General features: G+C 35.2%; 8 protein-coding genes, 1 long non-coding RNA gene and 1 other non-coding gene across 16 annotated transcripts; 6 read left to right on the top strand and 4 right to left on the bottom strand.

The window, feature by feature from the left end:
• Positions 1 to 11,048: 11,048 nt before the first annotated feature.
• LOC132284106 (myb-related protein 306) lies at positions 11,049 to 13,062 on the bottom strand. The gene is made up of 3 exons (XM_059786175.1): positions 12,776 to 13,062; positions 12,390 to 12,519; positions 11,049 to 11,961 (listed from the first exon to the last, which is right to left on the bottom strand). Exons 1-3 carry the CDS (start codon positions 12,906 to 12,908, stop codon positions 11,244 to 11,246), a joined length of 981 nt encoding a protein of 326 aa, XP_059642158.1. The 5' UTR covers positions 12,909 to 13,062; the 3' UTR covers positions 11,049 to 11,243.
• Positions 13,063 to 62,042: 48,980 nt separating this feature from the next.
• On the top strand, positions 62,043 to 65,659 carry LOC132285060 (large ribosomal subunit protein eL34-like). Its single transcript, XM_059787222.1, has 4 exons — positions 62,043 to 62,200; positions 62,481 to 62,560; positions 65,064 to 65,173; positions 65,347 to 65,659. The coding sequence occupies exons 1-4, from the start codon at positions 62,122 to 62,124 to the stop codon at positions 65,438 to 65,440; spliced, it is 363 nt and encodes a 120-aa protein (XP_059643205.1). The 5' UTR covers positions 62,043 to 62,121; the 3' UTR covers positions 65,441 to 65,659.
• A 6,834-nt stretch (positions 65,660 to 72,493) lies between these two features.
• On the top strand, positions 72,494 to 81,640 carry LOC132282668 (uncharacterized). The gene is made up of 4 exons (XM_059784413.1): positions 72,494 to 72,779; positions 78,597 to 79,247; positions 80,426 to 80,524; positions 81,059 to 81,640. The coding sequence occupies exons 1-4, from the start codon at positions 72,630 to 72,632 to the stop codon at positions 81,305 to 81,307; spliced, it is 1,149 nt and encodes a 382-aa protein (XP_059640396.1). The 5' UTR covers positions 72,494 to 72,629; the 3' UTR covers positions 81,308 to 81,640.
• Positions 81,641 to 101,977: 20,337 nt separating this feature from the next.
• LOC132287473 (small nucleolar RNA R71) lies at positions 101,978 to 102,086 on the bottom strand. Its single transcript, XR_009473034.1, has one exon. It is a non-coding gene; the product is annotated as a small nucleolar RNA R71 (small nucleolar RNA).
• An 18,225-nt stretch (positions 102,087 to 120,311) lies between these two features.
• Positions 120,312 to 177,156, top strand: LOC132286757 (NAP1-related protein 2). 2 transcript variants are annotated; one of them, XM_059789141.1, is made up of 10 exons: positions 120,312 to 120,692; positions 120,822 to 124,352; positions 127,178 to 127,228; positions 171,582 to 171,653; positions 171,815 to 171,928; positions 172,017 to 172,078; positions 173,487 to 173,547; positions 174,175 to 174,231; positions 174,361 to 174,405; positions 176,644 to 177,156. In XM_059789141.1, exons 2-10 carry the CDS (start codon positions 124,239 to 124,241, stop codon positions 176,725 to 176,727), a joined length of 660 nt encoding a protein of 219 aa, XP_059645124.1. In that variant the 5' UTR covers positions 120,312 to 120,692; positions 120,822 to 124,238; the 3' UTR covers positions 176,728 to 177,156. The 2 variants fall into 2 exon arrangements, with proteins under 2 accessions (XP_059645124.1, XP_059645123.1); XM_059789140.1 differs by lacking the exons at positions 120,312 to 120,692; positions 120,822 to 124,352; positions 127,178 to 127,228 and adding exons at positions 168,783 to 169,031; positions 171,195 to 171,317; positions 171,432 to 171,482.
• Positions 141,306 to 142,974, bottom strand: LOC132284747 (uncharacterized). Its single transcript, XR_009472339.1, has 2 exons — positions 142,703 to 142,974; positions 141,306 to 141,556 (listed from the first exon to the last, which is right to left on the bottom strand). It is a non-coding gene; the product is annotated as an uncharacterized LOC132284747 (long non-coding RNA).
• LOC132283743 (uncharacterized) lies at positions 157,383 to 163,509 on the top strand. Its single transcript, XM_059785755.1, has 3 exons — positions 157,383 to 157,710; positions 162,525 to 162,639; positions 163,246 to 163,509. The coding sequence occupies exons 1-3, from the start codon at positions 157,501 to 157,503 to the stop codon at positions 163,317 to 163,319; spliced, it is 399 nt and encodes a 132-aa protein (XP_059641738.1). The 5' UTR covers positions 157,383 to 157,500; the 3' UTR covers positions 163,320 to 163,509.
• Positions 177,157 to 184,096: 6,940 nt separating the features above from the next.
• LOC132283507 (uncharacterized) lies at positions 184,097 to 196,039 on the top strand. 5 transcript variants are annotated; one of them, XM_059785453.1, is made up of 10 exons: positions 184,099 to 184,361; positions 185,372 to 185,550; positions 185,644 to 185,708; positions 190,931 to 190,971; positions 191,154 to 191,242; positions 191,321 to 191,449; positions 192,550 to 192,627; positions 193,131 to 193,196; positions 194,594 to 194,671; positions 195,624 to 196,039. In XM_059785453.1, exons 1-10 carry the CDS (start codon positions 184,226 to 184,228, stop codon positions 195,729 to 195,731), a joined length of 969 nt encoding a protein of 322 aa, XP_059641436.1. In that variant the 5' UTR covers positions 184,099 to 184,225; the 3' UTR covers positions 195,732 to 196,039. The 5 variants fall into 5 exon arrangements, with proteins under 5 accessions (XP_059641439.1, XP_059641436.1, XP_059641440.1 ...); XM_059785454.1 differs by having other exon boundaries at positions 184,100 to 184,361; positions 185,384 to 185,550; XM_059785455.1 differs by having other exon boundaries at positions 184,101 to 184,361; positions 191,336 to 191,449.
• A 3,766-nt stretch (positions 196,040 to 199,805) lies between these two features.
• LOC132284305 (transcription factor bHLH47) lies at positions 199,806 to 204,818 on the top strand. Of its 2 annotated transcripts, none has more exons than XM_059786395.1 (5): positions 199,806 to 199,955; positions 200,793 to 200,913; positions 203,139 to 203,257; positions 203,664 to 203,791; positions 204,092 to 204,818. In XM_059786395.1, the coding sequence occupies exons 2-5, from the start codon at positions 200,837 to 200,839 to the stop codon at positions 204,452 to 204,454; spliced, it is 687 nt and encodes a 228-aa protein (XP_059642378.1). In that variant the 5' UTR covers positions 199,806 to 199,955; positions 200,793 to 200,836; the 3' UTR covers positions 204,455 to 204,818. The 2 variants fall into 2 exon arrangements, with proteins under 2 accessions (XP_059642378.1, XP_059642379.1); XM_059786396.1 differs by lacking the exon at positions 199,806 to 199,955 and adding an exon at positions 199,970 to 200,080.
• A 33,981-nt stretch (positions 204,819 to 238,799) lies between these two features.
• LOC132281045 (uncharacterized) lies at positions 238,800 to 240,331 on the bottom strand. The gene is made up of 3 exons (XM_059782783.1): positions 239,496 to 240,331; positions 239,188 to 239,430; positions 238,800 to 238,989 (listed from the first exon to the last, which is right to left on the bottom strand). Exons 1-3 carry the CDS (start codon positions 240,329 to 240,331, stop codon positions 238,800 to 238,802), a joined length of 1,269 nt encoding a protein of 422 aa, XP_059638766.1.
• Positions 240,332 to 288,358: the final 48,027 nt, after the last annotated feature.

The following is a 288,358-nucleotide window of genomic DNA, read 5'->3' as shown; positions in this document are numbered from 1 at the left end:
CCAACTTAGTATTAGGTAATTTGATAATTTAATTTGTAGGTTTGTTGATTTTTCATTGTAATTATACAAGTGGAAGCAAGGGAAGCAACAATATTAGCCAGATTCTTGGCATAAGGTTTGGCGGTATGACAGACAAACCCAAGGAATATGTTGCAGATATGGGCATACCCATATTGAATGAATTTGAGAAAATTATGCATATATGTTTGTATAGATTGATACAAAGATGTAGGTGAAGATTTTATAGATAGGTTTGTAATGTTGGAAATTATGAATTGGGGATATAGGTGAAGATTTTGCACAAAGGTGAATATGATACAGAGAGAAAGTTGAGAGAAGATGTATGAGTAAAGAGAAAGTGAGTAGAGAGAGAAAGTGAGAGAGAGGAGATGGATGTAGGGTAGTATGAGAATTTTAATTTAGTTAGTACATGATATCAACAAAATCCGTCATTGACTCACATTGACCGTTAAAAAAGAAAGTTTGTGTAACAACGCTTCATTTTTAAGAGAGGTCCGTATAGTTTTTCAAACCACTGGGGATATTCTTGTAATTATGGCAAACCATAGGAGAGGTTCATGTAATTAATCTATTACAATATACACAACACAATGTGATATTATAATTTAAATTTAATAGTCTATAGGCTTTATTATTTTCAGCATAACCTACAAAAACACTTTTTATTCCTCTTAGACCTAATTTGGTGCTCTTTGGATCAAAATTTTTATAAGTGACTAAACACCCCCACGCTCTAAGATATATAAGTTTGGTTATCTTCCTTTCCAAATCTTGTAAGGTGAAATGTGTGTTTTGTAATACCCCTAATTTTAAAAAGATAGTCTCGGTATTTATTTATTTGTTTTAATTGTATTTTTAATTATTTGATTGATTATTTGACTAATTGCTTATGGGTTTAATTGAATTAAGTGTTACTTGAGTATTTGATTATGTGTCAATATGTTATTTGTATTTTCTATGTGTTAATTGTTTAATTAGATTATCTGCTTAAATGGTGTTTTGATTAATTGTAAATTAAATGTTTTCTTTTATTTTATTATTTACTTTTATTTTTCTTTTATGATTATGGTTAGTAATAATGGGCTAACCAATTGGGTCCCATGGACTAATTGGATAAGAGGTTGGATGGGTACAGATTATTACCCATGGATAATTGTGTATATATATATAGATATATATTATATACATATATAAAAGGGAAAGTAATTTATTAATTACTTTTATGATAACTTGGGTAGTAATATTTAATCTGATGTATATGTTTCATATTTAAATAATAAAAATATATATAGATTTGATACATGTTATGTTTTAAGTTACTTTATAATATTATGGTAACTTAAGTATTATTCGATACTGCATTAATAAATAATGGGTAATTTATTAATTACTTTTATAGTAACTTGGGTAGTAATATTTAATCTAATGTATATATTTTATATTTAAATAATAAAAATATACATAGATTTGATACGTGTTATGTTTTAAGTTACTTTATAATATTATAGTAACTTAGGTATTATTGGATAATCCATTAATAAATAATGGGATGTGTATAATTTATTTATTTAATAAAGATATACATAAATTATATACGTAATATATTTTACTTACCTTTTTAATATTTTAATTTTTTTTTTTTTAAGTTGACTCAGATTGGAAAAAGGGTTAGGGTTATTTTATTTAGCATATAAATATATAGCTATAGGTTGTAAAAGAGGGTTAGAAATATTCACGTGATATATTCTAGAGAGAGAGTTAGAGAAGGAATGAGGAAAAGGAAGGAAGGAGGAGAAAAATCCTGTAGAGAGAAGATCAAGAAAGAAGAAATTTAACTTTTGATCCGAAAGTTTAAGGCAAGTTCTTCTTCTATCTTTTTCCCTTTGATTCATGTTTCTGAACATGCCTAGGAAATTTCAGGATTTATTAAACACATAAAATTAAATAATTATGCATGTTTAATTGGATTAGAACGTAGGTTTAATGAAATTGGTTCATATTTGTTCTTGTGTTATTAATTGATAAATGCATGATTTTGATTTGATTTCTGGTGTGAATTTTTATATGTTTAAATTATGTATTTTTCATATTTGTAGAATGATGGAACGTAAAAACATGCCTAGGATTCCTGAACATTAAATAGGGACTAGGTTTGGATTTCAATAAATTTAAATAGACTCAATCATAATGATGCTTGCTATTTGAATATTTTAAACAAACGAATGGATTTAATCTTTTGAAATATTTTAGCAATTAAGATTAAATGTGTAGGATGAATTGGATATGGAGAATACTTATTTGACGGTATAATAAAATATTATCATGTATAAGATTCAATTTGTGTAGGACATATGATATAGGAAACTTAAATAAATAATAAGTCATTCCTATTTTGTGATAACTTGATATCATATTATCATAGTTATTTCTAGATTGTTTGATGTATTTCCTTAATCGTTACATCAATTGTTAGATTGTGTAGTTTAATGTACCGGTATGGAACGGTGGCATTCTTGGGACGGATTAACTTATCAGTTAAGTCCTACCTATTTTATATAAGGGAATGGATTAACTAAAATGTTAAGTCTTACTTATATTCAAGTCAAGTCAGCTGAACAAGTTGAATGACTTATGGAGGATTAATTTATTATATAAGGGAATGGATTAAATAAAATGTTAAGTCCTACTTATATTCAAGTCAGGTCAGCTAAACAAGTTGAATGACTTATAGAGGGTTAATTTATACTAGATAGGATGGTTACTAGATTTTATATATATAAGTATGGTGCCATGATATGAGCTTGAGTCTCAGGATCAGTGGTTAAGGCGCGTATATCGCCAGGGATGTGTAGTTAGTATAGTGTAGTTGTGTACCCTGGTAGGTTTAGATACTCATGCCCACTATATGTGCGTTTTGCATGTTGCCTACTATTCAGGTTAAGACAGCCCTATAGTCTAGTGAGGTTCCTTTTGTGTGTGTGTGTGTGTGTGTATGTACGGACTACTAGTTATTATTGGATTGACTAGGATGTATACGTGTATCGGATCTCTACTTGGACTGTAGTAGAGTAGAACTTATTTGTGGGTCTGACTCACCATTATTTTTCGAGTGTTCGTTAGGAGTAGAGGTTGTTCGTGCTGAGCAGGGATCAGTCTACTTCATTCTTCCGATTCTACATAGGAGATTCTTTTATGCTTCGTTCTTCAGTTGTAGACAGTTATTGCTGTCACTTATTCAGATTGATTTTTAGGGGTCCACACAGTATGGATTCCCAAGTTGTATTAATGGAGGATTTATTGTATCAAAATGATTTTATTATTAATGAAAATTTATTAAGAGGTTTTATTATTGGATTTTTCTTTTAATTTTCTTTCAGCAAATTATTTATTCATATTTATTCTTTTGTACTCTGTGTTCATTTATTGCCGATTTTGTTTTTGATATCCTTGGGTATTCGGGCGTGAGTCTGGCCAACTCGTATTCAAAAATTCGGGGGTATCACAGTTGATGTCAGAGCACTCCAGGTTCGTGTCCTAAGGAGTGTCTTTCGTTATGTGACTTCCGCGTTGCATCTCTTAAAACTTAGAACCCATATTAGGATTCGTTGTACTCCATTTACAGTTTGTTAGGTGGAGCTGATGTCAATTATATTCTGTAGTCATAGAAATCCGGGGGTATCACATGTTTTTCTATATGGAATTATATTAAGCACATGGAAAGCAGTAAAAAGGGCTTCGCCCTATAGATTTATTGGTAATTTAGCATTCAAAATCATAGAATTAACCATATCAACAAGTGTCCTATTTTTCTTTCAGCCAAACCATTCTGTTGTGGAGTGTAAGGTGGACTTTTTTGGTGTATTATTCCATGTTCTTCACAATAAGCAAAAAATTCATTAGGAAATTAAAATATTCACTACCCCTAACACTACGAAGAGTTTTTATTTTGTTTTCCTTTTAATTTTCAACTTCAACCTTATAACTTTTAAATATGTCAAAAGGTTAATCTTTATTAGCCATTAGATACACATAAGTAAATCTATAGAAGTCATCAATAAAAGTTATAAAATATCTTTTTTCTCCTCTAGTTAAATTTTAATTTAATTCACAAATATTAGAATGAATTGTTTCTTATAATTGTGAATTTCCATGAGCCTTAGGAAAAGGTTTCTTAGTAAATTTTTATTCAATGAAAATTTCACATTTGCCATTATAATCATCACTACAAGAAATCAAACCATGATTTAACATATATTTTATAGATCTAATATTTAAATGTGCTAAACGTGCAAGCCAAAAAGAAGAAGAACTAACAATATAAGCATAAGGACTTATTTTATTGATACTTAGTTTAAACATTTCATCACAAGCATAACCCTTCCCAACAAAATTCCATTCTTTGACATAATTAACTTACGAGCTTCTAACGTAACCTTAGTGTAATACCCCTAATTTTAAAAGGATAGTTTCGGTATTTTCATTAATCGTTTTATTGCATTTTATTGTTTTATTTGATTATTTGCCTATTTGTTTAATTGGTTGTTTAATTGTTTAGTTGAATTATTTGTTTTAATTTAATTATATGCTTATGTGGAATTGTGTTAATGTTTAAATTTCTTTATTTGTTTAATTAAATTATAGGTTTTAAATTGTTTTATTTGTTTAAATTAAGTGTTGAATTAAATGTTTTATTTAGGATTTTATATGTATGAAATTGCCGACTTTATTTTATATTTTATTTCTGTTTTTTTTTTCTTTTCCGTCTCCTCACAAGAATAGATTTAGGTTAAAGTTACTCTGCCTATAAATATACTTGTATATGTCTGCCGAGGGTTTTAGAACCCTATTCACAAAACATAGTGGTGGAGAGATACAGAGAGGTCTGAGAGTAAACCGAGAGAGGAAAATTAGGGTTTGGCTAATACTAAGGCTGAATCAAGGAAAGAACGAAGGAGTGGTTGTTCGTGGGTGGAATCAAGGGCAACAAAGGAGTTGAACACTAGGAGTTGCCGGGAAAATCTAGGAAGACGGAGGTGAGATTTTAATTTGAAATCTCAAGGGCAAGTTTTATATCTAACTCTCTCCTTTTGACTCGTGTTCTTTACATGCCTATTCAATTCCAGGAGTAAATAAACTTTACATAAATCTGTTATACATGTTGAATTAGATTAAAGCAGTAGAAATATTAACGAACTTGTAATTGTTTGATTTTAAGCTTACTTGCATGAATTCTTGCTTTGATTGGTTTAAACAATTCTTGATGGATTTAAATAATCTCTGGAATACTTTGGGACCTAGTTCAGACACCTAGGAACCCTAGCAATGGAGGACAGAGGAGCTGGAAGTTGCTGGATAAGACGAAGTGGATGAAAACAGGAGGAGAGCCAGCTCCCTTTTGAAAGGAGGTGGCTCCCCTCTCAAAGAGGCGACTCCCCACATGGGGGAGCTGGCTCTACTAGGCAAGGAGGCGGCTCCCCTAGTTGGGGAGCCGGCTTCATTCAAGGGGGAGGCGGCTCCCCTTGTGGGGGAGGCGGCTCTTCCCCTTTTTTGTTATTTTTTGGCGAAATCTTGATTCTAGGTTTGATTTTTGACAATCCAGGTGTAAGTAGGAGTGGGAAGCTAAATGATGTCTAAGGTCATATTAAAGCTCCAGAGGGCATGATAATGTATAATAAACCACCTTGTGTTTATAGCCTGAACAGTATATAATTCTTAAATAATTTGCATACTATTATTGGATATGGATGATTTAAGTTGTTTATTTTTATTTTAGCAATTTTCTATGGATGGTGATACAATTTAATAATGTATCAGTATTATCAAATAAGCATGTTAATTTATGTATTACTATTATGCTTATCAAGGATTAATGGATGGCTGCACCTATTTCTCTACATTATCAATTGTTGGATAATCATATATCAATGGTATAAGATAAGCAGGTTTATTTACATAATCTTATTATGTTTATTATGGATTAATTGATATTTACATTTAGTATCTGTGTTATCAATTATTAGATTTATGAATTATATGCACCAGAATAGGACGGTGGCATACTAGGGATGAATTAACTCAAAACGCTAAGTCATACCTACTCTGGAATAAGGGAATGAATTAACTTTAAAAGTTAAGTCCTCTTTATACTCATGTCAGGTCAACAAATAGTTGAATAACATTATTTTGGTTTGGACGGATTTTAAATATTTAATTATGGTACCTCGATATGAGCTTGAGTCTCAGGATCGACGGTTAGGGAGCGTATATGCATTAAGATGCATAATTAGCTATGATGGTTGGAGGTGTACCCTGTTAGGTCTAGGTACTCATGCCCACTTCAGGTGCATTTTGCATGTTGCCTACTAGTCAGGTTCAGACCGGCCTGTAGTCCAACGAGAGTCCTTTAGTGTGGATATATATATGTACGGACTATATAGTTATTGTTGAGTTGTTTAGGATGTACATGCATATCGGGTCTCTGTTTGGATTGTAGTAGAGTAGAACTTGCTCGTGGGCCTGACCCACTCTTATTTTTCAGGTGTTCGTAAGTTCCAAGCTTAGAGTTTGTTCGTGCTGAACAAAGACAGTCACTCATTCTTCTGACTACATAGGATTTCCCTTCATAGTTTAGCTTTGGATTTTATTTCAATTATTTACTGTTCAGTTTGGGATTTTATTAGGGGTCTACTAGATAGATTCTCGAGTTGTTTATTTTATTGGAGGTTTTGGGATTATTGGATTTTAATTATTTAATTCTAAGGATTTATATTTTAGATTTCTTTCAACCTTTATTTTAATTATTTCTTATTATTCTTTTGTATTCTGTGTTCATTTACATACTTAATTGTTTGGTATCCCTCGGATCTGTGCTCGGACTTGATCACCCGTGGCTCTAGAATCGAGGGGTATCACACTTAGTGTCATTCTTATACAACCAATTTACAAATACAAGATTCTTTCTAATTTTTGGGACATGAAAAACATTCTGCAGTGTCAATTTCTTTCCTGGAGTAAACTGAATATCAATATTTCCTTTCCCCGAAACTTCGGCAGAGTTTGATTTCCCATCAGAACCTCTTGATCATCCACAAATTTATAAAACTTGTAATATGTTATATCATTACATACATGAATAGTTGATCCATGTTCAACTCAATTATCATGCCAATTTGGATTGCCGACACCATAACAACAAGATCAATAGTCTTTTCTTCCATTATATTAGCAATATTTAAGTTGTTGGCATTCTTTTTCTTTTCATTCTTGTTATACTTGCTATCACAAATAAAATGTCATTTCTTTCTACAAGGGAAACATGATCCAAGAGGCTTTTTTATTCTTATAAGGATGATTCCTTTTGAAAGTTCATTTATTTTTCACCTTGAAACTTTTCTAATATTTATTTGATTTGCCTCCATCCACATAATTCTCGAAAGAATCTTCAACATAATATTTCTTATAACGTATGAATCCAAGTTTCTTCTTCAATTCTCAAATGCTTTTATATTTCCTCCAAAGTAAATTCTTCGGTCTTATGTAGAAGTTTTTTCCTATAATCATTCCATGTATGTGGCAACTTTGAAATGATAGGCCCCACTTGGAAGGATTCTAGAAGTATAATTTTCACTTTATGAAGCTTTGTGACTAGAACTTGTAATCCATTAAGTTGATCTAAAACTAACAGATTATCAACCATTGAAAATTTAAAGTATGTAAATATCATAAATTTATCCTTACCTAGTTTCTCAATTCAATCTGTAGTACTTAAATTCCAATGCACTCCAAATTTCCTAAATAGACTTTATAGGAGTATGTAAATCATAGAGTCGGTCTAAAAGTGTGTTCAGAATGTGTCCTCTACATGCCAATTCATCTTCCTTCCATTTCTTCATTTCTTTAATAATCTTCGCTGTATCTTTATCTGTTGACTCTGGGAATAGTTGAAGATTTAGATCCAGAACATATGAGATATTCTGAACAATGAGTAAGAACATTGATTTATCCTTTCAACGGATAAAGTTAAATCTGTGAGTTCCACAATGCGGAATGGTTGTGGAATATAATATATATAGATAAATAACCTAGAAGGGGTGAATAGGTTCAACTTGCTCTTTTATCCAGTTTTTGCTTAAATTGAATTTACCAAAATAAAAATAAATTAATCAAACCACAAAGCAAAAATAAATGCAAGTAAAGTTAGAGTGACACTGGATTTTAGTGACGAAACCAATTGGAAAACCTTGAAATTTTATGCGCTATCCCAAGCGTAAAAAGATCCCCTATGCATGAAGCAAAGTATACCGAACTTTAAGCTTAACGAAAGACTCAAACCCCTTCATTCTACTAAGAACCAACTCGCTAAACGCCCCTGGCTTTGCGACTCCCCCATCCAACAGTTGTCGACTTCATACTTACTCCTTGCACCTTGTAGAATGATTGCTGGTAGATCAACAATACTTCGCGAAGCGCCTTGACCCCTTCAGAGTGTGATCGCAAATTCTTCTTATTTAAATCTGAATTTTATGTAGAAGAAATAGATCTATTTTTCATAATTTCTGAAACTTCAATTTTGCTCCAATTCTGATGAGATGGAGAACAACACTTCTAAATCACTCGTGTTTATGTGTGTGCTCTCAAAAATAAAATCAGAAAAATCAAACTGGTTTTCTAAATAAAAATTTCACAAAGATATATGGCTCTCAATTAAATTAGAATTTTGTATGCAAAAAGCCGTGAAATCCTAATTGAGGAAACATATTTTTATGAACTTTTGAAAACCTAATTGTACTCGGAAAGCAATTCAATTTCGTGCATAATTAATATGGTAAAAGTTCTTGCACAATAGGAAGCCATTAAAATAGATCAGGAAACTAAGTTACCAAAATTGTCTAAAGACCTTGACCCAGTTCAAAGTGGTTGAACCGGTTCAAGTTGGCCAATGAGTTTTCAAAGAAAATAATTTTTGACACTTGAACTAGTTCATAGTGGTTGAACCAGTTCAAGTTGGCCAGACTTGAAAAATACCAATTTTGAACCTCCCAAGTATCCTCACACACTCTTACCTTCTTAAAGCGTTATTCTCATCATCTCAGAGTGTATCGAAATATGAACACGATCACTTCTTCAATTCCGCTACCGATCTTGATTCTTGATAAAATGAACTGAAAGTTTACAACTCAAACAGACTCATTTTGACAATGAAATTTGCCAATTACATATTTATATCTCACAAAATCCATCAAATCGATCTAGCTTTACAAAGTCTTGATTCATAACCTTGAACGTATTGTTGTCTCCATTGAAATAACACTTTTAAGATTGTTGATCCAAAATGACCAAAACCAACGCCGACCTCTGAAACTTTAATGTTATTGGAGATGACCAAAATTCTGAAAGTTAAAGATGACCTAAAAAAATAAATGATGAACTTTCAAACACGAAGACTAACCGAAATTAATCCGACTTTGAGACATGTATTCACTTTCCTTAAAGTGTTTTTAGTTAAAAGGTAAGCTTGTGTATAAATAATGGAGAAGTGAACAAGAAGCCCCAATTATAGTAGGGACGAAAACAAAGATACAACACAACCAGCAACAACAACCAGCAGCACACAGCACAGTGAACACAAGCTCAGTAGCAGCACATACAAAGTGGACCATTGACAATCAAACATCTTAAACTCAATATCCATCCTTATGAGCGACACCACCCTTGACAGACAAGTGACAGCAACATACATTTTATACCTCATGTTAGCAACCAGCTTTGAGAATGGGAGGTAGAACAGGCCTGCAGAAAAAGGCTATAGAGGTCTTGCTCTATGGAAATGAGAGTCAGATCTGAGGACCTTCTTAGGTTGATTGAAAATGAGTTTACTATTGGGTTCTCTAGCAAAACACTCCTATGATACAATAAATTTGAATTCCTACAGTTACCAATACTGAAAGAATTCCTTGAACTCTCGTCGAAACGGTTATAAAGATAACTAAATAGGGAGAATGAGAGAATAAAGGTGAAGTGAATTACAAAATCAAAAGTACAATATCGTTATTTATAAACTTCCAAAAGTTGCAAACCAAACCTCACTAGGTGTGACAATTAAACTATGACTACCATATGAATAGTTGCAACTATTCGGATTAAATTTTAAATTTAACACACACATTCTAGATGCAACTATTCGGATTAAATTTTAAATTTAACACACACATTCTAGAAGCATGGTAGGTATTACTGTTATTTCTGTATTAGGACTCTGATTCTGTATATCTCACATGTATGTATATATTACAATATATTCGACAGCACTCCAAAATTACTGTTTCATATAAATTAGAGGACATACATTATCATCTTTAGAGAGAATTAAGAAACTATGACATACTCAAAGAAGACTAATTCTCCGAGTAGGTGAAGACCAGTGCACTGCATATATATTCAATAAATGAGTCAGTTAGAAGTCTATCGATCTTTTCTATAGTTGCTTGTTAGCCACACTCTAAGCAATCTGTTTGACCTAATCCTTATCTCCTCGCCAATTAACTCAACCTAGTAAGATATATATATAATCTTTGTTACAAAAATCTAGTTACATAAAGATTATAGAAAGAGAGAAGAAGAAACAAAAAAGAATTGGGCAAAAAAAAAAAAGACACTAAATTTGGAGGTGCTAAGAACATGTCGATAGTATTTACAATTTCACATTGAATTGGATTATTATCAGATTAGATAATCATATTCCAAATTTAGAATGTTGATGTAACAGATTATTACATTTGGGTTGTTAATGGTCTATCAGATTTAATGTTTCAATGCATATCGGAATTATGATTCGAATCAAAATCTCATCCGTTGATATGTCTATAGTTATGCCAACCCTGAAATGGTGGTAGTTTCACATGAAATTCAGAATTTTAAGCATTCCACTTTTCTAGATCTCAGAAATTTAATTTAAAGCAGCAAATCCTGATTCTCTTTCCTGAGAGATGTTCCAAGCAAAAGTTTCAGAAAAGTACAAAGAGTTTCAATTCTAAAAAGACGAGAGGATATTTATTTCTATGGCTGATACATGTTTAGATGTACTTGTAATTTACACTTTTTGCTCCTCATATGAGAGTGATGATCATCTTTTCCTGCCCAGGCTAGAAACATACCTATCAGTTCAACGCCTATAACCCCCTATTTGAAAAAAAAAAAAAAGGAAGGAACACTTGAAACTCTGTTTAGAACAACTCATGACCAGTTTCACCCAAAGTCATGTCAATTATGTCATATGGACCTTGTTGAGAACCATCATCAAACAACCATTTCTCTATGACTTTTAGAGGGAATTGAGTGTCCGAATTCGACTTGCTCTCATCTTGAAAGAGGCCAGTTTCATGTGGGAAATTGGCTGTCTCATCCATGGACACAGACTGAGAGAAACCAGAGTTGGAAGAGTTGAAGCTGAACAGCGAATCAAAACCCTCCGGTGTGGCTGCACTGTGTGTCCCTTCACTAGGACTACAGCCGGTCCCAGCTGGTTTGTTGAAGGAGTTCTGAGTAGTTTCTGAGCTCGTTTCGTGAGGAGATTTCGGCGAATCTTTCATCCAGTTCTTGAGCAATCGAGAAATGTTTTCAGTACTGGACGCGTAGGATGTTGTGGATGATTGGATTAACGGCGTTGTTGTGCCCAAGTCAGGTGAAGAACTGATTGGTTTATCAAGGGACAAAGCCTCACATAGAGCTTGTTTGGCCCTGTGAATGTCTGTTTGAAGCCTTCTCTCCCACTGACCCTTGTTGGACATTGAGTGTGAAACTGATGAGGACCCTTCTTGATTAATATTGGAGTCATCAAGGCCTTCATTAAGCTTCTTGAGCTTCTTCTTCAAATGGGTATTCCAATAATTCTTGATATCGTTGTCTGTTCTCTGAGGAAGGTAAGAAGCTATTGCAGCCCATCTGCACCCAAAACAAATATCTGCATGTTATTATAGGGAAAACAGTGTGTGTATATATATATATATATATATATATATATATATATATATATATATATATTGTTGTTTGTGTGGATGTATGGAAGTGATATATATATATATATATATATATATATATATATATATATATATATATAACTTCTGTAATAAAATAATATCCAACACAAATCAAGAAAACGGGAATTTGAACTGGATTGAATCCAGATCCTCTCCTGTGCAAGAGCACGATGTTGCATATGCACACGAGAAGGTAGAGATGACTTCACATGGGATGGGGCCCACACCAAAACTACTCCATGTAAGGTTATCTCCAAACTTCGGTCCACCCTTCACTTGTGCACAGCACCGATTGCCTGCTTGAGAGATCTAGAGAGAGGGAGAGAGATTTACCTATTTCCAAGAAGAGCTTGGAGGTGGATAATCATCTTTTCTTCATGATCATTGAAGTTACCACGTTTGATACCGGGACGGAGATAATTAGTCCATCTAAGCCTGCAACTTTTGCTGCATCTAAGCAAACCTGAGAATCCCAGATAGAAGAAAAAGCTGTGAGTACAACAAAATTACAAAAATAAAAATAAAAAAATAAAATAAAATACTTTAACTTCACACCCACATTCAAGAAGGCGGCAGTGGAGTTGTTGCAGGTCTTAAATACACCATTTAATGATAAAACAAACTCAAAAAATAAAAATAAATAAATAAATCAAAAAACAAGAACTTGAAAATTGAAAACAAGTTTGTTCAAAACAAGCTTAAAGAAAGTTTTAGTTTACCAGTATTAGCAGGAACAGCTCTCCAATTGCCAGGTCCATGTTCTTGAATGTAAGAGACCAAAATGATGTCCTCCTCTGGAGTCCATGGCCCTTTCTTCACACCAATTTTATCACAACAAGGTGGTCTACCCATGTTGACTAAAATCAGCTATCTCTCACTCTATATGATCTCTCTCTCTAAGCTATCTCAGGAGTCTCTCTCTTAAGATCTCTCTCTTCTCTCTCAAGATATGGTTTGTGTTCTCAAGTAGAAGAACTGCTGAGACAGGGGTCCTAGGCTAGGGTACCACTGTCTATATATAATATAGAGAGAGAGGGAGGGGTAGAGAGAGAGAGAGAGGGGTAAGGTTGATGTTTACGCTGACCAAAGTAGCTAAAAGGTAAAAGGGCTATCTCCAAAGAGTCAAAAGCGTACAGCAACGAGCATTTACTCATTTGCTTGCAAAAAGTCAGCTGTATGCTTGTAAAGCTAGGCTTTTCATCTCCTCACGCCTCACAACCGCGTTGCATTCAATGTCAGCATTCCCATTTTACCACCCCTTACATAACCCACCACCATGCATATATATAATTACATTATTATATGTTTTATATATATAAATATATGCACATTTATGATTTATGGTCATTACTTGCACATTCAAGTTTAGTGACATAAATCAAGTGTGAAAGCAAATATAAGATGTCTATGGTGTTTATCCTTTCCAGCATCTCTAATTATTATTAGTAAGCGTCATTAACTGACTTTGGAGTAAGGAAAATTATTTTCTGAATAAAGAATTTGATTAATTTAATGTGAATTGAAGGTGGTCAATAAATATTAAAGAGATGGCTTTGTGTGAACTGTGAAAAGACATTAATACAACAATAAGTATTGAAGAGATAAATTTAATTGGGCTCTACAAATAAAAACAAATTACTATGCAAATAATAAAGTCTATTCAAAATCTATATATATTTATATAATACAAAAATTAAATGTATGTATAAACACAAATTACTATGCAAATAATAAAGTCTATTAATATATATATATATGTGTGTGTGTGTGTGTGTTTCAATTGCACCTTGATGAGTAGGGAGCAATATATTTACTTTTTCTCATAGCATGTATGATCTAATCCAACGATTAATTGAAACAATAGTTATTTTAGGTAATTGTCTTTCTTTTAATTAGCCATTAATTATGAAATGATTATATTGAATACTTTAAAAATAATAATAATAATAATAATTTTTTTAATCTAATTAAACTTTAATTATGTCCCTTTCCACCACTGTCAGTTTGTCACCACCACCCACCTCCTCCCCCACTGCCACAACCACCTCCCCCAACCACACCACAACACTGCCACCTCCACCTCCATCACCACCATACTGCCACCCACCCACAACCACTACATACACCAATAATTATAAGGACACGAATTTAAAGATTTATTCTTGATCATGATAGGTTTTTTCTATCATGTTCTTGTGGCTTTCTCATGATAATTATGATTAATGATTGGATCTAGAAGCCCTTTAAGTTGTATATTAGGTTATTGTGAATCACAAGAACAAGGATCTTTCAAATGTAGCCATCAAACCTATTTGGGTGAAGGTGGTGTGGTGTAGGTGGTGGTGGTGGTGGTGGTTGTGTAGCAGTGGTGGTGGCGGTGTGATGGTAGTGGAGGTGGTGTGGTGGGGGAGGTGGTGGCGGGGTAAAGGTGACAATGGCGGTGGGGTGGTGGCAGTTTATGGTTAAATATTTTTTTTTTCTTTAACAATGTATCTAATATAATCATTTCATAATCAATGACTAATTAAAATAATGTTAATATTCTAAAATAATTATTCTCTCTAATAGCCGCCGTTGGATTAGATCCTATAGTTATAAGTAAAAGTGAGTATATTGATCTCTGCTCACTAGGGAACAATTGAGCCCTATTGTATATGTGAATACAAAAATTAAATGCATGTGGTGAAACTAGTGAATTTTCAGTAAACGTGAGACTGTACTGTGGATTGGTGATAAACTCACTTTTATTTTTTGTAATAATCTTAGATGAAATAACATAAAATACTTTCAAGAATGCATTATAAGGTACATGATATTTGTTGATGATATTGTTTTATTAAATACTTTCAAAAAAAAAAAAATTAGCGATAAAATTATAAATGTAAAGCAACACTTTAAAATCAAAATGATTCATAATTATCCAAGTAAAACAAAGTATGTGGAATGTAAATTTAACAATGACTCAATCAATTCTTGATAAATGATAACACTTTCAAATCATAAGATTACTCAAAAATAGCACTTTCACTATTTATGATTGATAATACAAAAAGATTGAGAATAGATATAACTAGTAAAACTGGATCGGTTTGTTAGGTTTGTGGTTCAAAATTCGTGCTAAAATTAGTGTTCTTTTCCGTTTGGGATGTTTTCATTTTAGAGTTGTAATTGAAATGGTAACTCCTTGTCGGCAAATTATAGAGTTCTTATTTATCGAAAAAAAAAATTTGGAATTATTGTCGAACGAGGAATTGGGTTTTGATGATTCTATAAACAAAGTTGGGTTTGGGTAGAGTGACCATTTGTAACGACCCACTCCACCGCATGGTATGATATTATCCGCTTTGGGCCCCGGCCTGCACAGTTTTACTCTTGAACTTTATCCCAAAAGGCCTCATACTAAATGGAGATAACACCACCACATATAAGCACTTCACTTTTCCCTTACCCAGGCGATGTGGGATTGTGCACCCGTAACTCGCCCAGTGTGGTAGTTTGCTTGTACCTTCGGGGACGTCGGGCCTCATATCATTTGTAACAACCCACTCCACATCATGGTATGATATTATCCGCTTTGGGTCTGAGCCTGCACGGTTTTACTCTTACGCTTTACCCCAAAATAAGGGAAATGTGAAATGCTTATATATGGTGGTGTTATCTCTAATTGGTATGAGGTCTTTTGGAGTAAAAACCCAAGAGTAAAATTGTACTGGCTCAAGTCCAAAGCAGACAATATCATATCATGCGGTGAAGTGGGTCATTACATGTAAGCGGGTTAAAGGGGTGACTATTGTGAGGAAATGAGAGAGTATATGTAATTCATGTGGCTATAACCTTGAGAAGAAATGGGTTTTGGTGTTCTTAACACAAAAAGGAACAGAAGAATAAAAGAAGAAAATAGTAAAAGAGTGTGTGGGGTTTTGACATCTATGGTTGTATATTATTTTTCTTGGTGATTAATAATAAAATTTCTCTCTCCATGGACGTAGCCCGAATTTGGGTGAACCATGTAAAATATTGTGTTGTGCGTGGATATGTATGATTGTTAGCTTCATATATACTTGTGTAATGATGTTTCCATTGTATGTGATGAAAGAGGAAGTTAATATCTTCAACAACTCGTATTAGAGTCGATGGTGGATCAGAGCATGTGGTTGGTCTTGAATACCATAGCATAAGATTGGTGTAAATTAGTTTGTCAAAGTAGAAGGTTGATTGTGAGGTGATATGGAGATTCAATCAGAGTTTGATGATGACACAAAGGTATCTAAGTATGTGTGAAGAGTGCGAAGCAGATGTTTGTTGCTTTGAGCCAGAAAAATAGTGAGTTAAAATAGTTTTAGTGGATTGCCATGCATGAGCAATTATGTACTAATGGAAAGGGAGGACGAAAAAAGAGGTTTGATTTGAGATGGAGAGATCTTCAGTCAAGATGGAACTATAGAAGACTACATGAAAGATCGAATTTGAGCCAAGGTGGAGATTGTGGAGTTTGTGGTTCGAAATTCTACGTGTGAAAATTAGTTTCCTTTTCCGTTTAGGATGCTTATATTTTAAATTTGTGACTGATATAGTTACTACTTGCAGGTAAATTATGGAATTCTTATCCAATGAGGAATTGGTTTTTGAAAACTCTATAATTGATATGTATGGGTTTAGGTAGAGAGATAGAGTAATAGAAGATGTAAGTGGTTAAAGGGGTGAGTTTTGTGAGAAGATGAGAGATTATATGTAATTCTTGTGAATGTAGCCTCGAGAAGAAATGGGTTTTGGTGTTCTTAGCCTGAAAAAGAACATAGGAATGAAATAAGAAAAGAGTGAAAGAGTGTATAAGGTTTTCTCTTCTTTGATACATAATAGTGAAATCTCTATCTTCATGGATGTAGCCCGAATTTGGTTGAACTATGTAAAATATTATGTTGTGCGTGAATGTGTTTGATTGTTATATCCATATATATTTGTGTGATGATGTAATGATAATGTAATGATATGTTTCCGCTATATGTGATGAAAGGAGTTAATATCCCCATTAGACAAAATGGACACCAACTAGTGGCATATGTGAAAAAAATGTATATATAATAACATATAAGTTAAAAATAAAATTTTATAGGGTCATTAGTAGGCTGGCTAACTATGCAATATTAAGAGGATTAGTACCCATAAGCGAAAATTAATGCTTAAAATTCTACTTGAACAACATTGTTATTGTGTCAGAATCCATCTCAGGTTGCGGGCTATTGTTCGCTTTGCTCCCTCCTCCTTAGTCTCGTACTCCCTCCATCCCAAAATAGTTGAGTACTTTAGAAATTGTGCCCAAAGTACCTAACTATTTTGGGACAGAAGTCACAGAACGTAGAAGGCATCCTTACAAGTGTCAACAACTTCTTGCCGACTTTAATTGAGTAACGCTACTTTTTGTGTTTACATGGCAAAGATGATGGAGTAATGTTACTTTTTGTGTTTGTACATTGCAAAGAACAAATCTACTTCTAGAATGCTTTCGATCAGTAGGATGGCACTTACATTGCTTTTGGATGGTGAGACTCCACAACATGAGTCCCAATGAGAGTCCCTAATAGTGGTTGTGGTTTAAATAACATTACCATATGCTATGATATGTGTGTGTCTGTAAGAGTGGCTTTCTTCTCAGTATAATCAAAGTTGCTTTAATTACCCAAAAATAAAATACAATAAAAATTGTTTCAAATAGATGCAGATCTGCATACTGGTGGTGTGTACAGGAACATGATCATAAATGGACAAAGTAAATTTTACCTCTAGATCATAAAGGTCAAAGTAAATTTTACCAGCAGTACTAACTACTAAGCAGTCTAAGCCCCTGCTGCTTAAAAAAAAGTAAAAAATTGGAGTCTCCTTAAAGGTAGAGTGTGAGCAAATTGCTTTAAATGTGGTAATTGAGACTAGCTGGTAAAGTAAAAAATGCAAGACTCTTTTGTGGCGCTCAACCCTTTAGTGAGGTAGTACATCTGTAGTATTCAACCATTTATCGTCATGCATGACTTAGCATTTAACCATCTTTATGTGAATCCAGCAAATAAAATGTGTGTGTGTGTAGAGTATATATTTAAATATATTTTTATGTCTCCCTCAGATTTGTTATAGATTCAATGTACTGATCAATGAAACTTAAATGTACAATATGGGTATCAATCAATTTTTTCTTCTTTGTCAATCAAAAATAGCAAATTATGAATGAAAACTATAGAACTGATCATAAAATTTCCTGAAAGAATGTTACATTCCTTGCTTCCAATTACTCTTTCTAGTTTTAGTTTATCTAGCTATAACTATGATTATATTATATATCATAGTTTTAGCCACATAGCCTAATGTTTAACTTTTTAAAGTATTGATTGTTGATTAAATGATTAATTTTGTAAGTTACAAAGATGTCTTTTGTGTGTGGTTGAAGACAAAATTGAACTAATAAAAAGTCGGCAAATTCACTTTTTGTTCTTTTATTTCTTCTGATGTGTAGACATAACGGTGGAATTTATAATAGGACCTCCATATTGGACTTAAGAAAATGAAATATGAAGGCATGACATATCTACTTTGCCAAAAGTAAAAATAAAAAATTGTTTGCGGTTTAATTTTTAAATTTTAGAGAATTGAAAAATAAAAATTGTGCAAAAATTTGTTTGGTTGTCAATTTTTTTTTTTTTTAAATGTTTATTTTCAAATAATAATTTTTTATAGGTTTCTGAAAAAACGGAATGTTTGGTATGCAAAAATGGAATAGAATGCAACTGGGAATGAAATGCAAGTAGGAATAAAATGAGAATGGAATGGAATAGTCATTCTTATTATATTCTTTGGTTACAAATATGAAATGATGTAGGAATAAAATGATTATCTACATTCTAGTGTTTAGTTGTACCAATTTAAAACTTAAAAATGAATAAACTTCAAATTGAATTATCTAAAATACTTATATCAATGGCAAATAGATTAAACTAACAAAGTAACATTCACTTTGTATTGTTTGCAGGTGATCGTATACATTCAAGCTTTTACTTTATAGTCATAAGCCCAAATGGCCGATGGTTGGAAGGGTTTTCATTTCTTTAAAAAAAAAAAAAAAAAAAAACACATTATTTTGCCAAGTTTTTAAAAGAAATGACTGCATAGTGGTGATGGAAGGCAAAAGTGGTGTAGGTGCGTGGTGGTGGTGGTGGTGGAAGGCGGCAAGAGTGATAGTAGTAAAAAATGACAGTGGTGTAAGTGATGATGACAAAAGACGGCAACGATAGTGAATGGGGACGGCAGTGGTGGAGCCAATGAGCACTCATATTTCGTTAAAGGAAATGCATCCACATTACAGAACCAATACTCTTTGGATGCTCGCATGCACACTCATATTGTACCTACAATCTAATTTATATTTTTTCATTTTGAACATGTATATATTAAAATAAAAAATATATATCATGTACTCACACTATGGTAACAGATGTTAAACATTAAAATGTGGCTTAATTTTCAAAGTATAAAATCACATTATGATTGATAGATCAAGCATAACAACCGTTGAAAATAATTAGAATATCTTCTAAGAAAATGAAATATAATGAAAATATCATGTCTAATACAGTCGAAAGTTTGTCTAATTATCATTTCAACCATGTCTGTGGTTTTGAAGCCACTTTCTAGGGCCCCGCTTACATTGATAGAGGGGACTCAAAAAGGTCCAATGAGAGCTAAATGATTTCACATTCTGTTTCTTATAAATTTCGAAACCTTCACTCCATAATAATCTATCACAATCACAATAATATTAGTTTCTGAACTCTAAAAACATGCCCCTAGGTACTTGTACCATTTTTTATTTTGTTTCAAAAATATACAACAGGTTAATCCGTTTTTCTTTGGTGTGTTTTGTTCTAATCATTTTGACTTGCAAAAGATCCATTTCAACTGAAAAAAAAAAAAAACTCATTAATTAAAAGGGAAAAGTATAAAAAAAAAAAGCTTCAGGAAACTATATTTGAATTTATAAATAACCTCCTTAAAATATATTTTGTACATAATACCTTCTAAATTATCACATTTTGTTGCAAAATATTCCAATGCCTAAACTATATTTTATTAAATGATCATAAAACCCTTTCTTATTAAATTACACTTAATCTATTTTTGAAATAAATTATGAATAAAATTCATACTAATTTGATGACATATTCTCCATTAAATTTGAATAAATTTACTTTTAGTTTTTTGAAATTGATTGTTTAAATAAAAATCTTAGGTAGAAAATTTTAAAATAATTTAATTACTTTCTTAACTTTTCATGAATATATTACATGAAAAAGAAGATATCTTTTATTTAAGTACTTTATTAATTTTTCATTAATATAATGTATGAAAATTGTATTTTTCTATGTTAAAAAAGTTTAAACTGGAAATATATAAAAAAAATTATTATAAATAATAAAGTCTTAAAAATAAGTTAATCATTTTAAAAAATGATAGTTATAAATCAATTTATTTTTTTTCTATTTTTATAATAAATTGATACTAATAATAAATTAAGATAAATAGTATAAGAGAAAAGATAATAAAAATAATTTAATAAGAAATGACAAATTTAATTAGAGAGGGTAAAATAGTCTTTTGTGATATGTTTGTCTTTAATTTCAATAAATCAATAGTTTAGAGAGGCAATTTTTAGTTAGAGAGGTTATTTGCAAAAGAGCAATAGTTTAAGGGTTTTTTTTTTGTACTTTACCTTATTTAAAATTCACTAACTTTAGCTAATTTCATGTTGTTTTTAAACAAAATTATTTCATTTTGGGCTCCAAGATCGTGTTTCTCAGTTGTTTTAGGGTCCAAAATTACGTTTTTAATCCTATAAGTAGAGAGATTTTTGTTAGAGGTTCAAACGAATTTGGATTCTATTGATTTTTTTTCAGTAAATTCTTTTGAAATTTGTTTCAATTTGAATAGTATTGCGTTTGTTGCTAAAAAGAAGCCCAAATTTCCTAATGTTTTCACACAGTAGCAAAAATAATGTAGTGGTGAACATTCACCAAAAAAAAAAAATTAAATTACACCGACTTTTCTCGAGGTTTCGTCAATAAACACTAACCTCTCTATTGTTTGCCAAATTACACTAACTTCTCCTATCATTCTTGTCGAATTTGTAATTATATTTAGTCCTTATATATATTATATTTTATTGTAATAAACATTTCTTTCATGGATAGAATTAGAATTTGAAATTTCAAAATTGATGACATCAACATTTTTCATCGTTAACCGTTAATGAACAATTAAAGAGAAAGGTCAATATATATTGATGAAACCTTAAAAAAGGTCAATATAATTTACTTAAAAATAAATAAATAATAAAAAAATTAAATGGCATTTTTTAACCAACCATTTTGTTTCTCAACTTTGTAACATGTTGTTTCAAAAAAAAATTTATATAAAAATTTTGTAACAAATTTTTCGTCATCAAACATACTTTCAATAGAAAATATCTTGTAACAAATTTTAAGTTATTAAACATACTTTGAACCATTGTTAAATATACTCCACAATAAAAAAGAAATAAATAAAAAATTCTATCTTAAACAAAAGTACAAGAGGGAGAAGATAGTCAAACAGATGCGAACGTGAGATGTCGTTACACTTTTTGTCGAAACTTGTTATGCAGTGTGAACAGAGCGACGACAAGGGGCGGATAGTTGAATAGTGGCATTAGAACATCGAGAAAAGACAAACCTCCCAAGAACTACTATGTCAGGTGAGAGGTGTACAACTTTGTACATGTATTAGAATATCATGAGATGTCTCAGTCTTTTAAAAACTGTATGAGGTGTACACACTAATAAATGAACTAAATAATAAATCATCTTTGTATGATTATGGACCCTATTGAGTACTTAGTGATTACTTATGGAGTGATTTAGAGAGAGTATAGGGATGGAAAGATTTTCTCTGACTGTAGTCGAAATATTGTCAAAATAGTTACTGGTATCGTTTAAAATTTGTTCAAATTTTTCTAACCACACTTTATTTATAATTAATTCTATCAATAAAATATATTATAAACACATAAACTACCATTAAGTCAAAGAAAATGGCTCAAATGACTTTGTTAGCACATCAAATAACCATTTCAACATATAACACAATATATTTGTTGTCAAAACAAAGTATTCAACAAATAACTCATATAATTCAACAAAATAGACATTGACTAATAATAATTCATCCTTTAATTCATCAACAAACCTTGTTTAAAAAAAATTGTCCTCAATTGTCTACAAAAATTTGTTTTCTACTCTGCAAAAATAATCTAGAAGGGTAGATATAAGAAATGGAAGTTTTGTCTAACTAAATTTGGTTGAAATAGTCATTTGGTATTCTAACAATGTCATTTGAGTCATTTTCTCTCACTTAAGGATAGTTTGGGTATTTAGAAAATATTGTATTGATTAACGTTAAGTGTGATCTAATATCAACGGGTTATTTAGACAAATCTAAACTTAGATGATGGATTTTGCACAGGAGAAATCAAGGTATTTCACCATTTTTTTTTATAAAATAAAAATAAAAAATTAATCTCCCATAAATCACATGTATCATTTAATTTCAACAATAAACCTATGTCCCACCATTTCCTTTGTATTTTTGATTTCTTTCCTTTTCATTTCTTTCCAATTAAATTGGAGGTTAGAAATTGTATGAGGTATACAATAATAAATGAACTAAATAAATAATCTTTGTATGATTATGGACCCTATTGAGTAATTTCACTTATGGAGTGATCTAGAGAGAGTGAGATAGAGATGGGAAATGTGATGATGATGACTCAGTTTTGGACTCTTAAACAAACTCTTCTCTCACTCTTTGACTATTTCTTCATATTTTGTGGGTAGCATATACCATGATTTATTAGGCGGGAAGTGGATGTGAACATCCCCATACCGACATACGTAGACCCTTCCGTCATGCAGTCACATTCCGGTACATAAATACATACAATTGATACATAAATAATAATAATAATAATGTGTAAAGTTGATTTTTGCAATTAATTTCTCGGTCAAGTAGTCCCAAGAAGCCAAAAAAGTAGATTGATCACTTGCTTTCAGGAATTGAAGGAATCCAAAACCGAATTGTATACGACAAACACACTAAATTTTCTAAGATAAGTCCTCCCAAGTGACGACTTTAGATTCAGTTTAAGTCAACGGAAGAATCGGTCCAAGCTAGATTGATTTTTTTTTTTTTTTGGGGTGGGGGGAATTTCGGACATGAAGAGTAATTTAATTACTCGAGCAACTTGATACTTACAAGGGTTTAAATTACTTTAAATTCTAAATTTTGGTGGTACAATATCTTACAAAGAATCTATCCAAATTTAAAGTTTGTAATACTACTATATATACTTACAAATAATTGAACTCAACTATAAAATCCAAGACCGCAAAGTTAGGGAAGGTAAAACATCCCAATTTGTCGAATATTTGCCCTGTCATGCTCAGTTTAGAATGATTATGAGTTGGTTAAATGGTCTTCCAGTGGGGATAGGTTAAAATTGAAAATTCATACCATTGTAGGGCGGGGATGGGAAAAGTCATCCCCCACCCGTTTGTAGTGATAAATTAAAATTTTACCCTTATAATTTATTTTTATATTAAAAAATATTAGGTATATATGAAGAAAACCTTAGTTAGACTTTTCAAATCACTAGATCTCTTTTTGTATTATTCTTATTTGAGGATTTTTAATGTATTATTCTGGTATTCCTACAATAATTTTTTTTTATTAATTTTTCCGAAGGTCAAGAAGAAGCCTACAATAATATTAAATCCCGAGTTCAATTGAGAATTTGAATATTGTTTTTATCAAACAAGAGGAAAAGAATTATTACCATGATTGAAAATTTATTTTATTCCTTAAGTGTTGTTTGATAAAATTGAAAATTAAGTACTGAAAATTTTAAGAGCTGCATTTTAAGTGCCGAGGTTTTTAAGTGTTACTTGAAAAATATTTTTTTTTAATATCTTTAACAAAATTCAACTTTCAGTATTCAGTGATAAGTGATATTCCAGTCACTTAAAATTTTACTCCTTTTTAAGTGGTGTTTACCGTTTTAACTGATATTCAAATTACATTATCAAACATACTTAATTGGATAAACACTTAATCTTGAACATATTAAGTGATGAATTAAGTAATCAATATACAATTACAAAAGTATTCTCCTTAACTTGTCCCCGCCAAACCTAAGGGAATAGCCTAATGGTAAAGATACTCACCTCACAACTTGGAGATCGGGAGTTTGAATTCCTTTGGAGTCACCACCAGGTAATTTTCCCAATAATTATATGATACACGTGGAACAGGGGAACTACATATGCCCAATGGTGAATTATGTCATGATCGACAACAACAAAATATAAAACAAAAAACACATCCCACCCCCACAACCACCCTGTTCTATAAATGGTTTTGGACGAGAATGGATGGAGCTATGCTAATCATGTTCAGTGTAGAACGGTTATGGAGTGGTTAAATGATCTTGGAGTGGAAATGGGTTAAGATTGAAAATCCACGAGGTTGTAGGGCGGGGATGGGAAAAGTCACCTTACTCCACTTTCTAATGTGTGAAAAATTATTTCTCTAATGCTGTGTTTAGTGTGTAGGAATGAAATGGAATATAAGTGAAAATAGAATGAGAATGAGAATGGAAGGGAATGGTCACTCATTCTATTGTTTAGTTGCAAATATAAAATCTATAAGAATAGACTAATGTAAAATTTAGAAAATAATGAATTTCAAATTGAATTCTCAAAAATACCCTTATTAGTGACAAATAATTTTAATTGACAAAATAACATTAAGAAATTGAGGCATTGGTTAATGGTAGTGGATGTAGAATGTGGTAGTGGTGTAGGTGGTAGAGTTGGAAGGCGGTGGTGGCAGAAGGTAACAGGGTGTTGGTAAAAGTTAGTGGTAGTGGTGGTGGCAGTGGTGGTGGTGGTAATGGTGGAAGGCACCAATGATGTAGGTGATGATGGTAGAAGGCAGTGTCAATGGCATGGTGGTGGAAGGCAGTGGTGGTAGTGGAAAACAGCAGTGGATGTGGCGGTGGTGGAGGTTGGTGGCGATGGAGGTGGAGGTGGAGGGGACGGTGGTGGTGGTGGTGATGGAAGTTTGTGGCGGTGGCGGTGGCGGTAGTGGTGGAGGTGGCAGCAACCGTGGTGGAAGGTGGTGGTGATGATATTCGGTGAAAGAAGCAATGGTGATGGAATTCAGTGGCAGCAACGGTGGTGGAAGGTGGTGGTGGTAGTGGTGATAGAAGTTGGTGGAAGTGGTGTTAGTGGTAGAGGTGGAGGTGGCGGCGGCGGTGGTGGAAGTTGGTGGCAGCAGCGGTGGAAGGTGGTGGTGATAGAAGGTGGTGGCGGTAGTGGTGGAGGTGGCAGTGGCGGTGGTGGAAGTTGGTGACGGCGGCGGTGGAAGGTGGTGGTGATATGGTGGCGCGGCAATGGTGGAGGTGGCTAAAGCGGTAGTGGAACGTGGTGGTGTTGATGGAAGTCGGTAGCGATAATGGTAGAGGTGGCAGAGGTGTGATGGTGGTGGCAGTGACGATGGTGGAAGGTGGCGGTGATGGTGAAAGCAGCAACAGTGTGGTGGTAATGGTGACACTGGTGGTAGTGGTGGCAATGACGGTGGTGGAAGACAGTGGAGGTGGTGGTGATTGAAGGTGGTAGTGGTGGAAGGCAGTGGCAGTGGTGGAAGTCGGTGGTGGTGGTGGTCACAATGGAGGTGGCGGTGGCGGTGGCAGTGGCGGTGGAGGTGGCGGCGGTGTGTTGGTTGAAGGTTACAACAATGATGGTGGTGGTTTTTGGACTTGGAGCATGAGGGTTTTTTGGGAACTTAATTTTTTAAAAAATATTACTTGGAAATAGAATAGTCATTCCATATGTTTAATAATGGAATAGATTTTCATTCTAATTGAATAGTCATTTCCACCTTAAATTACACACCAAACAAAGGAATGGTGCGAAATGGGCATTTCATTCCATTCCATTCCATTCTATTCCTACACACCAAACGTAGCATAAATAGTAAAATTATGTCATCCATAGGTTTTTTTAATTAAATATATATATATATATATATATATATATATACACACACACACACTATTATATATATATATATACACACACACACACACTATTATAAATGTCTCATTTATCAACTTTTGCTTAAATTAATTATAATTTGTATCAAGCCATTTTATTTGATATTAGTATTTTTTTTTCCCCCAAAGATATTGGTAGATCCTCATAGTTAATCCTTTAGTTTTCTTTGCCCATCTTGTTTTTGTTTATTATTTAAGTATCCTTTTCTTTTAGAAATTTTTATATTTTATTAATTTTTTAAAATTTATCATTATATTTTATTAATTTTGTGAGTGATTAAATCCAATTAGGAAAGTTCACATGTAAACTTACATTCAAATTAAAGATATGAATTCTTGTTTCGGCATTCATTAGGAAGGTTATGTCATCAATAGTAAATTTTGTATAAAGTTGATGATATCAATAATAAATTTTGTGAAACTAAATATCTTTTTTTAACCAACAAAAGATAATATTTATTGTTGAGAGAGAAATATTTCTTTTTGAATAATCAATCGAAGCGTAGAAAATTGAGTAGTTCGGCCTCCTATTGGGAGGCATGTATTTGGCAACTGTATCATTACTAAAAAAAAATATATAAAGAACTAATTACATGAATGTATAAAGATAAACAAAGAAGAACTGATCTTTATACATTCATGTTATTAGTTCATTGTATTTTTTTTAGTAATGATACAGTTGCCAAACACAAATTTATAAATGAACCATGAGCAGGTTGGGGTCCTAAGTAAATCTATTAATCGATCCGAATTAAATTTGACATTATTCAGTCCAAATCCAATAAGAAATATGTGTCATTTGATCTGATTCGATAATTCAATGAATCATTGTTATATTAGATAAGCGATGGTTAATACTATTAATCATTGGTACATTATATTACTACTTTATATATATATATATATATATATCACCGTGGGATATACAAATATAAATTGTATTTTTAAATGTCCAATAAAATCTAAATCTATCAGTTGATATATTTGAGGTATGCATAACATTTTCTTAAGACACCAAGAAACAAGTGAAGATTTCTGATATTATATATATATTATTTGTTATAAAATCAAGAAAATTTATGGGTTATCAACTGATCTTTCTATTATTTCTTCTCATATCATTTATAGACACGCTCTTCAAAAAAATCATTAAAATTAGGATAGAGTGAAAAAAATTCTCTAAACTATTATCCTTTTTTAAATAACCACCTAAATTACAAAAAATTATTCATTGCAACCGTTGTGATAGTGACGTAGTGCAACAGACCCTAACTCCCCCTGAACTAATGAATTGTTGCAATTAAAGACAAACTCATCACAAATGACTACTTTACCCATTCTCATTAAAAAATTTATTTCTTATTAAATTATTTTTATTAAATTTTCTCTTATCTAAATATTAATTATATCATTTACCTTAATTTTATTATTAAAATCTTTTCGTTTTTTTTTTTGGGTAAATTAGGAAAATTTTATAGATAAGAATGATATACTAATAATTAGAATCAATTTTTTTATGAATATCAATTTATCATTAAATGGAAAAATAAATAAAAATAAAATAAAAAGAATAGTTGTAAGTACCGTTTTCTAAAAAAAAATAGTTGCAACTACCAATTTAAGTATTAAGTTATTTTGATATAAAAAATAGATCAAGTGTCTTTCAAAAAGAAATGACATTATGGTTATTTAATAAAAAATAGTCCGGGAATGGAAGCATTTTGTAACAAAATGTTATATTTCATATTATACACAAATAATACTTCAATTATTTGTAAATTCAGACATAGTTTAAGGAATTTCTTGCACTTTACCTTTTCAATTATTTTATTTTATTTTTTAATTGTACTTTTATATTACTAGTCTAGCTCCAAATAAATATTTCTAGTTCCATCCCTCCGAATCCAACTCCACACTCAACTTTGGTAGTTTCATATTTTGAAGCATGAAATATTATTATTTCATATCAACTTGATCTTTGTCCTCTCCAATTGGCCTACGTTACATAATACCAACTTGATGCAGCTAGCAAATCCATTGCTGGATATTTCTACACTCACACAAAAACATACACAAACATATATATTGAAGTGCATAACACAAAAATGGTATAAATTGTTTTGGTTCTAAATTTCATTAAATTACTGTTAAAAGCTTTGGAAACATTTTATACATAGATTAAATTTCAATAAATTATCAGCAATCTACATTTACCAAAGATAGTTAAATGTAAAAATTTATAATCGATCTTAAATGTATATTTGCTTCTAGAAAAGGAGTGTAGCTTTAATTTGATTATGACTTTGGAATTATTAGCGGGAAGAAACGTTTAGGCGGTAGGAGGATAGTCTGTTAAGGTTTCGGTGGCACAAATGATGGGGGAACCAATTGACTATGAAGAAAGTAGTCAATTTCAACGTGTAATTTCATCTCCAACCTCGTACAATCTCAAAAGACTATCATTGATTTCTTGATTGCCAATTGAATACGAATATGAATGTAGTCATGTACAAATAATCCTATTAAATAGTCAAAATTATAATTAGTAAAAATATTCAATATTTACTAAACCTATCAAGGATGCAAGGACAATGGAATATTTTCACCTTGAGGCCTGAACATTATTTTTGAGGGTAGGATCAATGTCTACATTTTGGAGTCGCCACCTAGCATTGACTTTTGAGTCTTGGGTAACCAGATTATACTGGAATATGGAGTGTTTGGACACTTTGTTGGATTTGAGATGTAGACCTTATCATTCGACTCTCGACTAATTTGCGTAAATCAGGGAAATGGATTCGGGAGTTTGCTTACGCTTGGGAAATGTGTTAGGCACCCTAAGATGCCGTAAACATGTACGGTTACCTACTTCGTCTTCCATGTTGCTTTTATTGTCCACGAGGGATAGATTGTGATCTTATGTGATCTGAATCTAAGGTGGAAATTTGGCATAACCAAACTCAAAACCTATCCGAGTTGCCTACATATCTCAATTATGTATAGTATGGTGAGATAGGTCGACCATAGTTATGTATAGTTTGAGTATGAGGGAGTTTGATTGGGATGTGAACTTGTAAGTTCGGTTTGATTAGATATGGATGATTTGAGTGAAGTGATTGAACTTGGTGATGCCTAAGTTGCCTACGTATCCCGACGTTAAGAAGCTTGTGGGAATTAAGTCAGACGTAATTCATTAGAGATATTGAAGCCCAGTGGATGGAAGAAAATGTAGAAAGTTCAATTTTTAGATTTGAACATTGATTTGAGATTGAGAGGCTTATAGTAGAGTCAATGCTTTGAGTTGGACATAAATTTGAGAGTTTGCCGGTGATGGGGAAAAAAGTAATTCAAGGGTTGACCCGCCGCCATTCTTCTCCAACTTGAAGATATAAAGATATTGATATTCAACTAACAAAGAGGATAAGGTAATCCCCAATATCGCAACCAACTTCATCACCTCAACAGATCCGTTATTGATGATAAAAGAGATCTCACCCATCGATATGTGCGGAACGATTTTGATTCCAATCGGCAACCATAAATAGGGTATCGAGCCATTAAATCAGGTATGGAAAAAACCCCTAAACATTGAATACATTATTATTCTGTGATACGATTACAAGTACTAACTTGATCATAGGAGGGTCCTCGGCCAGCACCCTATTGGTGCCATTCAAAATGACGTCCATTTGTTTTGCAGGTAAACGCCATCGTTTTGGATCGCAAGGATTTTCGCATTAACAGCTGGCACCGTCTGTGGGAAACGATTAGTTCCTTGAAGAAATAATAATTCTACCGCGACTTGGCTCAGACGGCAAGACGAAGGTTTCCGATCATGGAAACCATCCCAGAGTTATCCGTTGACAACGAGTTTTTTCGTTCTTATATAAAGACAGGTCTCTACATCATAATTCCCCGTCCATCATATTAGGGGCAAAACAGTGAGTTGCATGATGCCACCCAGTGTACGATGACAATATTCAAAATTTGGCACGTCGACCTAGTCAGTCCAATATGGTGTCTTCCATCTAGCGATGCTCGGTACCATCACTACTAAGGTCAGGTCACCCAAGACCAAACCATGTCTCCTATTTGGCAGAAGCCAACTACCAAGACTTGATCGTCGAAGATTAGGCCCTGGTCCTTCCATGCCTACATAAACGAGTGGGTCTCCACCTACCAAGGAGATCACTACCAACAAGGGGGTCTCTAACTAATAGTAAAGCCTCTACCACTGAGGATGTCTCTAGCAACGGAGTCTCATTACTCCGCCCGTACGTGCAATCATGGTAGCCTATCGCTCAAGATCCCATTTCCAATAAGGTTTGTATTCCCAAGGAAGTTCCTAAGTCAAGGGCAATTATTGGACCCAACGAGATAATGGCCACCTCATCTGTCAGACGTTGGGTACCACGCCCCTATCCACCAGGCATCAAGCCAATCACTGGACACCAAGCCTCCACCTACCAAATGCTGGTCGTCACCTCTCCTCCCTTGCAAGAAATGCCCATCGACTTCAGATTATGCAAAATTTTGGATCGATAATCCATTGCAGATTAATGTTAAGTAATCATTTCTAACACAATCAAACATCTTAGACAACTGTAAATTGTTGCAGCACCAGGCACCCCGTCCGCTATATAAACGTCTATAGAATGGGTCATTACCCAAAATCCCACCATTATACTGGGGCAGAATAGTGGATCACACAATATCAATCGTCAATCTACATATGATGACAAGGTTTAGAAGACTGGCGTACCAAACTCGGTACATCGAGCTAGCCGGGTTTCTGGTCTTTCTCCCCCAGCGACCCCTCGGAGGTATTATTCACCTCGGGGAATAGTAACCCGAGGTATAATAATAATAATAATAATAATAATAATAATAATAATAAATGCTTATTCCCTTATTAAAGGGCAAGCTTATAAAACTTGAGCAAAACATCCCCTTATTAAAGGTGCGAGCTGGGTGAAGCTCGTAAAAATTAACCCTTTATTAAAAGGGCGGGCTGAGTAAAGTTCGAAATCATTATTTCCCTTATTAAAGGGCAAGCTTATAAGCTTGGGCAAAACATCCCCTTATTAAAGGGGCGAGTTGGGTAAAGCTCATAAAAATTAACCCTTTTATTAAAAGGACGAGTTGAGTGAAGCTCGAAATCTTATTTCCCTTATCAATGGGGCAAGCTGAGTGAAGCTTGAACATATTACAAACTCCTTACCAAAGGAGTAAGAACAACTACTTCCCTTATTAAAGGGTTGAGACATCCATCGTCAAACAGATCTAAGGGTACAACTCTAGAAAGAGAAAATGGTTCCAACACCAAAAGTTAGATCATAAGGGTACAACCCCTGGTTATCATAAATCAAGGCTTGGTTATCCGAAACCGAGGCCAGTCAACCAAGACTAAAGATTGATTACCCAAAGTCTACAAAGGCTCGGTGACCAATGCCACCAAAAGTATGGTCATCAGAGACCAGGGCCTAACCTACAAAGGTCAAGTCATCCAAGATCAAAAAAAAAAAAAAATTTACCCGCCAGAATATTACCCAAGAAAAGAGTATCCACGGGAACAGTGCCCGAGGGGATATACAAAAAAATAAATAAATAAATAAAATAAAATAAAATAAAAAATTACTCGCGGGAATATTACCCAAGGGAAGAATGCCCAAGGGTAAAAATAATAATAATAGTAATAAAAATAAAAAAAATTTACCTGTAGGAATAGTACCCAAGGGAACATTGCCCGTGGGTATATAAAAAAAAATTACCCGCGAGAATATTACCCAAGGGTAAAAATAAATAAATAAATTTACCAGCGGGAATATTACCCAAGGGAAGAGTGTCTAAGGGTAAAAAAAAATAATAATAATAAGAATAATAATAATAAATAAAAAAATTTACCCGTGAGAATAGTACCCAAAGGAACAGTGCCCATGGGAATATAAAAAAATAAAAAAAAAATTTACCCGTGGGAAGAGTACCCAAGGGAAGAGTGGTAAAAAATAAATAAATAAATTTACCAGCAGAAATAGTACCCAATGGAACATTACCCAAGAGAACAGTGCCCGTGGGTATATAAAAAATATATATATATATTTACCCGCGGGAATATTACCCAAGGGAAGAGTGCCCAAGGGTAATGAAAAAAAAAAAATCATCTTACCCGCGGGAATAGTACCTAAGGGAACATTACCCAAGGAAAGAGTGCCCAAGGGTAAAAAAATAATAATAATAAATAATAATAATAATAATAATAATAATAATAATAAATAAAAATAAAAATCATTACTATATTTCCTAGTCTATTCCACACTAGGAAATAGGGGGCAACTGATGGGGAAAAAAGTAATTCTAGGGTTGACCCGCCGCCATTCCTCTCAAACTTGAGGATATAAAGATATTAATATTCAACTAACAAAGACGATAAGGTAATCCCCAATATCGCAACCAACTTCATCACCACCGAATATCGCAACCAACTTCATCACCTGAACAGATCCATTATTGATAATAAAGGAGATCTCACCCATCGATATGTGCGGAACGATCTTGATTCCAATCGGCAACCATAAACAGGGTATCGAGCCATTAAATCAAGTATGGGAAAAAAACCCCTAAACATTGAATACATTATTATTCTGTGATACAATTACAAGTACTAACTTGATCATCGGAGGGTCCTTGACAGGCACCTTACCTGTGCCATTCAAGGTGACGTCTATTTGTTTTGTAGGTAAATGCTGTCGTTTCGATTTGCGAGGATTTTCGCATCAACAGCAGGTATGATGGCGGGATTTGTAGAAATTTAAGGAGGGTTTTTAAGAAAACCATGTCTTAAAGATTACATATTGGAAAGGTATTTTTAAGAAAATTGAGTATTTGAGTTGATTTGAATAGCCTAACGTCATAATGATTGAAAATGACCACTTTTAGGAAAATGGGTTTTAAGATGTAAAATGAAGAGATTTGAAAGGGGGTTTTATGAAAACTTTGACTTGAGATGTGTTTGAAAAGAGGTTTTTAAGAAAATTGATGTCTGAGAATTGATTTAAATAGCTTAACAACGTAGAGATTGAAAATGACCATTTTTAGGAGAGTGGATTTTGAGATGTAAAATGTAGAGATTTGAAAAGGGAAAAAAAAGGGAAGGGGGGGTTTACGAAAACCTTGTCTTGAGATGAGTTTGAAAGGGGATTTTCAAGAAAACTATGTCTTTGAGTTGATTTTTTTCCCAACTTTGTGTTGATTTTTTTCCCAACTTTGTGTTGATTTAAACAGCTTAATGACGTAAAGATTGAAAATGACCATTTTTTAGAACTGTGGGTTTTAAGATGTAAAATGTAGAGATTTGAAAAGGGGCTTTTTTAAAAACCTTATTTTGAGATGAGTTTGAAAAGGTAAGAAAACTATAATGACCTAAATCCGAGGATCCGAATCGCTAACCGGATCGTCACCCGGACCCGAGGAGACACAAGGCTACTATGGTCATTTCACATTAATTTAATACTTTAAGGTCCACTAAGGGTAAAACAGCCATTTACTAAAGTCATCCAGTGATTTAAATGAGATCCGGGGTCTTTATGGTTGTCCCACGTCATTCTAATGCTCTTAAGGTTCTTAAGGATATAATAGTCATTTTACATGGTCAATTAATAATATAGAGCCCAAAAAGGGTAAAATTAAACCTTTACCATAGTCAAAAGTGATTTAATACCCCATAGGGGCAAAATGGTCATTTACTAGTCAAAATACAACATTCATACCTTTCAGGGGCAATTCTGTCATTTTCTAAGGTCATTTTGTACTTTGGTTGAAATTTTGGGTCAAATATGTAATTATACAAACAGTTGGTATCAAACGGTAATTGTGAAACCATTTGTGCGCACACTTGGTTTCATCTAATTGTTTAGATGAGATTCCAGTGGCTGTACAAAACCCAAAACCCCATCTATGAGCACAGATGCTCATCTGCGCACACTTCAGGGATCTGTGCGCACAGATAAATGACTCACGCTTACAAAACTCATTGTCAGGCCATCTAATCGTTAAGATGGGGCATCTAACCGGTTAGATGGTCCCCAAACATGATCTGACCGGTTAAAAGACCTTATTCAACCGGTTAAATGGTGCTCAAAAACTACGTGATCAATGAAATCACTCCCTTTGCCCTCTTCCAATGTCACTAATGTGTGTGAACATGAAAATTAAAACCCACGACATCATCTAATTCATCAACAATGCATTAAATCACCAAAATGAACACGTGAATCATCATTTAAGGATTTTAAACCTTCATCATTCAATACGTACATATCCCAAAAATGTAACGATTTAAACCAAAAGAATAATTTTACAAAACAATAAGGCCTCCACCATGATTACAAAAGCTTCACATGAAACTAACAAAAGAATAACGTTAAATTACATAATTCAACTGTCTATTTAATTACATTTCAAAATATAACAAAATACATCAACAACTCCTAAGCCTGCAGGGGTGCTTCTTCTATAATTTCTTTGCCGTGTCCTGAAAATAATAAATAAGGGGTGAACACAATGACTCAATAGGAAATGCCTAAAGCATTAGTTTGGGCTCCCTTGAATCAACATATAATGAATAGGTAAAAGAAATCGGGGCCATACACGAGAATATCAAGAATTTATAATCAATACAAGTATATCAATATGCCATGAATGTAATGTTTTCTCCACTATAATCCCTTCCCAACACACACACACCGAAAACAGTTAATCGACTTTACTGAAGCAAGATTGATTGGCTATCCTTAGTTCCAAATTCAACAACTATTTGGGGCCTAGCAATCAACATTACACGTCCAAATCCGGCACGCGCTCTCTCTAAGTCGAATTAGCCCCAAGCTCGCGAAACCCGGTTCCTTTCATAAAACCACTTTCCCAATCTTCCCCAAATACTTTCTTTAAAATCATTTTAACCTCATTTCCCAATGATGCTCAGGCCGTGAATGAAATCATACATTATTCAAAAGCAACAACATAAATCATATTTTCTATACTCAAATAGGCATGTTTTTCCTCAATGAAGTTATATCATCATGATAAACTAAACAATCTTAAGATAGAAACTTGCAACTTTAATATGTTTTCCAACAAGTTTAGCATTTCAAATACACACCCAACAATGTTATAACATAGCATTTTCATAAAGAACATTTATTTTGCTTCAACCTCCCATAATCATCATTTTAAACAAATATATGATGGAATCAAGTAGGGAAAACTCAAATATAAGTCAAAACATAATACTTTAGACATCCCTTCCTCAAATGAAGCAAACCTGTTTCCAAGATCCAATTTTGAAATCCTCCAACTGCATACAAAACCAGTGTCAAAACGTAGCCTTCATCGAGCTCTACAACTCTTCTAACTATGGCTTCTCACAAATCTCACTTACGTATGCAAGATCTTTGAGAGAAGATGACTAGAAGAAAAAGGAAAATAAGAAAGTAGTGCTGAGAAAGAGAGTGATATGAAATGATGGTGGGTGAGGCTTATTCTTAGCCTTTCAAATATGTGGCTCAAAATGTGTCTTCCATTTGACTATCTAAGTTACCAAACTAACCTTTCTCTTTCAAGTAATGCCATACATGTCCCATAAATATCTTCTTCCACTAACCCACATGTATATACCCACATATATATACAAAATACCTCAATGACCCAAAATAAATAAATTATGCAGCAGAATATACCGGGTCCCACACGACGTGAAAACCGAGGTATGAAATATAATTATAAAATAAAATAACAAAAAAGAATTCGAAAAAATCCAGGAAATTACAATCTATCCTCCTTAAAAAGATTTCGTCTTCAAAATCTATCATCCTTAAAAAGAAGAGACTCCAACCCATACTTCGTAAGGAAACGACCCGTAAACTTACAAAGATACTAGCTCATCACATTTATCACCCTTCACACCGAAGGTCAATAATAGTCTCACACCACTGACATTGGTAACACAAAGCTCACCGCACATTACACGGCGATACACTCTACACAACTATACAAAATGCCTCTAAACCCACAAAAATGGTGGTCACACGACTACTGAAAAATCTGAGATGTCACAGATACTATCCTTTATTATTATATTAGATTCAGACTTATATACTTAGTTTAGATTATGATATTTATTTAGGAGTCCATGATATACAGATTCCCAAGTTGTATTTTGGAGGTTATTATTATTATTACAATGAAATTATTTTTTGGAGGATTTATAGGTGGGATTTATTTATTAATTATTATTTAGATTTCCTATCAACAATTATTTATTATTTCTTACTTATCCATATATATTTTGCGCTTGTTTATTATTTATTGTCTGATATCTCCCGATTTTTGGGCGAGGACCTAATCAACCCATGCTCAAAAATTGAGGCAAATTCTGAATATATTTTAGAATTACTCATTAGTTACACAAATGTCTTAAGACATTGGTGAAGTGATCCATTATATTGAGAAATAGTACAACGAGTTCTAGTGCCTTCGGAATTGTTCTCCACGAGTCGCTGGTTCTAGTGTATTTGGAATTAGTTGTTGTTGTTTTACACTAGTGCTAACTGTTCTTTAATTTAGCATCTTTGAAATCACTAGAAATACTAATCCACGCTAACGCAATCTCCTTCTAATGATCTACTTATCCTAGTAATCAAACATCAAAGCTCTTTCACAAGTGCATGCGAAAAGTTGTTTGATTCATAGTTGATCTGTTGAAAAGAGATCAATGAAGCTTCATGGTTTTAGATCATTCACAAAGTTATATAAATGATCTCTAATCAAATCCCAAATATATGATAAAGAAAGCCTAAAAATAACAATTAAAATACTAGAGATTTTCAAAAATCTCATTTTTATACTCTCTCTAAATTTAAACCTTAGAATCCTTAATATATGATTTAGAAAACCTTAGTCAAGTCCTATAATGATTAGAAATTAACTAGGCATGTGTTGGATGTGTTTTGGTTGGTTCACATCCAATAATTCAAACTTGAATCATGTAAAATATGTGTTAAAACCAGCTTTAGGCAAGTTTTACTTATACAAGTAAATGCTCAACTAGTATAAAACCATTTTGAACCAAGTTCTGTGAGATATAATATTTTGTAATTGGCAATATTCGATGTTAAAACAATTCCTAGTCAAGTTGTAATTTCAAGTTACCATATCAAGATCGATATCGACTGCGAAATTGGAAGGTTGTTCGAAGAAGAAATTCTGAGATCATCGATAAAGGAAAGAACAAAACTTTTAGGAAGTCATTTCCCACTTAGGACACAATACCTACATGGTATGGTTTTCAAAGTTACCAAAAACAGAGTTTTCCAAGTTCTAATCGAAATCTGTCAAGTGGGAACCGGTACCACCTTTTGGGAACCTGTTCAAGAACAAGGGATTCGAAGGAAAATCATTCTGTCTAATAGGAATTGGTACCACCATTTGGCTACCGGTACCACTACTAGTTCAAATAATGGTAAGTTTGATTCCTGTTCTGATTTCCTTCCTAGTTGGTTTAGAATTTTACCAAAGGTCCTATGCACAAAATTTTCTTTATTTTCTGAAGGATTAGGTCTTTGAAAATTCTATATAAACCCTGATACATATCTAGGTTTAGTATGACTTTTGCACTACAAATTCATTACTCATAAAAGTCTTAGGAAGATTATATTTGCAAAAAATCCAAGTTAATTTCTCTGTCAGACTTTCTAGAATATACATATAAACAAAAGAGTGAGTTTATAATGTTGTTTAAATCCTGATCGTGATCAAAGTCTTGCATCTACAATAATCAGAGAAAAGCAAATCTACTTCTACATCGAATTCAAATATTGAAGAACAGAAGTAAAAGCGATCACACTTTGAAAGAATCAAAGAGGTCGTGGAGTGTTGTTTAATCTACCTACTACTCTTCTACAGAGATCAAGCATAAGCCTAAGGTCAAGTGTTGTTGCACGGGACGTCGCAAAACCAGAGAATTGTTAGCTATTGGTATTTGGTAGAACGATAGGGTGTGAGCCAGAGTCAAAGTTCAGTGTTCTTTGTTTCAAACATAGTGAATCAGTTTACTTTGGACTGCACAGTCCATAAGATTTTTTCAACGCAAACAGTTGATCTATTTTATCAACTGCGGTTTTCTCGCAAAAAATCCTTGTGTCATCACTAACTCTTACTTTGCTTTATTTTATCTTGCATATGATTAATTATTTAATTGTTAAAATAAGTAAAGATTAGAAAGACACGGATGTGTTTCTAAAAATACAAAACTTTCTAAATATTCCGCTGCGTACAACTCACAAGTTCAAATAGTAAAAGAAAACATTCTACTAGTGCTACTTCATTCTGGAATTTTTTGGAGTCCATATAGAAGATTCAACTTTCTGAGTTTCGTGTTATCAAATGAACACAAAATTGGACATATAATTTAACATTGGAAAGATTATCAATTTTAATTTCTAAGCATATAAAGACAATATTGAAATCCCAAATATTAAATAGGATATTACAAAAATAAGATTGATAGGTCAGAATTTATAAACAAAACATCCTATATTGATTTTGATAAGATTTATGTCTTAAATTCTCTTATAATTAGGATTCCATTTTGGATTCAAAAGAATTTTTTGTTAGGCAAGTTTTGGCCACTAAGAGATTGCAATCCTTATCTATCAAGGAATTGGGTTTTGTTCTATAAAAAGATGCCTAGGGTATTATTTAGAGGTATGTGTGGAGAGACGCGAAGGGCAAATACATGTAGCCCTAGAGTGGAGGGCAACCTCATGAGAAAGTTACTAGGTAGAGTGAGTTTATTATAATGGTAGAAAGAGCATTGATGGTGAGAGGGAGTTTCATGAATTCATACATAGTGTAAGGCTCAGGTATCAATCTAAGTACCCTGGAGCAAAAGTTTTGTTACATGTTCCGCTGTTAGAAATTCTCTACTATTGTAATATCTCTATGTTAATATACTAGAATCTCTTCATCCGTTGATGTAACCCAAATTTAGGGTGAACAACATATATCTTCCATTGTGGTTTGTGATTGATCTTCTTTTTTTTTTAGCTCTTTCGCTTATGTTGTGTACCATATTTTTTTTTCAAGGACCACACAAATCACATTCCAAGGTTTCCAAAATCTGTTTTTACTTTTGAAAACATTTAAAACCCTTTTTCAAAGTGTCCAAATCCTAGGTCATTTAAGGCTTCATTTGGTTAGATAGAAACCAAAAAAAAAGGAAATGGAAATTTTTTAAACCTTTTATGCTACGTTTGGTGTGCAGAAATGGAATGCTCATTCCAACCATTCATTTGTTTGGTGTGCAGAAATAGAATGACCATTCCATTGGAATGAAAATCCATTCTATTACTAAACCTATTGAATAGCCATTCCATTCCATAGTAAAATTAAATATTTTTGTAATATTCCAAATAAGTCATTCATCACGTTCCAACAAGGCAAAAATCTTTGGCATAGACAAAAAAATCTTTGGAATTCTTATTAGACGTGGTAAAGGTCTTTAACTTTCCCTCTCTTCTGAATATACTCAGGGCTGCCATTAACAAAAAATTGCAGACCTTCAACCAAATTGCAGGTATTAATCTCTTTATCTTCTGAGTATAACACTTTTTTCTTTTTCTTTTTCTTTTTCTTTTTTCTTTCTTTCTTTCTTTCTTTCTTTCTTCTTCTTCTTCTTCTTCTTCTTCTTATCTTTGTGTTGAAACATTTGGGTGATTTCTCCAACTTTCTCTCTTCAAACATTTATATATGGAGCAATGATAACATAAAATAAAAATTAACAATCATATGAGTTAAAAGTGGACTTGTTTGACTTTTTGATGGAAAGAAAGTGGACAATGTTAGGCTAAGGTGTAACCATGGATGAAGATTCCAGTCCCAGGAAACTGAACATCCCATAATTTATAGTTAGAATATTAATTAAATTAATTTTATTAAAAAGCAATGTAAGCCAATTAAAAGGGTATTTTTGAGAAAAATCATTCTATTCCAAATTTAATGATAGTCAACCAAATAATATAATGGTAATAATCATTTCATTCCATAACTATTCACCGTGTCACACCAAACAATGGAATGAGAATCTCATTTCATTCCATTCTCATTCTCATTCCATTCCAAGTTACATTCCATTCCATTCATGCACACCAAACGTAGCCACCTAACTTTCTTGCAAAATTGTCTTACAAAAAACATAGAAATTTTTTAATTTCTTTAAAACGTTTTATGAACTTACAATAATACCCTTTCTTTTATGGTAAGTTTCATTTATTAAAATCATAAAATGGTAATTTCACATATTTTTGCTATACAAATAGATGATAGAAAATTTTATTTTCACTTACTTCAATTTCTTTTACTTTCGCTTTCTACTATTAATTTTCATCTAACCAAACGAAGCCTTAGTGAATTTATGCAATTAAATGAAATTCAAAACCTTGGTCAAGGTTTGACATTCTTAATTTCTCTATGGTCTCACGTATCTTTTCCTAATGTGGTTGAACCTCATGGAGCACATTGTTGAGATATCCCGATCTAGCTTCATTCTCTATACTTCATTTTGAGGTTTATTTTCATCGACAAGGTAATTATTGGTAAGGACCCATGCCCAATAGGACTAATATTATATTTTGTTCGCACACCCTAGCATAAAACATAACTTTAGAACGAAATTTGTCAACGTACAAATATTATCCATTACACAAATTGGACATATATATATATATATATATATATATATATATATATATATATATATATGAATAAACTTTCAAATTATCGAATCTAATCAGATTAAGGAATAATCTTATCTAAATTTGATTGGATCAAAGTCTAGTCCAATCCGAATTATATCCATTTATAGTTCTACTTATATGCTTCTTTTCCCTTAGCATCTCGTTTATTGCTTTGTTTGGTAGGAAGGAAGAAATTGGATGAAGGAATAGAAAAAAAGGGATGGATGAGATACTTTAAGGAAGACATTATGTTATTCCCTCTTCTTGTTTAATTGGATGGAAAATAAGACAAGAAAAAAGACAACTTATTTATTTGTTAGGAGAGAAGAGAAGAGAGAGTTTTAAGTTATTTTTATCATGATACCCATTACGTACTATCTATGGTGATCATTTGAACCTTTAATATTTATGAAGGATAGTATTATAATTTAAAACTTTTATAGTAGACCTCACTTATCTTTCTTCCTCTCTTTCAAAAGAATGAAAAATTTTAAAGGAGTAAGAATGACTCATCTATCCTATTATCCTTTCTCTTCTCTTTCAAATAAAAATTTGTTCATTTCTTCTTATTTTTCCTTCACCCTTATTCCACCCTTCCTCCCGAGCGAATCATAAGAGTATTATAGGTGACAAACATATGGAAGCCAATTTTATAATATTATGACAGCTTATTGTTTAAAGTACTCTACGTTACAACCACATTTATTATTTTAAAAAAAAGTTTGAGCCCAGTATAGTTCAAGTTTCAATAATACGGTAAAATATGTGAATTTTACCGTCACCACCATCACCACGAATTAAACAATTTTAAATGTTTTAGTACATGTCAGTCACCGTTTAATACGTGTCAGTCATCAACCTACCAACATGAATGAAACAATTTTAAATTTTTTGATATGTGTTAGTTACCAACTCAACTGTTTTGATTTTTTAGTACAATTCAAATTTTATATTTTTCTCAAATACAATTTTTTTTTTACTAAATTCAATATATTTTAATTCAGTAATGGAATATATATGTGAAATATAGATTCTTATAGATCTTTGTAGATATTTTTTAATTTTTTTAAAGATCTTTTAAATTTGTTTGCAATGGTAAATATTTATAGATATTTATTTTATTTTATTATTTTTTTTTGGAAGTATATAGACCTTTGATTTACGCAAAAAAAAAAAAAAAAAAAAAAAACATTTTATAGACCTTTTAGTGATAAAATGAGCCGATAACACTTTTAGGATTTAAGCATGTGCATAAATGCATTATGTGATATTTTAATCTAATTTAATTTAAAATTTTAATTTTAATAAATTATACTTTTGCATTTATAGGTTATCAAGAAAAGATGAGAAAATAAGTAAATTTTAATTTATTTTTAGATAAACATGGTTGATCATTTGAATTATAATTTTTTTACTAATTTGTGATGAATTTATGATGTCATAATTATTGATTAATTATATTTAATTAGTTTATTTCTTCTATAATTATTGTGATAGTGTCCATTTGTATAAAATAAAATTTTATTTTATTATTTCTAACATTTTCTTATTTATTTTATTATTTGTTACATTTTTTTATTGTCCTGACAAGGATATGATACATAAATAAATAAATAATTTGTGTATATATAGTCAAATTTTTGGACCCAAATTTTTAATCCATACTACGTATTATATATGTACGTATCCGTATTTGAATTTTTACATTTCTGTTTTTTTCAGCCAAATTTTTCTAACATGTTGTTCAAAATTATCAAATTATGTTCGTACATTTCCAAATTTGTATTTTTCCCGTACCGTATTTTACTAACTATGGATTATATGTATAGATATATATACACACGCTATTGATTCTCAATTTGGTTCAAACAAGGAAAACATTAAACCTAATCAAACCGAATAGGTTGATATTATATATTTTAAAAGGTAAATTACATTGACCTTTCTTGAGGTTTGGACAAATTATACACAAATTGATCATTTGGTATTTATTATTCTAACGTGTCCTAAACTTGTTTGTTGGTTGTCAGAAAATGACTTTAATTGTGACAAATCAATAATGCCTTTATATTATAATAATATATTATATTATATTTTGTATAAAGGAATGACAAAATTATTATTATATAAAATTTGGTTAATAAGTTCATCATAAAGAAACGATAAACAGTGTTAAGCACAAATCTTATCCGTTGAATAATTTATCATGTGTAATTTATTCGTTTGGTGTAACTTACCTACTCTAAAAAACAAAGCCAATAAAACTAGCGGCTATAAAACACAAACTAAATTGATTCCAATGAGTTAAACCCTTATAGAATCATTGTCCCTCATTATTAGCTTTACAAGGGTAAATAATTAATTAGCAATACAATTTCACTTCAACACTTATTTTTATATAAATAATATTAAAAATTTTTGCTACATGAGATCAGCCAAACAACGAAATAATTCAACAGCAAAATAAAAAATAAAAACTTGAGTTCTTTCATGTGACTAAAAATTTATTTTCATATGAAACGCCACCAGCATTTTGTAAATGAGTACTCCCCCCAAGTGTCAAATAAACAAGAGCCCACACGGCCCATGGGCCCCATATCCTCCAAAGGTCACAGAGAATGACACATGTTGAGTGACCGACAAAACCACGTGGAACCACATTTATTAAGAGAAGGACACGTAGATAGAAGCAAGTCATGGGCACCTATCATGATTGGGCCTGCTATGTTAGTTGCAATTGGAGCCCACCACCCCAAAAAGATATATTTTGTTTGTTCTGCAATATGGGCTTGGGCCCACCCCAACTCACACATCTTAGTCGGAGAGCCCTTATAGTTGTCAAGACTGTGATGCACAAAGAGAATTGAAACACCCTTTTGTTTGTCTTACACACACGTGTCCTCGTTTCGATTGGTTTAGTGGAGTTGATATAATACACATATATTAGGTCCTGTGAGAGTCTCACACGTGTCAATGTGTGGGACCTATCATGATCAATTTTGTGTGAAAATTGGAGGAGTGAGGTGTTAACTCAGTGAGAGTGAGGCTCATTTATTGTGGGCTTCAAAAGTCAGAACTTGCGGACCTGTTCACTTGAGGCAGTGTTGTTTATTGTGGCCCACAGTGAAGGGTTAGGTTTCAATAATAAGAATGGACCACATTTTGATAAAGCTTTAACAAATGCTGATCCAGAAGCTTCACTAATATTAAGATTATTTAGGTACAGATAGGATTTTGTCAAAGCCCATTATCCTATTACAAGAATGAAATGAAATAATAATTGTGCTAAGTTTTTGTATTACATTATGTTGTGGGTGTTTGGGCATGTGTCTAGGTGTCAAACAGAAATGGAGCAGGTGCGAGAGCGAAAGTATGAAAGCAGTAAAATTTTGGTCACACAGGTTAGGAATAGGAATAAGAGGGTGCGCGGAGGGGTGAGAGTGACACCAGTTTAGAATGTTTGTGTAACTTAGATGTACGAATTTGATTTGAAACGTGTTTAAAATTTTGGATATATGTGCAATTGTTTACGTTAATATTGTAATACATGATATTATTGTTCTTTTAAGTAGAACGAGGTTAAATGGGAGAATACATCTATAGTAGATGTACGGAACTCTTATTTGATCTAAAAATTTTAAAATTTTCTTCATTTTCTATTGTTAATGTGGAGGATACAAGTGTTTGACTATTATAACTTTATCTAGGGGTGCAAACGGTCCGGTTCGGTATGATTTTTGACTGAACCGGAACCGTTACCAACGGCTCTTAAAAATTGGAATCAAAACTTGTTGAAACATCGAACCGAAACCGAAACCGAACCCAACCGAACCGATTCCACGGTTCTGGTTCCTTTTTTTTTTTAATTCCAATATCTTGGACCACATTTACATCCAAACAAGCATCAATAGGCATATGTATATATTCAGTAAATATAGACGTATATGTTAGTAATTATATAATTAAAAAATTTATATATATATATTAGTACGGTTAAGGTTCCTAACAGTTCCAAAATTTTGAAACCGGAACTGTTAGGAAATAGAACCAAAGCACCGATTTCGGTTCTGGTTCTAACGGTTCCATCTATGTTTTTGTGCACTCCTAACCATATGGAACGCATATCCCCTGTTCATACTCATGTATTGTTGTGTCAACACAGTGTGTTGAGGGAAGGGATTATTACATATAAATGGACTTAGAGTACCATATTTAATAAGAGACTGAGTCAAAGTTCCATAGTTTCTTTAAAATGGGTTTGACCCAAAAGCTGAGGTGGCACATGAAAAAATACTGTTTGATCTTTATGTTGCCTAAAATACCCATTTTCCTATTTTATGTATTGCCTAAAATGCCCTTTTCTACACTTGCCTAATTTTAAGCCCTAATGCCTTTCATATTCCATTCGGTGTAGCCCTCTCTCACGACTCCTCCCTCACTTGTTTCCTGCGATACAGATACAATCATCCATGGCACGAACAATCTTCGATCTGCTGAAGGGAAATCAAATACTCAGGCTCAACGGTTCCTGTTTCCCTCTTTGATGAAACCCTAACCTTTCTCTTCCTAATTTCTGGTGTAGCGGCAATAACTGGACAGTTGGAAACAATTGGGGTTTTTTACCGTCATCTCAACCTCCGGTCACGTTCTAACTCTTGAAATAGGTACTGTTTGTGTTGATGAATCTGAAATATATGCATATTTATATTTGTGGTATTGTTCATTAAAGACTGATACCCTTTCGATCAAACCTCCTCCAGTTCACCATCAATCGAAGCAAGTCTTAAGCCCTAAATGATAACACATGGCTCAGATTCCTTTGTCTGATCAGTAAGCAAACCGTAACTTTTTCTGTTCAATTCCTTCCTCTTGATTCCTTTTTCACACACACTCGCCAGCACACACATATGTATATGTATCTGTGTGTATATATTGAACATATTGCAATGGATTTTATTTCTTTTCACCATTAATCTATGTTCTTCTGCTTTTGAAAAAAAGAAAAAACATATATAAGTATTTGATGGTGGACTTGTTGGATCAGTTTACGAGCCTTTTAGGATTAGTCTCAACATGGAAATCCAAAAAATTTGATATCAAATGCTTATAAAAAATTTGAGATCAAGTTTGGATTTTGGTAGATTAGGACCTTTAGATTTTATTTATTTAAGGTCGCTAAATCATTTAAAATTAGATAACCAATACTATACTAAAATTTCTTCAAATTTTAGCAATTTTTAAAAAATTAAATTAGATGGAGACCTCTTAGCCTGCCCTGGACACCAAAGTAGGCAATAGTTCAATCATTTCCTGCTGGACTGAGTGTCTAGCATATAGGTTTCATCATCCCATTTATCTTAATTTGCTACTCATCATTGTGGAATGTGGACCTCAGTTTTAAAGCAGATTAAATAAACAGTGCTCCATTGATGTGGATTATTATTCTCTTAATGGATTTGTCAAAATGACTCAAAAACATGTGATCTTGGAGGCATACTTCGTTAAGCAGAAGAAAACAAAGTGTATAAGAAAAAGAAAAGTTGGAAAGGATAATCTTAAAAAGCTTTCTTTTATCTCTTAGACTCCAAAGATAACAATGAGCAGCAAGTGTTCATTTAAATACGTTTATAAATCATAATCCAACGTAATAGATTGGTGTTTTACATTAATTAGATGGGTGATGTGTGAAAATCATTTGTTGGTTAGTTATTCAAATTCCAATCTTTGTTAACGATAGCATTCTCTATATATTTAAATTACTTCTTCTAAGTTTGATCTAGTGTTATATGTGTAAATCTTTAACTAGGAATTTTATACACATTACATACATATATATATACACACACATATTCTATTTCTTCATTCCATAGTCTTAAATCTTTAACTAGGAATTTAGGAGTTAAAATTCAAAGCCACCAACACATAGGTAGTCCAATTAGTTTTTACGTATAATTAATTATTATAAGTCAATTTGGATCAAGAATTATTCAAGATTATTGCCTCTTTCTCAAATGGCATGTAGAGTATACCTCTGTGTAATGTATCTTTAGGCATCTACACACATGATAAGGTTGATGCAAAAGCTAGCAAACTCTATAAATGAGGCTTTTTTAATATATGTATTTAGTATTAATTTATCAAAAAAATGTATTTAGTATTAATTTATTATTCCAACATTCCATTGTACTTGTCTCCCCCATTTTCAAGACTTACACATATAAATTATGTGTGTGAAAAATATTCAACACTTTGCTCTCTCTCTATTTACCTCTCAATTTTTTATTTTCAATTTATATTGTCCTATTTGACTCTCAATTCATCTCATAATCTCCCTCATCTTGTAAATATGTTTGTTGTACACATAGTGATACAATTATCTAATAATCAATGGCATTGATTTTGTGGTTGTATTTTGATTTGAAAAAGGTTTGTAGTGTGTGTTTAGGAAAAGTTTAATCTTGACACCGCATATCCCTATTGAGGGAATTGGTAGTGTTTCGCTGTAAATAGAGGTAGCCCTTCACCTGATGAAAACACAACGAATCCTTGAAAGCAAAAGGGGAGGGGCAAGGCAAATTTAAATTTATTTATTTATTTTGATTTGAAAAGGTCTGTAGTGTGTGTTTAGGAAAAGTTTAATATTGACACCGCCTATCCCTATTGAGGGAATTCGTAGTGTTTCGCTGTAAATAGAGGTAGCCCTTCACCTGATGAAAACACAACGAATCCTTGGAAGCAAAAAAGGAGGGGCAAGGCAAATTTAAATTTATTTATTTATTTATTTTTACCAATGAACGACCCTTTCACTTACATTAGCGAGATGGGACAACCAATTGGAGAGAATGGATCTAAGTTTACTTCTTATGTAGGAGTTCTAGTGAGGGAGATGGTTTTAGAGTTCCAGTTACATTAGTAGGATGAAAAAACTATCAACTAATGACATTGAGATGTTATGGGCTTGCATAAAGAACTGAAAAGTAAGAATAAATATTTGGACTTTGGACTTGCTCCATTGATGTCTACAATCTTCCTCACCACAAAACAACCTTCGGACTTTGGACTTGTCACTCTATTCCAACCTAAAGCATGTAATTTTCTATTCTCAGAATTAGATCCCCACAAGAGATCCCTCATCTTCTTCTCCATGTACTTAATCTGTAACAACCCGAAATTAAGGGCATAAACAAAACATGATTCGGAAACCGTCCGAATAAATTCTCCAAAAATCATTCAATAAAAAATTCATAGTCCATTCATTGTCCCAATTATACTTAAACAACCTCAATACACTTCCAATGCGCTACAGCGGATAATTAACAACTTAAACATGTCACAAACAACCTCAAAACAAAATCTGCGCTGCCACTAGTTTAAAAATTCGTAGAAAATTCATTTTAAATTGAAATGGAGCAAACGAAAATGATTTGAAAATTAGACTCAAAGGGTAATGTGACACTGCAATTCCCAGCAACTTAAGCTTTGCCAATAAAATCAGTTTTTGGAAGGAAAATGGCTGACTAAGAATGAGCTAAAAATAAAGTGTTTCGGAAAACTTCATTCATTAGAAAAATATCCGGAGCTAAGAAAATTCCAATAAATTCATTTTTAGAAAGTAGACTTAGGGAAGTATAAAACTGGCAATTTTTATAAAGATCCGGTCTCGAAAAGTTGGTCAAATAATTCAAGTAAAATCTGATTTCCAGCAGATGTAAACTTCGGACAGCTGGTACTCTCGAATTTTTAGAAAAATATTTGCTAATCCAAAAATTACGAAATTTTATAGAGAAATACTAGATGCATAAAGGAAGTTGTGGTAAAAGTTTGAAAGCATTTGGATCAATAAAGCTCCTTGGAGAAATTTTTGAGTTTCAGCAAAATTGAAAGAAAACTGAATTTCCTGTGCAACAAAGCAATTTCTGATTCCCCATCATCAATTCCATCATTCAAACCCACAAGGAACATTAGCAAGAAGTCTCTAGATATCCATTGGGTAATTTAGATACATTGATAACCACATGAAATCCTCAATTTTACATCAATTCCCAAAATTACAATTGAATCAAGCATTTTATGCTTTTGTGTGCTAAGAAACCTTCAAAATTTGACGATGCACATTTTAACTTATTAATCCACATAAAGAAGGTAATATTTTCAATTAATTTTGTGGCATCTTAAGACATAATCTACTGTTGATGTTATTATCTTACGTGTTTTGTGGCCAATTGTTGGCCTGTGAGTTTTGTCATTACTTCAGAATCATCCTCAAGGCAGTTTTGGCTTCATATTTTGATTTTCTATTCTAGATTATGTTATGAAACCAACCCTCCTTATGGATGTGCAATATGACTTACTAAAATCATCATGCCACTTTTTCTTTGTTAAAAGGGAAAGGAGTAGAACAATAGTTGTAGAAATGTTAACTTTGCCAACTCTTCCATCACTCCTGTTAGATTAGTTGACATTTCCATCTAAATTTTAAAGGTAACTGAAAATAAGTGAAAAAATGGAGGTGGTTAATGTAAAATGAGGAGCATAGGCATAGACTGAGCCAAGTGTCCATATGGAATCTGTTGCAACTTTAATTTATTAGATAATGTTGTGGTCAAAACTATACTTATCATTATCATTAATGTGGATTAAATTGCAAGCAATTTTATGGTCACTTAACTGTGAATGTTGTTTCTGTATTTTGATTTTTTTTTTTTTTACTATGGTGCAATGGTAAAAGCTCAGATTGACAAGCGTGAAACGCCAGTTCAAGTCTTGAGAGCAGCCAATCATCGCAAAATAATGTGTCCAGTCTTCCTCTCCAAGCACCCTACGTAGGCAGGACAACAATAAAATTTTTAAATTTTGACATTCCTCAATCAGTCAACATACACCAACATGGTGTATAGGAAGGAAACAAAAAGTTGTGCCTAATGGGAATTCATGATACAGCCCTTTCTTGCAATGTACTTATATTCCTTAAATGGAAAAAGAGAAGACTTGACCAGTCGTTTGATTGAAACAGGGAGATTGTTCAGCCCTTGATATTTGGGTTTTAAATGTTCTGTTCCTTATTTCTTGTACAACATATGGTTATATACTTGTAGATGCAAGGTTTTGTGCGACACCTACTTCTTCCTTCTACAACTCATATTATCTAGAGCTTGAGTAATGTTGGATATACTTAACAAGCATGTGTATAACAATTATGCCTTTCTAATTTAGTTATCTTTTTTTATTTTCAATCATTTGCACCTAAAATATGATCCATATGCAAGCATGTAAGAGTAATATCAGACTGTGTTGTTTCATATGTTCACTAGAACAACTTTCTACCACGGTTATACACCGTGGTAGAAAATAGACTTTCTACCACGGCTGTTTCTACCACAGTTCAAAACCGTGGTAGAAAGCATTTTCCACCGTGGTAAAAAGTCATTTTTCTTGTAGTAACAAGGTCCAAACCGGTCCCAAGTCCTCAAGTCCCTTGCCCATGCTTGTGAACAATATGGATTCCAAACAACAAAAAACTGAAAAGGCCATAATATGTAATTAGAATGGTGGAAAAATTGTAGTTTATGCTGTTCATAAGATAATATGTTTGGCTGTGAATATGAAGCTTGTTTAAAACTTATATAGCATGAGTCTATGGCATACACTGAAATAGATATGATCATTTGAAAGAAGTAGCCAATCTCAGACTATGAAGGTTAATTTATTTTCCTTATTAAGTCCTCAATTTGTCTTTTCTAATTTCTATATCCCCCTGGCTGTCACTGTTTTCCTACATTATTTATTTATTTATTTTTTTTTTGGCTCTTTTGTCTAGATGTTGTCAAATCATCACATGGCTACAATTCATGTGATTTCTGTGAATTGGGCTCCATATAAAAGAACATATGATGCCATAGAGAGATATGTGAGGTATTGTCAAATCATCACATGGCTAAAAATAGTGGTGCTAGGTGTATTTATTTTTCAATGTGTTCAAGTGTGTATTTATTTTTCCTTCAATAAAATAAGTGATTGTGTTTCTAAAAATGTACCATGTATGAAGTTGAGAACATGAGAATTCCCTCATGGAACTATAAATGGTTTGTGTTGTGCTTGCCAATGTAATAATATATTTAAATCAGTTGATCCTTGCAATAGTTTCTCTTGTCTTGGTTTTGTTTATTTCTGTATGTTATTTTGTTCATACTTTTTGGTAGTAGTTTCTTCGCTACATTTTGTTTGAATAACTGATGATATCTCTTTGATTCATAAATGACAATCTTGTTATTTCCCTTTTATGATTAGCATACTGAATTTGAGACTTGTGTGATGCAGCTACTTGCTTGGATTTTGTACCATGGACAATGTGGTGGTTTTTTGACAAGTGCAGACTGAAACTCAATAAGAGAAATGGTTTATAAATTTGCTAAACAAGAGTGCTAGGAAATTGATGATATTCTTGAAAAATGGATTTAGTTCCTATTTTGGAACATTGATGAATGTTGAATTGTTTTGGAACATTAGTAAACGATGAATTTTTTAATTGTAGAATGAATTTTTTGTTCTAGTGATAGACAGACACCATTCATGCACAACATGAAAAAGTGATAGATGAAATAATTTAAAGATTATCCAAATGATATAAATAATTTATAGGAGGAAATCTAGATGAAAAAGAAATTAACATTGTAATAGTTTTGTTAAAATAAAAACATTAGATGAGTAAATTGCACTTACAAATAGGGATGTCAATACTCTGCCTCAGGACAACAATGCCACTATTTATAACTTTTTCAAACACTAAAGCTTTTTCTTGATGATGTGACCATACCTCTTTATCTGCCATGGTCCAAGGCTGTTTTACATTATTTGGCTTTTTGTTCAATCACATGGCTAGTCCCTTTTGTCAAATCATGATATAGGTAAAATTCATTCACATGTCTGTAAATTAGGCTCTATAAATAGACATATGGCATATGCACAAAACCATAACATTAGCACTAGTAAATCTCAGTTGTTGATGTATGGACCGAAAGTATATAGAGCCAAAGTACTCGTTAAGAGATGCGTGGATTGAAAGTAGTTGTTTTACATTCTCAATCGTTCTCAAAACTATTCCATTTTTAACTCCTCACATCGATGGTTCATTTTTTTATGTAACACTAACCTGGCATATAATCATCGTCCCCTCTATCGGGATTTGGTGTGTATTTATTTTTCAATGTGTTTAAGTGTGTATTTATTTTTCCTTCAATAAAATAAGTGATTGTGTTTCTACAAATGTACCTTGTATTTATTTTGCTATTGTAGACATAATACGTGTCATTCGGAAAATCGCGTGTCTGTGCCTTACACTCATCCCAGTTTGTGTATATTCCAACATTTCGGCTAATGAAAACAACATAGTATTTTCGTCCTCCCATCAGCTATCTACAAAAAATTAGCATTATCAAAATACAGACATTACATAATTGTTATTTGTGTCACATAGATTTCTAAGTGCACTTATAAATAATTACGTTACATAATCAAAATGCAGTTAGAAATCTATTTTAAAAAAAATTTTATAATAACTTTAATTAAATAGAATCAAAATAAAGACATTGGATAATCAAAGTGCCCTTAGAAATGTATTTGGAAAATAGATTTTTTAATAGCTTTGATCAAATATGAGAAAAAATAAAGATACTACGGAATCAAAGTGCACTTAGAAATGTATTTAAAAAAGAAATTCACATTATAATAGTTTTGTTAAAATAAAAACATTAGATGAGTAAATTACACTTACAAATAGGGATGCCAATACTCTGCCTCATGACAACAATGCCACTATTTATAACTTTTTCAAACACTAAGGCTTTTTCTTGATGATGTGACCATACCTCTTTATCTGCCATGTTCTAAGGCTGATTTACATAATTTGGCATTTTGTTTAATCACATGGCTAGTCACAGAATAGGACACTCTATAAAAACAATCAGCTCTAGTAGATACACAAAACCAACCCACTTTCTCATTATCTCTATAGACAAAATTATAAGGCCAATACACAAACCAATGGAGCTGTTGAAGCAGTAGTCATTCATTGGTTCTCTCTTGTTGATGTATGGAGGGAAATTCTTTGGCTTCTATTCATTATAGCATTATAAGCTATTCCATTTTTAACTCCTCATATTTGAAGCTATTCCATTTTTAACTCCTCACGAGACTTCGTGAGGCCATAAGACCCCTCCGACGTATAGGATTTTGCTGCTTGCCATTGTCTTTAACTAGCAAATGTTCTTCCTTCATATATAATAAAATACTAGGAAATCTCCTCACTATATATATTAAGATAGTAGGAAATTTTCGAACTCTAGTGAATTGTCTTCCATAAATTCATGCCAACAATATTTTGTGTTGTTAACCTCTCTCACTTCAACCTGCCACGATTTGCTCGCATAACTCCTAATTATAGACTTGGAAGGTAAAACTCCATCAAATTGCTTAAGGAACACTGGTGGAATTTGCAGTCGTTGAGAGCTCCGTTCCGGGAGAAAAACTTTGAAGAACTAAAGACACTTATCAGGTAAGGAGAACTTTTTGCAAAGTACTATTCCATTATGGAACTAGCTTAAAAGCAGCTTCTTTACCTATCAGGTAGAGAATAATTGTTTTTAGGATATCTTGTAGAATTAAAAAAAAAAAAAAAAAAATAGCAAAGAAACAATGTTCCAAGTGATGTTGGAGTATATTTTGTACTATTCATTCCCTCAAGTTAGCTAGATTATAACAAAGTTTGTACTCTTTATGGCATCCATGGATTTATTTATGGATGTAATGTGCAACCTAATTAGCGGTGTGGGGTATAATACTATTTTCAATTGCAAAAATAAGTCCATTTTGCGAGGGTACCACTTTTTCCCAAAGGTACCACGTTTTTAAACTGAAGGTACCACTTTTTGGCGTCAAGGTACCACGTTTTCTCTTAACACTTATTCATGGTGCTAATGGAGCTGTTTATGGATGTAATGTGCAACTTAATTACCGGTGTGGGGTGTAATACCATTTTCAATTGCAAAAATAAGTCCCTTTTGCGAGGGTACCACTTTTTTCCCAAGGGTACCACGTTTTTTAACTGAAGGTACCACTTTTTGGCGTCAAGGTACTACGTTTTCTAAACACTCGTTTAGCTAGTTTGAAGAATATTTTGTGTTATTCATGGTGCTAATGGAGTTGTTTATGGATGTAATGTGCAAATTAATTAGCGGTGATTGCAAAAATAAGTCCCTTTTGCGAGGGTACCACTTTTTTTTCCAAAGGTACCACGTGGTTAAACTGAAGGTACTACTTTTTGGCGTCAAGGTACCACGTTTTCTAAACACTCGCTTAGCTAGCTTGGAGAATATTTTGTGTTCATCATGGTGCTAATTGGAGCTATTTATGGATGTAATATGCAACTTAATCACATTACACATATATGTTTATTGAGATAGTGTGTTATTTCTTTGACAACTATTGAGATTAAATTATCCATTTATCGACACCATGGAACCAAGGAAACAACAGGCCAATTTTCCATTCATTAAACTACCTCAATTTTAAACTCCATCAAATTTGAAATTAGTACATTAATATAATAGTGAAAGAAAATTCAGTAAGACCCTAATATAATAAGCCATACAATACTAATTCATGAAAAACCAAAAGAGCAACTTCATTTGATTCCATCTAAGGTAAATGCTAGTATAATAAGCCATACAATAGTTGCAAAAACATACCAACCTAATCCACAATCAAAAGTTGCAAAGCTACTCTTCTTTAAAACTTAAAAAATAGCTAACACCAACAGATTGCAAAATACATGCCAAAAAAATGACACTGTTCAACATTACAAATGTCCTATATCCCACATCACTTGGCGTAACACGGATCTGAGCGCCAGATTCAAGGGTGAGATGGGATGTTCTAGGATCAAAGTGTTTTACCAACCATAAGCACAGGTTGCGCTTCAAAATGGTACACTCGATGTCTAAAAAGGACCCAAACCCAATCTCTTGTACGGCACCTTTTTGACTTCACTTAAATTGCAAACTGTTTCCTTGAATTTATTTGGAGACCACTGGGTATTGAACATCTACAAATAAATTACCAACACAGGCACATTAGATACAAAAAGGAAGGATATAGCACATATATGGACAGAATTCAAGTAAATAGAACAAGGTTACATTGCCTTTTATGTTGCTAGTGATGAAACAGGCTCAAATATAAACCAGCCTCGTGTGTATGTGTGTGAGAGATTATTATTTTTCAAGTTTGCAATCTCTTATTGTATTTAGTTTAAGTGTCCCACTTTTTATGTCCCTTTTGATATATATATACACACACACACACACACACACACACACATATATTTATATTTGTAGGTAACACACAAATCTGGATCCTCGCTAGTACAGGCTTTCTTGCGTAGTTTAGGTGAAGGGCAAAGAAGGCCTCTGTGTACTTTACTATACAATTAAATCAAGGATGCAACACTATCAAATCTAATATGAAACGACAAAAAATTTCTAAATTAAATATGATATGTTGAATGAGTGTTGCATCCTTAAAGTAAATGTGTTCACGAATGTAATACCGATTTTGCATGGACATTGTGTCTTCAATTTAGGATATTGTTTTTCGGATTTAAATTGCACAAAATCTTTAATTTCACTAGATCATGAAATTAAGAGTTTTGAATTAAAAATAACCTTATTCAAAGTACTTTTAAAGTCAGTAATTTTATTCACTCTACTATGTTAAAAACCCATCCTAGGTAAAACTTAGTATTATAATAATTTTATAGATCCAAATAATTACCATAATTAAGCCATTAGCTTAATACTAATCCTATATTAATTAGAAATAGAGGAAATATTTTTGTTTTAGGAAACATAAAAAGTATATTGTTTTAGTTCATGCCCACCATATAATTTATGGAAATGTTAAACGCGTCATGCAACAACTCATGCATCAATATTAGGCCTTTCTCTAGTTTCATGCATCGAATCATCTATATCATCTTCAGGGCTTCTTACTCCAAATGTGTCATGCAACATCTCATGCATGCCATCCTGTTCGTCTATGTCCTCATTCTCTACCGTTTGATTAGTAACACCATAAGATTCTCTCCCCATGAAGCACCCAATGTGTGTAAATTTTAAGAAACCCGTCAACAATAATATCATCTAATGCATCTTGACGGCACTTCCACAAGCAATTACAAAACGTAACACATGGGCACAATATCATCTTGACTATGCCTACATCATCAAATACAACATCCAAAAAGATTCTAACTCCTCTTAGGTGTTCTCTGCTCACTCTATTTTTCAAGCACAAAAAAAGTTTAACTATTAAAGAAATAACCTAGCTAATTTCAATAGGACATCGTTAATTTTGTCAATGAGGCCAAAACTTGGTTTCATCATTATCCTGATAATCAAGCTAATAAATTGAATTGAAGAGAATGGTGAACAATTGGCTGTTTAAAACTATTAAAGAAATGACCTAGCTACCAAAAAAAACTATAAAGAAAATGGGATATTAAGATGCCAAGAGACCAACTCATCTGTAGTGTCATTAGCAAACAAAACAATAAACAACTCTTTGAGTAAAAACTATACCATGTGTCATACTGATCATAGAAATTTATAATGGATTGTATATAATTTTCAGTAAATAAAATGGATTATAGGACCTGAGTATCTAACCAACCACTACATGGAAGGCTTGTCTCTCCTCCCCTGGACCTAATTAATAGTAATTAAACTCGTGACATCAACTCTTTATGACTAGAACAGTGAGTCAAGAACAAGAATAAACATGTGAACCTTGACAGCAGATCACTATAAACAAATTAAATGGAAGTTAGTTAAAGAGACCATGAGGGAATACTACTAAAAGAGTCTTCAGCAATTATTGCGAGTATGAGGCTTCCCGAGTGGAAAAACAACATTTGATGTTAGTAATTTTTCTAGTATTAGATTAACAACTGATTTTGAGGTCATAGTGAAAATTTATGATGTTAACCACCTTAACTCCTATTACTTTTGTAAATAAGCACTAATTGAAGAAAGGAACCACAAAGCAAGACTAAGTGCAACAAGGTGATGACTGAAGAGAAACGTTAAAAGACAGCCATAACGCCAGCGATGAAACAAAATTGTCCAATTTGCAATGCTAAAAACCAGTAAAGACAAGGATCAAAACGCAAGTCAACTTATACCTTTTGCATTTTCCACTTTGCTGCTAAGGTAATCGTTCTTGTGTACTGTGGATTTGTTTAGATCTGGTCTACATCGCTTAAAGCCTCGCCCAGATCATTTCCTGCCAAATGCTGTCTCAAATCAAAGATTTCAAATTAAAAAACCGGATTTGATATTTTAGAAAAACAATCATATACTCTCAATTTCAGAGTCGGAAAAAAAAAAAAAAAAAAAAAAAATGGAAACAATCAAGCACTTGTATTTTCTTCCATCACTTCCTAAAAAGAATATCATTCAGTCTTTTTGGCAAATTTTTTAGTGAATTTCTGGTTTAAAAAAAATGATCAGTGAAAAGTCATATCGTTGCGCTAGGAATACGACATATTTAAGAAAATAAATAAAACAATGAGTGAATAGGACAGTCTAATTCATGGGTCAAATTCAAACTAGTGGAATGTTACTAGTCAAGGGAGGGTTCGTTAATCTAGATGTCTGAAAACCCAAGTTAATTGCAGAACAAGGAAGGGTAGTATTAGCATGGTAACCACAGTTCACGTGCCTAAGTTTGAAATCAGACAATTAAGCCTCAAGTTCTTTAATAGAAAGCAACAATACGACAATGCAGTAGAATTCTTGTATATTCTAGTTAAACACGTTATAGATCTAGTCTTCAAGTATTCAAAACCTCCACCGCTCCACACTTGACTGCCACCATAATTTCACACCCCGAACCAACCAATGGCAACACCAGTTTATAACAACTCAGGCCCTCAACCTTATACCATGAATAACCACAACACCTTTGCTTTGGCTAAGCACAAATTATAGCTTCTTAGTTCATGAATGATTCACAAATTTTTCGTACTGTGGGGGAAAAAAACAGTATAATTAGAGATTCACAATAACCTACACATTTGAATACATGAGTAACTATGAAAAGGTAAGACGATAAATATTGAACTCAATTAACAACTAAAGCATAAATAGATTTAAACAAGCAGGGAAGCACTAAATCAGAAAACCAATTTCGTCACAACATCAACATGCTATCTATTTCCTCATGCAAACAAATAGTGTTTTTTTATCAACAATATATACAGATAAAAGAATAAAAAGGGAAATTCAACTGCAAGCAAAATAAAAATACCATGTTAATCAAATCTGGCAAAGAATAAATGAAAAAATAATATGAAACAAATAAAGAAAAACGAAATGCAAGGTAGATTTTGCTAACTGGATTTCAGAGACCCAAGGAGTAGGCGCTGATCATCTTTGTCAAACAAGTTGACCCAACATGCTTAAGCTTTTAGGGTAATTGCCTCGCACATTGCACAACCAAAGCTACACCAGAGAGAGGCCACAGATGACAACTACTACATAGAAACTGCAATCTATGAAAATATCACGTATTGTTTGGTGCAACACCAAACCCATCTCCAAGACATTCACTGCTCCAGCCCAATTATGCCCATTTTCTTGAGGAAACTGACTTTCGTCGTGGAAGTCCTAAAGGATTCATCACTCCGACTATACTATAGGTGAAGAGAAGAGGGGAATTCACTGGACAGAAACAGAAATCATAACGATTAAAATCACAGAAATAGGCGATTATAACAAGGTACCTTCGTCCTTGCTCACTCGCTGGTAGAACTGAACAACAGTGACTGGTCGTTGGCCTTCGTCACTCCCCTCTGGTCGCTGCTCGCTGATCGCTACTCGCTGTTCATTGTCTTCTTCGTCGCACGAAAGTCGTCATATGGCTAGGGCGCTGTTTTACAGAGAGGCGGAGAGAGAGGGCTGCTGCACTGAACGAATGGTTATGATATTAGGGCTTGCAATTAGGTCATTGTAGGAAAGGGTATTTTAGGCAACACATAAAATAGGAAGAAGGGTATTTTAGGCAACAGAAATATGAAACGGTATTTTTTCATGTGCCACCTCAACTTTTGGGTCAAACTCATTTTAGAGAAATATGGGACTTTGACTTAGCCTAGTAGTAAATATGGAACCCTAACCCCATTTATATGTAATAATCCCATTAAAAAAAATAAATGCGACACAAGTAGTGTCCCTAAACTCTTGACACTAACATTGAAAGGCTGATTAGTTATGATGTATTGTTGTGATATTAAATGTCATATTCAATTTGGATTTGATAAATAGACGTGATTAAATTTCAATATTTGAATTAGTGCTAAATTATATAATATCTTACAAGATTACTGAATTATTTTGATAAAATATATATAAAAAATAAATAACTTAATTTAATTAATGATTTAATTTAATCAAATCTTAACCTGATTCAAAATTGATCCATTTATAATGGAATTTCTTAATTAATATTTCTATTCTAAACTAGTACTGCATTTGAGATTGGATCGAAATCCAATCCATTGATGGTGTTCCTAATAGAATGTTTAGTGTCATAATTGAGCAATATAAAAGTGTCTTAGCGTAAAAGTAGGTTAAATGTCTATTGAAGATCTGACCATCTTGGCCTTTTTAAACCATGATAAAATAATAATAATAAATAAATAAATAAATAAAAAATCCCATGATAAAAGAAATAAAGATAAAACTGCCCAAAATAAATTCCTTAAATTAATAAATAAAAACTAATGAAAAAATATTAATTTAAAATCATAAATTGATATGCATACACTTGATAAGAATTAAACACTTTTACTTAAAAGTTTTTCACTGCTTGGGGTTTGGTTTGGAACTCTAAATATAAAGAAAAATTGTCTTACACTTTATAAGAATTAAGGCTCCATTTGTTTGGACGTAAAATATTTTTCAAAAAATATTTTTTTATTTCCTGGTGTTTGATTGTTATAAAATATTTACGAAGAAAAAAAATATTAAAATTTAACAAAAATAATTTATTCATCAATTTTCGACAAATTATTTTACATGTCCCTCCCGATGGATTCAACCTCAACCTCGACGCATACCTTTACCAAACACGGACAAAATAAAAATAAAAGAATATTTTACCTGAAAAAAAAAAATATTTTACGCTAAAACAAACGTAGCCTAAACGTTTCGAGTAAAGGTTTTTCACTATTTAGAGTCTAGTTTCAAACAGTAAATATGAAGAAAGAAATAGGACAAATTTATATTGCTAAAAGAAAAGAAATCTAATGTGCCATGTAATTAAATAGTGAAGGATATGAAGCTAAATATGAATTTTTATTTTCTTTACATGACTAAATTTATTATTTCAAACATCATTTTTAGATTACTAGCAATTGAAGATCCGGGACAAGCGGAATTGAGACCCATTAAACATTTCAGGTTAAATTGTTCTGAAAAGTTTTGTTATGCCCAGGCCCAATCTACCTTGGCGCTACAAGCCTAATTCAAAGCGGACTTCAACAGTTGAAATTAGGCCCTAATTAGAGACGAATTTGGTCCAATTTCTGGTAACGTTGAATCTGGCCCAACTACAAGCCAATTTTCAAAATAATAATAATAATTAATTAAATTTTAAGGGGATAACTGTGGCTTCAACCTATGGTTCATGCTTTGCCTTTGCAAGGACTTAAGACATTTTGCCTTTAAAAGCACTTAAACCTTCACCTTTTTACTTTTGCAGGTGAGAAAGTGCCCCTAAACTACTGTTATTGATGGTCCTATAATGTTTATTCGATCTTAGAAAATCCCACAAAATATCACAATATTAGCGGTCACATAATTCGATTTTAGAAAATCCCATAAAATATTACATAATTCAATCTTATATATTGATGTCTACTTTTGGAACAACTTTTTAACACAAGGAAAATGATAAGGGTGCCAAAGGTGATATTTATTTTATTTTAATAGTATAGTTTTGTATTTGTTTATGTTATTGGTAATGTCCACCAAAAAGAAGATAAAAAGGTTAACTTTATAATGAATTTGATGGACTCAAGAAGGAACATAGCAACGATGGTGGAGTCTTTACTTATTCTACCGTAGGTTTCAACTCCAAGGAGAAATGAGGAATCAAGAAAAATATTGTTTCTACCTGAAGAATCAAGAATTTTAAATTGAATATGGATTAACAATTATAAATATTGTTGTTATAATTGCGTGGTTTGATTAATTTTATTTGTTTTAGAATTCTAAGTTGAATAAAAATTAATAATTATAATTGTTGTTATTATAATTATTATATTTAAAAAAAAAAAAAAAAAAAAGCCAAACACTTTTATACTAATTGATATATAGATATAGATAATTTATAACAAGCTAGAGAAAGAGTACGTGTATTGTCGAATTTTTAATTGCAAATTTTTTGTTTAAAATAAAAAAATCATCAAGATCCGTTTGGTATGCGCTTTGTTTTTGGCTAAAACAAAAATAGTATTTTTGTTATAAGAGTGCTTTGAAAAAAAAATCAAAGGCACGTTTGAGAATGATATTTTGTTATAGAAATGTCGAAAATGAAATATACACAGTTATGGTTCTGGGTTATGAATAGTTATCAAAACAAGAAAAAAATATCTTTTTGATATTTTGGTTTTAGACCACTATCCACAAAGTCTTTAGTACTGTCTAAATTAAAATAAGGTCGAACCGAACATATTTTTATTGTCAAAAACGACACTATAACAATCTAAAATAAAAAAATAACATAAACAAAACACTTGCCAAAAGCTTAAAAATGTTCACAAAAATGCTCCAGACGGTCCGACGGAACCCGGAATCGCGTTCATAAAAATGTGTAAATCTCAACCGTCGAAGAGAACACGTGACAGCCGTCAGATCTTGGGCATTGGGTAGTCTGTAGGGTTTTAATTCGCTCGTCCAGACCAAACAAAACCCTTCGTTTCAGCCTCAATCTAGAGAGAGAAAAAGAGAGAGAAGCTTCAAGTCTCCCGAAGATGGTGCAGCGCTTAACCTACCGCAAGCGCCATAGCTATGCCACCAAATCCAACCAGCACAGGGTCGTCAAAACACCTGGTACACACACAAACACACACACATATATATTAACATCGTTATGTATGATCTGTTTACCTTATTGTTCCATTGACCTACAAATCTGATTACACATCTTCCTTTTGATGTTAGATTAGATCTGGGTTCAGAGTGATTTATTCTTGCATTTACTTGTCATCATTCAAATAAACCCTACTGATTTGTTCATCTATGTTCATCTTTTCTTACTTGTATGGTAATATGTAAACAAGTATGTTCTATAAGTGGTGTTACTTATTTGTTGGCACCTATTGATATATAGGTGGAAAGCTGGTGTACCAGAGCACCAAGAAGAGAGCAAGGGGGCCGAAGTGTCCTGTTACTGGAAAGAGAATCCAAGGGGTATGTGTTTTCACTTTCTTATCATGATTGTACATTTGGTCTAAGCTTGTTATCTCATGTCATATGATTCATTCGAGTGTAAATTAGAAATCCTATTAAATGATGCACTGCACATGTTTTTCCTCAGTTAGTCTGTGTAACTATATTTTACATTGAGTTTCTTAGATTTTTTGATAACTGACATGAAGTTATGTTGCATCAAATGGGTATTGTTTGGGCATTAGTAGATGATTTAGTGCTGGGCTTGATCGAAGAATGAGTGATGTTTTCACTTTCTTATCATGATTGTACATTTGGTCTAAGCTTGTTATCTCATGTCATATGATTCATTCGAGTGTAAATTAGAAATCCTATTAAATGATGCAATGCACATGTTTTTCCTCAGTTAGTCTGTGTAACTATATTTTACATTGAGTTTCTTAGATTTTTTGATAACTGACATGAAGTTATGTTGCATCAAATGGGTATTGTTTGGGCATTAGTAGATGATTTAGTGCTGGGCTTGATCGAAGAATGAGTGATGGATTATTGTTAATCACAAGTTTGCAATATTTTAATGGGATGCATACATGTTCTCTATTAGTGTCCTATCTTGCTTTACATTGATTTTGTATCTTTTTTTGGTGTTTTATTTTTCTAGTCTTCAAATTGTAGGATGGAAGGGCATTGTTGTTTCTTTTGGTGTAATACAGTAGAGTCAGCATATGTACTTTAGGGGCACTTTGGTTCAATTTAACAGAAAACAGAATAGCAGAAATGGCTTTCAAAGAACTACAAAAGACAATTCTCTAAATTCAGGCTTTTAACTCAGTTTTCAGAAAACAATTAGTCGAAGGAATTTTTTCAAACTGTTTTGTTTTCCAGTCTTTGGAAAAAGAAAACTGAACAAGCAGACCCATATTCACTTTGAAAGATAGACGGTAAATATCTGCATTGTTATGTAGAAAACTTCTTGTAAATTTGGACTGTACCCTTTTCAATAGTTTGGCAAGTTGGCATTGTGCGTCTCCAATGTAGTCATGGTGCAAAGTCTCCATCTAACATATATTTGTAAGCCCTTAGGCCCCTTACCTTTGAGAGATCACTTGTGTTTTCTCTTTCTACTCCTTGATGTTAGCCATAATAGATTCCTGGTATATGCCTTCTCTTCTCTTCTCTTCTCTTACTTTTGTTTGTTTCAGTTTCCTTTAAGATCTTTCTACTTCCTGTAAATTTTTGTTATGTTGTAAGGCTTTGTTTATTTATACATGACTTGAAAATGTTGGAGGAACCTGGAGATGCACCTCTTGTTACGATGTGAGAAAAGGTGTTCTGTCGAGTTCATTGGTATACTCTCTATATCAGTTTTTCATGTGATTGTTTTTTAATTTTAAGTTGATTGAAAAGAAGTTAACACGGCCAGTTTCTTGCAGTAACTCTAAAATATAATACCAAGCTTTTTGAAGCATTCATAGCCTTGTTTTTTTTTATGATCCATTGTGCAAAGCTTTGTATTAATGTAATTCGAAAAAAAATAAAGGTTGAAACAAATGCATTGTCTATGATGCAAGCAGCTTTACACATTGCACATATGCTTTTCCAATAATTGCTGAAATTGCATTTGTGATGTTAATTGCCCAGTTTAGCAGTTATTTCATGAAAAAAAATTGAGGGTTTGGAGGAGTTTATTATTACTTTTCTCTGATAAACATTTGGAGCAGGTTATTTAAGATTTTGATCTTATAAGACTGACACCTTGTAATACTGTTATTAAACATATGTTAAATTTAGGAGACACAATATGCTTTGGGGAATGTTGCTGTTGTTTTGAGGATGTTGTTAAGAGAATATAAATTTACTTACGGAATCATGTTTTTGAAACATTATTACTCTTGTTGTTGTTGTTGTTGTACTTTATTAAATGAAATGGCCCAAATGGGTTATAGAAGATACCAAAAGGTAGAGACAACAGTATGCTGTTCTTTACCATATAGAAATTGATCAAAATGTAAATGTGGGCTTATAAATTGAATGAATATGATATTTTCTCCGCTACAAAATACTAATTTATGCTTTTGGATCCAGCGATTTATCTTTCCTATTATTTTTTGTCCAAAAATTGTGCTTCTGTGGTGATAAGTGGACCCAAGTAGTTGGGAAAAGGCTTTGCTTCTTGTTGTTATTGTTGTACTCTGTTGGTTCCATTTCTTGGTGAGATTTGTTAATCTTGAGACCTATTGTCTTGGATATTTTATTTTGTAATATTGAAAAGCTGTTGGTATACAGATTTTAAATTTACTATGATGTTACCTGTTTCATTGAGAGTGTTCCTCATGATCATTTCTATTCTGGTTCGGTCATTAATTTTAATCTTGTTTAGAATTGTGTTGGTCTCCTGACTGCTGCATGAAGTAATGAATTTGGTGTTGCAAGTTTTGAAGTTGTAAAAATATCCTTGTTTTGAACACTTGTATCCTTGTATCTCTCTCTGAAGTGATTATCCAATTGTTTGCTTTACCTGCAGATTCCTCACTTGAGGCCTGCTGAATACAAGAGGTCTAGATTGCCTAGGAACAGGAGGACCGTGAACCGTGCTTACGGTGGTGTATTATCTGGTGGTGCTGTCCGTGAGAGGTTTGTTCTTTTGACATACTCCTGTTCATCCAAATAAATAAATGGATTAGAAGTTTTTTTCACCATATTTTTCTACATATTAGTACATAATGCAAAAGCCTTTTTTAAGAAGTTATTTATTTTTGTACAGTTCTATTCAAAGATTTGGGTGATTATATATCGGTGTCTTGTAGGATCATCCGTGCATTCTTGGTGGAGGAGCAAAAGATTGTGAAGAAGGTTCTAAAGATTCAGAAGACAAAAGAAAAGCAGGCAGGAAAGAGCTAAAGATGAGTTAATGTTGTCAAAAGAAATTTTGACTTTGATAGATGATTACAAGATGTGCACTATATTATTGTGAGGTGATTGTTTTTGAATTTAAATGAGCATTTATCTTGAGTTGATTTTGATTTCTCATTTCAGCAAATTTCATGCTGGGATTTTGGCAATCATATTTGTTGAATGATCTGCAATATGATGTATGGCGATATTTTTTGCTTTTGGTCCTGCCTGGTATTTCTAGTTCCATGTTTTTTTTATGAGAATTTGGATAGAGACAGACAATCTTGCTTGGGATGGGAGTTTGGTAGGATTACCATTGGTCCATGTGACAATTACTGAATGGCCAACACGCACCACATACACATGTATATTATGTGCGTATGGGGCAATTGTTTGGTTCATAAAACTGTGTTAGTGATGTGAGACTAGGTTGTCATTTTGTTCTAGTCTAGATGGATTGTTTTCCTTGTACAAGACTTGAGGTCTTATTCTTCAAGTCCAGGACATTGTAATGCTCCTAGGAATGTTCTCTCATTTGACTTCTGGTCAATTATTCTCTGCATGGTACTCATCATCCTTGTCCTGCTCTTCACAGGGGACTGGAAACACTGTGATTTGCTATGCTAGGCTAGATGTTATGGGCGTAAGTAGCAAGTTTTTCAAATATTCCAAATACTTTGCATGTAAATTAGCCCCAATTCATACCCTTCCATGTATATTTTGCGCTTAAGATCTTAAAAGATCTATTTTTTGCAATCAAGGGTTCAAGATTGGTTATAAATAGTGTAATTAACAGGGGGTTCATCATTCTTTTGCTTAGTGTTGTGAGTTCCAACATCCAGCCAACATAGGAATTCCAACTCCAGCTATTCCGGCCATCAGTCGACTCAAGCTCTGAGATGCTTTACTAGTCAAATTGTTCCTTTAAAGTTTTTAATATTTGCTTGATGAGATCTCTTTTTGTTCTGGTATTATTCAAAGTATTGAGACAAATTGAGAAATATATATAGCTCCTAGTTACATTTTCCATCTAGCTTTTAGAACACGTTAGGCTAGTACTTCTTTTAAGGTTTGGTTTTAAAGAGACATAAGAATGCTTTGATTGGCACCATCATATTGTGCTATAGGCCTTTAGGAGAAGAAAGGTAGAGTGGGCTTCTTGTTGCTTGCTAGGATGAGAAATTTTTACATGGTCCCAGCCAATCACAACTTGACACGCTAGCAAATATGTTGTGGCTTTATTCAGGGTTTTGCTTGTGATTGGCCAGGACCATGTAATAATTTCTCTGCTTGGATTGGCATGGCTGTCCCCCTTTGCTGGTTAACGCTTTAAATATGTTATTGATGTCTTGCCACTTGTTTTGAAGTGGATGCATTGTGAGTTTTGTCGATTGGAAGCTTGCACTGTCAACTTGGGAGGATCTTGAGGCCTTGGCTGGCCTCTTTGATGGTTAAAGCTTCCATGAGAAAACTACTACGCAAGCCTTTCTTTTCAACAATCTGTGCAAGTTTGTCAATAACATGAACCATTGTTGTTAACTTCTCAACTGAGGTAAATGTTGCAACTGCTGAGGAAGAAGGGGGGTTATTAGAGTCATTTAAGGATATCCTGAAAGACAGCCTTTGGCACAACCATTTGTTTGAGTGTGTTAGGGACAGGCAAATGAAGACCTTGCCTATTACTGCAAAGTTTTTTGGGAAAAGGTGTTTTTTAATGTTTGTGAATCACTTTCCCTTGGCTCAAAGAGGCAAGGACAATGGATGATGTATGAAGCTTTGCATAATTTGGTGTATGTCAGTTGTCATAGCATACTCAATTGTAAGTGAAACAATTGTCATATTCTTGCTATATGTCTCAGTAGAGGTAAAACCTTCTTGTGGCTCATTGTTGCCCAAGCAATTATATAACCTTGTTAGAACCCATTGCTTTTGATGGATAGAAGTTAGAGGCAGACATATCTCGCTGTTGTTGGTAGGGCTGCTGTTGTTGAATCGAGGTTGCTCGTTTGTGGGTTCGAAAAGCTGAGCTTGGGCTCAACTTGTTTATTGTTTAATAAATAAACGAGCCTATGTTCGTGAACCCATACAGTATATGTGTGTGAACAGACTGTGTGTGTGAACAGACTGTGTGTGTGAACTTTTCATGTTCACGAGCCTAGATGAATTGAGCCCTATATGTTACGGGAATGGGCCTTTAGATAAACAAAGGATAAAAGAAATTTGGACCAATTCTGTTTTAAGTCCACTATCTGATCGTTGGCCTGGGCCAATTCAACCCAACCGCATTACTCTTACAAATGTTGGGAGTTTATAGTTAAGTGTTTTATTGTGTCAGGCAATTATTTACTCAAAACTTTGGTGGTAATATGTTAGTGCCACGAGGCATGTGAGTACAACCTTTTAAGTCTATGTAGTTAAAAAGTTCATGAAGAACATGGTTAGAAATTCGCATTCTCAATCACATACGTAACAAGTTGTGTTTTTAAAAAAAAAAAAAATTTCAATACATTTTAAAAACTAAATGTTCAGGGCCACTCTAGAGATTTTTTTTTTGATAATTACTTTGTGCAGGATGGGAATAGTGTCAGAATTCTTATCTTATGCTCCGTTCGATAGAAAGGAAGAAAATTGAATGGAAGGGAGAGAAGAAAGGAAGGATAAGATGTCCCTAGGGAAGTGATTACGATCTTCTCTCGTTTTGTTCAGTTAGATGAAAAAGAAGAGAATAAGCTGACAATTTACTTTGTTTGTTAAGACGAAAGGGAAAGAAAATTTTAAATTCTTTTTCCCATTATACATTCACTATTTTTACTACTCATTTGAACCTTTATTATGCATTCCATTAATTTCAAATTTGTTGTTTGTCTTATATATATATATATATAGTAGAATCATATTTCATTATTAAAAAAAGAAAAGAAAAAATAACCACTATCTACATGCCTGGAACACAGAGAGGGATTCAATCACAGGGATTCAAATATCTAATCCTATGATCCTACCTACCGCATGCGCATTGCTGTGCATTTAACCTCAAAAGCTCATTTAGTTCTCTCTTTACACACGCGCGCGTATTTATGTATGGGTTGATAAATGTGAATCTATTTGGGTTTCTCAAAAAGCCTGGCAGATAAATTGAACTTGATTTGGAGACTTTTAACGATTCTTTATTAGGGTTTTGCTTGAGATGAGATTGTAGAGTTTATTAATATTTGTGAAGGATAATTTTGTAATTTAACTTTTTTATAATAGTTTTACTTGTTTTCTACTGTGTCTTCTGCCTAAATTTGAGCGAATGAAAATTTATAAAGAAGGAGGGATGAGTCATTTCTCCTATTTTCTTTTCTCTCGTGTCTCATTCCTACCCAATGACAGAACTTTGTTCCTTCTATTTTTCCTCCACTTATCTTCTTTCCTTCTTACCAAACTAAGCATTAATCGCATATTTATGATTATAAGAGCACATAAATGCAGACTGAATGTTTGGATCAAAGTTAATTCGATTAGTAAACGAGCTATGTCCAAACAAGTCATGACTGGATTTATTAGCCTCTTTCACAAACAATTGTTGTAAACATCCGCGTGACTAAACTCTTTTATCAAGAATTGTTTGGAACTAAAATTAATTTTTTGCTTATCAATATTGATCTAAAGCTCGAGAACGAGTTTTTAATTGGCTAGACAACCTAGCGAGCTCACTTTTATTAGAACAACAGAATTACAGTTTGGCTCGACTTGGGAGTGGCAATTAGTATTGTCTTCATGTGAACATGTTGTGTCATGAATGGTTTGGTTTTTTTACAGGGTAAAGTGTATTAAACTCCTCTGAACTACTGGGGTATGTGCAAGAAATTCCCCTGAATTATAAAAATTACAAAAAATCCCCCTGAACTATTGGGGTATGTGCAAGAAATTTCCCTGAACTATAAAAGTTGCAAAAAACCCCCCTGAACTATTGGGGTATGTGCAAGAAACCCCCCTGAACTATATATTTTTTTGCAGTTTATCCCATCCGCGCGAATTGATTGACTGAAAGAGAAGATGAAGCCGAGGAATTTGTTGCTGGGATCGGTGGGTCTCCTGTCATAGCTCCATCATAGCCATTGCACCACCCGCCAGATCCATCAGCTATATATATCGCACTTCTCTGCACCGTTGCGTCAGCCCATCACCGTCACCGCCTTGCCCGCCGTTCAGCTCACCTTGCTCGCCGGTCCATTCCATCGTCCATTCCAAGCTCGCTGGCTCATTCCGCCATCTCCATAACCAAGCACACCGCCGTTCGTGTTTCGAGCACACAGCCGTCCACAGTTCACCGCCGAGCCCCCTTGAGCTCACCGCCGCCTCCACAGTTCATGGCCGAGTCAACCGAGCTCTCATCACAGCCAAGTCCTCCGCGCACAAGCCGCCATCATCCGAGACCGAGCCATTCCGCCGACCTCGGATTTCTTTGGTCTTTTCTCTCTCTTTCTAGCTCTCTGTTTTGGGTTGTGTTGGGTGAAAAATATTTTTTGACAGAAAAAAAATGTAAGAAGTGTATAAGTTAAAACGATGCAGTGTTTTATAAGGGTAAACTGGTCTTTCAAAATTTTAGGTGCCGGAAGTTGATGTCATGGGGGTAAATTGCAAGAAAATTATAGTTCAGGGGGGTAAATTGCAACAAAATCATAGTTCAAGAGGGTTTTTTGTAGTTTAGGGGGATTTCTTGCAAATGACCAATAGTTCAAGGGGATAAATTGCAATAAAATCATAGTTCATGAAAATTTTTTGTAGTTCAGGAGAATTTCTTGCAAATGATTAATAATTCAAAGGGATTTAATGCACTTTACCCTTTTTTTATATAAGTTGATACTATGACATGATTATTATCCCCTCATGAACACCATATAAGTAACACTAAATAAATTAGTTAAAATGTTTAATAAATTGATCAAGATTTGATGTGACTTAACAAAATACGTTTAATTCATTTGATTAGCGTAACAATTCGGTTGGAGACAAAATTACGGCCTGAGTTTGACCTGTGAGATTCAAATTGACTTTGTAAAAGTTTAATTACCATTTTACCCTTATGATTTAAATCTTCTAAGTGGCTATGTCAGTCATCCTAGGGATTATATGATACGAAATTAATTCATTTCGTCCTACGTCCATTTCTAGAGTCCTCAAGCTTTCAAAACAAATGCATCATGCATTTACTTTACATTCACGCCTAACAATCACTAACCTATACTACCATGACCATGACCATGACCTTGACCATCATATCATCATCATAATAATCCATGAGTCCACATGAGTTTTGAGTACTTCAGCAATATGAATAAATAATCTTTGAATAAGCACAATCAACTAAATTATTAAATTCTCGATCAAGATTTTGTGGTCCAATAGTATTTTCTCTATTTATCAAAATATATAGTGATGATTCAACTCTCTAAAATAGCAAAGTGGGTGTGAGTTTTTTACCAAAAAAAAAAAAAAATTCATATTAAAATTATCCAAATGTTCTTATTGAAACTTTAAAATTAGGGAAATGATAGGTTTTTCGACTTCAATTGTCGACTCATCTTCTGAATACAACGTGGTTGGATCACGTTGGAACTCTCAAAACAAAATCCCGTAAACATCTCTTTCTTTTCAACTCATTTCCAACCACGTTGTATTCGGAGAATGAGTCGGCAATTGAAGTCGGAAGACCTATCACTTCTCTTAAAATTAACATCACTTATCTCATATTGAGTTAGTGAGTTATGCCACTCTTAACTCTGACTCATTTGCAAGTCTAAATTTTAATGCAAAAATAAAAATAAAAGAAAGTTACAAAAAACATGTTATGGCAAAAAAGAGTGATTTTTTATTTTACTTATTTTTTTAACAAGGTTATCGAGGTTCGAATTCCTAACCTCCTTTTAGGAAGTAGGGGTCTAATAAAGTTAAGCCACAGGCTTGTTGATAAAAATAAAATTAAAAACTAAAAAAATAATAATTAAATAACAGAAAAACGGGGTTGAAATTTCCATGTCACGTAGCATGTGTGACAATTCGTGTTCACGGATCATACCATATTATGTCGACTTATGAGTATTCTGCTAAATAGTTCAACACTCATTTAATAATCATCAGAAACACTCTATACGAACACGATACGTTTATTAAACGAGTTACATAGACAACATATTTAATTTGTTTAATTTAAATGAGTCATGTGATCTATTTATTAATATAAGTATAAAAAATAAAAATACAAACAAAGAAATGGAGACAATAGAATACAAAATTCATGAAAATATGAATAATTTAGACAATACAAGCACAAAAAAGTCCAAATATGATAGCCATATTGAATTGGTATGAAAATAATAAAAATGTCCGAATTAATTGGGGTAAAATAGGTTACGAGTTATTATTTAGGGAAAAGAAAAAAGGTTACGAGTTAATTGCGTTGATTTGACATAATTAATTAAACAGGTCTCATTAGGTCAATCGGATTGAGTTAAAAAATATAAGCACACAATTATGACACGAACACAATTAAGGTTAACCAAAACCTCTGAAATTATCCGGTGAGTAACAGGTGGACGCTTGCCCATTTATCCAAAATCTTAAGTTATTGGGTAGTACTGCATACTAAACCATTTATACTTATTTCACTTTCTATCCAGATTTAACGTAGGACAAGTCTTCCCCATCCGAACTCGCAACGCCTTCATTACGGTGGGGCCACCTTGCCTACCCAAGTGGTAGGCCCGGACGCTTGGCATGGCGCCAGATCAAGGATTGAGTCTATCTTTGATACCAAATGTAATGGGTGACGCTTGTCTATTTACCAAAAAATTAAAGTTATTAGGTAGTGCTACATACCTACCTATTTATACCAATTTTACTTTTTCATCAGGATTCGGTGTGGGACAAATCTCCCCCGTGACACTTAGTTACTATAAAGTCCAATTCCTCTGGTAAGTGCGCCAGTGTTTGAGTCCCCCTCCTAGTTTGTTGAATTTTTTATTTTTTATTTTTAAAAAAAGAAATAAATGAAACCTATTCCTGAGGTAGGGAGGGCTCACTACTATCGTACAGTCCCGATTCATTCTCCAAGAAACTGCAACGATAATCGAGCAACGCTACGGGGTATCACTCTGTATAAGATTTCTTCGAAGCCGATACGCCGAAGACGAGTAGAGGGAGAGAGACAATGGAGTCGCCGGGACAGTGGTTGGAAAAGGAGTTGATTGAACTCTGCAAAAAGTTAGAGACGGGTCTGGATTTGGACAGCGAAGTCATATCAGGCCTCGTCTCTTACTGTGAGCTTGCTCCTCCCCTAGACGCCAAAGAATACCTGGATGTAATCTCTCTCTATACACATATATATACACGCATATATTCTTTTTGCCCTTTTAAATTTCAATGATTATATGCTTGTATCATTACAATTTTCGTCTTCTGATATTGTGTGAAATTTTGGGTTCAACTTTGTGAACATCGTCATATGAAAACAAAAAATCTCTGTGAACATTGATCAAATCAGTTGCTTTCTAATTCTTCATTTCATGGTTATAGCAACTCCTGGAAATCTAATAGTTTTCATAAAAGTGAGGTATTGGATGCCCCTACTGTCACATGCAATTGAACCCTATTCTTTTTATTTTTATTTTTTTTTGTTTTGAAAAACGTAGGAATTCTGTATGTGTATGTATAGATGTATATATAAATATATATATATATATATATATATAGAGAGAGAGAGAGAGAGAGAGTAGCTTTACATAGGTTTTTTTTTTATTTTTTTATTTTTTTTATTTAGATTTATTGATTTTAGACCAATATGATATAGTAGTTTATTTAATTCATCTGTAGATGATTTCAAGTTTGCGGTATGCAGTTGATATTCTTGCAAATTCATGGAGGATGGTGGTGTATCATACCTTATTTATGTAAAAAAGAAGAAGAAACATAGAATGGAGTGAACCCATTGTCTGTAGTTTATGTGTTGTATGATAATACTTTACATGTATCAAAACTTGACCAGTGCTGTTGTAGTAAAAACTCTATCAGTTTGTATAACATTGAATAGACGCATATAAAAGGTTGAATTATAAGATTATGGCAAATATATTAGAACATGAAAAGATGCATAGGGTAGGCTATGGCCTATGTGCAAAGGTTGTACCATTGCACCACAATACTTCTCTCTCTCTCTCTCTATATATATATATATATGTTATGGATATTCTGTTTTAGTGGGTTAACTGGGTTTAAGTGTATGGGACCTTATTTAACTATGATAGAAAATTTGTTTCCAGTAGTGGTATTTACAACCTTTTACCTTCTTTTCTTAATTTATTGTACCTATGGTGAGGTTTAGTGTCAGGACCTGCCCCACAGTGTGTTTACACAGTCTTGGTATAGAGGTAGGAGGCATTCCCCCTTATAAGCGCTAGCAACTTCTCCCACTAGGCGATGTGGGACGTCACAATTAGCATGAACCTTAGTAATATATGTATGAAGAACATATAATTGGTGAAGAGAGAATATATAAGCCTTACTTCATTTATTTTTTGATAAGTAACATATTAGCCTTACTTTGTTTTACACATTTTACAACTTATTCAATGATGTAAGCAATTAATTCAAGTAATAGATAAATAATGTAAGCTATCCCATGTAGAATGCAAAATGAGAGAGAAGACCATTTTGACTAATTAGAATTTAGCAAGGTTAGAAGGTAGAAATAGTGAGGTTGTATTGAGTTATCGAGTATATAATTAATCCGGTGAGAAGAAATTACAAAGGAAATAATGTTTTTGGAATTAATTACTATTGCGAGTAAAGTGGAATAATGCTCTGTCTGATACGATGATGGAAAAAAGATGGACGAAAAGGTAGGAGGAATGGAGAAGGTGCCGTAGGGAAAGCAAGTTGATCCTTCCTTTTGTTTAGTTGTGCCAGAAGGAAACAGTGGTTACTTGTTTTTACTATCAACCTATATATGTTAAAATATGTATGAAGAGTGAAAACTTATAGACGGAGTAATACATATTGGACTCCTTTCTTCCCATCCTCCTTTCCATCCCGAGGCTTTATCTATTCCTTCGTCTCATTTTGTTCTACTAAATGATGGTAACTCTATTAATCCCTCCCTTTTCCCTTTTCTCCTTTTCCTTCCTCCCAATCTTCCAACCAGATTTTAAGTAATTGTAATAGACAAGGGAATAATTGTTATTAAGTAAATGAAAAAGATAGCTCAAGCATGTGGTGTTACCAATAGCATTTCTTACCAGCGAGGTAAATGACATTTTTTCATGTAAAGTGGATTTGGTAAGTAATTAGAATTGTAATTGAGGTAAATAAATTACGGTTGTTTATTCTACTCAGTTGTTAATATCTTAGGTAAAAGCCCATATTACAAGGATACTTGAGAAATCCATGGAAATCAGATTATTCAGGATTCAGGAACATTTTATGTGATTTGGTAGCCTATGGAGCCTGGCAATAGAAAACAACCACTTTTCACATATCTTTCTTCAAAAGAAGCTTCCTAAAGCTCTGGAAGGTGCTGTAAGGTTAGCGAAGAATCAAAAAAGCTAGCGCTTGAGTGAATAGCCGACCCCATGCAACTTTCTCAGTATATTATAATAATAGCAATAGTGCTAATGCTAATGATGTTCCTTGGCAAGCAAAGCCTAAGGGTTCACAGGTTGTGGGCCTGCCCCTGGTGTACCTTGTCTAAAGTGAAGGCATTAGGCCTTCTTCGCAACTAACAAAGAGAACTAGCATTTTTTCTTGCCTTCTCTTTCTGGAAGGGACCCTGCCATATATCTGATACCAATCATTGCATTTTCTCAGCTATGGATGATTGATTTGGGCAGTTCCCTTTCTACCATTATTCTTCCTGGGTTGGGCAACCTTATATAAATTGGGGTGACATAATATGCTTAGCGGTCCTTTCTTTGTGGTTGGTTCAAAGTGGAGCTGGGGATTTTTTTTTTCCCTCAAATTGTTAGATCTTTTTTTTAAAGGGTTGTAATGCATGAATGCATTTAAATACTATTTATTATAGTAATATATATTAACGTTAGTTTGTCGGAAGTAATGCAATTTTTTCCTTTTGTGGACAAGGCTACAAGCACTAAAATGTTAGAAAGTTTGTATTAAAAAAAAAGTAGTTCAAATGAAAAGGAGGAGGAGGTGATGGTGATTGTGTGGATTGTTGTGAAAAAGATCAAATAATGGTAAAAAGGGAGGAAAAAAAATGGAAGCATATGTTACAAAAAATGGAAAAAAAAGGAATAGTTTGATAATGTTTGGGCAAAATTTGGAAGGGGTAAAAAAGAAGTGGGAACCGGAAATCTAAAATATATGTAGATTGTTTTATGGCCATGCTTTGGCTTTTAATTGATTAAATGCTCTTCATTTACTAAGATGATGTCAGTTAGTGAATGTGGCTGGGGCTTAAACTGACTGTAATCATGAGATTGAGTTTATTTTGTTGAAAAAGAAGTTGACAATATTAATGCAAGTTTTGGAGGACAAAAAGGAACTGAGGAGAACTATAGTTGAATATGGAAACTCTCACTCACTAGAGACATCTTTACACCACTTAAAAAGTTAAATATCCTACACTTCTACAATTTTTTATTTATACAAATATACTTCCTCATTTCTTCATTTGCTTCTACATAAGATAATATTCAATACCAATCAATACCAATGAAGGGACCTTCACCTCTTCCAATCCAATAGTTCCATTTTCCTTATTGTTCATCAAGAGTATTTGACAATTTTGACTGCTTTGGACTTTCTATTTCCTTTTGGGCTGAGAGCATGCGGAACTATAGAAGCGACGGGTGCAGTGCAGGTTCTATTTCCTACCTATGTTCATGTTTGTCAATGTATCTTATGTTTCACATTGCGTGTTGCGATTTAGTTAGAATATCAAATGAAACCTGATTTGACAACTATTTCTACGTAGCTAATTTTCAAAGAGTAAAGGTTCACCATTAGTGTTGGCCTAATATTTTTTGCTATTTTAGGTGTTATTCCATTTTTGGCGGCACCATGTTCTTTTGCTTTGAAAAACAGTAACCACATCTTTAGAATTGTGAGAACAGTAACCACATCTTTCTTATTCTGTAATCATACATTCTGAAAATGAAATTGTTTTGTTCTTTTTTGAGTATCTACCCGGAGCTGTAACTTTCTACGTTTCTGCATAGATATTGTAGGTGTGCATTGTATTATTGTATGTGTGAGTAAATTGGCTGAAATTCATACAAGCGATAATGAATTTAAGAGATTTGGTACACTAAATAGATAGGTCGTGAATTTTTTGGTTTTGCACATCTTTTGTGTTACACATATGAGAGGGAGTGAGAGTGAGGGAGATCAGGATGGAAGTGAAATGAGTGGGTGGCAGAGGCAAAGCCTGGGTGGGGATGTAAGAAGACATTAGAAAATGTCTATTCCCCCTCTCCACATCTTGGTGGGAGCATATCCATCTTCTTAATTCTCATAGCCCCATCTGAACTTTGCCCCCATCACTTGCTTTAGTTTCTCTGTCTGTCTGTCTGTCTCTCTCTCTCTCTCACACACACACACTGCAAAAAGATGTGCAAACCCACAAGTGTCACAATCCACCTATTTAGCAACTATGAAGAAAGAACTAAAAGGCGGAGCCAAGAGTCCAAGACAGACACAAAAGGTGAAACCATTTTATCTATTAAAAATAATGGATTCAATTGCTTTTATTCCTTCAGTCTTCACTAGCACTAAAAACTAATTCCTCCTTTTGTTGCACGATTAATTGGAATCATCTGGTTTCCCTTTCATCAGTCTTGTTTCCCTCTGGTTTGGTGGTTTTTTCAGGACTATATAATTTGAAAAGTCTTAAGCATCTGTTTTCCTACAGTCAGACTTGTTGGATTAGTATAACCACATCTAGGATTCCTTTGTGGCTTTGTTGGAATGAATGTGTGTCTGCCAATGCAGAAAATGGCATGGTGACCTATTAGTAGCTATCAACAATAGTAGAATTTAACACTAAAGACGAACTGATCAATCCTTTGGTAGGGCTAGCCATGTGTCAAGCCTGGGAAGTTTAGGTTGAGAGTATCATGCTAGTCAACATCATGCAATCTAGATCTAGTCTACCAATTCATTTAATTTGAAAGAAATAATGTACTACCTAAGTTATATTAAGATAATATAAAAATTGTAAAAATATATTTTAACCCCTGCATTATAGCAAATACTGATATACCTAAGCACATTTTAGAATTAATAAGAATATACTCGAGATTGAAAACCAATCCAAAGTTATTCTATTGGGATGTGTTATGTTTTGGTTTGACATATATAATAATGGAGGTGCTGGAAGTAAAGTTTGTAAAATGATTCTCTCTCATCTTCAAGTATCATGTGTGTGGAACAGCTGGTTCCAAGTTGTATCATTACTGATTTTTATGGGCCCATTAGTAACATTATCACTACAGATGCTTAAACCATACCATGCCTTAGTATTGGACCTTTCAAATCTATGTAGAAACCAATTGTAAATTTCTGAAATACCTTACCAAAAAATAAAGAACAGTAATCATCTAAAACCAATTAAAAAGCTGCAAGCTTTTCTTTGTTATCTTATTTCCATGTTGTGACTTGTATATGAAATTAAAGGAACCTTGAATTCTAAATGTCAAATACATGTCTATAGAGGATCTAGTTCTGGAGTTGTCTTAATTATACAATTTAAAGGTGCAAATTTACTTTGAACATTGGTTACATTTGTAGAATTTTAAGCATTGATTTCGGTATTAATGTATTAAATATTGTTGACTCGCTAGGGGAAATAATTCATGGAAATTTTAGGAAGTTGGAAATCATAATTTACTTATTATTATGATATTATTCTCCAGGAACTAAGAGACCAAATTGGTTATTTGAGTTGACCGGTTCCTTTGATTCAGATTAAAAAGTGGGATGTTTGAAATTATAAGAGTTGCATCCGTACAGTTAATGGTTTTAAATATATGGCTACAGTTGGATTGAATATGCCTTTTTCTTTGCACACTTCAATCAGACTGTTGTTTCTGTAACATTCATATGAAGTTTTGCATCTTTTGATCTTATAAATGTATGTGTGTGTGTGTGTTTGTGTATTTTGCAGAATATCATTGGCCAGGAAGCCGGGAAAAGCGTGATTGAGGAATATCTAAAGCGGAGAGGTCATTCAGATATCTACAACAGCACCTCAGATGCTCCAACTTCCAAATTACATGCATATGTCAAGCCACCCTCCAATGAGGGTTCGGTCAGCGGAACCAAGAAACCATTTAAAGCACCAAAAGAGGTTACAGCTTCCAGTAATCAGGAAAATCGAAACCCAACTGCGGCCATGGAACCAAGAAACACACAAAAAGGTAACCAAGGTAGTTCTAAAAAGAAAAAAGCTGGGAAAGTTGTTTCACTTGCAGAGGCAGCACAAGGTTCAATTATATTCCAGCAGGGGAAACCATGTTCATGCCAAGCCCGACGACACAGGCTGGTGAGTAATTGCTTATCTTGTGGGAAGATAGTATGCGAGCAGGAAGGAGAGGGGCCTTGCAGTTTTTGCAGTGCCCTTGTGCTGAGGGAAGGAAGCACGTATGCTGGGCTTAGTGAAGGAGGTGTGGTTCCCCTATCAGAGGCTGAGGCAGCAGCTGAAGCTTACACAAAGAGGCTTGTTGAATATGACAGGAATGCTGCAGCACGTACAACAGTTATAGATGACCAGAGTGACTACTATGAGATTGAGAGCAACAGCTGGCTGTCAATGGAGGTATATAATCAATGGCAATCTGTATAGTTGTAATTGTTAGGATGAGAACTTTGTGTTGTCAAATCAGAATTTGAAGATATGTCAAGGGGCAAAAAAGCAAAATAACTTCTTAAATGACTAACTCACCAATTAGAATTCATAATCATGCATTCTTATCGTTACTCTTTAGGGAACAATGTCTACATGTTTTGATTTATGAAAAAGATTTTTTGATGCATGAAATTATTTTTAGATTAAATATATTTAAATAGGAATTTTGACAAAAACGCTAAGTCTCCATCGATGTGTCGATCATTTGCAAAATATGTTCATCGGAGTCTAGAATGCTTCGGTCGAAGCCCTGGTGCCAGGCCCCAGGCCTGTGAGTGAAAAGTTTTTATAAACTTCTCTAAATCAAAATTCCAAGAGGTTTAGGTTTACTTTTTTCGATTACAACTAAGAAACCCTAATTCTTTGGACTCAAATACACATACATAGATAAAGATATCTCTACAGACGTTATTGAGAAAGCATATAGCGAGATCATATATTTTAGAGAGCATACTTTTCTTTTCATCATCTAGCATTTTGCATTAGATAATGACCTATTGTTCAGAGTGTTGATCGTCAACTTGTGAGGTTCAAATTGTCGTCAAAGCCAAATCACACAAACAAGCAACAACTGGACATAAACTAGTCATTGGAGATCAAAAGTCTGTGGATAAGCTGATAAAGTGAGGAGCAAGTCTGTCAATGGATCGGCTGGAAGATTTGGAGTTGATCTTGCATAAGTCTGAGTCAGAGGGGACTAAGGGATTCTTAAGTTAGAGTTTACTAACTTAGTCTGTAATCTCTTTCTCATATTTGTTCATTTTAATTTGCCTGGATTAGGTCCGTAATCTTTTTCTGTTGGGGTTTTTTCACGTAAAAATCGTATGCTTACTTGCGATTATTTGGTTTATTTATTTTTGCTGTCTATATTTAATTGATTCATATTACTGTGTTCTAAGTATAATGTGATAATTTAAAATTCATTTATTGTTAGTTAAAATTGGAATCTATTCATCCCCATCTAGATCTATTTTGGGCCTTGCGCCAACTCTGTATTAGAGTCTCGGGTAATGGTCCTATATTTCTCTCAGTAATCACTTAGTATGTTGCACACTATGTAATATGTGACCTTGTTCTTCCACTTTCAGGAAAAGGAACTTCTAAGAAAGAAAAGAGAAGAGATTGAAGAGGCTGAACAAGCCAAACGAAATAAAGTGATTATGACCTTTGACTTGGTTGGGCGCAAGGTTGTATTCTTTGCCAGACTTACTACTGTCCTTTTTGTGATAGCTTGTTGGTTTTCTTCGTTTATGAATTCTTTTCTAACTGCAATAAAAAGTGGATATGGGTACAGAATCTACAGATATGGCTCTCTCAAGGTTATTTATTACTAAATTTATTTTCAATTATTTACTGAAAAATCTCCTCTACCATCCCCAACATTTGTATAACCATATTGACTAGTGAAATTTTGTTATATTTAGTAATTTCTTTGTTTTTTCACTTGACCCCTGTTCATTCTAACAAGTTATATCTTTCGAAAAAGTCATTTTGCAATGTTAGTTTAGTTTTACAGTGTATAAGGCCATCGTAATCACATAACAAATAGAAAGTTATTTTATTTTATTTTGGGTGGTTCGACTGGAGAACTTGGGAACTTAATCACAATGCTAATAAATCTCCCTTTGTGTTTCACTTACAACAGTTCCCCGCACCTTCACAATTGCTCTGCTACTTGGAATACTCTACTGAAGTAATTTCTTTCCCTTCATGTTTTGCAGGTTCTTATGAATGAAGATGATGTTTTGGAATCAGAAATGGAGAACAGAATTCTACGACCACCTGATGAAAGAGAAGTAAACAGAATTAAACCAAACCCAAACCTTAAAATACAGCCAATATTTTTGGACCCAAGCCCCAGCAGAAAGCCTGTAAAGGGAAATAATTCGAACAAAGGCCTATCTAACGGCTTGTGCTTGGAGATCAGTGGGAGAGTGCAGCATAATACCAGTCCATTAAACGTTCTATGATGGACAACCAACTGGAGGAAACTGTGTTAAATTGGAGTCTTCGGCATGTGCTATCTGGAAATTAGGGTTTGCTGGTGGAATATAATACCGAATTTTCTCTAGATTTCATTGAGATTTGTCTAGCTTACTAATTGTTTGGTGCTCTTTCTTGGCATGACTCGTTTGATCAGCAAAACACTGCAGACTAAAAAAGATTTTCTTTTGGGCCCCTGCAGTTGCAGTATTAATTGAAGATGTGATTATTGATAGTTCCAGATTAAGAGTGGTTTTGTAGTAGTTGGCCTGTGATGCACATATAATCAGTTATAATGTTGATTTCAATTGGACGGAAAATGGTATTTCTTGTTCCACCTTCTTCCAACTGTTGTGGCATTCACATTTTTTGCATTTTTATGTCCATCTTTGGGCACATAGATTATGTTTGCTTGTGTATATCTGAAATTTTAGGGATTCTAATTTTGTAGAATTGCAATTTAAAGTTAGAATGAATCCATGATTCATGATGGTACAAATTTAAATTCATTTTACATAAGTATATATAGCATTAAACATATAAAAGTTATAAACTATTCTTATATTTCGGTTCTTCGGATTAGTAGAACTTTTGCCCAACTCCCACTCAAAGTAAATTTGGGCTCTAAAGTTTAAACCCAGCCCTGTCAACATGGTCTCAAGTAGGTACTTTGTCCACTCTCGCATAATTTTTGGGTGGGTATTGGGTTAGACCCACCCAAGTCCCAACCCTACCGACAAATGGTCGATAATGGCGACTTAAAACAGTTTACTTCATGCAGGTGAGACGCTGGGGGCACAAGGAGAATGGGGTGGTCCTTGAAATCATTCCAGATTTTACATGGAACAAGAAAAGAAGTGGCAGGAATAATGTAAGGCAAAGGTTAGATGGGGCATTGTGTAGTTTGGTATAGAACTGATGGATTAAAGCTTGAATAAATGAAATTAGGAATTGATTAAGCAGTTGTGTCATCAAGATGATTTGGAGCTTATCTTGAAAATTCTTTGAGCTCTAAACATGGGGAAGATAAGTTGGTGTGGAGTTGTACCAAGAATGGGTAATTCTTAGTGAAGACAGCCTATCAACATAATGACCAACTCAAGTGCAGAGAGGAATGCACCAGAAGTATCAAGAGTTTTGTGGCCTAGCGGTATCTCTTCAACCGCCTAAATAGATGGTGAGGGTTCAAGTTCCCAAAGGAGTAAAACCGGGGTGCGCGTTTCTTGTCAAAAAAAAAAAAAAAAAAACAGAAAAAAAAGAAGAAAGGAAGCGGAGTGGACTCTCAAGGGACAACAGAAGCGGAGTGGACTCTCAATTTTGGAAGCAACTGTGGGGATTTTGAAGTAGAGTATAAAATTACAATTTTTGTGGAGGTTGTTTTGGATTGTAAAAGCAATAAAGATTTCTTTTTCAATTCATCCATGGAGTAGAATGCCAAGTGTGGTGCAGTAAATTATGGATCATTTAAAGATCGCTTGTAAGAGAGCTATGGAAGTTGTGGAAATCATCTCCCATGTGGATTGATATTAACCCTCAAATGTCTATTTCTTGGCTTTAATGATGAAGGAATTAGAAGCAAGTGGGAAAATGGAGATTCTTTGATGGGTATGGAAGCCTTCATTGCTTGGTACCAGTGGAATTCAAAAAATAATTTGGTTGTCAATGAAAAGAAATGATTAGAAATCGCTTTTAATTTAATTAATGACAAGGACAAAAGAAGAAGAAAGTATTGTAATGTCCAAATTGTCTATGCATGGAAATATGGAAATATATGTAATTAGGGGTGATAATTCGTGTTAGCGGGTAATATTCGCATTTTGTAGACCTATAAAATATTTTGTTAAACATGTCAATTCCATCGCAACCCATTTAATAATCGTGTTATACTCTCTCAACACGAATACAATCTTTTTATTAGAACAAATTACATGGTCATATAACTCATATTAATCTAAGTATAAAAATAAAATACAATGAAAATTGAGGTAATAGAAAACAATTTTCATGAAAATGAGAATAATTTGGACAAATTCAATTATAAAAAGGCCATATATAATATCCATATTAAATTTATATTGAAAGAATAGAAATGTCCAAATTAATTGGGTTAAAACAAGTTATGGGTTTATTGAGTTTTCTTGACACGATTAATTAAACGGGTCAGATTAAATGGGGTCTAATAAGATTAAGTGGGTTAAACTTCAAAATACGAACACAATACGATTAATTAGATAGGTGAACACGATTATGACAAAAACACAATACGATTAATTAAACAGGTTAATGGGTTGACACAATTATGATACGAACACTGTTAGATTATAAAAAGTACTATAATATCCCTTACCTACAAATTAGGGTTTATACACCTACACCTACCCAATTACCATGTATACGTTCACCAACCTTTGTTACCATATATAGAATTACCATAAACATATATGGTTTACTTGTTCACCAAACATAACCCCTCCTATATAAACTCCTTTTGTATGTATTATCAATAAATCAATACAATATACAACTTCTACCTCTCTCTCTTATTTCTAACATGATATCAGAGCTTTCGATAACTGGTAAACAGTTTATCGTAATCACCGCCGAGGATGGCACCATTAGCCCTATCTCCGGCAGCACGCTTCCGCACACCAAGATATTCATATGCCCCATCCAGGGAAGCCTCGTTGTCTAAGTATTCATCCAGGAAACCAACAAGATGCCTCGTTTAGAGAAGCCCCGCCTAGGGATGCCTCGTATAGGGAAGCCTCGTTGTTTAAGTCTTCCCCAGGGAAACCAATGAGATGCCTCGTTCAGAGATGCTCAACATGTTAGATCAGCTTTGTCATCGTATTAACATGCACCTCAAGTGGTAATCCTACTTTTCCATGCACTTCTACGCACAACAACGGTAGTCCCGCACCTCAACATGTCGAATCAGCTTTGTCACCGCGCCACCACGCGCCATTAGTGGTCATCATGCACTCACACATGCCTCAATGTGTCGAATTTTCACAACTCTGTTGCCACGCGCCATCAATGGTTATCATATGTTTCCCAAAGCACCATCAACGTGATGAATCTTCACAAATTTGCCATGCGCTACTGTGCCCCAAGTGGTCTTCATACTCCACCACCGCTTTTATGATCTCGTCTAAAAACTCAAGATGGGAGTTGGGGGGGGGGGGGGGGTCTATTAGATTATAAAAGTACTATAATATCCCTTACCTACAAATTAGGGTTTACACACTACCTTTGTTACCATGTATATACTTACCATATACATATAGGGTTTACTTGTTCACCACACATAACCCCTCCTATATAAACCCCCTCTTATATTCATTAGCAATAAATCAATACAATATACAATTTATATCTCTCTCTTATTTCAAACAAACGTGATTAAGGTCAATCCAAACCCGCTAATTTCTAGTCATGTTGACGGAGCATGTCAAATTTTGCCCCCTAGAAACCAATTTAAAACTAAAACTATTATTGAAATAAGAATAAATTATGGAGCAATAAATACAAAGAAGCAGCAAATAAGTAACGGATTATCTGGGTCTATTAATGAAGAAGATATGGGGTGAGTCGAGTATAACTTCTCGTTGGTATGTCATTTTAATCAACATATTCCATTGGTATACTTATATTAAAAAGAGTAATGATATATTTTCTGAATTTGAAAGATGTCGAATAGGGATGTGGACCCTACCACATGATATAATGATGACATCATATAATGAGACTCACACTACCGCTCACCACTTATATCACCCACGTTGGGCCTCCAAATTAGGAAGATGTACCATCTCAAATGGTAAATGTTGATTGAGTGGGGTTGTCATTCGATAGGATCCTTTGTTATAAACGGGTCATGTTGTACCCATTTTATACAGCAAACGACGCTGTTTAATGCATGTTTTTTCAAACGGTAATTTAAGTGTGAAAAGAACTATCCCAACGGCGTTAATGTAAATTATTTTTTAGAAAAAGTCTAAATATTCACTGTATTTCCGCGATACTCTCTCTGGAATCATCTCCAACACCTCGCTTCCAACACCTTCACTCTTTTAAATTTTTCGATGTCAGTGACACCCTCGGTCGGCGTTTGTTGAAGAAAGACATCAAAACTTACCTAATTTAAGGTATTATTTCTCTGTATTCTTCCTATGATGATAAACCCTAGTTTTACATTAATATAATTTTGCAATCACTTAATTATTCTTAAGTGTATGTTTTACCAAGAGTTGCTAAGGTAATTTTCTTTGTGGTATTCCTCCTCCATATTGATGGTTTAGGGTTCTCTTTGGAAATTATTTCTGGGTTTCGCCTAGATATGTTTGATTTTGCTTATTCTTCCTATATATTGGAGATCTAAGGTTCTTGATGAACATTTTTTCTGGGTTTCACCTATAGGGGTTTTAGCATATAATATGACTTTTATGCTTTGAGTGAATTGATTCCAACCACCCCCACCCCCCCCCCCCCCCCCCCCCCCCCCCCAAGATTCTAGTTGTTTGAGTATTACTTTTTAGGGACTTTAATAGAATTTGGGTAGGATCGATCTAGCTAATGCTTCTATTTGTTTTGATGGTTCAATGAATGCTTGATTAGAAACATGTAAAATGAAATTATTTTATCTAATTCAAAAATAAAGAAATGATTTGCAGAAGAAAACCTCAAGGAATAATTTCCCAAATGCACTCTTTTTGAGAGTCAAAGTCTCATAAAATTGATAGTTATATATATATATATATATATATATAGTAAGTGTGACTTAACTTAATCTGATGTTTTACTCTTTGAAATGATTTTACTTAGAATACAAGTAGAATTTTCAAACTCTTAGTAAGGTGGCATTTGTAACTTGTATGTATGGATTTATTGTCCTTCCCTTCAACAGCTCCCATTTACAATGTCATAATTCTTGCATACGATTGGAATCTCCATCTCCCTAGGCATGGCTATATCTTAATCTGATTTTCAACACCATTTTATATAATTTTCAACATTCTTAATATAAGAGTATAACAAAATTGGAACCCTTTTTATACAACAAAGTTATCATTTTAACTTGTTTTAGCTTTACAACAATCTTAATATCCCACGTGACTTCCTACTCAAGGCATCGGCTACTACATTGGCATTCCTCGGGTGATACTGCACATCAAAGTCGTAGTCCTTCCTATACCCCATTCATCGTCGTTGCCTCAAGTTCAAGTCCTTTTGTGAGAAAAGATACTTGAGACTTTTGTAATAGGAGAAAACCTCAAACTTCTCCCCGTACAAATAATGTCTTGACCCCTTTAAAGCAAAAATCACCGCCGCCAACTCGTGTGCCTGATAATTAAACTCGCGATTCTTCAACTGTCTAAACCTATAAGCAACTACCCGCTCTGTTTGCATCAAGAGACATCCCAAACCATCAAGTGGAGTGTCAGAATAGATCACATAACCCAAACCATGTTCAGGTATAACCAAAGCTAAAACTAATGTCAATTTGGTCTTCAATTCCTGAAAAGCTAGTTCACAAGCCTCATTCCATACGAACTTGATTCCCTTGCGGGTAAGTTGACTCATAGGTGATGTTAAATGAGAGAAATTCTTAACAAATCTATGGTTATAGCCAGCTAGGCCAAGAAAACTCTGAATCTCAAACACACTATTCGTGCGCTCCTAATCCACTACTGTTTCAATCTTTAAAGGATCAACCGGAACTCTTCCTCTCAAGACAACTGACGACGGCCGTTCCAATACGCCAAACTAAATGTAGTGAATGTGTGGTTCAAGAAAAGCCTTTTATGTCAAATTTAAATTTATAAAAACCACTACCAACACCACTACTAACGTAGCAAGAGTGAGTAGGGATCGTTCCAAGGGATTATACGTGTTGGAATTTCAACTTTGACTCTAGCGTACCAAATGATTGCAAAAGAGAGTTGGGTTGGTTGATTACTTCTAGAAAAGAATTAATTAAAATGCAATAAAAATAAAACTAAGTAGAGATAGGGATTTAAGAGATGAAAAGAGAGGACTTAGGGTGTTGGAATCACCACTAAGCTCATGTAATTAACCACTTGCTTTCCATTAATGGGGAATACATTGTTGTGAACAAAATTGGTTCGACTAGCAAAGGTGACTCAACAAGTGTATAATGTCTAAACAACATGTGAAAGGCTACAATATATCTCTTGGAAGAGGAATATATTGTCTAGACAACATGTGAAGAGAACAAAATATCAAATCAAGTCATTAAACCTTTCATTAAGCTCATAGTCCAAATAATTCACAAGGATGACTTAGTTAAACATGTATTGTCTAAACATCATGTGAGAGGCCACAATATATCTATTGGGAGAGGAATATATTGTCTAAACACATGTGAAAGATACAATATATCATAACTAGTCATTAATCCTTCATTAAGCTCAAAATTCCATTACACTACAATATTAGAGCATATGCTTCTTGCATTCAAAAACATGGAACATCAAAGAATAAGCATGAATTGTCTCCCCCATCTAACACTACACTACAACTACACTACTAGCATGAAAATAAACTAAGGGAGAGGTACAATCCATCAAGGAATAAGTATGAACCATCAAAAAACATAACAAGAGCATTCCATTAAGCACTAATGTCTAGCCATCACTAGATTCTCAATTAACCACACATAAACATGCAATTAATATAGAAAAACTAGTGTAGAGATCAATTCCCCAAATAATCACACATAAGACAACATGTAATTAAAATAGAGAATCAATGGAAGAATTAACCTATATGAATCATGTGAGACATAATTCCTAATTTAATCACACATAGACATGTAAATAAACTAGAGAATTAATAGGAAGAATTAGACCATAGAAATCATAGAAATATACCAAGATTCATGAAATTCACAAGGCTAGAACACTAATCACAACAATATATATATAAATCCCCAAAAATAGAAATACAAGGGTTTAGATTACACAAGACTTAGGGCTCATCCAAGCCCTAAGTGTAGATCTAGTCAATCATGGAGGAGGTGGATGTAGTCATGGAATCAAGCTCCAAACATGGCTCCATCTTCTTCTTCCTCTTCTTCTTCTTCTTCTTTTAAGCTCTAGAGATGGAGAGATAGTGGATTTAGAGATGTGTTCTTGAGATGTGCCTCCACTTCTCTCCTTTCTTCTAACCCTAATCTCTAACTTTTCTAGAAAGAGAAATAAAAATTACAATGTAGAAAATAAAATGATAAAAGCTAAAAAATCCTCTTTTTACAAATGGGTTGCTTCCCTTTATATAGAAGGTCATTTGCTTAGTCACTAAGTCTAGAATATATGCCCAAAAATATCTAATCCCGCAACTTTTTGGTAGGTGAACTTTTGGACGCGCACGAAAAAAGTGACAGCTTGCTGCCAACATGTCCAATTCGATCGATCCAACTTATTTTCGATCGATCCAACTTTTTCGATCGATCCAACTTATTTTCGATCGATCCAACTTTTTCGATCGATCCAACTTTTCTGATCGATCCAACTAAAAGTTCGATCGATCCAACTTTTTCTGCGATCCATCCAACTTTTCAGCTTTTCAGTATCAGCTTCTTTTTGCTCCGAATCATCGCTAAGACTTAGTTTGATTCCAAAAAGGCCTTAAGAACTCGTTTTTAGCCCATTTTAGCATTATTGACCTGAAATAGACAAAAACACAAATAAGTACTAACACGGGTAAATAAGATAGATAAAGGTACTAGAATGCTTAAGCTTAACGGGTTTAAATGCGCACTTTTCAGTGCTCATCACACCCCCAAACTTAAATATTGCTAGTCCCTAGCAATGAACTAAGAAGTAAAGGAATGAAATGAACAACTAAACAAGTATAAACTGGAAAGCAAGTAAAATGATAGCGCCACTTTTGTAGGGAACACGATTGCATTTAGCATATGCAACAAGCCTTTTAAACCCCTAGGTTACCCCTAGTGGACGAGTAAAGTCTCGTGAGGGTTTCCAGAAATGGTACCCACAAACATTAAGCTCATTCTTTCAAAAGAGGCACCAATATTGCAAACAAGCATTGGGAGAAAACTACCTCGAGTATGCAATTTTTCAACCGTTTCCAAGCAATTTCCCAAAATCTCAACATCAAACAAGCAAGCATAGTCCTCCACACATCAAGAAAATGATCATGAAAATCGAAACAAGTCTAGAATCCATGTGAGAGGTCCGGCATCAAGTGTGTTGCTATCTTAGCCAACTAGAGAAGTAATCACATCCTTACCCTCAAACTAGCACACAAATCTAGTACCGATCATCAAGATAAGAGAGTGGACCTTTTATTAAAGCTTTATTGTTCTAGGTGCGCTTATTCTTTTCACTCATTTTTTTTTTATTATTGAGGATCAAAGATGGAAATATTGTGCAATGTGTTGATCTCTTAAGCTTTCTAGAAGATTCATGTAGCGAGCTTTAGGTCAATGACTCCCAAACCAGATGGCTTTAGGGCATTAGGTGTTAAGACACCCCTACGGACCTACAAACTCAAATCAACTAGGCTACAAATCAAGACAACAACCATCTAATCAATTCCTACTTCTCACCTTTTGGGAGAAGTCCTCACTTTTATTACTTTTGCAACTTCTTTTTTTTTTTTTCTTTTTTTTTTTTTTTTTTTTTTTTTTTTTCTTTCAATTATTAACCTAGAGTTTGGGCCCTCCACCTTTCGGCGCGAGAAGTTCACTGCTTAATGAGGCAAGAATCCCGGCTACTCAATGAAAAGGGATTGTTATCCACCTTTATCAAGAATGAAAGCTTTCAATGCACTACTAGCCCAATTGGGATATAACCAATTCAATAATCAACAAAGCATGTACCCCACAAATGAATGCTAGTGTGCACCGGTGCTAGTGTAGAATCCTAGAATGAATCTCAAAACAATCACAAATTCAGGATGATGTGGACCACAAATGCAAACAAGATATCAATCTTTTGAAAAATTTACTCCTAAATGGCATCCTCAAGGCATACAAGGAGTATTGGACTCTCAAGTCAAGCAATTTTTAAATTTTAAGCAATATAGTCCTCAAAAGATCAAAATCATAGCTAACATCAATCTCAAATCTCAATCATACATTTAAAGCTCAAATCTTAAGTAAAATGCAACAAGACACCTTACCCCCAAACTTAAACCGCACATTGTCCTCAATGTGCAATGAGAACAATGGAAAAAAAAAGTAGAAAGAGTATACCGTGGTGGTGTAGACATGAAGCCCGGTCATGATCCAATTTGAAAGACGTCTCCCCCAAACTTGGAATCAACAACCTACTTGAATAACCACGTTAGCAAACTCACATCAAATATCAAATGGGATAAGAATAATCAAATCAAGCATTCTAAGGCAATGTAACACATGATGCAAGAGAGATATAAGATCAAGCCCTAACTAAAGCATAAAGTATGCATGACTACACATAAGGGCACAATGATGAATCTTTTTATATTTTTCATTTAATGAAAGCAAGTATATACAAAATGCAAGAAAAACAAAGAATAAAATGTATGAACAAAATATAAAAAGAAAATTAAATAAGGCAAAATGTAATGAAAGAATATGTTCAATGTAAGAAATGAAAAACAATATGTGCAATGCAAGAAATGAAAAGGAACATGTACAATGCAAAAAAAAAAAAAATAGAAAGAATATGTACAATGCAAGTATATACAAAATTTTCTTACTTTTTGTTTTTCATTTTTTTTTAATTTATATATATATATATATATATATATTTTCATTTATTTTTTTTAATTTATATATATATATATGTGTGTGTGAAAACATGCAAAGAAAAATGAAAAATGTAAGAAATGTGCAAAATGGGTGCTAAGTTTAACGTCTCTAACAAGACGGAATGCTTCTTTGAAAAATAGTCTCATTTTTTTATATTTTTTTTTAGACCAAACAAATATGTACACAAATAAAAATAAAAAGGCAAGTGAATAAAAATAAAAATAAAAATGCAAGAAGTAAAAATATAAGGAAATAAAGAATGCAAATTTTTTTTTTTTTTTCTTTTTTTCAAAATTAAAAATTAAAGTTAAACAAAATATTTTTGGATTTTTGGAAATAAGATAAAAGGAAATAAAATAAAAGAAAAGAAATATTATTATTATTTTTTTTTTATTATTATTTTATATATATATATATATATATATATATATATATATATATATTTATTTTTAATACCAAGATAGAAGTAACTAAATAAAATAAAAGAAAATAAAAAATAAAATAAAATAAAATAAAAATAGAAATAGGAAAAAGTCAAAAAGTCAAAGGGTCAAAGGGGCAAACTTGTGATCGATCAAAGATGAAGTTCGATCGATCGAACATAGCTGTGATCGATCCGAGATGAAATTCGATCGATCGAACATGTAAAATTTTGGAGATCCCGAGAGCATGCATTTTCAGAATTTGAAATAGGTCCAAAAATTTTCTAAGTGTTGAAGCTCGAGATCGATCGAACTGTGAAGTTGGATCGATCGAATGTTCTTTGATCGATCGAAATTGTAGTTGGATCGATCGAACTGTGAAAATCCTGGAGATCCCGAGAGCATGCACTTTCAAAATGGATGAAAGCTCAAAATTTTTTCTAAGTGTTGGGACTCAAGTGGAGTTCGATCGATCGAATCCATAGTTGGATCGATCGAAGAATAATTCGATCGATCGAAGGTGCTCTTGTGATCGATCGAACTGGCACCAAATGCCTAATTTTGAACTGAAAGTGCAGAAAATCTTATGCTAAGCCCCAATGATGGTAACAAGAATGAAAATTTGAAAAATAGATGGAAGAATGTACACAAGAATGAAAAATAAAAAGAAATGAGGGAGGAATAGAGTTGTGAAACTCTACGAATACTAGTGTTTAACGTCTCTAGCAAGACGTTAGGTAAACTCACTAATCAAATGAATCAAAAACTGGATATGAAACATCCTTATTGACCCTCTTTTCACTTTTCTCATTTAATGTCCCACTTATGACAATAAAATCATCCTCCAAAAGAATGACTTGAAAAGAAATAAAAGAGATGATATTGTTCCTTTCATCCACGGTCTTGAAAACAAAATCAATCATGGTTAGGCTTGCCTCTTTGTTGTGTTCTTGAAACACATTCAAATGATCATCCATATTGATAATTGGTGAGGCATTGTCTTTCAAAGACTCATTTGGATTAATAAGAAACACCTTCTCTTCATCCCTCTTCTCCTCCTCATAAATTACCAATTCCTCACCTTCTAAGTAAGCTAAGGAGTCCATTAGAGAGTTTATTTCATTTTTAGAGCTTTTAAAGTCAAAACCACAATTTTTATACATTTCCAAAAGACACTCCTCAAGAGGGTCATTAGAGATAATAGAAGGAAGGCCATCTTCAACAAGTTCCTCCTCCTTCTCTCCTACCTCAAGTGTGGTCAACATCTCCTCACTCTCTAGAGTAGCCATGTCCAAGATAAAATCATAATCAAAACAAGGAAAGTCCTCATTAATCATGTTATGTTCTATTGGATTAGCCACTAACTCACTTGCCACTTCCTCCTCTATACAAGATAGAGTGCTAGGCATTAGCTCACTTGTTTCATTCTCCTCACTCTCATCATCCTCATCTATATACATTGAAGTTCTTGTCATTTTTTCATTTGCCTCTTCCTCCTCCTCTTGATAAGAAAGAGTACTTGCAATTTGCTCAACTTGAGCTTCTAAGTTGGCTAAAGCTCGAGAATGAGAATTAATAAGTGAAGTGTGTGAAATATGCACATCAAGTAAAGCTAACACTTTTTCTTCAAATCCGGGTGAGTACTTAGGAGGTGGTGGAATTGATTCATCATAAAATGGTGGTGGAGGGCAATAGTCATAAGAAGGATTAAATGAGTGATCAAGTCCATAATAAGATGATGCATGAAATGAATTGGACTCAATCTCATAAGGATTAAAATGTGATGGAGGAGCATAAGGTGAAGGGATGTAATTCCCCCCCAAACTTGGATCAAACAATTCCTCCATTCACAATTAAAACCCAAATGCAAGAAAAAATTGGCCTCAACAAGGACCTATGCTTAGACAAAAATTTAGCAATAAAATGAGCCTCGACAAGGGCTATCACAAGCATACAAAGAAGTGAAACAATTAAAATACAAGAGTGCCAAGAATTGCTCACAATGGTCCTTTAGCACTTCAACTCCAAATTTAGCTTTTAAGCTCCAATGATTGCTTTAAGTTCCAAAGTTCGCCTTCTTTGTAGTCAAGTACCTAATTGAACAAATAATAATGAGAATCAAGAGAAAAGAATATACAATGGAAAATAAAATAAAAAATTGAAGCAATCTAATGAACACTATTGTCTAGTTTAATTCCAACAAAACCGTTAATCCCCGGCAACGGCGCCAAAATCTGACGACGGCCGTTCCAATACGCCAAACTAAATGTAGTGAATGTGTGATTCAAGAAAAGTCTTTTATGTCAAATTTAAATTTATAAAAACCACTACCAACACCACTACTAACGTAGCAAGAGTGAGTAGGGATCGTCCCAAGGGATTATACGTGTTGGAATTTCAATTTCGACTCTAGCGTACCAAATGATTACAAAAGAGAGTTGGGTTGGTTGATTACTTCTAGAAAAGAATTAATTAAAATGCAATAAAAATAAAACTAAGTAGAGATAGGGATTTAAGAGATGAGAAGAGAGGACTTAGGGTGTTGGAATCACCACTAAGCTCATGTAATTAACCACTTGCTTTCCATTAATGGGGAATACATTGTTGTGAACAAAATTGGTTCGACTAGCAAAGGTGACTCAACAAGTGTACAATGTCTAAACAACATGTGAAAGGCTACAATATATCTATTGGAAGAGGAATATATTGTCTAGACAACATGTGAAGAGAACAAAATATCAAATCAAGTCATTAAACCTTTCATTAAGCTCATAGTCCAAATAATTCACAAGGATGACTTAGTTAAACATGTATTGTCTAAACATCATGTGAGAGGCCACAATATATCTATTGGGAGAGGAATATATTGTCTAAACACATGTGAAAGATACAATATATCATAACTAGTCATTAATCCTTCATTAAGCTCAAAATTCCATTACACTACAATATTAGAGCATATGCTTCTTGCATTCAAAAACATGGAACATCACAGAACAAGCATGAATTGTCTCCACCATCTAACACTACACTACAACTACACTACTAGCATGAAAATAAACTAAGGGAGAGGTACAATCCATCAAGGAATAAGTATGAACCACCAAAAAACATAACAAGAGCATTCCATTAAGCACTAATGTCTAGCCATCACTAGATTCTCAATTAACCACACATAGACATGCAATTAATATAAAAAAACTAGTGTAGAGATCAATTCCCCAAATAATCACACATAAGACAACATGTAATTAAAATAGAGAATCAATGGAAGAATTAACCCATATGAATCATGTGAGACATAATTCCTAATTTAATCACACATAGACATGTAAATAAACTAGAGAATTAATAGGAAGAATTAGACCATGGAAATCATAGAAATATACCAAGATTCATGAAATTCACAAGGCTAGAACACTAATCACAATAATATATATATAAATCCCCAAAAATAGAAATACAAGGGTTTAGATTACACAAGACTTAGGGCTCATCCAAGCCCTAAGTGTAGATCTAGTCAATCATAGGAGGTGGATGTAGTCATGGAATCAAGCTCCAAACATGGCTCCATCTTCTTCTTCCTCTTCTTCTTCTTCTTCTTTTAAGCTCTAGAGATGGAAAAATAGTGGATTTAGAGATGTGTTCTTGAGATGTGCCTCCACTTCTCTCTTTTCTTCTAACCCTAATCTCTAACTTTTCTAGAAAGAGAAATAAAAATTACAATGTAGAAAATAAAATGATAAAAGCTAAAAAATCCTCTTTTTACAAATGGGTTGCTTCCCTTTATATAGAAGGTCATTTTCTTAGTCACTAAGTCTAGAATATATGCCCAAAAATATCTAATCCCGCAACTTTTTGGTAGGTGAACTTTTGGACGCGCACGGAAAAAGTGACAGCTTGCTGCCAGCATGTCCAGTTCGATCGATCCAACTTATTTTCGATCGATCCAACTTTTTCGATCGATCCAACTTATTTTCGATCGATCCAACTTTTTCGATCGATCCAACTTTTCTGATCGATCCAACTAAAAGTTCGATCGATCCAACTTTTTCTGCGATCCATCCAACTTTTCAGCTTTTCAGTATCAGCTTCTTTTTGCTCCGGATCATCGCTAAGACTTAGTTTGACTCCAAAAAGGCCTTAAGAACTCGTTTTTAGCCCATTTTAGCATTATTGACCTGAAATAGACAAAAACACAAATAAGTACTAACACGGGTAAATAAGATAGATAAAGGTACTAGAATGCTTAAGCTTAACGGGTTTAAATGCGCACTTTTCAGTGCTCATCAACAACATGTCCAAGGAACTTCACTTCCGATAGCTAAAACTCTCACTTCTCGTACTTGGCATACAACCAATTATCTTAAAGGATCTTCAAAACCATTCTCAAGTGAAACTCACACTCCTCTTTCGAAGATGAGTGCACAAGAATGTCGTCAACAAACACCACCACAAGCTCATCAAGGTAGGCACTAAACACACGATTCATCAAGTGCATAAAGGCTGCTGAAGCATTGGTCAAACCAAATGGCATCACAAGAAACTCATAATGGCCATACCGCGTGCAAAAAGCAGTCTTAGTGATATCATCATTGGTAGTACCCTGACCTCAAGTCAATTTTCGAAAAACCTCTCACCCCCTTCTATTGATCAAACAAGTCATCTATCCTTGGCAAATGATACCTTTTTCCTGATTATTGCATGATTCAATTTGCGATAATCAATGCAAGGTCTTAAAAACCCATCATTCTTCTTTGTAAATAGAATCAGTGCTCCCCAAAACGAAGCACTAAGACACATATAGCCCTTTACTTTCAATTCATCGAACTGGCACTTTAACTCATTCAATTCTACCGGTACTATGCGATACGGTGCCATATAAATGGGCACAGTGCCGGGCATGATGTCAATGGCAAAAACCATATCCCGTATAGGAGGCAACTTTGTCAACTCCTTTGAAAAAACATTAAGGAACTCACCATCCACTGCTGGAAAATCCTCACTCAAACTCCTTCCTTCCCCGAGTAAAAGACTAGTCAAGTGTAACGACCCGAATCCGGGGGTCTGAATCGCTAACCAGTTCCTTACCTGAACCCGAGGTCATCTAGGGCATTATGATTATTTCCAATGCGGAGTATAATTAATTACATTTAACTACAGAAGTCTAGTCCAATATATACACATGTCCTAAAAACAGATTTAAACATGTCTCGAAAGAATATGGTTACATTTCCGAAGTTACAACAACTATAAGGCCATTACATAAAATTTTATGAAACTTTACAAAATGTACATCCCAATATAAGATGGCAAAAGAAATCCTTTCTAGTCCTGTCTATGCCCGTGGAGGATTAACATCCACCAATTCTTTCCCTTGACCTAAAAAATGTAGAGGAGTGAGTACAGCGGCTCAGTAGAGATTGCCTAAGTGGCATCTGCTCAGACAAAGTAAATAATCACATGCCTTTCAGACAAAGAATAGGAAAAAGAGTAAGGGATCATGCGAGGGATTCATAAACAATAGTTCCATTTTCCAAATAACCATCATACCATCCATTGCAAGACAATGTATAAAATGCCCAATGCAACCTTACATCACACCCACGCCTTCACATGTTCACACGTCACATCCACACCCTCGTATCCACATACCATAACTAGGGTTGCAAATGAATCGAGATGTTCATGAACAACTCGGGCTCGGCTCAGGCTCATTCGTTAAGCAAACGAGTCGAGCTCGAGCCTAATTTTTAGGCTCATTTAGTAAACGACGCGAACTTGAGCAACATTGGGCTCAACTCGCATAGGCTCATGAACATGAGCTTGTTTAGGCTCGTTAATGTTCGTAAACAAAGCTCGTATAAGGCTCGTTATATTTATATACATAATACATCATATATATTATATATACATGGTTTTATTATAGCATAAGCTAGTACCCAAAATAAAAAAAGAATAAATTACAAACCTCTTGGCTATTGCACATCTATCAGTTGCTTAAAAGTCACTTTATCTCTTGGAAATTTTATCTCTTGAAATCTCCACGAAGCCTCTTATTATTCTTATCTCTTGACTCTATCTCTATCTCCTAAAATCAAATTACCTTATTCATCTATTTAACACTCCAAGTCTCCAACGAAGATGATTTATCTATCTAAGACTCCAAGTCTCCAACGAAGACAATTTATTGTGAGGCCTCTTCTTCAGTTTCATTTTCTGGAGTGAGGGTTAACTCATGAAATTGTGAGGCCTCTTCTTCTAAAGTCCTTTAGGGCTAATCAGTTGTGTTGCCTAAAGGTTGACAGTTTTGTCTCGATCTAGACACCTGCAAGATAAGTTACTGGGAATTTTGGAATAGATCAAAGAAGCTAGTCTCTTGGTGTCTCAAGACATCAGAGGAAATTGAGGCTGAATCTTTTCCTTTGGTAAGAAACCCTAATTTATTTATTTATATATTTTATTATTCTTTATTTTTTTTGGGTGTGGATTCAACTGTTTGTTTATAAATCTATGATTACATGTTTGGTTGCTCTCTCTCTCTCCTGTTAAATATCAATTTTTTTTTTCTTGATATACAACTCTGTTACCGATTTTGCCAATATATGTTATCTATCATCTCTTTGGGTTTAAGTTTTACTATCTCTTTAATTTTATTATATGTTTGGTAGTTCTCTCTCTCCTGTTAAATATCATTTTTTTTTTCTTTGATATATAACTCTGTTACTGATTTTGCCAATATATCTTATTTATTATTTCTTTGGGTTTAAGTTCTACTCTTTTATATATATATATATATACAGCTATGTCAAATGAAAATTCAGATTTCTCTTCGAATTCTTCAACATCAGATTCAGAGAGTATAGAAATGGATAGTAAAAATGAAAATGCCAAAAGGCCAATTGATGAGGTTAATGAAGTGATTAATGTTGTGGTTAGTGAAGAAAGTCCATTTCAAACAAAGAAAAGAAAGAAAACATCTCATGTTTGAAATGATTTTGAGATAGTCACAGAGCCGGATGATTGTAAAAAAACAAAATGCAAATTTTGCAAGACAAAGCCTGCTACAAGTGTAGGGGTCCTACAACTTATCTTATTAGGCACTTGAATAAGTGTCCACGTCGTCTACTGGTTGATAAAAAATAGAGTTTTCTAATTGTAGGAAAAGGAGAATTGGGAAGTGAACCAAATATTGCAAATTTCAAGTATGATCATGCAAAGGTTAGAGAAGCTGCTGCGCGCGCACATGATACTCGTACAAGAATATTCATTTAACATGATGGAGCATGAATTTTTCAATCAGTTCATGATTACGGCCACCCTGCATTATCAAAAAATATCGCGTACTACGACAAATAATGTTTGTATGGTAGTTTATGAGATGGAAAATAAAAAGTTGAAAACAACATTTAAAAGTGTTAACAAAGTTAGTATCACATCATATTTCTGGAAGTCTGGTCAGCAGATTGGTTATATGTGCCTTACAGGACATTTTCTCAATTCTGAATGGAAATTACAAAAGAGGATATTGAATTTCTGTGATGTGCCACCTCCTCATACTAGCGTTGTCATAGCTGATACTATTTTTCAATGTCTAATTGATTGGGGCATTGAAAATAAAGTATCAACGGTTACTTTTGACAATGCAAGTAATAAAAGTAAATTGTTTTTTGGTGGAAAGATATTTCATTTGCGCTGTTGTGCACATATTTTAAACCTCATGGTGCAAGATGGACTTAGTGAAATCTAAAATGCGATTGAAAATGTTTGTGAGAGTGTTAAGTACTTAAATGCATTGGAGGCACAACTTCACAAATTCAGTGAGATTGTGAAACAGTTGCAATTGCCTTCAAGGAAGTTAATTTTAGATGTTCCCACACGATGGAACGCAACATATACTATGTTGTAAGCGGCAATAAAATTCAAGGAGGTGTTTCCAAGATATCAAGATAGAGATCCCAGTTATAGATGGTTGCCTAGTTTAGAGGATTGGAGGAGAGTAAATGAGGTGTGTCAATTTTAGATGTTCCCACAAGGAGCAGCCATGGAGTTAGCCCTTGAGGGTTGGATCATCACTACCATGAGTGTCTAGACATCCTCTTGGGGCTAGAGTTAGCCCCAAGCATGCTTTCTATACTCTAATCTTGTGTATTATTGAGGGATTAGTGTTGTATGATACATCTTGATATTCATGTATATATAAATCTTGATTATTTCATGGTTTGTATGGTTTAATGCTTCCAATTGACTATTCTATTCTACCCATATGTCTATGTATGCTAGAGTGGGATATTCATGTGCTTATCTCTAGATTTAGTGTTTTTGATGCATGTCTATGTGTATTGATGCTATAGATCTAGAGATTATCAAGATGATATGCTTAATGAATGCTATTTTGGTTCATTTGATGGTTTATGCCTATTCTTGATGGCTTGTGCCTCTCCCCTAGTCTAGATAGCTTTATTTTCATGCTAGTAGTGTAGATTTAGTGTAGTGGTAGTATAATGTTAGATGGGAGGACAATCTACTCTTGATGTTTAATGTTCCATGCTTGTGAGTCCAAATGGCATATTCCTCTAATATTGTGTTGTATGTGGATTGTGAGCTTAATGAATGATTAATGACTAGTTATGATATATTGTATCTTTCACATATGTTTAGACAATTTATTCCTCTCCCAATAGATAAATTGTGGCCTCTCACATGATGTTTAGATAATGCATGTTTAACTAAGTCATCCTTATGGATTGCTTGGACTATGAGCTTAATGAAAGGTTCAATGACTTGATTTGATATTTTGTTCTCTTCACATGATGTCTAGACAATATATTCCTCTACCAATAGATGTATTGTGGCCTCACACATGTTGATTGAGACAATTTGCACTTGTTGAGTCACCCTTACCAATTGAATGTCTTTTATACACATAACATTGTTGCAACACATTCATTTCCCTCATTAGTCACTTGATTATGGTTTGGAATAGTATTGTTTGGTGGTGATCTCTACACCCCAAGACCTTTCCTTCTTACTTACTCTTTATCTTATTGCATTTTAATTAATTCTTTTCTAGAAGTAATCTAACAACCCAATTCTCTTTTGCAATCATTTGGTACGCTAGAGTCGAAGTTGAAATTCCAACACGTATAATCCCTTGGGACGATCCCTACTCACTCTTGCTACGTTAGTAATAGTGTTAGTAGTGGTTTTCATAAATTTAAATTTGACATAAAAGGCTTTTCTTGAACCACACATTCACTACATTCAGTTTGGCGTATTGGAACGGCCGTCGTCAGATTTTGGCGCCGTTGCCGGGGATTTTAAATTGGCAACGTCGAATTGTGAAATTCAATTAGGATTAGTACTCTTTTGATCGTGTCTTTACTTTCTTTTTATTTTCTGTTTTTGATTACTTATTAAGAGTGTTCTTCATTAAAAAGGTGCATTGAGCAAGGAGCTAGCAAAGAACTTCCAAGCTATGGAGCAAAGCAAAGCAAAGGAAAAATGCTTAAAATGAAGAGTTGCTAAAATTTTTTTTTTTGCTAAGCTAAGCTTTTAAATTTGGAGTTGAAGTGCTAAAGGACTATTGTGAGACCTTCTTACTCAATCTCCTTAGTTAAATCGGGGGCCCACGTGGAGGCATTTATTTGACATACATTGCATTTGAAAATTGTGGTTGTGAAGTTTAATTGCATTGTTGAGAAAGTTGCTTATTCGTGTTGCATTGTGCATGCATGGTCGTCGTTCATTGAGACCTACTCTTGTCCCTCTTGATTTGCATTTAGAATCCACTATTAGGAATCCAAGGGGAAAAGGAAGTTCACATAGAACCAATCTACCAATGGATGCTCTCAATGATGATCATGTTGAAGACCTTGGTCACATAGACCAACAAGGCATCCTTCACCCTAATGTGCAAAATGATAATATGCAAGTTCCATTAGGCATGCCTAGGCCATACATTCATCAACCTCCTCAACAATAAGGCCAAATTCCAATGGGAATTCCAAGGCCAATGTATGCACCACAACCCCCCATCATTAATCAAGCTCAATATAACCAAGGTGTCCATGTTGCACCTCAAGTTGCTAATCCACCACTCGCATTGAGAGATCACTATGTGCCTAATGAGTATAATGCACCCACATGCATTCAATTGCCACCATTTAGAGCACACCATTATGAGATTAAAGCACAAACTATCCAAATGCTACCTAACTTTCATGGACTTCCTAGTGAAGAACCTTACAAGCATTTGGATGAGTTTCTTGAAGTTTGTTCTACCGTTCGATACACGGACATGCCGGAAGAAGTTTTAAGGCTGAAACTTTTTCCATTCACCCTTAAAGATAAGGCGAAGTATTGGTTCAACAACCTTAGGCCTTTTTCTATAATTTCTTGGGCAAAAATGCAACAAGAATTTTTGAAAAAGTACTATCCGGTTTCGAAGACCAATGTTATGAGAACCGCCATTAGGGAATTCACACATGGGGAGGGAGAAACTTTCCACGAGGCATGGGAACGCTTCAATGAATTGCTTAGGAAATGTCCTCACCATGACATGCCTAAATGGCAATTGGTCAATTCTTCTTTGAAAGCTTATCGGACAATTATAAAGGCATGGTTGATGCTTCAATGGGAGGTTCTTATATAGACCGACAAGAGGAAGATGTGTGGCGTCTTTATGAGAGCATGAGTGAAAACTCTTTGCATAGAACATTGTCATCTAGGAATGGTAGAAATTCTCAAGGTAGGAAGAGTGTTGGCTTACATCAAGTTGACCACTCAAATGATATAACCGCCGAGATGAAGTCTTTATCTCAAAAGTTTGATCAATTGATCAATCAAAACTTGGCGAATCAAGTGTCTTCCTTTCCTAATCATTCTCCTAGAGCTCAAAATGAATCATGTATGACTTGTTCTAGTGTTCTTCATTCTACTTCTAATTGTCCTCATGGACAAATTCAAAATGAACCCATTCAGCAAGTTAATGCAACATTTGTGAACCAAGGGAACAATCCTTATGGTAACCATTACAATCCCGGTTGGAGGAATCATCCTAATTTTTCTTGGAAAAACCAAGGGGAGGGCTCGAACTCTTCCTAAGGCGGTTTTCAAGGGAAATACATTCCACCTCCACTTCAAAACTAAGGATCCCAAGGTTCAAGACCATATAACTCACAAGGAAATCAATTTGCTAATTCTCATTTTCCTAACCAATCATATTCTCAAGGAAATTCTAGAGGTTCCGCTTTTGAGGAAAAGGTTTTAAATGCTTTGGGCACTCTAGAAGCAAATACTTAATTGTTGCATTCTCATTCTCAATCAATTGCCAAGCTAGAAACCCAAGTAGGGCAAATAGCTGAAACACTTAATGCTAGAGAGAAGGGAAAGATGCACGTGAATGCCCCAATCAAACAACAATGTGTTGTAGAAACCAAATCCTCATTGGAAGGGCATAATGTTGAGCATGTCAATGCGGTAACAACCTTGAGAAGTGGTAGGGTAGTAGACAATCAAGTTAGAATGCCTAATGAAGAGAGTGAACCGGTACAACCTCAAGTTGTCACCCGTCCCGTTCCATACACTGTTCCTCCTTCATTGCATGTACATGATCTTGAGAATGAGAAGCCCTCAAATTGTGAGTTGAAAGATGATTTCCAAAGAGATTCATTGAAAACAGTGTTGAAAAATGTGTTTGAGAAAAGTTCTTTGAAAAATGTTATTCATGATTCTTCTTTGAAAAGTGATTTAAAATCCAATGAATTGAACAAGTCCAATGCTGAAAATTTTTTGAAAGAAAATGCTGAAAGAGTTTTTGAAAAAGCTCCATTTCCGGACTCCTTGAAAGGGTCCATTTCAAAAGAAAGGCAAAAGACCAAGAACAATGAGATAATGGATATGTTTAGGCAAGTCACAGTCAATCTTCCACTTTTGGATGCAATTAAGCAAATTCCAGCTTATGCCAAATTCTTAAAGGACTTATGCACCCAAAAGCGGAAGAACAAGAGCCAAACATCAAAAAAAGTGGTCTTAACCGAACAAGTGAGTTCCATTCTACAACACAACACTTTGCCAAAGTTTAAGGACCCCGGTGCACCTACAACATCTTGTGTCATTGGTGAACATGTCATCAACCGGGCACTTCTTGACTTAGGGGCTAGTGTTAACCTTCTTCCCTATTCGGTTTATGTCAAATTGGGCCTAAGTGAATTGAAACCGGCGTCGGTGGTTTTACAACTTGCCGACCGATCCATTAAGAAGCCTAGGGGGATAATTGAGGATGTGTTGATTAAGATTGATAAGTTCTTCTCCCCGGTTGACTTTGTCGTCATTGACACGGAACCGGTGCCTAATCCAAAGAACCAAATTCCGGTTATCCTTGGCCGTCCTTTCTTGGCAACCTCAAATGCTAACATAAATTGTAGGACGGGGATAATGAAGATTTCTTTTGGGCACATGAGAGTGAAGTTGAACATCTTTAACCCCACACCCAATCCATTTGACAAATATGAAGAAGAGGTTAATGTGGTAGAGGAATATCATGATCTTGCTTGTGAAAGAAATGAGCTTTTGTGCATGAACAATGTTTCAAAGCCTTCATCTTCATCTTCAGCATTGCATGCCAGAAAAGTGATTTCGAACTCTTGTTGTGAAAGGGCGTGGAAGCCCAAGGAAAGTTTTGACAAAGAACTCAAGACGTCTTTTGAGTTTACTCCAACAAGTTCTTCTAAGAACCATTTGTTGGGAGTGACTCGAAACATCTCTCATCCCAAAAAGGAGGGGATGCATTACAAGATCTTTGATCCGGGCTGAAAGAGCCCAAGGTCTTGCCAGAGACGTTAAAGACTAGCACCGAAATTCGTAGGATGTCAAAACCCTATTCCTCCCTCATTTCTATCTTGCATTTTGATTCTTGCGAAGTCTAGATACTGTTTTTGTGGTTCATATACATTGGAAGGAACTGAGTAAGGGATTGCATGAGCATTCAAGTCATTTTGAGCATTTAGGCATAATTTTGATCAATCCAAGTTTTGGTTCGATCGATCGAACTTTGGTTCGATCGATCCAACTATGGACTCGATCGATCCAGCTCTCATTTTGCACCCAACACTTAGAAAAATTTTGGACCTGCATCCAAACTCCAAAATGCATGCTCTCGGGATCTCCAAATTTTCAAAAGTTCGATCGATCGTAAACCATTTCGATCGATCGAACTACCTTTCGATCGATCCAACATGTGGTTCGATCGATCATGAGTCCCAATACTTAGAAAAATTTTGGACCTGCATCCAAATTCCAAAATGCATGCTCTCGGGACTTTTCAAAATTTTTCATGTTCGATCGATCGAATTCCAAGTTCGATCGATCCAAGGTTCCAACACATATCAACTCTTGAACCCTTAAACTTGTACATTCTTTATCCTCTTCGATCGATCGAAATCTTTCTTCGATCGATCAAAATTTGGATCTCATTAATTTAATTCCCTTTGATTTTTCAAAATTTATTCTAAAAAAAAAAAAAAATGCCATTAAGAGTGGAGACCTAAGTTCGATCGATCGAACTCTGCATATTGTGTTTTTAAAAATATAACCGAGTTGGATCGATCACTTTGGATCGATCCAACTTCAAAAGGAAACCAAACACTAGTCTTCCTCTTCTCTCAATCTCATCTCAATCCGGCCAACCTCCATTCCAATCATCTTCCCCATCTCCGGCGAGCCAATTTCGGCAAGGTAGAGCCTTATTTTCACCGCGGTTTCGCACCCTCTCTCTCATCTCATCCCTCTCGGTTTTCAGGTAAACCGCGAGCCATTTCTTGATTTAAAAGCTTAAATTGATGCATGTTATTGATTTTCTATGTCGAATTATGTTATAAATGTGTAAATCATCCATTTTGAAGCTTGAATTTCCTGTTACATGATATACATATACATATCCATTCGGCCGAACCAAATTAGGGATTGTGATGTGATTTGTGGAGTTTGGGGAGTGTTTGGGTGTTGAGGATGGGATGTTTGGTGTGTAGATGGGCCCACAAACACGTTTGTGTGGGCCCCGTGCTCTAGATCTCACAGATCTGTGACTTTTCAAATTCGGCATTCGCACAGTTCGATCGATCGAACTTGTGCTTCGATCGATCGAAGTAGTGAACTTCATTTCACTATCTTCGATCGATCCAATCTTGTGCACTTTCATGCTTCGATCGATCCAAGTGTTGGATTGATCCAATTCACTTCGATCGATCCAACTTTTGAACATTTTTCACTTCGATCGATCGAAAATTTCTGTGATCGATCGAACTTTCACAGATCATACATACACACTCCATTCATCTTGTGTCGTCTTTATGCTATCTTTATATGCACAATGCCTATGATATTCCACATTGGATGCATTTCATACCTACATTGCTTAGCATGATTCACATATCATCATCACCATAAATTCATGTCATCCGTATTTTGTCTATCTTATTTGACATACATGTTTCTATTATGCACTTAAATTCTTATATATCTGGCACTGACTTATATTAAAATTTTCTTGTCTTTTTACAGATCATGCCTCCGCGGTACAAGAGTACAGCCAGGAGATCTTCGGGGCCACAGCGACCCCACAGACATATACGGCCCAGGATAGAGATGGTTACAGAGCCATCTCATGCTCAGGCGGAGCCCGCACAGGCTACTCCCCATCAGTCCCCATCCCACGAGGCTGAGGAGGGAGCTGACCACATGCCATCTACATTCCAGGCTCCTCCAGCCTTCACACCATCACCTTCTCCTGTACGCCATCAGGCAGATGCAGCCGCCATGCCATCACTGCAGCCACCTCTACCGGCTTAGCGCCGTGACCAGTTGCTGCCGAGATATGCAGCTATGACCGTGGCTCAGGAGTCATACTTCGATACTGAGTACTTCTCCGAGTCTATCCTGACCCGGTCTGGCTATCAGGATATCATGCAGCGGGGCCTTTCAGCCATCTTTGCCCCAGTCACCGGCCTTGTATACCCGCGACTGGTGCGGTTATTCTTTCAGCATCTCCGGCCCTCGCCACGATCTACCGCAGAGATGATCACTACACTGGACGGCCACGAGATTGTCATCACAGTTGACACTCTGGCCCGTGCTTGCCGGTGCCCACACCGGTGTCCACCTGAGCTTGCAGAGACATACCCGAGGCTGCATAGGCCTTCATTTTCTGACATGGCTATCTCCTTGACAGGCCATCATGCCGGTGGTCAGACATTCGCCACCAGGACCTTCTTGCCTGACGACCTTTGGTTCATTGACACAGTTCTTTTTCAGAACATTTACATGGCGGGCCACAAGATCCAGAGGCGTCATGACTACTTGATAGCTCTTTACGCTTTTTACACGGGCTGCTGGGTATCTATCCCAGTCCTCATCTGGAGCGTGATGAGGTTACTGTATGATTCTTTCATTTCCAGGAAGGACCCTAAGCGGTCCAAGGTCCTGCCCTTCGGACACCTCATCACGCAGATCCTTCTTGACTAGCGCTACAGAGTGCCCCCAGATGAGGAGCCCCTTGCACGGTCCAGCTTCTATAGGAGGAGCGACTGGAATAAGAGATACAATGCTCTTATTCAGAGTCTTTAGGAGCCAGCTGTAGAGGCAGCAGCTGAACTAGAGGAGGAGGAGGCAGCCCAGGCACAGCCGGCACCTCCAGCAGCAGCAGATATCGCAGCGGACGACGCACCAGTCGGTCCGGCTACCGATCGCATGGACATTGACCCGGAGCGACCTGCGGAGGAGTATGCTGATGCCGATGATACCAGTGATCGAGCCGCTGCTCAGGAGCGAGTTCGGGAGTCTTCTTCAGAGGCATCTCTGCCTGAGTCTCCAGTTCCCACTCCTGGATTCGGAGCACGCTTGCAGACACTGGAGGAGGACGTAGCAGCCATGCGAGCCGACATCACTGCCCACCGAGCTGAGTTCACCTCTTTCAGGGCGGATGTCATGGCTTGCTTTGCCGATCTATCCAGCCGACTCCCTACACCTGCACCCGCACCTGCACCTCCAGCCAATGCAGATCTTCACGATCAGGCCTCCTGAGACTCCACTTCCAGTTGTTCTATGCTTTCATTTCTTTTATTCTGGATCTGTATTATACTGTCACTGTTACTGTATTATACTTTGTGGCCGGTCTGTCGGCTTTATTATTTTATTGATGTACCTGCACTTTATGTTCTCTATATATTGCTTTTTAATTATGGATATCTCTTAGTATCTCATATTTGTATGTTTGACTCCATCAGGTACACCACAGTGACTTCAGTGAGAGAGTGCTGCCTAATTTTTCAGGACCACTCTTACACCTCTCTCTCTATTCTCTATTTATCCCATTTTACACTTGCATGTCCACTGTGCACTGATTATCCTATCTTGTTATCTAATGAGTTTATCCGAGTGTAAACTTTTCAGGACCACAGTTTATCCCAAGTTTGGGGGGGCCATGCCACCCACTTTGGATACTTCTATCCCGATCATTCATGTCTAAAGCACTGGTATACTCTTTCCTTTGTTCTCTTCACACATTGAGGACAATGTGCAGTTTAAGTTTGGGGGTATTGGTGTATATTTCAGTGTTACTTTAAAATTTAAATTTTGAGCATGTCTTGTGTATTTGAGGGATATTTCTATACTTGGTCCATTTCCAGCTATGATTTTGATCTTTTGAGAACTATATTGCTTAAAATTTAAAAATTGTTTGACTTGAGAGTCCAATATTCCTTGTATGCCTTGAGGATGCCATTTAGGAGTAATTTTTTCAAAAGATTGATATCTTGCTTGCATTTGTGGTCCACATCATCCTGAATTTGTGATTGTTTTGAGATTCATTCTAGGATTCTACACTAGCACCGGTGCACACTAGCATTCATTTGTGGGGTACATGCTTTGTTGATTATTGAATTGGTTATATCCCAATTGGGCTAGTAGTGCATTGAAAGCTTTCATTCTTGATAAAGGTGGATAACAACCCCTTTTCATTGAGTAGCCGGGATTCTTGCCTCATTAAGCAGTGAACTTCTCGCACCGAAAGGTGGAGGACCCAAACTCTAGGTTAATAATTGAATTGAAAAAAAAAAAAAAAAGAAGAAGAAGTTGCAAAAAGCAATAAAAGTGAAGACTTCTCCCAAAAGGTGAGAAGTGGGAAATGATTAGATGGTTGTTGTCTTGATTTGTAGCCTAGTTAATTTGAGTTTGTAAGTCCGTAGGGGTGTCTTAACACCTAATGCCCTAAAGCCATCTGGTTTGGGAGTCATTGACCTAACGCTCGCTACATGAATCTTCTAGAAAGCTTAAGAGATCAACACATTGCACAATACTTCCATATTTGATCCTCAATAAAAAAAATAAAAAATTTAAAAAATAGAGTGAAAAGAATAAGCGCACCTAGAACAATAAAGCTTTAATAAAAGGTCCACTCTCTTATCTTGATGATCGGTACTAGATTTGTGTGCTAGTTTGAGGGTAAGGATGTGATTACTTCGCTAGTTGGCTAAGATAGCAACACACTTGATGCCGGACCTCTCACATGGATTCTAGACTTGTTTCGATTTTCATGATCATTTTCTTGATATGTGGAGGACCATACTTGCTTGCTTGATATTGAAATTTTGGGAGATTGCTTAGAAACGGTTGAAAAATTGCATACTTGAGGTAGTTTTCTCCCAATGCTTGTTTGCAATATTGGTGCCTCTTTTGAAAGAATGAGCTTAATGTTTGTGGGTACCATTTCTAGAAACCCTCATGAGACTTTACTCGTCCACTAGGGGTAACCTAGGGGTTTAAAAGGCTTGTTGCATATGTTAAATGCAATCGTGTTCCCTACGAAAATGGTGTTATCATTTTACTTGCTTTCCAGTTTATACTTGTTTAGTTATTCATTTCATTCCTTTACTTCTTAGTTCATTGCTAGGGACTAGCAATATTTAAGTTTGGGGGTGTGATGAGCACTGAAAAGTGCGCATTTAAACCCGTTAAGCTTAAGTATTCTAGTACCTTTATCTATCTTACTTTGCCGTTTTAGACTTATTACGTGTTATTTATATTTTCAGGCACTAATCCCAAAATTGAGCTAACTCAGCCAAATAAGAGCTTAATTGAAGCAATCCTGAGATAAACCAAAGGAGGGAGCAAAGTGGAGAAAGAAAGGAGCAAAAAGGAATCAAAGTTGTGCAGCTGAAAAGTTCGATCGATCCAACTTAGAGTTCGATCGATCGAACATCTATGATCGATCACAGTACTTCTCGATAGATCCAACCTTGGCCTATGCTGAAATTCCAAGTTCGATCGATCCAACATCACCTTCGAACGATCGAACCCTATTTTGTCCTATTCAAATGATTGATCTTATCCACAGCTGTACGCCTACCAACCACTTTTGTCCTTTTCCCCATAAATATCTTCGAAATATCTCAGCCTTGTCCTTATCCGGAGGAGTCAGACCACTTCGATCGATCCAAGATGCAGTTCGATCGATCGAACCCATCTTCGATCGATCCAAGTTAAGGTTCGATCGATCGCACTTCCTCCAGCGAGAAAAAGTTAAAGTCCAGCTCATTTATTCCGTTCTTCACCCAATCATTGGAGAATATGCCTTGCACGACCATAGCTCATCATAGGGTGTATTTGACCTACCTATATAAGGAATATGATACACTTTTTGGAGAGGAGTCTAGAGTCTCTTGACACACATTGAAAATCATCTTGGAGGCTCTCCTTGGAGAGGAGGAAGGAGGGAAGCTAGAGCACCATTGGAGGAGATCTTCACCAACAAGGAGCAGCCATGGAGTTAGCCCTTGAGGGTTGGATCATCACTACCATGAGTGTCTAGACATCCTCTTGGGGCTAGAGTTAGCCCCAAGCATGCTTTTTATACTCTAATCTTGTGTATTATTGAGGGATTAGTGTTGTATGATACATCTTGATATTCATGTATATATAAATCTTGATTATTTCATGGTTTGTATGGTTTAATGCTTCCAATTGACTATTCTATTCTACCCATATGTCTATGTATGCTAGAGTGGGATATTCATGTGCTTATCTCTAGATTTAGTGTTTTTGATGCATGTCTATGTGTATTGATGCTATAGATCTAGAGATTATCAAGATGATATGCTTAATGAATGCTATTTTGGTTTATTTGATGGTTTATGCCTATTCTTGATGGCTTGTGCCTCTCCCCTAATCTAGATAGCTTTATTTTCATGCTAGTAGTGTAGATTTAGTGTAGTGGTAGTATAATGTTAGATGGGAGGACAATCTACTCTTGATGTTTGATGTTCCATGCTTGTGAGTCCAAATCGCATATTCCTCTAATATTGTGTTGTATGTGGATTGTGAGTTTAATGAAGGATTAATGACTAGTTATGATATGTTGTATCTTTCACATGTGTTTAGACAATTTATTCCTCTCCCAATAGATAAATTGTGGCCTCTCACATGATATTTAGATAATGCATGTTTAACTAAGTCATCCTTATGGATTGTTTGGACTATGAGCTTAATGAAAGGTTCAATGACTTGATTTGATATTTTGTTCTCTTCACATGATGTCTAGACAATATATTCCTCTACCAATAGATGTATTGTGGCCTCACACATGTTAATTGAGACAATTTGCACTTGTTGAGTCACCCTTACCAATTGAATGTCTTTTATACACATAACATTGTTGCAACACATTCATTTCCCTCATTAGTCACTTGATTATGGTTTGGAATAGTATTGTTTGGTGGTGATCTCTACACCCCAAGACCTTTCCTTCTTACTTACTCTTTATCTTATTGCATTTTAATTAATTCTTTTCTAGAAGTAATCAACCAACCCAATTCTCTTTTGCAATCATTTGTTACGCTAGAGTCGAAGTTGAAATTCCAACACGTATAATCCCTTGGGACGATCCCTACTCACTCTTGCTAGTTAATAGTAGTGTTAGTAGTGGTTTTTATAAATTTAAATTTGACATAAAAGGCTTTTCTTGAACCACACATTCACTACATTCAGTTTGGCGTATTGGAACGGCCGTCGTCAGATTTTGGCGCCGTTGCCGGGGATTTTAAATTGGCAACGTCGAATTGTGAAATTCAATTAGGATTAGTACTCTTTTGATGGTGTCTTTACTTTCTTTTTATTTTTTGTTTTTGATTACTTATTAAGTTTGTTCTTCATTAACAAGGTGCATTGAGCAAGGAGCTAGCAAAGAACTTCCAAGCTATGGAGCAAATCAAAGCAAAGGAAAAATGCTTAAAATGAAGAGTTGCTAAAAAATTCCAACACGTATATCAGGAATGGATTAGATCAAAAAGCTAAGTCCTACCCCTTCATACATACGGAATGGATTAACTAAAACAGTTAAATCCTACATGGATGCATGTCCTGTCAACTAAAACAGTTGAACGACATAACGGATGTTTGTTTTATCTTTCTGCATTAGGAAGGAATTTATATATATATTTATGGTACCGTGATACGAGTTTGAGTCTCCTGATCACGGTTAGGGTGCGTATATTGCAAAGGTTGAGTAGCTAGATATAACTAATGTTCCCTGGTAGGTCTAGGTACTTGGCCGCTGAAAAACGTGTTTTATATGTCACCTTCTACCTAGGCTGAACTATGTTATAGGCTAGTGAGCATCCTATAGTGTGTATATATATATATGGACTATTGTAGATATTGCCGAGCTATCAAGGATGTATTTGCGGATCGGATTTATGTACGGATTGTAGTAGATTGGAACTTGCATGTGGGCCTGACCCACTTCTATTTTTCAGGTATTTGCCAGTACCAGGCTTAAAGTTTGATCGTGTTGATGCAGTTACAGACAATCACTCTTCCGGTTATATAGGATTTCCTTTCTATTTAGGTTTTGGATTTTCATTCTGTAAATTTATTTAAAGTTTTGGAATTAGGGGTCCACTAGGTGGATTCCCGAGTTGTACGGATTTAAATTATATTAATTTATTATTTAAGGTTCGAGGATTTTTATTTTAGTTTTCTTTCAGCGCATTATTATCTTATTCTTAATTCAGTTTTATTCTTGCTTGTTTACATATTAATTGTCTGATATCACTCGGGTCTGTGCTCGGACTTGATCACCCGTGGCTCTAGAATCGAGGGGTATTACAAGAATCAACCCGAAACTAAGGATGGCAACAGGGTGGGTTGGGGTAGGGAATGCCTTCCCCATCCCCATCCCAGCCTTAAAACCGTTTATTAAACAAGGCGGGGTTGGGCGGGGGCGGGGGCGGGGGCAGGTTTTGTAGAGTATTTTCGTAATAGTAATAATTCTTATTAAAAAAAAAAAAAAATTTAACTCCTCAATTGGAATTATAAACTTAATATTATTGTAAGAACAACAAAATAATACATAAAAGTTCTAAAAGAAGAATAATATAAAATGATATTTAGTGATTGAAATAGAATTAATTAGAATTTGTTTAATATATACCTTCTATTATTGAATATAAAATAAAGTATATATACAAAATAGTAATTCAACACTATAACCGGGGTAGGGCGGGGTGACCTTTCCTCATCCCTGCCCCATAACCATACGGGTTTTCAATCCTAATCCACATCTCCGCCCCAAAACCATTTAACCACCCCAATTTCAAAGCATCTCACCAATTTTGGCAACCTTCAACTTTATTATTCTTTCATGAAATCACCTTCTTTCACCCAACTCCAGTTTTTCATTTACGCTTATCTCCTTATGAGGTCACCATTATTGAGTGACCACTGGGTATCCCAAGAATGTACTCAACATCTCTCGCTGTTATCGAAATGAGTTTATGACAAAGCCTCAAACCACATCTGCACTCGTCAAAATATTCTATTAGGCACTGACAGAGAGACCTTGGTTCAAGTGAGTACATTTCAACTTAAGAAGATTGCCAAACCCTAGATCCCAAACAATAGAAATCTGATCCCTTTTTTTTCTAAAACTAGAGATAGTTTTAAAAAAAATTATTCACCAATATTGCGCTAACTCTTTTATTTTGTAACAAATTAAAAAATAATAACTAAAAATATTGTATCTTCAAAAATGTGCTACCTAATAACTATATAATATTCATGATTACCGATGAGAGAAAACCAAATGTAATATTACAAAACAGTCTGTAAAGAATTGTAAAAGGGGCGTCATTATATATTTCACAGTATTAAAAGGCACCACATTGTAATTGTAACCAAGTAGAACCTCTTGAATATTATTATTAACTTCCCCCTGCAATGTAAAATTTCTTACCTCCTTAGGTTTTTTCTCCTTTTTCTTTTTTCTTGGTGTAAGACACCCATATTCTCTTTGTGTTATCTCTAAATCTTTTTATCAATCTCCAACATCGAATTTCATTATTTTGAAAGCTCCTTATTTTGCCCCACAACACTTGTACCTATTTTTTTTTTTCTTTTTTTCTTCATAATAACATGACATAAAATCAAATACAAACAAAAATAAAATGTACGGATATAATATTTCAACAAAGTAATATTTTGTAAAATTTATACTTGTACAGGAAGTAACACTTGGCCAACTTATGTGGAGTATCTTTTACATCTTCAAGACTCGAGGAAGAAGGTAAATGTTTCCGTTTTAGACCAAATGAACATCCTATAGCGTGAAACTATTAATTTCAATCTAAAAATAAAATTTAAAAAATTGTTGAAAAGCTAAAACAAGTTAAAATTATAACTTTGTTGTATAAAAAGGGTTCCAATTCCGTTATACTCTCATATTAAGAGTGTTGAAAATTATATAAAATTGTATTGAAAATCAGATTAAGATACAGCCATACTTAGGGAGATGAAGAAACCAATCATATGTTACATGTAAGAATAATGATATTGTAAATGGGAGCTGTTGTAGGGAATGATAATGAAGCCATACATATAAGTTACAAATGCCACCTTATCGAGAGTCTTAAAATTCTGCTTGTATTCTAAGCAAAAATCATTTCAAAGGGTAAAACATCCAATTTAGTTAAGTCACACTTAAAAAATATAGAAAAAGATAAAACCAGTATCAAATGATTACTTTAGAGAAAATTGTAGATCTACATTGCGAATTCGGATTCCAAGCTCTTGTAATCGGATTGGGTAGCCTCTTCAAGTCTTTAGGATTGGGCTCAAATCCCCTACTGTGAGTTACCCTATAGTCCCCTGCTGTGAGCTGATGAAAGGCCTTAGTTTGGCCACGTGTGCTTCAGTTTGTAATATATCTGTGGGCTCCACTAAAATGGTGCAAAACGCATTATTCCGTTAAATCTGCCTTCCGTTAAACATCCATCTCTCGGCATCTCTGAAAAAGCCCAAAAGAGCCGGCTCTATAAATTAATTGAGCCGTCTCCAAAATATTGGGTTGAGCCGTCTCCACATTTCTTCTTGAGCCGGCTATCCATTATTTTTTTTTTCTTTTATTTTTATTTTTTTTTTGCTTGGCAAGGAGCCGGCTTTAAAAATTCTGAGAGCCGGCTCCATATTTATTATGAGCCGGCTGCCAACTCAAAGAGCCAGCTCAACAACTTAGAGCCGACTCCATTGAACTTCAAGAGCCGGCTCCATTAAATCCCAAGAGCTGTTAAATTTAGGTGCGAAATTAGTTTGGCAAATGTGTGAAATTAGCTTGTTAGAACTGTGTGAATAGCTTATTTTGATGGTGAAGGTGATCAGTTTCCCTACTTATTAAACTTCACAATGTATTTTTTCTCATAAATATGACATAATAACATGTGAAATGTGTAATTGCCGCATACATGAGAAGACAAAATATTTGGATAACACATTGGTATCTAATGAAACCAACTCAGTTAAAAAAAAAAACAAATATGGAAGATTTTACATTCAATAGAATGGTTATTGAAGATTATAGAAGAAAATCCTACAATTAACTAAGATTTCAAATACGCTAGAATGCTTAACTAATGTCAATTTCAAGTAAAAAAAATGATAATTTACACTAACGGATGACAAATGAAAGAATTAAAAAATGTTAAATTTAGGTGTGAAATTAGTTTTGCAAAGGTGTGAAATTTGTTTTACAGAACTGTGTGAATAGCTTATTTTGATGGTGAAGGTGATCAGTGTCCCTACTCATTAAACTTCACAATGTATTTTTTCTCATAAATGTGACATAATAACCTGTGAAATGTGTAATTGCCGCATACATGAGAAGACAAAATATTTGGATAACACATTGGTATCTAATGAAGCCAACTCAGTTAAAAAAAAAAAAACAATTATGGAAGATTTTACATTCACTATAATGGTTATTGAAGATTATAGAAGAAAATCCTATAATTATGCAAGATTTCAAATACGCTAGAATGCTTAACCAATGCCAATTTCGAGTAAAAAGAATCATAATTTACACTAATGAATGACAAATGAAAGAATTAAAAAATATTAAATTTAGGTGTGAAATTAGTTTTGCAGAGGTGTGAAATTAGTTTTACAGAACTGTGTGAATAACTTATTTTGATGGTGAAGGTGATCAGTGTCCCTACTTATTAAACTTCACAATGTATTTTTTCTCATAAATGTGACATAATAACCTGTGAAATGTGTAATTGCCGCATACATGAGAAGACAAAATATTTGGATAACACATTGGTATCTAATGAAGCCAACTCAGTTAAAAAAAAAACAATTATGGAAGATTTTACATTCACTACAATGGTTATTGAAGATTATAGAAGAAAATCCTACAATTAACCAAGATTTCAAGTACGCTAGAATGCTTAACTAATGTCAATTTCAAGAAAAAAAAAATTCATAATTTACACTAACGGATGACAAATGAAAGAATTAAAAAATGTTAAATTTAGGTGTGAAATTAGTTTTGCAGAGTTGTGTAAATAGTTTATTTTGATGGTGAAGGTGATCAGTGTCCCTACTTGTTAAACTTCACACTGTATTTTTTCTCAGAAATGTGACATAATAACCTGTGAAATGTGTAATTGCCGCATACATGAGAAGACAAAATATTTGGATAACACATTGGTACCTAATGAAGCCAACTCAGTTAAAAAAAAAACAATTATGCAAGATTTTACATTCACTAGAATGGTTATTGAAGATTATAGAAGAAAATCTTACAATTATCGAATATTTTAAATACGCTAGAATGCTTAACTAATGTCAATTTCAAGTATAAAAAAATCATAATTTACACTAACAGATGACAAATGAAAGAATTAAAAAATGTTAAATTTAGGTGTGAAATTAGTTTTGCAGAGGTGTGAAATTAGTTTTACAGAACTGTGTGAATAGCTTATTTTGATGGTGAAGGTGATCAGTGTCCTTACTTATTAAACTTCACAATGTTTTTTTCCTCATAAATATCACATAATAACCTGTGAAATGCGTAATTGCCGCATACATGAGAAGACAAAATATTTGGATAACACATTGGTACCTAATGAAGCCAACTCAGTTAAAAAAAAATAATTATGGAAGATTTTACATTCACTAGAATGGTTATTGAAGATTATAGAAGAAAATCCTACAATTATCCAATATTTCAAATACACTATAATGCTTAACCAATGTCAATTTAAAGTAAATAAATATTATAATTTACACTAACGGATGACAAATGAAAGAATTAAAAAATGTTAAATTTAGGTGTGAAATTAGTTTTGCAGAGGTGTGAAATTAGTTTTGTAGAACTGTGTGAATAGCTTATTTTGATGGTGAAGGTGATCAGTGTCCCTACTTATTAAACTTTACAATGTATTTTTTCTCAGAAATGTGACATAATAACCTGTGAAATGTGTAATTGCCGCATACATGAGAAGACAAAATATTTAGATAACACATTGGTACGTAATGAAGCCAACTCAGTTAAAAAAAAAACAATTACGGAAGATTTTACATTCACTAGAATGGTTATTGAAGATTATTGAAGAAAATCTTACAATTACGCTAGATTTCAAATACGCTAGAATGCTTAATCAATGTCAATTTCAAGTAAAAAAAAATCATAATTTATACTAACGGATGACAACTGAAAGAATTAAAAAATGTTAAATTTAAGTGTGATATTAGTTTTGCAGAGGTGTGAAATTAGTTTAGTAGAACTGTGTAAATAGCTTATTTTGATGGTGACGGTAATCAATGTCCCTACTTATTAAACTTCACAATGTATTTTTTCTCATAAATGTCACATAATAACCTGTGAAATGTGTAATTGCCGCATACATGAGAAGAAAAAATATTTGGATAACAAATTGGTACCTAATGAAACCAACTCAGTTAAAAAAAACAATTATGTAAGATTTTACATTCACTAGAATGGTTATTGAAGATTATAGAAAAAAATCCTACAATTATCCAACATTTCAAATATGCTAGAATGCTTAACCAATGTCAATTTCAAGTAGAAAAATATCATAATTTACACTAACAGATGACAAATGAAAGAATTAAAAAATGTTAAATTTAGGTGTCAAATTAGTTTTACAGAGGTGTGAAATTAGTTTTACAGAACTGTGTCAATAGCTTATTTTGATGGTGAAGGTGATCAGAGTTCATGTGATCAGAATTTTTAGAGCCGGCTCCTTACCAAGCAAAAAAAAAATAAAAATAAAAGAAAAAAAAAATAATGGACAGCCGGCTCAAGAAGAAATGTGGAGACGGCTCAACCCAATTTTTTGGAGACGGCTCAATTAATTTGTAAAGCCGGCTCTTTTGGGCTTTTTCAGAGATGCCGAGAGATGGATGTTTAACGGAAGGCAGATTTAACGGAATAATGTGTTTTGCACCATTTTAGTGGAGCCCATAGACATATTACAAACTGAAGCACACGTGGCCAAACTAAGGCCTTTCATCAGCTCACAGCAGGAGACTGCAGGGTAACTCACAGTAGAGGATTTGAGCCCCTTGAGGATTGAGCTATGGCATCATGGGTGGACTCCGAATTGTATGGTTGGGGACCAAAATTTAAGCAATTTTACCATCTCATATGAAATTATTTAAGCCGGAAATATTTTTGTATTGATTATATTCATACAAAATCTATCTAGGCATACTTTTGCCAATTTATTTTTAAAAAACAAAAATTAGAAAACAATGTTACAAAAAAAAAAAAAAAAAAGAAGAAGAAGATTAATCCAAGACAATTTTTTTTTATTTTTATTTTTACGGATCTTCATCTTCCCAACATAACATCACCAACTAAACCAAAAGCAGAGAGCAAGAATGAGAGTTTCGGGAAAAAAAAAAAAGAAAAAAAAAAGAAAAAGAAAAAGAATAAGAATAAGAGTGGAATAGAATTTTGTCTTTGTGCGGAAATTCTTCACACAAGAAAGCAGAAAAACCAAAATTTGTGGAGGAAAAAAAAAGTGGGGCAACTTGCTTTAAGAGAAAAATACAATGATTTTATTTTTCTTTTCAAAAGAGCAATTAAGAGTAAAATTGAAAATCAAATATAAAAATAACAAAACAAATTTGCAAATCAAAACCAAAATCAAAACTGGTCTCAAGGATTAAAAGCAAAAGCAATGGAAAAAACCAAAGTAGATAGGATCATGAAGAAATGGCATCCAACCCGATTGACATGTAACTTTCTGTTAAGAAGAAGGCAGAGCCTTCAGCATGCATGGTTTGCATTATTTAGACTTGGAATTCATAAATCCAAAAGTTTTTGAATATCTCTTAGCTTGAGCTCTACCATCCAAAATAGGTATTTACAAGTCCTGGGTGGTATCGTACCCAATAATTAAAATAAATGAGTTTGAAGTTCGATCTCACTTTCAACATCTGCATACCATGCTAGCAAAGTTTAAAATCTTTCATTTTAAAAATTCTAACACACTTCTGAATTCTGAGACTAAAGGGAAATCTAGAAACTACCGCACCAAACTCATCAAAACTCTAATATAATTTTCTTTCCAATTTCTAAAAGTATATAACTATCAATTTTAAGAGAGATATTACACTTGACAAAGTGCATTTTGAAAAATTATTCCTTGATGTTTTCTTCTCCAAATTATTTCTTTATTTTTAAATAAAATATAATAATTTTATTTTTACATGCTTCCAATCAAGAATTCATTGAACCATCAAACCAAATAGAATGATCAGCTAGATCTTACCCAAAAAAAAATCTCATTAAAAATTCCAAAAAGAAATGTTCAAACAACTAGAATCCGAAAAAAAAAAAAATATAATAAAAAAAATCAGTTCACTTAAAGTAAAAAAGTCATATTATATGCTAAAATCCCTATAGGCAAAATCCATAAAAAAATATATATATATTCATCAAGAACCTTAAATCTTCAACATATAAGAAGAATACGCAAAATCAAGCACATCTAGGCAAAATCCGGTAACAATTTTCAAAGAGAGTCCTAAATGAGTATATCATCAACATAGAGGAGAAATACCACAAAGAAAATTGCCTTAGTAGATATACTCTTAAAAACAATTGATTGATTGCAAATTCATATTAATGTGGAACTAGGGTTTATCATCATTAGAAAACACAGATTAAAAGATACCACAAATTAAGTAGACTTTGATCTATTTCCTTCGACAGTGAGAGTTAGGGTGTTGGAGGCGCGATGGTAGAGATGATTCTAGAGAGAGAATCGCAGAAAGAAAATTCATATTTTAATTAATTATTTATTTATTTATGCATATATAATAATTTACCATTATAACCGTTTCACGCTTAAATTACCCTTTTTAAAGAACAAACCCTTTTCAACGGCGTCGTACAATATGAGCCATTTCTAGGAGATCCCGTCGCAGACTAAGAAAATGAGTGGTGAAGATCAAAGATGGTTAATGCTTCCCTACATAAACGAGTAGTCTGATAGTCGGTCAAATACGTTTGCTATGAATTTACTCCGTTTTTTCTCCTACTTTAACTGGTGAAGTATGTCCATAGACTACTGAAAATCCTCCTCTCTTGAAATTTGATTAGGTCCAAGCAAAAACCCATTTTGATCTATAATATTGTACTGCTCAATCTTTCACAAACCTACCCATCTTTCACAAATTTTGATTAATCTCTTTCTTCGTTTAGGTTATTGTTAATTGGTTTCACAAACAATCCATGGAGATTGAGGGGATCTCAAAAAAAAAAAAAAAAAAAAAAAAAAAAAAAAAAAAAAAAAAAAAACCACCTAGGTACGTTTTCTGGTATTGAATTTACCAAAGACTATTGAAAATCTGTCAAACCCTCTTTGTTGATTATGGTATTGTATTGCTCAATCTTTCAAAAATTCACCCATCTCTTTCTTGTTTTGGTTATTGCAGCAGGGAAGCAATTCACAGATGAGAGTCAAATCGTAGATGGAGGATCTCACGGAGTTGTTACGATCTGGACGTTTTGCTCGATTATTCTCAAGCATAATTTCAAGTCACCACCACTCCTCCTAGTAAGTGCTGTTAATCTTGATAAGGATCTGATGTCCAAAGCAGGGGAAATGACCAAACGATTGCAAGATAATGAAACCCTAAAGATTAGCCTAGGGTTTATGGCAATCTCAAATCTCAAATATTACAACTTCTTTGGTGCACAAATCCCAAGTTTATGGCAGAGAGAATGACAAAGAGGCCATACTTAAGTTGTTGAGGGTAGAGCTAGTGTTGACAAAGTTTCTCATCTGAACCAATGCTTTAATTATTGTGCAATTTTTCCTAAGGGCCAAGAGTTTGACAAAAATGATCTAGTTTTGCTGCGGATGGCGGTAGGTCTTTTGCAGTTATCAACTGAAAAGAATGGAATGGAAGATTTTGCTATGAATGTTTTGATGATCTATTATCAAAATTATTTTTTCAATAATCAGGTGATTTGTTTGTGATGCATGATGTTCTAAATGATCTAGTTCTACATGTGGCTAGCGATTTATGCTTTAGGCTGGATAAGTTGGAAGGTGATAAGCAATTTGAAATTCTTGAACAAGCTTAGCACGTGTCCTTTATTCGTTAAGATTATGAAGTCCTTCAAAAGTTAATGCGTTTTTATAAAGTGCACTGCCTACTTTTCTACCATTGTTGGGCCCTCAAAGGGCTACTTAGAGAACAAGGTTTTGCTAGATTTATTTCCAAAGTTACAATGTATAAGGGTGCTGGCTTTGTCTAGTTATGCGATAACTAAGCTACTGGACTCTATTGGTGATTTGAAACATCTAAAGTATCGTAATTTGTCTGGCAATTGAATCAAAGGGTTACCTAAATCAGTGACTGCTCTCTACAATTTACAAACACTGTTGTTGTGCAATTGCCAACAACTTTGTGGGTTGCCCTTAAATATTGGAAATTTAATTAACATACGCCATCTTGACATTACTCGTATTGTGCAATTAAGAGAGAGGTGCTCCGGGATTGGTAGATTGACGAATTTCCAAGAACTGGCAGAGTTCGTTTTGGGCAAAACTAATGGGCCATGATTAAAAGAGTTGAGGAATCTGAGGCATTTACGGGGAAGGATTTCTATTATAGAGTTGCAAAACGTATCGGATGTTCAAGAGGCAAATGAGGTGAATTTAAGGGCTAAGCAGGACCTTGAAGAATTAGAGTTGGCATGGTATAGTGAGTTCAACGATTTTCAAAATGAAAGCCTTGAAATGAATGTACTTCACATGCTACAACGTCACGGAGTCTTGGAAAGGCTTACAATTAAATTTTATGGGGACACAAATTCACAAGATGGATTGGCGATCCATCATTTTCTAAAATGGTGAACTTGACTCTTGTAGACTGTAGAAAATGCAGATGTTTACCAGCATTGGGGCAACTACCCATGCTCAAAGAGCTACACATTCAAGCCATGGATGAAGTACAAAATTTGGGGGTTGAGTTCTATGGGGATCGTTTATCTTTAGGACTTCCTTTTCCATCACTGGAGACTCTAATATTTGAGAACATGCTGGCATGGGAAGAATGGTCTTGTTCTTTGGGCGTTGAAGAAGCTGGAAGACAATTTCCTTGCCTTTGTGAGCTCACTATAAATGGTTGTCCCAAGTTGATTAGAGTTTCACGTTTGAGGCTGCCCTCTCTTCAAACATTACATTTGAGTAAGTGTCCGGAGGTGGTGCTAAAAAGTATTGTCGATGTGACCTCACTAACTATCTTGGACGTTGAGAATATTATAGGGCTATCTCAGCTGGATGAAGCATTGGTGCAGTCCTTGGTGGGTTTAGTGAATGCAGCAAACTTGTGGCTTTGTGGCAAGGGCTGCATTGCATTAATCTTCAAGAGATGCTTATAACACACTGTGTGAATCTGGAGACGTTGCCAGATGAGTTGAATAAGCTCAAATCTCTCACATCTTTGAAGATTGGTGGGTGCTCAAAACTTGTGCAGTTTACATACACAGGTATGCTGCCCGCGCTTGGACAGCTTTGGATACAGGACTGCAATGCATTGAAGTCCCTGCCTGACGGCATCTCTGGTCTTGAAGAGTTAAACATCGATAATTGGCCAAAGGGTGGACTACTTGGATTTGGGGGGTGCGTAAATAATAATAATAATTTTGCCAGTCTCCTTGTCCTGAGAATAGATAATTGCGATGGTCTGAAGTTCTTGTCCCTCCCAGAAAGAGGCTTACCCAACCTCAGAATACTGGAAGTCCGTAATTGCGTTGTTGTGGAGTGCTTGTCCTTCCCAGAAAGAGGCTTACCCAGCCTCACATCACTTCGTATCTGCTATTGTGCGCATCTCCGATCCTTTCCTACATCCAAATCTCCGATTCTTCAAAGCCTCGAATCCCTTCAAATAGAAGAATGTCAAAGTCTGGAGTCCTTCCCGGAAAGAGTAGGCTGCTTGTCCACCCTCAACCTCAGATCGCTTCAAATCAGCTACTGCACAAATCTGAGGTGGTTGTCATTTTTTTTATATCAGATTCTTCAAAGCCTCGAATCCATTTCAATGTGATTGTCCATGTCTTGAGTTCTTCCCAGAAAGAGGAGGCTGCTTGTCCACCCCCAATCTCAGATGGCTTGATATCAGAACCTGCTCAAAACTGAGGTCATTGCCAGTTTTTGATCAGATTCTTCAAAGTCTTGAAGACGTAAGTATATTTCGTTGTCCAAGTGTGGAGTCCTTCCCATAAAGAGGATGCTGCTTGTCCTTCCCAGAAAGAGGCTTACCCAACCTCAGATCACTTAATATCTCCTATTGCGAGAATCTCTGATTCTTGGCTACGCCAACCAGATGCTTCAAAGCCTCGAATCCCTCAGTATCTGGCATTGTCCACGTCTTGAATCCATCCCGGACTTCTTGTCCACCCCTAACCTCAGATGGCTTTATATCTGGGACTGCTCAAATCTGAGGCGGTTGTCATTTTTTGATGATCATATTCTTCAAAGCCTCAAATTCATTGTAATACATAATTGTCCATGTCTTGAGTCCTTATTTGTCTTTCTATCTTTTATTGCGGGAAACTGAAGCCCTTGTCAGAGTGGGTCTGCACAAACTCACCTCCCTTTGAGAATTCCATATTGAAGGTGGATATTCAGAGCTGGTCTCCTTCAAGTACTGTCTACTTCCTGCAACTCTAACCTCATTATCCATCAAAGATCTGCCGAATCTGGAATCCATATCATCTGAGGGCGGTGGCCTCCAAAATCTCAGCTCTCTTCAGGATCTATATTTCGGTAACTGCCCTAAGCTTGGATCATTACCAAGTGAAGACCTACCTTCCATGCTTCACGGCTTTATAATCTTCAAATGTCCACTTTCTTGAAAAACAGTGCTTGCAGGACAGAGGTGACTACTGGCCCAAAATTGCCCACATCCCCTATGTCGCAACAGAACCAGAACCCACTCCGTCCTTTCCGTGAGGTAAGCAATGGAAGCTAATGTGTTTTTTCTACAGTCTCATACATGGCTCTTTTCTTCTCTTAATATTTATGCCCATCACTGCATGTACGTAAACAACACATGCATCCAATTTCCTGCTCATTCTGCTGCATCATTAAAAAAAAAAAGCCTTTGATTTATTAAATGGGAGCATGGGTCAGGTTATTCTTTACAAGATATATATAACTATTTTGTATACACCTATTAATTATAGGAGATAACCAATCCAAGATGTAAGTGAACATCAGATCATTGTCATTCCATGATCATTAAAGCATGGTTCAATTGCTAAAACTTTTCAAAATCTTATGGTATAGTATTCTTGTCTTGTATAGGAACCCTTCATCAGTATGCTTCAATTCTAACAATTCAACTCATCAAGATATATGGATAAAACTGATTAAATGCTTAAAATTACATCAAAATTGGTGAGAACCTAATCTAAAATCACATTTCATTTTTGCCTCTTCTCTGTTAGGCGACATAATTGCTCTTATGCAGAAGACATTGCCACAACTTGGAACCTCCCAAATCGTTTTTTCGACCCCATTGATAGAAATCTTTTTATTTATTTATTTATTTATTTTAATCTTTTGATCTGTAACTTCCCGATCTCTCCCCAGTTCTTGTTGGGTGCTTTTCTATTTTTTTTCTTGCCCTTGTCTGTGGTAGTTATTTAGTTGGCTATTTGAGGTGGGCTGATTTCTAGTGGTTTGTGCTTGGTGTTTTGCTTTTGTTCAGGCTTTAATTTAGGCTTTCTTTGGGCTTCTGGCATGTTTGTTTATGGGCCCCTAGGGTCTTGTTATTTTATGTACTTGTTTTTTGTCCTTTTGTTACACACGCTTCAATTTTTTTTTTCCTAGTTGGTATTCACACACACATGCCTCCACTGAGGTTCGAACCCCTAACCTCCCTTTGGGAAGTAGGGGCTTGGTACCATTAGGCCACAGGCTTGTTGGTATTACACGTGCTTCAATTACTGAAATAATAATAATAATAAATCACATTTCACGCAGTCCATTTATTATAATTTGATGGCACCATCTAGTTTACTTAACTAGTCTTAATTACATGAAGCAAATATATGTACTTCCTAGACCCTCTTAAAACTTCTAGAAAATTAATATTCTTGTCTTGCATCCGTCGAGCGATTTTGGTAACTAGTTTTGGTTTAGAACATTTGTAGTTCTTGCTTTAATTTGATTGGAAGTAAACTTGTATTAATTTTTTTGATGAAAACATTCACATGCCCCTTCATATCATTATTAGATATTATTTTATTCTAACATTCACATGGCCCTTCCATCTGTTCTTGACAAACCTTTAGTTTAGTATCTTAACCCCCACTCCCAAAATGGAAAAATATTCAACATAATTTCTTTTAACTGCAACAACATTGAGTTATATTTGAGAATGAAGTGACTTTTAGTTTCTATACAATGCAAAGGATTTCTTTGCATCATGGGCAGTTTCATCCAACAAATATCACATTTACACACGAGTCGTGACTCGCTGACTAAAGTTTTGAATCTGAAAAGGGATTGCTCCACACCACTATAGTGTTGTGGGCCCACCAGCCTCGTGTTGTCAGGAAAACATTTTTCTTCATGAAAACAATTAATCACACCCCCAACTACATCCTTTTCTACTAAATGTTATGATAGCTCTTCTAGTGTTGTACCACTATGTTATAATTGCTTTTATATTATGGACCATATATGTAGTTTTGGCCCTTTATATGCAACGTTTTGAGAAGAAAAAGTCAAAGTCAGCCATACTTTTGGTGTTATTTTTCACAAAGAAACTCATGAGATCTATTACTGCAACGCAATGGTGTTATATGTGTCATGGACTCAAGGCCACATAAATTCTTTTTTTGTCATTGTCATAATTTTTTTTTTTTGTCATTATCCTTGATTAGGTATCCAGAATGCTGGAGGCTTCTAGGGCTCAGTTGCAATCTGGTTTAGAGGAAATGAAAGGTTGGTATTTTCTTTTTTGTCTTTCTCTCAACCTTAGTGACTCTTAACAAAAAAAATTCTAGTGCCTTTTGGTACAAGATCATTTGCTCTCTACGAATATGTGACGATGTGGTCTGGGTCGCATTGGAACCCAGTTTTTACAGTTCAGGGGCAGTTTTCCGCCGAGAAAAAATTTATGTCCTGGTTTTTCTATTTCTGAATTTTTCTTCTAAAAATGTTTCAAGTGTTTGAAATCCATACTTTGTTTTTTTTCTTATGTTAATAGTCTAGGTCTATTCTAGAAAGCTCAAATCTAGATGTCAAATGCATGTTAGATGTGTGTCCTTGAATATGTAACAAATTCTGAATTCATTTTGGAATTAAATATGTTATTTTCAGAAGGAATAGTCAATATGTGCTGGTTTTCCATATTTGGCTCCTTTGTTGAAGTATTCATGCTATGTCCAAGGTTTTGGTGTATAAGACCGGCAAAGTAAATGATCCCATGAAACAAAAATCTACATGGGATTGTATAATAGCATAACAGAGTTGTAGGAAACTGATCCTTTTGTTTTTCATACAGTTAAAAGAAATGTCATTTCATTGCTTAGACATAGTTCATTGACTTGAGTTTACAAATGCTCATGAGCTGTAAAAGGTAAATGGTCTAAACATGTCATTCATTGTTTATCTGTTTAGTTCCAGATCAATGAAGAGGCCAGTGATAAAGTCTTGGAAGTAGAGCAGATTTACAATACTACAATGAGATACACAAGCTTACTGTTATGTATTTGGTGTTGTTTTCAGAACCCTTTTGTCCTACTGACCTGTGCATTTTTTGTGCAGTTTCTGAGTCATCCTTCTCTTGGTGACCTTTTGATTGAAGAAGACCAAAATGTATTGCTCTTGCCTATACTATACTGAACTGCTATTAAAGAATTTAATTCTTAATCAGTGTAATAATTTGCGTGCACTTTTGCATTATTTCTTGCTAGATTTTCAAGCATCTAAGTTCAATCAAAGTGGAGGATTTTAAAGATGTGAAATCGGGTTACTCTGTTGCATTTGTGAGTTCACTTTCTTTTTCCCTGCTTGAGTTTGTAGACAATTTTACAGAGGTTCTATTGATTTTCTTTTTAGAACATATATTGTTCTTGCTTTAATTTGATTGGAAGTAAACTTGTATTAACTAAAGAGATGAGACTAAATAGCTGATCACCTTACAGACACCCAAAAGTCGAATGCTTTATTTTGATTGAGTAGAATTCCCAAAGAAATAATTAGTAAACTTCAGGTCTTAAATTTTTGATGCAAACATTCACATACCCCTTCATATCATCATTATAGATTATTTTATTCTAACATTCACATGCCCCTTCCATCTGTTCTTGACAAACCTTTAGTTTAGTTTCTTAACCCCCCCACTCCCAAAATGTAAAAACATTTAACTTAGGTTCTTGTAAGTTCAACAACATTGAGTTATATTTGAGAATGAAGTGACTTTTAGTAACTATACAATGCAAAGGATTTCTTTGCATCATGTGCGGTTTCATCCAACAAATATCTCATTTACTGATTTACACGAGTCATGATATGCTGACCAAAGTTTTGAATCCAAAAAGGGATTGCTCCACACCACCATAGTGTTGTGGGCCCACCAGCCTCTCTCGTGATCGACTTTGGTGCTTTGGTTTGTAAAACATTTTTCTCTGTGTATTAACAATTAATCAACCCCCTTACTACATCCTTTCTACTAAATGTTATGATAGCCTACGAAGCACGGACACGCCTAAAAGGGCAAAAAATCTGTGTCGGGTGCGTGTTGGTGACACGCCTCGGACATGCCAAAAAATGTGTCCGAATATTTTATATTTTCTTGAATATCGGGACACGCATCCGACATGCCATGGATACGTTTCCGACACACATGTCCCATTCTTGGGGGATTTTTAAGAAAGTTTTAGAAACAATGTTGAGTTGAAGTATAAATATTAGGAGTTGTTTAATAACTTTTAGCAATATGATGGTAATTACATAATTACTTAAAAGTTGTTTTGAAAAACAATTAGATATTATCCTTGTATTTTAGTTCAAGGTTCGAACTCTTGCACAATCATCTTTGACTCTCTTGTTCTCCCACCAACCAAGCTTAACTACCGGTGGATGGTCTCTCTATCTCTCTCTTCTCTTTTCTCTCTTCTTTTTCTTCTTCCTCTTTTCTTTCTTCTTCTTGTTCTTCACAAATCCTAGATACTTCTTTTTTTCCTTTCTCAATAAATTTATTTTTGCGTTCCTTTTTCCTTTTTCCTCTATTCCCCATGAACTTTTTTTCTCTTCTATGGATTCTTACCTTTATTTTTAACTAAGGCCTAATTTTTATTCTAACAAAACCCTAATCCTCTTTTTCTTTTTTCTTTTTTCTTTTTTTTTGTCATTCTTTCTTTTTCACAGCAAAACACAATTTTTTTTTTTCATTATGAGTTTGTAAAAACTAATATTACTCTTAATTTTTTGAAGTACAGCATCATATATATAAAAATATATATTTATCATTTGCCTTGTCCCCGACGTGTCCGTGTTCGTGTCCTAATTTTTCTGGATTTGCCATGTTGCCGTATTCGTGTCGTATCTGTGTCTCGTATCCGTATCCGTGCTTCATAGAATTGATAGCTCTTCTAGTCTTGTACCACTATGTTATGATTGCTTTTATACTATGTACCATATATGTAGTTTTGGTCCTTCATATGCAATGTTTTGAGAGGAAAAAGTTGAAGTCAGCCATCCTTTTGGTGTTATTTTTCACAAAGAAACTCATTATATGTGACATGGCCTCATAAATTCTTTTTTGTCATTGTCAAAAAAAATTTATTGGTATTATCGTTCATTAGGTTAGGATGTATCCAGAATGTTGGAGGCTAATAGGGCTCATTTGCAATCTAGTTTAGAGGAAATGAAAGGTCGGTATTTTTTTTTTCTCAACCATAGTGAGTGTTAACAATTTTACTTTTAGTTGCTTTTGTTACAAGATCATTTGCTCTCTATGAATATGTGATGTTGTGGCCTGGGTAGACGTGACCTGGTTGACGCTGCCTCGAGAAAAATTTTATGACCCTTTTTTCGCTTACGGGTCATGGACCCTGATTAGTACTCTCTTGTTGCGCAGTAGAGAAGGGCACTTAGGGTTTGGAGTGGGATAACAATAGAACACTGAAAATCGCAGAAAGAGAGAGAGCGCAAGAGCTAGGGTTTGGGGGCTGAAACTTGTAATCTTCTGTTTTTCGCATAGTGAAAACTTTCGCCGGATCTTCACCGTGGACATAAGCACAACTTGTGTCGAACTATGTAAATCTTTGTGTTCTTTGTATGTGGCTTGTTTACTTTTTTGTCATGATTCGTGATTTGTTCTTGGTTCACTGTGTTTGCCGTAACATGTATATATACAAACATCTACAATATATATCTGATTTAAATTCAAATTGGGATATGAAATAAAATTTTAAATTAGAGATAAAGATTTATGTTTATCAACTAACATTGTCTGTAACAACCTTAATTACCCACGTTCCCTACTCCCACACGATCGCCACTTCAATCTCAAGTTTGCATCGTTAAATATCAACGTTTCACCTTTGTTTGGGAGAAAATGTTTACTAATTGGATCCCTATCATCTGTTCCATAGGAGTTAGAGAGGGAAGGAAGACTAGAAAAGAATGAAGTCTGTGAAGGAGACCAGGCAGACAAAGGAAGAGTTTTAGCATATTCAGGCAAGTGGAATTCTAGTGTATGCTTAATTTCAGGTGTATAATATTTTAGGCTAACAGTATGTTCATTAACTGAGATTGATTAGTCTTGGGTAGAAAGAATACAGAGGAATTGAAGAAAAAAGATTGTATCAGAGAAGGGAACTAACAGCAGAAGAAGCAGACTAACTGAATCAGGCTAGTTACTTCTACCTTCTTCTGTAACTATTAGCGGAATGGTTCGATAGATTAATGCATGTATTGTAAGATATCGTTTACGAACTTAGCTAACGTTTTAATCCGTAACGTATCAGTTTGGTTGTTGTTTGGAATTACTGTTAGATAAATATTTATATAGAAGAACATCTCTTGCACTATGTATGCATCAGTTACGTGTATCGTGTTGCCTATGGAAACCATGTTGACTTGGAGTAGTGCTATTGTTGGGAATTGGTGGTTAATTGTGTACTGAAGTGTAGATAACTTTGATGAATATATTACTACATATTTATATAGGTGGGGTTTGCCTTGTGTAGTTCTCTTGGGATGCGCTCTCCTTTTGAGTGCTTTTATACAATTTTACTTATCAAAAAAATATATATATAGGTGGGGTTTACGTGAGAGTAGTCACATAATAGGAAATTGTATTTATATGTAAATAGATGCACATACTCCGCACTTATTTGTAGGTACATGTGTGTGGGCATAATCTCATTAATATATACATAGATTGTAAGTAACTGAATTCATGATTGAGTTCAAGACTTCACTCCACATGTGTGGTATAGTTACTTGATATTATAAAATTACATTGAATATGGAAGGAAGACCCAGGTTGGTTGGATTCTTGTTGGATTTATCTACATCATGTATGAGCACTTGGAGGTGTAGTTAGTACTTGACAGTGAACATGTGATTACACAGGTATACATATCATGATTTATAGGATACTGATTATATAATGGAATAGTAAATAAATAAAATCACATGAATGTGCAGATCCATATTTACATATAGATATACACATTGAACCTTAGTAATTTGTAGTTCATGAATGTACACAGCCCTCACTAGGATATGTGAGTGTATTTGGGTACTTGAGTTTATGCATGCTTGTGGTTATATTATATTGATCATGAGAGAAGTTGAATCTTTAGTTTAAGGTTAGGTTGGTGATGATGAGAGGTGTTACTATATTATTCTTGGGCCATTGGGTTCATTTAATAAGGTAGATTAATAGCTTTTATAGTTTTGTTGGAATCTATATATATATATATATGTATATATATGTTGAAATTTGATTGGGTTTGATGTTGACGAAGCAAATAGATGTAGGTACAAGTCCTTGATGTCCATCTTTGACCCAGTTCTAAGTTAAGACTCAGTTGACCGACCATGAAACGGCTAGTGGAGTTGTCCTGAAGGCAGCTGAATAGTATCTGTTAGTTGTATTATATTTCAGTGAACTAAAATTATTTAGATAAAGGGATTAATATAAAAGAAGAATAAATACAATTTAATATTAATTCCAAACTAAAAATTATTGAGTAGGAATTACTAAATAAAGGTTTTTGAGGAAGGAAAATGTAAAAAGATTTGGAACTGAAAGGTATTACTGACTATATAATTATTACATATGTTCCCACATAATGAAGAACTTGGATGCTTTCCCACGTAATGAACAATGGATGGGTTCCCATGTAATGATAATGGAGGTATTCTTTGATGAGCAATTGGATGTGTTGCTTTTTAATAAATGATTGAGATAATCAATATTGGATGTGTTCCTTCAAATTGGATGCGTTCTTCAAACCTAATGTCTTATACAAACTAAAAGTCTATTTTTTTTAAATTAGTTAATCAAGAAGATGATTAACATGGGAATTAAGATCCAGAACTTTATGATATTCAAATAAAGATGCAATACTGCATTGATATTATTGCTATTGTTATGGAACAATTTATTATAAATGCACTACTACCAAGGCGATGGCATGATCCAGAACTATATTAAATATTATTGACTCATTATCTGGAAATAATTCATGGAATTTTTAGGAAGTTGAAAAGCACAATTTACATATTATTATGATATTATACTCCATGAACTAAGAGACCGAATTGGCTAATTGAGTTGCCCGGTTCCTTTTATGCAGACTGAAATGTGGAATGTTTGTTGAAATTATAAGAGTTGAATCCGTAGAGTTCATGGTGTTAAGTATACGGCTGCAGTTGGAATGAATATTCCTTTTTCTTTGCACACTTTAATCAGACTGTTGTTTCTGTAGCATTCATATGAAGTTTTGCATCTTTTGATCTCATATATGTATGTGTATGTCTATTTTGCAGAATATCATTGGTCAGGAAGCCAGGAAAAGTGTAATCAGGAATATCTAAAGCGGAGAGGTCATTCAGACATCTAGAACAGCACTGCAGATGCTCCAACTTCCAGATTACATGCGTATGTTAAGCCACCCTCCGATAAGAGAGTGGAACCAAGAAGTCATTTAGAGCATCAAAAGATGTTACAGTTCCCTAGTAATCAGGAAAATCGAATCCCAACTGAGACCATGGAGCCAAGAAACACACAAAAGGGGTAACCAAGGTAGTTCTAGAAAGATAACAGCTGCAAAAGTTGTTTCACTTGCAGAGGCAGCAAAGGTTTAATTATATTCCAGCAGGGGAAACCATGTCCGTGCCAAGCCGACGATGCAGGATGGTGACTAATTGCTTATGTTGCTGGAAGATAGTATGCGAGCAGGAAGGAAAGGGGCCTAAATGTAAATTGTAGAGAGTAGTCACTGATTCAGGTAACCCTTTTGATTGAAGTCCCAGACAAATTAAGATACCTTAGATGTTTCAAATCCCCAATCAGAGTCTGGTAGCTCAGTTATGGCATAACCAGACAAAGACAATACCCTTGCACATTGGAACTTTGGAAATAAATCAAGCAAAACCTTGTTCGCTAAGTAGCCTATTCCAAGGCCCAACAATGGTAGAAAAGTACGTAATGTTGCCCTTTATAAAGAGGCCTGAACTTTTGAAGGACTTCATATTCTTCACGAATAAATGACAAGTGCCGAGCTTGTTTAGGAATTTCAAGTTGCTTATCACCTTCCAACTTATCCAGCCTAAAACATATATCCCCAGCGACATGCAGAGCTAGATCATTTAGAAGGTCATGCATCACAAACAAATCACCTGATTGTTGGAAAAATGACCTTGATAATAGATCATCAAAACATTCATTGCCAAAATCTTCCGGCCCTTTCTTTTCAGTTGATAGCTGCAAAAGACCTACCGCCATCCACAACAAAACTATGGGATTTAGGGCAACAGCTGAGGCAGCAGCTGAAGCATACACAAAGAGGCTTGTTGAATGAGACGGGAATGCTGCAGCACCTACAAGAGTTATAGATGACCAGAGTGACTACTACGAGATTGAGGGCAACAGCTGGCTGTCAATGGAGGTATCTAATCAATGGCAATCTGTATAGTTGTAATTGTTAGGATTATTGCTTTGTGTTGGCAAATTTCGTAAAATGCCCAAGTCTGTAACTTCTGCTTTATTTTCAAAAGATCAGTTTAGTTAATAGTTAGTGGTGATACCTATTTCCAAGTGCAAAATCAGAATTTGAAGATATATCAAGGGGGAAAAACGCAAAATAATTTCTTAAATGACTAACTCACCAATTAGGATTCATAATCATTCATTCTTATCATTACTCTTGAGGGCACAATGCGTAAATGTTTCAATTTATGAAAAAGATTTTTTGATGCATAAAATTATTTTTAGATTAAATATATTTAAATAGGAATTTTCATAAAAACACTAAGTCTCCATTGATGTGTTGATCATTTGCAAAATATGTTATCGGAGTCTAGAATGCTTCGATCCAAGGCCTCGATTGATCGAAGTGGTGCCAGGCCTGTGAGTGAACAGTTTCTGTAAACTTCTCTAAATCATAGTTCTAAGAGGTTTAGGTTCCCCCTTTTTTTTTTTTTTTTTAATTACAACTAAGAAACCCTAATTCCTTTGGACTCAAATACAAATACATAGATAAAGAGATCTCTACACGTGTTATTGAGAAAGCATATAGCGAGATCATATATTTTAGAGAGCATAATTTTCTTTTCATCATCTAGCATCTTGCATTAGATAATGACCTATTGTTCAGAGTGTTGATTATCAACTTGTGGAGCTCTAATTGTCGTCGAAACCAAATCACACAAACAAGCGACAACTAGATGTGACTAGTGATTGGAGATAAAAAGTGTATGGATAAGCAGATAAAGTGAGGAGCAAGTCCGTCAATGGGTTGACGGCTAGAAGATTTGGAACTGATCTTGCATAAATATGAGTCAGAGGCGACCAAGGGATTCTTAAGTTAGAGTCAACTAACTTAGTCTATAACCTCTTTCTCATATTTGTTCATTTAAATTTGCCTGGATTAGGTCCGTAATCGTTTTCTGTTGGGTTTTTTCACATAAAATTTGTTTGATCATTTACGATTGTTTTGTTTATTTATTTTTGCTTTCTATATTTAATTGATTCATATTACCTGCTAAGTATAATGTGATAATTTAAAATTCATTAATTGTTAGTTAAAATTGGAATCTATTCACCCGTCTAGATCTATTTTGGGCCTTGCGCTAACTCTATGTTAGTCTCAGGTTATGATCCTATCTCAGTAATCACTTTTCTGTTGCACGCATATGTAATATGTGACCCTTTTCTTCCACTTTCAGGAAAAGTAACTTCTAAGAAAGAGAAGAGAGGAGACTGAAGAGGCTGAACAAGCCAAACAAAATAAAGTGATTATGACCTTTGACTTGGTTGGCTACAATGTTGTATTATTCGCCAGACTTACTACTGTCCTTTTTGTGATAGCTTGTTGGTTTTCTTCGTTCATGAATTCTTTCTAGCTGCTAGAAAAAATGGATATGGGTACAGAATCTACAGATATGGTTCGCTATGGTTATTTCTTACTAAATTGTTTTCAATTACTTGCTGAAAAATCTCCTCTACCATCCCCAACATTTGTATCACCAGACCTTGTTCATTCTAACAAGCTATATCTTTAAAAGTCATTTTGCATTGTTGGTTTTAGCTTTGCATTATACAAGGCCATCATAATCACATAACAAGCAGTCTAAAGTTATTTTATTGGGTGGTTTGACTGGAAAACTTAGGAACTTAATCATTTCATTTTCTATTGAACTAGAACAATTACACGATTGATTTTCTGTCATCATTGTTGTCACAATGCTGATAAATCTCCCTTCCTGTTTTACTTGCAACAGTTCCCACACCTTCACAATTTCTTTCTGCTACTTGGAATACTTTACTGAAGTAGTTTCTTTCCCTTCATGTTTTGCAGGTTCTTATGAATGAAGATGAAGGTGTCGGAATTTGAAATGGAGAAAAGAATTCTACGACCACCTGATGAAAGAGAAGTAAACAGAATTAAACCAATTTTTTTGACCCAAGCCCCAACAGAAAGTGTGTAAAGGGAAATCATTCGAACTAAGGTTTATCTAACGACTTGTGCTTGGTGATTAGTGGGAGAGTGCAGCATAACACCAGTGAATTAAATGTTTTATGATCGACAATCAACTGGAGGAAAGTGCTTTAAATGGGAGTCTTTGGCATGTGCTATCTGGAAATGAGGGTTTGCTGGTGTAACATAATACTGAATTTTCTCTAGATTTCATTGAGATTTTTGTGTAGCTTACTTGGAATGTTTGGTGCTCTTTCTTCGCATGACTCGCTTGATCAGCAAAAGATTTTCTTATGCCCTGCAGCTGTAGTAGAGTTAAAGATGTGATTAACTGATAGTTACAAATTAAGATGAGGAAATTTTATAGTTGGTCTGTGATGCACATAATCAGTTGTGATGATGATTTCAATTGGACAGAATTTCAACTGATGTGGTATTACATTTTTCGCATTTGTATATCCAACTTTGGTCTGTTGGATTGTGTTTGATTGTGAAGATCCGGAATTTATTAGGGATTCTAGTTTTGTAGTATTGTAATTTGATATTACTGTTTGGTGTAGTTCTTAAACTCATTTGAAATTGTTTTAGAATTCCAAATCTATGTCTGACAGATGATTGTTAAAATCACCAAATCCACATGTTACTTGAAACACTTAGTAGTAGATATAATAATGCAGACAATGACTGGAGAAAACTATTTTGAAGTAGAAGCTGTTATCTTCAAACTAGAGTAAACACCAAATGGGAAAAACAAAACCAAACAAGGTGCCCAAAGTCTCATTTTGTACTCAATAATATGCGCGCGCGCGCGCGCACAGACAGACAGATATATATTCTTGTAGGACTTGCAGGAAAATTATACATCATATTTAAAATTGTCCAATGATTAATGCACATCCTAATCAAATTTACATCAAAATTTCATCTCTCTTCAAGATTAATCAAAACCTTGTGTAACCAAATCCGTCTGTCAAATATGAAACTGAGCTTCTTCCTGCTGCTTTTGAAACTTTCTTAGCCACCATTAAACTTCGTCGATGTAAAACATCATTCCACCTTCCTGCTTCAGCAAAAATGTTACAGGAAATGATGTGATCTTCAGGACCATGCAACGTCTGTAGTTCTATGAGCCCACTAACCAACGTTAACCCCATGTCAAAACTGCCATGGACCTTACAGGCATGAATTAACATCCTCCAAACAACTGCATTTGGTTGAATGGGCATCTTTTTAACAAATTCATAGGCCTCTTCTATCATTCCAGCTCGTGCATGCATATCGACCATGCATCCACAGTGCTCAATTTTGGGCTCAATACGATACACCTTGTGCATGATATCATACAAGTTCCGGCCATCATCGACCAAGCCACAATGGTCACATGCTGACAGAACCCCAATGAAAGTAACTGAGTTTGGCTCAATTTTCTCAGCACACATATGACGAAAAGCAACAAGAGCTTCCTCTCCTTCACCATTGATGGCACTGCCCACAATGATTGATGTCCATGAGATAACATCCCTTCTGGTCATCTTACCGAACAAAGCTCTAGCTTTGGCCATACTCCCACATTTCGCATACATGTCTATAAGAGCATTGCACAAGACGATACTCCCATTAAGATGATCACCGCTCTCTATATAAGAATGAATGTGAATGCCATGATACAGATCGCCAGAGTTCCGGCAAGCTGAGATCAATCCCAGCATGGTTACTTCATCTGCTTTTAGCTTTCTAGACTCGATCTCATTAAAGAGCCTTAAGGCATCATTATTAGCCCCACATCCAACATACCCATGTATCATGGAGTTCCAAGATGCAATATTTCCCTCCTGTAGTCTGTCAAATACTTTCCGAGCAAACTGTATCGATCCACATTTGGAATACATGTTGATCAATGCAGTCTGAACAGAGACATCAGTCTCTATCCCACTTTTTTTTATGTAACCATGAACCACCTTCCCCATATCAAGATCTCTACCACTAGTCGCTGCCAAAATCAAGCTAATGAGGGACACCCTATCAAAACCTATATTTCTCATTCTCATCTCTCTAAACAAAGCAAATGCTTTCCTACTATCGTTATTCTTAGCACACCCCACCATCATCGTATTCCACGAAACCAAATCTCTCTCGGGTGCTTCATTAAACACTCTTTCTGCATCACCCAGATATCCAAATTTTGTATACATATCAATAAGCGCATTATAAATCTCATTTCTTGAATCCAATCCCACCTTGCAACAATATGAATGAAGCAAATGTCCAAGACTAATAAATCCACAAAGTTCAGCACAACCAGATATCAATACCATCAAAGTAACATAATTCGGCTTCACACTCGAACAAAAATCACCCGCCAAAACTCGAATAAACAAACTCAAACCCGTATCGAAAAGCCCATTTTTCACATACCCAGAAATCATACAGTTAATGGTAACAACTGTTCTATCAGGAATTTTATCAAACAATGTACGTGCATACCCAACCAAATTCGCCGAATTCGAGTAGAAATGAACAAGACTGTTCAATATATGTACATTATAATCCAAGCCAAGCCTAAGAACATAGCAATGGATCGATTTACCTTCACGAATGGCCTGCATTTTGCTACAAGATTTGATCAGTGAAGCATATATGAAAGGGTCAGATGGGATAAAGGGTTTTGATACACACGACATTTCTCTGAACAAAGTGATTGCTCGTGAAGGTTCTGAGTCTGATGCGTATCTGCGGATCATCAGACGCCATTTGGGACTATTGGGTTCTTGGATTAGGTCGAAAACGGCGGTGGCGTGGGGCAGAGTTGAAGGGTTTGATAGGTAAAGTTGGAGGAGTGAGAGAACAGAAGAGGGGTGAGAATGGAGGCCAGTGGTGATGAGTTGGGCGTGGATTTGAAGGAGGTTTTGAGCAGAGAAGAGTTGTGTTCTTTGGTGGAGAAGTTGTGCTAATCTCTGGATTTGAACAGAGTGACTCATGAAAATGCACACTTGTAGTCTTGGGCTTACAACATGGTGAAAAATAATTAATTTAAACCCATTCCCAAGTCACTACATAGGGAGTGAGTCCAAGCTCCCATCAAATCCTATTTCCTTTGTTTGTTTTTTTTTTCCCCAGTTGGTTACACAAACATATCTCTTTATTAAGGCTTGAATCTTTTTGATCTTCTTTTGAAAAGTAAGAGACTGATATTGCTAAGTCACTGGCTTGTTAGTAATCCCATTCCCTTTTAAAATCCAATCATTCCAAACAAGTGAATTCCCTTTTGAAATCCAATTCCCATGAAATCCCAAGGTTCCAAACACAGCGTACAAGTTCAGCAGTGTTCGGCCATGTCCTCCAGCATGTCCCAGGGCAGTGTCCAATATATAAATAATAATATATAAAAAAAAAAAGAAGAGATATGCTGAAGGGGTGTCAGAGTGTCTTGATGGAGCCCAGGTTGATTTCCAGTTTCAAAGTTGATTCACTTCCTCTTCCTTTTAATCTACCTTGGTAGACAACAATCCTACGGTCTTTTAAGCCCTTTACTTGCAGCGCGGGATGGTGCTCCGATTTAACTGGTTTTGAACAGTCTTCTTTCTGTTTTACAGGTCGACACCTGATGCGAAATAAAGTTGAGTTAGTTGGATCAATAAAATCTTTCTCCTTCCTGCAAAATACCATTAAAAAAAGTACTTTTCACATCTATTTGAAACAACTTTAAAGTGGCATGCAAGATAAAGTATAGCAACTAGTGCAAAAGTCTTATCAAAATTAATTCCTTCTACCTTAGTATATCATTGTGCAACTAATCTAACTTTATTTCGCATCATAACACCATGTTCATCAAGTTTATTTTTAAAGATCCATTTGACAATTTATGATGTTAACATCCCTAGGTCGAGACACTAACTCCCAAACATCATTTTAGTGAATTGAAGCAACTCTTCTTGCATAGCCATAAGCCAATCAAAACTTTAAAGAGATTCATCAACATTCTTAGGTTCAAGGTGAGCCACGTGATATAAGTGTCCTATTTCATCATGTACTATGCATGAGTGTCCTAGATCACCTTGGACTCTACTCTTAGTACCCATTTCATTCCAAGGATATATCACATTGTTAATTGGATGACTCCCTCAAATCCTAGAACTACTAGATTTGGGAATATCTAAAGAAGGTACATAAATTCCAATAGGTTCATTTGTGGTAACTTTTACTTCCTCAACAACATCTTCCCCTTCTCCATCTAAATTCTGAACTCTCTCTTCCCCATGGACTGTAGGTTCATAATCAATTTTCCCTGCACTATCAACATATCTTGTCCTCATCAAGTTGAGTAGAGATTACCTTAGGACTTGCATCATCAAACACAACATTAATTGACCATGACAACATTAGTTCGAAGATTAAAAACCCATGAGCCTGACTATTTTTTTAAAACCTCAAAAAGTATTCTTCATCATTCCTAAAGTCAAAATTTTCCAAATTCTCCCTATGTCTAAAGATGTAACATTTATTTTCAAAAACTCTAAAGTATTTAACAATGGGCTTTCTATCATATTACAATTCATAAGAAGTCTTTTTAGTTTCAGGCCTAAGATAAAACTATGTTTAGGACATGACAAGTAAACATATGGCTTCAGCCCAAAAAGACTAGGAAGTTTATGTTCATGAATTATATAAGAGCCATACCTACAATCGTCCTATTTTTACTCTCAATTACACCATTCTACTTTGGTGTTTTAAGTGCTAAAAAATCATGCTTAATGCCAAGATCATCACAATATTCAATAAACTCACCGGGGTTCGAATTCACTTCCATTATCGCTCCTAACCCGAGTTATCTTGTATCCTTTCTTATTCAGGACCAATTTGAAATTCACTAAGGCATTAGATTTTGATAGCAAAAATAAAATAAATGTAAATTTAGAATAATCATCAATCATTACAAGCATATAACTATTTTTTCAAATGCTATCAGGTATTATTTGACCCGTCAAATCTAGGATCAATTCTAAAGGTTGAAAAGTGACTCTATACTCAAGTCTCTTATGCGACATTCTAGTTTGCTTTCCTAATTGACATGGTCCACATACCTTATCCTTAGACAGTTCCTGTAACACATCAAATTCCATGACTCGATCGGTGCATTAACCAAGAAAATCCAAACCCGATCCAAAACCCGAGTCAAAAATACGGAAGCTGAAAACCATATTAGCCTATATGGCTAATGTGCCAAAATAAAGTACCAAATAGGTATATTTATGTCATACCAAATATGTATAAACATTCTTTGAGGTTCTAGGCCATATAGGAATGGTTTCGTTACAAATTGATATTTTTAACATATGGAAAACATAACCAGTCATCACTAAAATGGCATAACTCTTTCTATATTTGGAATTTCGGAGTGGGACTGATACCATTGGAAATCTGGTTTCAAGGCAGTTAGTTTGAGCACAAGAATGACCTAATTTAAATTTAAAATGAGCAAGTTATGGCCAAATGAAGTTAGCTCAATAGTGTTGTGAACAATGGGCGCGATCGATCGTAATTAATTAGGATCAATCGTAAATGTGGCAAAATGAACTCCAAATCCGAGCACAATAAATGGATCGATCGCAATCAACTAGGATCGATCGCAAATGTCCCGGAATGATAAAAATTACCATGTTTGAGTGCCTAAGGGCTGGTCACCTCCTTGGTACCAAATATAATCATAAAATTAGTCTAAAGTATATAATAAATGATAGAAAACATACATTAACATTAACATTAAAATGGCCTTATGGCCTCATTACATCAACTTGTCCCAATATTAGATATCCATACCATTACTAAGATATTACATATCCCAAATACATATATCCAAGTCATATTACAATCCGAACATGCTTTACATAATAACATGAAAACAATATCCCAAAAGTCAAAGAAATGCCATAAGAGCTCCACATGAACTAAGGATATGGAGGATACTCGATGATGATGCATTTACCTGAAAAATGTAAATCAACGGGTGTGAGCAATTTAAATTGTTCCGTAAGGAATGCATTATGAAAGTAAACTATGTTTCTTTTAGTTTTGAAAGTATAACATATGTTATACAAGCACGGGACATGCCTCCTAACATCTAGTCCAAGGGTAGTCCTACGGAAAATAACCTAGAATTAGCATTGAACCGAAGATAAAATAATTTCATTTCAAATAAGCATTTATGAAAGAAATGAAATATAACCAAATACTCCATAAGTTACAACTACACATGGATGCCAACTTGAAAATAAGATCGGAAATCACAAATGAGAATAACTCAAACACACCCACCCCCGGTCACACGTAATGCATGAACTGATAAAATTTTTGGTTATTTTTGGAACCGAACCACGGGTAACCACCTAATAAAGGTAGTTGTTTTTGGGTTATTAACTCACAAGTAATTAACCAGGTGGCCACTATAAATTGGGAAGCCAAAGCTCACCCACGAGTGCGAAGCCCGAGCTCACTCACGAGTGCGAAGCCCTTGCATTCTCAAAGTATCAATAAGTCCCAAGTATCTCCCAAAAATCATCAACCAACCCACAATGTAATCCATACATCCAATGCTCATGTATAACATTTCTCATGCGCACATAAACGACGAAAATCAAGCAAACCATGCCTTATAGTCTCAAAATACTACCATGGCACAATTGTCAATACAATGATATATAAGATAACAATATGAACTCATAATTAGCTCAACTACTCATATGAACAATTCACCAATTATGTAGCATACTAATGAACACAAAGAACCATATCCTCATACTTGAATAAACAAGCCCACAATATCATCAATATAGCCACAAAATGGACATAGCTCACAAATTAGTCTTTACACCAGTATAGTACATGAAGACGCAAACATGAATATTATAGCTACATCAAGAATCAATAACTATAAATCCAAAAAGCAGCTTAAACATGAAATTCAATAAGATTAAGCAGTGGAGCATCATTATAAGCCTAGGTTATCAACATATATATATATATATATATATATATATGTAAAACACTCACAACTCACTTGAGGCATGTATAACACACATTACACCCTAAAACACAAAGAAATTACTAATTTAAGAACATACTACACCCCTACCTCAATTTAGGAATGTAAACCTAGAAATTCAAAATGGAAAGTGCTCCAAATCGATCCAAAACAAAACCAATGATTTTGTTCCCACCGGAGTCCACAAACTTTTTCTCTTCTACGTTGAGTCCAAATCTCAAAGGAGGTAGATGATATAGGCCTTAGAAATGGTAGATCAAAAGAAAAAGAAAAGTAGGAAAGAGAGAGAAGGGAGAGCCGGCTATGGGGCAGAAGAGAAAATGATCTCTCTCTCCTCAAGTGACATACTTATGTGATACCCCATAATTTTTTAGATTAAATAATTATGTGCTTGTATTTCGTGTTGTTATGATATTTATTTTATAGGCTTTTAATGCATTGGGTCGGGTTTTATGCTGTCGGGTCATGGGTTCCATGGGTCAGCATTGAATTTGAGTTATGCTTATTGGTGGCTCAGTTGATTAGCTTTAATATTGTTAGTTAAAGGGGAATTACAGACTATACATATATAAAAAGAGAGAGAGATGTGAAGCATAAACCCTAGGATGTCTACATTCTAGTTCGCGTAGGAATACCTAAAAGAGGACTGTAACCCAAGGCCGGAAGCTTGAGGATTCAGAGTGCTACTATATATATATATATATATACACGCGCGCGCGTCTGTGCACTATTAAAACTAAGGGTGCAATTTGGGTTGGGTAACTCAAACTCAACATGAGCCCAGTCTGATTTTTTATGGGTTTGGACAATTATTTTTATAATTAAGGTTGTACTGGGTTGGGTAACTCAAACTCAACATGAGCCCAGTTTGATTTTTTATGGGTTTGGACAATTAGTTTTATAATTAAGGTTGTACTGGGTTGGGTAACTCAAACTCAACATGAGCCCAGTCTGATTTTTTATGGGTTTGGACAATTATTTTTATAATTAAGGTTGTACTTGGGTTGAAAAATATCAACCCAAATTTAATTAGGCTTGGCCTTGGGTTGAAGTGCTAACAACTCGAGTTTTTCTTTTCAACTTTTTTTGTTAAATCTTAACTTATTATATGTTTATATTTAGGAGAATTAATTTTCTAAAAATTTGTTTGAAATTTATTAAAAACCTACAAAAAAAATATTTAAACTTTTTCTTATTAAAAACCTACAAAAAATATTTAAAGTTTTTCTTGTTTAAGAGTAATTTAATCTAAAATTAATGCAAGATCATATTAAATTTTCGGTGCAAGGATTAGCCATATGAGTAATCCGAATTAACCCAAAGTTTTTATCCAGAATCTAATTAGCCCGAGTTGCAAGCCCGAATTTAAAAGTAGATGGATAGGTTGGGCTTGGGTTGAGTAGTTAAGGTTGATAATATGATTAGGGTTGGACTTGGGTTTAACATTTCATATGGTGAGTTGGGCTTAAGTTATATCTCAAACTCGTCTAATTCGTCCGAGTTGCAGCCCTAGTTAAAATGTAAAATGATTCTGAGATTCAAAATTGGTATATTTAGACGCCTCTAATAACTGTGCACTGCATGATTTAGTTTGTAAGTCGTATTTCAGATTTGATGTTTCTAGTTTGCTTCTTCTTCTTCTTCTTCTTCTTCATTTATTATTATTATTATTATTATTATTTAATATTATTATTATTATTATTATTATTTTTTTGTGATAACTCTGCTTCGCATGACCTACTGCGTTATTGCATGTTTGATAAGAAATTTTCTAGTGACTTATTCATAATAATTGCATATTTTTTTGTTTCTGGATTTTTCATAAGCTGTCACATTTAAATGGTTAAAACCCGATTTCATACTACGATTACCTGCAAATAGGAATTTAATTCGGTGTACTAGAATTCGGTTAAAATTCTCACAGCGATTGGAACAAACTTAGCGTAGAGAGTCCTCATAATGTGTAAAAAGAGGTTTTAAATAGTATAAGGACATCCATAGGTGTTTTGGTAAAAATAGGAAACTAAAAAGTTACTAAAAGTTGAAATACCGAAAAACAATTTAGAAATCAATTACTTTTGTTTTTTCTGAAGGCTACTTCAATCTAAGAAAGTGCAACCAATTGTATTTTGAAGTGCAACCAATCCTATTTTAACCGAGAGCTACAATTTGACCTGCATGAAGTGCAACCGGTTCTGTTTGAAAGTGCAATCGATTGTACTTTTGCAAAGGGCTAAAAATAGGCCTATTTTGACTCTAAAATTAAGCTCAATGTTCTTACAACCAACTCAAAACATATTTCTGCAATGTGTCCTCACTCATATACATGTTCTAAATGATGTTCTCATAGGATTCAATTGTAAGAAGCACTTGCACTTTAGTTCCGAAATACCAAGACTCAAAATAAACAAAATTACAAATCGATCATCAAGTTTTGACTTGAAATTTGTCAATTATTTTTTAATTATGAAATTAGTCTAATTAGACATATACAAATTATACATTCTATATATATATATACACAAATTTATATCTCACAAGTTGAAGATGCAAAAAATAACTAAGACTTTGAGGGGAGTAGTCACTTTTCTTAAATTGTTATTTGCCCCTATTGGGTTATCTAGCAAAACACTCACAGGATTTAACAAAGTCTGAATTCTTATAGTTAACAATACTGAAAGAATTCCCCAAACACTCTTGAAATTGTTGTAGTTAAGAGTTAACAAATGAGATATGAGAGAAGAATTATATTCGTCAATTAAATCTGAACTTAGCCACCCTATTTATAGAGTACTTAATTGGGATTCAAAATTCAAGAACAATAGGTATGACTCATAATATTATTGTCATCCAAACGAAACCACTAACCACTACTTGGAATAAAGTTTTGATTTTTCAAATGGTATGAATATGTGTGTTTGGCAGATGCGGTACTTCTTCCAGCGATGAGCAGGATGCAATGTTGAGCATCTCCAAGGCTTCCAAAGCCTCAAGGCCCTCAATCTCACGCAACGTCGTGCATCCATGAAAGATCAACTGTCTCAACATTTTAAAGTTTGACAGATTTGGTAATCTTACTATGGATGTGCAATACCTCAAATTCAAATATTCCAATGATACCAATCTATCTAGTCCTTTGATGTTATAGAGATTCTCGCAATCAACAGCTTCAAATCTTTTCAACTTATTTAAGTTGGATCGATTTGATTTATTTTCAAGATGTTTGTACCCACTCATCTCTGAGGAATGTTGGAGCAGATCAAGTTCAGTATTTTTTCTGCACCAAGATATTACAATACTTGCCAGGGATTCCAGATTTCCGAGTCCTTGAACCTCTTTCAGCTCGAGGCAATAATATATGTCCAAACTTGTCAATGATTTTAGTTTTCCAAGATCTTCAATCTCTGTCAGGGTGGAGCACGAATCTATTGTCAAGCTTGTCAATGATTCTAGTTTCCCGAGTCCTTGAATCTCTGTCAGCTCATAGCATTCATGAAGTGTCAATTTCAATAAAAATTTCAAATTTGACAGGTCTGGCAATGTTTCCAATGACGAACATTCGTCAATATATAATTCAACCAGATTGGAGGGTAAACACTATACACGTTGAAGATCATGACATGATTGTATGGTGAGGATTGTGAGCTGAGAAAGGGCATCAATCTCTTTCGGAAGGGTCCTAATGTTGGTATATCCCATCCCCAACCTCCTCAATTTCGATAACTTCTCAATGTCTCTGGGAATCACCACAAGGTTTCTACTGCACCAACAAAGCCGCAGCACCTGCAGATTAACCAGACTTGCGAGATCAGGTGTAACATGCAAGTTTCTGACCTTGTAGGAAGTGACATTCAGAATTTCTAAACTCGAGGGAAGATTTGGCAGTGCTTGGAGATCATCACACTCTCCTAAGTTGAGATTTTGGAGGCAACTGAGCTTGCAAATGCTTGTTGGTAGGCTTCGGATTTTGGTACGATAAAAGCTCAAGTGTCTCAAAGACGATAATCGCTCAATACAGCTTGGAATGTTACCCTCCAATTAGTAACAACGTGAGGCATCTATAACTTCCAACTCCTCTAGCTCCCAGATTTCATTAGGAAACTTCCTTAGATTAGTGCATGAAATGTCGAGCACTATTAACTTATTTGCCATCTGTTTAGAAGATAATATGAAAAAGAAGGATCAATTTCCAACATGCATATCTAATGGGAGACAATAAACGAAATGAAAATAGAGATGTTCAAACAGACCTTAATTTGACTCCAACCCTTCCAGTTTTCTGTGATATAACTATTTGATAGATCAAGTATGACTAGTTTCTTTAATCGAAAATTGGTTGCTTTAAATTGCAGAGGGCAATGAGGCCAAGGAAGCCATCTTAATTTTAACAAGTAATGCTTGAAATCCCCAACAAGTTCTGCTCCATCTAATTGAAGATACCTTAAATGAGACAGTTTCATGAATTTGGAATGCTCAAATATCCTTCCATTGCCGTGGAGACTTAGTACTTCAACCTTGTCAGTTCCCTGTCAATGGAAAAACCATAAAAATAAGTAAACTCTGCATGAAATAATTGAAATATCATGCATAGCATTGTAATCTACAACTTTATTACAAATGTTACAGTACTACACCAATCTAAATGTACGACATGCCTACTTTCGTTTGTGCCGGTGCTCATGATATATTGATGACGTAGTATCACCAGCTAGCAAAATGCTGAGATGTAGTGATATAACCTATTAAATAAATGCACACATGCATCTTTCTTTATTTGACAAGATATAATTGGTTAAAGACATTGATATATCACCGGTGCATAGAAGTCTTTTTCGTACAAGTTGTAGTACTACTACTAGCAACACAGACATGCTTACTTTGGGGTTGGTCAACAAAGTAGCTCCTATTTGGAGCGTTCATGTTGTACTGCAGCAGATCCACTCACCTATTTGAAACCTAAGTGGATGCTACCATGAATATCATTTTGCGTCTCATGCGTGTGCGTGTGTGAATATTATAAGATGACATGATCAAGAGTGAAGAAAAAATTAATCAATTAATGCAATAAATTAAGGGCATAAAATTGAGTGCAGTCAATTTTTACCATTCGTCCCTCCAATACATCCAACGCTTCCTCTTGATGCCACAACCTGCCACGCATTCCTGCATTTTTGTAATCTTCTTGACGGACAATTTCTCTACCAAGATCTCTTAATTGATCATGCATTCCCAGCATATTATCATCTTCAATTTTTACTAAAGACATGAGACAAAGGACATTAATTTCCATCTTGTCAGATAGAAAAGAACCTATAACCTCAAGAGCTAGAGGAAGCCCTGCAGTAATCGATGCAATCTCTCTAGAGATAGTATAATAGTCTATCAGAGGAAACTTTTTCCGCAAAGCATGAACGCTAAAAAGTTGAAGAGATTGCTCAGGGTTTGGTAACCGTTTATATTTCTGATTTATTGGTTAAAAAACATAGATCGGAAGCCTTCAATTTTGTTTATCAATTATCAAAACAATTGAAACAAACATTGTAGCAGAAGCTAGCCTTCGAATTCTAAACACCCAAATAATACTTGAGTTTTTTTGTTTATGCAATCACTGTAGCACTTAACAAAACATTTTTTTCCTTCTTTATTTTAGCCTTCATGCAAGAACAGGCCGGTCTCGCTCACTCACAAAACCCTCTCTCTCCCTTTGGTCTCCTTGTGAGCTAAACCGAAACCCTATAAGCATGTACATTGAACCTTGGGATTGTGGTTAGATTGAAACGAACCGAGTCTTGAATCTTTTATGCATGGCAAGTTCGATAGATCGACTATAAAGTAAAGGCCTAAAGGTTAAAATATTTTCCACTAGTCTAGCCCTTAAACTTCAACATTGTAACATACTAACATATGAGATAGCTTCTAGCTATCGAACTTTAATATGGTAACATGCGAGATATATAGTTTACAGAATTGATCACTCCAAATTCCATTCCATGTAATAGTCTATTAACGTTATGTCTAAGTGCACATGATAGAAGTTTTAACACCCCCAGAAAAAAAGTATGTATATCATGCTTATTAATTGATCATTAGTGTTATATATATATATATATATACACACACACACACACACCCATATTATCAAGGTTATAGTTTCATATTAGCCTATTTGATGAAAGAGTATATTGCATTTTGTTTTTAGGTTATCAAACAAGTTTATACATCTTTTGCTGAATTTTTTTAATTAACAAATAATGTTCTCTGTTTGCTGTTTCTAAAACAAGTCCAGCATTTTTTCGTTATCAAAAAATGATACATTTTATACAAATAATAATAATAATAATAATATAACATAAACACTGATTATATTTAAGCTTAAACAAGAAACAAAACCGTTATCAAATGGGGCCTTAATTATTCTGTTTTTCATATCTTTATGATCGAAGTTTCTTTGCTATAAAACACAAGGGGTTTATTGAAGCTAGGAAAACATTACGTACCCATCTTTCTTCACTTCCCAACCCTTGAGTGCTCCAACTTCTCTCATTGCCTCCTTCCATTCCTTAACAGTAGTTGTTTCATAAAAACAGCTCTCGTGGCCGCGGAAGGCCTCCTCGTAACTCCCAGATTGATGCCGAACCTCGGACGGTTCAACATCATAGAAGATGGGTTGTCCCCTACTTGTCTTGCAGTCCACCATCTGGGCAAGCTCACGGAGGCACCATTTACTGGAAGCATAGTTCTTGGAGAATATTGGGATGGAGATACTGGACTTGGTGATTGCTTTCAGGAGCTCAGGACCAATCTCTTCTCCTTTGCAGAGTTCATTATCATCCCGAAAGGTGCGAACACCTGCATCATTGAGATAGGTGTATAGAAAATCTGTGAAAGTGTAGCGAGTATCTGAGCCTCTGAAACTCAAAAACACTTCGTATTCGCCTCCTGCTGGAAGGGTCGTCGATGAAGAGCCCATTTAAGATACTACAATACAAGCTAGAGGGCGCAGATGAGTTTGTGCTTGGATCTGCTGTGTTTTGCAAAGTTTGAATCTCATTTTCAAATTTCAGGTTTGTTTATTCACAAGTTGCCACGATTCGATTGGGAATGGGAAAGTGATTTCCCGCTTTATCGGGAAGACCATTGACCCAGATCACCATCTGTATTATAATTAAGTCAACGTATCCGACAGCCAAGAATTGCTCTAAACAAATCATAAATAAACATACTTGAGGACCCACAATGATGCATAGAAGAGTACCATGCACATTGTCCAGCTAGCTCGGACCGATCTCTTCCTCCAGTGGAGTAAATGAATACTAAAAATTATAAAAGGTTAAAATTATGTATTTTATTTATATACAGAAACGGTATATATACATGTTTCCTCGTCCCTAAAATGATACTGATTTGAAAAGGAAAAAAAAAAAAAAAACGACATGATCTCTGTTAAAAAAGGTCCTAAGACAACCTACTTAAATGTATAAAAATGCAATGGCTTCTCTTGAACCTTCAAAATTTACCTAACTTGTCCCAATATAATGCAAATAATACATTTCAACAATTCTTTCATCCATTCATTATATCTCAACATTGTTCATTTTATGGTGCAACAATTACATCTCATTTAATCCAAATATCATCATTATAGTCCCAAAAAAATATGGCTAAAATCAAAAGTCCATGTCTTGCAACGTTTAAACAACTTATATTAAAATTATAGCCCGTGAATATAACTACAATAATAAGAGTCCATAAGTTTCAGTACAGAATACAATACGCTAGCTAGGTTTTACAAAAAATAGTGAGACTTAGATACAAAAATAACAAAATGATCATCTAATCCATACTAGGCCTGTGGTGGAAGGTCATCCGCCACTTCATTCCCATTTCCTGAAAAATATTAAAATGAAGGGATGAGCATAAGCTCAGTAGAAAGTGTCTAAGGCACATCTCTTGAAACCACGTGAATCTACACAATGAATAGAAATAAGAAAATTGGGATCATACCATGCCGGGAAAACAAAAATATAACCACAATACCACATCATTAATCCGATACCACAAATGAATATGCCATACAATGATATGCTATGCCCTGCAATGTCACTCCTCATTTTCCAAAACCATTTCCATAATCATTTTTAAACCGTTAGTGAACCCGTCCCATGACAACTCCATAGCGGCACGAAAGGAGGATTGGCCACTGTCTCTGACCCATGGCAACTCCATGGCGTCATTTGGGACCAAGGTAACTCAACCACATTAAGGCGATCTCCCTAGTCCCCTCCAGGCCTTACTAACGCCGCGGTCCCTAGGCGGCCGGGTTTTTCACAAAATCCTTTTCAAAATTCTTTCCCATATATATATATATATATATATATATATTCAAATTCATGTTCCCATCTCTTTCCCAATGATGTGCATGGATGCTTATTATTTCACAATGTTATGACAATAAAGAATTTCATTTTTTGCAAATCAACATTCACAATATCCATGCTCAATAAAAATCTCTAAAATTTAACATCATGCTTCTAAGTTACAAATTTCAGCACATATATTACAATAGGCATGAAATAAAGTCATTTAAGCATACTTTCTCATACCACATAAACACATACACATAATCATATACTTCATGATACAACAACTAAGTCATTTTGAATGAATCAACACAAGTATAGCATGCTAGACATCAAACAAGAAGAATAATTCATAAAGGTGCAAAAATGTATGAATTAGGAACTCCTACCTTCAAAATTATGAAAACTCCCAAATTTTGTGCCATGATTTCGAAATCCCTAGAATTGGCCAAACAAGGAATTGTTTACACCCACGCGTAGATCTCGCCGTGCTCTCCTATTTGCCGCAAACGACACCCAAAAATACCACTTGGTGAGGGAGAAATCAAGGAGTGAAGTTAGTGAGAAAAAGAAAAGATAAAGGAAAACAGAGAAAGAGAGAGAAGCAGCGTGAGAGATGAGAGAAATGGGTATGTAATGACCCTTGTGTCATTAAAATGCTTATGTCATTACACTCTCTTTTGAATTTATCGGCAACCTCCTCTCCCTCTTTTGAATTTGTCGGCAACCCATCTGACATTGCCTTCCGCCACTATCATACCAATGTCTGTTATTTCCTGGGTTAGTTAACTCTAAGCTATCGTGGAAGCCACTGCACACCCAGAAAATAAACATATTTTGATTTGTTTCCAAAATGAATCATAGATCTATTTTTCCATTCTTTTATTTTTATAAATTTTTCCTTCCCTTTCTTCGTATACTAGGTCATTTTATAGAGCAATATCGGCCAGGAAATAAACTTATTTTTTATTTGTTTCCAACAATTCTTAGAAATTTCATCTCTTCAAAACTGAAGTGGTATTAGATTTTTCGCATTCATATATCCAACTTTGGTCACCTCGATTGTGTTTGATTGTGCAGACCAAACAGTAATATTAAATTACAATTCTACAAAACTGAAATTTATCAGGAATTTCAGTTTTGTAGAATTGTAATTTAATATTACTGTTTGGTGGTAGTTTTTTTAACTCATTTGAAATTGTTTTAGAATTCCAAATCTACAAGTCTGACAGATGATTGTTAAAATCCACACGTTACTTAAAATACTCAGTAGGAGATATAATAGTGCAGACAATGCCTCAAGAAAAATTATTTTGGAGTAAAAGGAGTTATCTTCAAACTTGAGTTAAATACCAGACAGGAAAAACCAAAACAAATAAGGTGCCCAAACTTTCATTTTGTACTCAACTATACACACACACACACACACAAAATCATTCTCAAAAAGTAACAAAAATAATTATTCCTTTAGAATATCATTTATCTTGTAGGACTTGCATGAAAATTTTACATCATATTTGACTTTGTTCAACGATTTATGTTCATTCTAGTCAAATTTATATCAATGGTTTATACATCAAAATTTCATTTCTTCAAGATGAATCAAAACCTCATGAAACCAAATCAGTCGGTCAAATATGAAACTGAGCTTCTTCCTGCTGCTTTTGAAACTCTCTTAGCCACCATTAAACTTCGTCGATGTAAAACATCATCCCACCTTCCTGCTTCGGCAAAAATGTTACAGGAAATGATGTGATCTTCAGGACCATGCAACGTCTGTAGTTCTATGAGCCCACTCACCAACCTTAACCCCATGTCGAAACTGCCATGGACCTTACAGGCATGAATTAACATCCTCCAAACAACTGCATTTGGCTGAACGGGCATCTTTTTAACAAATTCATAGGCCTCTTCTATCATTCCAGCTCGTGCATGCATATCGACCATGCATCCACAGTGCTCAATTTTGGGCCCAATACGATACACCTTGTGCATGATATCATACAAGTTCCGGCCATCATCGACCAAGCCACAATGGTCACATGCTGACAGAACCCCAATGAAAGTAACCGAGTTTGGCTCAATTTTCTCAGCACACATTTGACGAAAAGCAACAAGAGCTTCCTCTCCTTCACCATTGATGGCACTGCCCACAATGATTGATGTCCATGAGATAACATCCCTTCTGGTCATCTTACCGAACAAAGCTCTAGCTTTGGTCATACTCCCACATTTCGCATACATGTCTATAAGAGCATTGCACAAGACGATACTCCCATTAAGATGATCACCGCTCTCTATATAAGAATGAATGTTAATGCCATGATACAGATCGCCAGAGTCCCGACAAGCTGAGATCAATCCCAGCATGGTTACTTCATCTGCTTTTAGGTTTCTAGACTCGATCTCGTTAAAGAGCCTTAAGGCATCATTATTAGCCCCACATCCAACATACCCGTGTATCATGGAGTTCCAAGATGCAATATTTCCCTCCTGTAGTCTTTCAAATACTTTCCGAGCAAACTCTAGCGATCCACATTTAGAATACATGTTGATCAATGCAGTTTGAACAGAGACATCAGTCTCCGTCCCACTTCTTTTTATGTAACCATGAACCACCTTCCCCATATCAAGATCTCTACCACTAGTCGCCGCCAAAATCAAGCTAATGAGGGACACCCTATCAAAACCTATATTTCTCATTCTCATCTCTCTAAACAAGGCAAATGCTTTCCTACTATCATTATTCCTAGCACACCCCACCATCATCGTATTCCACGAAACCAAATCTCTCTCGGGTGCTTCATTAAAAACTCTTTCTGCATCACCCAGATATCCAAATTTTGTATACATATCAATAAGCGCATTATAAATCTCATTTCTTGAATCCAATCCCACCTTGCAACAATATGAATGAAGCAAATGTCCAAGACTAATGAATCCACAAAGTTCAGCACAACCAGATATCAATACCATCAAAGTAACATAATTTGGCTTCACAGTCAAACCAAAATCACCCGCCAAAACTCGAATAAACAAACTCAAACCCGTATCGAAAAGCCCATTTTTCACATACACAGAAATCATACAGTTAATGGTAACAATTGTTCTATCAGGAATTTTATCAAACAGTGTACATGCATGCCCGACCAAATTCGCCGAATTCTAATAGAAATGAACAAGACTGTTCAATATATGTACATTATAATCCAAACCAAGCCTAAGAACATGGCAATGTATAGATTTACCTTCACGAATGGCCTGCATTTTGCTACAAGATTTGATCAGTGAAGCATATATGAAAGGGTCAGGTGAGATAAAGGGTGTTGATACACACGACATTTCTCTGAACAAATTGATTGCTTGTGAAGGTTCTGAGTCTGATGCGTATCTGCGGATCATCAAACGCCATTTGGGACTATTGGGTTCTTGGATGAGGTCGAAAACGGCGGTGGCGTGGGGCAGAGTTGAAGGGTTTGATAGGTAAAGCTGGAGGAGTGAGAGAAGAGAGAAGGGGTGAGAATGGAGGCCAGTGGTGATGAGTTGGGCGTGGATCTGAAGAAGGTTTTGAGCAGAGAAGAGTTGTGTTCTTTGGTGGAGTTGTGCTAATCTCTGAATTTGAACAGAGTGACTCGTGAAAATGCACACTGGTTGATTGTCTTGGGCTTACGACATGGTGAAAAATGATTAATTCAAATCCATTCCAAGTACAGGGGGAGTGAGTCCAAGCTGAAAGACGCTGAAACTGAATTAAAAGATGATCTTAAATTCTTAATTCAGAATTTATTTATTTATTTATTATATATATTTAACTTCATCAGTTTTGAGACGTGCCTTTTGTTTTCACATGGCTGAAAATAAAAATAAAAACAAAAAGTTTATATAAAAAGAAATTAAAAAATAAATTGTTCGACTGTCAGTTTATATATTTTCTAACTTCTATTTTCAGAAAATCAAACTAAATCCACCTCAATTAAGACTATATCCGGTTACAATCAAGTAGATTAAAATATTCAGATATGGAAGGGGTTAGGGGTGGCAATTTCTTTGGATCCGGTGCGTTTCCGCCCCGCCCTTGCCCTAAGGTGGATTTAGTGGCCCCTAAACCAAAGCGGGTTTGGGGCGAGGACGAATTTAGTGATAACCTCTCTCCGACCTAACCCTGAGACTATATATTCTTTTTATTTTATTTTATTTATCTAAAATATATATTTTATATTTTTAAGAATCTTGTTACTCTATTAGAAGTGTCTATTAATATATTAATATTTATTACTTAGTAATTTAAATGTTGGGTCAACTTTTTTATCAGCCTAATTTGAGCACAATGGACTAGTTTTTTTTTTTTTAATTGCATAATAAAAGTGGCCTTACCCGGCTCACCCGCCGCACCTAGCAATTAAATGGAGTACATGGGGCAGAGTCGGTATTTTATTTACCGAAGTAGGGGCGAAAATGGTATAACAATTACGGGTCCGTTCCGGAATAGGTGTGGAGTTGGTATGATAAATTTTTTAACGGGCGGGGTAGGATTTAGCCAAACCCGCCCCAATTTCGCCCCATTGCCATCCCTGGAGGGGATATATGACCTTAAAGGGGTGAATAAGTCAGATCTCAAATTTTGACTTATTCTGTTTTTAACGATTATGGTTAATAGAAAACGGTAAAAGTGTGATTGAGCAAAAGTGCCAAATTTTAGGGGAGGTGAAAATAATAAACCACCATCACTCTATCTGTGTGAGATTTGTTCAACCCTAAGAGAGATCAGTGTAATTAATCCTATTTTTTTAATTAAATTATTATTAAATTAGAAAAAGGTAAATTTTAGAAAAAGCTAATATAATTTACCCAAAAAAACACATAAAAAGGACCGGGTAAGAAAATAAAAAAATAAAATAAAATTTGAGACACAAAGTTGGGATTATATTACTATAGGGGTAAGTGCAGAAAACACCTCTCAAGTATACTTTGTGAAGCAAATTTACCCTCTATTTGAAAAAGTGTGCAATAAACATCCCTAATCTTTTAAAATTGTACAAAATTACCCCTATGTCAAAAATCTAATATAAATTATTGTTATAATACCCATTTTGCCCTTTTAATCTTCCAAAAATACCCATTAAGCTGTGTCATTTTACAATTTAGCCTTTAATTATATATTAATGTTTATAAACAAATTGTATGCTAAGGGGAAGGCGTTGTTTCCGGTGGTTGTTGGCGACGATGATAACGAAGGTGTAGTAGGTGTCGGAATGTGCAGAGATCGGTGACCAGTTATGCGGCCACGGCTCTCTCATCTCAAGTCGCCACTTTGCATTCGCTTCATCCCGAGTTCAACTCGAACGAGTCAGCCATCTTCAAATCGACCGATCTCTTCATCAACGGCGGATAAAACAAAGGCTACCCCTGTTAACGAGCCAAAGAAGAAGGCCGGAGGGGCGAGGTTGTGGATGCGGTTCGACCGATTCTCTCTAAGTTGTCGACTGATCTCCTCCATGGTGGCGGCAGGAGGGTCGACCAAGCCGAAGAAGAAGGCCAAACGTAAAACGCAACAACCTCAATTTCGACAACGAAGTAGCAAACTCCGATGAACTGAACTCTGTAATTTTCAGCCAACAACAAATAGCAATGAAATTTCACCTCTGCAACTTCCGGCGAACAAAACCATAGCAAACCAAACCCAAAGGGCGATTTATTAAGGTGAGAGGGGAGACGGAGAGGGGGTTGCCGGCCCAACACACAATTCTGTGGAATGGTGTGGGTGGTGGCGGTAAGGAAGAAAAGAAGTAAGGGCCACTAGCAGGCTTCACCTTCGGATACCCCCACGAAGCGGCGCCACCGCCCTCTGCTTACCACCACCAATTTCATACCCATGGTCGCCACTCTTTCCTTTACCATCTCATCGTCGCCGTCCTCATAATTGGAGTCATCTTCTTCATCATCTAGTTCGTCCTCCGCCCCCGCCTCCCTGAGTTCACAGTCCTCCGCCACTGTCTCCCCCATCAACGCCACAGCAGGTCACCGCCACCTAGGACATCTCTATTCTGATTAAAAAAAACCCTAACACAGAATTGCATAATGGGTGTGCAAGACGTGCACTATTTAGGGTCCTTTTGGTATTTTTACAAAATTTTGTATTTTTATATATTTTATAAAATTGTTAACTAAGGGTATTTTAGTTAAGTTTGGTTTTAAATGTGACAGAGGGACTTGATTGCACCAAATTGAAACTTGAGGGGTTTTTTTTGCACAAGAAGGGTGTAATATGCACTACATACATATTTAAGGAGTGTTTTCTGCACTTGACCCTGTATAGGAGTAATACTTACATTTTAAATGCAATCCATCTTTTATTTATTATTATTTTTAAATAAACCCTAATAAAAAAACTCAAGAACTCCTGTAGCCAAACACTCAAGGGGCCTGTAGACTGTTATCCCTGGGCAAGTTTATCTAATATCTTCGTTTTTTCCATCATCTTCGTCATCTGTTTTGGTGTGTGTGTGAGAGAGAGAGAGAGAGTTGAGGATGAAGAAAGAATTGCTATCTTCGGCACCATGGAGGGGCGAAGAGAATGATTTCGAAGGTGCGAAGCTGAGAGTGAAGAGCGAGCCCGGGACTACACCTACCATGTATGTCCCTGGCAAGAAGAAGACTTCTTCCAGTAAGGACGACGACAAGGATTCCCTTGCTGAGATAGACCCTGAGCTCCGCTACAGTTTCCAACGCAATTTCCAGGTTCCAATTCCTTTTCCCATCTTTATTTTCGACCTTTTAGGCTTTTATGCATCTTCATTTTATTATAATTAGAATTTCAAGCTACAATTAACCATTGATGCAACAAATTTTCAAATTTGTACCATCTTTTTTTATTTATTTTTTATTTTAATGGTGCTTGAAAATCCATGTTATCTTCAGTAATGTCATTTTCTATGATTTAGGGTTCTTATCTGTATATATATATATATTTCTGTGTAATGTGGAAAATTTTATAGATGTAAATAATAGTGTACATATAACATATTAAAGGCATACCCTCCAATCGAGAAGAGAAGATATTTGGTGAGCCAGGCATGCCACATCATTAGTATGCCTGGCCAATGGGAATACATCATTCTATGAATGTGGTCCCACTTACTTTTGAAAACTGCTCTTAACTAACGAGGAGTTACTGCAACGTCCCGGGACCGTTAGTCCCAGGCCAATCACCATTCTACATGTAAGTGATTGTGTCGAAAATGTGTAAGCTTTATTTAACTTTTCGGTTACGTGTTCAATGGTGATTGGTCTGGACCATCTAAAAAATTCTCCTCAACTAACTGCTGTATTGATTTTCATTGGCCGGGCATACCAATGACGTGGCAAAATACGAAGTCCAATACAAGTCACGTGACCTCAACTACTAGCAGCAGCAAATATAGAATTCAAGTGTATCATGAATAGACATGCTAGCTAACTTTAAAACTTTCCTACTAAACAAATTTAGCAACACCCACAGGAGATCTGGACTATTTTGGTGAAGTCGTATTCCTTCCTCTATGAGGTATGGCTTCATAAAGAGAGCATTTTGAAGTGGTGACCTCATTGGTGGAAAATTCCCAGTGGGTTACTGCTCTGAGGGAGATTGGGTCTATCAAGAGATGATCTCATTAGTGGAAAAGTTTTGGGATAGAGCCCCCTTTGTGATGTTGACCTTTTTGGTTTGAGCTATTAGGTTGACTGTTTGAGAGAGATTTGGGCGTAACAGGTCACTTAAAAAGTCCTTTTTAATTTTGAGTGCTGAAATTTGGAACGAAAAATAAAGTTTAATTGGTGAATGCTTAAATGACTTGACTATTCTCGAGGAAGATGGCACTTGTTGACAAATTGTTGTTCTTCTTGCAATGGTTCATAGGTAGACATGCTTTCAGTGTTTTTATTATTATTTCTTTCCATTTGCAGGTTCTTTCTTATTATCTGGTTTGATCGTCCCTAATCTATTTTTTTACTTGATTATGTTAAACCAGCATCTCCCAATCATTTCATAATTTCCATTTAGAGGTTGAGGAATGTAAGTTGTTGAATATTTGATAATGCTTGATTATAGGGATGCACGCATGCATGCACACACACGCATACAATTAAAGACGCAGGAAACATTTTGTCTTGGCATAATGAATTGCGTCTGGTGTTTATTCTTTTGGTATTGATGAGCTCTTTCTTAAATCACTGTCAATGATTATTCTGCAAGTTTTTTCATTATTCAGTTTTGTCTCCTCGGTTTTTATCGTAGTTGTCAAGAAACTTATTTTGACGGTGGAAATACATTTGCCCTTGGTATTCATTTTAGAAGTTAGGACGAAGCTTCCATGAACTCTGAAATATTTCAGAAAATGTAACAAGAAATGCACTTCTCATAGTTTTCCATTTTTCTATGCTCTTGGAGCATTTTTTAAGGTCAATGATAATGCATAACTTTTCATAGTCCCGCTTAAGCATTCTTAATCTTATTATAGTAGGCTTTACAAGTTTTCTTATATTTCAAATTCTTGCATTGAAATTTCTCAAGAAGTTCCATAATGAGCTTCATATTCAATTCCATATCACTTCTCATTTCCTATTTCCCATTTCCAGTGGTATTTCCCACACCATGTGTTTCCTTCGCCATTCCCATCTCCGCTTCTCATGTTGTCCCCTATGATTTATCATGTGATTTGCATTTGAAAGATGTATATTTTGCATCCTTTATTGTTTTTCATACTTTGAGAATATGATATAGATTTGTTAGTCTTCTCTATTTGGGGGAAGCTAGGAAATGATTCTTCATCATTATCATCGTCCTAGTCAAAATTTGATTCGAATGGGGTTAGCCACATGAATTTTCTTCTTCAACTCTTTTTTGTTACTGTCTCATACTATATGTAATTTCTTTAGGCATTTTCTTCTTAATTTATCCCATGTTAGTTTTGATATGTCTCTTGTCTCTTACCGTATATCTTTTAACTATTATTGATTTTCCTTTTGGTGAATCTGTTGGTCTATGTTGTACCATCTAATCCAGCTTTTCTGATTTTATTGCAGAGACTCCTAATTACTCTAACGTGTTGATTATTAGTCATGTCTCTTTTAGTTAATCCTATTACCCATCACAGCATTCTCATTTCAGAAACATGGATGGGGTTGGTTTTGTTTCTTTTTTAATACCTAGCATTTTACCAAGCCATGAAAATGTTAAATCTTGTAGCTAATGAAGATAAGGTTGGTTTTGTGTCAAGACCATGTTGATACCAATGTGGCCTAGTGGAAGAGCAAGAGTTATCTTGAAAAGTGTTTTGGAGTAAAAGACTTTTGTATAAAGTACTTGTAATATTCTCGAACACTTGTAAATAACAAAGAGGCATTTACAACTTTAACCCTGTCATATGATCAGTGCTCTAAGAATCGATAAGCCATGTATCGAAAGGTGGAAACTGTTGTTAGGGGCTTATTTGTTATTACTTATATAATGTTGGGGCTTATGTGTAATTTCTGAAACTTATTATTATAAATATAATGTGGTGGAAGGATGAAAGTATTCTTTCTCTCTCTCTTTCCCCATCTCTCTCTCTTTTTCTCTCATCCTCTTTCTTCTCTTTTTCTTCTTCTTATACTTTACTTTTTCATTTGATTATCTCTTAAAGTCAACAGAAACACATTATAAGCACTTACAAAATTACTTCACGTGTCTGCTGCTCATTTGCCGTAAGAGTGGTTGTATTCCCACTGGCAGGCCAAGATATAGCCTCTGTGACCTTCAACATATGAGCATGTGACCTTGTTGTGCCAGATTGACCACCATCTTGTCCTCTAGTGGGACGTCTATGGAGTTTCCAACAATGATCCCTAGTGTGCCTTGTCTTCTCATAGAAATCAGACTTCAATTGGTCCTTTAGAGTGCCCATTCTTACCATCAACACGAGGTTGTCCTTATTGCTGAACTCTCTGTGGAATAGAAGCTAAGGCAGCTGAGTCATAGTATGAATCACAACACTCCAACAATTTCCTTGTACCGGCCTAATGCATAAGCCTGCCTCAAAGATGGGAAGGGATCCCTACCAAGCACTTGAACACGAATCTGGTCATACTTCATGTCATACCCAACTAAGAAATCATACACATTCATTGTCTGGTAATTTTTAAAATTTGGCACAATCTGCCTGCAAAACCTGATTATAGTTCAACTCTTACCTTAGTCTGCTGATCTCTGTGTAATACTATGCAATAGACGTATCTCCTTGGTTGGTCTTATGAACCTTCTTCTTTAATTTATAGACCTGTACATCATTCCCTATTTGAGAATAGGTCTGTGCCACAACAATCCGAATAGCGTGGGTGGAATCAAGAAGAAGATAGTCACGATTCAAGATTGATATGCTGTTGCATGGAGTGAAGTAGCCAAGACATGACCAAAGAATTTTCAGACATGCATTGATCATAAAAGAGGTTTGATGGTTGCAAGCAACGAGCCTTGACTAATAGCAAACAAAACCTACACCAAGCTAATTAATTGGTTCCATCAAATTTCACGGGGTTAATTTGAAGGGAGTGGTTATCTCCAAGAGTCCCTAAAGGACTAAATCCACCTCCACAACTATTGGTAGAAAGTGCACTATCTCCAACATGTCTACACAGTAAGACAATTCATACCCAAAAGTGAAAAGCTGATACCAAGTTGGTATACAATAATTAATCACGTTTTAAGTTTTGGATGATTGGAGCTTGAAGAAAGAATGAGAGAGAAAAAGATGGAAAGAAGGGTTGTAGAGTAAATCTGACATCTCTTTATTAATTTTTTCGTGTATATATCTATGTTCTTTTAGAGATGCAGAGAATAAGATAATAGGGAAATTCTTTCAGTCTTTTCGAGGTAGAAAGTAAAAATTTGAATTCATTTCATTTCATGAAGGGACATTTGTGTCATAAAAGAATGGCACTCTTTGTAATATCATTGCATTTTAAGGCTATTAACATCTTTGACGGATCCAATGGTAAGTTGACGGGAGGAGAGTCGTCGAGCACACGTGCCAAATCTCAGGTGAGTACGGTGTAATAAACACCAAACTTGGTTAGTGTGTGTAATTAGGCCAACCTCAGGGGAGGTTATTGTATTTTATCCTAACATCTTTTGTGGTTTGTGCTTTGTACTTTGTGAATGAATTTATATGCTCACCTTCTCTTTTAAATTTGTTTAGTGCCTCGTGAATTATTCATACAATGTTAAAATATTCGGTTTGGTGATGAAAAAGAAGTTTGAATGCAAGTTTGAACTATATTTTTAGGTTCATTGTGATATTTGTGAGTATAAGGATTTTGTTCCTCTATAGAAATGTGTCAATGCTCTTTTTCCCATTCAGTCAATACTTTTCAATTTCATTCTGCTTGAAATTATGCGGCAATCTCTACTTGGCTGTTGGTTCTCTGACTGTATGTCTTTTAATTTGTTTTAATCTGGTTTTGCATGTAAGGTGTGTTCTTAGTTTGATTAAAAGATGAAATTATGTCATTTAAGCATGTAATTCTGTCATTCACTGCAGTTTCTTCAACGAGTGTTCAGCATTGACACAATTGTGAAACCTCTTCCTCCTGCTATGGCATATAACGCCTCCCGCAACTTGAATTTCTTCACCCGTATCTTCACACAGTTCTTCGGTAAGTTTTTTTTACTAGGCTTATGTTGTGATGCCACTAGTAAGGAGTATAGAAATGGCAATATGGCCTCAAAGTTTCTTTCTTTTTTTCCTTTTCTTTTTTGGGTAAATATTCCTTTCTTTTTTCTTTTTTCGGTCTGTTTTTGTGCAATTTAATGCTTTTGCCATGGATTCAATTTTTGCTCTTAATTTCTGTCTGTTATTCTCAGTCTTTATCCAATAGTTTTTCTTTAATTTCAACATTCTCCAGGAAAAGCTGATGATGATTGGGTTTATGGGGCATTAGAGGGATGAGTTGTGTAGTTCTACCATCCCCCGCTCCCAAATTCCTCCACTTGAAAAAATAATAAATAAAATAAAGAACATTTTACTTTTCTGTTGGTGGGGGGAAGTAAACCTAAAGAATTCAGAAGAGAGGGAAGGGAGATGGTTTTGAACGTTATAACATTGAATGGAGATGTGCTTGATAATGCATAGTAGTATTACAGCTGACCACATTAAAACTTCATCTTTACTTGGTGTCGTACTGCTTGTTTGCATCACGAATTTGGTTGCATTTTCTCCTCTTTGTTGTCTCATTTCGGCTTACTGTGCTCTTTTGGGGCAGATCCTGATGGTATCTCAAATGCACAAAAATCTCTTGGATTGGGACAAGAAGAGAAAGTTCGTCGTGTACGCTGAACAACTATGATTTTACATGTCAAACGTTTCTTTTATTTGTATTTAAATTTAGTAGCGTGTTTCGAAACTTGAGCAGTAATTGCTATACAATTGTCCGATTTGCTAAGAAATTTGTAGATTCCCATATTTATGGTGTCCGGTTTCCGCTACATTTGCTATGAATGTCCTCATTTCGTTTGTCTTTGATGAACCATGTTCTCTCGTTCAGGAGTTCCTTCAAAGGTACTCACTCAAGTAACTGTTAGTTTCAATGTCTTGGTATTCCTTCCTATAGTCTATTATGATATGTGCCTGTCATGTATTTGTTGATCCTGTGCAGTTCTAATCAATGATGTAATATAGTACATCTTAGATGCAACACCAATAAAAATATTCATGTAACACATTTATTTCGATGATGCAATACCCGTGTTAAATATTACATTGAGACGTAACATTGCTATACCACTAAATCGAGGATGTAACACTGCAACACCTTAATGTCTTCGTTGCATCCTTGATTGAGTGTTGTATCCTGATTTAATGTTGTTAGATATGTGTTCCATTTTCGATAACTAATGATAGATGTTAAATTACTCGACCTTATTTATACACATCTTATTTTCTCTGAACTGATGCCCACTTGGGTGTTTTCATTAACAAAACTTTCAATCAGAAAGACTAGAGAAAAAGTATGGGGCACTATTACCCATTCCTCAGCGGCCTATTTGGTAAGGTGTTTAGCTTTCGAATGGGTGTGTTCTTAGTTGGCAGTGTTCAACTCCCCAAATAGGCGTGTTCGTGTTCGAGTCCCTCCTTTTTTAGTTTGTCGGAATGGATTTGGTTAACTTTAATGTTTGTTGAAGGTGATTTATAACTTTCAAGATTAGTGCTATTTCAGGTGGAATGTCATTTCATCAAATTTTCACTTTGCTAGATTACAGGATTTGGGAAGTGGAATGACATTTTGATTATAAATAACACAAACATGTTATCCCATTCTTGGCATGAGCTACATTTATGAGTTCCAACTTGTAAGTTCAGTAAAATGGAAATGCGTTGAAAACAACAATCTGGTACAAAATAATGGTATTTACACCAGCGTTTCGAGTAGCTAAGAGCATTCTTATGGTGTTTATATTGGATATCGATACTCGTGTCCAATATTCTTTATTTATAATTTTAAAATATATTTTAATTTCTAACATTTATATGATACTTCTCAGATACTTTGACTACCATTTGATACTTTGCTTCTCAGATTCGCAGTATTTCGAATCATGAATGTGACATTTCTCTGATACTTTAAAATAGGTTTTAAACAAGTTTTGAAACTTAAAATGTATCTTTTCTTACAATAATATAATAGTATAATTGTTGAGAAAAATTCAAAATATATTAAGTGATTACTGAGATGCTTATTTTATTTTATGTTTTGTGAGACGAACTTCAGTATTATATTAAAGAAAAATTAATTATATATATATATAGGTATAATTTATTTTAATTATATATATATAGGTATAATTTATTTATTTTATTGATATCCCACCTGCACCTGTATCTTATTTTTTTAAGATTTGCCATCCAAACAAATAAATGAAAAAGAAACTTCCAAGAAAGGTCTTATATTCATACCACGAAAAAGAAAAATTCCAGTTTTGCAATTTCAGAACCTTTGATGTTATACATCTTTTATATATAAATGATTATATGGTCCTATTGTATTTCTTTCTCATAATTGTTCATTAATTCGGTATGGTGCAAGTAGAGTTGGGTTATCTAATGAGAAAATTTTAATTGGATCGATTATAGTGATGTGTCATCAGCTTATTAAATAATGCGAACCCATTAAAGCAAAGTACTTTTTCTTACATGACATGATATAATTGGTTGATGGCACAAATAACAAAGTATTAAAGGTGCAGAAAAGTTTTTCTATTGAACAATACTTAAGTTCTCCCTAGTCAGAATTTACACCATGTGAAGTCGCAAACCAAATATTGTTCTTTTCCAGTTATCTTATAATCAATAAAAATGGAGTTGACCTTGACTTCAATAAACACTTCTGGTAATAAAGGTAAAATAGTTAATTTGAGGTTAGAGTTCCGCAAATAATTAATAGGGAAATAGCCTCACTTGAATCTTTCTATAACCAAGTATATAACAATATTATATGGTAAGGGTGGATTTAATAATAATTTGTTTGTGGACGTGACATCGGATCAAGGACTGAGTCATACCAATTATAATAGATGTGTGTTTACCTATTTATTAAAAAAAACTTAAGTTGTTAGATAGTGTTGTATACCCACCTATTTACACTTCAACTTTTATCCAAATTTAATGTGAAACAAGTCCCATTTGTAACAATATACCACTAGACTAGAGCCTTTTAACAGTAACATCAAAAGCTTCATAGTATGTAAGCTTCATATATACTTGGAAGTCTTGCTACTTACATTATATATTTGTATATATAATATTGCATATTGAAAATTAAGAATGATGGGAATGTTTATATTTACAAACACAACCCGGTTAGCTAAATTAAGTAGTATAAGAAATTGAAGGTAGGAATAGGGAGTCAGAAAAGTATGTGAATGGTGGCGGCTTTTAACCAAAAAAAAAAAAAAAAGAAGTTGTAGGGGCAATAGTAAATTTTTTTCTATAATTTCAGGGGGGAAATTTTCAATTTTATAAGTATATAAATCAAAAAAATAAAATTAGTAGGTATAAAGTACAAAAATAAAAAATTTCAGTGGGAGCACCCACAGTGGACCTTCATTGAATCCGTACCTGGGTAGGAAGGCATATGAATGCCATGGATTAGGAGTGTACAAAAAGTCGTTAAAACCAGTAAACCGATACGAACCAAATCAAACCGGAACTTTGGTCCGGTTCCTTAATGGTTCTGTTTCGATTTGAGTTCCATAATTAAAGAGTCGTTATATTACAACAACGTTCCAGTTCTAAATTCTTTAGGAATGAATCGAACCATCACTAATTATATATATATAAATATATAACTTATTATACACTATTTTTTATTACTTATAATTATTCATACCAATTCAAGTTTCAAGGCATTATACAATCTTTTTATATTACATATTATGCAACAAAGTTTCAAAAAATGGTGTTTCATGTTGCTTTGTTTGAGAATTACTATATGATTATATAACGGCCAAGTGTTGTACAAAGTTTATCCTTTTATTTGCTAGGTATCATTTTTTTTAATTTTTTTTTTAACAGGAAATTTAACCCATCCAATTCAGCCCCAAATTATAATAGAAATCCCTTGACTAGGTATGTTGATCTCCCAAATACTCTTTCAAAAGGTAGGTATTGATGCATGTAATCCGCAACATACCTTTTTTTGCTTTGATGATATCTAAAGATGTTTCGTGATTGCAACCCTATTCCAAACTTGAAGATTAAGCAATCTAAGACCTCCAATGTTGGGACCTCCAAACTTGAAGATGTTTCATGAATGCTACAATAATGTTACATAGGACAACATATATACAAGATCATGGTTAAATAACACATCCATAGGAATTGTTGGAATTAACAATTCTTTCAACAATATAACAATTAGAATGAGCATGAATAATACACCAATAAATATTACATCAATACAAATCACATTACTTTTATTAAAATGACAATATATCATTTTGAACAAAATAGATATAACGATGAGTTTGGAATTTAAACAACACAAATAATTTAAGAATATAATATTAACTCAATTGCATAAATTAAAGAAAAATGATAATAATAAGTCAAAAGGAAAGAACTGGCCAGGATATTGAGAGGCATGCGAGTACTGTCCTAAAATCGTATAATCTCTCTACGTGCAGGTGATAACGATCTAATTAATTTCTAAGATACAACCTATTGAGCAACTTTTGTGCCATTGGGATAGATATCAACAATTTGTCTACCTTGTATAAAAGTAGAATGAGATGGGCTAATAATGGATGGTAGTGCAGGTTTGAGTTTATTGGCAAGACGTTTTGAAATACATTTGTACAAGGCAGAGCAACATGAAATAGATTTGAATTCATTAAACTTGGAGGGGTTAGGGACTTTAGGAATTAGAGAGATACAGGTTGAATTAGCATCTTTACGTAGCTTCCTAGTGATGAAGAACTCCTTAATAGCAAGTGTGTTATCATGACCTATTAAAGGCCAAGCTTTCTTGTAGAAGACAGGATTTAAACCCATTAGGTTCAGGACCGGTTCTATATATTTGAAAACTAAAAGAACCGCGACCGAACCGAACTGGTCTTTTACGGTTCGGTTCTATGTGCCAACGGTTCTGATTTCGATTCTAATTTTTATGAAATTGTAGTGAACGATTCGATTTCAAATCAGTCTAAAATTGAACTAGACCAAATCGAACAGAACCGTAGCACCCCCTACTATGAAAGTAAAGGTATATTAGAGTATGCATGGAGCCATTCAGTAAATACCAAATGAGATCTATAATAAAGGGCAAAAAAAAAAAAAAAAAAGGAAGCAATTTCAAGGTCTCAGATTGCTCTAATGAATGTATAGTTACTGAATGGAGTCTTTGAAAAATTCCAGGAGATTTGACATTCTACAATATATTCTATGCTCCAAAATATCTACTGAGAGTTTTGTATCTTCTACTAAGGTGATTTTACTCACTAAAGCATTTTCCTTGGATTTATTTATTTATTTATAATTAAAATCTGGTTTATGACCACACAAAGATGCATAACAAGTACAAACAATAACTTAAAATGTACATGTGTATATGCATTTATACATTGAGGTATTACTTGGTATAATAATAAAACTTCTGACTGTCAAGCATGAGGGTGCCACTTGAGTCAGAAATTATTCATTGCAACAGTTGTAATGAAGACGTGGTGTAAAGTGAACCTACAATAAAATCAAAAAAATAATTGTGTTTTGACAGGGTGTTTGTGCTCGTTCGTTGCACCGCGTTAGCGTTGTAACAATTGCAATGAACCTCTTGATATATACAAGGTAAAAGCTCTATTTTTTTTCATAGTGTTTAAAATTTGAAAATTAATATAACAATTGCAATAAAGGGCGTTTTCGCCAATGTCTTGTGTACTTAACAGCCCCTTAACATTCACAAAAGAGACTGATAATTTGGACATGAAGTTACCATAATGGTTTTCTTGGGCCTACGATTTATTTTCTTCAATATATTTGGACCCTATTGGGCTTTTGCACCACAAGAGGGCCATTTTGGAATAATTTTCCTGGTACTTGTATGTCCCAACTCCCAAGTCATCAAATTAACATTTCATTTTGTACTCATTTTTCTGTTTCAACATGACTCAAATGACTATTATACCCTCGACTGAAAAATGTCATTTATTTATTGGGTTATTCGGTACAGCCACGTAGCTGGGCCGTAGCAGCAGATTTTATACTCTCAAAACCCTAACTTGTTTGTCCTTTATCGCTCCGAAAACCCTAACACCTTTTATATCCACTTCCCTCTCACAACACTCTCGCTTCTCTCTCTCTCTCTCTCTCTAGGGTTTTGGAGTCACACAAACAAGAGATTGTTAGGTTCGTTCGAAGGCTGCGAAGATGGTGGCAGACAAGGGCAAGAAGCTGAAGGTTGGCGAGAAAGGCGATGAGGAAAACGCAGAGCACATTGATGGAGAACTCGTACTCTCTATCGAAAAGTTGCAGGAGATCCAAGACGAGCTGGAGAAAGTACTCTCTCTTCCTTTACATTTAATTTCCTTTTGACCTTTGTTTGGTTTTCGAGAAAACTAAAAGAAATTGAAGTACGAAATTTTGGAACCTTTTTTCTTTTTCTCTTTTTCTTGTGCAAGAAAATGAAACTTTACTTCATTGAAGCCATTTATTTGTAATGGGTTTTGTTTATTTGTAATAACCTTTGTTTGGCTTTCGAGAAAACTAAAAGAATTTGAAGTACGAAATTTGGGAACCTTTTTTCTTTTTCTCTTTTGCTTGGGCAAGAAAATGAAACTTTACTTCACTGAAGCCATTTATTTGTAATGGGTTTGTTTATTTGACGCTGCAACGAAACAGGGCGTTGCTGTTTTTGTTTCAGCTTATCAATTTGTGTTTTCTTTCACGGAAAAATATTATTTCCATATTTTCTATGTATTTAAGATGTTTCTCTAACATTAAATTGTTGAATGAAGGACAGTGTAATTAACTAACTTCCGTTATCATGTTTTGAAAATAATAAGAATTTGATGTTTGTATATCTTTGTGTTCTTCATTATTATTTGTATTTATTTATGTTTGTATTTATGTATTTAAATATTTATGTACCTTTATATGTTTATGGACATACCCAATTTTGTATTTAACTATGTATTTCTGTATATATAATGCTTGTGCGTATCTATTTATTTGAATATACAAATTCAGGTACATTTGTGTGTGTGTTTGAAGGTTTCATTTTTGGTAATGAGAAAACTTTCTAAACCCCTGTTTTTGCTTAACTGAATTGGTTGTATAAATTACATTCACAATATCTGCAGTGATATAAATTCTTTCTAGCCATACCCAGCTAAGAAAAAAACTCGAAAAGTATCTAAGGACTTACCTTTGGGATTAATATCATTGTACCCTCTTTATCTGCTCGAACTTTAATCATAGTCCATTGTTTAAGTTTCACAGCCTGAAATTTGTGTCTATTGATATAACTTTGACCTTTTTTAAAAAAAAGAAAAGAAAAGAAAGTAATATATGCATTAGAATAGGTGTTCAAAAGGGGAGCACATCCCTCAAAAACTACACAAAAGGCCAAATAGGTTCTCTAAACTCTCAAGGAATCCAAAAGATCAACATTCTCCTCAATGGATTTACAATTTCTCCCTCAGACCCTTCAAAAACTCTGACCTGTTTCATTTAATTATTGCCACTTACGGAATATGACTCCCAAAGTTCATGGTTGAGTTGATTAGTTTTTGTTTATATGTTATATGAACAACATATATTTCATTGTGAAATGTTGCCTTGAGGGGAAAAAGAAAGAACTCGGGCTTGAAATAATATTTTCTATCCATTTACATGAAACTTAAGAATTTCTGTCCAATTTCTTTGAAACATGGAAAATAGTTCAGGATACGAATATAGACTGGTATGGATTCTTTGATTCAATATATGTTGAGAAAATAGGATCGTGAAATAGCGGGGACTTGATAATAAAGAATAAACGCATACTTTAATGATTTATTAAATTATCTTAGCTTCCAAAGTATGATATTATCGGGGACATGATACTTTAATGAATAAACGCATGCTTTAATGATCTAGAATATTGTGTTATTTGACTTGATTTTTATTTTTTCTAGTTCTGAATTTTTCTTCTAAAATTGTTTCAAGTATTTGAAATCCATGCTATGCTCTTTTTTTCTTTTTTTCTTTTTTTCTATGTTAATAGTCTAGTTCTATTCTAGAAATCTCAAATCTAGATGTCTAATGCATGCTAGATGTTTGTTCTTGAATACGTATCAAATACTGAATTCATTTTTGGAATTAAATATCTTATTTTCAAAAAGAATAATCAATATGTGTCGGTTGTCCATATTTGGCTCCTTTGTTGAAGTATTCATGCTATGTCCGAGATTTTGGGGTGCTATACCAACCAAAATAAATGATCCCATAAAACAAAAATCTACATGGGATTGTATAACATCATAACAGTGTTGTAGGGAGGCCATCCTTCTGTTTTTCATACATTTAAAAGAAGTGTCGTTTTATTGCTTAGACATATTTCATTGACTCAAATTTATGAATGTTTGTGGACTGTAAAAGTTTTTTTTTTGGATAAGTATGTGGGCTGTAAAAGTTAAATGGTCTAAACATGTCATTTATCGTTCATCTGTTTGGTTCCAGATCAATGAAGAGGCAAGTGATAAAGTCTTGGAAGTAGAGCAGAAGTACAATGTGATACGCAAGCCTGTCTATGATAAGCGGAATGATATAATCAAATCCATTCCTGACTTTTGGTTAACTGCTGTTAGTATCATCCATCTGTTTTGTTGTACAAACAAATTACTAGCTTACTGTTATGTATTTGGCATTGTTTTTAGAACCCTTTTATCCAACTGACCTTTGCATTTTTCTGTGCAGTTTCTGAGTCATCCTGCTCTTGGTGACCTTCTGACTGAAGAAGACCAAAAGGTATGGCTCTTACCTATACTATACTGAACTACTATTAAATAATTTGATTGCTTAATCAGTCTAATAATTTATGTGCACTTTTGCATTCTTTCTTGCTAGATTTTCAAGCATCTAAGTTCAATCGAAGTGGAGGATTTTAAGGATGTGAAATCGGGTTACTCAATAACATTTGTGAGTTCATTTTCTTTTTCCCTGCTTGAGTTTGTAAACAATTTTTCAGAGGTTTAATTGATTTTCTTTTTAGTGTGTTCAGGCCCTGTGGAATGAATGCTGGTTAGTGCCATGTTAATTGATGGATTTACATAGTTAATTTTGTTTCTTGTTTTTTTCAGAACTTCAACCCCAATCCTTTCTTTGAAGAGACAAAGCTCACAAAGACCTTTACCTTCCTTGATGAAGGAACAACGAAAATTGCTGCTACATCAATTAAGTGGAAACAGGGCATGGTAGGTGGTTTTTATCCATGCTCTTCTATGCATACATAACTTGCTAGTTCCATTATGGTGTTATTGATCATTCTTTGTGTTTTTAAAGGGTGTTGCTAATGGAGTTGCCAATGACAAGAAAGGGACCAAGCGGCCTCATGCTGAAGAAAGGTTGGTTTCCTTGATGTTTTGGTGTTTCTGTTTGGCTGAACAGAGCGTTTCGGCAGATTATGTACATTATATAAGCTATCTTTTTTTCTTTTGTAATTATTAAGATGCTATCTTTTATTATTATTATTATTATTTATAAAAGAAGTATCAATGAACATAATAATATCAGAACATAATAATATATTTTATAACTTGTTTTTTAAATAAAATATATAATACTTGTGGAAATTTAGTTGGTAAATTAGATGGGGAAATCTTCTGATTTATTTATTTGTAACTTAGCATGGCTAAGAGTGTTTATACTTCATATCAGTAAAAAGGTCAAATCAGGCTTGCTGAATTAATGGATTAGGGTCTCAACTTTGTCAGTTAGCCATACCTTGACAACACGATGTATTACAAAAGGGAGCAAAACATAACCATGTGTATTTTACACGTGTATCCAGGTTTGCTACAGCAAAAAAAAAAAAGCATGCTAAGAATTTTAGAGTATTAGGTACATTACTATGTGGGAGAAATTTTCAATGTGTAATCAAGCTTATATGCAGGTTTTAGATGCAGAAGCGACCATTATAGGAACTTCCGACTTTATCATGAGCAGGATCCTTTTCTTTATATATATGTAAGGACAATACTTAGGTCCTCACCGGTGAGGATCTACACCATCCTCTCCACATATGTGGCACAATCTTGTTATGACGCATCATCTTTGATTTGTCAATTAAAAAAAAGTCAAAAAGAAAAAGGAATGGAAGTCAGGTTGGCCCATTTCATCTTTGGATGGCATTGTCCTATATATTGACAATGATGTGTCATAATAAGATTGTGCCACTTATGTGTTGAGGATGGTGTAGGTCCTCACTAAGTATTGTCCTGTATATAATACAAAGTTGTAAGCTGTTCTATTTATTCTCCATTAGATTATAATTATCTGTTTCTTCTGCAAACTTCTTCAGTTTTTATTTATTTATTTCATATTCTATTTTGTTTAGATTTGCTGACTTCCCCTACATCTTGACTAGACGCAGTCTCTTGAAGTAACTGTTATGTTTTGGTTCATTTATGCTTTGTTGGTAAAGTTGATCTATTAATACCATGGACTTGCCTGAACATGCTATGGAATCTTTCTATGTTGTTACTATCATATTATTTGCTGCTTTTTCTGTTTCAAATGGGCAGAATATTAAGATATCTTGTTCACCGGTGTTCTGAATGAGCAGTGATCTATTGTTGCATTACATAATGGATTTATCATATTTATAATATGCATTAGCAAGATATCTCTCCCGAGGTTTACATTCCACAGACGTTACTTTTGCATTCTTCATTTTGATGGTATATCCTACATTATTTCACATGCCCTCGTGTATATGCCATTTCCTTATTCTGTTGACTGTTTTCATTGCAGCTTCTTTAGCTGGTTCAGTGAAACCCAGCAGAAAGATGATTTGGATGAGATCCATGATGAGGTAAATTTCTGTTTCTTATGCACAGATATATGTGTATTTTGTGCTTGGGCGTTAAAGAACTTGCCCTTGCCTATTATAGCCCCTGCTTCGGAACCTCATTGACCAAAACATGAACACACGATGATTTGATACATGCAATCTATGGATACCCAAGAATCTTGTAAAGTGGAATTTCCATAGCAATTACAAATTAACTTTTAGTTTCAAACTTTTACAATTGGAAATAGTTAAGGAAATTTCTTTCATAGTCCTGAAACTTTGACTTGGATCAACAAGAAAACTGTTATTTACTTGACATGACGAGATATAGATCTTTACTTGACTGTTTTGAAATGACATTTGGATTTGTGAGCCTCGACCATAAATCCATATTCTACCCGGACCCTTTTGGTTGCGTCAATTAGGCTTGGCGCCTACCAATATTTTCTATTCGCGCTCAAGTCTGATCACAAGCCCAACCCACTGCAATGAAAAGTTTGCTGTGGCCTGGCAATGTTGTATGGTTCAGTTGGGAATTGGGCCAATCTGCTGAAGTTTGCAGGCCTGCATGGAAAACCCCCTCCCTTTATCCTATATCTTCTTCTATTGATGTAATATATATGGGGCCTTACTTGTTAGTTGTTGCAGGTTGCTGAGATAATCAAGGAGGATTTATGGCCTAACCCTCTCACTTATTTCAACAATGTAATTTCTTTTCCTTGTTTCTTTCCATCTCATTTTCATTGGAAGATTTATGTAGCTTAAGATAGGATCTAAAACTTTTGTTGGTGTCCTGTTTTGCTAACGTTCATTAGTGACCTATTTGGCATATAGGAAGCTGATGAAGAGGAATTTGAAGGGGATGAAGGTGATGAAGAGGTAAATAAAGATCATTATTCTGAATTATAAATGCTTCTATATTTTTTGTTACATTATAGAGATTTTACATGGTGTTTTTAGAAGTTCTGCTTTAAATTCAGTGTGTTCATAGTTTGTTATCTTTAGGTTCTTAATATTGATGCTGTTTGTCTTGTTCATGTAACTTAATTTCCAATTTAAATAATTAGAACTTTATCATGTTATCTAATTTTATGCTTTATGTTCCTTGGTTGCAATGCTGGATTAGTTAATATTTCACAATATTGCTTTAATAGTCCTAAAATTGGATTAGTTAGGACCATTCTAATAAATTAAGAAAGAGATATGATTGTTGAAGATGTTTAGGATTTCGTGGGTTCACTTAGCGGCCTAAGATTGAAGAAATTCACGAATGCGTAAGGAAGTTTCAGAATAATTCAAAAGTGAAGAAAAAGAGAAGAATTACCTGTCAATGCATCAAACAGCTGGAGAAAACCCACTTCCATAGTTTTTCTTTTGGGTTCGCTCCCTTCTTAGCCTTTATTAATTAACTTTCACTTATCAAAGGAAAAAAAACCCCACTTGTAGTTTCAATTTATATTTGTATAGTAATTCATCAAAAAACGTTATCCTATTTAACGTTGAATCATTTATTGCTCATTTGGAAAATATATAGAATACACATGTAAACATATGTATTCTATTAAGAAATAGATAGATAAAATAAAAACTACCATCAGACGTGCATGATCTTTATACCTTTTATATAATTTTTCTTGATGAGATAGACAGTGAAGTCAAGTGATTGATTGAACTCTACTGAAGAGTTAAATCCTTTTCCGACAGGGTCCGTATTTGGCTTCTCGTTCTTTGTTGGGACATGCTTAAAAAGTTCTTGCTCACACCTAATAAATCCCATCCACTATGGTGCTTATTCTGTGCCATGCAATGATGGAGGAGGATTAATATTTTTCTCAATACAGTACTTGGCAAAAACATCAAAGGGACAAATAATATCATAACTACAGTCAACAAGAATTGAGAACATTTGGGTAATATGTATATATACACACACAAAAATATATGTATGAATGGGTAACAGATTTGACTCATTACTCATAATTATGAATAAGGTCTGAATTTCATACTTCTTTAACAGTAGCATCAAGTCTTATATTTGGATTTGTTCATCACTGGGATATGTAATTTACCTGTTTTGTCACTCACTGTTTTGAAGAGTGAGGAAATGTGCAATAGATCAGATAAGGGAAATGTTTCATAAGTGATAATTTACATTCATAAGTTTGTATGCAAATCAGTGCTATCTTGATGCAGACTGGGTGGTGTTTTAATGTTAAGGCTTGAATATACAAGAAAACTAATTCAGACAAATATAACTGTTTGTCATTGTGCAATTTGTGCTATGGACTAATAATGGATATGAAAGGCGTTCTGAAATTTGTGCAACTGATACAGCAGTGCTCATGATAGGGATCTCAAGTGTTTTGTAATTGGAGTGTCAATTTGAAAGCCTTGTTATAGTTTTCTGGATTTTGTTTTTCTTTTGTGCTACTAATGATCACATGCTTGCATTTGTTTAATTTTATGGTCTCTAATTTGGGAAGCATTTGTTTAATTTTATGATCACATGCATTTGCATTTGTTTAATTTTATGGTCTCTTTATAAACTGTGGACCAGGGGTTGAAGTTTGTATGTTAGGTCACTCGTATATATTATACACATTTATTATAAGATTTTCTAGTTATAGGTTTAGAATTTTCTTTTTCAGACTCATCACTTAAAGCAACTGATCTACAGATTGTTGTTTTTTCCTGCATCTGAAAGTTGTCTGACTGTATAAATTGTTGGCATGTTCCTGTCGTCCCTGTTTCCGACTGGCTAACATTTTTGACCATGCAAAACAATGTTATAAATTGGATATTATTTATTTTTTGTTGATAAGTTAGAAAATGTTTAGGCGTAATTGCAGTAGATGTAATGTTTGCTTGTTCTTGCCATTTAGGAAATACATTTGATTTTTTAGTATAGAATGCATAAAAAAGCATTATGTGAGGAATATCATTCTGGATTGTCATCCTGTTGCTCTGTATGTCCACACCAACATTTAGATTTGATTATAATGTTTCAACTCGCCTAACTTCTTCTGCCTAGGGAGTTCTGCCAGTGGAGGTAGTTAATGCCTGATATAATAGGCGTAATCTTTTTGTTTTGAATTTGTGAATTACATGCTCTGGCAGGAAAAGGGAAGTGATGGATCCGATGACGATGATGATGAGCAAGATGAGGATGACGATGACGGTGATGAGGGCGAAGGCAATTAGAAGCTTCTCATCTGGCTGGGTGTTTTGCTTTATTTGGGTTTTGCTGTTTTGGTAATGGCTTCTGTAAAGTGGTCTTGAAAGGTTATCAGAGAACTGGGGTAGCAGCTGCCATGGTGGCTCTTTACTTACTGTCACAGTAGTTATCTTCTATCTTATAGGCAACCAGTTACTTCCATGATCAATCAGGGGGTTGCCTTGTCCTGGTCTTTTATAATCAAGGCGCCTATCTTCTCATTTTCTTGATAGAATTATCTGTTATGTCGGTAACCTCCTCGCTATGTGGGATGCTAGATGATATGCTCATACTAAATTTTTTATTTTACTTTATGTTACGAACTCTTATCATTTAGGAATCAGTTGTTTTGGAATGTAGAGATGTTTGATCCTATGTTTGCAGTCTTAATGCACAAAAATATGGATTCCTTATAATCTTCAGTTTAAAAAGTTCTTAATCTTGCTTGGCATGGTCTACGTTCTACATTCTTACTATCATTATGAATGTGAGATTCCTGAAAATTTATTTACCTAAACGGCTTCTTGGATTTGGAATCGGAAGGAATTTAGTTTGAACTTTGAACTAATTTTTTTTTTCAATTTCAAATCCAAGGTGCTGGACTTTAAATGGTTTATGAGCAATCTTCATCCAACTTCTCTCTCCTGCAGCTCCTATTTTTTAAGCATTTAATTACTGTTTCATTGGATTTGTCTGAAGTAAATTTGTGATAGGTAAATGGGATATTGTTCCAAATGAGTCGAAGACACAGAAGGGTCTCGACTTTCTGGCTTGTTCAAATATTTATTTGGGAGGTCTGAACTGAACTTAACGGCCTAACATGTCAAGTGATGAATTTAGGAAGAAGTAAAATACATTAAAAGTAGCATGGACTTGAGTAACGGATATGGTTTGTCGTGGTGCTTCGTGGTTAGGAAGCACCGACGATGTAGAATTTCACTCCCTTTTGGGACTACAGTATTTGTGGATGTAAAATTTCACTTCTTTTTGGGACTACAGTATTCTCGTTGGCCTAACCTTGGGGTATGGACTTAACTTTTAATTTCATAAAAGATAGAAAATAAAAATACTTTTGCCCTTTTGTTTTACCTATATATATATATATATATATTATCATTAATTTGGTAAGCGAAGTCAAGTTCTCAGCTTGTATATTATTCTTATTAAATTATTTGAAACCTTATTAAATTAAGGGTAGATTTCACGAAACCCCCAATACTATCACTTTTTTTTATCAAATACCCCTAACCTATTTTAGAAAACCCCCAACACTATGAAATTTGATCACATTACCCCAGTTCTATAATTAAATGACGAAATTAACCTTCTGATATACCAATTTATTTTAAAAAGCAAAAATGAGTATTTTGCCAATTACATAAATAGCCTTATGCTACGTTTGGTGTGCATGAATGGAATGGAATGGAATGCAAGTGGGAATGGAATGAGAATGGGAATGGAATAGAATAGTCATTCTCATTCTATTGTTTAGTTGTAAATATGAAATGTATAGGAATGGAATGATAATAACCATTCTAGTGTTTGGTTGGACCAATTTAAAATTTAAAATGAAATAAATTTCTAATTGAATTCTCCAAAGTATCCCTCTTAATAAGAAATAAATTAAATTAAATTAACAAAATGATATTCTCTAATAATTTTTTAAAAATAAATGGTGGCAATGGCGGTGGTGGATGGTGGAAAGCGGTAATACTGTAGGTAGTGGTGTTGGAAGGCGGCGGTGGTAGCAATGGTGAAAATTGGTGGTAGCGGTGGTGGTGGAAGTTGGCAGTGGTGTTGGTGGTAGGCGGTGGCAGTAGTGTGGTGGTTGTGGTGAAAGGAAATAGTGGTGGTGGAAGGCGGTGGTGGAAGGTGGTGGTGGCGGTGGTTGTAATACCCCTATTTTTAAAAAGGATAGTCCTGATATTTTAATAAATTATTTGAGTGTATTTTTGTTTGTGAATTGTTTATTTGTGTTTATTATTTGCTTTTAATTGCTTTAGTTGATTTATTTGAGATTATTTGTATTTTGTGACTTATTTGATTTAATTGCATTTAATTTTGTCATTTAATTAATTATTATTGTTACATTGAACTACTTGATAAATTGTTTGTTTTAAAATTGAATTATTTGATAATTGTTAAATTTGAATAGGTTAATTATGTAAATACGTTAACTAAGGTTTTAAATATGTTTTTAGTTAGGGTTTTTCTTGAAGCCGTCATACAAGTATCTAACGTGTATGTGACTTAAGTTTATGGGCCGACTCTAGTTTAATTAGAGTTTCTGCCTTAGCTCTAGTTTAATTAGGGTTTTCTAAGGGCCTATTTATATACGTGTATGAGTTTCACTAAGGGTTTGGAGAACCCTATTCACGGCACAGTGAAAATAGAATGTAACAGAGAGAGAGTTGAGAGAACAGAGGCAATCGTAAGTGCTACCAAGGACAAGAACAGAGAGGATCAAAAGAGGGTTGTGGTGGATTAAATCACACCCATAGGAGGCTTAAAGGAAGTTAGCAGTTGCCGGAAACTTAAAGACGACGCCGGGATTTCATAACTGAAATCACAGGCAAGTTCTTCTCTTTCTCCTTCTCTTTGGCTTGTGTTCTGTGCACCTAGATAATCTCTAAGGTTTAATCAATCAGTAACTAGAATTTACCTGTTTAACATATGCTACATTGATAATCTGTAGTGTTGAAAACAAATCTGTTACAGTGCATGCAAGACTCGTTCCAGTTTTCTGTCCTTTAAGCATGTTGTTTCTGTTGTAACTTTAGACTCTGTATTTGATTGCAACTACTATAAACAAAATATAGGAACACTACTGGGGTTATATAAAACTCATAGGGTTGTTATTATTCTATTTTAAATATGTGTTGCAATTTGTTTCATTTCAATTCGTGCATGTGGTTTCAGTTGGTACTAACGCATGTTAAGTTTCAGTAGCAAGTTTAATCTTTGTAATTGATTCAAATTGTTGTAATCAAACCTTGGGGATGCTATTAGAGTGGTATTAAACCCTTAAGATCAGTTTAAGAAACCAATAGAGGGGTAGGAATTGATCAGAGAATGAGCAGACAGATTGAAACGGAGCAAAGACTGAACTGGAGGCTCTCAAGGGGGAGAGAGCCGGCTCTGGAAAGCTAAGAGCCTGCTCTCCTTCAGCAAGAGCCGGCTCCAAGGGAGTTTGGAGCCGGCTCCAAGTGGGAAAGAGCCTGCTCTTTCATTTTAAGAGCAGGCTCCAAACTTTTGTGCGTTCTGAAATGGGTTCCTACAGCATTGTGTGATACTTTTGACACTGTTTGAGTATTTGGATGGTTCATATGGGTTGTAGGGACTTCATAGAGGGTTATAAGGGTTAACTCTAAGTAATATTAAACTTATTGCTGCATGGTTTAAGACTCTCTGATAAAGGATGAAGCTGTGTAAAAATATACAACGGTGCATGCTATTAACAGAAGAAAGGAACCGAATGGCTTGATTAAATTTTAGAAATTTAATGGAATTTCACAGAGGGATTAAATAGTTAATTTAGGGTGTGATTAAAACCTTGAATTGATTTAAGTTGATCCATGGGACAAACAGTATAAAATTGATAAATTTTCTACGCTGATAATGGATGGAGGATGGATTAATTGCTTAATTAAATTTTAGCATTTTAAGGAGATCCAGTATGTTAATAAAACTTGTTTTAAATGCATGATAAGGTTTTTATATTAGATTGGAACTATGCATGCCTTGGATGTTAATTGTTAGAATATTAAATTCTTTGATGCAATTACATGGATTAATACTGGATTTTAATTGCGAGATTATTAATCTTCTTTCTGCGATTATTTGGATATTTGGTTTGGACTGTAAATTACTTGTTTATTCTATATATGTTGTAATTTACATGGATTTGGAGGATTGTATGTACCGGTATGGGACGGTGGCATACTAGGGACCGTTTAGCTCAAAACGCATAAACCTACCCTGATGGATTAAAAGAATGGATTTAAAATATTGAATTCCTAATTGTGTTTGAAGTCAGATCAACTGTGACTAAGTTGAATGGCTTACTGGATTAATGGATTGTAGTTAAGTCGTACCAACTGAATAAATTGAGTGACTAACTAGATGGTATGTTGTATGATAATTCAATAAATAAATGATTGTCATACCCTGGTTTTAGACGGACTTTATATATATGTTTATGGTACCACGAGATAAGCTTGAGTCTCAGACTCGTTGGTTAGGGTGCGTATATGCAGTGGATGCGTAGCTGGTTATAATAGGTTGAGGTGTACCTTGTTAGGTTTAGGTACTCATGCCCACCTTTGGGTGCGTTTTCGCATGTTGCATTCTATTCAGGTTGAGACCCCTATTATAAACCAGTGAATGTCCCTTAGTGTGGATATATTTATATGTATACACTAGATAGATATTGTGAGGTGTCTACGGTGTATCTGCGTATCGAGTCACTGTATGGATTGCAATTAGATTAGAACTTGCTCGTGGGCCTGACCCACTCCTTTATTATTCTTTTCAGGTATTGGACGGTTCCAGTCTCAAGCTTGATCGTGTTAAGCAGTGACTCTCATTCATTTTACCGACGATGTAGGATTTCACTTCATGATTTAGTTTTAGAATATCTTTATTTTCAGTTACTCAGTTTTAGTTGAAGTTTGGTTTAGGGGTCCACTAGTTAGATTCCCAAGTTGTAACCTTGAAGGTTTTTGGAGGATTAATTTATTATTTATCATTGGAGGATTTTATATTTAAATTCTTTAATTTCTATTCTGTGTTTGATTTAAAATACTTTAATTGTTTTAATATTCCCTTGGGTTTGGGCCTAGGCCTGATAAACCCGTGTCTCGGATCCGAGGGGTATCACAGTGGTGGAAGGTAGTGGCGGAAGGTGGTGGGCGATGGCGAAAAGTGATGGTGACGGCGGTGGCGGAAGGTGGCAGTGACGGCGATGGTAAAAGGTGGTGGCGGCGGAAGGTGGTGGTGGTGGTGGGAGGTGGTGGAAGGCAGTGGTGGAAGGTAGTGGTAGTGGTGATGGAAGGTGGTGGTGGTGGTGGTGGAAGGTAATGGTGGTGGTGGCGGAAGGTAGTGGGCGATGGTGAAAAGTAGTGGTGGAAGGTGGTAGTGGTGGTGGCGATGGTGAAAGGTGGTGGTGGCGGTGGTAGAAGGAGGTAGTGGAAGGTGGTGGCGGTAGTGGGTGGTGGTGGTGGTGGTGATGGAAGGTGGTAGGCGGCAATGGTGATGGTGGAAGGCGATGGGGGAGGCGTTGGTGGTTGTTGAAGACGGCGGCAGTGGCGGTGGTGGTGAAAGGTGGCGGTAGTGGAAGGTGGTGGTGGTAGTGAAAGGCGATAGTAGTGGTGGTAGTGGAAGGTGGTGGCAGTGGTGAAAGGCGATGGCGGTGGTGGTGGTGAAAGGCAATGGCGGTGGTGGTGGTGGAAGGTGGTGGCGGTAGCGGTGGTAAAAGGCGACGGTAGTGGTTATGGCAAACGGTGGCGGTAGCGGTGGTGAAAGGCGGCGGCGGCAGTGGTGGTGGAAAGTGGTGGACGATGGTGAAAGTCAATGGTGGTGGAAGGCAGTGGTGGTGGTGGTGGTGGTGGTGGTGAAAGGCAGAGATGATTGTGGTGGAAGGTAATGGTGGTTTTTAGACTTGGAATATGAGGGTGTTTTGGGAAGTCGATTTTTTAAAATAAATTACTTGGGAATGGAATGGTCATTCCATAAATTTAGTTGTGGAATGGATTTTCATTCCCAGGAATGAATTTTCGTTCTAATGGAATGGCCATTCCCACTTTAAGTTGCATACCAAACAAAGGAATGGTTGAAATGGGCATTCTATTCCATTCCATTCCTGCACACCAAACTTAGTATTAGTGTAATCAAAGCACAAAAACGACCGCGTTTTATTCACCTTCACCCTTTTCTCTGTGTGTATATATATATTATATGTATATGTATATATGTGTATAAATTCTCCTCAGATCACTTTTGCACCTCTGCCCCACACGGCGTCGTCTGCGACATCTTCGTCGACGAAGCCAACAACAACGCCACCACAGAAACAGTTCACATCATCGAACTCAATTTCAGGTCTTCTCTGGAAGAGCTCGTGTTCATAGAAAACCCAACTTTGGTTGGGTCTCTTGGTGGAGAACTCGGTAACTTGACGAGTCTAAGGAGGTTGGTCTTGACAAGAACGAACGTTTCTGGGAGTATATCAGATGGGTTTAGCAATTTAATCAACTTGGAAGAGATTACAATATCTATTTCTCAGTGGTGAAGTTTCGAAAAATTTGGGGAAGTTGAAGAAATTGAGGGTTCTTGATCTCAACAACAATGGATTTGAAAGGAATGTCCCAGAATCACTCGGAGGACTAGCAGAGCTCTTGAAGCTCAACCTGTGTTGGAATTGATTTTCTGGGAAAATCCCATAAAGTTTGAGCAATTTGAAGAGTTTCGGCAACTGTGGAGTTCCTCTGTTCTTAGCAGAGATACCCAGATTGAGAGAGGTGTATCTAGGGAGAATTTATACATATATATACATATACATATAATATATATACACACACAAAACCTCCGACGAACACCATCGTCGCCGAAAAATTCATTGCCGACAAATCAATCGATTTTGATCCACAGCTGAACACATTCGCCGCCTCGCGGTCCTAGTCCGATCCTTCCGGTAGAAACACCTTCTACATCCAGTCCGTAAGCTCCAGATTCACCAGCGGCACCTTCATCAGCCGGAGCCCTGATTCTGTGCACTCTTCGCTGCTAAAGAACAGCTGAATTATTATCAATCCGGCGATTTTCAATTTCTCGAAAACTTTGTCTGTTGATTTGACCATCACGTGGTGTGCAATGTTTCTTTTTACTAATTTGGTTTGTTAATTGTGGTTTTCTGGATCAAGGTGAAGGTGAAGGTGAGATGGAAGAGAAGGGAAGAGAAGGGCCGCGTGAATAATATATATATACATATAATATACACACACAAAACGCGGTCGTTTTGTGCTTTGCTGAGTTAAATGTCACTGAGGCTATTTCTGTATTTGACAAAATACCGATTTTTGCTTTTTTAAATCAATGGGTATATCATGAGGTTAGTTTCGTCATTTAATCACAAAATTGGTGCAATATGATTAAATTTCATAGTGTTGGGGGTTTTCTAAAATAAGTTGAGAGTATTTGATCAAAAAACTGATACTATTGGACGTTTGGTGAAATTTGCCCTTAAATTAATTGATTAGTTAATTAATTAATTAATTTTTTATTTTTTATTTTTTATTTTTTGACACAATTGATTAGTCATTACCGAACCATTTGGTGAACTTTCCAAAAATAAAATAAAACTGATTAATATTTGTTACACTCTTTAGGTGAGTTGGTGTGTGAAGTGTATAATTCAAGTTTTCGGAACTAGCTCGACACTTTGGGTTTGGGATTAAACCTGATGAATTTCAATCGATAATTTTGGCGATGGCTAGGGTTAGGAATTGTTGGACCCATTCAAAAAAAGCGACTTTAATCTGGGCAATCTCTGCGATTATCTTTCTCTGTGTGTTCCAAATGGCTCTTCGAAATTCATCTGACAATTATCACTCAACTTCTTCAGGTATTCAATTGCCCTTTTACTTCCTTATTCTCTGTTCTTTCCAATTTGTTATTGTAAAACTGTCTGTTTGTTTGCTGAGAAAAGCATGGAAAAAAGGGGAAAAGGAAAGGAGTTAAAAGGGTTTTTTTGGTAGTAAGTAGAAGGGTTTAATTGAGAGAATTTATGTTTTTGTTAGTTTCCCTTTCTGTTTCTCATCAGCTGAAATCTTTTCTGAAATAGTGTCATCTTTCAGTGTTCAATGGATTTTACTGGTGATCTTATGATTATACTGGTTTTCATTTCAATTTCGTGGTGTGTGTGAATGGGGGTGTGCGTGCATCCATATATGTAGAGAGAGAAAGAAACTGAATGAATGGCATTATTAATTTATGAATTAGTACTGATGCCCTTTTTTTATCCGAATTTTACATTCTTGATCTCTATGAGAATTATTCATACTCAATTCATACAATCACGATTGCAATATCGAGAGTGCCAGAGAGAATTTATTCCATATTCATATTAAAGTGAGCTTATCTTGCATTCAGTTCCAGCTGTAAAGTATGTGAGGTTCTCACACCAGAATAATGAATTAGGCTTGGGCTACTGTTCACCATCCATTGTATTGGTCAAAGACAAAAAATAAAATGCTAACATCCTCAAATTAATGAAATTAATAGACTAAGTGAGATGGGTTCAAATGGTGGATCCAATCATTTTCCACAATCTTGGCAAGATGTTGTTGTGAGCCAAATAATTAATATAGTTGGTAGTTTGTGCAAGCTTAGTTCTGTAAATCTGTTGAATCTTGAATTCGGGGGCTGAGACTGACTTTGAACTGTGGTGTCACTATGCTTTTAGATTGCCAGCCACACTGCTGTTTCTAATATGTCCCCTTTGCCAGACTGAACTTCTGGATATTTTTGGACAGCATTCGGAAATCTTTGTTTGGAAAAGATGTTAGATTTTAAATGTAAAAGTAGATTTGTGTATACACTAGACCGCTTGATTGATCTGCTAACTTCTGAAAGGGCATGGAACAGATACTCCAACTACAAATGCGGAGAAGAGATTAAGATTGTATGATAAGATGGAGAGGGATTTGGATGAGCACGGTGCAGTGTTCCTCAAACATGGAGAAACTTCTCAGTCCTTGTCACTTTCAGATATTTTTACTCTAAAAGATGGATCTGTTACACCTATACTTAAGGTAAAGTGCAAGTAAATTAGATCATTCTGCAGTCCTATAGCTGTTTTCTGATTCTTGTGCTGTCTATGATGCCTGGCCTTGTTGTATCCACAGGCTGCTATTCCTCCTGTGCGAGCTAATGTTTTATACATGAGCACAGAGCACTCGGTTCCTATCTCGTAAGAATTTTGTTATTTTGCATGTTGTCACTTATTGTGTTTCCTTATGTGTGTCAATTGATTATATTTAGATTTTCAGTTGAAGACCTGGCCTATCACTCATTAGCCTCCTTTTTAGTTAAAACGCTATTAACTGATGGAAGATAGGGCTTTAGACACTAAAATAGCAGTGTAGACATCTATAGCCAGTCCCAAATAATTGGGTTTTTGGATAATCCTACACACACACACACTAATACTAATACTACATGAAATAACCTTGTTTCAAAATCTTGCCATGATTGGAATTCTGTTGTCGAATTCTCAGGATATATTAATGATTACAGTTCTTGAACCAGGGGAATTGATGAATTTGAAATTATTTTTTTAAGTGTTATGGTCATAAAGAGGGATTTATGATGTTAATAAGAAAAAAATTCATTAGTCGGGAAAACTCTCGAGGGAAAATAATTTTTGTTAGCATTTTAGGCTCTCAAAGTCACTCACCACTCACTCGTAGAATTATATTACATCAACTGAACTACATTTTCTTCCAATGTTTTATCATATGACAATGGGAGTGAGGTCACACCTCTGTCTCAGCAAAGGAATGGAAGCAGAGGTTCATCAATTCAGGGGATATTGAGTACACAATTAAGTATTTAAAGCTAAATATATCAGTGGTTCTTCAATTAAACTAATTGATTTATGTTCCTTTTTTCTTTAGATTTTCCACTCTGTGAATGCCCTTTCTTTATGGCCACCAAAGTCTCGTAAAACATAGTCGACGCCAGGACTACCATTACCCTTGCAGTCATTCTTGTCTCCCGTAAAAATCGAAGGCTAAGTTTGCAGGTCAAGTGGAAGATACTGTTGGCACAGGTTGCCAGTAATCCTAACCTGCTAGTAATGTCCCTCAACCTTCACGTGTCATCAGGGTTCCTCTAGTGACTGTAGAGTATCGCTGGGGTTATCTGCAAATTGGAGCTCCGTTAGTCTCGATGGTTCGCCAGAATTCTTGAACTTATTTTTCTCTACTCTTTTCTTCTTTCTCCTTCTAGATTTTGTGTTTATCTAGGGGACAAGCATGTTTTTGTGCATTTACGTGAAGAAAAGAAAGTTGGGAAGAGTCACATGCAGATCTCACTTGGACTATGTCCAATCCAAATTCAAAATTCCTAACAATTATGTCTTTTTCATTTTGATTATTTTTTGTTTTGTTTTGTTTTTTTTTAAAATTTTCAAAATGAAATCAATTAGAATTTTGGCAAAAAGAAATTAACATTTCTGGATCATTTTTACATTTTAATTAGTGGTTTTCAAATTTAAGACATGTAAAGAAGTGTTTTAAGTAGTTTATAAAGGCAGGTTGAACATTTTAATTAGTGTTTTAAGTAGTTTCTAAAGACAGAACTACAGACGAAACAATATAGGTTTTGTTAAAAATGAATAGAGAAACAAAGTATGAAAAACACAAGGCAAGAATATACGTGGTTCAGCTACTAGGGCTGAACCAAGGCACAAAAAGCCCTAAGGGCTACATCACTTTTATTAGAATCTCTCTTTTTCATACTCAATAGAATGGTTGAGGCTCCTCTATATAGGAGAAGAAATGATGATAATGGAAAGAGAGAGAAAATAGGAAACAATATTAATACTAGAGGATTATTCTCTACTGATTCTTCTAGTAATGGTAAAATCTTCAATAATAGGAAAGAACATCAATACTGGAGGATTTTCCTCCACTGATTCCTCTAGTAAATCTTCAACACTCCCCCTCAAGTTGGAGCATGAATGGCATGAATGTTCAACTTGCCATTGAGATTACGAGTAGCAGCAAGTGCAAATGATGAAGAGGTGTAACAAGATGACCTCAATAAAAATGGATCCGGCAGCCTCAATTGATGAAGAGGTGTAAGAAGATGACCTCAATAAAAATGCATCTGGAGATCCAAGAAGAGAACCAAAAATGGTTCTGATGAAGAGAGAGAAAATAGCACAGAACCTTGTCTGATCTGATACCATGTTGAAAATGAATAGAGAAACAAAGTATGAAGAACACAAGGCAAGAATATACGTGGTTCAGCTACTAGGGTTGAACCACAACACACAAAGCCCTAATGGCTACCTCACTTTTTTTTTTTTGATAAGTAATAATAAACTAAAAAAGCGTTCAATAGGGGAATGCGTCCCATAGACATAAAAGAAACCGGGAACTAAGTTTCCAAAGAATCCAAAAAAGAAATTAAATCATCAGAAGAGGAACAGGAACTTCTGTTCACATAACTGAAGAGAGAACGAATAATAATAAGTTTCAGGGTCGCTATAGACGATTCCTTTCCTTCAAACATTCTACTATTTCTCTCCCTCCAAATGCACCACCAAATACAATGGGGTACAGATCTCCAATATTTAGGAACACTTCTACCCACATGACAACCTCTCCAGGCATGAATCAGCTCCTTAGTAGAACGTGGCATTACCCAATTCATGCCAAAAAGCCCAAGAATAAGATTCCAACAGTCGTGCGCTACAAAACAATGCATTAGGAGATGATCAATTGACTCCCCATTTTGCTTACATATGCAACACCAATTAACAAAATAATTTCCCCTTTTCCTCAAATTATCGATCGTCAGAATCTTACCCTAAACGGCGGTCCATACAAAAAAAGTCACCCTAGTAGGAGCCATCGAACACCATATAGTCTTCCATGGAAAATCAGAGGGTGCAAAATTAGACAAACATAAGAACAAAGACCTTACTTCAAAACTACCGTGAGAAGAGGGAATCCAAATCAAATTGTCATAACCCCTTCCAATTCCTTCCTGCCGATACAATTGATCCATAAAAATGCTCACATCTTCTAGCTCCCAATCCTGAAAAGAACGCCGAAAAAGAGCATTCCACGTAATTCCACTATTATCAAACTGATAACAGTTAGCTACGGTGGCATGTCTATCAGCTGCAATACTAAATAATCTTGGGAAAGTACGACATAAAGGCTGATTTCCACACCAAAGATCTTCCCAAAAACGAACACGACTGCCATCATGAACTCTGAATCTAACATGTGGAGAAAAGGCATCCCATCCTTTCCGAATGGATTTCCAAGCCCCAACGCCTCCCGCAATAGAAATCGGACGTGTAGTCCATCCTCGAACATCATCCCCATACCTGCAGGAGACTAATCTACGCCAAGGGCGATGTCTTTCCTTCCCGTATATCCACAACCATTTGCCCAAAAGAGCTTGATTAAAAGGAATTAATCGTCTAATACCGAGACCCCCCAGTTTTATAGGCTTGTAGACTTGCTCCCATCTAACAAGGTGATACTTGAACTCTTCTCCCCTTCCTCCCCAAAGGAAATTCCGTTGAATTTGTTCAATTCTATCAGCAACGGAGCATGGAATTTGGAACATAGAAAGAAAATAAGTGGGAAGGCTTGATAAAGTGCTCTTAATAAGAGTAACTTTACCCCCCTTTGACAAATATTGCTTCTTCCAACCTGCCAACCTCTTTGCATACCTATCAATCACAACTCCCCACTAATCTGGGAGAAACCCCTAGGGGCAATCCCAAATAAGGGATAGGAAAGGAGCTCACCCTGCAGCAAGAGAAGAGATGTCCTGTACATTCCCAACCGAAACAAGCACACCCTTGGCCACGTTAACCTTAAGCCCGGAAACTGAAAGCAAGCCAAAATGCATCTTAAATATCTAAGTTGAGATACATCCGCATCACAAAAAACCAGAGTGTCATCTGCAAATAACAAATGAGAAATCTCCACCTGATTTGCAATATCTCTTCCCACCCGAAATCCTTTGATGAGACCAAGATTCTCTGCCCGGCGCATAAGTCTGCTTAAGCCCTCCATAACAATAAGGAACAGAAAAGAGGACAAAGGATCACCTTGTCTGATACCCCGAGAGCACCCAAAAAAGCAGGCTGGAGAACCATTCACAAGAATTGAGAACTTAACAGACGACAGACATGTCTGAATCCATGTCCTCCATCTACTTCCAAACCCCATTCTTTGAAGCAAATAGAGAAGGAAATTCCAATTAACATGATCATAAGCTTTCTCAATATCAAGTTTACAAAGAACTCCAGGAACACCATTACGCAACCTTGATTCCACACATTCACTGGCGATAAGAACTGAATCAAGAATTTGCCTACCTCCAACAAAGGCATTCTGGGAATCTGAAATAATCCCATCCATAACTTTTCGCATTCTTTGAGCAAGCACCTTGGCTATATAGGAGAATAATGGCTACCTCACTTTTATTATAAACTTTCTTTGTCATACTCAATACAATGGTTGAGGCTCCTCTATATAGGAGAATAAATGATGATAATGGAAAGAGATAGAAAATAGGAAACAATATCAATACTAGAGGATTATTCTCCACTGATTCCTCTAATAACGGTAAAATCTTCAATAATAGGAAAGAGCATCAATACTGGAGGATTTTCCTCTACTAATTCCTCCAGGAAATCTTCAACAGGTTTCAATTTCGCAAATTCAGTACTGAACTTGCAATTCAATTCAAAACTTCTAGAGCTTCATTTTCAGTTGTATCAAGCAGCTCATCACTCTAGCACTTGCTAACCAGTATCTCCCAACAATACTAGAGTAGTGACCAAGTCCGTTGTATAAAAGTTGGCCTTCCCTTCTAAGTTCAAATATTACTTGTCTTAGTGATAGGAAAAGTCATTAAGGACTCGGGGTTGATGTGAAAAAAAAATTCTTTGCAACTAGAGCGTCGTCTTGATTAGCTGGTAGAGTTTGCCTTGTCCATATTCAATAATAGTGCACACTTACTTTCTGCTTTACCTGGATGCCATCATGGTCTTATCCAAAATTTTGTAGCGGGAGAAAAACTGATTGCAGCTTTGGTGCCAATCCTGCTGTTGTAATTTAAAAATATACAATAAGTAGATTAACTGAAAAAAAAGACATAAAATTGTCCATGTCTCAATGCTTAGGCTATTTTTTGTATTTTAACTTTTGTGATACTCAATATACTGGAATATGGATATATATCATACTTCACTTGCATGGATAATAAAAATTTACATATTATGCAGAATGTGGAATCTTTTACAAAGTCTTTAGAATATTTCATTTCCCTTTTCCTTTTATGTTCCCTCAATGGACTCTTCGTCTTTTTTTTCTCTTTTTCTTTCCTTGCTTCAAAAAGTTGGATCTTAGATTTTTATATGCCTGCTTGCTGCAGGGAGGTTGTAAGGGGTATATTTCTTCCCTATTTTGAAAAAGGTAAGCTATTTCCTTTTTTCTTTTGGCCTATTCGTTAACATTGATGTTGTTCTTTGAAGTTTCAAACTTGAGCTAATTTAGATATTGTAAAGTTTTTGTTAGAAAGAGTATCTTTTCAACTTTATTTTACAGCTAAGAGATTTCATTGTATCCGTTTGCCTGCTTATATGTGTCTTGGTTAGTGAGTTGGTTTCAGAACTCTACTTTGTACCATTTTAGCATGTTCCATGCCTCGCACCATATTGCACCTGTTCCTGCCACAGAACAGGAGGTAATTCCCCTTTTCTGCCCTTCACATGTCTCTTTCTTTTCTCTTCATCATGAAATTGTAATGATTGTACTGAAACAGCTCCTGTCCTGTCAGATAGAAGCTGAAGCAAATGCTGTTAAAACTGTTGTGGACGCTCTCTGCCCAATAAAAATTGTCTTGGATAGGGTGGTTTTAACTTCAACTGGTGTGCTTCTGGGGTGCTGGCAGGTTACATAACTTCAGCTTTATAAACACGTATATGTATGTATATATCAATTTATAATATGTTTTGTGTGAACTGCTGGTTTGTAACTGCATTATGAGGCACCTCTCTCTGAAATCATGTCTCACTTTGAGTGAATTTTCAATACCTTACTTAACTAAAGGTTTCAAACTTTCCTTATTCTCTATCATTGAAAGGAACTGTGCAAACAAACTATATTGTGAGAGACTTCTATATTGTGACTGCTATAGAATTATTGTGTTAAAGTCTCTTATAATTTCCTTTTGACATCTTAATCATGACTATGAAAGCCATTCATCTTGCAAGCAAGATAGTTGGGGTTTTGGGTTACTGGTGTGCCTATCCAATTCCACTTGAGCCAACCCCTTGGGGTTCTATGCATGGGCTTTCTTCCTCACAGGGACTGTTTGTGATAGTTTACCAATGGTCGCTTTATACTAATACCATGGAAGGTTGGTAATATAGTTGATACATAGGAGTAACCATCAAGTTTTGAGCAGTTCTATGATTTCCGTTTCAATCGGTGTTTCTTTTATTTATTTATTTATTTCCTTATTTCCATCATGTACTTGCAGCAGATTATTTCTATATACCATTTCAGATCTATTGGTAAAAAATATTTTATGTTGTAGTAAAAAATTAGTCAATTATTTAGTTATTTATGAGAAGAAGCAGCTCTTCTCTATAATTTCGTGTATCAGCCAAGACTGATTATTCTGGGGTGTTGGCATAATCTGACCAAACAGGCATTGAAACAGACCAGAAAATAGTCCCTGTCGTCTTTGAGGCATGGTGTTCTTTTCTTTTTTCTTTTTTCTTTTTTTTTTTTTTCCTTTCCTTCAATTTTTTTTATATATTTAAAAAAAAAATTAGAACTGGACTTTCCGACCGAAACATCTCAATGTGGAATAAATCTTGTAACTATGGTTTTCAGCACCATTCTGTCTGACTGAAATTTCCGAACTGCATACATGTTCAAGAACATTCATACTTTGGATCATTGTAGGAAAATAATTTTGAAAACACCCATTATTAGGGATATAAATTATTGGTCCTCTATTTCATTATTGATTTTCTTGTGTAGGTGATTTCTGGGACAGATCCTATAACTATTCGTGCTAAATTGAGAACTGCTCTTCCTCGTGCTCCAGAAAAGCAACTTGTAAGAACCATATGAATCTGTCACCTCATGTTCAACTACATGAACCTTGTGAGTAAACAAGATATACCAATGGTTTGAAGATATAAATGGACGGGCAAGGATATGGGGCACTACATCTGAGGACCCAAAAATTTACCCTAAAATATATTATCATTTTATTGTTTTGAGTGCCATTTTCTCCCTCCAAATTTATGAGACTTTATAGACAAAAAGATGTCACTGGTGATAATACATACATCTGGGTTGTTGATTCAGTTTAAGATTTCAAAGAAATTGGTTATACTTCCTATGGCGCTACACATAAAGAGCTAGTATCCGCCCGCTTTGTGATACTGTAATTTGTACCCTGTGCAATGGTATTGATTGACTATCATTGAACAGCTTTAATTTCTCCAGTCGAAAATGAGATGAAAATGAGGAGTGTGGGGTTTGATATAGTTTCCCAGTAGATATTGTTGACGATTCAAGTCTTTTACTGATCCCCATTCGTTCTTCTGCTGTAGTATGATGATGCCATTCTTCACACATCATTTGCAAGACTTCTGGGTCACCCAAATACTTCACCTGAGGTAATAACTAAAACTTAGCATTTTAGTTGTTGCATTTATTTATCTACCTTTAATTACTTCTTGATATTGTTTACTTGTTACAAGTGTTGCAGTTGCAAGCAATTGGGAAAAATAATAATATATTTTCTTTTGATGTAGTCATACACTGAATTTTGAGGCTAGCTTTGTGTGTAACCTAGAAACAAATGCTTACCATACATCTTATTATGATATACCCGAGGGGAGCATAACGGGAGTCCGGGACCTGCTAACCAAAGAACTGATGCAAATTGACCTAGGTTTAGTCAGTTTCTCTAGTAAAATCGGATCAGTGCTGTTTCCTCTTTTAGAAAACCAATGTTGTTTGTTCAGCTCTGACTTCTGATATAGGGGGTCGGTATACCTAAATTACCTTAAAAGCAAGTACCTCTATAGAAAAGCATTTACCATGCTCCCTGGTCCACTGAGTGATTACTTTTTGATGCATGCCACAGATATAAGATATATGCTGTGAAATCTTACTTTTCTTTATCAATGTTGGATCACGCTCTAGTCGAAGTAGCAGGAAAATCCCCAGGCTTCCCCCTTTGGTAGAGCTTTCTTTCACTTCCTCTTCCTCTTCCTCTTACTTGCCTAGGAGAATGGGGTGTCAGGGCATACTTTATACTCCAAAACTGGATACCTTGGTTCTAAAGCTCTGAGCCGGTCCCCACTGGCTGTATATCCTATCATTTCCCGTACTTGCACTTTAGTTTAGGAATAATTGAAAGGTCTTCCTCCATATGTTTTTTTCTCTGTTCCTTGCAGTGTGCATAACTAAGTAGGTTACATGGACCATTTAGCTTAGTTGTTTGATCTTTATGATGCGTGCCATATTATTATAACATGATTATGATGACATAAATTATTCAGATACTACTAAGGGTAGACATAAGGATAACACAGTGAAACCTGCACCAATCCAATCAGAACTGAACTGAAATTTCTTAGTTTGTTTTGGTTTGGTTTTTTCAATGCTCCAATTTGATTTTGGATTGAAAATTGAGAACAGACCTTGGTCCATTCGGTTTTGGGGTTCGTCACAGACAGAGCATACCTGAACAAGTACGTGCATGCATGTACCAGTTGGAATTATAAATACTCCTAGAGAAACTAGTGGAAGCTAGTTCTGTAAACTATGGGCTTCAAATGTAATGGACAAGAACTGAAAAGCAAAACAAAAGAACAATCGAAATTAGTAGGTTTGGAGCACTGAAAGTTTCCTGAATAAGGAATCTCTTAGACAATGATATCCGGGGAAATCACTCTTTTTATTTTCTTGTTTCTGACAAAAGTCTTTTTGGGGAGTATCTTAGTTTTATGACTTGAAGTGTTTATCTTTAAATTTGTGGTTTGACGCCTTCTATTGTTCTGTACAGGAGGTGGATAAAACTTCAGAACTCCAATTTTTTCATAAGCTAGTTGCTCGTCTAAACAACGAATTACGTGGATTTCAGGTAGATTTTTTATTTGATGTTCGAAACCATGTATATCCTTCCTGTATTGATCAGTATAGTGACCATGTGAGGAGGTAAAAATCGGGGTGAACTCTCTCTCTCCCTCGGCTTAAACAACTGTTGATTAAGGTGAAGAAATCTTCATCAGAGAGTTATAATTATCGGACTAGGCCACTGAAACTATTCCTTGTGACATCACATGATCTGATGGCTTTTCAGGGGCAGATATATTAAGCAATCACCACAGTCAATATCTTAATGTTGATTTCAGTATCATTATGTTTTGTTTCATAGTAGTTATTGTCATTTGCAAGCCCATTATTTGAGACTCTATGACATTTACTTTGAAATATAAAATGATCTGTTTGTCCCTGAATGGTAATTTGAACTTGAACTATAACGGCAAGTTCTAACAGCAATGAAAAAATGTATGCTAGGATAATTACCCATTATTAAGATTTTTGTTTTATTATATTCAATTATAAAAAAAGTTTGGGTTTTGGATATATATATGTGAAAAATATCTACTCTGTTACCTTTAAAACAAACCCTTTTAAAAAATTCAGCCAACATTCATGCCCTGCGTGGGTTTTATAATGAACTATTCCAACTGCTGTGCCAAAGTAAATTGGATCCCAGACTAGAGGCAGACTTCCTGTCATCTTCAAGCAATTTACATGGCGATTTAGACAGTCCATTAGAAATTATAGTTCGAAACACATCTTTGGAACAACATTGTGGAATTAATTTGATAGTGCAATAGCTAGAGATCATCGTACAAATAACTAGTGTAGACGTTCAGTTTGGTGTGCTGCACATTTGGAACTTGAAGTGCGTTTCGGCACAGCTCTATTTTGAACACTGTTTTTTTACCATTATGATGAATTTCCTGGACTATGGCATTCTTCTTTGTCGGTGTTCATCTTGCTTATTTTTCGGTAAATTCATTTAGGCGACAGTTTCCGAGCTCTGGTACGTGGAGGAATTCGATATGTTAGCTCTTGCATTGAATGGAAGAACGAAGATTCGGAAGTTCCAGCTTGGCTGCTCAAAAACCTGAGGTATCCAAGGATCACAAAACATATACTTCGTAGTCCAGTTCCACTATCAAGACACAGCCCTGTTCATTCCGTTTCTCGCATTGCAGATGCTGGCTCTTAACCATGGTCGGATAAGTGGAAACTCGAGTTTGTATCCTTCTCTCTTTACTATATTTTCAGGTTTCCCATGGATGTGGGAAACCGTTGTATGAATCGGAATTTATCTACAAAATTCTTTGGTTATACCTGAGTTCTTCTTGTAGGTCATTTGTAATTCATGATATTTTAGTTTTTAATACACCCAGACTTTGGTTGACTTTCCCCATAATTCATGTATTTTTGTAGAAGGCGTTGTACTTGTAACCTCTAGGGTCTCAAACTTGTAAACTAGTACTAATACCGCGGAATCCTAACTGGCCAAAAGACGCACTAGGGGTAGCTATGATTCCCCTCGATTCCGGAACCTGGGTTGATCAGGTCCTTGCTGATTTTGTAGTTCTTGACACTAAACCCGGTTGATTTTGTACTTCGTGACACCGAATCGGTGCCCAATCTTACAAATCATATCCCAATCATCCTAGGTCGACCATTCCTACTAATGTCAATACCATTGACATTTGGGCAGAGTTGTCTGGTTATCAATATGCAGCTTCAGTACCTTCATACAAAATATTTGTTCATTTTCTAGTTTTGGGGCATGGTTACTAGATGATCTCTCTGGGCTATCACTAGAGAACTAAGCTCTCACTATTATTATTTGCGAACGAACTCAAGTTGGCTCATTATCTTCGAAATTTTATTTTTTAATTTTTTTTGTAACATTTTTAATTTACATACTTTAATTACATTTTATTACTTTTAAATCAATAAATAGGTAGAATACTTGTTAAAAATACAATACATTTTAGGTATTTGTTTATAATTAAACAATTTCAACATTTTTTTATAATAATATGCGTAAAACAGTTTGGGGTACTTGATTTAAAGTCGCTTTGTTGACATTTTGTACACGCGTTCATGTTTTATCCTATTAGGACTTTGAAAATTTTAAACTTTTTAATCACAGAGAAAAAAGATACCATTGAATTAATTAAGTGCTTGAAGACAACTTGAATGGTCATTTTCTTATCATTTTAGAATATGCTATCAATCATCATCATCTAGGGGCAATGAACAACCTAAAAACCTTGCACAAAATTATGATTAGTGTGGTCATCTGACCTAACTGGTCCTTTTCTTGGTGTTCTTTTTCCTTCTTTTGTTGTTGAAGACACGTGGGGCATTATTAAGTGGTTTAGTGTAATTCTTTCACACTTGAATTCACAACGCCTTCGCTGCGGTTCGGGTTATCCTTGTTTATCCAGGGTGAAAATTCAGACATCTTTCGGGCCGAGCATTTGGCGTGACACCAAATCAAGAACTGGTGTCTAGCTCTGATACTAACTGTAATGGGTGGACGTTTGTCCCATTTATTCAAAAATTTAAGTTATTGGATAGTGGTGCATACCCATTCATTTTTTCATCTGAATTTGATATGGGACAAGCTCCCCCTTGCAACACCTACTTAGTAAAGTTCTTAATTCTCCAAATGGATGTGTCAGTTTTCAAGTTTCCTAATTTGCAAGGAAAAAAAAAAAAGTCGTGTTGAAGACGAGCCACACGCTTCCAACACACTGTTGGTATATCCAACCAATCAAAATACACCAATCTAATCAGCGTTGAGGAAAGCTTTTATATTAGCTCATGAATTTTTATTTTCTAAATTTGTATAATATTTTTATTTTATGTACGTACTACATTTTTATTATTTTCTCATCAATAAATAGATAGAGAACTTGTTAAGATTATTATATATATATATATATATATGCGTGTACAACCTACTTGGTTAACCGTTTTTTAAAAACTCAATTCAAAAAAGATTTATTCTTAATTTTTTAAATTTTTAAAAACTATTTTCAAAATGACAAACCAAAACAAATCTATCGTTTTAATACATAATAAAGTATATCAAAATGCTTTGTACCGGAGAGGATTCATATTCATTCTAAAAGTAGCATAGTCAGATTATGGTCTAATAGATTGCACAGCGTGACATTCCACTCAGTTTTAACATTTAAATAATTTTTTATTTTAATTGTAATTGTAATTTAGACCGTTGTTGGAAACCTGAATCATTTTATTTTTATTTTTTCAAGTACAGCCTTATCATAATTTATTCAATATTGAATTTCCTGAAACAAAATATGCATAGTAAGGTGATCCATACCCATTCCCCCAATGCGGATGGATTTGAATAACAGCTTTCGTTTTGAAATTGGAGCACTATATCAAATGCTGCTTTGTTGAAATTCTGTGCATGGGGTTCATATTGGTCTATTAAGACTCCCAAGTCTCATTTTTTTAGTTTAGAATTTGAATTAAGTGCTCCAAGAAAACTTAGAATCGTCTTTCATTTTAGAAAATGCTACCGATCATGGTGGTGCAGCATGAAATTCCCGCACAAAATCATGGGTGTGGTCCTCTAAAAGAAATTATTACATAGACTCGAAATTGTTAATTTCAATCGGATGGTTAATTAACACTAAAAGAAATTAAATAAAATTGATATAATTTTAAGTGCTAACTTGGTTTGTAATTTTGAAAATAGTTTTTTATTTTAAAAAAACTGAAAATAGAAAATAGTACAAATTTTTTTTCTTAATTCAATTTTCTAAAAACTGTTTCTGAAAATTTAATAAAAATGACTATTATTCTCTGAAAATTATTTTCTATTCTCTTAACTCTTAAAAAATATTTTTAGAGCTAAAAACCAAACATGGCCTAATATATTTATTTGTAATTAATTCGAGAATAATGATTCTCAAACAAGGTAATAATTCTGGGAATAGATCCTGGTTAATATTTTTTTGGGCACTTTATTATTATTATTATTATTATTATTATTATTATTATTACTCCCTATTTGTTTTGTTTTGTTTGTTTGTCCTTTTTGGTTTTTTTTTTTTTGTTTTGGTTTTTTTTTTTTTTAATGTGTTGAAGACACGTTTGACTCTTGTGCACACCACACACTTCTGGTATTCCCAACGAGACCAACTTCATCTTTACTAGATTACTAATAATGAGGCATACAAATATGTCTCCTCCGCGTGGAAGCCACATGCTTCTTTGCCTTTTTATTTCTGCTTGCCACAAGTGTGTTGGGTAAGAGTCACATTTAAAATTGAATATAATAATTTTTTTTTAAAAAAAGTCAAAATAAAAATAATAAATAAATAAATAAACAAACCACCATTCTTCCAATTATTTTGTATTGCGCAATGACAATGGAACGGAGTTGGGACGGATTTAACTAAATCATACTTCACGAATTAAAAAATACGTCATGTCAATTTGATTTTTATTTCGAAATAGATTTGTAATTGATATACCATTCTGTTCTATTTCGGTAAACAAAATATCAACTCCGTCCGGCGTATTTTATTTAATTGCGGAGTAAGATGAGTTATGTCATTTTTATTATGCTTAATTGAATTTTTAGAAAATAATTCAAAAACATTATCAACCAAACAAATTTTTGTACAATTTTTTTATTTTCAATTCTCTGACAATTGAACCAGCCCTACAAATTTGATGAGTTTATTGTATATAAATTTTTTTTAAAAAAATTGTCAACCAAATTAATTTTTGTACAAATTTTTATTTATTTTTAATTCTCTAAAAATTTAACCTTAAAAAAATTGTCAACCAAATAAATTTTTGTACAAATTTTTATTTATTTTTAATTCTCTAAAAATTTAACCAACCCTACAAACTTGATAGCTTTATTGTAAATAAATTTTGATATGAAATTTTCAGGGTAAAATCTCTCCCAAACAAGTAAATAGCTCTGTACGTGATCAGCATGAGGTAGGCCTCATACTAGCATTAATTTTTATGCGTCTTATTTAAAAATCTTTTTATTTTAAAAATAATGTTCCTTGCGCCTAATCTAAGGGGCATTATAGTAAATCTGATATATCTTGGAGGTGCGTTGTTGCTATGGACAAAGACAAATCACGTGGCATCATCGATTGTCCTGATTCGATGCATATAACAGGCAGGTGTTGGGCACGCTCCTCACCGGTGTCAGATTCTCCCGCCACACGCCTTCCGCTGTCCTCTTACTTCTTTCTCTCTTTTTTCTCTCTCTAACATCACCACCCACACGCCTTCCAACTCTCAAGCCCTTCAAAGATTCAAAGGTGTGTGCGTCTTTCTTCCAATTCAAAATCATTCAGACCGATTATAATCAATTAATCTCATCTCTGCCTTTTTTTTTGGTGGATTGTCTATCACTCATCAGTTCCAATTAATCTATAATTTCAAGGTTATTTTAATAGATTATCTCATGAATTCGAATTGGATTTTATGGGTCTTTTAAGCTTTTAACCTGGAATTAGGGTTTGCTATGTTTTTGGTCTGTATATTCGCTATGTGTTCTTCCCTTTTTTGTTATCTAGGGTTTTATGTTCCAATATGTGTGTGTATATATGTGTGTGTGTGTAGATGTAACTGTAATTAGTGAATGAAGGCGAAAGTGAGTTCCTGGAAATGTGATTTGAGCTCTAGGGTTTTTCACTGACTACTTTGGTTTTATATTTGGTTGCTGAGGAACTGGAACAATTCAAAATGAATGGAAGTCAACCCTTATCTCTTTCTTTTTTTTGGCCCCCAAAATAAAATCAAATTATCAAGGCATATACAAAATTTATATACATATATGAAAAAGGTGGCCAGAGTTGTGTTAAATTATATGTTTTCATTATACCTAAACAACTTAAATTTTCAGATTTTAGTACTCCTCGTATTTTCTCCCTAGATTTGCTCTGCAACCAAACAGAGCTCTTAGGAAGAGATGCCTACACTTATATTATCTATGATTCAAAGCTAGCAATAAAGAATACTACTCAGTGTGCAGACTCACGCGGTTGCAATTGTTTGTCTCGTTTTCATGAGATTTCTTAGTTTTATCTCATGATTAGCAGTTGCTGGATGATTCCTTTTTTTGATGTCTTATTATTATTATTTTTTGGTTGCAGAAAATTCATTTCCCTGAAGCTTTTTGGGTGGTAAGAAACTAAGCATGGATACAGAGGCAGAGGCTCCTGCAGTTCCAATGGTTGACAAGGTCAATGTAGTGGTAGAGAAATCAGTAAGCAGGTCAGTGCTTCGTGATCCTGATTCGACTCGCTTATGAAAATTGGTGCATGAATAATGCATTTTTGTTTCTGAAACCCTGCTAAAGAATGTTGGTTGAATTTTATGTAACTTTTTTACTTGTATCTTACATAGAGAGCTTGTAAGACTCTTTATGTGTTTGCCATCGAATAACATTAACTCTATAAAATAAAAAGAATTCATAGAGATGCAGTTTGTAAAGGATTTTTGACGCATCGGATGTTCAGTTTATTACAATGGGATATTCCAGTTTAGTGTAATCATATAGCTGTTGAGTTCAGTAGATTTAAGGATGTTTACATAAAAGAACATTTTCCACTGAACAAATATTTACTGTCATAATTGTGAATCTTAAAGCAATGTGATACATTTGTTTGAGTCTACCCACAATTACAAAGCAAAAGTTTTTCAATGCCACTTTGAAAGAGCAGCAGCTATTTAGAAAATTCAAAGCAATTTTTATGATTCTATAAAAATTCTAACATTATATTGGAATTTTAAAATAGTCTTTAACGGATGAATTTGCTTGTAGCTGGGTTGTAATTGAAACTATGGGGAAAAAACCCCTCATGGATTGAGAAATGAAATGTTGATGAATTAAAATTTTAAAGTAGTACACATTAAATAAGTTGCAACATTGAAACGGAAGGAAGTAAAATGAATATAATATGTATTCTCTCAAAATATTTCTCTATCGGCAGACTGCATTGCTTGGTGGGAAGTAGTTTTACAGGAATAATAGGTTCCGATTTTAAAGTCGACATAGATGTTTAATTTTCAGTAGAATCTGATTACCTGTTGATCAGCTGATTTCTGTATCACAGCTCTGGCCTTTCTGAAAATTTTTTCCCCTGTATTTGTCTCTGCCAATGGCTAATGGGATGATGTGTATACACAATTCTGAGTTAGCATTTTGGTTAGTTCGTTTGTGAGTAAATGATATTCCATTTGTATTGTAATATCGTATCTGATCTTCAACTTCTAGATTTACCTTTTCTCATCCAAATCCTAATTTAATTGTAGAAATGAGGCCCAAACCTCTAAAATGTGTTTTTGCACATTATGCTTGTTGACTTGATGCTGACCAAATGACCATACTATAGTAGTTGGGTCCTCGAATTTATGGCTAGGAAGCACATACAATTCAACTAGGGATGCCATGAAGTGGTCGGATACTTGGACACGTGTAGGACACGGCCCATACACGTGTCAAACACAGCTAGAAGTGTCTTGGACACTTCATATTTTATAAAGAATGTGAATCCGTTTTAATTTAAAATATATTACGGCTTAATTAGAAAAATAATATTTAATTTTAGAAAATAAAAACAAGAAACATCTAACTCTAAGCTCCAAATTAGGATTTCATTCATGATAAAATTGGATTAAATGAACAGAAATTAATTTTTATATATAATAATATTTTTTATTATCAGTTTCTGACGTATTCTTACCGTATCTGTGTCCTATTTTTTTTTTAAATTTTCTGTTTGCCATTTCTGTATCATGTCATATCTGTGTTCCGTGTCCGTTTCCTTGCTTCCTAGATTTTTGGTATAGTTTGCTTAGTGTTTTTTAAGTAAGTGGTCTTTTTTATTTGGACTTGGGTATGCTTGTGACTCTAGATATCAGATATATTATCCTTGAAATTAGGAGACAATCGTATCACCATTATGGCAATCATATTTTGAGTATCAACTCTAGATAATGAAGCTTTATGCAAAATGGTTCCTTACAATGGTTTCTCGCTTTTGATTTGTCAGTTCATTTATGGATTCCTAAATTCATTTATATTGAATTAGCTGTGTTTAGGTAATTTGGGAAGCACTAATATGCAGAAACAGTTGTCTGTCCTGCCCTGTTTGATGGTAGGTATTTGAACATTTTTACTAATGCCTTGGATAATATAAACATCACAGATGTTTCATGTTTCACATGGTTTCCCAGTTGCACAAAGTTCTTGCTGTGCTCTGCTGACAACTTTTCCTCGAAGCCTTTTAGTAGTTTATAGTGCACCTCCCAACACCCCCTCCCATCTCTGGGGAAAAATAAATAAAATAGAAAAAAGGTGGAGTTCTGGCCATAAGGTCATCAATATGCATTGGAACTGATGATGATGATAGATTTAATTGGCTTTAAACTATTTTTGTGAGACTAAACTTCTGTAATTTCTTGCTCTGAGTGGGTGAAAGCTGTTCTTGGTGCAGGACCAACCCTAGCAAGAAGAATCAGGTGAAAGTTCCTAAAAGAATTCACAAGGCTGAGAGGGAGAAAATGAAACGTGAGCAATTGAATGAGCTTTTCCTTGCACTGGCTAATGCTCTCGGTAACTTCTAATGATTTTATTTTGCCTTATTCTCATGTTGCCTTCTTCTTCTTCTTCACCGAATAGTATGTTCACTGAATAGTTTCCCGAATAGCTGTTTGGTTTAGTTTTCAGAGAGCAGCCTCTGTTTTCAAAGGATTGAAATCAGAAAACAGTACAAAAATTTATTTGGTTGACATTTTTATTTTTTGAAAACTCAGTTAAAAAAAAAATGTTTGTTTTCAGAGAATAGTTTTTTTTTTTATAGTTATCTGAAAATAGTTTTTTGTTTTCCAAGTTCTTGTCAGATTACTGAACCAAACAGGTCCATAACTTTTCAGTCAAATTAAATTTGGTTTGCATTTGTAACTGGACAATTGAAAAAGTTTGATACTTAGTATCCTATGTTAATGAATTTCTCATGTAGAACCAACACAACAGAACAGCGGAAAGGCCTCTATATTGAGTGAAGCTACTCGATTCTTGAAGGATATGCTTTCTCAGATTGAGTCTCTCAAACGAGAGAATGCAGCCTTGTTATCTGAATCTCAATATGTAAGTCACTTGACATCCATTTATAACTCTTACCAAATGGCAAAATTGAAAAAATCAACAATGGCTGATGTCTGGCCTCCATATTTATCAATAGATCAAGAATTTTTACATTCTCGCTAGCCAATGGTTTTCGCCATGCTTGTTGAAATAGGCTCTCCTGTTTACACTGTTCATACATATTGTAGGAATTTATTTTTGTTTGGTTCCTTAAACCAGTCTCCTCAGTTATCATCATTTCAAGAAATCTAAATAATTACTTAGTTTGTCCTGTCGATTTATCTTCCTGAAATCAATGGACAGGTGACTGTAGAGAAGGATGAGCTACAAGATGAGAAATCCACTTTAGAAGTTCAGATTGGTAAACTGCAAAGGGAGCTAGAAGAAAGGCTTGCACAGTGTAAACCCGACCTGAATGTAGCACCTCCTGGATATCAGCTACCAGAATTGAACTCACATTTTCCTGTAGAAACTGCATCCCAGCAAGCACCTATCGTAAGTCCCATCTTTGTCATCCCTTTCCGCTCTGATCCCCAATCTTATGTGGAATCTGATGATGCCCAGCATGCATCTAAACCTACCTCAAATGTGAGTAAACCACATGCTAGGTATCCCACAGAGGCTGATTCATGGCCGTCTCAGCTTCTCGGGAAACAGCCAAACTGAGGGTAGGAATTTCAACATACTGGTAGCAAGCAGTAGCAGTAGATTTTAGATGTGGGAACTAGGCCTTGGCAAAATGTACCTTTTGTGACTTGTCATGCTTACTGATCTGTGTGTAGTAGTTCCTAACTCGATTCCGACAGTATTTTGTGGATGTACTGTGTGTTGGTGATGTTGGGCTTCAGCCTGCGGTGGCTGGTAGAAAAATGAACAGAGTATTGATCCTTCATAGCTTGCAGCTCAACAGTGAACAATAGTGTAGGCTTGTCCCCATTGGGAGGTTAACTAGTTCATTACACTCGAAGCATTTTGTGAGTTCTCTTTTATGTGATCTTGTTGAAGCGAAATTATTTCTCATTCATTTTTAGTGGTGTGTTCCTGGTGTAATCTAAAAGTTGAAGCCACAGACTTACATGATACACACTAGCAACAAATTTATTCCACAATTTCCAAAAAACAAATTTATTCCACATACTTGAGGAAGCCATTGATGTGATTTAAGAGAGGAATTTTGCACCAATTCAGAGTATAAGACAGATATTATGTCAGACTAAGGAGTAGATATTCAGTGCACCGTGCACCAAGCTAATCTGAGCCGTGTGTGCACAACACAGGCCGGTGCATGGCATTATGAACAGATCATATTAGCCTAGTGCACGGTGCACCGGGTGCACTAAATATTTATTTGAGATCAAGAGGTATATTTGCATGAGTTTGGATCCTCTGTTGTGGTGTGTTGAAGAGATTTTTAATGCACTTAAATTGTATTTCAACTCATTTATTCATTTATTCTAGATTGTAACAGATGTTCAACACAAGTAATAATGTGCTTTGTGTTTCAACACTAGTTTTGTTGTTAAAAATTTGAATCAATGTATTAACATAATTTAAATATGTTGAAAATCCTTGCAACACGCTATCGCAGGGATCCCCTCTACAATACAATGCAAACGTTCCTAAATTCATAGAGATATAGAATACCGATAAGGTATCATACTTACATATCCATCATTTGAGTCTCCAACAATTATTCCTATCATTACATATCCAATTTGATCTATGGACGAATATGCAAGCATGCTTTTCATGTAGGAATGAGATTCCATAAAGAATGTCATTCGTTTTTTTCTAAAGAATGTCATTCGTTTTTTTAGAAATAAAAAGGAATATTGAAAATTCAAGTGGCTGAAGCTAAATGAGCGATTTTTCTCACTTGAGCAAACATTAATTACACAATAAAATTTTAATTTAATTATTATGTTTTTAAATTAAAGGTTTAATTACACTCACACTCCTTCAGGTTTGTCCTATTTACAGCCATATGAAATTTATCCATTTTTTAAATAATGATACTTCTTCAAGTTTGATAAAGTTAACAAATATGCCCGACACATGGTTAATTGACTTATTGCCCTTTGACCTTTATAAACTATTTTATTGGACCAAATTAACTCTCACATTGCCATTTGACCTTTACAAATTATTTTATTGGACTAAATTAACCCTCACATTCTGTCCCACTCTCTCCTCACAGCCACCCTCATTTTCTTCTTCTCTATCTCCACTGTACCAGGTATACGCAAATTTCACGCACAAAACCACTGACTACCTCTACCACCACCCACCATAGGCACCTCCACCACTGTCCACCCCTTCTTCCACGAAGCCACAATTCATTCTTGTAATGACCCAAACTTGGGAGTCTGGATCGTTAATCGGGTCATACCCGATCAGAAAACACCCAAGGGTAAAATGATCATTATGACCAGTACAATGCATTAGAAGTCGAGATAAAGTCGTAATGGTCACTTCTAATCATTTCGGTTTACGTATAGATGAGAGAATCGACTTCATTCTCAAATCAGTCCACTTAGGGTTCCTAAGGGTAAAATGGTCATTATGGACCATACCATGCATTGGGGACCAACTAACAGTCCTCTAGGCCATTTCTAGTCGTCTCGGTTCATTTATAAGCGAAAGAAACACAATGGTTTTCAAGAAGCCCGTTCTAGGATTAAAAAGGGTAAAATTGTCATTTTCAACCGTCCTACTCGTATCCAGACACGGCCATAGTGATACATCCTAAAGGACATGTAGGGCGCTTGGAGGGGCATAATGGGCTTTTTGCCCCCTTTTTTGACTCTGTTCTTGTCCGTAAGCTAAATTTTAGTCTTCTTTACCATAATACCCCTGTCCCAACTCACAAGTATGCATTGGGCAACATAAATCATCAATTTAAACACTTATATAATCAAACATGCATAAGTATGGAAAATGAAAGCAAGACATCAATTTATAACCTTTGAGTTACATAATTAACATTAAACATAGTCTGCTGCAATAAAGATACATGTTAAACCCTTCCGGTCACAATTACAATGATGTACAAGAATTTACTTCTACTAGGCATTTATTACAAAAATATCAAAAGATGCTCCCGTCAACCCTAATTATACTCCTGAGGTTCTGTCATCAACCACGTCTCTGTCATAACCTGAAAACTATTAATGGAAGGGGTGAGCACGGAGACTCAGTAGAAATTGCCTAAGGTGCCCACTTTAGACTCCCTTAAGCCATGTAACACATAATAGGGATAAAAGAGAATCAAGATCGTACATTAGGGATTTGACCGAATTTAAACCACATTTTAATCCAATCAATGCCATGGATACAACTTTACACACTATGAATGTAAATGCAATGTAATGCATAACCATTCCCAAGCTTGGTCTCAAACCGACCCCAATCCCCACCTACGCTAACTAACTTTATCGAGTTGAGATTGATATTTTCACTAGCCCCTAAACCGACGACCATTTGGGGCCTAGTTTCAACGTTACATATCCTACACCGGATCGTGCTCCCTCTAGGTCAAGTTAGCACTGAGCTCGCGATGCCCGGTCCATTTATAAATTCCTCTTTCCCACCCATTCTAAGATAGCTTACTTTCAGTCTCATTCAACTTCCTTTTCATTCTAAAATGACCCAATGTCTTTCTCATTCAATTTTCCCACTATGTCATGCATATGAATGCATTTGCATCAACTTGATTTCAACATCACATGTATAATAACCGTGTCGTTCTCTAGAAAATGAACACAAGCATAACATTGTCTATACATCAATTACAAGCATGCTTATCATAAATTTCATAACATCACAATCATACTATTTCCACACATCAATCATCTTTACATGTAAGTATTAATGTAAGCTCAATTAGCATGAAATAAAACCTTTTTCATCACATAAAGCATGTTTTAAACACATAATCACATCGTTAACATTTATCTAGCAACAATTTCATGATAATGTATCCAACTTGAATTTAATGGAGGAACAAGATAAAATTTATCAATAAAAGACAAAGTATGGAGCCTTAGGAAAACCCCTACCTCAATGGAGCAAGCTAAACAAGCCCTTAAGCCTAGGCAATTTTTGAAATTCTCTTAGCCCTAGCAATATTGGTCTCAAATTGTAACCCTTGCCAAGCTCATCAACTTCTCCTTTTTGCTTCTCTCATAAATCCTACCCTAAACCCCTCAAAATGGAATTTGAAACATAGAAGATATATATGTGTGTAAATATAGAGAGAGTGAGAAAGGTTAGAGAGAGAGGGGACTTGGCTGAAAAGGAAGAGGAAATGGGGTGTAGGCTTGGTCTTGCAAACACATGAAAGGCTCTCATTGAGCCACTTGTCACTTTGTGGGTGATCTTACCTTTTTGGCAAAGTTACCACAATAACCTCACTTAACAAACTATACTCTTTTCATGTCCCCAAAATATCTACCTCAATGAATAGATATATGCATATGTACATGTGTGTGAAAAGAATACAATGCCCCTAATGTAAATGGCAAAACCGGGAGAAATTCCTGAGCCTGGAAATCGTCTCGACTTCCGAAAATTTTTAAAATCAATCTCGTCGCTTCTAATTGACTTAAAATGTTTAAAATGCACTTCTAAAACCCTCAGCTCAAGAAAATAACCTAAACGGCCCTCGGTGCCTGCATAACACGTAAAACGAAGCACATAAAATAAATAAAATAAAAATCCAAAAACATCCGAGACATTACAATTCTGAATTCCTTCACAAAATTCCATAAACCCAAGGTTTGAAATCAACCCATAAACAATCGATCGTTGCGCAATCAATCTGAATCGATGGGTTACACCAAATGCATATCGTTGCCCCATGTCAATGTCAGAATCGCATCACCACTGCTAGTCGTCAGATAGGACCTCGTCAACATTAGAATCGCATCACTGCCATGCTATCGCTACTGCTAATCAACATTAGAATCACGATGTGGTACTCGCGAGAAATCGACCCTATGTTGCATTCTTCATCCTCGCCGTCCATCTCCTATAAAATGGGTTTGGAATTGAGAAAAAAGAGGAGACTGTGTTTGGGAAGATTCTTTAGAGAGAAATTTTTGTAATGATTATAGGCATTTAATTAATTTAGTTGGTTAGATATTTTATATTAAAAAGTAATTAAATAACAAGGGGGCAATCCATACATTTTACACTCCTTTTTAAGGTAAAAATTGATAGGGGTGTCAATGTCAGAAAATGGCTAAAGTTTCATTTGACTGTCAATAGGATAAACCTCTTAATGTAATTAACCCAAAGTAAAGAATCTAAGGCTATATTAATATCTTTTAATACAAGTCGAAGGGCAACTAAATCATTATATGAATATTCTTTAGGGATTCTATTGATTAGTTGACTTAAGGGGGTGATAAGCATCAACCTTCGGCACATTGAGAATAACTTTTGATGTTCTTCTGGTTATATTAGACATTTTTATTTTTGATAGCATAAATTGAATTGGATTGGATCGGGTTTCACGATGGATCAAATGAACACCTCTAGTTGAAATTGCCTGTCCATTGATTACGATTTTTTCTCAGTATGAACGTATTTATTTTTTCCAGGTCAAGAATATTAGATTAGAAGTTAAAGGTGCAAAGGCTCGAAGTTAGGCTCCCCAAAACAATGAGGAGTGACCTAATTGTTAGGTTACAAAGACATTTGCTTGTGTTGGGGTTATATGCCCTACAAAGCCATTAATGACATTTATTATAGATTTTGATTGATTAATCTTCATATAATATTGATAATATTGGATTAGTTAGATCAGGGGATTTTGATATACGTAGTCCATTAATTATGATAGGATAAATTCATGTGCACAGACGGTATAGGTATGTGCATAGGAGATATGAATTTATCGGTATTTATAATTATAAATATTCATTCTTAATCGAATAGAACTGGACATTCTACTCCGCGAGTATAACCATTATTTTCTAACTCGGTAGAAATACTGATGAGCGCTGAAAAGTGCGTATTTAAACCCCTTAAGCTTAGTTATTCTAGAACCTTTATCTATCTTATTTTACCATTTTGTATTGATTTCGAGTTATTTTCATTTTCAGGTACTTATCCCTAAAATAAGCTAACTTAGTCAAATAAGAGTATAATTGAAGCAATTCTAGGATTAATCAAAGAAAGGAGCAAAGTAGAGCAAAAAGAAGCAAATGGTGGAATTTCAGCAACTTCGATCGATCTCAAGAAAAGTTCGATCGATCCAACTTTCATCGATCTTAGCACTTTAAGATAGATCTGAGCCATGTTTGTCCCTGTTCAAAGATCTCAAAAGTTCGATCGATCCAACTTCCTTCTTCGATCGATCGTACATTCTTGTCCTTATCCAAATGATTGATCTTATCCAATTGTACCACCCTACCAACCACTTTTGTTCTTTTCCCAAAAATATCTTCAAAATATCTCAGATTTGTTTTTATCCAAAAAAGCGCCGCCATTGAGGATCGATCCAACTTCAGTTCGATAGATCTCAGCTATGTTCGATCGATCCAAGTCCAAGGTTTGATTGATCGAACTTCCTCTAATGCGAATAAGTTTAATTTCCAGCTCACAAAAGTTGTCCTTTATCCAATTATTGGGGAATTTTTGCTGTACAGCCCTAGCTCATTTTGGGTGTCATTTGACTTACGTATATAAGGATAAGGATTACTTTTTGTAACATGGAAGAGGGAGGATCGTATTGTATTATCTCATATCATATCATACCATACCTTAGAGAACTCTGAGGAGGAAAAAAAAGAAGAGAAGGAGGTTAGAGACACCATTGGAGACTCTTCTTCAACCAAGGAGCAGATTTCTTCCATGGAGCTTGCCCTTGAGGTTAGAGGACATCATCCATGAGTGGCTAGACATCCTCTTGGGGCTAGAGTTAGCCCTAAGCATACTTTCTACTTCTTGATTTATGTATTTTTTAGGGGATTTGTGTTGTAATTCATGTCTTGATACTTATATATATATATATCTTATTTCTTCAATGATTTATGTGGTTTAATGCTTCCAATTGATCATTTCATTCTATCCATATGTCTATGTATGCTAGAATAGATGTTCGTGTTTGTCTTTATTTCTTGTGTTGTTGATCCATGTCTATGTGTGTTGATGCTATAGATCTAGAGATTGTCAAGAATTAGTGTTTAATGTCATGTTCTTGTGGTTTATTTGATGGTTCATACTCATGGATTGTGCCTCTCCCTTAGTTTAATTAGTTTAATTTCTTTGTCATTAGCTTAGTTGTAGAGTAGTTGTTAAATGGGAGGGCAATCCATGCTTGTTGTTAATGTTTCATACTTATGAAAAGCAAGTAACATGTATTTCTAACCTTGTGATGTGTTTGGATTGTGAGCTTAAAGAAATTATTAATGGCTTAATTTGATATATTGTGCTATCCACCATATTGTTTAGACAATATATGTTTAATTTGTCATCCATGCTTGTTGGAATAACCACACACACACACTATATTGCAATACATGTTCTTCCCCTCATTAATCATTCATTAAAGGTGTAGAAAAGCTATGCGTAGTGGTGATCTCTAAACCCAAGATCTCTCTCTATCTTTTATTCTCTCTATTGCATTATTGCTTACTTTAGTTTAATTTGTATCTAGCTTAATTCAACCAACCAACCACTATTTTGATCACTCGACCTACTAACCCTAATTTTGATTCCTCAAGCTAGTACGACAACTCAATCCCTTGGGACGATCCCTTCTCACTTATACTACATAGTATAGGTGTTAAGCGGTTTATAAATTTAAATTATGGTCCCCACTTGACACTAATTTCTAAACTCAAAGTTTTGTGCATTTTTTTGTGCACACGCTCGAGCCCACACCATAGTTTTTGGCGCCGTTGCCTGGGATTGATTGATTGGCAACGTCGTATTTGTGGAATCAATTAGGAATTAGTACTCTTTTGATCGTGTCTTTACTTTGTTTTCAATTTTTGTTACTTATTGTGTTTGTTCTTGATTGACAAGGAGCATTGAGCTAGGAAGCAAGCAAAGGAGCATTCAAGCAAAGGAGCTAAGCAAGTAAGGAAAAAGGCTAAAAATTAAAAGAATTGCTAAGCTAAGTTATAAATTTGGAGTTGAAGTGCTAAAGGACCTTTGTGAACTTTTTCTTACTCAAACTCTTAGTTAAATCGTCGGCCCGCGTGGAGGCTTGTATTTCAATCCTTAGATAAATCATGAGCCCACGTGGAGGCAATTTACTTTTCTTGCATATTGTTAAAGCATGGGAGTATGGGAGCATTGTATGTGGAGGAAGTTTGTTGATTGTTGATTTGTTGTGAAGGAGAAGTGCTTGCTTGTTTTGTTGTGTTTCGTGTATCGCTAGAAGTCTTGGGTAGTCCTTGTTCTATTATTCATCCTGGGTTTTCACATGGAAAATCTAGAGGGTAATCTTAGCTACTTAAACCCACGTTTCATACAAAACCCCCCTCTTAATCAACATGGCCCCGGAGTTCAAGCTCCAATTCCTCCAATGGTCCTTCGTGATCATTACAATCTTCATGCGTATTATGCACCTACTTATATTGTGTTGCTTAATTTTGAAGCAAATCAATATGAAATCAAGCCTGAGACTATTCAAATGTGTCCACTCTTTTATGGCTTAGATGATAAGGAACCCTACAAACATCTAAATGAATTCTTTGAAATATGTTCCACCATAAGATATATGGATGTTCCGGAGGAAGTTCTTAGGCTACTTCTCTTCCCTTTTACACTAAAAAATAACGCAAAACATTAGTTCAATACTTTGGGGGCAAATTCAATAACATCTTGGGCACAAATACAAAATAAATTTTTGAAAAATTTTTACCCCATAAGTTTGACTAATGTAATGCGTGCTTCAATTAGAGAATTTTCTCAAAGGGAAGGGGAGTGGTTGCATGAGGCTTGGGAAAGATTGAATGACTTGCTAAGCAAATGTCCACATCGTTGCATTCCGAAATGGCAAGTGGTTCAATATTTCTATGAGAGTCTATCTGACATTCATAAAGACATAGTCGATACATCATGTGGAGGATCATATTTTGGAAAACATGAGGATGACATATGGCACCTCTTCGAGAAAATGAGCAAAAACTCTTTACAAAAATATTATACTTCTCGGTTTGGCCATGATTCAAAGGAAAAGAAGAGAGACTTGCAAGTATGTCAAATAAAGAATCCATTAGAGATTGTAGCTGAGGTAAAGACTCTCTCTAAAAAACTTGATCAATTATTGTTGAGTCAAAAATCGGTTATAGTGATACCCCTCGGATCCAAGACACGGGTTGATCAGGCCCAAGCCCGAACCCGAGGGAATACCAAACAATTAATATGTTAAAACGAACACGGAATACAAAATAATGAATTAAAGAAATAAATAATAACGCTGAACGAATACTAAATAATAAAATCCTTAAATCATAATAATAAAATCCAACTTCCCAAAACCTCCAATCCATACAACTCGAGAATCCATCTAGTGGACCCCTTATTAAAATCCCAAACTGAAACTAAAACAACTGAAGTAAAATCTAAAGCTAAACATAGAGAGTATTCCTACGTAGTCAGAGGAATGAGTGTCTGTATCTGCTCTACACGTCCAAGCTCTAACCCTGGAACTGACGAATACCTGAAAAATAAAAGAGTGGGTTAGGCCCACATGCAAGTCATATTCTACTACAATCCAAACAGGAATCCGATGTGCAGATACATCCTAGATAGATTCAACAATATCTAGAGTAGTCCATATATGTATATACAGTACACACTATAGGACGCTAGCTAGTCCAATAGGTCTGTCTCAGCCTGAATAAAAGGCAACATGCGAATACGCACCTTAAGGTGGGCATGAGTACCTAGACCTACCAGAGAATAACACCTATGTCCAGTTATCCATCCTAGGCGATATACGAGCCCTAACCATGGTCCTGAGACTCAGGCTCATACCATGGCACATATATAATATATATATAAAGTCCGTACTCCTCCTAATACAAAATACCATCCATCTGTGTAGTGGTCTGATATATGTATAACAAATCCATCCTGAAACCATAGTAGGTCATTCAATTTACAATTGATATGACTTAAATATGAGATGTACTTAACCTTTATGGTTAGTCCATAACTCAATCTAAGTTAGGTAGAACACAGTGTTTGAACTAGTCCATACCTAGTATGTTACCATCCAATACCGGTATATATAATCCTCCAGATAGCATAGTTAAATAAACGACACTATTATATACATCCAACAACCATCCTTCAAAACATGCATCAATATAAATTAACACATGTATATCGATACTAGGCAGTCATTAGAGAGCCTAAAAATCCAATTCCAATAATGTAAACAGCTAAACAAGTATAAGCGTTCACATCCTCCAAAATATCCATAAACTGATGCAGTTGAATAACAAAGTGAATATTAATTTGATCCAACACAAGCATGGTTAAATTCAGGTTATCCATGTTACTTATAATCCTATCCAAATATGATTAATTAAAATTAATTCATATAAAATAATCCTCCAAGTTCTAAAGTGTAAATTGATTAGCATTTGCAAAGCTCAACATGTAGGATCCTCCCCTAACTGTACACTGTCCATAACTTAATCCATTTATGAATCATTGTTTACCTATAATCTTAAAGGTCTAAAACAATAATATACATCATTTAGAACAATTTAACACAACTGTTAAACAATTAAACAACAAACTATCCCTTCAATAATTTATAAAAATTATTTATAAATCCATATTGCCCAATTCCTTTAATATAAGAAGTGTATTATGCTTCCTAGAACCCTCCAAAGTCCATTTAACCCATTTAGATTAATCAAAATAGGTTCCAACACAATTCTGGGCAATTAAAACTAAAATCCAAGTCGCGGCCTAACTTAGTCGGCTCAATTGCCAACTGAGCAGGCTAAGTTCCTAATTTAGTCGACTCAGTTCCCAACTGAGTCGGCTAAGTTGATGCTGAAGCCGTTTTCTTCGTCCGTTTAGCCCCTGTAAGCCTTAGAACTCCATTGTTAAAACATCTAAGCTTCGACCTACGTCCCATACGTCCATACTAAATTATTTTAGATGTTTTTAAATGCAACGATTTAAACTTAAACATAAATTATGCATTAAAAATTTTAGAATCATTCAAAATAAGAAACTGAAACTAAAAACATATACCCTCTGTTTTAATCCAATTAAGCATGCATGACTAATCAATTTTAGCATGTTTTAATTCCCTGGAGTCTAGCTAGGCATGCACAGAACACGAATTAAAGGGAAAGAATAAGAACAGAAACTTGCCTTTGAGTTTCAGATTTGAAACTCTAATCCACGTTTCTAAATTTCCAACTTTGTACCACGCCTCTATTACTCTTGGCTAACCCTAAAGCAACCCACTCCTTCCTCCTTGAGCCTCTCAATTAAACCCTCAAAGTTCCCTCTCTATTGCTCTCTGTATTCCTTTCTGTAACTCTCCGTTTCACAGTATTGGTGAATAGGCTGAATAGGTTTTGTTTTGTAACCCTTGGCAGACGTATGCTTATGTATTTATAGGTTTTAATCTAAACCCTACATTAAATCCTAAACCAACAACAAGTCGGCTCTAACCCAACTACAATGTATAACATAAAACCCTAATAATGAAGCAGCTAAATTACATTTAAATCACAAAGCCACATAAATAATTAAAACGCTAGAATATAATTAACTTAAAAAAACAAAATACAATTTAAATAACCAATTAAAATAATTCCATTAAAACCATAATAATAAAAGAAAATAAAACACCATTTAAACAAACCAATCCACAAGTAATTTAACCAATCCATAAGTAAGTTAAACAACACAAGACAAACAAGCATGTAATCGATTAACAATTAAATAATCAATTAAGTCCAACACACAAGCAACTAAACAATTTAAATAATTAAAAATTCAATTAAAACAATAAATTAAATACCAGGATTATCCTTCTGAAATTAGGGGTATTACAGTTATAAAGTCACCTTCTTTTCATCGTACTTCTCATCTTAGTGAGCCATGCATGACATGTTCAAGTGTTTTACATACCTCTTTCGCTTGTCCCCATGGACATGCATTCAATGAGCACTTTGAACAAGTCAGTGCTACATTCGTTCACCCTTACTCAAGTGCATATGTTCCAATGTGGAATGAAAATTCGAATTTCCATCAAGTTAAAAAATTTCAAGGCAAATATATTCCACCTCATAAAAGGGAAGGAGGTTCCCAAGGATTTGTTTCTTCTTCATCTCATCAAAGAACCAATCACTTTTCACATCCTCAAATGTATAATTCACAAATTTGCTTTCATTATCCTCATGCGCTTTCTAGCAATTCTACATTTGAAGATAAGGTTTTGGTGGCCTTGGGTAACTTAGAAAGGAATACCAACTTGTTGCATTCCCACTTTCAATCCATATCAAAGCTAGAATCCCAAATTGGGACCATAGCTAATGCGTTGAATGTAAGAGAAATTGGGAAATTACCTAGTCAACCCGAGAGAAATCCAAAAGCCCAATTTTGTGTGGAAGCAAACCCTACATCGGCGTGTTTTTCTCAAGCTCAAGTGCAAGCCATCACCACCTTGAGAAGTGGTAAGCAAGTGGACAATAGGGTTGAACTACCAAAAGAAGATAGTGAATCGGTGCAACCTAAAGTTGTCACCCATCCAATTCCCAATTCCACTCATACTTCCTTGAATAAAAATGTTCCTAACCGGAATTCTCAATCATCTCTATCATCTTCCCAAATTGTAAAGTCTCATGAGCTAAAAGCTCCGTTCCCTTATGCTCTAAAAGAAACTTCGCCTTATGGGAGGCAAGAAGGGAAAATACATGATATGATGGAAGTTTTTAAGCAAGTAAATATCAATCTTCCTCTTTTGGATGCCATTAAGCAAATTCCACCTTATGCAACATTTTTGAAAGATCTTTGCACACAAAAGAGGAAGAGCAAGGGACCAAGCCCTAAAAAAGTGTTCCTCACGGAGCAAGTGAGCTCCATTATTCAACAAAACACTCCACCTAAGTTCAAAGATCCCGGTGCTCCGACCATCTCATGTGTGATTGGGAACCATGAAGTTCGTAGAGCTCTTCTTGACTTAGGTACAAGTGTTAACTTGATTCCTTACTTCGTGTATATCCAACTAGGTTTGAATGAGTTGAAGCCAACCTCGGTGGTGCTTCAATTGGCAGATAAATCCGTCAAAACACCTCGGGGCATGGTTGAGGACATCTTCATCAAAGTTGATAAGTTCTACTTCCCGGTTGATTTTGTAGTTCTTGATACCGAGCCGGTTGCCAACCCCACCAATCACATCCCAATCATCTTGGGAAGGCCATTCCTTACCACCGCAAATACAACCATCAATTGTAGATCCAGGGTTATAGACCTTCGTTTGGAAACATGATGGTTAAGCTTAATGTTTTTAACGCAAGTCGACATCCCGTGGATGAAGACGAATGTTGTCTAGTAGATGTGTTGGATGAGATTGTTGAGGGATCAATTCCTATCATGGTCATGAAACAACCAATTGAGGATAACCTTTCATCTCTTCTATCCAATGATCCTCTTGCTTCTTGAAATGTATGGAAATTGTGGGTTTGATGATGAAAAATCAATAGATGAAGTAAGCAATCTCATGGAATCTGTTGCAAGCTTAGATTTTTCATCTTGGAAAAACTCCAATAGAATCTCTTCCTCCACTCTCTAGCACTCCACCGGTCTCATCTTTAGTTTTTCTACCAACTCTTGAGCTTAAAACTCTACCTTCCAATCTTAAGTATGCATACTTAGGACCAAAAGAGACTCTTTCAGTTATCATTTCTTCAAATCTTGAAAAAGACCAAGAAGACACTCTTTTAAATGTGCTTAAAGAAAATAAGGAAGCCATAGGATGGAGTGTGGCGGATCTTAAGGGAATTGACCCTTCTATTTGTATACATCGCATACTTATGGAAGATGATGCAAAACCCTTTAAGGATGCTCAAAGGCGACTTAACTCCAACATGAAAGAGGTAGTAAAAAAGGAAGTTGTCAAACTCTTAGATGCCGGAATCATTTACCCAATCTCTGATAGCAAATGGATGAGTCCAACTCAAGTAGTTCCCAAGAAATCGGGGATTACCGTGGTTGAGAATGCAAAGGGTGAGGAAATCTCTAAGCGTACTACCAATTCATGGCGTGAATGCATTGATTACCACAAATTAAATGCTGCCACTAGAAAAGATCACTTCCCTTTACCATTCATTGATCAAATTCTCGAAAGATTGGCCGGACAACAGTACTATTACTTCCTTGATGGCTATTCGGGGTACAACCAAGTAGCCCTTGACCCATTGGACCAAGAGAAAACCACATTTACTTATCCATTCGGCACATTTACTTATAGACGGATGCCTTTTGGTTTGTGCAATGCCCCCGCCACATTCCAAAGGTGTATGATGTCAATTTTCTCGGACATGGTGGAAGAGTATCTAGAAGTGTTCATGGATGATTTTTCTGTCTTTGGGTCTTCATTTGATGTATGCCTCAAAAATTTGGATTTAGTGCTTAAGAGATTTTGCGAAACAAACCTTGTTTTTAGTTGGGAAAATAATTATTTTATGGTTCAAGAGGGTATTGTTTTGGGTCACGTCATCTCAAGGAGGGGGATTGAGGTAGATAAAGTGAAAGTGGAGCTTATTGCTGAATTGCCACCACCTTCAACGGTGAGGGAGGTTCGCTCCTTTCTAGGTCATGCCGGCTTTTATCGTCGATTCATAAAAGACTTCAGCAAAATTGCTCGACCCTTGTGCAATCTCCTTGCCAAGGAAACTCCTTTTGTCTTTGATCAAGCATGCCTAGACGCTTTTCATAAATTACGTGATTTATTGTCTTCTGCTCCTATCATGCAACCTCCCAATTGGTCATTGCCATTCAAAATTATGTGTGATGCTTCTGATTATGCCATGGGAGCGGTTTTGGGCCAAAGAGTAGGAAAACTTTCTTATGCCATCTACTATGCAAGTAAAACTTTCTCGGGAGCTCAATTGAATTACTCCACTACCGAGAAAGAATTACTTGCCGTAGTGTATGCTCTTGATAAATTTTAATCCTATCTTTTAGGCTCTAAGGTGGTTGTTTACTCCGATCATGCTGCCTTGAGACATCTTTTGACAAAGTGAGAAACAAAACCTAGACTGATTAGATGGATTTTGCTTCTTCAGGAATTCAATTTTAAAATCAAGGACAAGAAAGGCACCGAGAATGTGGTTGCCGATCATCTCTCTAGGTTATCAATATAACCTTTTCCTAGTCCACCAATTCGTGATTCATTTCCGGATGAACAACTTTTCCAAGTTTCTAATGGACAAATGCCTTGGTTTGCCGACATTGTGAATTATTTGGCAATTGGCAAACTTCCAACTTCTTGGTCAAAGAACGAAAAGAATCGTTTCTTTGCCAACATCCGAAATTACTATTGGGAAGATCTTGTCTTGTACCGTTATTGTCCCAATCAAATTGTGAGGAGATGCATTCCGGAGAGCGAAATTCCCAGTGTCCTTGTGTTTTGTCATACACTTGCATGTGGTGGGCATTTTAGTACAAAGAAGACCGCCTTAAAAGTTCTTCAAAGTGGGCTCTTTTGGCTTACTATCCATAGAGATGCCTACAATTTTTGCAAGTCATGTGAAAGATATCAAAAGATGGGTTCAATGTTGAAAAGAGATATGATGCCTTTGACCAACATTCTTGTTGTATAAATTTTTGACATATGGGGCATTGATTTTATGGGTCCATTTCCTATGTCCTATAGTTTTCAATACATTCTTCTTGCCGTTGATTATGTCTCTAAGTGGGTAGAAGCATGTGCTACCAAAACAACTGACCACTTCGTGGTTATTCAATTCATCAAGTCCAATATCTTTGCTCGTTTTGGTATGCCTAGGGCTATGATAAGTGACGGAGGAAAGCATTTTTGTAATCAATTCCTAAGGCATTTATTTCTTAAATACTCCATTACTCATAAAGTGGCCACTCCTTACCATCCTCAAACAAGTGGGCAAGTAAAAGTGTCTAACCGGGAAATTAAGCATATTTTTGAGAAGACGGTTAACACCACCTGGAAAGATTGGTCACGAAAGTTAAATGACGCTTTGTGGGCTTACCAGATAGCATATAAGACTCCCATTGGCATGTCTCCCTATAGACTTGTATATGAAAAGTCTTGCCATCTTCCGGTTGAGTTGGAACATAAAGCCTTGTGGGCAGTTAAGAAGCTCAATCTTGACATTGATAAGGCCGGAGAGAACTGGTAGTTACAATTGAGTGAGTTGGAGGAGTTGAGACATAATGCTTATGATAATGCCAAACTCTACAAAGAAAGAACTAAAGCCTTTCATGATAAGCATATTGTGAAGAAGTCTTTCGAACCCGGTCAAAAAGTTTGGCTCTTTAACTCTAGACTGAAACTCTTTCCGGTGAAGTTCAGAACCAAATGGAGAGTCCTTATGAAGTCATCTCTGTTGCACCGCATGGGGCGGTTGAAATTCAAAATTTGAAAAAGGGGAACATTTTCAAGGTTAATGGATAGAGACTAAAACCCTACATTGAGGGATAGGTCTTCCAAAGTCATTTGGAAGCTGCACATCTAATAGACCCTGTATATGAAGATATCTAGGGATGCAATGCAAATGGAAGAATTTTTGTCTGTTCGATCGATCTCAAGAAAAGTTCGTTCGATCGAACATTATGCCTGCATTCAACACTTAGAAAATTTTCGACCTGCATCCACCTGCATCCAAATCACCTCTCTGTCCCATCGATTGAATTTGTTCTCCAGATCGATCGAAAGTTCCTAGATCGATCCAAACTTCAAGTTCGATCGATCTTCAGTTCCAACACTTCGAAAAATTTTGAACCTGCATCCACCTGCATCCAAAGACCTCTCTGTCTCATCGTTCGAACTTTTTTGCAGGTTCATACATGTTTGATCAATCGAAAGATCTTTTAAGATCGATCTGAGAATTTTTTGTTTGACCTTTTTCTTCCCTTTTTGAATTTCAAGCTTATCTATTCAAAGCAGCATTACGTCTAGCTAGAGATGTTAAACTTAGCAATCATTTTTCATACTTTCTTGAATTTCATTTTGCTTCTTCTTCTTCTTCAAAAAAAAAAAAAAAAAAAAAAAAAAGAAAAAAAAAAAAGAAAAAACCTCTTGTGCCCTTATATGTAGTCCTGCTACTTTTCTATCGGGCTTGATCTCATATCTCTCTTTCATCTCATGCTACATTGCCTTAGAATACATTCTTTAATTTGATTATTCTTATCCCATTTGATATTCAATATGAGTTTGCTAGTGTGGTTATTCAAGTAGGTTATTGATTCCAAGTTTGGGGGAGACGTCTTTCGAAGTGGATCACTACCGGGCTTCATGCTTTTGCTACCACGGTATACTCTTTCCATCTTTTCCCTTGTTCTCATTGCACATTGAGGACAATGTGCGATTTAAGTTTGGGGGTAAGGTGACCTTGTTGCATTCTACTTAAAGTTGAATGCATGATTGAGAATTGAGATCTATGATTAGCGGTATTTTGATCTTTTGAGGACTGTATTGCTTAAAATTTAAAAATTGCTTGACTTAAGAGTCCAATACTCCTTGTATACCTTGTGGATGCCATTTATGAGTAAATTTTTCGAAAGATTGATATCTTGCTTGCACTTGTGGTCCATATCATCCTTATTTTTTAATTATTTTGAGATTCACTCTAATCTTCTACACTAGCACAGGCGCATACTAGCATTCATTTGTGGGGTACATGCTTTGTTGATTATTGAATTGGTTATATCCCAATTGAGCTAGTAGTGCATTGAAAGCTTTCATTCTTGATAAAGGTGGATAACAACCCCTTTTCACTAAGTAGCCGAGATTCTAGCCTCATCAAGCACTGAACTTCTCGTGCCGAAAGGTTGAGGGCCCAAACTCTAGGTTAATAATTGAACTTCAGAAAAAAAAAGAAAAGAAGTTGCAAAAGCAATAAAAAGTGAGGACTTCTCCCAAAAGGTGAGAAGTGGGAAATGATTAGATGGAGGTTGTTTTGATTTGTAGCTTAGTCGATTTGAGCTTATAAGTCCGTAGGGGTGTTTAAACACCTAATGCCCTAAAGCCATTTGGTTTGGGAGTCATTGACCTAACGCTCGGCCTCATGAATTGCTAGAAAGCTTAATAGATCAACACATTGCACCATGCTTCCATCTTTGATCCTTAAAAAAAAAAAAAATTGAGTGAAAAGAATAAGCGCACTTAGAACAATAAAGCTTTAATAAAAGGTCCACTTTTTGTCTTGATGATTGGTACTAGATTTGTGTGCTAGTTTAAGTGTAAGGATGTGATTAATTCTTTAGTTGGTTTAGATAGCAACACATTTGATACCAGTCCACTCAAAAAGGTACTAGATTTGTGTGCTAGTTCCTTTACTTTGTAGTTCATTAATAGAGACTAGCAATATTTAAGTTTGGGGATGTGATGAGCGCTGAAAAGTGCATATTTAAACCCCTTAAGCTTAGTTATTCTAGAACCTTTATCTATCTTATTTTATCGTTTTGTATTAATTTCGAGTTATTTCTATTTTCAGGTACTTATCCCCAAAATAAGCTAACTTAGCCAAACCTTAGATCTATCTTGAAGTCTGATGAGGAAAAAAAAGAAGAGGAGGAGGCTAGAGACATAATTGGAGACTCTTCATCAACCAAGGAGTAGATTTCTTCCATGGAGCTTGCCTTTGAGGGTTAGAGGACATCATTCATAAGTGGCTAGACATCCTCTTGGGGCTAGAGTTAGCCCTAAATATGCTTTCTACTTCTTGATTTATGTATTTTTTAGGGGATTTGTATTGTAATTCATGTCTTGACACTTATATATATATAGATCTTGTTTCTTCAATGATTTATGTGGTTTAATGCTTCCAATTGATCATTTCATTATATCCATATGTCTATGTATGCTAGAATAGATGTTCATGTGTTTGTCTCTATTTCTTGTGTTATTGATGCATGTTTATGTGTGTTGATACTATAGATCTAGAGATAGTCAAGACTTAGTGTTTAATGTCATGTTCTTGTGGTTTATTTGATGGTTCATACTCATTTCTTGATGGATTGTGCCTCTCCCTTAATTTAATTTCCTTGTCATTAGCTTAGTTGTAGAGTAGTTATTAAATGGGAGGATAATCCATGCTTGTTGCTGATGTTCCATACTTATGAAAAACAAGTAATATGTATCTCTAACCTTGTGATGTGTTTGGATTGTGAGCTTAAAGAAAGGATTAATGGCTTAATTTGATATATTGTGCTATCCACCATGTTGTTTAGACAATATATGCTTAATTTGTCATCTATGCTTGTTGGAACAACCACACACACACACTATATTGCAATACAAGTTCTTCCCCTCATTAATCATTCATTAATGGTGTAGAAAAGTTATGCTTAGTGGTGATCTCTAAACCCCAAGATCTCTCTCTATCTTTTATTCTCTCTATTGCATTATTGCTTACTTTAGTTTAATTTGCATCTAGCTTAATTCAACCAACCAACCACTATTTTGATCACTCGACCTACTAAACCTAATTTTGATTCCTCAAGCTAGTACGACAACTCAATCCCTTGGGACGATCCCTTCTTACTCATACTACATAGTATAGGTGTTAAGCGGTTTATAAATTTCAATTATGGTGCCCACTTGACACTAATTTCCAAACTCAAAGTTTTGTGCATTGTTTTGTGCACACGCTCGAGCCCACACCAAATACTAAGTGGAGTGAGTTATCTAAGTCATCTGGATAGGGTGATCTAGAACCAAATGAGTTGGTGTGTATAGATCGCTGAACGGGTCAAGGATAAGTAAAAAAACTGTTTACGCCATCATGAACAATTTTCCTTATTAGTTATTTATGTACGTTAACTTTTAATCCTGATAAATATATTGACTGGGGTTATATTAATTATGTACAATTAATATACTTGGAGTGATCTACGGATCGGACATCTTAATTACTTTGAGTAAATAATTAATATATTCGCTGCATATTATATATTTTCAAAATAGAATCCACATGCCCAAAATATTTTGGCTAGGTTGATTTGATTGCAAAAAGAATCTGGCCAGTTATATTTAATATTAATTTTTTAAATATTTGTGATCAAACTAAATAACCTAGGTGACCAAAATATATATTAATTAGTATATTGGATTGATGGAAAATAATTATCCAAATAATTAATTATTGTAGAGAGGTTAATTTATGGTATTAAGTAACAAATGGGGCTAGAATATAATTATTCGTATCTTTGAGTACAATTAATTCCTTTTAGTAGAATTAAAAATAATTAAGTATAAGGTATTCTAGTTGGCTAAGGAGTTAGCAGTGTAACGACTCTAAAATGATACCAATTAAAAAAAAAATCGGCATAACCTCTGCTAAAAGGGATCCTACAACAACCTGTTTAAATGCATAAAAATGTAATGGCCTCTCTTGGACCTTCAAAACTTATCTAACTTGTCCCAACACATAATGCAAATAATATAATACATTCCCAAAGCAACAACATCAACAACCTCCTCAAGATAGCCCATCGTCATCATCCCATTCATCCAGAACAAAGGAGTACCTGTCTTATACATAGTCCCATGCTCAAATACTAGAATTTTACTCCAATTACATTAACTTATAGTCCATGAAGCAAAATTACAATAACAAGAATTCATAAGTCTCTATACCGAATATAACAAACTAAGGTTTTACAAAAAATGATGGGACTTAGATACAAAAATAGCAAAATGATTTTCTAATCCAAATAAGGCATGTGGTGGAACGTCATCCGCTACTTCTTTCCCTTATCCTGAAAAATGTTAAATAATAGGGTGAGTGATGAGAGCTGAAAAGTGCGTATTTAAACCCCTTAAGCTTAGGAATTCTAGTACCTTTATCTATCTTACTTTACCGTTTTAGATTGATTTCATATTATTTCCATTTTCAGGCACTTATCCCGAAAATAAGCTAACTCAGCCAAATAAGAGCTTAATTGAAGTAATTCTGGGATTAACAAAGAAAAGAGCAAAGTGGAGAAAGAAGGAAGCAAATGAAGCCAAATGTGACAAGCAGCAAAGTTCGATCGATCCAAATTCAAGGTTCGATCGATCGAACAATGATCGATCTCAGCACTTCAAGATAGATCCAAGCCTTGGCCCAAAAGCATAAAGTCCAAAAGTTCGATCGATCCAACACCACCCTTCGATCGATCGAACACTTTTGTCCTTATTCAAATGATTGATCCTATCCACAGCTGTTGTAATACCCCTAATTTTTAAAAGGATATAACTGGAATTTCTTTATTTATTTTATGTGCATTTTATTGATTTATTAATTAGTTGATTTATGTGCATTTAAATATGATTTATCTGGCTATGTGTTTAAGGGTTTTGATTTGCTTAATTGATAATTATGTTTGTTTAAATTCATTGTAATTGTTTTTAATTTAATTATTGGTTAATTTAAAGTTTTGATTATTAGTGACTTAATTGACGTGTAGTTTTTGGTAGCTTATATAATTTAGATGTGTTGTATTTATGGTTTAGATTTAGGGTTTTATTTTCGTGTAGCCGCCGACTTAAATTAGGTTTTACGTAAATCTTATATATATACGGTTATATAATTTGACTTAAGGTTGGGACGTATATATATAAATCTTATACGTCTGCTAGGGTGAGGAAATTAAAACTCAATTCACGTAAGGGTTCATGAGAGGAAAAACAGAGAGGTTTCTTGAGAAGGAAAAACAGAGGGAAATTGAGAGAATCAATTAGGATTGCAGCCATGGATTGTAGGTGGGATCAAGGAAGAAAGAGTCGATGGCTTGTGGAATAAAACTGGAACAGTGGGAGAGTTGCAGGTAATCTACAGTTCGTTGCAGAATTTAGCAACGGCGATGAAGATTTCAAACCGGAATCTTAAAGCAAGTTTTAGTCTATTCCTCTCCTGTAAACTTGTGTTCTGTGCATTCTAAATGGTCTCCAGGAAGTTAATTAAACATTAAAACGGATGTGTTATGCATGATTAAATGAAATTGTAATTTGTAGTGTGCCTTTGTTTAAACTGTAACTATTTCGATTGTGGCTAAGCTTTTGTCAAAAAAATTCATAAGGGATTTTAAAGAGTTTCTAGGACTGTTTGGATCTAAATTAGAACCTAAGAAGTTTAAAAAAACAATTCAAGCAGAGACTTGGAATTTTGCCGGTTTTAAATAACTGAAATCGGTTCGTGCATAAACTGTTTTGGATTATGTATTAAACTTCTGTAAATTATTTTCCTAATGGAATGTGAGGAGTTTCTAGGATTGTTTAGATTTAAATTAGACCCTAAGAAGTTTAAAAACAATTGGGACAGTGTCTGGAACCTTCGTCGGAAGTGAAGGGGATGAACGGACGAAGCAGAGACAAGCAGAGACGGCTCTCAGGGAGAGAGCCGGCTCCCTAATGATGGGAGCCGGCTCCCATGAAGAGAGAGCCGGCTCTTCATGAGGAAGAGCCGGCTCTAGAAGCTTAGGAGCCGGCTCCAAGGAAGAGCCGGCTCTAGAAGCTTAGGAGCCGGCTCCAAGGGTTTCCAGAGCCGGCTCCCCTGGTTATTAACACCTACAGGTGTTTTCAGGCTGTTTTCTGGGTTTCAGGGACTTTGATGTGATTTTGGGAAAGTTGTGGGAGGTTTTAAAGGTTTAAAATTAACCTATTGAAGCTTGAAACCAGTTAGTATGCTAACCTTAAAAGGTGGATCATGAAAAATAAACACGTGATTATACATACTGTTAAAGAAGGAGGAAGGATGAAGTTGTTAATTTGTTTAGCAACCTAAACGAACTGTGAAATTTCTTATTTGATGTTATATAACGGATGTATATAACTTAATAAAGACCAAAAATATTGGTTTAGGATATGGTTATTGACCACATGAACTTTAGATGTTGAGTTGCATGCTGTCGGGAGTTGTAGAAGCTTTTGTTACCAGTTTGGATTTAGTGATCTAAATGGACTGGTCTGGAATTTCATATAATGTGCTCAGCTCATATTTTCTGTGTATCATTATGTTATACTCTGGGATTATTGGAGTATGAATTAGACGTCATGAAATTTAATGTAATATGTTCAGGTTAAAATTCTGAATATTATTATGTCATACTATATGGGTTAATTGAGGAACTGCTAAAATTACTGTTCATTCAATTATATGGATGTGGATGATTTAAATTGTTGATTATGTTTTAGCAATTTAAATGGAATTTTTATGATTATAATCATATACTGGATGCATGATGAGATTTTAATAATATATGTTTTCTATTATGTTGGTTTCTGGATATATTTGATGTTCATTTGAATGTGCATCACTGGTGGATCATTTGCATTATATGTACCGGTATGGGACGGTGACATATCAGGGATAGATTAGATCAAAAAGTTAAGTCCTACCCCTTCATACATACGGAATGGATTAACTAAAATAGTTAAATCCTACATGGATGCATGTCCTGTCAACTAAAACAGTTGAACGACATAACGGATGTTTGTTTTATTTTTCTGCATTAGGAAAGAATTTATATATATATTTATGGTACCGTGATACGAGCTTGAGTCTCCTGATCACGGTTAGGGTGCGTATATTGCAAAGGTTGAGTAGCTAGATATAGCTAATGTTCACTGGTAGGTCTAGGTACTTGGCCGTTGAAAAGCGTGTTTTATATGTCACCTTCTACCCAGGCTGAACTATGTTATAGGCTAGTGAGCATCCTATAGTGTGTATTTATATATCTATGGACTATTGTAGATATTGCCGAGCTATTTAGGATGTATCTGCGTATCGGGTTTATGTACGGATTGTAGTAGGATGGAACTTGCATGTGGGCCTGACCCATCTTTAATTTTCAGGTGTTCATAAGTACCAGGCTTAGGGTTTGATGGTGGTGATGCAGATACAGTCACTCACTCTTCCGACTACATAGGATTTTCTTTCTTATTTTGGTTTTGGATTTTAATTCTGTAAATGTTTTACCAGTTGGAATTATTAGGGGTCCACTAGATGGATTCCCGAGTTGTATAGATTTGAAGGATTTAAATGTTATTAATTTATTATTTTAAGTTGAGGATTTTTATTTTAGAATTCTTTCAGCGTTTTGTTATTTTATTCTTAATTCAAATTTTATTCCTGCTTGTTTACATATTAATTGTCTAATATCCCTCGGATCTGTGCTCGTACTTGATCACCCGTGGCTCTAGAATCGAGGGGTATCACAGCTGTACCACCCACTAACCACTTTTGTCCTTTTCCCATAAATATCTCTCCAAAATATCTCGGATTTGTCTTTTCCCAAAAAGCTCAACCAGTTGGATCGATTTAGCCTAAGTTCGATAGATCTCAGCCAGTTCGATCGATCCAAGTCCAAGGTTCGATCTATCGAACTTCCTCTAGTGCGAAAAAGTTAAAATTCCAGCTTGTGCAATCTGTCCTCTATCCAATCATTAGAGAATATTCTTTGCACGACCCCAGCTCATTTTGTGTGCCACTTGACCTACCTATAAAAGGAATATGATGCACTTTTTGAGCATATAGACTATTCTAGGTTTTAATCTCTTGGGGAGGAAGTTGAGAGGAGGAGGAAGCTAGAGACACCATTGGAGACTCTTCATCAACCAAGGAGCAAGCCTCTTCCATGGAGTTAGCCCTTGAGGGTTGGAGCAACATCACCATAAGTGGCTAGACATCCTCTTGAGGCTAGAGTTAGCCCCAAGCATGCTTTCTATATCTTAATCTTGTGTATTATTGAGGGATTAGTGTTATAATTGATGTTTTGACACTTTGATATATATAGATCTTGTTTATTCAATGATTTGTGTGGTTTACTGCTTCCACTTGATCATTTCATTCTATTTATATGTCTATGTATGCTAAAATAGATGTTCATGTGCTTGTCTCTAGATTTTGTATTATTGATGCATGTCTTTGTGTATTGATGCTATAGATTTGGAGATTGTCAAAACATAGTGCTTAAAGGAATGCTCTTGTGATTCTCTTGATGGTTCTTACTTATTCCTTGATGGATTGTGCCTCTCCCCTAGTTTATTTTCATGCTAGTAGTGTAGATGTAGTGTAGTTGTAGTGTAGTGTTAAATGGGAGGACAATCCATGCTTATTGTTTGATGATCCAAGCTTTTGAATGCAAGTAGTATATGTCTCTAACCTTGTATTGTATTTGGATTGTGAGCATAATGAAAGGATTAATGACTTGTTTTGATCTATTGTGCATTTCACATGTTGTTTAGACAATATATACTTCATTGCTTAGATATATTGTGCCTTTTACATGATGTTTAGACAATACATGCTTAACTAGTCATCCTTGCTTGTTGAATCAACCAAACACACACACACTAATATTGCAACACACCATTTGCCCTCATTAATCACTTGTCAATGATATAGAAATGTATTGCTTGGTGATGATCTCTAAACAAGATCTCTCTATCTTACTTACTCTTAATTGCATTCTTTGTTATCACTTATTTTAATTTAGTTGTTCTCTAATCAACCAACCAACCAATTGTTTGATCATTCGACCTACTAGCCCTAGTAACGATTCCACGACATTGCTCGATCCTCACAAATCCCTTGAGACGATCCCTACTCGCCCTAACTATATTTATAGTGAAAGGTAGTAGTGGCTTCTATAAATGTAAAACTCTTGGCCCTCGTCTTAAAATTCACACTCTTAAGCTTATAGTAGGACGACGACCAACAGTGAGCATAAAGCTCAGTAGGTGGTGCCTAAGACACACCTCTTGTGACCCCATCATGCTATGCCGGGAGAAGATACAACAATTACAAGGCCAAAATGGACAATGTGATGCTGGAATGCTATGCCATGCTATGTCGCTCCCTATTTTCAAAATCTCTTCCATTTCTTCACTTTTCAAACCGTTAATGTAACCCGTCCCTCGATGACCCCTTGGCGACATGAGAAAATGATTGGTTACTGTCCCTAACCCTTGGTAACCCCGCAGCGTCATTTAGGGCCCAGATAACTCAACCACGTTAGGGTGATTTTCCTAGTACCCTCTAGGCTACATTAACGTCACGGACCCTCGGTACCCCCTTGGCGTCCGGGTTTTTCACAAAACTCTTTAATCAAAACTTTATCCCACGAATTCCCCTTTTTCATTTCAAAATAATTTTCCCCTTTTCATGCCCAATGCTATGCATGAATGTCTCATATATCTTAATGTTGTACAAATAGAGAAATTTATGCTCATCAAGTTATTATTCAATAATATACATGCTTTACAACATAAAAATTTCTAAAATTATATTTCATGTTTTCTAATCACCAAACTAGCACTAAAAGCACAAAGGGCTTGAATTAATCAACAATTAACATGCTTCGTAAGAATTTTTTTTTTTTTTTTTTTAAATATACTTCATGTTTTATTATCACATAAACATAACAATTTAATACCATGGGCATGAAAATTCATCAATTAAGCATGTTTTCATTATCATATATCACATAAAACATAGCCACACCTTTTAACATAGCAAGTAAGTAAAAATCTACATGGAATTTCACAATTTAAGCATGCTAAAACACATTTTTTTTAGAAATTAACACACAAAAGCTTAAGAATATGTGGATTAGAGACCCCTATCTCTTAAGATGCAAAACCCCCCCAAAATAGGTCCTAATTTCGAAAATCCTAAGATGCACCAAAACTGAAATTGCTTACACCCACTTGAAGATCTCGCCGAACTTTTTGATTTGCCGTAAATGGCACCCAAAAATTCTCACTGGTTGAAGATTAATCAAGATTTGAAACTTTGAATGAAAAAAAATAAAAATGAAAAAAGAGAGGAAAAGAGAGAATTGTCGGGGAGAGAGAGAATTAGAGAGAGAAAGATGAGGCCAAAATGCCTCTTAGCCACAATTAAATAAAGTGGTGGGTCCCACCATTTCTTTTTCCACCTTTTTCCATTTAATACATATATATATATATATAAATTCATAAACATTACAAGCAGTTTACTAGAATTTTACTAAAGTCCTGTACCCCACTCCTAGTCCAACATAGAATGTAAGTAGTAGATATAAAAGATAATTTGTGTAGGATAAGGATATGTAATTATATGGGATTCTACTTCTATATAAATGGAGTAGCAGAATTATTCCAATAGATCATCTACTCAGAATTATTCACGTATATTCTAGAGGGAGAAAAATTACACTAGTGCCTTAGCGAGAGTGATATTGATATATCGGTTTCTCAACAAAAGTTCAAAAAAAGATCTGAAAACCACACTTTTAACTACTTGAGGAATTCCTAATTGGAGATAGGAGTGAAGATAAAAAAGGTACCACTGTATCTACATTAGAGGCGGTGGATCTGAATCTAACAAGCAATAAAATTATTAACTGTGACAAACAATTATTCAGTTGTCTACGAGGTTGGTTAATTCTTATCTTCTTCAGCAATTAAGGATTAATTCAACTTATTAAAGTTGATTAAGACGATCATGGGATGCTTGTAGGAAAAAATATTTTTACAAAATTAAAAATCCTACCACTATATTATTTTATTATACTCTACGAGCTACGTTCCCAGCAACTCAATATGAACATATACACAAGAACAATTAGGTTTTTTTATTTTATTTTATTTTTTCCTTTTGAGAGTCAGATCATGCCTCATGACAAAAAGGTACAAAAAGACCAATTGTTGGCCTGCTAATATATGATCAAATAAATTATACTTGAAGAATGGGATACATATTGACCTGGACAAAAGCCACCGATCAATAAAACAATGGGTAAAATTCATTTAGACCCTCGAAGGTAATGGCCAAAGATGATTAAAGATATTTTTTGCTGACATAATAGAAAAAGGAATTTATAATACCCAGGTTGCCCTCCTCATTTCCTTCAATTTAATTTAACACTTTCCCTCTCATTCTCTCCAATGAGGATAGATTAGTTATTTCATTTATTTTTTTTAATATAGTCACTCAACCGACATAGGGTCTGAATAAAGATATCCAAATCTGAGGGGATCTAACTAATGTATAGAAAAATCTAGAAGGGGGGTCTAAAAAAATTTTACCCTAAAACAATCAATCAAGAAAGAAACACGTCTAAGAATTTATTACTCACTACGCCACGTCTTAAGTCAAGTTCAATTTAATTTTTTAGAATTGAAAAGTCGAGCTAATAACATGATCTAAAAAATGAAGGTAATGCTAGAGGAAGGGAACATGGTCTATTCCACTTTGGATATGATCAGCAATTTACATACTAGATTTTGGAGTTTAGTAAGTCCAAGATCTGAAGTTCACATCTCGCTGGGTGTTCTTTTTGGTTAGTCTCTGCTACCCCTGTAGTGACTTACCCGGCCGGGGTGGGGAGATGCCTTTCCGAGTCTTCAGAAATTAATCAAATTGTTGAGGGGGTTTAAGGGTTCATGCCATCTCGAACACCCGGGTTAATTAAAAAAGAGAGAGAAGGAAACATGATCTATATTTACGATAATAATTTAAAATGAAAGATTATAATTGAGATTGGTGTAGTTTTTATTTTATTTTATTATCATGCTACTTTATCTAAGTAATTAAAACAAACTTTGTTAAATTGAATTGAGTTAGGAAATTTATTTTTCTCTTATACTTGAAGTGAACTTATAATAAAAAGTAAATTGTTAATAAAAAATAATTAATTATGATCAACAATTTTGAAAGACATGTTATTTTTAGATTGCGATCTACATCAATTTAAAATAAAATTTATCTATATATTTTGTTTTTGTTTTTGTTAGGACATAATTTTGTTTGAAACTTAAAACCGTGTAACTGAATTATAAATTGGACATCATTTTCTTTTTATCCTTTAGAGTTATAAATTGAATAAAAGTTATGATTTTATATATATTAGAGGAGTGGAGTTATAAGTTTATAAAACACGAGATTTTATGTTTCGGTCTTAAAAGTAGATAGGAGTTCATTTTATTTTTATATTTAGTAGGCAATTTAAGTGGTTTGTGTGCGATTCCAATAGGAGCAAAAATGCACAAAAAATGTATACAAAGCTTTAAAAATTTACAGACTTAATAGTAATATGATATGATATGATATAGACATAGATCGATTTATTTTCATCTTATTTAATATTATATTTATTTTCATTAAAGTATTACTTATAGAATTGGACAAGAAAATTATGTATGAAGCATAGAGCAAAAATTCCTAACCTGGTTTCTATAGAGGTTTTTATTCAAAATGTCTTCAAGGGACATTAAAGTCTTTGGGAAGGTCAACCGAACACTAGCAAGAAAGAGGTAGTTGAAAGGAGTTGAATTTCAAATATATAGAAGTTACAATCAATCGCAGAATTTTAAGATCGATCACAAGTCATGGTTAGAAAAGCATGCATAAGCTTATTGGAGTGGATCTTGATCCCTCTCACAGACACACCATTGCAGCATAACCTAGGAAGTATGGATACTTCTACAAGGTTGACGCACCTGATAAGTGCTGAAATATATATGCACATTTCATCCCTTAACCTTAGATATATTAGAATATTGATATATCTTTATTTTCTTGTTTTAGTATTAATTTGTTTTATTTCCGATTTCAGGTTCATAAGGCTTTAACATCCAATGCCTTAAAGCCCTTAGGAAGGTCAAACGGAGTCTTAGCAAGGAGTGGGAGCAACAGAAGCCTAAAGTGCAGAATTCACTGTTCATCTTGAACGATCAAACCTTATCCCTAAACGATCGAGCCTTGAGCCTGAATGATCGAGCCTTATCCCTGAACGATTGAGCCTTGAACTTGAACAATCGACCCTTAAGCCTGATCGATCGTGTTCATCGCAGAAGCTATACAAAAGCAAATCTAAAGCTCTTTTCAAATAAACTTCGGCTAGGCATGAAATGTAAGATCATTGGTGTGATGACCCTGGATTTTTCAACCCAGTGTGTCCTGTGATGAACTAAAAGATGACCCAATAACGAATCCAAAATGCGGAAGCAAAAGAAGCAAGATGGCCTCAAGAGATGTACGTCATCCCTAAGGCACTAAGATGACTCCCCATGAAGCCATGAAACCCAAATAAGCCAAGCAAATGAAGCAAGAATGCCTAACCCGAAAAGAAATGAACCAAGGGCAAAGTGGTTATTTCACACTGAAATGGGTGCCACCATGCACACCATTGGAAAGACAACAAAAAATGAACATAGTTAGACTCAAGAATCGCCTGATTCGGAGTCCGGACGGAAAAGTTATGAATTTAAAACAAAGTGGTCTTCTCTGTTTAAGGATTACCACAAACCTATCTTACTAAAACTAGAATAACTCACATTATAGGTGGAGTTTTGATGAGTGGTTGGTACCACTGGAAAACTAATTTCAAGCTCTTGAATTTAGACTCAAGAACGACCCGGTTTGGATTTAAAATGAAAGAGATATGTTTCTCTGAAGTTGATGCAAGAAGGTTGCTCAAGAAAATTGAAGTGAAGAAGTTCCAGGGAGGATCGGTCGACCGACGACAAGAATTAGCCGACTGAAAGAGCATCATCAGCCGGTCAACCCCCATGGTCAGCTGACTAAAATGCCATTTTTCACCAAAAGGCTACTGAAATGGACCCTCGAGGCTTGTCAGCCGGTTGATGGACTCTCATCAGCCGACCCACACATCTGCTGCAGCAGAAAAAGCTGTTGCAATGTGTGCGTAAGGTACTTGGGCCAATCCTAGGGTTCTACATGCATTCTACTTGATCCGAACAAGTTTGAAAACATTTCCTAACCTCGTACGAGCGTTCAAAACATGTTAAAACAAGGAAGAACTTAAAATGATGTCCCAAAGCATGAATTTTCATGAAAATTCATAAAATAGCTCAAAAATAGTTCCAAAGTTAAAACTAAGAGTTTTGTAAAATATGGAAATGCACGCAAACATAAAAAGACATTTAAGACACGTCCCAATGGTCCGCGGCTTCAAAATAACCACAATGCAAAATATGACCTCTCAACGGCCAAAAATGCCTTAAAATGCTATAAACAAAACCAAAATGCAAAACCTAGAACGAAATGGTGTTTGACCCTTGGCCACACCTCATACATGATCATAGAGACCCTATAAAAGAAAAGGAATGGAATTCCCACGCCCGATGCAAAAGTTATAAAGTAAAGACTTAACATTTTTCAATATCTCCACAGTGAACCTTGAAAACAAAAATGTATGGAATACAAGATACATGTCATTGGCCTTCGGCCTAATCTTATACATGTTAAATACATCGAAAAAAGTGTACTTATGTGCACTTTACATATATGGAATTAAAGATACAAGTTTTGATATACAAGGTTACAAAATGGCATTCCATGCTAACATTTGCATGAAATGGAAACCTGAAATCTACAAGCCATCTAAGGAGCAATAAGCATCACGAACCAAGTCTTCGTACCTGAACAAATCCCCCAGTAACTTCGGGGTGAGTAAACAAGTTTACTTGTAGAGAATGAGCATGCATAGACTCGATTTCTTTCAGATTTTTAGACTAACATAAAACAATTCAAAAGGGGTCATGCCAACTAACGTCTATGTCAAGATGAGACTCAGGGAGCATCATAAGCTACCTTAGAGTATTTCTAGCATAAATCATATCATCCATGCAATTTAAACAATACAAGGGCATGCTATACAAAGCAACTAGATATAGATTCTCCATGTCCTCAACTTGAAATCTAAAATACGAAAACAACTAAAGTGGATCATTTCACCTAACGTCTATATTCCAATGAATCTATAGGATCATTCCTAAGCTGCATTTGAACATCAAAACACAAATTATGATATTGATGCAATTTAACCAATATTGGAACTTCCAATACAACACATAAATCATGATTTCTCAAAGTTAACATCTTGAAACTTAAAATGGGAAAACAATTAAGGAACAACAAGTTACGATATCATGTAGTTATCAACTTGAAATGAAATATGAAATCAACCAAAGTGGATACTTGGACGTTACGCTGGATTAGACCAATACTATAGTTACTTTAGGTTACTAGCCCATGGTAAACCTCCCTATGTGCGCACTAGACTATATAGAGGGACAATCCCCCGTACTAGAACCAAGTCCTAGCCGTAGCCAAACAACAACATCCCCAAGTTTCCAAAATCAACAAGTTATGCAATAATGTATATATATATATAAGATAATCAACTATCTACCATGCACAACCGAATTTGGAAACACATACAATACATGCTCTAAGTCCACAACTACTGAGGCAAGACAAATTTCGAATCTTCAGTGTGCGATTCGTTACACGCTATAACAAAATATCTCAACATTGAAATCATAAATTCATCAATTTAATACAAGTCCAAAATCATGATTTAAACATACTACCAACGTCAAGTACATGATTATATCATTAATGCAATAGAAAAGAAAATTAAGTAAATAAACTAATTAATTTTCTTAGGTTTCAATTCTCAAATAAATGATTCCTAATTAACACATGTTAAACAATATAGCATGGTCATTACATATACCAAATCAAAACTTAATTAGGTCATTGAAACAATAAGGTAAAATTTAATTATAACATGATAATTAAATCTCTAACTCCTAAAACAACTTCAAATGGCCCCAAATTAATATATGTTAGTATACAAATCTTAGTCATCACAATTGCTAAGTCAAAAACTTAATTAAGTAGATTTTAATTAATTCTTTTAATTAAAATCTATAGATTTTTAAACTTATCCAAATGCTCTCAAATTAAAGTATGTTAAGGAACATGCCAAGGTCTATTTAAATGTCACATTACAACTTAATTTCATGCTTGCTATAACCATGTGAATTAAACTTTCACAAAAGATAAATATTAAATAAATTTTATAATTCTTAATCAAATGATCCAAATTTAATATTAGTCAACAACCATACCAAGGCCTAGTTTTCTAGCATGCCACAATTAATTCCAAGTTTCATATCATCATGGAAATTAAATCTTAGACTAAGAAAATAATTAAATTAAATTCTAGAACTTAAATTAAAGCATGCATACAACTTGTATAAGCATCAATAACAAGCTATACGTCAAGAATAATAAATTATAACACCCCCTACCTCAATTTGAGATGAAAATCTCAAAAGCCACCAAAACGAAACGGCTCCGAATCCGATAATACTTCGGGGTTTTGTTGGGGACAACGCCGTGAACAAGAATCCCAAAGAAGCCCCATGAAAGTCATAACTTGACCTCAAACCCGAACTTGAAAAATGGTCAAAAATGGATTCTAATAAGGGTGAAAGATACGTGCGAAAGATGCGTGCCGTCACGACAAACATTAAACACTAAGGCACTACGATGTTTTAACAAAAAGAAGGAGCTCAAAAGAGGAGAGAGAAAGTGGCAGCCCCATGGACATCCATGGCTGCCAGCCAAGAGAGGAAGAAGAAGAGAAAAATCTGATTTTTCTTCTTTAAGTCCCCTATTTATAGAAAAACCCTAAAAGTGCCCCGCCGGGTCCGGAAAAGTGAAATTTGAGCAGACGCACTCAAACGGTGAAACTCTGTGAATGAAAAAGATTCAAAATGAGAAAATATGAACAACGAAGGAAACAGGGTCAAAAACTGAGTCCCGAGTAGAAAGTTATGCCCCGAACAAGTTCGGCGGCAACTAGAGCCAAAAACCCTGAAACTGGATAAAAACGACTAGAAGGAAATTTTAAGAGTACACGACTCGATGAAATGTGAAAATGAATCCCGTTCAAGGATCCAGACTCCAAACGAGGTATTTTGCAATAACTTTCATTAATTACACAATGGCCCCTCCAAAAAGTGAAAACTGCACAACTGCCCCAGAATGAAAATATCTTCCAAAAATATTTTCTTAAAAACCCCTGAAATAAAATATCTTCAAAAGATATTTACGAAAAACACCCCAAGAAAAGAAAAGGATTCTGGAAAACTATGCATCCATGCCCCTATGGACACTGAGAGCAACTAAAGTACTTTCTTGCAAAAGTAAAAATACGTATTTCGTGAAAACTATATATAATGAAGATAAGTGAAGCTGGAAATCAACTTCGAGCATAAAAAGTAACAAACGGGGAAAAGACAAAATAGGGAAGACGACGAAACAGGAAAAAAGACGAAAAGTGAATAGTGTCAAAAAACGAAAAATGTGGAAATGACTCGGTCCTCAAAGGAAGTTGGCAATCCGAACGAAAGAGTCTTGGAAACCAATTCCAGGCACTCGAGATGACACTAAATGACAAGAAATAGAACTCGAAAAAAGAAAACTAAACGGAAAAAATTCATCCATAAAATTTCAGGAAAAAAGAGAGGAAGGAAAATAACCGAGTCATTACAATTGGGCCGAGTTCTGACCATCCTAGAGTCACAAATCCGAGAATATGTAGAGGACTATGAAGCACGGACACGGACACGGGACACGGGTACGACACGATACGGATACGGCTACACGGCAAATTTAAAAAAAAAAAAAGGACACGAACACGGCGGGGATACGGCTATAAAATTATATATATATATATATATATATATATATATATATATATATATATATATATATATATATTCAAAATTCACAATTCATCTTCTAAGCATTTAAGAACCAAGCAAATAATTTATCACCTAAAAGTCATAAGTTCAATAACCAAAAATCTATAATATATGCATCTTTCATCATTGGCCACTGATCACATAAGATTCATACGAATAATAACTGAACAGTTTACTTATTCAAAAAATAAAAAAAACTGAACAGTGATTAGTTGATAACAGTGAGCCCAAAAAATAAAAGGAACTCTATAATCCTCTTCATTAAGTTAGATCTTCTAGAAACTCATCGTCATTTCCATCTCCCTCATCGGTAAATATCATGGCCTCCAAGTCCGGTTCATCAAGTGAAAGATTTGCAATCTCAAGTATTCCACTACCTTCTAATGAATCAAATGCATCTCCCCCAACATCCCACATCTTAGTTTCACCCACATTATATTGTGGAGTTCTCCTTGATAAAAGACGAAGATTGGAATGTACAAATACCAAATCTTCGGCTCTTTATGGTGCTATCTTGTTCCTCTTCAAAGATTGGATAAAAGAATATGTACTCCAATTCCTCTCACAACATGAGGAGGAATAAGGATGTCCAAGTACCTTCAAAGCCAAAGATTGGGTGAGGGGTGTTGAAGCTCCATAAGAAACCCACCAAATTGCTGGCTCCATAAGCCCTCTATCATTCAAGGAATCAACCGATCCAAACTCTCTAAAACCCACCGAAAAACAAGCATACTCTTCTTTAATCTTCCTTCTCTCCATATCATTAGTAAAGTACCTTTGGAAGCAATTTTCTTTTAAACTTGAAATCTCTTGATCTCTATGTGGAGGAACACGATTGGGAGCCTCTTGAAGCCATTGTGTGCTATAAAACTTAGAAGTGACAAAATGATAGCTAAAAGTTAATTTGACAAAAATTCAAATTAGAACCTAAAAAATGTATAAAATATTAAAAATTACCTTGGATTCAAGGAATGTGTAAAGCAATGAAGGGGTGTGTTGCTCTTACTCCATCTAGCATTTAATATTTCGCGCACCACCAAAAAGAATGGAGACTCCTCATGCTCTTGCTTTCTTTCATGATGATAAATAGCGGCCTTCACTTTAGCTATCATGGAGTCCCACATCTCATACACCAAGTGAAGACAAGGAATATCCGTATCGGCCCTCCTAAGCATGTCATAGATTGGCTCAGTAAAGTTAATTATGTAATCAATATCTCGCCACCAATCATCACTTACTATTTTTGTCTTGACAGTTAAAGCCCTTTGAACATTATCTTCCCTATAAGATGTCCAAAAATCACTCATCACCATTTCTTGGAGACCACATTTTATTTGCTTAAATCTTCTTAGCATCACAATCATTGAAGCAAAACGTGTATCCGCAATAGAAAGCATGGTTAATTTCACATTTTCATGAAACATTGCCAATCTCATGGAATGATTCATTATAAAATTTTTAATAAACATACAATCATCGATAATAGTTGTAATCCAATGGCATTCTAAAAAAACAACTTCATTGGCATCGTTATTTTTGGCCGCACAAATATTTTTCAAAGCAAGGTTGAGGGTATGAACCACACAAGGAGTCCAAAATAGTTTTGGAAATTGGACTTCAACAAGCAATCCTGCACTCCTACAAACAGGAGTATTATCGGTAATAACTTGGACCACATCATCGGGTCCAACCTCTTGAATGGTCTCCTTGATTAACTCCGAGATGAAAAATTTATCTTTGAATTCACCTTCACAATTTACCGCTTTCAAGAACATAGGCCCATTTACACTCATAGCCATAAAATTGATGATTGGCCTCCTTTGTGGATCCATCCATCCATCACAAATAATAGTAACACCATTTTCCTTCCAAGAATCTTTAATTGGAATCATCAACTCTCTATGTTTGCTCTTTCATTTTGAAGAAGAGTAGTCCTCAACAAGTTGTAACCGGGAGGAATATAGCCACTAATACTATTATTAGAGGCATAAGTGTAGGAGGCAACATAGTGTGGGTTCATTGCAAGGTGAAAAGGCAAACCGGCCGAGTAAAACATTCTTGCAATTTCATTATGCAATTCATCACGAACTCCAAGATTAAATGTTTTTTCAATTGCCGAACTAGTTTTCCTCTTTCTTAAAACATCAAGCATAAATGGCCCACCTCCCGTGCTTACATTTGCACTTGATGAAGATCCAGCTTTGCTTGACTTTGTGGAAGGTGGCAAAAGAACCTGTTTTGGCATCTTTCTCTTAATTCTTATTTCAGCTTCATTAACTAACCTTTGCATTTTAGCTATATGATTATTAGTCACTTTTTTACATGCTTGAATGCCATGTCCCGAGATTTTTAGCAAATGCGCTTTCACCCTATAGTATGATCCCTTAAAATTCCTTTGACAATAATTGCATTGAAATTTTATATTTCCCCCTCCTCCCCCAACCTTATCAAACTTTTTAACAAATTTCTAGAGAGGGGTGTTATCATCAGGTTCAACCCCACTGCTAGAACCTTGCACATTCATTTTCCTAATAACAAACAGTTATATATAAATACAAAATTGCAAATAAAACTACAACAAATAACAAGACTAATTTTAATAATTTTATCTTTGTTATAACTTATAACTAATGAACTGATGCATTCATTTTCAAAGAACCACATATAATTTGACTAATATATTCCATGAAATGGAATATGTTCCCTGATTTTATTATTCTTTAACTTATATCATATCTCATGAATCATCATGCTATATAACATTATAATTTGGGAGATGTCAACGTATTGAATAATAAGCTATTTTTTTTTTTTTTTCCGGGTAAATTGCTTATCTAGTTCTCTTTCAGTTTCACAAAGTCTTGTACTGTTGTACAACTTGTACATGTAACTTATATATATATATATATTTCATGTACGTTACAGAGGTCTAATTGAAGAAGAGGAGAGAGGAAGTGAGAGAAAAGAAACCTACTTGGTGGGGTCGCCATAGTAGACACCGGAGAGACGAAAAATCTGGTGAAGAGTTGTTGTCGCTGAGCTCATAGTCGCATCTAAGGAGAGGAATCGCCTTGGGCAATCGGCGAAGGAACGGAGGATTTGGGAATTTTGGGTCTAGGGCACAGAAGACAAAACCGATGATGTATCTACGACATTTAGAATTTTACTGTGTAGTCTTTAGTATGTAGTTGTTTTATATTTTTTCAAAATTTTACTTTTAACTTCTAAAATTAGTAAATTACATTAGGTATCCTTTTATCTTTAAAAAAATTACAAAATAAACCCCGTCGTGTCCCCCGCGTGTCCAAGCCATTTCCGCCGCGTGTCCGTGCCATTTCCGCCGCGTGTCCGAGCCGTGTCCAATAAAAAATTATTTCTGGACACTCCACAGAAGTGTCGGACACGTGTCCGAGCCTCGGATACCCGTGTCGGTGTCCGAAAAGTGTCCGACACTGGTACGTGACCCTTGAGAGGAGTGTCCGTGCTTCATAGGTAGAGGATGAAGCATTATTTGGAGGAGGATGCGGGTTGGAGTTGATGAGAGGCCAAGCTTTGAAGACTTTCTCTCTCTAGAAACCCTCTTTTCCCCCATGAACATCTTGGGCTGTGCTTAGAAGTCGAGACTGGAGCTCCAATGTTCATCTTTGTCATCTCTATGGCTATCGATTTCTTCTCTTGGGGCTTGGATGGAGCCCTAAGCCAAGTATTGTATTATTTGTCTTCAATTTGGGATTTATTTGTGTAGATTGTTTAACCTTATGAATTATACTTGGTTGTACCGAGATTGGTAGTGTTTAATTCTTCCATTAGTCTTTTTATGATCATTACATTGTCTTATGCATTGATTATGGTCGATTGATCTCAACATCTTCACTTCTTGTAGTTGTGTGGATAATGGTTAAACAATAGTGCTTAATTGATGTAATTATAATTAATTTGATAGTTCATGCTTAGATTTGATAGGTTGTGCTACAATATTAGTGTAGAAGTAGGTAGGTAAACAATTCATACTTAAATTTGATGAGCTATGCTTATTGATGCATTTTACATATTCTCTTTACCATGATTGTGTGCTTGTAGCAACAATTCTGTTATTACACAAGTATTTTCTCCAATTTGATTGCAATGGTACAATTACAAGGCCAAAGTGGATTATATGACCTAAGTTCCTCAATATCTCCATTCTGTTATCCATTTATCTTTTCTTTTATTTGTATTTGTTATTTTGTTTAGTTTAATTATGATTTTAAACAACTTATCTTTTCTTTTAAATCATTTATTCACTAATTTTAAATTGACTCAAGACATCAGTCCCTGTGAACGATCCCTGCTCACTATTCAAAGCTTAAACTACATTCATATAGGCCTTGTGAAGCGACCTCTCGCAAAGACCTGTCAGTTTTTGGCGCTGTTGCCGGGGACTATGGTTTAATTGATTCAATTTAACATTAGTGATTATTTGATAGTTTAGGATTTGTGTATATATTTTGCTTATTATTTGTTTTTGTGCAATTCTAGGTACTTGATCGAGAGAGGGGAAAGCTTGGGGATCGTTGCTTTGCTTGGGACCTTTGTGAACTTATCTTGAACTCAATGTTATGCACTTTTTAGTTTTATTTTATTGTTCTTGTTCAATAATTGGCCCTTGTTGTGGTCATTTACTTTTGTTTTTATTTTTCTTTTGTTGATTTGAGGAGGATGGGATCAATGTATATGGATTAATTGTGTTGTTGATGTTGTTGTTTCTTTGATGGGTTTTGTTGTTATCACTCTTTAATTCTAATGGCGGACAATAATGACACACATCACCCTCCTCATAAACCACGTCTTTTGCCTAATCTTCCACCTAGGGCTCTCAAGCATCACTATACTCTTAAAGCCATGGTGAGGAAGGAGTCAATAAAATTGTTGGATCCGGTATAGAAAGTAACATCCCATCTTACTAGAAACGTTAAACTTAGCATCCACGAGACACATCGTATCTCTTTTATGACTTAGACTTTTTAGGTTTTCATAAGCATTTTCATTTCCGTAGTTTGGTTTACTTGCATTTTGTTTCTTTGTTTTTCTTTTATATTTTGCATTTAGTTCCATAATTTATGCTTTCATTGGCTAAAAAATAATAATAATAAATAAAATTAAAAAATTAAAAAAAATTTGGAAGCTCAATCGATCAAGTTTTTCACTCGATTGATCGAGCATCCCAACATTTAGAAAAAATTTTGAGCCTTAAAAATCATGCTCTCAACTCCACCGTTCGAGTGAAACTCGATCAATTGAGTTTAAAAAATAATAATAAATAAATAAATAAAAATTGGAAGCTCTATTGATCGTCAATCGATTGAGTTTGAAAAAAAAAATAATACGTTTAAACATTTTTTTCCTTGTGTGCATTCATGTATCATCTTTCATACTTTCATGTTTTATCCAAGGCTTATTCACATCTCTCTTTTTCATCTTGTTCTATATTACCTTAAAGTATATTATTTGCTTATCCTTATTCCATATTGATATTGATGAGAGTTGTGCTAATGTGGTTCTTTCAGGCAAGTTTTTGATTCCAAGTTTGGGGGTGTCTTCTTTTAAATTGGATCTTTTCGTTACCGGACTTCATAGGCTTTTGCACTTTAGTATATTCCCTCTATCTTTTTTCTGTCCTCATTGCACATTGAGGACAATGAACAGTTTAAGTTTGGGGGTATAAGGTAGCTTTGTGCATTCTATTTAAGTTTTGAGCTTTAATTGCATGATTGAGAATTAAAAACCACTTTGGCTATGATTTTGATCTTTTGAAGCATAGATATTGCCTTAAAATGGCAATTTTTGAGAGTCTAATACTTCTTGTATGCTTAATGCCATTTAGGGGAAAATTTTAAAATTTTGATATCATGCTTGCTTTTGTGGTCCACATCATCTTCCTTGTTAAAATGCTTTGATGATTGATTCTAGAGTACTACATTTGCACAGGTGTACACTAGCATTCAAATTGTGGGGTACATGCTTAGATGATCATTATTTGGTTATATCTCATTTGAGCTAGTAGACTTTAAGGAGTCATCATTCTTGGTATAATGACCTTGCATGCTAAATAATAATCATTTTTGCTACGTAACCGAGATTCTTACCTTATTAAGCATTGAATTCTCAAGTCAAAAGGTGAAGGACCCAAAAAAAAAAAAAATTGAGCGCTCTCACCAAAAGAGGTGAAGAGTTGGGAAATGAAAAGTGAGAGTTATCTTGATTTGTAGCCTAATTGATTTGAGCTAGTAACTTTTTAGGGATGTCTTAACACCTAATGCCCTAAAGTTATCCGGTTTGGGAGCCATTGACCCAATGCTCGTTACACAAGTCTTCTAGAGATCTTAAGAGATCTTACATTGCACCATACTCTTATCTTTGATCCCATATCTAAAAAAATAATAATAAAAAATAAAATTTATTTTTGAATAAAACTTTCATTTGTAATCTTAATTATTGTTATTTAAGATATGTGTTAGTTTGAGGTCGGATTGTGATCTTTACATTAACTATGCTAAGATAGTAACATATTTAGATGCCAGTTCACTCAAAAAGGATGCTAGAATTAATTTGATGGCCATGATTGACTTATTTGATATGTGGGAATTATATTTGCTTGCATGATGTTGAAATATTGAGAAAAGCTTAAAATTGGCTGAAATTTGTATACTTGAGGTAGTCTTCTATTAATTATTATGGAAATATGCTTTAATATTTTTTTAATGAAGATAAGCATTTAATGTTTATGAGTAGCATTTCTAGAAACCCTCACGAGACTTCACTCGTCCTCTAGGGGTAACCTAGGAGTTTAAAAGGCTTGTTGCATATGTTAAATGCAATCGTGATTCCTACAGAAATGGCGTTATCTTTTTATTGTTTTCAGTTATTTGGTTGTTGCATTTGTTTTATTATCTTTATTCATTGCTAAGGGACTAGCAATATTTAAGTTTGGTAGTGTGATAAGTGCTAAAATATACACATTTCAGCCCTTAACCATGGATATATTAGAATCTTGATCTATCTTTATTTTTCCGTTTTAGTCTTGATTTGTTATATTTTCAATTTCAGGTTCATAAGGCTTAAACGAGCTAAATCCAATGCCTTAAAGCCCTTAGGAAGGTCAAACGGAGTCTTGAAGAGGAGTGGGAACAACAGAAGACTGGAGTGTAGAATTCACTGTTCATCCAGAACGATCGAGCCTTATCCCTAAACGATCGAGCCTTCTAATCGATCGAGCTGTAATGTTCCTATTTTTCATTTTTTTGGAACTTCTGCCGTTACAGGGGCATTTTCATCTTGTCTCGTTTTGTGTGCCTGACACGTGGGGAGTGCCGGGTGTGTCTGAGAGTTGAGTGTGACATTTCTTGGGTTCAGGACTCTTGGAAATGCACTGGTTATCTTTTCGGCATTTCTCAATTTTTCCAACCGGAAGGTCCCGGGTAAGACCCGCTACCAGAATTGTTGTGCACAGAGGTTGTGTCACGGGTCCATTGCATTTCATGCATTCTTATTTAATGCATAGCATTTTTTGGTGATGTATCTATTTATGTGATTGTTAATTAAATAGATAACGCATGCATATATATATATATATATATATGTATGTATGTATATATATTAATGTAAAAAGGTTGAGATTTTTTTTTTTTTTTTGTGGAGGGACCCACCACTTGATTTTAGTGGCCAATAAGCCAATATTAGCCTCATTTTCCTCCCTCTCTCCCTGGCACTCTCTCCTCCCTCTCATTTTCTTTTCTTTTGCTTTTTCTTCAAAGCTTCAAGCTTTGATTTCTTCCTCATCTTTGGGAATTTGATAGTGGTACCTTAAGCAAAGTTGTAGAACTCGTTGAGGCCGTCAATTTGATAGGAGCCAAACACCATTTTGGCCAACCCTTCGATTTTGAAAATAGTTAAAAATTGGGGATTTTAGGGGTTTTCATCTCCATTGAGGTAGGGGTCTCTAATACATGATTTCTTATACTTTTGTGAGTTATTTTTCTATAATTTGTTGATTTGCATGCGTAATTAGTTTGAATTTCTTGCAAATTGCTTAAATGATGTATATAAGAAATGTGACTATGTGTTAGTTGATGTATTGTGTATAAGCATGCCTATGTGAAATAGAATTTATGCTTTGTATGTTTACTATGTTAGATCAATGTTGAATGAAAGCATGAATTACGCATTTTAGTAATTTATTATGGAAAACATGTGTGTGAAATTTTATAGTTGAATTGTGTTTAGAAGCATGAAGCATTCATACATCCATTGGGAAAGAAAAAGAAAGGGAAAAGTGTTCTTGAAATAAAAATGAAATCATTTTGAGAAAATGGTTTTGAAAAGTGTTTGCGAAAACCTGGACGCCTAAGAGGCGCCTAGTGATCCATGGTGTTAATATGATCTAGAGGGAGCTAGAGAGAAACTTTAGTGGGGTTAAGCTACCTAGGCCCAAACAACGCCATAGAGGTGCCATGTGGTCAGGGAAAGCTAGCCAATTCTTCATTCGTGGTACCATAGAGGTGCCATGAGCCGGATTGCATTAACGATTTGGAATGGTAAAAAGGATTTATTTTGAAAAATAGGGAGCGACATTGGCATGACATTGCATTGCAATAGCATTTTTGGTGTAGTTGTGATTTGGATGACATTTGTTTATGTACTTGTTGTGCTATTGTTGATATGTAAATACATTCTCTATGGCATGATCTCGCCTACATTTTCCTATTCCTTGCGTGGATTCACGGTGTCATAAGAGGTGTGTCTTAGACACCTCTTATTGAGTTTATGCTCACCCCCTCTTCTTAACATTTTTCAGGTTCGGGAAAAGAGGTGGCAGACGACAATCCACTACAAATCCAGATTGGACCGGGACTATCATTTTGCTATCCTTTGTATAGAAACATGAACTATGATATTTTGTAATAATAAAGTGTAATTTGTATAATGTTGCAATTATAGAAGTTGTCGAAATAAATGGAACTCATGGAATGTAAATGTAATAAAATTTTGTTCTTTTGTAAGAAACTATGAAGATTTATGTATTTCGATGTTGATGAGTATTGCTAAGTTACGTTCTATCAATTCATGTATGTATGGAAGTGGATTATTTAGTCTTAAGGTGCCATAACAACCCTTTTGTATGGTTCAGGTCCATAGTAGTTTTATGCAGAATTTCTAGCTCGCAAGACCATTTGGTCGACCGATCATTCCATTAGACTCAGTTACTGTTTGGATCACAGCCGGCCAACCGAAATGGTTTAGCTTATCCCAAGTAATGAAAGGTCGCTTAAGGTCTTCATGGATCATAATTAAGATGTAATAACTATGTAATAACACTAGACTTAATGGCGTTGACTTAGGTAATATCGGGTTCAGGTAAGGACCTGGTTAGCGGTTTGGACCTATCGGTTCGGGTCATTCACAAGCTTTGAGCCTGAATGATCGAGCCTCCTGAATAATCGAGCCTTATCCCTGAATAATCAAGCCTTATGAACGATTGAGCCTTGAGCCTAATCGATCGAGTTCGCTGTATAAGCTATACAAAAGCAGATCTAAAGCTCTTTTCGAACTAACTCTGGTTGGGTATGAAATGTATGATCCTTGGACCGAGTTCTGACCATCCTAGAGCCACAAATTTGAGCATATATAGAAGAGGATGCGGATTGGAGTTGATGAGAGGCCAAGCTTTGAAGACTTTCTCTCTTTAGAAACCCTCTTTTCCACCATTGAAGATCTTGGGCTATGCATGGAGATGGAGATTAGAGCTTCAATGTTTATCTTTGTCATCTCTATTGCTAGTAATTTCTTCTCTTAGGGCTTAGATGAAGCCCTAAGCCAAGTATTGTTTTATTTGTCTTCAATTTGGGGTTTATTTGTGTAGATGGTTTAACTTTATGAATTATACTTGGTTGTACCAAGATTAGTTGTGTTTAATTCTTCTATTAGTCTTCTTATGATCATTACATTGTCTTATGCATTGATTGTGGTTGATTAATCTCAACATCTTCACTTCTTGTAATTATATGAGTGATGGTTAAACAATGGTGCTTAATTTATGTAATTGTAATTGATTTGATAATTCATGCTTAGATTTGATGGGTTGTGCTACAACATTATTGTAGAAGTAGGTGGGTAGGCAATTCATGCTTAGGTTTGATGAGTTATGCTTATTTTGATGAGTTATTCTTATTGATGCATTTTACTTGTTCTTTTGACCATGATTATGTGCTTGTAGCCACAATTCTATTATTACACAAGTATTTTCCCTAATTTGATTGCAATGGTACAATTACAAGGCCAAATGTGGATTCTATAACCTAAGTTCCTCAATATTTCCATTCAGTTATCCATTTATCTTTTCTTTTATTTGCATTTGTTATTTTGTTTAGTTTAATTACGATTATAAACAACCTATCTTTTTTATTGAATCATTTGTTCACTAATTTTAAATTGACTCAAGCCACCAGTCCTGTGGACGATCCCTACTTACCATGCTATATAGTATTAGTGGTTTTATAAATATAAAATTGACTTTCAAAGCTTCCAAAACCACATTCATGTAAACCTTGTGAAATGACTTCTCGCAAAGACCAATTAGCACCTATATCGTGTCTGTATCGGATACCAACATTTCTCAGATACTTGCAGATACATGTCTAATACTTCTTAAACGTATCCAAAATTTAAAATTATATTTTTTAATTTTTAACACGTATCTGATACTTCTCAGATACTTTGACCATGTATCCGATACTTCTCAAATACTTTAACCATATATCAATACTTTTCAGATACTTTAAAACACATTTTAAACAAATTTAAACTTAAAACATAACTTTTCCAACAATAATATTATGGTATAATTGTTAAGAAAAGTTTAAAATATATCACTAGGATACTTGTTTTATGTTTTGGGAATTGAACTCTTTTGTTATGTTAGTGATTGAATTTCGATTCATAATATTTTAAAAATCTGATTAATATTGTATACATATCAAATATATGTGGGATCCACTTCCACTCATTGTCTGAGTGGTGACCATGTTTGAGTAATGACTAAGTATATAGTTTAACTTGTCTGATAAACGATTAAGTTATCAAGTCACCAACTTTTCGTGCTCCATAAGATGATTGCGACTATATATATGTGATGTACTCAATATGAATTAGATACATAAATGAAATCAATAAAAGTATTTCAATATTCTCCTCTAAATATTCTTTATTTCCATATCATTTTAGCTTGCATCAATATTTGTTTTCATAATACGTTATCAGCACGACTCTCTTACCACCTGTGACTTGAACAAAAAGCTTTATTTCCCTCTTTCTATCACAACTATATATCTCTCTTGTGATATTAGTTTACATAGATTTGTGTACTTTACTGAAGAAAATTATATTTCTTACTCTAAAGGGTGAGAAAATCTTATTTATTGATTATTGTTCACACTATGGTCGGTTTTACCGCCTTTATTATTTAATGATTTATAGCCAGTTTTACCACATTTATTGTTTAATAATTTATTCACCATGTCTAGTTTCACCGCCTTTATTGTTTTATTATATTGGGATTATAATAGTTCATATTATGTTGTTGTTTCACTTAATGGCATTTTATTATTAAGATATATGTTTATTTTTATACTATGCTAAATTGTGTTCTTATATTGTTGTTACATTTAGTTATTCTGAAAATATCAAACCTGACAAAGCTGGAATTCGTGGCCTTGGACATTTCCGGCAAAAATTATTTATCTTGGATTCTGGATGCACAGATCCATTTAGATGCCTTGAGTTGGAAATACAATTCAAGAAGAAAATAATGCATCATTACAAGATAAAGCGAAGGCCATGATTTTCTTTCGTCGCTATATTAATGAGGAGCTAAAAACTGAATACCTTACTGAGTTTGTGGAAAAAATTGAAAGAAATATATGATCATAAAAAAAACAATTATGCTCTGATAAACGCTGAAAAGTGCGCATTTAAACCCCTTAAGCTTGAGTATTCTAAGACCTTATTCTATCTTATTTTTTCGTTTTAGTCTAATTTCATGTTATTTCCCTTTCTAAGCATTTATCTCCAAAATAAGTCAATTCAGCTGAATTAGAGCATAAAAGATGCAATCTTAAGCTTTAGTGGAAGAAAGGAGCAAAGTGGTGAAAAACAGTAATCTTCGATCGATCAGACCAAGCTCAGATTGATCTCACAGTGATCGTTCCAACCATGCCAAGATGGATCGAGCCTCTTGTCCTTATTCTCATGAAATTTCCATCTTCAATCGATTCAACATTGCTTCGATTGATCGGATTTCTTTGATCTTATCTCCACCTACCACTTTTGTCCTTTTTCCAAAATATCCTGACAATATCTCAAATTTGTCATTATTCCAAAAAACCACCGCCATAGTTCGATTGATCTGACAACCCTTGTGATCGATCGAACCTTCTCAAGTGCGAGAAAAACAGAGTTCCAGCCAATTAAAAGGTGTGCTCATGGTGCAATTATTTGGAGGCCCTAGTGCATGAGGTCCAACCATTGGGTGTGACATTTGAGCTACCTATATAAAGATTTTGGCTATTTGGAGTAAAGAGGTTAATTAGTTAGTAAAAGGCTTGGTTAGAGATTAGGGAGAGCATACACAAAAGAAAAAGTTCTTCCTCTCTTCTAAGGTTTCCACCAAGGAGGAATGAGATCATTTCTAGCATGGAAATAGACCTTGAGGGTTGGATGACAACATCAATGAGTGGCTAAAGATCTTCTTGGGTCTAGAGTTAGCCCTAAGCATGCCTTCTAGATCTTGATGTCTTGTAGTTAATGGGGATTAGTGTTGTAATTCTTCACTTGACCTTTTATATATAAAAATCTTGTTTCTACCTTGATTTGTGTAGTTTAATACTTTCAATTGATCATTTAATTATATTCATATGGTCTCTGTATGCTAGAATGAATGTTCATGTGTTTAACTCTAGATTTTGTTACATTGATGCATGTCTATGTGTGTTAATATTGTGAATCTAGTGATGGTCAAGGCATGGTACTTAAATGAAATACTCTTGTGGTTTATTTGATGGTTCATACTCATTTCTTGATGGATTGTGCCACAACCTTAGTTTAATTAGTTTAATTTTCATGTTACTAATTTATTTGTAGTGTAGTTGCTTTACTTACTTAGATAGGTAGACAATCCATTCTTGTTGTTTGATATTCCATGCTTATGAATGCAAGTAGTATATTTCTCTAATTTGATGATGTGCATTAATAGTAATTTGATGGCTTATGGAAGGATTAATGGCTTAATTTGATTTGTTGTGTTATTCACTAGATTGGCTAGACAATGTATACTTACTTGGCCATCCATGCTAATGTTTCAATCAATGGCACACACTCTCACTTATAACACATATTCCCCCTTAATCCATCAAAAGTTGAATGTCTAGGAAGGTGGTGCTTAGTGGTAAGTTCTATGACCTAAGACTCCTCTCCCCTATTCTCTACACTTTACTTAATTTAATTGTTTTATATTCAACTTGTTTAGTTTAATTTGTAGTTTAACTCAACCAACAAACCATCTTTTGATCACTCGACCTACTAATCCAACATTGTTTCCATATCAATACTGCTTCCTTTCCCTTGGGACGATCTCTACTCACCCTAGCTATATTAGTAGTTAGAGGTAGTAGTGGCATTCTACAAATTCGAACTTAGCCACACTACGCACATTTAGCTTGTTGTAAGTTTGACACACACCAAGTTTTGGCGCCGTTGCCAGGGATAGGCAACGCCGTATTTGGGAACAATTAGAAATTAGTACTATTTTGATCGTCTTTTTACTTTATTTTATTTTGGTTACTTATTGTGTTTGTTCTTGATTGGCTAAGTACATGGAGCAAGGGAAGTAAAGCAAAGGAAAATTATAAAGTAAGGAGCTAAGCTAAGCATAAAAAAGCTAAAAATCTAAAAAAAAAAAAATTGCAAAGCGAAGCAAAGCAAAACTTGAAAAATAATTTGAAGTTGCTTAAGGACCCTTTGTGAGCTTTTCTAACTCTATCTCTAGTTAAATCGTCGGCCCATGTGGTGGCAAGTCTTTAAATTCTTAGATAAATCGTGAGCTCGCGTGGAGACAATTTACTTTCTTTGCATATTGTTTAAAGCATGGGAGTATGGGATCAATGTATGTGGAGAATTGTTGTTGATTGATTTGTTGTGGAGGCGAAGTGATTGCTACGTACTTGTTGCTAGTTGTTGCTTTGTTCGTGCATGCATGGTCGTAGGTCGTTAAATCCTACTCTTGTCCTACTTGATTTCCATCTTGAATTGGTTGTTTGAAATCCTAGGGGAAGGGGTAGCTCTCATCACTCCATTTTACCAATGGAGGAGCAAAATGAAGACCATGTGGAGAACCTTGGTCACATCGACCGACAAGGTATCCTCCACCCTAATGTGCATCATGACAACATTCAAGTACCATTAGGCAAGCCAAGAACATTTGTTCCCCAACAAGAAGGCCAAGTTCCAGTGGGAATGCCTCGGCCAATTTTTGTTCCACCCCTACCTCCTATTGTTCAAGTGAATCATGGTGCTCATGTAGAGCCACCAATTGTGAATCATCCTCTTGCTCTAAGAGATCGATATGTGCCAAATGAGTACAATGCACCGACATGCATTCAATTACACCCATTTAGAGCACCCCATTATAAGATTAAACCACAAACCATTCAAATGTTTCCTAATTATCATGGACTTCCAAGCGAAGAACCTTACAAGCATTTGGATGAGTTTTTTGAAGCATGTTCCATTGTGAAATACACTGACAAGCCAGAAGAAGTTTTAAGACTCAAACTCTTTCCTTTCACCCTTAAAGACAAGGCGAAATATTGGTTCAACAATCTAAGACCATTTTCGATAACTTCTTGGATAGAGATGCAACAAGACTTCTTGAAGAAGTACTATCCAGTATCAAAGACCAATTCAATGAGAACCTCAATTCAAGAGTTTTCACAAGGGGATTGGGAGTTGTTTCATTAAGTATAGAAGAGATTGAACGACTTGCTTAGGAAGTGTCCACACCATGACATGCCTAAATGGCAATTGGTTTAATTTTTCTTTGAAGGTTTATCGGATAATTTTAAAAGAATGGTAGATGCTTCCATTGGTGGTTCATTGATGATCCCCTTTTCTAATGCGTTTAGAAAACGAGACTTTTTAATGCGAGAGGTCGCTTCACAAGGTCAAAATAAGATTGTGGTTTGAGAAGCCTTTCTAGTCAACTTTACATTTATAAAACCACTACTACAACTAATGAAGTATAGCGAGTAGGGATCGTCCATAGAGATTATACGTATTGGAATTTAACTTCGACTCTAGCATATCAAAAGATTGCAAAGAAGGGTTAGTTGTTTGATTACTCTAGAAAACAATTAAATTAAAATGCAATTAAAGTAAACTAGTAAGAGATTGGGATTTAAGATATATGAAGAGAGATCTTAGGGTGTTGGAATCACCACTAAGCTCATGTAATTAACCACTTGCTTTCCATTAATGGGGAATACATTATTGCAATCTAGATATGATTATAAACATAAACACAATTTGCATGTAAAAGTATGAACTCTCTAATGTAAGAGTGGATTGTCTACCTAACCAACAAGTAAACTAAGTGTAGAACAACCCACCAATACAAAAGACATAATCCATCAATTAGTCAACAAATGGGTCTAATGAGAGCACACATCAATCTAGAGAATCATGGAATTTGCAATAATAGCCATGGAATATCAAATCAAGTATAGATTGTCTACCTACCCACCTACAAGCATGAATCAAATTATAGAATAACCCATCAAGCATGAGAATAATCCATCAAATTAATTTACAAACCCATTTAATGAAAACCCATGCTTAGCCATCACTAAATCCTTAATTAACCACACATAGACATGCAACCAACATAGAGAATTAAGTGCAGAGATAAATTCCCCAAATAATCACACATAAGACAACATATAATTAAAATAGAGAATTATATGGAAGAATTAAATAAAAAATCATAAGGCTAAGCACTAATCACAACGCAATATATATAAATCCCCAAAAATAGAAATACAAGGGTTTAGATTACACAAGACTTAGGACTCATCCAAGCCTTAAGTGTAGATCTAGCCAATCATGGAAGAGGTGAATGTGGTCATGAAACCCTCAAGGGTAAGCTCCAAACATGGCTCCTTCTTCTTCTTCTTCTTCTTTGAAGCTCTAGAGATAGAGAAAGAGTAAATGGATCTAGAGATGTGCTCTTGAGATGTGCCTCCAGTTCCCTCTTCTCTTCTAACCCTAATCTCTAACTTTTTAGAGAGAGAAAGCTACAACAATATAGAAATCACAATGTGAAAATATATATCTCTCTACAAAAATGGTTGAATCCCCCTTATATACAAGGCTTTGAGAGCCCAAATATGTGAGAACTCGGCCCTAGGATCTTCCCTTTCAATCTCTGCCCGAGTTGGTCCGAAATGAGATTCAGATCTGCTTATTAATAACTTTCGCGAACAGTTCGATCGATCAGAGTTCGATCGATCTTACTTTTCTTCGATCGATCTCACTTGGCAGCTTTTTAGCATCAGCCTCTTTTTACTCCAGATCAGCCTCCTTTTGCTCCAGATTCTCCCTAACACTTAGTTTGACTCCAAAAAGGCCTTAAGAAACCATTTTTAGTCCGTTTTAACATTATTGACCTGAAATAGACAAAAACACAAATAAGTACTAAAACGGATAAATAAAGATAGATGAATGGACTAAAATACCCTCGCTTAAGGGGTTTAAATGTGCACTTTTCAGCGCTCATCATACCCCTAAACTTAAATATTGCTAGTCCCTAGCAATGAACTACAAAGTAAAGGAATGAAATGAACAACTAAACAACTACGAACTAGAAAGCAATAATTAGATAACACCACTTTCGTAGGGAACACGATTGCATTTAGCGTATGCAACAAGCCTTTTAAACCTCTAGGTTACCCCTAGTGGACAAGTGAAGTCTCGTGAGGGTTTCCAGAAATGATACCCACAAACATTAAGCTCATTCTTACTAAAGAGGCACCAATATTGCAAACAAATATTGGGAGAAAACTACCTCAAGTATGCAATTTTTCAACCATTTCCAAGCAATTTCCCAAAATCTCAACATCAAGCAAGCAAGTATGAAATGATCATACAAATCAAAACAACTCTAGAATTCTTTTTGAGTGGACCGGCATCAAGCACGTTGCTATCTAAGCCAACTAAAAAAATGATCACATCATTACCCTCAAACTAGCACACAAATCTAGTACCGGTCATCAAGACAAAGAGTGGACCTTTTATTAAAGCTTTATCATTCTAGGTGCGCTTATTCTTTTCACTCAAATTTTTTTTTTTTTTTTTTTACTAATCCTAAGGATCAAAGATGGAAGCATAGTGCAATGTGTTGATCTATTAAGCTTTCTAGCGATCCATGAGGTCGAGCGTTAGGTCAATGACTCTCAAACCAGACGGCTTTAGGACATTTGGTGTTTAAACACCCCTAAGGACTTATAAGCTCAAATTAACTAGGTTACAAATCAAAACAACCTCCATCTAATTATTTCCCACTTCTCACCTTTTGGGAGAAGTCTTCACTTTTTTATTAATTTTGTAACATTTTTTTTTTTTTTAAGCATTCAATTATTAACCTAGAGTTTGGGCTCTCTACCTTTTGGCGCTAGAAATTCAGTGCTTGATGAGGCTAGAATCCTGGCTACTCAATGAAAAGGGTTTGTTATCCACCTTTATCAAGATGAAAGCTTTCAATGCACTACTAACCCAATTAGGATATAACCAATTCAATAATCAACAAAGCATGTACCCCTCAAATGAATGCTAGTGTGCAACTGTGCTAGTGTAGAATCCTAGATTGAATCTCAAAACAATCACAAAATCAGGATGATGTGGACCACAAATGCAAGCAAGATATCAATCTTTCGAAAAATTTACTCCTAAATGGCATCCACAAGGCATACAAGGAGCATTGGACTCTCAAGTCAAGCAATTTTTAAATTTTAAGCAATATAGTCCTCAAAAGATTAAAATCATCGCAACATGGATCCCAAATCTCAATCATGCATTTAAAACTCAACTTTAAGTAGAATGCAACAAAGACACCTTACCCCCAAACTTAAATCGCACATTGTCCTTAATGTGCAGTGAGAACAATGGAAAAGATGGAAAGAGTATACCGTGGTGACAAAATCATAAAGCTCGGCAATGATCCAATATAAAAAGGGTCTCCCCCAAACTTAGAATCAACAACCTATTTGAATAACCACACTAGCAAACTCACATCAAATATCAAATGGGATAAGAATAATCAAATCATGCATTCTAAGGCAATAGAACACAAGATGCAAGAGAGATATGAGATCAAGCCCTAACTAAAGCATGAAAGTAGCATGACTACACATAAGGGTACAATGGTTAAACAATTTTTTGTATTTTTCATTTTATGAAAGCATGTATAGACAAAATTGAAGAAAAACAGAGAATATAATGCATGAATAAAATAAAAGAAAAATAAAAATAAAAAAGGTAAAATGCAATGAAAGAAAATATACAATGCAAGAAATGAAAAACAAAAAGTAAGAAAAGATGCAAGAACAAAATAATGAAAAATAAAAATAAAAATAAAAACTCTTTTTATTTATTTATTTATTTTAGACATAACAACTATGAACACACACACAAAAATAAAACAAATAAACATGCAAGGAATGAAAATGTAAGGAAATAAGGGATGCACATTTTTTTTTTTTTTTTGAAAGTATATATAATGAAACAAAATACAAGAAATATGCACAATGATTGCTAAGTTTAACTTCTCTAGTAAGATGGAATGTTACTTTGAATGATTGTTTTTTTTTTCTATTTTTTTTTTAGACATAACAAATATGTACATAAACAAAAATAAAAAGACAAGTAAATAAAAGTAAGGAGTAAAAATGCATGGAAATAAAGAATGCAAAGAATTTTTTTTTTTTTTTTTTTCAAGAGAAAAGTAAGTAAATAAAATAAAAGAAAAGAACAAAAGTAAAAGAAAATGAAAAATAAAATAAAATAAAAATATAAAGAAGAAAAAGTTAAAAAGTCAAAAAGTCAAAGGGGCAAAGCTGTGATCAATCCTGACTTGGATCGATCATACCATGATCAATCTCAATTCTCGCACGATGGGACAGAAGGCACGAAATTGGCAGAGTTTAGAAAATTTTTCTAAGTATAGAAGTGAGATCGATCACAGGGGTATCCAGATTGATCGAAGAGTGTTTGGATCGATCGGACAGAGATCGATCTGAAGGGAGCTTCAATCGATCCAATAGGTGAAAACCTGCAGACAAGTTCGAACGATGCACAGAGAAGCCTTTTTCTTGGGTTCCAAAATTTTTTCTAAGTATGGACTAAGATCGATCTGAGGAAAATCTCGATCGATCTTGGAACACTCAGATCGATCTGAAATAAAGTTCGCTCTATACACAAAGACTTGAAATATGCAGAGAATCTTCGAACGATGGAATAGAGAGATGAAAATATGAGAGGTGATGTTCGATCGATCGAAAATCTCTTGTGATCGATTGAATATGGCACTAAATGCCTAATTTTGAGCTGATAGTGCAGAAAATCCTATGCTAAGCCCCAATGATGGTAACAAGAATATAGATTGAAAAATGAATGGAAGAATGTACACAAGAACGAAAAATAAAAAGAAATGAGGGAGGAATAGAGTTTTGAAACTCTAACAATACTAGTGTTTAACGTCTCTAGCAAGACGTTGGTTCGACTCACTAGTCAAACGTATCAAAAACCGGATATGAGACATCCTTATTGATCATCTTTTCACTTTTCTCATTTGATGCCTCACTTATGACAATGAAATCATCATCCAAAAGAATGACTTGAAAAGAAATGAAAAAGATGATATTGTTCCTTTCATCCACGGTCTTGAAAATAAAATCAATCATGGTTGGCCTTGCCTCTTTGTTGTGTTCTTGAAACACATTCAAAGAATCATTCACTTTGATGATTGGTGAGGCATTGTCTTTCAAAGACTTATTTGGAATATCAAGAAACACTTTCTCTTCATCCCTTTCCTCTTCCTCAAAAATAACCATCTCCGCACCTTCCAAGTTAGCTAAGGAGTCCATTAGAGAGTTTATTTCATTTTTAGAGCTTTCAAGGTCAAAACCACAATTTTCATACATTTCTAGAAGACATATCTCAAGAGGATCTTTGGAGATAATAGAAGGAAGGTTCTCTTCAACAAGTTCCTCCTCCTCCTCTCCTACCCTATAGTGGTCAATATCTCCTCACTCTCTAAAGTATCAACGGCCAAGATAAAATCATAATCAAAACAAGGAAAGTCCTCATTAATCATGTTATGCTTTATTGGATTAGCCATTGACTCATTTGCCACTTCCTCCTCTATACAAGATAGAGTGCTAGGCATTAGCTCACTTGCTACTTCTTCCTCACTCTCCTCATCCTCATCTATATACATTAAAGTTCTTGCCATTTTTCCATTTGCCTCTTCCTCCTCCTCTTGATGAGAAAGAGTACTTGCAATTTGCTCAACTTAAGTTTCAAGCTTGGCTAAAGTTTGAGAATGAGAATTAATAAGTGGAGTTTGTGAAATATGCACATCAAGTAAAGCTAACACTTTTTCTTTAAATCCGGGTGAATACCTAGAAGGTGGTGGATTTGGTTCTTCATAAAATGGTGGGGCAGGGTAATAGTCACAAGAAGGATAATGAGAATAGTCAAGTCCATAATAAGATGATGCATGAAATGAATTAGACTCAATCTCATAAGGATTAAAATATGATAGAGGGACATAAGGTGAGGGGAAATAATTTTCCCCCAAACTTGAATCAAAGAATTCCCCCATTCACAATTAAAATCCAAATGCAAGAAAATATTGGCCTCCGCATTGGCCAATGCTTGGACAAAGATTTAAGCAATATAATGAGCCTCAACAAGGGCTATCACAAGCATACAAAGAAGTGAAACAATTAAACTACGAGATTTTCAAGAAATGCTCACAAAGGTCCTTAAGCAAATTCAACTCCAATCCTAGCTTTAAGCTCCAATGATTGTTTCAAGTTCCAAAGATTGCCTTCCTTGTAGTCAAGTACCTAATTGAACAAATAATATCAAAAGTAAGAAAAGAATATACAATGGAAAATAAAATAAAAATAGAAGCAATCAAATGAACACTATTGTCTAGTCTAATTCCAACAAAACCGTCAATCCCCGGCAACGGTGCCAAAATTTGACGAGCCCCTTTCTAATGCGTTTAGAAAACGGGATTTTTTAATGCGAGAGGTCGTTTAGTAAGGTCAAAATAAGATAGTGGTTTAAGAAGCCTTTCTAGTCAAATTTACATTTATAAAACCACTACTACAACTAATGAAGTATAGCGAGTAGGGATCGTCCATAGAGATTATACGTGTTGGAATTTAACTTCGACTCTAGCATATCAAAAGATTGCAAAGAAGGGTTGGTTATTTGATTACTCTAGAAAACAATTAAATTAAAATGCAATTAAAGTAAACTAGTGAGAGATAGGGATTTAAGATATATGAAGAGAGGTCTTAGAGTGCTGGAATCACCACTAAGCTTACGTAATTAGCCACTTGCTTTCCATTAATGGGGAATACATTATTGCAATCTAGATATGGCCACAAACATAAACACAATTTGCATGTAAAAGTATGAACTATCTAATGCAAGAGTGAATTGTCTACCTAAACAACAAGTAAGTAGAACAACCTACCAATACAAAAGGCATAATCCATCAATTAGACAACAAATGGGTCTAATGAGAGCACACATCAATCTAGAGAATCATAGAATTTGCAATAATAAGCCATAGAATATCAAATCAAGTATAGATTGTCTCCCTACCTACAAGCATGAATTAAATAATAGAACAACCCATCAAGCATGAGAATAATCCATCAAATTAATTTACAAACTCATTTAATGAAAACCCATGCTTAGCCATCACTAAATCCTTAATTGATCACACATAGACATGCAACCAACATAGAGAATTTAGTGTAGAGATCAATTCCCCAAATAATCACACATAAGACAACATATAATTAAAATAGAGAATCATAAGGCTAAGCACTAATCACAACAATATATATATAAATCCCCAAAAATAGAAATACAAGGGTTTAGATTACATAAGACTTAGGGCTCATCCAAGCCCTAAGTGTAGATCTAGCCAATCATGGAGGAGGTGGATGTGGTCATGAAACCCTCAAGGGCAAGCTCCAAACATGGCTCCATCTTCTTCTTCTTCTTTTTTGAAGCTTTAAAGAGAGAGAGAGTGAATAGATCTAGAGATGTGTTCTTGAGATGTGCCTCCACTTCCCTTTTCTTTTCTAACCCTAATCTCTAACTTTCTAGAGAGAGAAAGCTACAACAATATAGAAATCATAATGTGAAAATATATATCTCTCTGCAAAAAATGGTTGAATCCCCCTTATATACAAGGCTTTGAGAGCCTAAATATGTGAGAACTCGGCCCTAGGATCTTCCCTTTCAAGCTCTGCCCGAGTTGGTCCGAAATGAGATTCAGATCTGCTTTTTAATAACTTTCGCGAATAGTTCGATTAATCAAAGAAAAGTTCGATCAACCAGAGTTCAATCGATCTCACTTTTCCTCAATCGATCTCTGATCGATTTCACTTGGCATCATTTCAGCGTCAGCCTCTTTTTGCTCCGGATTCTCACCGACACTTAGTTTAACTCCAAAAAGGCCTTCAGAAACCATTTTTAGTCCGTTTTAACATTATTGACCTGAAATAGACAAAAACACAAATAAGTACTAAAACGGGTAAATAAAGATAGATGAATGAACTAAAATACCCTCACTTAAGGGGTTTAAATGTGCACTTTTTAGCATTCATCATTCATATCTTGGTAAGCATGAGGATGATGTATGGCGTCTATATGAGATCATGAGTGAGAATTCAATGCATCGAGCTTTGTCATCCAAAAATGGTAGAAATCTAGGTGAAAGGAAGAATGTCGGCTTATATCAAGTTGACAATTTCAATGACATAGCCGCCGAAGTCAAGTCTTTATCTCAAAGGTTTAATCAATTTTTGATTAACCAAAATTCGGTGAATTAAGTATCTTCTTCCCCTGGTCATCATCATCATAATTCCAATGAAACTTGCATGACTTGTTCTAGTGTCTTACATTCTACTTCCAATTTTCCCCATGGGCATGTGTAAAGTAAGCACCATGAGTAAGTGGATGCCACCTTTGTCAACCAAGGGAATAATCCCTATGGTATACATTACAATCCTGGGTGGAGGAACCATCCAAACTTCTCTTGGGAAAGCCAAGGGGAAGGCTCAAACCTTCCGCAAAGTGGTTTTCAAGGAAAGTATGTTCCGCCCCTAATGCAAAGCCAGGGTTCCCAGGTTATAGATCATCTTTTCAATCACCACATGGAAACCAATTTTCTAACTCTCATTTTCCTAATCAATCATCTTATTCTCAAGGAAATTCTAGGAGTCCAGCTTTTGAGGAAAAAATGTTGACTGCTTTGGGTACGTCAGAGGCAAACACCTAATTACTTCATTCCCATTCTCAATCCATTGCGAAGCTAGAAACCCAAGTTGGGCAAATAGCTAGTACCTTAAATGCTAGGGAAAAGGAGAAGATGCCTTTGAATCTACCTCCCAAACAACAATTTGTTGTAGAGACCAATTCTTCATCGGAAGGTCACACAATTGAGCATGTCAATGCGGTGACAACCTTGAGAAATGAAAAAATTGTTGACAACCAAGTTAGTGAATCAAATGAAGAGAGTGAACCAGTGTAACCAAAAGTTGACACCCATCCCGTCTCACATCCTATTCCTCCTTCATTGCATGTGCATGATTTTTTTTGTTGAGAAAGATTTAAGAAATGATTTGAAAAATTCTTATGTCGAAAATGTTTTGAAAAAGGATTTTGAAAAGATTTTTGCGCCAAAGGCTCCATTTCCGAATGCCTTACAAGATCCATTTCTTTTGAAAAGCAAAAGACCAAAGCCAATGAAATAATTGAGGTGTTTAGGCAAATGAAGATCAATCTTCCTCCCTTGGATGCAATTAAACAAATTCCGACTTATGCAAAATTCTTGAAAGATCTTTGTGCCCAAAAGAGGAAGAATAAGAACCAAGCACCAAAGAAAGTTGTTTTGACCAAGCAAGTAAGCTCCATTTTGCAACATAACACACTTCCAAAATTCAAAGACCCCAGTTCACGCACTACTTCTTGCATCATTGGTGACTATGTCATTAATCGGGCTCTTCTTGATTTAGGAGCAAGTGTGAACCTTCTTCCATACTCGGTGTATGTTCAATTGGGCTTAGGAGATTTAAAATCGACGTCGGTGGTTTTGCAACTAACCGACCGATCCATCAAAAAGCCCCGGAGTATTATTGAGGATGTGTTGATAAAAATTGATAAATTCTTCTTCCCGATCGATTTCGTAGTCATAGACACAGAACCGGTCACAAATCCCAAAAGCCAAATTCCGATTATCCTTGGTCGTCCCTTCTTGGCAACCGCTAATGCCAACATAAATTGTAGGATGGGAATAATGAAAATTTCATTTGGGCATATGAATGTGAAGTTGAACATATTTAATCCAACCCCTAATTATTTAGACAAACATGAAGAAGTTTGTGTTGTTGAAAAATGCATTGAAAGTGAATGTGAAAAATTTAAGTCTCTGATTGATATTGAACATTCCCATAGTTTGCTTTCCAAAAAGACTTCAATGAAAAATGTTTTCAAACCTAGTGTTGAAAGGGTGTGGAAGCCCAAAAATTGCTTTGATCAATGACCATCAATCTCCTCTGAATCAAATCCAATGAGTTCTCTAGGGAACAATTTACTGGGTAGGTTCAAAGTGCTTTTCACCCCACTAAGGAGGGGATGCACAGCAAGATTTTTGATCCTGGCTAAAAGAACCCAATGTCTTGCTAGAGACGTTAAACACTAGTGATTCGTAGGGTTTACAATCCTATTCTTCCCTCATTTTTGTTTTACTTTCATTCCTTACGTCGTCTAGATATATTATGGGATCATAAACATTGTTTGGGACTTTGATTAAAAATGCCTGCACTTTCATTTTCGAACTAAGGATTTAGTGCCTGTTCGATCGATCACAAAAAGAGGTTCGATCGATCGAACACCATCTCTGCATCCAATCATCTTTCTATCCCATCGTGCGAAAATTTCCTACATATTTCATCTCTCTGTGTATCGTACGAAATTTTTCTCAGATCAATCCAAGAATTTTTCAATCGATCCAGTTTTCCCTTGGATCGATCTCAATTCCATACTTAGAAAAAATTTTAAAATTTTGAAAAATACCTCTTTGTGTATCGTTCGAAAATCCCTGTAAGTTCTTACCTGTTGGATTGATCGAGTTTCGATCGATCATTATCTGTGATCGATCTATGTGCTCCTGTTTGACTTTGACTTTTCTAATTTCAAATTTCAAAATTTTAAAAATATTTTTCAATTTAAAATTTCGATTTTAATAATAATAATAAAAAAAGAGATATGTATATATATATATATATATATATATATATATATATATATGTTTTATATTTTTCAAAAATCCAAAAATATTTTCAATTTTCGAAAAAAAAAAATTTAAAATTCAAAAATATTTTGTCATCTTGTGGGTTCGATTGATCCATTCATCTTCATGATCAATCTATGTTCGATCGATCGAATCACTCCTGTGATCGATCGAACATGTCGAGAGCAGTTTTTTAAAAAATGACCCAAGGGTTATTTGGATCGATTTTAACATTTATCCAAAGCTCTCCTTCTCTCTCACCGCTATTCCATCGTCTTCCCCACTTCCGGCGACACTCCGGTGACTTCCCAAAGCTCCAAAGCTCCATCCCTACTCTCGATATTCTCTCTCTCTCTCACGGTCATCTCCACTTCTCACCTCTCGCTTTGGCAAGTTTTTGAGTTTTTTTTTTTTCGAGTTGATCCACATGATTTAGATGTTGCCATGCTTCAATTTAAAGCATTCATGTTTGATTTGTTGCCATTTTTTAAGTTTTCAAGCACATGTATATATTAGTATATATTTGTATATATATTTTTGTTTATATTTTGATTCCGAATTTGATTTCGGGGGTCACGTGCTGACTTAAGTGACCATTCTTACTTTGTTGAGGTGTATAGGGGCCCATGAGCATATTCAGATGCCCCGGTGTTGTCCATGTCACAGATCCATGACTGTTCATATTTTTTCCACAGGTTCGATCAATCACACGAGTACTCTGATTAATCAGAGCACGATCGATCTCAATCATGTCATGATCGATCCAACTATTGGATCCCATCTTTTTTATGATCGATCGAACTTCACTGCTCTGCATATAGAGATCATATACCCTATTTTGTGTTCCATGTTATCTCATTTATGCCCAATGCCTGTGTTTTCGACATTGGTTGCATTCTGCTCTGTCATATCTAGCATGTTTCACTTTATTAGAATAGTCACTGTATATATATGGCTGCATTATCACTTACATAGATTCATGTAATTTATTTTGAGTTGTCTATCTTAACTTGACAAACATATTTCTATCTGTTGTACTTCAATTCTTTATTTCATATATTATTTCCTGTTACTGACTGCATTTGTAAGTGTTTCTCTCTTTTTGCAGACCATGGCTCGAGTCAAGACCACTGCCTGCTGGACATATGAGCGTAGGGTACGGCAGCGAGTAGAGGAGCCTGAAGAGCCAGCTCCAGCTAAGTCCGAGCGATCCTCCTCTTCTGTATCTGCATCCTCTTCTTCTTCATCGGCAGAGGAGGCCGAGCAGACACTACCCCCATCACCTATCCCACCACCGGCACAGCCCGACATAATCCATGACAAAGGGGACCGTGGATTTTTGTGCCTTACAGTGGCGTATGAGTCTGTATTTGATGATACTTTCTTATCCTGGTCGATTCTGACCAAGGAGGCCTACGATGAGATTTACCGGCGCAATATCTCTCCTATTTTGGCCCTGGTGGCCAATCCAGTTTACCCGCAGCTCGTCCGGTTGTTCTACCAAAACCTCTGGCTTGCCCCGAATAACCTAGCAAAGTTGTAAACCACCATTGACGGTCATCCTATCCGTATTACAGTTGAGACACTGGCCACAGCCTCTTAGTGTCCACACGTCTACCCTCCCGGCGTTGATTATCCTATTCTCTAGAGACTATCTGACGCAGACATGGTCGTAGCTCTGAATGGCCTTGCCAGCGCTGGCGAGACATTTGCCACCAGGACTCACTTGCCCGACGACCTATGGTTCTTTGATTCGGTTTTATACCGAAATGTATTTATGGCGGGGCACGTGATTCAGAGGCGATCAGATTTTCTTGCAGCCTTATATACCTTCTACACAGGCCACTGGTTTTCAGTTCTTGCACTCTATTGGAGTGTAATGATGAGGCTTTACACGAACTACATCAGTAAGAGCCAGCCCAGGCTGGCCACGTTCCTCCCCTTTACGCATTTGATTACTCAGATCCTCTGGGACCAGCATTATCCTTTTCACTCGAAGGAGCATCCTGAGCCAGGGGCTTGCCACTATGGCAAGAAGGATTGGAATAAGAGCTACAATGCTCTTATTAAGAGTCTAAAGGACGAGGCAGTCTTGGCAGCTGAGGAGGCAGAGATGGCAGAGGCAGAGGTAGAGGCAGCAGCAACAGATGATCCAACGGACGCACCGACGACTGCAGATGCACATATGGAGATTGACTTAGAACTGGAGCTTTTAGAGGAGTCACCACATCACTCTTCGGCGGGGTTACCATTATATTCACATGAGCAGAGTCAGGACGTGCATCAGTTCCCTGATCTAATCATTCCTAACACTCCAACTCAGACACCCAGCTTAGAAAAGCGTATCCAAAACTTGGAAGATACGGTAACCTCTCTCAGAGCAGATGTGGCCTCTCTCAGCACCGACGTGACTACTCTCCGCACTGATGTACTGACTGCGCTACAGGGCATTGCCAGAGATATTCGCGGTTCACGCCCTGCCAGACCGACCTCTTCTGCCTGATATCTTTCTTTTTATCATCATATATATCTGCGATTTTTGACTGTTACTTTGATACTGTTACTATATTTTTGCGACCAGTTTGTTTGGCCGATACTATGATGTACTTTATACTGTTTTTATTCGATTATCTATGCATGCTATTTTTGGATGTCAGTTTATGTATTGATATATCTATTTGTGATTGATTCCATTATCAGGTACATCCCAGGGACTTCAGTGTGAGAGTACTACCCAAATTTTTCAGGACCACTCTTATTCCTCTCTTTATTTCATTTATTATCTCACTCGTACTAGCATGCCTACTGTGCACCATTATTATCCTCTTTGTTATCTGATGAGATTTTATCCCAGTGCCATCTTTTCAGGACCATAATTAATCCCAAGTTTGGGGGGGTTATACCACCTACTTTGGATATTTGTGTCCCAACCATTCCTTGGCATAGTTATTCTGGTATACTCTTTCCTTTTGTTCTCTTTGTATATTGAAGACATTATGCCATTTAAGTTTGGGGGTAATGTGTGTTTTTTGTTGCATTCAATTCAAGATTTTGAGCATGACTTATGTATTTGAGGGATTTTCTATGATTGGTCCATGACTAGGTATGATTATGACCTTTTGAGGATTATATTACTTAAAATTTAAAAATTACTTGACTTAAGAGTCCAATACTCATTGTATGCCTTGTAGATACCATTTAGGAGTAAAATTTTCGAAATATTGATATTATGCTTGCATTTGTGGTTCACGTCATCCTGATTTTGTGATTGTTTTGAGATTCACTCTAGGATTCTACACTAGCACAGGCGCACACTAGTATTCATTTGTGGGCTACATGCTTTGTTGATTATTGAATTGGTTATACCCCAATTGAGTTAGTAGTGCATTGAAAGCTTCCATTCTTGATAAAGGTGGATAATAACCCCTTTTCACTGAGTAGTCGGGATTCTAGCCTTATCAAGTACTGAATTTCTCGTGCCGAAATGTGGAGGGCCCAAACTCTAGGTTAATAACTTGAAAAAAAATATAAAATTTTTTTTAAAAAAATAGGGCAAAAGCAAATAAAAAAGTGAAGACTTCTCCCCAAAGGTGAGAAGTGGGAAATGATTAGATGGATGTTGTTTTGATTTGTAACCTAATTAATTTGAGCTTGTAAGTCCTTAGGGGTGTTTACACACCTAATACCTTAAAACCGTTCGGTTTGGGAGTCATTGACCTAACGCTCTACCTCATGGATAGCTAGAAAGCTTAATAGATCAACACATTGTACTATGCTTCCATCTTTGATCCTTAGGGTAGTAAAAAAAAAATCGAGTGAAAAGAATAAGCACACCTAGATTAATAAAGCTTTAATAAAAGGTCTACTCTTTGTTTTGATGATCGGTACTAGATTTGTGTGCTAATTTAAAGGTAAGGATGTGATCATTTCTTTAGTCAGCTTAGATAGCAACATACTTGATGCCGGTCCACTTAAAAAGAATTCTAAAGTTGTTTTGATTTGCATAATCATTTTCTTGATGTGTGGAGAACCATACTTGCTTACTTGATGTTGAGATTTTGGGAGATTGTTTGGAAATGGTTGAAAAATTGCATACTTGAGGTAGTTTTCTTCCAATACTTGTTTGTAATATTGGTGCCTCTTTTGTGAGAATGAGCTTAATGTTTGTGGGTATCATTTCTGGAAATCCTCACGAGACTTTACTCGTCCACTAGGGGTAACATAGGGGTTTAAAAGGCTTGTTGCATACGCTAAATGCAATCGCGTTCCCTACGAAAGTGGCGTTTTCAATTTATTGCTTTCTAGTTATAGTTGTTTATTTCATTTCTTTACTTCGTAGTTCATTGCTAGGGACTAGCAATATTTAAGTTTGAGGGTGTGATAAGCACTGAAAAGTACGCATTTAAACCCCTTAAACTAAAGTATTCTAAGACCTTATTCTATCTTATTTTTCCATTTTAGTCTAATTTCATGTTATTTCCCTTTTCAGGCACTTATCCCCAAAATAAGTCAATTCAACTGAATTAAAGCATAAAAGATGCAATCTCAAGCTTTAGTGGAAGAAAGGAGCAAAGTGGAAGCAAAGTGGTCGAAAGCAGCAATCTTCGATCAATCAGACCAAGCTCAGATCGATCTCACAGTGATCGTTCCAACCATGCCAAGATGGATCGAGCCTCTTGTCCTTATCCTTAGGAAATTTCCATCTTCAATCGATCCAACATTGCTTTGATCGATCGGACTTTTTTGATCTTATCCCCACCTACCACTTTTGTCCTTTTCACAAAATATGCCGAATATATATCAGATTTGTCATTATTCCAAAAAGCCGCTGCCATAGTTTGATTGATTTGACCACCCTTGTGATTGATCGAACCTCCTCAAGTACGAGAAAAATAGAGTTCCAGCCAATTAAAAGGTGTGCTCATGGTGCAATCATTTTGGTCCAACCATTGGGTGTGACATTTGAGCTACCTATATAAAGATTTTGGTTATTTGGAGTAAGGAGGTTGATTAGTTAGTAAAAGGCCTGGCTAGAGATTAGGGAGAGCATACACAAAAAAAAAAGTTCTTCCTTTCTTCTAAGGTTTCCACCAAGGAGGAAGGAGATCATTTCTAGCATGGAAATAGCCCTTAAGGGTTGGATGACAACATCAATGAGTGGCTAAACATCTTCTTGGGGCTAGAGTTAGCCCTAAGCATGCCTCCTAGACCTTGATGTTTTGTAATTAATGAGGATTAGTGTTGTAATTCTTGTCTTGACCTTTGATATATATAAATTTTGTTTCTACCTTAATTTATGTAGTTTAATACTTCCAATTAATCATTTAATTCTATTCATATGTCTATGTATGCTAGAATGAATGGTCATATGTTTATCTCTAGATTTTGTTGCATTGATGCATGTCTATGTGTGTTAATATTGTGAATCTAGTGATGGTCAAGGCATAGTGCTTAAATGGAATACTCTTGTGGTTTATTTGATGGTTCATACTCATTTCTTGATGGATTGTGCCACAACCTTAGTTTAATTTTCATGTCACTAGTTTAGTTGTAGTGTAGTTGCTTTATTTACTTAAATAGGTAGACAATCCATTCTTGTTGTTTGATGTTCCATGCTTATGAATGCAAGTAGTATATTTCTCTAATTTGATGATATGTATTGATTGTGGGCTTATGGAATGATTAATGGTTTAATTTGATATGTTGTGCTATTCACTATATTGGCTAGATAATTTATACCTTACTTGGCCATCCATACTAATGTTTCAATCAATGGCACGCACTCTCACTTATAACACAAATTCCCCCTTAATCCATCAAAAGTTGAATGTCTAGGAAGGTGGTGCTTAGTGGTGAACTCTATGACCCAAGACTCCTCTCTCTTATTTTCTACACTTTACTTACTTTAATTATTTTATATTGAACTTGTTTAGTTTAATTTGTAGTTTAACTCAACCAACAAACCATCTTTTGATCACTCAACCTACTAATCCAACATTGTTTCCATATCAATACTGCTTCCTTTCCCTTGGGACGATCCCTACTCACCCTAACTATTTTAGTAGTTAGAGGTAGTAGTGGCATTTTACAAATTCAAACTTGGCCACACTACGCATATTTAGCTTGTTACAAGTTTGACACACACCAACCTCCCAAAAGCTCGAGCTGATTAGCCGCAACTGCAGTTACAAGATTTTAAAACTGTGGCTGAATACAACTATGCCCTATTTAAAATCAGCTCTACAATGAAATTGTGTGGTGATACCATTAATAATGAACTTATGATGGAAAAAACATACACTACATTTCATGCCTCGAATGTATTCTTACAACAACAATACCGAGAGTATATATTTGAAAAATATTTAGAGATGATATCATGTTTACTTATGGCTGAGCAAAATAACGAGCTTTTGTTAAGAAACCATCAGTCTCGTCCAACTGGATCGACACCAATCCCTGAAACATATGTTGCCTCATCTCGTGGACGTGGTAATAAACATTTTCATGGTGGTAGAAGCGGCTATAATAATGAATACGACCGTGGTAGGAATAACTACCACAATAATGAATATGGTCGTGGTAAAAATCACTCTTATTACCATGAAGGATATCAATCTTCAAACTTTTGTAATCAGAGATCCACACCATATCCCCAAATGAAAGATCATATTGAAATGAAACAAGTAAAAGGGAAGGCTTTGGCTCAAACCTCCTATGACACATAATAATACTTGTTATCAGTGTGGAATGACAGGGCATTGGCAAAGCATTTGACTGAACTTTACCGAGCCTCCTTTAAAGAAAAGGGAAAACAGAAAGAAATGAATTTTATTAATCATGATGAGCCAGTAGACATCACAAATCTGAATGTATTAGATTTTTTTGAGGACCGTGATGGAAATATTGACCACTTGATTGGTGATGGAAATATCTACACCAATTAATCCTATTTTCATTTCATATTCTTTTTACTGTGTTATCTTCAACAAGTTTTTATTTTCCTTGTATTAAATTTTTTTTTTTAGTATTCAAGTCTGTATTAAAGTTTTTTTTTTTATAACTGTTTCTTTTCTAATAAAGAAATTTACATCAATAGGCATAGATTTGACTGGTTCCAAAATAAATGGTGAAGATATATGTCTTGCAGATAGTGGAACGAAAATAGAAAATATTTTTCTCAGCTACCTTTGACAGATGCTAGTGTCAGTACAATATCAGATCCCACCGACTTGATTGAAGGCTCCGGAAGAGCCAACATTATTGTACCACGTGGAACAAGATTACAAATTAATATATGATGCCTTATATTCTACAAGATCTTAAAGAAATCTCTTGAGTTTTAAAGACTTACGTCGTAATGGATATCATATTGAGACCGCAAATGAAAGAAATGTGAAATATCTCTACATTACTTCCATTATCTCATGCAAGAAGCTGATAGTAGAGAAACATCATATTTTCTCTTTTAGGTTACACTATACAACCATTAGGATAATTGAGTCAAATGTTGTGATACACAAAAAATTTTGTGACCTAAAACTTTTTATGCTTTGGCACGATCGACTTGGTCACTCGAGGACTACAATGATGCGTCAAATTATTTGAAATTCACATGAACACCCACTAAAGGAGAGAGAAAAAAAAAAAAAAAATCATCTTGCCAAATAATCATCTATGTACTGCTTGCTTACAAAGCAAGTTGATTATTAGACCATCCCCTTCAAAATTCATTGTTTAATCTCCCATATTTTTACAGCGAATTCATGGAGATATATGTGGGCCAATTCATCCACCATACAGACCATTTTGTTATTTTATGGTTTAATGGATGCCTTAACACTATGGTCACATGTTTGTTTGCTTTCTACTCGTAATGTTGCATTTGTTAGACTTCTTACGCAAATCATCAAATTGCGGGCACATTTTCCTGATTATCCAATTACGACAATCTGGCATAATAATGCCGCTTAATTTTCTTCTTAAACTTTTGATAACTATTACATGTCAGTTAGAATTAATGTTGAATATCTTGTTGCACACACTCATACTCATAGTTTGACAGAATCTTTTATTATAGACTTCAGTTAATTAGTCGTCATTTGCTTATGCGAACAAAATTAATTATTTCTGGTTGGGAACATGCCATATTACATGTTACATCATTAGTTCGTATACGACCAACTACTTACCATAGGTTCTCACCATTGCAACTTGTATTTGGTCAATAACCAAATATCTCTTACATACGAGTTTTTGGTTGTATTATATATGTTCCAATTACACCACCCCAATGCACTAAAATGGGTCCTCAATATAGACTTAAAATTTATGTTGGTTTTGATTCTCCATCTATTATTAATTATTTTGAACCCTGGACAGGTGATATCTTTAAAGCACGGTTTGCTAATTGTCATTTTGATGAAACTGATTTTTCACCATTAGGGGGAGAAAAGGCACAACAACAACGTGATATTACTTGGAATGCCCTGGAATTATCCCATGTTGATCCTCACACAAATTAATGTGAAAGAGAAGTTTAGAGGGTCACTTACTTGCAAAATGTTGCAAATCAATTTCCTAATGCATTTACTAATACAAAGAAAGTAATAAAAAGACATATTCCACCTGCAAATATCCCAGCACGAATTGTTGTCCCTGTGGGACCTTCTGTTAGTAGTGCAGCAAATGCATCTAAAACACACCTAAAGCGTGGCAGGCCAGTAAGTGCAAAATATATTATTCCTAGTAAAAGGAAATCACAAAGAAAAATTGGCACTCCTGAAGAGGTCACAAAAAGAACAACATATATTATTGATCAATCTGAGATTATAGCCTTTAATAAGGCAGAGGCTCTTGATAAGGCCCAGATACCTAAAAATGATAAAATAATAAATATTGATAACGCAAAAACAACCAATGATGATGTGGCCCTTGATGAGGTACATACCCTTGATGAGACAAGGGTACCTAAAAATGATGAGATCTCAACAAATTATGGAATGAGATGGAATAGAAATGAAATTGTTGTCAACAACATATTCTCATATTTCATTGCTCTTAATATTGATAATGAGGATCTGGAACCTCAAAACGTCGAAGAGTGTCGACGAAGGAATGATTGGCCAAAATGGAAAAAAACAATACAGGCATAGCTAAATTCATTAGCTAGACGTAAAACATCTAGACCTGTAGTCCAAACACCTGAGGGTGTCGATCCTATTGGGTACAAATAGATGTTTCTATGAAAATGTAATGAGAAAAATAAAATTATGAGATGTAAAGCCCGACTGGTAGCTCAAGGTTTCTCACAGAGACTTAGTATTGATTACGAGGAAACATACTCTCCTATGATTGATGCAACCATAATTCATAATGCATTTGGCAGTCACATAAAGATTGCATATGATTCTAATGAACGTGGTTACATCATATTTATATGGATCACTAAATAGTGATATTTATATGAAAATCCTAGAAGGATTTAAAATGCCTAAAACAAAATCACGTAGTATGTACTCGATAAAATTACAATGATCTTTATATGGATTGAAGCAATCTGGGCGAATGTGGTACAATCGCCATAATGAGTACTTACTCAAAGAAGGGTATGTGAATAATTATCTTTGTCCATACATTTTTATTAACAAATCATAATATAGTTTTGTTATTGTTGCAGTATATGTTGATGATATGAATCTTTTGGGAACATTGAACAAAATTGAAAAGATGACCACTTATTTAAAGAAAGAATTTAAAATGAAAGATCTCGGAAATACAAGGCCTTGCTTGGTTTGTAACTCTAAAAACAGTTTTCCGTTCTCAGAAAACTGAAAATAGAAAATTGTACAAAAAACTCTGCTTAGTTCGGTTTTCTGAAAACTGTTTTCTGAAAATTCAGTTATAAAAAGGTTTGTTTTCAGAGATCTTTTATTTCTCTGAAAACTGTTTTATGTTCTCTGAATTCTTGAGAACTGTTTTCAGAGTTACAAACCAAGCAAGCCCTAAATTTTGCCTTGGCCTGCAGGTTGAATATATTTTTAGCGGTATTCTCATCCAATAATCAAAATACACAGAAAAGGTTCTGAAACATTTTTATATGGATAAAGCCCAACCATTGAGTTCTCCAATGGTTGTCCTATCACTTGACGTTAAGAAAGATCTTTTTCATCCTCAAGAGGATGTTGAAGAACTCCTTAGTCCTGAAGTGCCCTATCTTAGTGCAATTGGTGATCTTATGTATCTTACAAATTACACACGGCCTGACATAGTCTTTTCAGTTAATTTATTTACTATCAAGATACTGTTCTGCACCAACCTGCAGATCTTGGAATGGGATCAAACACATCTTGCGATATCTTCGTCGTACAATTTATATGGAATTGTTTTATTCAAAAGAACTAAATTCTCAATTAATTGGATATGCAGATGTTGGTTATCTCTCTGACCCACATAAAGCTCATTCACAAATAGGATATGTATTTACCTGTGATGGCATTGCTATATCATGTGATCTATGAAATAGACAATGATTACAACTTCTTCAAATCATTCAGAAATATTCGCAATTCATGAGGCTAGCAAAGAATGCATTTGGTTGAGGTCAATGATATAACATATTCAAACAACATATGCTCTTTCATCAATTAAAGATAGCCCAAGTATTATATGAAGATAATGGGGTATGCATTGCACAGATGAAAGAAGGGTATATTAAAAGTGACAAGACCAAACACATCTCACCAAAATTCTTTTATGCACATATACGTTAGAAAATGAGTGATATTGATATTAGAAGATACATTTATGTGAAAATCTAATGGATTTATTCACTAAAGTGCTTCCAACTACAATATTTAAAAAGCTGGTTCACAACATTGGGATGCATCAACTAAATGATCTTCAGGGTTGAGCTAATGTTACAATGAAGGGGAGCAATTAATAGAAAAGGTATTGGCATAATTGTACTCTTTTTCCTTCGTCCAGGTTTTTGTCCCACTAGATTTTCCTGGTAAGGTTTTAATGAGCCAGTTTTAACCTATGCAATACCATTTTTAGATACACAAGGATATTGTACTTTTTTTCTTTCGCGAGGGTTTTGTCCCACTAGTAGTGATGGCAATTTGCCCCGCCCCATCCCGTTCCATTTTTGGCAGTCTAGGGGACCCATTTAGCTTGTTTGAACGGGGATGATTTGATGTAATGAAAACCTGTGCGGGTTCGATGCGGGGATGGGAGGAAGTCATCCTGCCTCGCCCCGTTTGGATAGTTAAATTACTTAAGTACCCTTATTTCATTAGTATATATATTTCACATTAGTGCCCTTATTTCATTAGTATATATATTGAGACAGTTTGTTGTGCAAAAAAATCTGAAAATCTGGAACAAGTAACTTGTGTGACCATTTAGAATGTTTTTAATATTGAATTTTATGTTAAACTATTTATTGTCCATTTTTTTTATGAATCTTTTCAATAATTATATAATTTTAGTTGATAAAAAAATTAAATGGAGGAGAATTTCTGGTGTTAAACGGGGCAGGGCGGGTACCCGCGGGGTTAAAGATGTTAAACGGGCACGTCGATGCGTAAAAATCCTCCTGTTTTTACAGTTTTGGGCGGGGACGAGGGTTGAGTTTTTAAACGGTTACGAGGGCAGGGGAGGGTACACCCGTTCAAACCCGCCCCCATTGTCATCCCTACCCACTTGATTTTCCTTAGCAATGTTTTAACGAGACATATTCTTAGTGTAGTATAGTGGATCTCAAGGGGGAGTGTTATATACATATCAAATATGTGTGGGATCTACTTCCACTCATTATTTGAGTGGTGACCAAGTTTGAGTAATGACTAAGTATATAGCTTAACTTGTCTAATAAGTGATTAAGTTACCAAATGATCAAATCACCAACTTTTCGTGCTCCACAATATGAATGCGACTGTACATATGTGATGTACTCAGTATGTATTAGATATAGGATCGAAATCAATAAAAATATTTCAATATTCTCCTCTAAATATTCTCTCTTTCCATATCATTTTAGCTTGCATCAATATTTATTTTCATAAAAATCAAAATTTAATTTTTTACCCAGATCATATCTGCTATGACTATTTTAAATAAAAATATAAATAGTAATTAATATAATTATTTATTATATTTATAATAATGATTATTATTACATGAGTTAAATGATATTTATATGGGGTATTATTTCATACATTATTTCTATCATTATATACCTTAAACGTTACATCTTTAATATCTATATATATACATCGTATATAAAGTATCATAGGGAGATTTTTTATGCGTATGGTAATTTTGCAGAGCAGAGTGATACTTTCATGTACAAGGCTGTGAGCCTCTTATGAAACTATCACCTATCCATTTTTCATTCCTTAATAGTATTTTTACCTATTGAGTTTATGAACAACTATTTATATAGACTTGGACCTAGTCTTTCCGTGGTCGTGCACATGGAGGAGACGCCGATGTGAGCTAATTGGGTTGTATCTTGGAGCTGATTAGTTTCACCAATACCCGCACGAAAGGGAGGACTATCAGCTTTAGGTCAATGTGTTTACACATGCCTCAACAATCAGTCCAGCACTTCTTACCTATTTTAATATTGTTTTCATTTCATATTTTCTATTATTATACTAATTTTCTATTGCAGAATTATTATATTGTTTATTCATCTTTATATCCATGTTGTTCATATTGTTATATTCATTTTATTGAAAGAATTGCAAAATGTTATTAATGTATTATTCAGAATTATTTTGTAATGAATTATTTATTATTTTATTTCATTGTGTAATGTTGAATTGATTTATTGTATTTGTGTTATTTTTTAAATTATGTGAAATTTTCACAACAGCCTAAAGCTAATATTTCTTTAATATGTGTATTTCTTATTTGATTTAATATTTGTCGATTCTTTATAAAGTATTATTAATCTTATTTGTGGTAATAGATTTTGGGTATATATCTCCATATGGTAATTGGTTTAATTTACATACTCTTATTCTAATAAATTGATATTGGTCAGGTAAGTTACTTATTAGTATATTTGATCCATGGTATAGAATTTTCTTTAAAAGGATTGCATTCATTTTGTGTGACTGTTTTTCGTATATGGATGGTGTTATCATATATGGTTAGTTTTTCCTTTAAATACGATAATACTATTATATTATGTTTTGTATTTATATGTTGTTACTGTTTCATCATTGTAAATAATGAGTTACCTATTAATCTGTTATAAGTAAAATTGGTAACGGCCATTATTTATAGTAATTGAGTTATTTACATTTTCTTAAACTATATTTAATTCTATTTAATGTTGGTATGTTACATTCTGACCATGCATGCAAGTGGCAAATAATATAAATCACTCTTGAATATTACATTGAATGAATTTTAAAACAATTAAAACTGACGAGTAAAATGTTTCCATTCATTTTAAAATATGTATATATATAATTATATATTAACATGTTAATTTGTCTAGCTAGCCATTGCTTTGGTTTTAATACCGATTTTTCATTAATTGCTTATTTGAAAATAATTATGTAATTGATTGATGGTCTTAGTTTTGACTTTAATTGCATTGCAAATTATATTTAAAAAGATGTTACGAAATTGAATTGACGTAAACTGGTCGGTAACAATATTTGACATCTTGATGATGTTATTTTAGTAAAGGTCCAAATTTAAAAGAGAAGTAAATGCAATTTAAATGGAAAATGATTTGTTTCTCATTTAAATTAGGTTATATAGCAGTTTTTAATTGAATGAAAATTTATGGATATCTATATAATTTTTTTACCATTATAAAGTGAGAAATTAATTCCATTTCTTTAAAGAAGGAAATGATTATGTGCAGTTGCTAATGGTGCACTCGTTACATACAAATTCTGCATCTCATTACTTTCATTAGACGAATTTTTAAAAATTTATGATAAATTGGTTTCTCATACAATATGTTTCTATTTTCACGAGGTAATAGTGAAGCAACTCTAAAATACAACCAAAATCTAGCTATTGAAGAAGACGACCCGGAAAAAGAAAGGAGAAAATTCCCAACGCTAATACAGAGTTTACATGTTAGAAAATGACTATTCTGTGGATGCTTCCTGCTTGAAAAGGAAGAGAGAATTGCAGAACTGGAAATTCCAATTAAGGAAGGTGCAAAGCTATATATTTCAAAGGAGCTTAGATTCATGTATATATATTGTCCATCCACACAGAAGTAGTCTTTGGGCGTAGATACTGGATAGCCAAACATGCAGAGAAGCAGAGTTGGTGCAGGAAACTAAAATGGGAATTTCCAAATGTATCAGCATGGAGAGGTGAACAGGTGTTGCTACATGATGGGGTTTTTCTCTTTAAAAGAAACAGATTCAGTGGGTTATTAAATTAATTCATTTGGCTAAAGAACGAAGTATTGGAAGGTTGAAGGATAATAGCTGAGCTTTTGGAGCTCAATACAAATGAGCTTTAATTATCAAAGCAGTATCTCCTAAAGGTGGAAGACATCACTATAGTAAAGAAAGAAATGGTGAGGTCTCTGTTTCTTTGTGACCAAGGTTGACAAAGGGGGGAAAATGTAATCTTGTATAGGACCTTTGCCATAGCAAGTGGTTTTGTGTTAGCCCCTTGACGGTTGTCCAAGGGAAGACATGGGCATTTCAAGGCCCTGCCATGTCTTGGGAATACTTTGGCTTTGGTTAGACAGCCATGAGGATTGCTCAGGGGGTTGTCAGCGTGCACAAGATGCTCAGCGTGCACACAAGATGCTTAAAAGGATGCTCGGCGTGCACTGGGGGTGCCCAGTGGCACTTTCGTAAATATGGCAAAAAGTGAAACTTAGAGTTTTGACTCGGGATCTTTATGGGAGGTACCTTGAGTCCATAGAAGCTGGTTGGCGCAGACGGCACTCAATTTGGAAGTCGGGAAAGGTCTGAAAGGCCATTATGACTCCTCAAGCATAGGTGATGTTTATTCCTGTCAGAGTGCTGGATTTCCTTAAGACTATATTAGGGGGGGTCTGTTGAGCACATCGGTTGGGCTATGGCATGGCTTGCTTAGAGGGCTTAGCCAACGTGCACGGGCAAGTGTTGCACCACTCCAAGATGGTTGTACAAGTGGGGAGCATCCAAGATATTGAAGGGCAAACAAGTGGGCACCGACACGCGTGTTAGTGTGCAGCGGAGCGCGTGCGGGCGTGCAGGTGGGCGCGCGGGCTGGCGTCCAACCTAGTGTGCACAAGCATTTAGCTCGGCGTGTGCATGGGCTTCCAAGTGGACAACCACAGGCGCATGAGGGTTCAGACATGGCGCGCGAAGAAGGACACTAGTGTGTGCACCGGCGTGCACTTTGGTGTGCACCCGAGCGTGCACACGGGCGTGCATGGCTTGGCACGCCGTGCACTCAAAGACATATATATGTGGGTGCAGATTGGTGGACTTGGCTTGGGCTAGGTTCACAAGGTTGACTCAGATGTGGCTAGAGCATGGACAACACAAAGTCATGGCTTGCGGTTACAAGAGGTGGTGGCTTAGTGGGCTCGGTCGGTTGGGGGAAGTTAATGGCACTTCCCACTCATCATGGGAAGTGGGGGAGTGCTGAGTAACCTCCCAAACATGTGGCACAATTCTGAGAGGACCAACACACAGGCGGTTAAGGGTGGTTTCCTCCACTATGCAGAATCTAACTTCTTGTGGTTATGTGGCATGAGCAGAACATGCCAACAAGTCTAGCAGTTGGGCTTGTCAACTGTATTATAGTGCTGGCTCATTTAGAGGGTGCCAGCACGACCCTAGGTGGATGGGGGTGTCATCCATCATCTTAGTGGGCAGTTATGGGCGATTTTAAGAGTGGCCTATATAATGCTAAGGTGGGCTTTGTAGAGGGGATAGAGAAGAGGGTGTGAACCTTGGTTATTCCTTATACGAACTCATGTTCCTTTGTAATATGTTTAATATGAGCAAAGGTTGGGGCTTGTCCCTGTAACTGTGTGTGCCTTCTTTACATTTCTATACTGTGTGTATTGTGTTGTTATGTTGGCTGAGACTTGGTGGCCCCAAGTGCCATTGCAGAGGCAAAAATTCGTGGTGTAATTTAGCCCTGTGACAATTGGTATCAGAGCCCCGTTCTACGATGGCTGGAGGTAATACTCGTGAAAGAGTTTCCCGTTTGGAAGAGTTCATGGGTTTTCCTACAGAAACAGAGGTACAAGATGGTGCGGAGAGCCTTGTTGTTTGAATTGAAAACTTGGCTTCTGAAGTGGAGATCTTGAAGACTGATCCTGATGGGTTTGGTGACTTTATGCAGGCCACCAAAGAGTAATTGACCCGTATCTCTGAAGATGTTGAGTCATTGACTGATGTCTTCAAGAAGAACCTGAAAGACCTTGAAGATGAAGTGTCCTTGGTGAAGAGGGCCATTCATGGGAGTTCCAGAGGCGGTGGTGATCCTCTTTCACAGAAGATCAAGGTGCCGGATCCCAAGTCTTTCAGTGGTACCCGAAATGCCAAAGAGTTGTAGAATTTTCTATGGGACATGGAGCAGTACTTCAAGGCTGCTCGGATCCCTGATGGCGAGAAGGTGACCATTGCAAGCATGTATCTGTCTGGTGATGCAAAGCTATGGTGGCGCACACGGACAGAGGACGATGCTTCTGCGGGTAGGCCTCGGATTGAAGTTTGGGAGACCCTCAAGAAGGAATTGAAGGACCAGTTCTTGCCTCAGAACACTGCATGGATTGCAAGGGAATCTCTGAAGAAATTGAAGCACACAGGTACCGTTCGTGACTATGTGAAGGACTTTAGTTCCTTGATGCTGGACATTCGAAATATGTCAGAGGAGGACAAGCTGTTCAATTTCATGTCCGGATTGCAACCATGGGCTCAGGTAGAACTCCGTAGGCAAGGTGTGAGGGAACTTCCTATTGCCATGACAGCGGTAGATTGTCTTGTAGATTTCAAGATGACTGGGTCTACTACACAAGACAAGAAGAAGTCCAAGGAGGGGAAGAAAGACAAAGGCTAGTCCTTCAGGTTCAAGGACAAAAAGAAGGATAAAGGCAGTGGCTTTGTCAAGGCCAAGGCAGATTACAACAACAAAGGGAGTAGTAGTGGGACTAAGCCCAACTACGGTTGTTTCATCTGCAATGGTCCCCATCGTGTTAGGGACTGTCCCAAGAGGGAGAAGCTGAGTGCTATTGTCGCTGATTCAAAAGGACACTCAGACTCAGAATCTGGTCCAACCCGAGTTAATCCTCTGCAAATGCTGAATGCTCTTACTGAAGAACAGTCCATGGAGTTGAAAGGACTCATGTTCATTTAGGTGACACTGAACGGCAAGGAAGTTTTGGCAATGGTGGACACGGGGGGCCACTCATAACTTCATTGCGCAGAGGGAAGTAAGTAACTTTAATTTAAAGTTAATTCCACATGCTAATAAGATGAAAGCTGTGAATTCTGAAGCCAAGCCTGTTTTAGGCATGGCCACCACTTCTATGAAAGTTGGTTGTTGGGAGGGCGTAGTTAGTCTTATGGCTGTTCCCTTAGATGATTTTGATCTAATTCTTGGAATTGAGTTCCTTACGAAAGCCAGAGTGGTGGTTGTGCCATATTTGGGAGGAGTTTTTATTTGGGACAGGAGTTGTCCATGTTTTATTCCATCAGTGGCTCTTTATGGGCACCCAAAGAAGGAAGATCGTAAATATGGTTGCATCGAAATAATCTCTGCATTGCAAGTGAAAACAGGTTTGAAGAGGGGAGACTCTACCTTTCTTGTAGCTATGATAGAGATCAAACCGGACCAGCTTGTTGAAGTTCCGGATTCTGTTGCTGAAATTCTAGAGGAATTTGCAGAAGTGATGCCACCAGAACTACCCAAGCAATTGCCCACTCGACGTGCTGTTGATCACAAGATAGAGTTGGAGCCAGGTGCAAGGGCTCCTACTCAGGCCCCATACTGGATGGCGCCTTCAGAACTGGCTGAACTGCGTAGACAGTTGGATGAGTTGCTGGAGTCTGGCTATATTCAACCATCCAAGGCACCGTATGGCGCGCCAGTGTTGTTCCAGAAGAAGCAGGATGGCTCAATGCGGATGTGTGTGGACTATAGGGCTTTGAATAAGGTGACTGTGAAGAACAAGTATCCAGTGCCCAATGCCGCTGATTTATTTGACAGGTTGTCAAGGGCATCCTACTTTACTAAGCTGGATTTACGTGCAGGCTACTGGCAGGTGCGTATAGCAGAAGGAGATGAACCCAAAACTACATGTGTAACTCGTTATGGGTCTTATGAATTTCTTGTAATGTCGTTTGGGCTAACTAATGCCCCGGCAACCTTCTGCAACTTAATGAATAATGTGTTTTATGACTACATCGATCACTTTGTTGTTATTTATTTGGATGACATTGTAGTCTATAGTGAGTCATTGAAAGATCACTTAAAACACTTGAGATTGGTTTTCTCAAAACTGAAGGAGTTTCAGTTATTTGTCAAAAAGGAGAAGTGTGAGTTTTGTCGCCAAGAAGTGATGTTTTTGGGGCATTGGATCAGTAAGGGACATGTCAGAATGGATGAGAGAAAGGTGAAAGCCATCCTTGATTGGTCTGCACCTACCAAAGTGACAGAGTTGAGATCTTTTCTAGGGTTGGCAAACTACTACAGAAAGTTTATAAAGGGGTATTCCAAGAAGGTTAGTCCTTTAACGGACTTGCTGAAGAAGGACAAACAGTGGATTTGGTCTGAGGAGTGCCAGAATGCTTTTGAGATGCTTAAGCAGGCAGTGTCTACAGAACCGGTCTTGAGATTGCCTGACTTTGGTTTGCCATTTGAAGTGCATACTGATGCCTCTGATAGAGCAATTGGTGGGGTCCTAGTCCAAGAAAAACACCCATGTGCCTTTGAAAGCAGGAAGCTTAAGGATGCTGAACAGAGGTATACAACTCACGAGAAGGAGATGACTGCAGTGATACATTGTCTTGACGCATGGAAGCACTATCTGTTGGGTACTAAGTTTACAGTGGTGACTGATAATGTGGCCAATACCTACTTCAAGACACAGAAAAAGCTTACTCCAAAGCAAGCTCGTTGGCAAGAGTTTCTTGGGGAGTTCAATTTTGTGTGGGTTCACAGACCTGGAAAGCAGAATCAGGTTGCTGATGCCTTGAGTAGGAAAGAAGTACAGGAGTATGTGGCGTCGTTGACAATGGTGTATACTATTTCCTTGACAGAATCAAAGAGCAATCTCAGTCCGACAATGCCTATCAGAAACTAAAGCAACAGGTTACTGATGGTGAAGTCAGAAAGTACTGGATTGAAGATAATCTACTCTACGCCAGAGGAGGTAGATTATATGTTCCTGTTGGAGGTTTGAGACGGGAACTAATGCGGGAAATGCATGATCCTCAGTGGGCTGGACATCCAGGGGTAGATAGAATGCTGGCGTTGATATCCAGATCATATTACTGGCCCAAGATGGAGGATGACATAGAGTTATATGTCAAGACTTGCTTGGTCTGTCAGAAAGACAAGCATGAAAGGAAGAAGGAGGCAGGGCTACTGCAACCTTTGCCTATACCAGAGCGTCCATGGCAGTCAGTTTCAATGGACTTCATTTCTGGTTTTCCTAAGGTGGAAGGTATGAGATCTATTTTTGTGGTTGTAGATAGATTCTCTAAGTATGCAATTTTTATTGCTGCACCACATGCATGCCCAGCGGAAGTTGCTGCTGGTTTATTTCATAAGTTTGTGGTGAAATATTTTGGCTTGCCCGAAGATATTGTTAGTGATCGTGACACCAGATTTACGGGAAGGTTCTGGACAGTGCTATTTGGTTTGATGGGTTCGGAACTGAAGTTCTCCACAGCAAACCATCCTTAGACTGACGGACAGACTGAGAGGATGAACCAGTTATTGGAAGAATATCTGAGGCACTATGTCACTGCAAGTCAGAAAAATTGGCTGGAGTTGCTAGACACTGCACAATTCTCTTATAATTTGCACAGGTCTTCAGCAACAGGAATGAGTCCCTTTGAGTTGGCAACAGGGCAACAACCTCACACACCACAGGAGGTGGTAGTGCAGAGGACTGGTGGAAGATGCCCTGCAGCATACCGATATGCTCATTCCATGCAAGAGATGGTGGAGGAGGCACAGGACAGTCTTGCCAAGGCTGCGAGAAGGATGAAAAAGTATGCAGATAAAGGGAGAAGGCCATTAGAGTTCCAAGTGGGAGACAAGGTTCTGTTGAAGTTGACTCCAAAGATTTAGAAGAAGATAAGCAGCAAGACTGTTCACAGAGGGCTGATTCAGAAGTATGATGGTCCATTTGAAGTTGTGAAGAAAGTGGGGAATATTGCTTACAGATTACAGTTACCTGAAAGACTGAAGGTCCATCCTACTTTTCAAGTGAGTTTCCTCAAGCCTTTTCATGAGGACACTGCAGATACATCAAGACAGCAGGCTAACAGAGCCCCACCTGTTATTCGGTTGCAGTTTAACAAGGAGGTGGAGAAGATTTTGTCTCACCGGACCCAGGGTCAGAGTAAGAAAAATCGCAGAACTGATTACTTGGTGCAATAGAAAGGATGCAATGAAGCAGAAGCGAGTTAGGAAAGGGATGTGACATTATGGCAGTTTGAGAAACAGGTAAGGGAGTACTTGGACAAGTCGACGAGGGCGTCGACTTCTTCTGGTGGGGGTGGTTTGTTAGCCCCTTGACGGTTGTCCAAGGGAAGACATGGGCATTTCAAGGCCCTGCCATGTCTTGGGAATACTTTGGCTTTGGTTAGACAACCATGAGGATTGCTCAGGGGGTTTTCAGCGTGCACAAGATGCTCAACGTGCACACAAGATGCTTAAAAGGATGCTCGGCGTGCACTGGGGGTGCCCAGTGGCACTTTCGTAAATATGGCGAAAAGTGAAACTTGGAGTTTTGACTCGGGATCTTTATGGGAGGTACCTTGAGTCCATAGAAGCTGGTTGGCGCAGACGGCACTCAATTTGGATGTCAGGAAAGGTCTGAAAGGCCATTATGACTCCTCAAGCATGGGTGATGTTTACTCCTGTCAGAGTGCTGGATTTCCTTAAGACTATATTAGGGGGGGTCTGTTGAGCACATCGGTTGGGCTATGGCATGGCTTGCTTAGAGGGCTTAGCCAACATGCATGGGCACGTGTTGCACCACTCCAAGATGGTTGCACAAGTGGGAAGCATCCACGATATTGAAGGGCAAACAAGTGGGCACCGACACGCGCGCTGGTGGGCAGCGGCGCGCGTGCGGGCGTGCAGGTGGGCGCGCGGGCTGGCGTCCAACCTAGTGTGCACAAGCATCTATCTCGGCGTGCGCATGGGCGTCCAGGTGGGTTTACAGCCACGGGCACATGAGGGTTCAGACATGGCGCGCGAAGAAGGACACTAGTGTGTGCACCGGCGTGCACTTTGGTGTGCACCCGAGCGTGCGCACGGGCGTGCATGGCTTGGCACGCCATGCACTCAGAGACATATATATGCGGGTGCAGATTGGTGGACTTGGCTTGGGCTAGGTTCACAAGGTTAACTCAGATGTGGCTAGAGCATGGACAACACAAAGTCATGGCTTGCGGTTATAAGAGGTGGTGGCTTAGTGGGCTCGGTCGGTTGGGGGAAGTTACTGGCACTTCCCACTCATCATGGGAAGTGGGGGAATGCTGAGTAACCTCCCAAACATGTGGCACAATTCTGAGAGGACCAACACACAGGCGGTTAAAGGTGGTTTCCTCCACTATGCAGAATCTAACTTCTTGTGGTTATGTGGCATGAGCAGAACATGCCAACAAGTCTAGCAGTTGGGCTTGTCAACTGCATTATAGTGCTGGCTCATTTAGAGGGTGCCAGCACGACCTTAGGTGGATGGGGGTGTCATCTATCATCTTAGTGGGCAGTTATGGGCGGTTTTCAGAGTGGCCTATATAATGCTAAGGTGGGCTTTGTAGAGGGGACAGAGAAGAGGGTGTGAGCCTTGGTTGTTCCTTGTACGAACTCATGTTCCTTTGTAATATGTTTAATATGAGCAAAGGTTGGGGCTTGTCCCAGTAACTGTGTGTGCCTTCTTTACATTTCTATACTGTGTGTATTGTGTTGTTGTGTTGGCTGAGACTTGGTGGCCCCAAGTGCCATTGCAGAGGCAAAAATTCGTGGTATAATTTAGCCCTGTGACATTTTGCATGGTTGGTCATACTTGATAAAATTAAATTTTTGTATGGTGGAGGGAGATCGCATGGACTTTCCTGGGTTCTTTCATCCGATGTTAGGGCTGTAAGTTGGGCTGGCCCAACTCAGCCCAGCCCTAACCCAACCTCAACCTGAATCGGGTTGGGTTGGGTTGGGCCAGCCCGAATTGTACCTAACATGGGTTATGGTCATAACCCAGACCGAATATTTTCGGACGGGTTGGGTCGGGTTGACGAGTTGAGTTTTTTTTTTTTTTTTGGAAATTTATATATATATTTGATTATATATATATATATATACACACATATATATATTAGGGCAAATCATTTCAGCCTCCCCAATCGCCTCCATCTGGTCTCATTCTCAACTCTCTCTCTCTCCCTATGCAACTGCAAACTGCAAAATCTACAAGAATAAGAAGTTCAAAACCCATAAATTTCAGTTTATCTATCTATCTGCAAGAATCAAAAGATCAAAACCCATATCGACATATCATTTCAGATTGTTCAAAATATATATATATATATATATATATATATATATGTATGTATGTATATTAGGGCAAATCATTTCAGCCTCCCCAATCGCCTCCATATGGTCTCATTCTCAACTCTCTCTCTCTCTCTCTGCAACTGCAAACTATAAAATCTACAAGAATCAGAAGTTTAAAACCCACATATCAATTTATCTATCTGTTTGCAAGAATCAAAAGATCAAAACCCATATCGACATATCATTTCAAATTGTTCAAAAAATCAAAACCCATATCTTTTAGTTTCCATCGCCCGCTGTTCCAGTTCAGGTTCGCCGTTCGCAAGCTTTAGCCGCTATCTCTCAACTCTCAAGCTTGCCTACCTTTTTCTCTCTGCAACTGCTAACTTGTATGTATGGGTTTTGTTTGGCGGAAGGACGGCGGCGATGGTGAATCAGCGGCTGAGGGCTAGGGACGGCGGCGGAGAGAGAAAGAGAAAGAGAAAGAAGAGAGAGGAGAGAGGAGAGAGAATTTTTTATTTTATTTTATTTTATTATTTTTGGGTTTTGGGTTGGGTTCGGGTTGAGCCCGAGCCCAACTCGAATATGTCTAGGTTTTGACAAACCCCAACCCGAACATGAACCCGATTTTTGAATTTAAGCCCCAATTTCAAAAAATTTTGGTTGGGCTTAGGTTGGGCTGGGTTAGCCCGCCTAAGTTGCAGCCCTATCCGATGTGGTGTGTGTGTGTGTGTGTTTGTGTGCGCGCACTAACTTTCTCTCATGCCACTTCTAACATTGCAATCTGGCAACCAAAACATATACTAACATAATGGAAAAATAATTTGATATATCCGGATAGAATAAACAAAGCTAACTATCAATCTCAAAATTTTCAAACAAGGTATTATTCAGTGATATTCTATTTTGTGAGGAATTTTTTTTTTTTGAGATTGATAAGAAGGAAGTGGTGGGGTGAAAAAAAAAATGATTGAAAAAGAAAAATGAAAAAAATAAAAAATAAAAAAATAAAAAAAATAAAAACCAAGAGTTGAGTTGTGAAGAAAAGAAAAGATATAAAAAAAAAAAAACCAAATGTCTTCCTAGGACATAGTCTTATATATGTCGAGAAGGATTGGCCTAAGCCCCAAGGGAGTCACCTACGGTGGTAACCCAACCTTCTAATTGGCGATTTAATCACATGACGAAAGGTTCAATGGGTAGAAACAATTGGCACTGCGTGACTTATTGATAACACTTTTTTTTAGGAGGTTTCTCGAGGAGATTCTTTCCTGCACATCCCTATGGCATCCGTGTTGTGATGTGACATCAAGGAAGGGTTTTATCCTGAATAAATTATAGGCGGACGTACTCTCGTAGGGTATAGGTCACATATACCCTTGGAGGATTCACCTAAGTGAAA

Source organism: Cornus florida, unplaced genomic scaffold (assembly GCF_030987335.1).
Source record: "Cornus florida cultivar Cherokee Brave unplaced genomic scaffold, ASM3098733v1 CherokeeBrave_3.0.0_Hap2_Chr11, whole genome shotgun sequence".
Taxonomy (NCBI): Eukaryota; Viridiplantae; Streptophyta; class Magnoliopsida; order Cornales; family Cornaceae; genus Cornus; species Cornus florida.
The sequence above is the reverse complement of the archived record's forward strand: the minus strand, read 5'-3'. Positions and strand labels throughout refer to the sequence as shown.

Bases quoted from the DNA above. Each gene is read 5' to 3' on its own strand.
- LOC132284106 (XM_059786175.1), bottom strand. From the start codon at position 12,908: ATGGGTAGACCACCTTGTTGTGATAAAATTGGTGTGAAGAAAGGGCCA. The intron at 12,520-12,775 runs GTAAACTAAAAC...TGGGATTCTCAG, and splicing joins AGCTGTTCCTGCTAATACTG to GTTTGCTTAGATGCAGCAAA. The intron at 11,962-12,389 runs GTAAATCTCTCT...TTTTGGGTGCAG, and splicing joins CAAGCTCTTCTTGGAAATAG to ATGGGCTGCAATAGCTTCTT.
- LOC132285060 (XM_059787222.1), top strand. From the start codon at position 62,122: ATGGTGCAGCGCTTAACCTACCGCAAGCGCCATAGCTATGCCACCAAA. The intron at 62,201-62,480 runs GTACACACACAA...ATTGATATATAG, and splicing joins CAGGGTCGTCAAAACACCTG to GTGGAAAGCTGGTGTACCAG. The intron at 62,561-65,063 runs GTATGTGTTTTC...CTTTACCTGCAG, and splicing joins CTGGAAAGAGAATCCAAGGG to ATTCCTCACTTGAGGCCTGC.
- LOC132282668 (XM_059784413.1), top strand. From the start codon at position 72,630: ATGGAGTCGCCGGGACAGTGGTTGGAAAAGGAGTTGATTGAACTCTGC. The intron at 79,248-80,425 runs GTATATAATCAA...TTCCACTTTCAG, and splicing joins ACAGCTGGCTGTCAATGGAG to GAAAAGGAACTTCTAAGAAA. The intron at 80,525-81,058 runs GTTGTATTCTTT...CATGTTTTGCAG, and splicing joins TTGACTTGGTTGGGCGCAAG to GTTCTTATGAATGAAGATGA.
- LOC132283743 (XM_059785755.1), top strand. From the start codon at position 157,501: ATGAAGAAAGAATTGCTATCTTCGGCACCATGGAGGGGCGAAGAGAAT. The intron at 157,711-162,524 runs GTTCCAATTCCT...CATTCACTGCAG, and splicing joins GTTTCCAACGCAATTTCCAG to TTTCTTCAACGAGTGTTCAG. The intron at 162,640-163,245 runs GTAAGTTTTTTT...CTTTTGGGGCAG, and splicing joins TATCTTCACACAGTTCTTCG to ATCCTGATGGTATCTCAAAT.
- LOC132286757 (XM_059789140.1), top strand. From the start codon at position 168,903: ATGGTGGCAGACAAGGGCAAGAAGCTGAAGGTTGGCGAGAAAGGCGAT. The intron at 169,032-171,194 runs GTACTCTCTCTT...GTTTGGTTCCAG, and splicing joins TCCAAGACGAGCTGGAGAAA to ATCAATGAAGAGGCAAGTGA. The intron at 171,318-171,431 runs GTTAGTATCATC...TTTTCTGTGCAG, and splicing joins CTGACTTTTGGTTAACTGCT to TTTCTGAGTCATCCTGCTCT.
- LOC132283507 (XM_059785453.1), top strand. From the start codon at position 184,226: ATGGCTAGGGTTAGGAATTGTTGGACCCATTCAAAAAAAGCGACTTTA. The intron at 184,362-185,371 runs GTATTCAATTGC...AACTTCTGAAAG, and splicing joins TTATCACTCAACTTCTTCAG to GGCATGGAACAGATACTCCA. The intron at 185,551-185,643 runs GTAAAGTGCAAG...TTGTATCCACAG, and splicing joins CTGTTACACCTATACTTAAG to GCTGCTATTCCTCCTGTGCG.
- LOC132284305 (XM_059786395.1), top strand. From the start codon at position 200,837: ATGGATACAGAGGCAGAGGCTCCTGCAGTTCCAATGGTTGACAAGGTC. The intron at 200,914-203,138 runs GTCAGTGCTTCG...TTCTTGGTGCAG, and splicing joins GTAGAGAAATCAGTAAGCAG to GACCAACCCTAGCAAGAAGA. The intron at 203,792-204,091 runs GTAAGTCACTTG...ATCAATGGACAG, and splicing joins TGTTATCTGAATCTCAATAT to GTGACTGTAGAGAAGGATGA.
- LOC132281045 (XM_059782783.1), bottom strand. From the start codon at position 240,331: ATGAGTGTAAATGGGCCTATGTTCTTGAAAGCGGTAAATTGTGAAGGT. The intron at 239,431-239,495 runs GTAATTTTTAAT...ATTAACTTTTAG, and splicing joins ACACATTCCTTGAATCCAAG to CTATCATTTTGTCACTTCTA. The intron at 238,990-239,187 runs GTGGGTTTCTTA...TCTTTTATCAAG, and splicing joins CTTATGGAGCCAGCAATTTG to GAGAACTCCACAATATAATG.